This window comes from Maylandia zebra, linkage group LG5 (assembly GCF_041146795.1).
Source record: "Maylandia zebra isolate NMK-2024a linkage group LG5, Mzebra_GT3a, whole genome shotgun sequence".
NCBI lineage: Eukaryota > Metazoa > Chordata > Actinopteri > Cichliformes > Cichlidae > Maylandia > Maylandia zebra.
The window spans coordinates 14080680-14369037 of NC_135171.1; the positions used below are offsets into that span (position 1 = coordinate 14080680).

General features: G+C 41.0%; 3 protein-coding genes, 2 long non-coding RNA genes and 1 other non-coding gene across 7 annotated transcripts; 2 read left to right on the forward strand and 4 right to left on the reverse strand.

Annotated features, from left to right (window-relative positions):
- Positions 1-3005: 3005 nt before the first annotated feature.
- LOC106675669 (uncharacterized) lies at positions 3006-6232 on the reverse strand. Its single transcript, XR_003024521.2, has 4 exons — positions 5593-6232; positions 4832-4997; positions 4499-4594; positions 3006-4050 (listed from the first exon to the last, which is right to left on the reverse strand). It is a non-coding gene; the product is annotated as an uncharacterized LOC106675669 (long non-coding RNA).
- A 74263-nt stretch (positions 6233-80495) lies between these two features.
- suclg2 (succinate-CoA ligase GDP-forming subunit beta) lies at positions 80496-189056 on the forward strand. Its single transcript, XM_004545306.5, has 11 exons — positions 80496-80652; positions 97646-97787; positions 118749-118848; positions 119912-120002; positions 121597-121749; positions 123823-123912; positions 125806-125902; positions 137342-137503; positions 138639-138781; positions 178994-179114; positions 188176-189056. Exons 1-11 carry the CDS (start codon positions 80569-80571, stop codon positions 188286-188288), a joined length of 1296 nt encoding a protein of 431 aa, XP_004545363.1. The 5' UTR covers positions 80496-80568; the 3' UTR covers positions 188289-189056.
- LOC143418597 (uncharacterized) lies at positions 139874-142898 on the reverse strand. The gene is made up of 3 exons (XR_013098602.1): positions 142772-142898; positions 140059-140270; positions 139874-139954 (listed from the first exon to the last, which is right to left on the reverse strand). It is a non-coding gene; the product is annotated as an uncharacterized LOC143418597 (long non-coding RNA).
- A 48161-nt stretch (positions 189057-237217) lies between the features above and the next one.
- LOC101482389 (monocarboxylate transporter 2) lies at positions 237218-251248 on the reverse strand. Of its 2 annotated transcripts, none has more exons than XM_004545305.5 (5): positions 251076-251248; positions 250280-250500; positions 246622-246765; positions 242628-243431; positions 237218-238839 (listed from the first exon to the last, which is right to left on the reverse strand). In XM_004545305.5, the coding sequence occupies exons 2-5, from the start codon at positions 250494-250496 to the stop codon at positions 238565-238567; spliced, it is 1440 nt and encodes a 479-aa protein (XP_004545362.1). In that variant the 5' UTR covers positions 250497-250500; positions 251076-251248; the 3' UTR covers positions 237218-238564. The 2 variants fall into 2 exon arrangements, with proteins under 2 accessions (XP_004545362.1, XP_023008279.1); XM_023152511.2 differs by having other exon boundaries at positions 251005-251080.
- A 2867-nt stretch (positions 251249-254115) lies between these two features.
- Positions 254116-263659, reverse strand: kbtbd8 (kelch repeat and BTB (POZ) domain containing 8). The gene is made up of 5 exons (XM_004545304.4): positions 263567-263659; positions 257695-257902; positions 257264-257570; positions 255950-256769; positions 254116-255781 (listed from the first exon to the last, which is right to left on the reverse strand). The coding sequence occupies exons 1-5, from the start codon at positions 263580-263582 to the stop codon at positions 255318-255320; spliced, it is 1815 nt and encodes a 604-aa protein (XP_004545361.1). The 5' UTR covers positions 263583-263659; the 3' UTR covers positions 254116-255317.
- Positions 263660-276402: 12743 nt separating this feature from the next.
- On the forward strand, positions 276403-276475 carry trnar-acg (transfer RNA arginine (anticodon ACG)). Its single transcript has one exon. It is a non-coding gene; the product is annotated as a tRNA-Arg (tRNA).
- The last annotated feature ends 11883 nt before the right edge of the window (positions 276476-288358 follow it).

Sequence of the window (288358 nt, forward strand, 5' to 3'; positions counted from 1 at the left end):
ACCTTTAACTTTAATAAGACTCTTTAAATCAAACTACCTTTGTCACTATCATCACTGAACTAATCAGTAGTTTTTAGCAGTGGGGCTCTCCTCACATGGTGACTGAGAGTGCCATTGTCAGTTCAGCCACAGTACATTACCTTCTCATTAAAAGCTTATTAAAAGACCATGAAAGCCACAGAAACAGTCATAATACAGCTCAGTTTTTAATAATAGGCTGCTGAGCTTTAACCTTATGTGCTGTGCAGATGTAGTTTTTCTACTAAACTGAATATTAGAGTCTGGGCAGGCAACCGACTGAGCATACCCCTGAAATGAAGACATTTACAATCAGGACAGAGCACAGGGTTGTTTGAAAGATGATGATGATGATGATGATGATGATTTCACCGACTGATGTGCTGAAGTGCATTTCTGCAGTGATCAGAATGGCATCATCAGTTACTAAGAATCTATAGACCAAACAAGTAGACCATGATTGCTCTAGAGTCTTCGAGTCTTCTTCTTAGTTGATATATATTTTAAGCATAGATATAAGCATACACTGTATAAAAAGTATGTAGTTGAGTTAACCCACTGGTTTGTAGGCACATGCTTACATTAGCAGCTTATCAGTCGAAGGATAGTTTCATTCTAAATCATGTATTATCATCCATTTTCTCTAAATGTGACTTTCATTTGGTGAACAAAAGTAATTCTATTAAATATAAGTGTCTTAGTTATTGTTATTCTCTGGCTCTCTTAGACAGCGGGTCTTTTTTCTTGTCTTCCTCCCCTCACCCCCCACCAGTCATGGCAGATGGCCGCCCATACTTGAGCCTGGTTCTGCCGGAGGTTTCTTCCTGTTGAAGGGAGTTTTCCCTTCCCACTGTTGCCAAAGCAGTTGCTCATATGGGGTCTGATAGTTGGGGTTTTCCCTGTATTATTGTATTATTGTAGGGTCTCTGCCCCTTAGGATGATCTGATATCGTCGTGTTGGTGTTGTTCCCAGCTCAAATGTTGTTCCAGGTTTAACATTGCAAGTGACGTTATTCTTTTGCACGCCAAGCCATTCCTGCATTTATGAGATTCCAATGTTGCAAGGACAATATCAATTCTGCTTACCGTTTATTAAAGGGTTAGGGTCAGGGTCCGTTAATCGGCGGACAGAGGTGGTTTCTCGCAGCTTAAGTACAGTTTTTTGTTTTACGGTGGTTTTCCCCAAAGTCGCAAAAGTATGACGTCGCAACATTCTGATTGGTCACTTGCAATGTTGATCCTGGAACAACATTTAGTATGATGATCTGGGAACAACACCAACACGACGACATCAGATCGTGCCTCTACCTTACAGTATAAAGCACCTTGAGGCAACGGTTGTTGTTATTTGGTGCTGTATAAATAAACTTGAATTCGATTGAAGCTTTAGGACTATAAATTAATTAGTTAATTAGTGTTTAACAAAGTCAAAAACAAAGAAAAAAGCAGGGGTCATTTTACATATACTTACCGTATATCTTTATATACGAATACTACAAATGGACTTCTTTTTGCAACCGAAGGATTCACCCTGCTCACCATTGGAATTCTGATTTAAGGCACTTTTTCCTTGCTTCACTTTTCAAGACCCAGAGGCAAAAAAACTCCCCTCTGAGCTCTGCAACGCCCCAGCAAGGAAATCTTTCAAAAAGCAGCCAAAATGTCACCTATTGACTAGAAGCCTTTGGCCTTTGACTCTTTTCCTCCGTGTGTGTGTGTGTGTGTGTGTATGTGTGTGTGTGTGCGTGCGTGCGTGTGTGTGTGTGTGTAAAGCCTTGTGTTACCTCGTGTTACCATAGTCGGCCCTTAATAAATCTAAGTTATTATTATTAGTAATAGTATTAGTGGTAGTTTTAGTATTAGTTTTATTCAAGTTTTTCATGTGAGATTGTGCACACATTGCTCAAGAGCTGTCCACTGCCTGAAGTTTGTTAAGCTTTGTGACACAAAATGCTGACAAGCATGCAAACGTCTATAGGCCTTGAGATCTTGCTGTGTATAATTTGAGGGGTTGTTGAGAACATAATGATACTAATTGTGTGTCATGAAGTCAGAGAGAGCGTCAGGGCTGCACTTCACTGCACCAGTAAACAAACCTGGCGACAGTAAGTAAATGTCCGACATCAGCCCTTCCATGCTCCATTTCATCACATAATGCACAAAATGCTCACCCTGCAAGTGTTTTTGTCAGAGAGGGTGTATGCATTTTTTTTCACACACTGCAGACATAGTTTATCTTGTGTACATTTAATGTATTGCAGGTTTATTCACTGTGTCACTATCACTTGGAGAATAGTTAGCAAGCGTTTGCAGATAATTCAATGTCTTCCAAGCAAACTATAGGTGGCTGTGGTAATACAAAGTAGCGTGTTACTGTACTAAATCAAATAATCACATTACAGCCACAATTATTTCAGTACTTGTACTACAAAGGTTCTTCAGTCATTTGCACGCCATTCGGATAGAAAGAAGAAAAACATCAAACATAAGCACCTTTTTCTTTTTCGTATTGAGAACTACATACTTATATATCATATATCATAACTGGTGGTTTCTAAATTTTTGCTGAGGAGTCTCTAGATCCTGCATTCACGTCCAAAATGACAAGTTAAGCTCAGGAAAACATATTTTATCAGTGTACTTATTTTACACATATTCATCAGAAAGTGTTAAAACAGAAGTATGTTGCCTATGTGTCATAGATTGTGCATCACTGAGCAACCTGATCTTTACAAGTGCACTGTAAACCCGAATAAGTTACCAGAACTCAAAAAAATTGAGGCAATCGATTGCCTCAATTTTTTTGAGTTGATCAACTCAAAAGCCAAATTTTTCCAGAACATAAAAGTTTGGATTACATGGTACTTGTGTCTTTTGAGAACGGTCAACTCAAATATTTGCAGTTAATATGACTTAAAGTTTCAAGTTTACAAATTCAAAGAAATAAGTTCACAGAACTTATAAAAAATAAGTACACAACTACAACATTTTTATGTTAACAAAACTCAAATGTTTATTAGTTTGTGTTGTCATTATTTTAAGTACACGTTAGTCAAATATGTTGACTACTTGATACTTAAAAACATGTGACCCAAAACTTAAAATTTTTGAGGCAATTGATTGCCTCAATTACACTGAGTATCGGTAACTTAACATGCAAAACTCATAAACATCTGCCATTGAACAGTATCTTGCCTGCTCACTTTTAGCACTATGTTGAAATTAAATACATTTTTAAAAAAAAATTACATAAATTAAAAATAATTAACAAAAACATTTATAAATTAAAATAAGTAGACCAAAAATTGTTTAGTCAGGAAAACTGTCAGAGTAATGAAAAATAATAATTAATAATATCAAAATGTGCTTTTGGCTCTCTGGCTAATATCTGAATAAGACAACAAGGCAGCAATTTGAGTGAATTACAATGCTATTTGTTTTACATTAACCAGTATCAAACAGTGAAATTTAGGTCATCTTGCGCAGCCCACAATGTTTTGGAAATAGTATTACGAAAAACATTAAAACATACAAAACATTAGTGTTGCTTTGCATTATGTTAATGAGAACAAAGGCACGTTGTATAGTTTGGACCTATTGGCTGAACACCTGTAGAGTAATCTAATAATGTTTTGAGGCATTATTTAGATGAAAGGAGAGAACTTTGAACTAGCCTTTTATAATGCTTCACCCTGCATCCTTCTTTCAGATGAGTTCCTACATAACCAAGTCATTCTTGAGGGTCTGTAACCTGGGTGACAGTTTACCACTTTCTAGACCAAATAAAATCTTTTGAGTAAATTCTAAAGTGTTGGTCAGGCCTTTGGGGTAGCTGAGGGGAAGTGCATAGATCAGTCCAAACATTACTAGGAAGGCTTCACCAAATCTGGGGAGACTGAACACGGCATCACTTTCAATGACGACAGAGATTTTCACAGGTTGGTAGTGAACTGGACTTGTTGTGTGATGGTCACTGATGACAGTGAAGAGGGCCACTTCAACACCATCAAGCTCCAACTCATCAGATTCGTCCTGAATTAATGAAAAAGAGATACTAATCACAATCTAACCCAAGAAATACAACAGACGACATATAATTTCTCATTTTACCAACTCCCACTGAGATCCAATACCTCTTTTACAAGGGAGACCTGAGTCTCACTGTAAGAGGTGAAAAACAGAAGATCCATGTTCTGCACACATAAATCAGCTAATTCACCAGAGAATCAAGTGGTGTGAGATAGACTGAAACTAAGCTAAAGGAAATACACAGGAAAATGTTTTACTAAACATCTTATCACTTTCAACAAAACACCAATTCAGTTCATTCGTAGTGAGGCGACAGAAAAGACCATACATGGAAACCTTATGGGTAGACTAAACAAAGATAAGTCCAAACAGTGCATCAAAATACATGTTTGTACTTTGATGCACTGTTTATATACACAGTAGTATCTGTTAGATACTTAAGGACACTCACAGTGCAGGTTCTGAAAAATCCAGAGACATCCTCATGCAGATAGACAGGAAGGGCAGGGAGAACGGTAGTGCGCTTGGTGTGGATATCATGGATTTCCTATTTCCAGATAAAAACAGAATTTTATATACTGGTGAGTTTACTGAACAACAACAAAAACAACAGTCAAATCAGAACATATGTCCACAAATAACCTGTTCACATCTTTAATACAGTCAGACAAATAGCAAACACAAAGTGGAGTAATAGCAAAATTCAAAAAGCTCATTTAAATCATTGAACCTGTCCAATGTTCCACTGGTTCAACCTATGAAATGTGTAACAATCTATTATTACCTGTTCATTGTGAATTCTTAGAATTTCAACCAGGGCATCTGCTGTCTTCCCAGTTTTTGATGCCCTGGCTGAATAAGGTCATCAGTCGAGGAAGATGGCGGTCAAGTTCAGCGTAGAATGTATTGGGCAGGTTCTGATTTGTAATCCGCTGAAACTCTGCATACAACTACAGCAGAAGAACAATACAGTTCAATTTGAAGAATCTCGCACATCTTTATAAAGCAGCAAAAAGCTGCCACATGAGTAAGAATTACAATTTTCATTTTAAACAGAGCTGATCCATATTACCTCAGACTCCATTTTTAGAGCAGGCCAGAGGTCCGAGAGCTCCTTCACAACCCTAACCCTACACATATAGTTTAAAATATAGCGTTTCTAACAAGAAAACTGCTTGAAAGCACTCTCACTGCAGACAGGCATCTCCGTTGTGTAACTGCAGGGACAACGGGCTTGTTTGGACCCAACTATTCTGAGTCATGAGAGGGGGTTTAAAAATTTAGAGAGATTAAAATACTTTGTTTCATACTAGGCGACCGGGCGCCACCTCTAGAGCAAGTAGTATCTAACTTTTTAAACAGCCTGCGACCGTCATTACAACAACTTAATGCTAGCTCTGCAAGCGCAAAGTTTCCTTCGGGGAGAGCAGCAAAGCACATAAAAAACACGGACCGACATTTCTGCTATTCTTTTCGACACGCACCCAAAATACAACTAAATATTCGTATTTTAACAATAAACTAATATCAACATTGAAAACTTACTGTAAGTCCAGTGATGCTAGTTGCTGCCATTAGGTCCAACTTTCTCCAGTCGTCCGTGTTGCCTCTTTGGTGCTGTTCCCGCCCATATACCTTTACTTCTTCTGTGTTTCGTATTAATGCTCATTAGCGCCGCCTTCCGCTTCGGAGGGTGAATCAGAGATTAACTCGGAATAAAAATTGATTCCTGCAGCTGCTCAACACTTACGGAAAAAATTAAAAATATATATGTAGGACACAGTGATAAAACAATGAATATTAAAATAAATACATTTTGTCTTCCACTAATGCATTTAAGACAATTTGATTTTACTTATTTGGTGAAACACTTTGAGATTTTATTGTATTTTAGCATGTGCTACATAAATTAAGTTTATTATTAAATCCTACCTACTTGAAACAACAAAAATAACAGGACTTTACCATTCTTATATGTCCTAACTTAACTGTGTTACGTTGTGCTTAAGTTATTATTTTAAGTGATGCTTACTTAATATAGAAATAGTTCAATTCAATCAAATATTATTAGTTTCATTTACTCAAAAAGAAGAACATGTTATACGAACTTGACATATTTAAGTTAACAGAACTTTTTAAAGACTTTGAGTATACACTACTTAATCTGTTTAATTACTTTGAACATTCGGGTTTACAGTGTGCTTCTTCATAGCACTGACGACACAGTCTCACACTTACCAAACAGTCAAATCAGTGAGTCATCATTTAGTCCCATTGAATTCTTCTTCGGTTCATTTATGCAGTAAACTGTTTAAAGTCATTGCAAACATAAACAGAGCCGGGGTTATCGTGGGTTAACCCTTTCCCACTACACCAGTACTTTCACACAGATGAGTGTTGCAGCTTCTGTCTTTGTCACTCGTGCACCTGATTCTACGACTGACGAGCCTGGAGACATGCTCATCGCATATTTCTTTCTTTTATAGAGCTATGAATCAGTGCTGACTTGTATTAAGCACATTTTCCAGCTAACATCAATCGCCACTCTCACTCTCGTACTTTTTGCTGCTGTCCTCATCCTCCCTTTACTCGCCTTGCGCCCTCTCCAAGCAGCAGATAAATACATGTTGCTGGCTCGTTCTCTTCTTCTTTGTCCCTGTCTCTGTTTCATACACACAGACAAAAACAAGCAGTTTGTTTAAACAAGTGCTGCTCTTTTGTTCTCTGCTGTGAGTGGGGTCAGCAAAAGGTTGGCAGCAGATAGTGTGTGTCCAATGGATCGCTGCTCAGGAGTCAATTAACGAGGGTCTTTGCAAATGAACAGAACAAGGGCATAATCAGCGCCAGTCTCCTGCTAAGACCTGCCTCCTGACTCATCTGTTAAAGCATGCTGGTAAATTGACTGCTCTGGACTTTAATGGGATGAATCTTAAGTGGTGGAGGTTGGAGGCTCTTAAGACAATTGGTCCAGAGTTTTTAGAACAAGCGCGAGTGATAAGAGTAATCGAGATGCAAAGAGAAGAGCCTTCTGCTCTCACCGTGCCGGTGTAATGTAATGGGTTTCTGGACATGCTCTGTTCAGATACATTGCATAAAACATTATGAGACTGAGCAGGGTGCGTTACCAGCGATTTTAATTAATTACCTTCCCATGGCCACAAACAGCCTCAACCACTCCACACCACTGCCCCCAAACACTAATCCATGAAATCCGTGCTGACAATCCTCTCAAGGCTGTCCTCTTCTCCTACCACTCGGTTTCCCTGCCCATTTTAACATGTGGAAATTCACTGGTGACATTTTCAAATCGAGATGATTTCCCAAGTGGGCAGATCAATGAGTTCACTGCAATGCTACATCGAAAGGTGCAGAAAAGTATATAACAAGCAACTCACACCTCTCCCTGTACATTTATGCATTACTAATCAGCTATAGTGTACAAATAACGGAGTGGCCCTGAGCAAGGTCAGGTACCATCTACTGCTATTAAGATCATTTGTGTATATTTATACTGAATAACTATCTTAATATACAGCTTTGATCAGAAGTTTACATACACTCATCGTAGGCATGAATATCATGGTAATTTTATTGTTTTGATGATTTCTTTGAACTTTTTCAAGGGTGAAATGATTATACAGTATACATCTTTAACGAATTTAAAAAAAACAAAGCTTATGTGGAAAAGTTTGAATTAATTCTCTCTAATCCACACAGGGTCAAAGTATACATATAGGTTCAAAAATATACATAAACTTACTTAAATCTTTTAAAAGGGTTGAATATTGTCTTTTAACTTGACAAGGCCAAGACCCATTAACTTCTCATTAATGATAATGATTGCCCACAACTGGTAATTTCTCTTTCCCAACATAAAAAGGATCGTTTAATATCACTCAGTGGGTTGGCCAATACTGAGAGCAATGGGGAAGTAAAAGGGACTCAGAGAAGAGCTAAGAAGAAGAATTGTAGATTTACAGAAGTTGGGAAGGTCTCAGTTTCTAAACAGCTGTAGCCTCCGAGATCATCAATGAAAACACGCAGTTGTATCAAAAATTTATGCTTTCATGTCACCACCAATGTCTGGAAGAAGACCCAGGCTGTCACTCCCACATTACAGGGCAGGTCAGGCTCTTAAAGAACAACCCAGACTGAGTTATTTGGCACAGGGACAAGAGGTATGCTTGGAGGCTTTCAAACCTAAGAACACTGAACCAACTGGGCTGATAAGCTGTTAAGCTGTTAAGTGGATAGAATAATTAAAAAGGAAGTTCACCTCGAATAAAAAGCTAGATGGTTAAAATTTGGACACCAATGGGTGTTCCAACAAGACAGTGATCCCAAACACACATTAAAACTGGTTTGGGGATGGATAAAGCAACTGACATTAAGCTTCTGGAATAGCCTTCCCAAGTCCGTAACCTCAAGCTTACTAAAAATTTGTGGAGTATACTTAGTGTTTGTGGATTAGAGAAAATCCAGAATAAAACTTTAAACTTGAGCACCCAGTTCTTGTTTTTTACAGTCATTAATGATGTGCACTGTACGATCATTTCACTCTGGAAAAACAATCGCTCAAATAAAGAATTAAAAACCTAAAATTAGCATGATACTCATGCTCATGAGCATATGTAAACATCTGACCACAACTGTATGTTTGTCTCAAGTAAATCCATCATAACTGAATATTATTGGCATCTTGTCTACAATGAATCTATATCTCGCCTCAGTCTTTTTCCTGCTGAGCAAAAGTGGCTGGCCTTTTTTCTTTTTTCTTTTTTTTAGTTCATTTTTTCTAGGCAACTGGTGAAATGACGAAAGAACGCTGTGAACTTCACACGACCATCAACATTTCCCAGTGTCCTTTAAAAGTCAGGCTGCCCATTTCCTTTCTAAAATAGCAAAGTGTATTTAAATAGCTCGAGCAGAAACAAGCTTAAAAACTGAAACAATGAAAGTCCAGCCTCACGGTGCGTACCAGCTGTGACATTAGAAGCAAGTAAAACTTTCAAATAAAATATGTCTGCCTCGTTCCTCCTATATTTCATTTTAGTGGTGTTGTGTTCACTGAGCAGTGCAATAAAAGTTTGAATCATTTTTAAAGGCCTGTAAATCGAATCTGTGGATTGGACACAATGGGGAAAAGGGGAAGAAAGGGCACAGTCATCAGCCGGCTACAAGGTATTAGAAGCTCCTCTTATAGGAAGGCTTGGGGCTTCTGTCAATGTCAGCTGGCACAATGGAGCCGGATAGGCCGGAGAATCGTCAATTATTTCATTGTTATTTTGTTCAGCCTATGTTTTTATTCTTCTCTGGCCATATATCTCCAAAGACATGAAATGTGCAGCTTTGTTGTCCTTGTCTGTCTCATGTTGTGTCTTCCTGTCATTTTTTTTCCAAGTTTGTTAATAGCGTTGCACGACTGTTTTTAAAATGCTAACGTTTACAGTTAAATTTGACTAAGATATGTGACATATTTTTGGCTAAATGTATTTAAGCAAGAGGTTTGTTTTTTATTTGAATCTATTATCATCATAATTAAATAAAGAGAAGAAGCCATTGCTGTTGTTTTATATTAGAGCATCTAAATTTGGAGCACATTGTCATATTATACTTATACATATACATATTATACTTGTCATATTATACAGTTTATACCCTCAAAATAGTCTAGCAAAAATCTACAGTAATTTAGCTGCCTGCCTAAAGGGACCAATTAATGAGAGCCCTAATTAACACGTTTGCACACTGTATTCTAATGTATTTGAATAATGGCGATACTTAGAAATGGATGAGGAAAAATACCCAGACGTGTCAGTTATTATTTATTAATTATTGTTTATTTATTTTTACCTCAAATGTTCTGGCCAGTAGTAAGAATGCCCTATAAGGTCACTGCTTACCTTAGCTGTCACCATGCCTGGTTTGAAGCGTCCATGTCTATTCGCTCTTGGGGAGGCTGTAAAACTTTGTGAAAGGAGTCTGATAGGGGTCAATGAGTAAATCGAGCTCATGTCTGACCTATGACTGTGATTTTGAAGTGAATTGTTAAGAATATCCTGAACGTTTATGTCAGAAAGCACTGCTTTTTTTGCCGGTGTTAGTCAGTCTTACTAAAGCTTTCTTTGAAGTGGATCAAACATTGTCAGATTGAACAATTAGAAAAAAAAAACCTCCTATATGATGTGAGAATGTAATGAACCAATTTATCAAAGGAAAAGTGGGATTTTTATACACTCAAGCTTTGAGTTAGCTGGCCTAATGTTAACTTACATGTACATTATAGATGGCTCATTTTCAGCTATCCAGACTAATCTGCTGACAGTAACTGAGTGCAACAGAAGACAAGACTTCAGGTGGATTCAGAGGCAAATGAAGAGAAGAAGAAAGAGACGATCATTAAGAGAGGAAGAAAATATAAAATACAACTTTTTAATGAGTTTTGTCATTTGAATGAAGTATGTGTGACCATTAAATATCAAGGCTCGCATATTTGAGACTCTTCAATAGATTTTTAGCTAAATGTAAGTGTGCTTGATGTTTATCAGATTTCCCTTTTCTTTTGGAGTCTGGAATAATCGAATAGAATAACAGTGGGCTATGGATGGATAAAACTGGGCCGTGCTTGTACAAGAGGATGAGGGTGACTACTGTCAGCTTAGCTAACATTTAACAATTAACATTATGATGTATTAAATAAGAGCTGGAGCTAGTAACTAAGACCATAAACACATTACGGAAATGTTTACTGGGGTAATAAGTCAAGTGTAAGATAAATTTTTATAGGCCTCCGTAGATCTTGCTTTCTACCAAATGAGTTCCTTAACATTAGAAAGAACATAAATTAATATACATTTGACATGGAAAACTGTGACTTAGTCTCTTGCTTTTTCAGTGAAATGCACAAGCTTTGAAGTAAGAACAAGTGCTGGTTTCCAATTTCCCACCTGGAAAACTCCAGCTGTCAGTGCGCTGTCCATTTAGCAGAATATTATAATGAAAATCCACTTTCACCTGCTCCCTTGTTATAAGAGGTCACCATAGCAGGAAGCTCCACATCTTTGCTCTGCCAGGGTTTTATGCCAGATGCCCTTCCTGATGCAAAATGAAATGGGATTCAGGTCTCCAGCCAGAATTAAACCAGCAACCTTTTGCTTACAAAGTAAACGTGTAATCCACTATAGTATAGTATAATAGTATAGTTTGCTACATAGTACAATAGTATAGTATAATTATTATTATAGTATCATTTTATATCTGACCCCTGCTTTTCTGCACTACCAATAAAAAATGTTTAAAACTGTGTTTTTAAATTTTGGTGTCACATTTCTAGGATGTAAGGGATCTGTATTTCTTTTCCCACTCAGAGTACAGGCACAATCTTACGTGCGAGAAATTCTTCACATATAGTACCTGTTCTTATTCAAAGAGCACAAAAAGACGGGGGACAAAGTTTAGAGTGCGTTCATCATCGTTTACATGCAGGAAAGAGTTGTCAGACAACAACTAAAGCAACACTGCAGAAATACCTATTGAGCTTGTCTGTGTTGGACTGCTGTACACGATCCCCACAGGATCCATCTATCTGCTACTCCAGCTCCCTGATGAGCTGTGCATCGCCGATCCAATAAAAAACTCATGGAACTCCGCTGACAGCTCTGTGCTGCTGCAGGCTCTGATCAAAAAGAGCTACAGCCATTCTAATAGCCACATCTCATTGCATTATATTTCACACAGTAAATATGGCATCAACCTGTCAAGGCCCAGTGAAATTTAGGACACAGAGCTGGCAGACATTTTTTTTGTCCTGGCAGGAGCTTTTCCATGTAAAAATGGGACAGAGTGATAGACTTTAACTTACTTTGTAGAAAATACCTCAGGCAGTAAGCACCAGGTTCATAAGACAGGCATCCCTTTTTGGCAAAATATGTAAGGAGTAGATATGTACACATACGACAGACATCAAGATGTAAAATAGTGTGTTGCACACATGTTACCCAGGGTAATAAAATCCCATTGTCTGCCCTTGGAACATGGGAGAAAAATGGACTTGGGCAGCTAGCACCAGCTTCTTTGGATTTCCCAAAGAAGGATTTGACACAGTTTATCTTTACACACCATATAGCAACCTCCCTTTACCTTTTACTTCAGTGGCAGCATGAAACCATTTCTTTTGCGTACTGTGTGTCATCATCAGTTCATTTGGCAGCCGAGTCACACATGGCAGATACCAAGGGCATAAGCAGATAACCAGATAATCCCACTTCAAGCGTCATTCCGGTGAGGTAACACACAAAATGTTCAACTGTCTTCAAGAGATTCAGCTCTGAGGGAATCCAACGGCTCTTCTGACAGCTTGGCTGATACAGCTATCTTATCTGAGGAAGGTGTTGCTGGGGTTCATTTATTGCTGGTACTTTATTCTATCAGAGTGTTCTAGTTTGAGAAACAGTATGCCATTGTCTGATATTTTAAATGTAGAACGCTGTGCAAAAGTTGTGAGTCACCCTTCCTTTCTTTATATTTTGCTTCCAAGGAGCCAGACGTTCTTGTAAAAGTAGTATTGAACATTAGTTTGCCAGGATTTCTGAAGGTAATTCGAATTTTTTCTTTGGCTGCTTTTTCACTCATTTTCAACCCATTCCTTGCACCTGACCATTTTGAGGACAAGTAGGAGGAATATTTGGTCTGTTTTTAAGCATGTAACACATGTAACAAACATCTTAGCAAAGAACAGATTTTCAATGTTATCTTTCAGAACTTTGTTATTAGCAACCTGTCGCAAAAACACATAACTTGTTCCCTTTACTTTAGTTGAATCAACAGAAAATGACAAAGATAAAACAGTTTGAAAGACATCGAATAGTATTTTTGCACCAACAAGACGATTCCCAAGGACTTACCCCAAAACCTGGCATCCCAAAGCATGGTGTGTAGCGTGTCCTAAAGAAATTTGACAAGTGGAGGACAAAAGAAGAAGCAGCAGGCCCAAGAAACTTTCTACAGCGGATGAGCACTATGTGAAAGTCATGTCCTTTCATGGATAAAAATCCAACAAAGGTCTGACACAGGACCTGAGAGCTGCATCTCACCCTTCAGTTGATCTATTGACTGTTTTCCAGAGCTCCATCAGAAATGGTCTGTGGACAGGTGGCTGTCAGGAAACCAATCTTGTGGGAAACGGGCAGAAAAAGACTGAGGTAGAAGTTTGCTAATGTGATTTATTACAAACAGATTGGATGCAGTTTCCAACTTGAACCCATTCAGTTGCTTCAGTTGACTGACTCTAACTTAGTCACTTTGAAGACAAGGAAAGGAAATTTTTTGGTGATCTGGCCCCTGTATTCAAAACAACCATTTCAAAGGAAATGGCACTGCAAGTTTATTGAACACTAAAATACTATCCTCAGAGTTCTGATTACAGATGAGTTCATACTTGTAGGGAGTTTTACTAACAGTGATGCTAGGATTCATTGTGACACTGGACGATGTGATGCCTCCAGTCTAACTGAATGATGATAACTGTTCTACGGTTGAAAGGATATGCCTGTCCAAGTCAGCCTTTGTTCAGGAATCTTTGCAGCAATATTCCCACACAGTTACCTCAGTCATAAGATGTGAATTCTAGGGGGTTACGGAAAGCAGTGGCAGCATGTGAACCAAGTATTGGTTAGCCATAGGATTCTGCAAATGAAAAATAGGCTGACAAAGCACATGAGAAAACAATAATAACTAAATAATAAATATTTTCTGGTAGGCGTTAGCAAAAACCTTTATTTAGCTTTAGTGTTATTAGTATGCTGAACATTGTGTTTGTAAAAATCACTCAGCTGCATCATTGCACCGCGTTATTAAAGCATCTATGACTGTCTTCCAAGGCCTTAGTTGATATGTGTTTATCGCCTTTTGCTTATCTCACTTGAATCTCTAAAAAGTTTGATAGAAGCTTCAACTGAAGATAATTATTTATAAGCTATGATCTGGCTCACTATCTTACTTGTGAACATTATCCATATATGTTTCAAATATTTTGAGACTGCACTTGTACATAAAAATATCGTTGAGTAAAAATATTGAAACCCTGACAGTGAGGATCTAATATTTTCTAAATTAAGCAATTTTAACCTTTAATGCATGCTGTGAGGAGGGCATTCTCTAATGAGGTAGGAGAAAAGGAATGATGGAGGCTCAGTGAGGTGTGCTGAACTTTGTGGGAGTCTGTATGCTCTGGATGAGACGAGGCGATCTCTTTGCTGGAAATGCTGGAAACATCTCTTTAATTAGCCAGCTGCTGTATTTTCTATCTTATCAAAGCCATTTGCTTCAAAAGCAACAATTAAATCAGAATTTCAACTTTTTTGAACTTGTCGCTGCCCTCGCTGCACATCAAACAAGCACATTCTTTTTGTCTTCCAAGCTAAAACCCTACAATATATGCAACGAGCTAGGACCAAAAGAACCAAACTGATTTCATTACTCGCAGAGACGATATGACAAGCCGAGAAAATGGCACTTAAGGAATCCCACGGGTGCCCCACGTTCCGCTGCCACGTGTCCTGCACACTTAATGGAATCTGTGCACTTCTCGGTTTCCATATCAGTGGAGCTGAAATGTCAAAGGACTAATGTGGACTTCCCCTCCTGACACTGCAGTCTTAATTAAAGACCCTGGACACATCATTATTTTGATGGGGATGTTTAGCTTATATGAAGGTGGCATGTTGGTCTGGCACATGTAATTGTAAATATAGCATTATACGTGAATAATAAGCCAGTGTTGTATTCGTTGTATCACTAATGATGTCTCAGGGACACCAAAGTCCCAACTTAGACTTTCAATTTTAGGTGTGAAAATGCAATGCCGAGGACAGTACATACTCTGCATGCAACCAGGTTGTTGCTATCATAGTGAATATGACTTGTAGACATATCACGTCCCAGCCAATTTCATCCTTTTTGTATGGAGCAGCAGCAGCAGCAGCAGCAGCAAAGGTTTAAGTTAATGTTAGGTTTTAGCATGAATCAATCCCAGAGATAAAGTGCAAACCATTTTCAGATTATGGAGATTTTTGTACATGTTTCTGATACTTTTGCCTTGGTGTTATCATTTTGGATAAGCTCTGACTGAGCTAGCCCCTTGTTGTTAAAGGGCAGCTTCAAAGAATGAATAAATCTGCAGGTCTCTGCTGGATTTTATTTCTCTCAGACTGAGTTTTTGCTGTGGCCAGTATTAGACAGCTGGATGGCTGACCAGCTGCTTAACACTGGCTGTACTGCAGGAAACACCCCAAGGTTTCTATACCCAGAGTGCCAGCTGATAAATCTGCAGCTACATTGATATTCTTCCGCTCTCACCACCCAGTATGCCGAAACACCTTTCAGCATATGGTGGGAGACCAGGAATAGTTCTGACCTAGTTGGAGCTTCTGTGCTTCACCATCCAACTTCTTTCTCCCTCTAGATTCTGAGTTCCCGTGGCCTGGGCATCAGAGCCAAAGAGCTTCACTAACTTTACAAGTTGTTGTGTTGTGTGTGTGTGTGTTTTAGAAAGACCTCATTTTTACATGAAATAGTTACATTTCTCTAAATGTAAACAAAAGGGACATTTTAAGCAACTGCCCTGAAGCCCATGAATTTAAAAACAGGCTGCCATTATTTAATCTGTCATATTGTATTGTTTATCGTCCATCTTTTAGAAATGTGAAAAATAGTATTAAGTTCAACATACAAATTTCCTGCCATGGCCACACCACCCCTGTTGAGAAAGAAATACAGCTTGCAACAATTCCTATTTTTTTAGTGTATAAAAGGTCTTGGGCAGCACAGCTGTTCCCCTCATGCACTTCACAATATGACTGAAGCCTATTGATTGACAAGCCAGGAGTTCTAAGAGCTTTGACAAACAGATACAAGTGCAAATAATCCATAGCTGGCCACATTAAGGATAGTGTCCATTTATATACATGAAGGTCAGTCAATCGATGGTTGGTATTAAAACAAGAAACACAAGGCAATGCTTTGTCAGATCAATGGGAGAGCAATCCATCGCAGCAACTCCACAAAGTTCTGACCTTTGCAGTTAAATTTAAAATCTCCTTGGATCACTCACTCTTTCTTTCTTTGTTTTTTTGTTTTTGTTTTTTTTGCCTGTTTGTAGCTTTGAACATGTTCTCTGGAATCATAATTTTTTTAAATTTGGCTTTACACATAAAATATTTAGAAGTATATTTAACCATTCAGATGATCATAGATTCAAACAAAGGAAATTAAGTATTCACGAGGCTTTCATGATCTAAATCTTCGCTTTGTTGCTTCTGAAAGGGCACCTGTGCCCAATAGTTGGACGGCACCAAGGAGAGCCCTCCACCAATCACTCGGCGTGTTGCACTGAGTTCAGCACCATGGACAGCTCCCTCTGCTCATTCTGCTCATGGAGGTGAACTGCACTCTCTTTTCTTTGTGCGGTTCTCATGGCCTGTTAGATGACTAAACACCATTATCAACAACCTTGCGGCTAAACTTTCGATTCCTACTTGTGTCCTGGAACATTTCAGCCTCTGCGTCGCCATCAACATGACCTTTATGCTGCAAATGCAGCACCTGTTTGATGGGCTGCACCTGAACGGTCATGAGACAGCCTTGTGAGATGTTAAATTGACAATTGTCTAGTAAAAATCTGAGAGGATTCTGAGATAAAGCCCAGGCAGAATATTTCTATCCTTGCGTGTGCTGTGAATGCAGTCTCCTTCACAGCACTACAGCCTTGTCTGATTCTGATTCACTGTCTTGCCAGACACTATGAGTCACACAAACAAGCTCACTGCAGGTGTTTTCACTCTTGGTTAGTTCAAGCTATTGGTGAAATTCTTAACACACATATTTTAAGTTAGCAATGTGTGTCTGTGTGTGTTTGTCTACCTGTGTTGCATAGTAAATCTTCAAATCTATACACTTTTGTAAAGCAGATGGGAGCCCAGGCTCCCTGGGGGCTGCTAAATACTATTCCAGGTGCACATTCTAATTTCCTGACTTCTTACTGAAATGCTAACTAAGTGTTTCTAAAGACCCAACGGCTTGTAGTTAAAGAAGTGCTTTGTTGTGGATACCTTGTATAAATAGCCAATAAGTAACCTGGAAAGGTGAAAAGAGGTCTTGAAGTTGATGTAAACCCCAGGTGTAATGTCTGCTGCTGTGATAAGGACCTGTTTGTTTTTCCCCCCGTACTGCACTAAGCTAAAAATTGACTGGCACTATCTAAGCCTCTGGCGATTATCTGACGTGCCAGAGGGTTCATGCCGCAAAGACTAATTAGTTTCATTAACTTGCACTCCAGATAAAAAACAATTGCTTTCATGTAATTGAAATTCGGATTTTCTTATCCCGCAGCTCTCCCATCACCACTGCCTTGTCTCACTTTTCTCTGGATTGGATATCTGTGCCCTGACCTGCCCCTCCATCTCTGTACTTAAGGGGTTGATCTCACCATCAACGCACTCTTAATGTTTTTGCTACTTAATTTTATTCTACCGTCACACTTGAAAATCACTTGAATGTGTGAGTCCGTTTTCTTTGGTCATCTCGCCAACCAACTGGACAAATCTGTATTAGTATGTAGACAGTATATAACTTTGGGAAAACCAAACTGATCATAGTTTGGCCATATATAATGATTTTTGTGAAATTTTACCCTTATACATCAAATATTTTCAAGATACATTGTTTTGAAAAATGGGCCGCTGACCCACTTTCAGGGCATGTTTTGGAACACTGAATTGTTTGAACATGAATATTTTAAAAAGTATTAAAGCCAAGAGCCTGAAATTTTCAATGGTCTTTCTTATCAACATGAATCAGGATCTGTAATTTGGCACAGACACAAACAATTAAATGAAAATATAAATACATATATAAAAAATAATTAAAACTTAAATTTTTTTTACTGCATTCATTATATATGTCCAAACTTTGGATCAGAAAAAGGGTTGGACCAGAAAACGTTCTAAAAATTGGCTGATTTAAGAATAAAAAGAGGCAAAGATTCAACAATCTGCAAAAAAACTGCGTCTGTAAATTCTGGAAAATTTTCAGAATAATGTTCCTTACCTTAAAATTATGAAGACTTTAAATATCTCATCATCTACAGTAGACATGGCCTGGGCCATTTTGACCCAGCATTTTGAGTTTAATATTTTGTATTATGGTTTATGCTCGGGTTCATTTATAGTCCTAGTTGTTGTATTTTTGAGTTTCCTGTATTCCATGTTTAGTTCCTTGATGATTAGATTCCCTCTTGTGTCTTATTTGTCTTGTGTTCAATTCTGCTTCCCACAGCCCATCATGACCCCTCTCGTCTGCCTTTCCTCCACTCCTCTGTCACACTCGTGTGTCAGTCTTGCATTTTTTCATTTCCTGTTTTATTGTGAAGGTCGTATGTTCCATGTTCAGTGTGCTTAGTTTGGCTTCCCTGGTCTCATCATGTCTAATTTGTCTCAGCTGCGTTCCCCAACTAGTGTCTTTTAGGGAAACAGTAGAAAGTTGTTATTGGATGTCCGTGATCTTTGTGCCATCCGACAACACTGTATTAAAAACAGGCATGATCCTGAAATCACTGCATGAGCTCAAGAACACTTTCAGAAATTATTGTCTGTGAACCCAGTTTGCCATGCTGTCCAAAACTGCAGGAAGAAGAAGCCATATGTGAACATGAGCCAGACATCTTGCCGTCTCTTCTGGGCCAAAGCTCATTTAAAATGCCCTGAGACAAAGATGGAAAAAAACAACTATTGTGCTGTGAAATAAATCTGAAATTCTCCTTTTGGAGAACATAGACATGGACTAAAAAGAAGAGGGACCATCCAGCCTGTTATCAACGCTCAGTTCAAAAGCCTGCATCTCAGCTAGTACAGAGGTGCATCAGTGTTTGTAGAACTGGCAACTTACACATCTGGAAAGGCACGACCAATGCTGAAAGTGTTTTCCAGCGAAGCCCTTGGACACTTCAGCAAGCCAATGCCAAACCGCATACCTCATCTATTACACTGCTATTTTTGTGTATGCACACAAACCCCCCTAACCATTTTAAAAAATAAAATATATAGAACAATCAATCCTTTTGTTATGAAGCTTTATGTTTAATTACCGTTTTGTTTAATTTTGCGCAACACAGCAGCAAACCGATATTTCAAAATGGATGTGAAAATGTCACAGATTGCTAATTGCATCAGCAAGCATGTTATTGTCACATTATTAGATCACGTATGATTGAAAGTCATTATTGTTGCTATTACCAACCCCCTCCCCAGCTAGCAAGCCCATCATTAATCATCATCATCATCGTCATCATTACTGTCTTCATAATGAACAAAAACACCAGCAAAAGTTGCAGCTTCCACAGCCGCACCAACTGCACCAGAAGCAGCATGATAGTGGGTGTTAACAGCTGGTGTCTTCATAATGAAATGTCACTTTTCATTCAAAAGAAAATCCAGAGAATCCAGCCAAACAATGGTTCAATAATACAGGCTGAATAGCGTGACATGAAGCACACAGTTGAGGAAGTGCTTGTCAAAAGAGCCATAAATATCAGCTGTGTTGTATTCAAGGTAGCTGTAAACACCTGTTTTCACACCACAAAGAACAGTGAGAATAGTGTTCTCCCCCCACTACTGTGCCTTTACACTTTTACCCCTCTCCTACATTTTCTTAAGCTGACAACATCTCTTTCACGTGGTCGCATGTACTGCCCTTCTTTACGAGAGCTGAATGGCAGAACTGCAACCTGGTTTTAACTGGATGCATCTTTGTAGTGTATACTGGTATATGCAGTACTGCGTTCCTCCACTTAAAAAAATAAAAATTGACGCTGAAATGACTGACATCATCTCAACCTGCAGACGTCCCTTTGAGACAAGGTGCACATTCCTCTTTATTTTCAGTGTATGCGATTTTCTGATAAGACAGTCTATTACATACACACCAGGATGACAATCCAAATTGGTATTTCTGAGGTGTGGTCAGAAAACTCCTATATGAATGTCAGTCTTGTGTCCTTTATGTAAATTTACAATCTACCTATGATCTCCCAGAGAAAGCCCACCTGTGGGCTACGAGTCCACATAAAAGTTTTTGTTTTTTTAGTTCAGCATGCATTTGCTCTTTACTCTGTACTCTCTCTCTCTTTCTCTTCAGCAGTTTATATAAACGATGGTAGGTAATATGGTCGCAAAGACAGAGGCAGTCACAAAACTATAATTTAATTAAAAGGTTACTGAAGTACACGGCATTTGTTACTCCCCACCTCTGAGTGGCTTCAGGTTAAAAATTTCATTTGCTGGAGCAATAAAATCCCTCAGTTGCACCCAGCTGGGGACCTTTGTTGCATATCTCTTTCCACTTTTCCCCTTATAATCTCTCTGTTGGTGCCATATGATATGTTATAAAAGGCCCAGTGAAAACATACCTTAACCCTATGAAGCCCAAAGCACGAAATAAAACTCAAGTGTCTATTGAACCTTTTGACCAAACTGTTTTACAGTTTTGGTCATTGCATTTTTTTGCAAATATGTGTTTTCAATTTACACTATTTTTGCTACATCTGCAATTTTTATAATGAAATGTATTGCTTTAAATTGTTTTGTGCAACTTATTTAGGTTTTATGGAGGCGGTTTCGATTCACACGGATGACGCAAAGGTGTCAAAAACTCATGTGTCAGATACGATACACTTGGCATCAAAGGGTTAATATTGGAGTTTCTCAGGCACGTTCATGAATAACTATTTCCTACAAAACTAACGACGTTCCCGTCACCCTGAGCTGCACAATGTGTTTGGAGAAGACTTACAAATGTTGGCACATCATTTCTCATAACACCCTTGCAAGCAGTGTCTTGTTTCACCTGCTGTATGAATAAAACTCCATTTGATAGCCCCAACCTGCACATGACTCTTCACCCAGCTTCACCTGCTCTCGCTATGTACTACATGTACATGACTGCAAACAGGGCAGATATTGTACACTATGGAAATAAGCTTGCAGTTTACTGAAACAAACACCACCTACGCCACCCACCTTGCATATAAGTTAACTTTTTCTTCTCCTTCAGGGCTTCTGGTCTTTTATAACAGTGTAGGTGAGCAATGACGTGTGTGATATTGTTTGATATTGTTTGGAAAGTGACACACTCCGGGGTTAGACAGAGAGGCGCAGCAGGGACTGGATCGGACCCATTCGCTCTGTGAAGAGATATTGGCGTTTTGACCGAAGGGGTCCGTGCCCATCATTAATGACCTTTTCAAACACGCAGACTGAATACATTTTATCGAGTCTGCACTGTTAAACCTCACGCTATCCCAGGGCTGCTTTGTTCTGTGAAGAGTTGGGCCCGCATAAATCACAGATTCAAATATTTTGATGTAGTTCCTTTTAACAACAGCACAGCAATGATGGGAGCAGGCATAAATAGAAAGAGAGCCGCTGTAGCTTTTCTGTGATTAGTGTGTGTAATTTGCCTGTAGCCATAAAGAAAACATTATCCTAAATATAAAGGAGGCCAGCTTGTGAGAAGATGAGTCATTATTTATTAGCAGCTGCATTCAACAGTGTATTTGTAATTTTACAGTTTGCACTAAATGACTTAACGGTACGTTGTAAATGTTTATAGGCGTTCTATGAGGCTGGCTATGAGGATAATTAGAGTTGCTGCTTTGGATCAACCGAACGTCACTCAAACAGCATTCTCATTAAAGTGTGTTCAAATGACACTGAGCAGCCATATTCATTAGTTTTTAAGCATTGTTAAAGGAAACAAAGACTTTCCTCAACATAAAGCTTCCATAATGACTGAAAAAGTCTCGGAAATCCTCAAACTTTTGAAGCTTATGGATTTTAGAGCCGAGCCCGCGAAAGTGATTATGTGCCATGAATGATTATAGGCTAATGTGAACAGAAAGTGGCAGTAATAAAGCACCACAGGATGAACAGGGAGACTGACTGGCAGGCAGAGGAAGACACTTCCTCCTTCTGAAGCGTTACTTGCCGAATTTCCATTTCAATCATGGGCTGCCTCCAGAGAGGCCCCCAGCCCCAGAGCCTGAATGGGAGGAGTCAAGCCCCCTCTTTGCCAGTGGCGCTTAGCATCGAGCAGAACAGCCTGATGCTTCTGCTTTGTACACCTCTATCGCACCTGTGAAGAGTTTGCATGCAGCACAGGCTCCATCCTCCACTTCGCAGTCTCACTATCGCTCCCTCTGCCTGTCTCCCTTTGCAAACACCTCGGTATCTTCAAGCACAATGTGATAACACCAACCCTTTCTACCATGCTCCACAAAGAAGTTGGCAGTCTTTCCAAACTTTACTTTCACTTTCTTATAGATGCTATAAAAAGAGAAAAATAATTGAGTGCATCAAATCAGCAAACTTTTGTCCACCTTAAGTCCTGAGTTTGGAAGAAACTCAGGAGTGGACAGAAGTGGATCATCTGAGTTTCTCATTGGACGCTGCATCCTTTCATTGTGGAAATGAAGATCCAATTTAGGGGTTTAATTTTTTAATACAATCTTGGTTGAAATGTGAGTGCAGCTCTCAAAACGTCTGAATCTTGTGAAAAGTTCTATTTTATTTTATTCAAAAACCTAAACTTTGATGTATTCTTTATTCATGGTAAATGAAGTGAAATATTTCAAGCTTTTTTTGTCGTAATTAGAGCTTCTAGCTTGTGGAAATCCAGTAACTCAAATATCTGAACATTTTCTGAGATCGATCAAACAGAAATGTCTGCCTTCTCACGAGTATGTTATTTATTCACTATATAGTTAATTGTGACTCCTTTGCCATGAACTACTGCCTCAGTGTGGTGTGATAAGAGAAGCTCAGATTGCCGTGAGCAGCCTAGTGTTTCTCATCTTCCTATTTACAATACCGCACAGCTGACTGACTGCTTCTCTATGGGGTTCAGCTTGGGTGAGTTGGCTGGCCAATCGATGATGGCGCTACCATATTCAGCACATATTTAGTAGTAGTTTTGGTCCAGTGGGCAGGTGCTAAGGCTTGTTGGAAAAATAAATTCAGCATCTGCATAAAGCTTGTCAGCAGATGAAGTGCTCTAAAGTCTTCTGATAGCCATCCTGCTGCCTGAACCAACCATCAACATCAGCAGGTGATATGATACCCTAAATCATCAGAGAATGTGGAAGCTTCATACTGGACTTCTAACAGCTTGGATTCTATGACTCTACACTCTTCCTTCAAACTTTCAAAATGAAATGCAAAAGGTTTTTCTTTTTCTCCCTCCTGACACTGCCTCTGGTTCAGGAGCAGCTGATTGGATCAGGCCACTCTTGCATGTAATGTAAGAGTTGTAGCCCCTGTTTAAGAGCCTTTACCTGGCTCTTGATGCACTCACACCAGCCTCAATCCGCTCACTGTGAAGTTCTCCAAAGTTCTTGAATTGACTTTTGTTGACAGTCCTCTCAAGGCTGCTCCCATTCTCACTGCTCGTGCACATCTTGCCACACATTGCCTTCCCAGTCAACTTTCCACCTTTTCAGCAGTAACCTTGTTTGCTTTACCCTCATTTTATAGAGCATCACTGATCGCCTCAGCGCTATCAGGTCAGCAGTCTTACCCACGTCTCTGGTTAAATATACTGAACTAGACCCAGAGATACACAATATACTGTTACTATAGTCATTTACTCATAATTTGAGATATTAGTTTTTTGATTTTCATGAACTCAAAATATTTCATTTTACATGCAATGAATGCAGAATATATGAAAGATGTTGAGTTGCTGATAGCAAGAATATTTGAAATAAAGATCAAAACGGGAACTTTTTCAATCTAATCTTTTGAGATGTACTAGTATGTGACATGCTGGCTGTGCCGAGGAGTCGAAGCAGCACTTTTTGTCTGTAAGTGGGATGTACTGATGCTCACTGACATAAATAGGTCCTGCATATTTGGTAACACATCGCCTGGGTATATTTGGATGTGTTGCAATAAAACCTCTGTTTGTTCTCTCTCCCACTCTTTCTCTGTGTTTTATGTTTTATATAAGACTGTCACAACTAAAATGTTTTATCTTTGTGCAAATGAATTCTGGTGCAACAACTTCTTAGGGGCAGTCACAAATAATATCCTCTTGAAAGCAGTTCTGCTTTAGAAGAATGCAGATAAAATGATCAGGGAAAAATTAAGCTCGAGTAAGTGGCTCACTGGCTTTCTCCCTCTGTGTCTCCTTCTCTCTCCCTCTGTGCTGTCAATACTGTAAGTAAGATGAAAGGGCTGTTTAGGTGAAATACAATAAAGACATTTCTACCTCCGGGTCCACTGGCTCAGGATCGATGGCTGCCAGGCATGTTTTACTGTAACTAACATGCACGAATAACATCAGATGATGGATCTTTCGTTTGTCACAAATATTTTTTTTGTCTGCCATGACACAAGAGAGCAGTCATCCATGAGGAGAGCATTACCTCACTGATCTTGATTTGCCTTTCTGATATGACTGGAACACGAGGGTATCTTCAACATGTCAGAGAACAGATTCTTTACTGTGATGCCATGTGTCTGATTATTTCTGTTTGCTCTGATAACCTCAGAAGAAATGAGTGAGCATTCTATAACACAACAAACGTGCACTGAGACTCACTGAGCAAGGTTTTTAAACAAGGTTGCTTATTGCAGCTTTGAAAGAACTCAGAGTGTAGGTCATGCCCTTGATGACGTTTTAATACTTTGACAGTCTGACTACATTAGATTTATTGCCAGTTATTAACTACAGTTCTATTAATTTTTTAAACAACACATCAGGCAACAAAACGAGCTCACCAAGGCTGAAAAGTGCTATGCAAAAAGATGCCAGAGGAAGGAATCAATATCTTAAAGGACGGCAGACCTGCATGGGTGAAAGATACATGGAGGCTCCAAAGCTATTGAAATGCACTGTACGGTAAAATGATGTGATTTTACAAATCATGATCATTATTTTAGGAGAGAAAAAAATGCAAGTTGACCAGTTGGGCAAATCCATGTATTTTTACACAGCAGTGGTAATGGTGCATTGCACTTGAACATTCAGAATGCTGTAAAAATCAAGCGAAACCACCAAATAAGTTCATCCGTAATAATATGTTCCACTGCGCAGTTCTTTTAATTTGCTAAACTTCATTAGTAACAGTTGCATGGCTGCATTTAATAACGTGACATAATGCATTATTTATTAAACAAATGTGGCATGAATACACACATCTCATCCTGGCTAACTAATAGTAAGTGCTTGTGTTAATGTGCTTAACCAGGTTTCACTGTCCTCTGTGGCTTAACGTTTTCAAGTGTGCTCCTCCTCTGTATATATATATATATATATATATATATATATATATATATATATATATATATATATATATATATATATATTAGGGGTGCAACGATATTCGTATCGATATTGAACCGTTCGATACAGTGCTTTCGGTTCGGTACGCATATGTATCGAACAATACAACATTTGTAATTTATTTTATCAATTTTCCTTCTGACGATGCTGTCTGTGTTGAGCGCTCAGTGAATCTGTGTTCGACTACTCCGCCTAGGCTGCACTGTCCAGCGCAGATCCACTGAGCGCTCAACACAGACAGCATAGTCAGAAGGAAGAGCGCAGGGCAAGCTAGCAAGACAGAAGTTAAGCTCTCCTTGCAACAGGCAAATTGAACCTCATTCAGATCTGGCGTTTGGAATTATTTTGGTTTTCATGTGACGTATGACCCTGAAGGTAAGCGAATCATGGACTAAAGTAAAACAGTATGTTGGATGTGCCATGCAATGCTCAATTACATTGGTGTGAACTAGTGTGCTAGCGCAGTTAGCTCGTTAACGTGTTGGCCGTCTAGCCCCATGCACGGAGCGATCGGCGGTAGCTCGTTAACGGAGATTTGCCGTGTTGTGGCGTTAAGGTCATTTCAACGAGATTAACCTGAAAGCACTAGTGGGAACACAACGAATATGACTGCACATTTACACCGACATCATCCTAGTGCAAAGACAAGTGGAAGCAGAAAAAAAAACAAGCAAGCATGCTACTAACTTTAGCCGAGTCATTTAGACAGCTGTTAGCACATGATTCTCCTTATGCTGCTGAGAATATAGCCCAGAAGAAGCGGATAGTATAGCTTTTATTTGGGAAAGAGCCATTTCTCTGTAATAAACTCTCTTTTCCAAAGATGAGTGATTCCTCAATCAGATACAGGGCTCGCAATATCGCTAGCCCGACGTCCCGGGGCTAGAGATTTTTTCAGTCGGGCTACCAAAATCTATCTCTTCCCTGCCCGTCGGGCTATTGTAGGAAAAATATATGTCAATGCTTTTGCATTCTTTCAGAAATGTAGCTGGGTAATTATGTCATTGGCATCGGTGAGCCACTGTCAATATGTGACATATTGAAGTCGCGTTTGAATTTGCGCTTGTTTTTTTGCTTTCACTTTGCAATCGCGCGAACTGTGTATAGAGAGCGACAGCACTGATCTGTGAGTGATGATAATTTGTGCACCAATTCCTCTGACATCGTCTTATTAATTGTTAGCTTACTATGCAAACATGACAAGTGAAATCTCCCGCAGCTTAAACATGTGAGAGGTTGATCGCGCAGAGAATCGCTGAGCTTATGTGAATGCGTGTGTAAAAGCATTTCAGTTCTGCTGAGCCAAATAAGACAGGTCAGGGTGAAGAAGTGACAGCCAAAGAAAAGCTTACCACAAAACGGAGAAGTTATGACAAATCAGACTATAAGGCAAAAAGAAAGTGCAGCTTTATGGTTTCATGGACAAAAGAATTTCTGTGGCTGAAATATGACGAGCTAAATAACCAGGGCTGCACATAAGTGGTCCGCAGGTGCGCATTCGCTGTCAAAATAAAAAACACGCACAAGGGTTAGGGTTAAATTTAAAAACTGTACTTTTGAGTTAAAATATATATTTATAATTTTAATAAATGACAAATTAAAAAGGCATGAATATATATATATATATATATATATATACATACATATGACCGAGCTAAGATCCTGTGGGACTTCCAGATACAGACGGACAAAATGGTGGTGGCTAACCAACCGGACATAGTGGTGGTAGACAAACAGAAGAAGACGGCCGTAGTGATCGATGTAGCGGTTCCGAATGACAGCAATATCAGGAAGAAGGAACACGAGAAGCTGGAGAAATACCAAGGGCTCAGAGAAGCGCTCGAGAGGATGTGGAGGGTGAAGGTGACGGTGGTCCCCGTGGTAATCGGAGCACTAGGTGCGGTGACTCCCAAGCTAGGCGAGTGGCTCCAGCAGATCCCGGGAACAACATCGGAGATCTCTGTCCAGAAGAGCGCAGTCCTGGGAACAGCTAAGATACTGTGCAGGACCCTCAAGCTCCCAGGCCTCTGGTAGAGGACCCGAGCTTGAAGGATAAACCGCCCGCAGGGGTGTGCTGGGTGGTTTTTTATATACAGTGGGGCAAAAAAGTATTTAGTCAGCCACCGATTGTGCAAGTTCCCCCACCTAAAATGATGACAGAGGTCAGTAATTTGCACCAGAGGTACACTTCAACTGTGAGAGACAGAATGTGAAATAAAAATCCATGAATCCACATGGTAGGATTTGTAAAGAATTTATTCGTAAATCAGGGTGGAAAATAAGTATTTGGTCAATAACGAAAATACAACTCAATACTTCGTAACATAACCTTTGTTGGCAATAACAGAGGTCAAATGTTTACTATAGGTCTTTACCAGGTTTCGGGCCTGGACATGCACTGGCTTCAGCAGCGGAACACGTCTGGCACTGCGGGATTTGATTCCCTGCCGTTGTAGTGTGTTACTGATGGTGACCTTTGATACTTTGGTCCCAGCTCTCTGCAGGTCATTCACCAGGTCCCCCCGTGTGGTTCTGGGATCTTTGCTCACCGTTCTCATGATCATTTTGACCCCACGGGATGAGATCTTGCGTGGAGCCCCAGATCGAGGGAGATTATCAGTGGTCTTGTATGTCTTCCATTTTCTGATGATTGCTCCCACAGTTGATTTTTTCACACCAAGCTGCTTGCCTATTGTAGATTCACTCTTCCCAGTCTGGTGCAGGTCTACAATACTGTTCCTGGTGTCCTTCGAAAGCTCTTTGGTCTTGGCCATGGCGGAGTTTGGAGTCTGACTGTTTGAGGCTGTGGACAGGTGTCTTTTATACAGATGATGAGTTCAAACAGGTGCCATTCATACAGGTAACGAGTGGGGGACAGAAAAGCTTCTTACAGAAGACGTTACAGGTCTGTGAGAGCCAGAGATTTTCCTTGTTTGAGGTGACCAAATACTTATTTTCCACCCTGATTTACGAATAAATTCTTTACAAATCCTACCATGTGAATTCATGGATTTTTTTTTTCACATTCTGTCTCTCACAGTTGAAGTGTACCTCTGGTGCAAATTACTGACCTCTGTCATCATTTTAGGTGGGGGAACTTGCACAATCGGTGGCTGACTAAATACTTTTTTGCCCCACTGTATATATATATATATATATATATATATATATATATATATATATATATATAGATTGCTGGAAAGAGAGCCCGAATGCAGAACACTGAGGAAGGTTAAATAAGCACAATACAAGCTCTTAATGGCTGATACCAAAACTAAAGGTAACACACTTCAACAAGCAGTTAGAACAAAACAGGAATCTGAAAGGGGATAGAAGAAGGTCAGAGGGTGAGTAAACAGACTAACAGCTGACAAGGGGAGAAGCAAGATGACTATAGTAAGCACACGCACAGGCCAGACAGGATACAAGTGAACACAAACATGTGAAACTAGGTGGCACAAACAATCATAACGAAGGGGAAAACAAGCAAAAAACCCTGGAGATGTGAAATATAAAATCAGAAGTAAGAATCAACAATACAAGGAAACAAATACATTAAACAGAGTGGGGCAAAGCAGAGACACAGGTGGCACTTGGAGCTCTTCTTATGTCATTAATATGCACTTTGCTCCTTTTTCATCCCTGCTCCTGCCTGAGATGCCAAAAATCAATCACAGTCTATCAAAAAACTAAGTACACCTTGTGATTCAGTAGCTTGTAGAAGCACCTTTAGCTGCAGTAACCTGAAGTAATCAATTTTTCTGTATGACTTTCTCAGTTCATCACATGGTTGTGGAGCAATTTTTGGCCCAGACTGTTATAGTTATGCAGCTCTGTTTGGGATCATTGTCCTGTTGAATGAACCATTTTCATCCAGGCTTTAACTGTCCGACAGATGTCCTCGCATTTGACTCTGGAATACTTTGGTATACAGAGGAGTATATAGTCAGCTCAATGACTGCAATTTGCAGCTTTAACATTTGACATGCTAACTGAGGCCTGTAGACTCTGAGATGTAGCTCTTGGGTTTTTTTCTAATTTGTGTGAGCATTGCATGATCTGACCTTGGGATGAGTTTGCCAGGATTTCAATCCCTGGTAACACTGTAGTGGAGTCTTAACACACCCTTTAGTTGTCCAGACCAGCAAACTGCCAATACTTCTGCTTTTAGTCTTAATCTAGTGCATCTGATGAGCAGTAGCTGGCTGTTAACCTTCCTATGGAAGCAGTAAGGGTGCACCTAGTTTTTCACAGCACTTGCACAGAGTCCTTAGAAAATCTTTATTTACAGGAGAGAGGAAGCTTACCAGATAATCAAGGATGCACAGGTATATCTTTTTGGAAACCTCGAGTGTTTAAAAGAGGTGTGGTACACAGGTGCAATATACGAACCAGAGTGAAATGAGGACTCTTTAAACAACTAGTCCTTTTCATCTCTGTGAGACAAAGTCATTTAGCATGACTTTGTCTCATTGTGTGATTGAAAAAAGCTGTGCAGATATCTTTTCACTCTGTCTATGTTGTGAATTCAATTAAAATTAAATATAACCATAAGCACTGTTACCAATCATAATATAGAGTTACAGCTGGGCTATAGCTAAGCAATTCATGATGCTCTTGTGTCAAATGTCATGTTTAATAAAAATGATTTTAAAATGATGGCTCCAGGGTAAGGCTGTCTCATTTTGTTGAACGTTTGTTGCCTCAACTCTTTGCTCCTTGTGTCTCTTCCTCACCTCCTCTGCTCACATCTCTAGGAGCAACTAAGACACAAATAGAGGAGTCAAGGAGAGGAATCACACAAGAAAGGATGCAACCAAAAAGCAGCCTAAAGTTAACCAGGAGTAAAATTTCTTTATTTTATCCCAAACGGACATCTGATTTTTAAATAGGGAACACCATTCTTAGGTAAAGAACACACAGAGTGCACTATTCAGTAAATCCCACCAGTGGTTATTCACACATACAGCTTTATTTCTTGTACTTTTGCCATTCCTCTGCACCAAGTGATACAAATCTGGAGGGAAGGGAGTGGATGAACCCTATCAAATGTACAGCAACAACACTCTTTACGATGTAAAGAGGATGTGCCTGCGAGGTGCTGATGATTTCATTTGGTCAACACCATAAAAACAATTTGAGAGCGAGAGGAGAAATTTGACAGGAGACATTTCAAGTGTACAGAGGATGACTGAATGTAAGTGGCTGATTTAAGATGTGTGCACAAACCAACTGATCTCAGTGCAAGCATCACGTTTGAGGCACCTGAGTGCACAGAGAGAACTAAAGAGATCGGTTATAATAATAACACTAATAATAATAATGAGCCTTTTAATGCACAGAACTTTTTAAAAGATATTTACAAAGTGCTTTACAGAACAATAAAATAGATCCCAATCAAAAAGAATCTCTACAAGAACTGGTATCAGTTCTAAATATTTACTTGTATGTTGATTCTGTGCACATATTGGGATTATTCTGTTCCTGCTCATGTGGATTCTCCACGGTGTTCGTTTGTTGTTGTGTGTATGTTCTGTGTGGAAATATGCTAAAAAGGTCGGATTACTGTTTTTATTTCCCTTTCTGTTGGCAACAGAAGACATCTTATGAAAACACATGCCTTTTTAATAAACTGAGCAAGTGTTTGATGTGTAAATTTGTATTCCAGGCATGTAAATAGAATGCTATCAGCTACTCAACATCTGTCTGTCAGAGTTTTGACTTGTCACCAATGTTCTTCTTCTTCATCTATGTGCAGTTCTCTCTTATGTACATTTCCTTTCTGCCTTGACAAGAAAGCAAACTGGCAAGTGTAGCCTGAGGCAGAGCAACAGAGCCTTTGTTTAAAAGGTTATACATTTGTGCTCATGCTGATAGAGAACTTGCAAGCCCACTGGCTTAGCAACTGTTTCATCTAGGACAAAATAATCACATATGTGCACCGAAATTAAATACAGTCATGACAATAAAATAATATGACTTTAAGGACTTAACAACATTACTTCAGTTATAGTACACCAACATCTGTTATACATTAGCACTAAGGGAACACTTAATGACCTGGTGATTTTTGTCCATCTAAGATTATCACAAAGTAAAAGATCTCTCAGCAAAATTATGCAACATTTTAGTCGCACTATTGCCCCGATCAAATCAGTGAGCTGGGATTTTTTATTCTAAACATGAACTACTGTTACAGCAACAGACATGGACTACTGGTGCCCCACACAACAACTTAATGTCCAGTATTTGAAGGAGCCAAACACAGGCCTGCTCCTCTCGTTAACTGAGATAAACTGCTGGCATATTGGTTTTATATCTATACTGTCCAGTCTCTCCTGGTGGACATGGCAACACGTTATTCATGGTTACTGTGAGATTATTATATTATCTTATGCCACGCTATACCCCCCAATTATAGATTGTGAAATTATTATGTAGTTTTAGTTCACATTATTCTCCTGAAGAGGTGATAACTATTAGATTTATTAGACTGATTTGTATTACATTAGACTGCTGATTTATTGTGAATGAATGATATTGTTTTATGCATAATAAAACAATAATGATGCATTATACTGCTGAGTTGTAAGAAATACTGTTTTCAGAGAATCATGGCCTTATTTGTCTGATTAGAAGAGAACAGAACATACCGTAGAGGTTTTCTGCCCCATCTCATCAGGAGGAGATAAAACAGGAAACCAAGGCCGTCACTTAAGACGAGAGAGAGAATGTGAATGCTTAGTTTGGAGGGGGACAGAAGCTATAAGAATGTGAGACACTTCGAGATCAGGCGGACACCCTCCCACGCTCATCTCCCCTCTGGATGGTTTATGCTCAAAAGGGTTGTTTGGAATAATGAGAATTGTATGGAATAAAATGATTGTTGATTGAGCATTTATACACCGAGTGTTGTCCTTCCTTCAGCCCAAAGATCAAAAGAATTGGAGATTTAACATTACATACAATTTTAGACTGATGTGGACCAAAGCCTAGCACATACTTGCCATACTTGAGACATCAGAATTAGGGAGACATTCAAAAGGGCTGTTTGGGATATATATATATATATATATATATATATATATATATATATATATATATATATATATATATATATATATATATATATGTGTATATATATATATATATATATATATATATATATATATATATATATATATATATATTCCCCACTCGCCCCTGTAGGTGGTCAATCCTTCAAGCTCGGGTCCTCTACCAGAGGCCTGGGAGCTTGAGGGTCCTGCGCAGTATCTTAGCTGTTCCCAGGACTGCGCTCTTCTGGACAGAGATCTCCGCTGTTGTTCCCGGGATCTGCTGGAGCCACTCGCCTAGCTTGGGAGTCACCGCACCTAGTACTCCGATTACCACTGGGACCACCGTCACCTTCACCCTCCACATCTTCTCGAGCTCTTCTCTGAGCCCTTGGTATTTCTCCAGCTTCTCGTGTTCCTTCTTCCTGATGTTGCTGTCATTCGGAACCGCTACATTGATCAGGGCCGTCTTCTCATGTTTGTCTACCACCACTATGTCCGGTTGGTTAGCCACCACCATTTTGTCCGCATATATCTGGAAGTCCCACAGGATCTTAGCTCGGTCATTCTCCACCACCCTTGGGGGCATCTCCCATTTTGACCTCGGGACTTCCAGGTTATACTCGGCCCAGATGTTCCTGTACACTATGCCGGCCACTTGGTTATGGCGTTCCATGTATGCCTTGCCTGCTAGCATCTTGCACCCTGCTGTTATGTGCTGGATTGTCTCTGGAGCATCGTTGCACAGCGTGCACCTGGGGTCTTGCCTGGTGTGATAGACCCCAGCCTTAATGGATCTTGTGCTTAGTGCTTGTTCCTGTGCTGCCATGATTAGTGCTTCCATGCTGTTTTTCAGTCCAGCTTTGTCCAGCTACTGGTAGGATTTCTGGATATCAGCCACCTCCTCTATCTGCCGGTGGTACATACCCTGCAGGGGCCTGTCCTTCCATGATGGTTCCTCGCCTTCCTCCACTTTCTTGGGTTTCTGCTGCCTGAGGTATTCACTGAGCACGCTGTCAGTTGGGGCCATCTTCGTGATGTATTCGTGGATGTTCCTTGTCTCATCCTGGACTGTGGTGCTGACACTCACCAGTCCCCGGTCCCCTTCCTTCCGCTAAGCGTACAGCCTCAGGGTACTGGACTTGGGGTGAAACCCTCCATGGTGAGGAGCTTTCTTGTCTTTATGTCAGTGGCTTCTATCTCCTCCTTTGGCCAGCCTATTACCCCAGCAGGGTACCTGATCACGGGCAGGGCGTAGGTGTTGATAGCCCGGATCTTGTTTTTACCGTTCAGCTGACTCCCCAGGACTTGCCTGACCCTCTGCAGGTACTTGGTGGTTGCAGCTTTCCTAGCGGCCTCTTCATGGTTCCCATTTGCCTGCGGGATCCCCAGGTACAGCTTGATGTCATCCATGTACAGGAGGTGGCTGACAACTGCTCCGTTCCGTAGTCGGTATCCGTAGCCAGTCTTGTCAATTATCTCACTGAAGGGGTTCAGGCCTATGCAGAACAGCAGTGGGGACAGAGCATCTCCTTGGTAGATCCCGCACTTGATGGTGACTTGTGCTATGGGCTTGGGGTTGTCCTCCATTGTTGTACGCCACATCCCCATTGAGTTCCTAATGAAGGCTCTCAGGGTCCTGTTGATCTTATATAGTTCTAGGCATTCCAGGATCCAGGTGTGGGGCATTGAGTCATAGGCCTTCTTGTAATCAATCCAGGCAGTGCACAGGTTGGTCAGTCTGGTCCTACAGTCTCGGCTGACTGCTTGGTCTGCCAGTTCGATACAGTGCTTTCGGTTCGGTACCCATATGTATCGAACAATACAAAAGGCTGCACTGTCGAGCGCAGATCCACTGAGCGCAGTGCAAGCTAGCAAGACAAAAGCTAAGCTCGTTGCAACATGGCAACTGCCTCAACGCTACCTGTAAATGAACCTCCCCCACCCTCATTCAGATCTGGCATTTGGAACTATTTTGGTTTTCATGTGAAGCATGACCCTGATGGTAAGCGAGTCATGGACAAAAGTAAAACAGGATGTCTGATGTGCCACGCAATGCTCAATTGTTGGGAGCTAGTGCATTAGCGCAGTTAGCTCATTAACATGTTGACGCTGTCCAGCCCCACGCACGGGACGAGCCGCGGTAACTCGTTAACGGAGATTTTCCGCATTATGGTGTTAATGTCATTTTAGCGAGATTAACGCTGACAGCACTAGTGGGAACACAACGAATATGACTGCACATTTACGCCGACATCATCCTAGTGCAAAGTCAAATGGAAGCAGACAAAAACAACAAGCACACATGCTACAAACTTTACCCGAGTCATTTAGACAGCCGTTAAAACATGATTCTCCTTATGGGGACCTGCTATGTTTAATATGCTGCTGAGAATATAGCCCAGAAGAAGCGTATAGTATAGCTTTTATTTTGGAAAGAGACATTTCTCTGTAATAAACTCTCTTTTCCTCTTTTCCACATGTCAAATGTATCCCTTAAATGATATCAAGTCATCTTGAGCAACAAACAACAATCCTGTAACAAGGTAGAAGCCGCAATCAGTTTTTGGCAGTGACTTTTATGTATGCTTTATTTATGCAGTTAAAAAAAATTCTTGTTGACTTTAAAAATGTCTCTCTTAACAGTAATCTGGCCAAGAGGACAGCTGATATTGCAACACATGCAAAAATAGTTCTGTAAACATATTTTAAGTGGACAAAAGGGAGCTGATTGATTATAATGTAGGTACAATAACACAGTTACAAAGATACTTGAGAAACAGGTATTTTTAAAATTTTATATATAACCCCTTTGTAATACCTGTTCACAGAATTCTATTTAGGATCATATGTAACGATATTACACATAAAAGACACAGGGAAACATTGGAAATCACTTTTTGGCACAACACCGGCTCAGATATTTGAAGTTTACACAGCTACATTCTCGCCTGAAAATATGTTTTGCGACCCAGAAAGAGTAATAAGAGTAATATTAAAACTAAGTAGCTGCAGTGGTAGTAGCCATTGTTGGAAACTGGAATTGGCTGGGCCAAGCTGGGATATTTTTCAATTTTGTTGTCTGGGTGGAAAATTGGGATAAATTGGGGAGAATGGTGGCTCCGGGAGATTTTCAGGAGGGAGCCCTGAAATTCGGGATTCTCCCGGAAAAATCTGGAGGGTTTGCATGTATGGCGTAGCATAGCCTGTAACATTATTTTGACGGACACATGAATGAACTTGACTTTAAGTGACTTACAGGTTTCTTTGAAAAATACTTTCTTATATCCAGGTTCTTCCTTTTTGCTGCCATCCTCCTCTCCTCCTTGCAGGTCCTTGCAGCCGCTGCTAAAACTAAACATAGCTGCCTGAAAGGCACAGCCAATCACATTGGCCATATTTGTCACATGAGGTAGGACTCCAGTAGAGAACATAATTTAACTCTTTCTGCACCGTTGGGTGAATGAGATGTTGACGGATTGTCTTTTTTCTTTCTATCGGGTTTGTTTTTCTTTACTCGAAGAGATCAAATTATTGGTGCGGACAATTCAATAATCGCTGGATATTGGTGGGGACATGTCCCTTCCATCCATGCCAAATCCACGCCCTTGCCTGAAACACTTCAGCGGGCTCTTAGCAGTGCAGAATTGCAGCAGCTCGGCTGTGAGCCCCTGCTGAATAATCAAGCACCCTTTCTCTAAGTATGAACCCAGCCATCCTGTGGAGGAAGAGTTATGTCACTAACCACAGCTCATGGCCAGTGTTGGGGTTGTTACTCACAAAGATTAAAGTACTCATTACTTTTCTTAAAAGTGATGCAGTATGTTACCTAATTCCTCACCATAATTCTTTACAGTACTTTTGCATTATTCCATAAATTATGTGAAACACATTGTCTTGTAATTCCTTGTTCCACACACCAACACAAATCGCTATCCTAATGATGACACACATACAATCTTTCCTTTAGTGTTTACATGTGAACACAAAGCCGACAACACAAAGCAAAGTGATTTTCCTTACAGGTAGGAATGAAGGCCACTGACTGCTCCGCTTGTCTTTTTAGCCTGTTGAAATTCAGCTTTTCTCGCATTCACTCAGCTTTAGCATCACTCTGGTTTCTTTGCTAGCTTTGTGTTAGCATGCTGTCTGTGCAGATGCTTTTGGTAAAGACAGGAAACGAAGAGGGACCAATAAACTGACTGCCTTAGCTTCAGATTCCTGCTTTCTTTTCCCTCCTACTATGTCACTAAAGTAAGTTTTGGTAGCTGGGAACTGGATCACCAAGTTCAGTCTTCTGCCAGTCCAAAACTCACCAGACCCGAACAGTTCATCCTGCAGGTGGTGGACCCAAAGGAAAGCAGCCCCATGTGGTTTTTTTGACAGCTGAGCTGGCTAGGCCTCAGGAGAAGGGTCCCAGTTGTTCATCTCGTAGGCGTGTGTGGTCTCTCACCAGCGACCGCATTCATTTTGGGAAACGCATCATGGACAGAAGGCCTCTGAGAGTATAGCTCCTGGGATCAGTCAAGCAGCACTCAAACCTCTCCACCATGATAAAATGCAACTTAAAAAAAGTGTGAGTTTACAGTTAAACTACTAAAATATACTGTAGTCCCCAATTTTCAGAATTTCAGTATGCTCCTCGCAGAGAAACTATAATGGAGCAGGTAAGTCACAGCCTTAACTTATATGAAATGGAAAGTTCCGCATCTATAGATCCACTGCAATTCAAAGAAGAATGTTTAGACTGTAGCTTTTTACATAAAACATATATTTTTTATCCTATTAAGCACACACTTTTTCATACTCAAACAAAGCCACATTTTATTTTTAATCCTGACAATATTGTTCTATAGTCTTACACCCAGTTGCATAAAGAAAAGTCACACACAGCTGACATTTCAAAGAACACGAGTGAAAGGAAATTGTTGTACAGTTCAATTCAGAATTGCTTATCGCTCGGAGGCATCTGTCTGTACACACGTTCTTCAAGATACAGAACTGCAGAACACTAGGAGAAAAAGGTTTGTACAACATCAACACATTCCTTTACATTAGCAGTTTTCCTGCATAGCACTAGTTCAAAACATATATGCATTCTGAAAGAAGATTAAATATCCATTAAATAACCTCAGGACATTATGTGCATGCTCCTGGAAAGAGTGTGGCTAGAAATATATATGTATGTCTTGTGTTTTCTTGTGCTTTCAAACACTTTGTGTTGTAAAACTCAGCCACTGGAAATAGCCTCACATGAGCTGAAGCCCCCCCACTGTTTGATATAACAACCATCTAAAGGTCACAGTCGGCTCAACTTCCCTCCCAAACCAAACTCCCTCACTCCCACCACTGCTATTGACTTCATAACCAAAAACATTTGTTCATTTCATTTGTGGCTTTTGTAGGAACTAAATATCCCAGAGACGTTTTAGTCCATTTCGATGTCTGATCTTACCATGAGCTCATTAAAAATACATGATCAGCATTCCAGCTTTGGCACTTGGATAACTGCTTTTTTAATTCCCCTCGCCAACATCTCATGGAATTAAAAAGTTGGTATTAACACGACTAATTCCATCCTCAGGGGGATTTACATGCACACTGTATTATGGCAACTTGTCAGGACACACTGATTAGTGACCACTGTATACAGTATGTGCAGTGATCTATTCCCAGCCTCGGAATGTCTGTGAAATGTGCCGTGAAGTTAAATCAGACATTTAAAACTGCAACTTTTGTTAACATTACACATACAAACAGTTAGTACAGATTTGCTTTTTGGTCCTCAGGCTAAATCCTTTGCTTCTTATAATTTGATAAAGCTGATTTAAATATTCCAGGATCTGAATTTCTTTTTTCTTTTTTTTTTGCACCTCTAATATTCAACAATTTGGGATCTTTACAGATAAATTAAATACATTTATACAAGGAAAATGGATAGATGAACAGTTAAGGAACACTCACAAGAAAAAGTAAAGCTTTAAAAAGTTGGATCCTTTAGATAAGATGCTAAAGGCAAGCTGAGAGGAAGGTCATTGCACCAGCAATAAATGAGATTGAGAAGGTGCAGCAATGCTAGCAGTTTGCTAAAACATGCATAAGTGAATATATCAGAGAATCACCAAAACGCTAACCTGGTGGTGGCAGCCAATGAAAAGGTATGAGTTTAAAAAAATTTGACATCAATACAGACAAAAAACATCTGTGCAAGAATATACAGCAATCCATCTGCTAGTTGTTGAGGTATATTATAATGTGGATCATGCTTTAGACTGATTAACACACACACACAGTTACTGCTATCCTTCAAGAACTTTAGCTAAAGGGATTGTTTGTTTGTTTTTTATTGTTTTTTTATTTTTTTATTAATTTTACAGTTGTAGCATCAGTAGCCATAGTTTCAATAAAGTAAACCTGGAACATTAGGCCTGAGCAAACCGTTCAAGCTCATTGTACTTGTCTCCTGAACTGTCTATGTGTGTGTAAGAGACAATGAGAGAGCGAGAGAGGGAGCGAGAGAGTCCAATTTCAGTATTGATATCGCAGATTTCACACACCAGGCACCAAACTGTCTGAACACTTTAAAAGAAGCCCCTTGCAGCAATAAATTGTCAGTCTTATGCCAGCAGAGACACATACACGTCCTATCAGTGACTAATCGTTTGAAAGACTTTTGCCACACCACCGCAAAGGACAGAACCTTTGCTTCTACCATCGATTTGAAGTAATGACCTGTTCCTTTATTCGTCATGATCTTTTGGGGTTGTTTATACTGCCTGTCCAAGATACCTCACACAAAAAATACTCCTAGGTCAAAGGTCTGAGATCAAGTGTTGAACGATTAATAATACAGTGGAGGACAGGGAACTCTTCTCGCTTCCTTGTGCTGTCGCATCTATAATACATGACCCAATATGAAGGACCATCACAGCTAAGAGGGACAGACTTGGTACAGAACAACGGTCATTCCAGGTCTCAAATCCAGTAATCTATATTTCAGGAGTTATCTTGTGAAAGCGAAACTGCCCCCTCTGTTCTTTATGATGAGTTATAACGGATTCCTTTTTTGTTTTCTTCTATACTTCTTTTAATCTTAGCTTTACGTGCCTGATCAATTTTTTACACAGCTGGTCTTCCTGTCTTTTGTGTGGTGGCTTTTGATGTTAGCCTGCACTTTTTCCACCTATGTACAGGGAGTGCAGAATTATTAGGCAAATGAGTATTTTGTCCACATCATCCTCTTCATGCATGTTGTCTTACTCCAAGCTGTATAGGCTCGAAAGCCTACTACCAATTAAGCATGTTAGGTGATGTGCATCTCTGTAATGAGAAGGGGTGTGGTCTAATGACATCAACACCCTATATCAGGTGTGCATAATTATTAGGCAACGTCCTTTCCTTTGGCAAAATGGGTCAAAAGAAGGACTTGACAGGCTCAGAAAAGTCAAAAATAGTGAGATATCTTGCAGAGGGATGCAGCAGTCTCAAAATTGCAAAGCTTCTGAAGCGTGATCATCGAACAATCAAGCGTTTCATTCAAAATAGTCAACAGGGTCGCAAGAAGCGTGTGGAAAAACCAAGGCGCAAAATAACTGCCCATGAACTGAGAAAAGTCAAGCGTGCAGCTGCCAAGATGCCACTTGCCACCAGTTTGGCCATATTTCAGAGCTGCAACATCACTGGAGTGCCCAAAAGCACAAGGTGTGCAATACTCAGAGACATGGCCAAGGTAAGAAAGGCTGAAAGACGACCACCACTGAACAAGACACACAAGCTGAAACATCAAGACTGGGCCAAGAAATATCTCAAGACTGATTTTTCTAAGGTTTTATGGACTGATGAAATGAGAGTGAGTCTTGATGGGCCAGATGGATGGGCCCGTGGCTGGATTGGTAAAGGGCAGAGAGCTCCAGTCCGACTCAGACGCCAGCAAGGTGGAGGTGGAGTACTGGTTTGGGCTGGTATCATCAAAGATGAGCTTGTGGGGCCTTTTCGGGTTGAGGATGGAGTCAAGCTCAACTCCCAGTCCTACTGCCAGTTTCTGGAAGACACCTTCTTCAAGCAGTGGTACAGGAAGAAGTCTGCATCCTTCAAGGAAAACATGATTTTCATGCAGGACAATGCTCCATCACACGCGTCCAAGTACTCCACAGCGTGGCTGGCAAGAAAGGGTATAAAAGAAGAAAAACTAATGACATGGCCTCCTTGTTCACCTGATCTGAACCCCATTGAGAACCTGTGGTCCATCATCAAATGTGAGATTTACAAGGAGGGAAAACAGTACACCTCTCTGAACAGTGTCTGGGAGGCTGTGGTTGCTGCTGCACGCAATGTTGATGGTGAACAGATCAAAACACTGACAGAATCCATGGATGGCAGGCTTTTGAGTGTCCTTGCAAAGAAAGGTGGCTATATTGGTCGCTGATTTGTTTTTGTTTTGTTTTTGAATGTCAGAAATGTATATTTGTGAATGTGGAGATGTTATATTGGTTTCACTGGTAAAAATAAATAATTGAAATGGGTATATATTTGTTTTTTGTTAAGTTGCCTAATAATTATGCACAGTAATAGTCACCTGCACACACAGATATCCCCCTAAAATAGCTACAACTAAAAACAAACTAAAAACTACTTCCAAAAACATTCAGCTTTGATATTAATGAGTTTTTTTGGGTTCATTGAGAACATGGTTGTTGTTCAATAATAAAATTATTCCTCAAAAATACAACTTGCCTAATAATTCTGCACTCCCTGTATTTTTCATGCTCTCTGACAAGCAGTTAAGCATTTACAATGCATTGGTTTGTGATAATCAAATAATAGACTTAAAGAGAATGCTGCCATTCACTTTTTACAGCATGGATATGCATCTAACTTTGAAAGTTTTCATACCTTATTAAAGCTAAAAGAGTGATCATGCTAAACAGTATAGGCCAATATTGCAGCCATGAATTTCATTGTCTCTTTTCAGCTCCAGGATGGAGCAATGCCAGGCAGGTCTCTGCTTGAGGCTCACACCTCTCTTATTGTTGGATGTACAACTCAAAGTAGCACAGGGTCAGGTGGGGGCATCATTAATTAAAAGCATGTGCTCCACAGAAGCGCCTCTCTGCAATGCAATAAAGCAAGTTTATAGGTCTCAGCTGCCCACATTCTTTTCCCCCACTTTTCATCTCTGTGACAAAATGCCCTCTCCCCGCTCAGAGAATAACTCTCCGCTCACTGACAGCTCCGGGATTATGACTGTGGGGAAGAGGGTGAGGTGAGAGGGAATGGGAGGTAACAACTTGGCTCCTCAAAGTCATCATGCCGGCTGTAGATTACCTAGTATCCTCTCCCTCACTCTCCCTGGCAGGCGGACAGCGTGCAGCAGCGTGCATGCTGATCAGTTGTGGGAAAGATGAGGGAGGAAGGATGGCAGGACAGACTCGTGTAGCTTGGGCCTTAGGAAGAAAAGCCACCTGATCCCACAGCTGCCGGTGCAGCCCAGGCGCCTCGCACTATCCCACTCAATAGGTGGAGACAGGAAGGGCTGGTAAGAGCTGAGTGATGTGACTGGAGCCTTGGCTGTGTTAAGATCAGCTCTTTGTGTCTACATTCATACTGCTGGCTGCTCACATCTGGTTTCTGGACTAGCCAGTCATATCTATCCTAGGATATGTGGCATCACTGTCAAACGTCATCACAGCTGTCAGACTAATTCCCGCACAAACAGATACTCTTTGCTCTGAGCAGCGGGCTAAACTGCTGAGGCCCCAGTGGAAATCTTCTTTAGGCTACCCTAATCCTGGTGCTTACTGGAAAGGTAAATGCTTTAGAAAATAATATGTGGAATAAAGGTAACAGATAATTTCTAGCTTAACTAAACTATAGACAGTATATAAACAATAGATCATTTAGCATGATGGCATTTGCTGTCTTACTTATTTGTTTTAAATGTCTTTTAGAAAATCAGCTCGTGCATATTGTTTGTAATGATCTTAGTGTTATAAAAATAGTTACCAAAAGCTACATAGATGAGATGCTACACTAGGCAGTTTATATAGTAACTTTCATCCAAATTGATTAACATGTCTTACATTAGGGAACAGACACAAATTATAGTGAGATTTACTAAAGTTTATTTTATGTCATGGCTGAGCAGCCGGTGTGTTTGTGCAGTGAACTCAAAAGCAGACACGGGAGAAATTAACTGATGATCAAACAAAAAGCATGCCTGTATTATGGCTGATACAAAAAAAAACCCCAGAAAAATAAGGAGAGGCAAAACAAGGCTGAAACTAAACTGAAACCTAAACAGGGACTGAACTAAACTAACTACAAAGACAATGACATGAGACATAACATGAAACCTGAACAGGAGCATGTAAAACCTTGAACTTGAAGTAACTTAACCATGAAATGAGCATGAACCTGAACAAGTGAAAGCAAACACTCTGTGACCTGACCTGACCTGACCTGACCTGACCTGACCTGACCTGACCTGACCTGGAGACAAACAGACATCCCAACACTAAACAGAGGAAGACAGAGGACTTAAATACACAGAAGGGTAACGAGGGAAGTGGAAACAACTGGGAAAAGGAAAACTAAACACACTCAATATGGAAACTCCAGACCTTTCAAAATAAAACAGGAAACATGGAAAACATGAACTAGGACACGCAAGCATGACACAAGAGGCAGAGACAGAAGCAAGAGAGAGAGAGAGAGAGAGAGAGAGAGAGAGAGGAAACAGACACAAGAGGAAACATAGGTGACATAAACAAGTAGACATGTGTCAAACATAAACTAGACTAAAACTCAACTAAATCCTAACTAATAATAACAACACAAGAACTTAGCATATTTCCAATATAACATAAGAAATCAAACATATAAAATACATTCAAAATGATCCTGACACTTTATTTTTTACTTTACTTTCTCACATAGCTTAATACAGGGCTACCACATAACACAAAGGTAACATACTGTCTCTATTCTATCATTCTGTTCAAAAAAGTTTGACTGGCATCAGTAACTTGTCAAAGAAATAGAAGCAGTCCCATGTGACCAGTGATTCTTCCTTTTACAGTGTGATACATGGTGTCATTATATCAGCCTGCCATATTGTCACAGTTCTGAAACATCTCGTTTGGCAGTGCAATTTAAACTTTTCATTTTAAAGTCTGAATGTCCTACTGAGTCATTCAGCAATTCCTGATTTAAAGCTATAACTTTGCAGACACTTACAAAATATTATGTCAGCTGCCTACTGGTGAATTGTATTGCTCACCTATTGTCATGTTGGCCCTGTCAATTTCCACATTGTATCAGAACCTGATTTCCCTAACCTGGATTTTCCGTGGTCTGTATGAGAAGTCATGCTGCATGTATCACATTTAGCAGAAAATATCAGATCTGTGTCACCCATGACGTGTGACAGAACTCCAAATGTGGAGCTTTTCAGCTGTAGTGTGACTGTGCCCTTGTCTTTCCATCTGTCTACCCTGGCTCTCTCTCTCTGTGTACCCTGTTGGTTGTGTCTGTCTGCCTGATTCTGTCACCTTTCTATCATTTTCTCAGTGTCTCTTTCTCCCTCGTCTGGTCTCCTTGACTGCCCCATTTAAACTACTTCTGCTTTCCCTCTATGCTGTCTCTCCCTCTCTTCTTTCCTTGTTCCTTCTCTTCTGACACCATCATTTTGTCCCCTCAGAATTGGTCTCTGCCTTCAATCCCATATGGATTAACATACATTACACATTTCACAGGGTGCTGTGTAATAAAAGACTGCATTCAGCTTGTCACTCCGAGAGCAGAAAGCAGTATGTACCTTTCCCCAAGGTCAGGACAGACCTGAATAGCCCACCTTAATTCATTTTGGGGGTGTGCCAGTATAGGCTACTTTGGCATGCCGTCTTTTTTTGCATCGCCTAGTGGCCCAGGTGTTGCTTTTAGATTACACTGTATGCTCACAAAGGGGAAGAGGAGGCCTGTAATCAGGTTAGCTGGATAAAGACACACTACACCTCTCCTTCTTCATAAAATTACACCTATTGTCAACACTCAGGACCATTTACCTCTGAGGCTCTCTGACAAACAATATGGAGTAGTGCCTGACTATGTCTGGCTATGTGTGCAAGGGTAGACATAAGAGTGATGTGGCTGGAGGTGCACTGACTTTTGGAAGAGACAAGACAGCAGGCCTCTGTGAAGGTGTAAATAGGTAGCTGGAACAGCAGCACAACATGACAAAAGGATACCATGTTTGAACAACTACCCACACCCTTTTCCATCTTCCTGGGATTCTTTTTTATTTTATTTTTATTCTATCTATCTATCTATCTATCTATCTATCTATCTATCTATCTATCTATCTATCTATCTATCTATCTATCTATCTATCTATCTATCTATCTATCTATCTATCTATCTATCTATCTATCTATCTATCTATCTATCTATCTGTCTGTGAAACTATCGGAAAAAACTCATTCAAATAAACTGGATCAGTGCCATTTCACACCATTACTTCACCACCCCAGCGGTCAAAAAATAATTGATAGTGTTATAGGAAGACCAGGCATATATCATTAACTTTTATATCACAGTGTTTCTGTGGGTGAATACTAAATTGAACAGACCTAAGGGCAATGTACAGAAAGACATAAATATTGCTCTGCTTTTTGGAGTGTAGGAAATTCCAATTATTTTTGATATTCCCATTGAGTTTGATTGCTCCATTAAAAAACAATGTTAAAAAAACAATTTACAATTTAAATGTACAATTTAAAAATGAATAAATAAATAAAAGAGCGCATTCAAATTCTGTGCATTCATATTTAAACTGGAACCTTGTCTAGTTTATATTCCTGGAATTTACATATTCTAAAACAAATCCACAAACACCTCTTTTTAGAAAATAATATCTTGTGGTTTTTGCTTTTGTCTGAAAACTTTTGAAGCATTCTGCCTTCTCATTAGGCTACTCGTCAAGTTATGCGCTGGAAATGCAGTATTTTGCTTAAAAGGCAAGGCAGGAAACATTAGTGTGAGGATCAGACTGGATTTTAGCTCCAGTATAACAACCATGTCAAACCTTCAACATTCCAATTTTTCACAGACTGCAACTTGGTTTCATATATACAGTTTTTTTTATTGGTTTGGCGCAGTTTTCACAAGCAATTGGTACATTTTCAAAACTCTTAGTACTTATATCACAACAGATCATCAAAAGTACACCTTTTTCAAACATTTCAGCATATTTTCAATTGTGTTAGTACAATACACATAATGACGAAATATCATTTTCTTTTTCTTTTTTTTTTTTTCTTTTTTTTTTGCCTGTCCCGTTTGGCTCTTTTGCCATCAGAATTGTTGTCTAAAGGCAAAGAAAGATGCCCAACGGATTTACTTTACCAAACTGACCATCCCAGCCTTGCCGTAATGGTCCATTTGATTCACCTTTTATTGTTTATTTTATTTTCACTTACTGAATACGGGACAGACTTGACTGGGGGAAAGAAGGGGAGAAAGAAAGAGGGAAAGAGAAACAGCTGAGAAGAGGGACGGGGGAGAAGGGCAAAAACCAAAAACCAACAGAATGAGCAGAAAAAAAGAAAAAAAAGAAATAAAAAAAGCATATATCAATCACCTGGATCACCTGCTGAGAAAGAAAAAAGAAAACAAGCAGAAGAGAACAAGAGTAATAGAATAAACAACATCACAATGATATATGGGAATATGACAGTAAATACTAAATGTTAAACATTATTGTGCAGCACATAAGATCAACAGAACACAGTGTGCTTTGAGGTAGGAGCCAAAAAGGGTGTAGTTTGTGGGTGTGATCACCCGTGTGTACACCTGTGAGCATGGACGCGCTTGTTTTTAAAAGGTTCCTTCATGTAATGATCTGCTAGAGGGTGTGGGGGGGCCACAGCCCCGTCCTCCAGGGCATGAAGCAGGTATGGAGGAGATCAAAACTCCAGACATCCAGAGGCCCCCAGAACACAGACAAAATATCATTTTCACTACACAAAATAAGTGTTTCATCTAAATAAATGTTTCGTTCACAGTTACTGCCTTTCATAATGTTGTCACTATAAAATTTTTGATTTGCATCTCTTATTATTCAGTTTACAGTTTTTTCTGAATGCTTAAACCCTAACTGTGATTCCTGTAGCACAATCTCTAAAACTATTCAGACTTATAGCAAAACCACTCACTGAGTTTGCAAAACTAAAAGCACAAAAACTGCTTTGCACTCAGTTTGCAATTTTGTAACACACACTTTGCAAAACTGTAGGCACAATTCACTGCACAACACTCAATTTCCAAATTTCCAACACACTCCTAGCAAAAGTATACACATGTATGGCTATCATTAACACTAATTTGCCAACTGTCTGGCACACTTTCACATGTGAAAACTTTTTTAGATAATTAGTTCACTTTGCAATCAGCCTAAGCACTATAATACAGGTAAGCTGTGTGTGCGGAGTACAATGGAGGGAGCAGAAAGAGTGAGAAGTAGAGGAGGCCGAGGAAGAGGACGTGGAGGTGAAGAAGTAGGATGAAGAGGACGACAAGGACAAGGAGGAGCAAGAGGAAGACGAGGAGGAGGGAGAGGAAGATGAGGAGGGGGGAGAGGAAGGGTAGGAAGAGTAAGAAATAGAATTGCTGATGGAATCAGAGCTACAATAGTGGACCATGTAATCAACCGTGGAATAACCCTGAGGGTAGCTGGCCAACGGGTCCAGCCTAACTCGAGCCGCTACACTGTAGCAAGCACCATAAGGACATCTTGAAATGAGAATCGGTGAGTACAGTCACTTCGCACAAAGATTTGTAGCACTGCCATATGCCAATGAGAAACACACCAATACCATTGATGTAAAAATACTGAAATTGTTACTTTACAGAATTGCTAGATGACCAGATGCTGGGGGCAGAGGAAGCATGTTCACTGCAGACCAAGTAACCCATATAGTCATTATGGCGATTGCAAATAATCTTATACTTGGAAATAAACACTTGTGTTTGTTTTGATGTGTTTGAATAAACAGCAGTACTTGAAGTTTGGATCCCTCTATGCTTATGGATCTATGACAGCAGTATGAGCTCAAACTGACATAGCCTACCTTGTGCACAGAGAAAGCAAAAGCCAGATGTGTTTTGTATTCATACCATCAGTGTGCAGTTGGCGCATTGTGTGCTTAGGAGATGATGGCTTGTGTGTACTGTTTGATACGGAAACACCATTTTTACAAAGGTGTGAAGAGTTACAGTTTTTACCGAATGCCTAAACACTAACTGTGATTCCTGTAGCACAATTTCTAAAACTATTCAGACTTATAGCAAAACCACTCACTGAGTTTGCAAAACTAAAAGCACAAAAACTGCTTTGCACTCAGTTTGCAATTTTGTAACACACACTTTGCAAAACGGTAGGCACAATTCACTGCACAACACTCAATTTCCAAATTTCCAACACACTCCTAGCAAAAGTATACACATGTATGGCTATCATTAACACTAATTTGCCAACTGTCTGGCACACTTTCACATGTGAAAACTTTCTTAGATAATTCGTTCACTTTGCAATCAGCCTAAGCACTATAATACAGGTAAGCTGTGTGTGCGGAGTACAATGGAGGGAGCAGAAAGAGTGAGAAGTAGAGGAGGCCGAGGAAGAGGACGTGGAGGTGAAGAAGTAGGATGAAGAGGACGACAAGGACAAGGAGGAGCAAGAGGAAGACGAGGAGGGGGCAGAGGAAGCATGTTCACTGCAGACCACGTAACCCATATAGTCATTATGGCGATTGCAAATAATCCTATACTTGGAAATAAACACTTGTGTTTGTTTTGATGTGTTTGACTAAACACCAGTACTTGAAGTTTGGATCCCTCCATGCTTATGGATCTATGACAGAAGTATGAGCTCAAACTGACATAGCCTACCTTGTGCACAGGGAAGGCAAACGCCAGATGTGTTTTGTATTCATACCATCGGTGTGCAGTTGGCGCATTGTGTGCTTAGTAGATGATGGCTTGTGTGTACTGTTTGATACGGAAACACCATTTTTACGAAGGTGTGAAGAGTTAATCTAGCTGTGTTTGCTTTTGCAAGAGAACTACAATGTTTTGATGATTGGGTGACAGGTTTTCTTATTTGTGTGAAGAGTTTTGCAAAATTAGCCAATAGTTACAAAAAATGTGCTTAAGCAATCAGAAAAAACTGTAATACATTTTTCTGTCATTTAATTCAACCGATCTTAATGTTTAATCAATGAATCTTTCATTATGTCCATGGATTTTCAACTTGACTGATTGTTGTCTGGTCATTTGTAAGTTCCTTTTGAGAGGAACAATGTCCAGGTGAAACAACTGCGTTCAGAATATATTCAGGTACAACACTAAACTGGCATGCAATTACTGTAACAGAGGGTGATGGAGCTGGACGCTGCTGTGAATCATCACAAGTATATTTTTGTTGATGAGGCCGCTTTCAATCTAGCAAAAACTAGACACAGAGGACGTAACCTTATTGGGCTACCATCCACGTCCCTGGACAACGTGGGGGGAACATCTCAATGTGTGCAGCTATATCTGAAGATGGTGTGGTAGGCTGTAGACCAGTTCTAGGGTCATACAACACTGAACACCTGATAGTTTTTTTTTAAATGAACTGGAGCAGGCCTGTCAGGGAGAAGACATCGTCTATGTTGTTGTATGGGACAATGTCAGCTTCCACCATGCACAGCTGGTTCAGGAATGGTTTCAAACACACCATATTCCCCTTTCCTCAACCCAATTGAGAAATTCTTCTCTACATGGAGGTGGAAGGTGTATGATCGCCATCCCCATGAGCATGTCTCCCTTCTTCAAGCCATGTGTGGAGCTTGTGGTGATATAACTGCTGAGCAATGTCAAGCCTGGATTCGTCTTGCCAGGAGATTTTTCCCACGGTGCCTGAACAACGAAGACATCCACTGGGATGTTGATGAAAACTTATGGCCCAATGTTAATGACCGGCTTGATTAATTGTATAAAAGTGATAAAAATAAAATAAAAAAATATATTGTGCTTATGTAAATGACTTGTTGTTTTTTCTCCCTTTTTCGTGTGTGTGTGTGTGTATATGTATATATATACATGTATATATATATATATATATATATATATATATATATATATATATATATATATATATATATATATATATACATATATATATATATATATATATATATATATATATTTTTTTTTTTTTTTTTTTTTTTTTTTTTTTGTTATGCCTGAACATAAGTGTAATATTTGCTGTGTAAAGTTTTACAGTTCAGTTACACTCATTCATCACCAAGGACAATTTGAAACGCTTACCTTGTATTATTTGCTCCTGAATGAAATGATTGGTAAAAGTACTACGTTGAAAAAAGATCTTACTGTTTTGTCTGGGTGAGTAAAGCAAATGTTCTCAGAATATATCACAATGATCATATGTTCTGCAACAATGATTAAGTGGAATGAAAATATGTGCAAATACAATGAACTCATGACATCAGATTTGAAAGAATGACTAGTGGTGTTACAAATGTGATCAAATGTGAGTTTTGTACTGAGAGATTTGAAAATGCACACTTTAGTTGTGAAAATAGTACCAAACCAATTAAAAAAAAACTGTAAAGTAAATGTAGAGCTTCGATTAATGGACAAAATAGGTAAAAAAATATTTTACCTGTCAGCAAAAATGACTGAACCCCAATGCCAAGCAGACACTAAAACTGAACAAGAAGGATCCTGATGAGGGTACAACACCTTTGAACTACTTCCCTCCTGTCTCTTCTCATTGCAGCAAAGCTAAGTAGGAATATTAGTCAGCCTACGAACAAAGCTTAGAAGGAGCAACATCAGCAGATCAATGCACAAATTACCGGTTGATGCAGTTGGCTAAGACTCTAAAACTAGGTAGAACAAGCTGAGCATCACCTGGATAGATTATAAGAAAGCCCCAAATACCCCACACATTCAAGTGCTTGGTACTATGCAAGGCTATACAAGGTTACTGATAACCTCCATCAAGAACTTGGTGTGGCAATGGAAAATAATGCTGGAAGCCAAGGTCAATATACTAGTCATCTCCAAGTGCAGTAGCTCCTGTACACAGATGACATCATGCTTAAGTCCTGACCCATTTTACCAGAATCTACTGAATTCACAAAGAGGGTGAATGTGATCAGGACTTAGCTTATAGTTACCAAGTTAACATTACCAAAGGGAAGGATAATAAACTTACAGGACTAAGTTTGCTAAGAAGGAAGAAAAAGATCTAAGCTATGAATGTGTTTTTCTTGCCAGTCATCAGATACCCAACTGCAGTACTTAAATGGCCACAGGAGGAGACAAAACCAACTACATGTCAAAGCAAAAAAAAAAAAAAAAACCTCCTCATGATGCACGGAGGGTTTGTGAGGAAGTAAAATAGGGTGGGAGAGGATTAGTGAGTGTCAGAGTCACACTCCAGGATGAAACAAGAATCACAGGCTACATAGTAACAGGCTGTAAGATATAACCTGAGACAGCATAAACTCAGAGGCATAAGCAAGTAGCTGGGACAGTGGACAGAAACATCTGTGCCACATATGGATTACAAATCCCCAAGTCCCAGTGAAACTCACCTCGGAAAGTGGTTAAAAAGAGCAGAGCCAAGATCCTGTGGGACTTGTTTCAGACAGAAAAGAGGCTGCTGGCTACATATTGTTTGTGCGGGTATATATACATAAATAAAGCAATGTCAGCACCACCTATGTGTGTTTGCCTGATATAATTTTGTTGATGTTGCACTCATTTTATTTATTTTATTGCTGTGCATTGTAAGATTTCTCAGGGTGTTCCATTTCCTTTCGTTTTTGTCCCCCGCATGCTAATCCTATTTTACAAAAACAGGTGAGGCTGCACGATGTAGGCAGGGAAGCAGGTGACATACATCTGCACCATTAAGCCTCATTAAACCTCTGGGTGTTCGCTTTATGCTGTAGATGTTTCGCAGCTCTTGTTTTTATACATCAAACCTTGTAACCACGCAAACAAAGGAGCTCACTAGGATTTGTTTTGTTTTCTGAAATAAAGATATGGTGGGAAAAAAGGATTCTTATTGAATATTTTGATTTTTTAGGAAGTTTTCTGATTGATTAATTAACCATAGCAACAATTGAAAGTAAAGTCTGAAATGGCAATCTGTGCATTTTCTTATTTTTGTAAATATGTGCCAGTAAGGCGTATCAATTATGGATGATGAATAATGTATGTAAGCGCTAGATCTGTCTGCAAACTCCACATCCCGGAGTTGCGTATTAATTGATTTCATGTAATCAAACTTTCTTTGCATGTTTGCAGCGACTCAGTGTTACCAACTGACAAACTGACTGGATTGGGGATTTAAAATGAATAACACAAATCAGCTTACTCACAATAACACAAAGGTCCGCTGAATACAGAGAGGCTCTGTCAGCACTTTGCAAGAGGCGGCAGCAGGAAACGAGTTTCACTGACAGTGTAAATCATAGATCAGTTCATTAACAAAATGGCACTGATGGATTTACACTGGGGTCAGAACATTACCAAGCGCCTGGAGGATCCTGGCTCTTTTCTACAACCTTGTGCAATGTTCCACCTTTGTATCCTTTTTCGCTGAACATTTTAATTCTCTGTTCCACACCTCAGGCACAAGTAGAGGAGATTTTCACCTACAAAGGCCACGAGTGAGAGAAGCTTCCTTTAACTGGAAGGATGGCAGAAAACTTCACAGCCCAACAAAAATGTAAAAAAGGAATTAATGTGGCAAATACACCACCTTACATCGGTCCATCCATTTTCTTGGGGTTGTGGGGGTGTTGGGGGAGAAGGGTGGGATTGAGACCCTGGACTTTCTGCTAATGGCTCAGTCACGCTAGAGAAAAATGGGACAGCAACCTCCTTGCAGCAAGTAAAAATCACTGATTTTCCAATTATCGCATTGAATTTTATCACCTTTGGTTACCGTAGTAACTAGTTTCAATTGCAAGGTCACCTGGTGGGAGACAACTGTTTACTGCTATGTCACATCATTGTCAATAAAGATTTCAGATCATTTTACACATTAATTCACCAGTTATTGACAGATGGAATCAAACTGTGCACTGCCAACTTAATGCATATATTTTTATGAGACCAGGTAAAGCTGAGCAGAGGATGAGTGGGCGGCATCGCCTCCACATTGCCAGAATGTTCATGCCATGTGCATTTCAATATAAACAGGAGGCCTTGAATCTTACTGAATGCAATATATGGATAAATAGTCAAACTCCTAAAGTGCCTTTTGTAAAGTGCATCTAATGAGCATAAATAGGTGAAAAGACAAAAAAAAAACCAGACTGATGGAATGAATATGTGATGATTATCGTTTTACGCATTCAGTAATAATGTGTGGCTCACACATAACATATGGGATATGGAGCTGTGCATGAGTGATTCAAGTGAGTGACGAGTTTTTAGAAAAAAATCATGTGTGTATGACAAGCTGGAATAGTAACCGGTGACTTACAGAATACTTCTGCCTCCACAAAAGCTTCAGCTCTGGCATGAATTACCTTTGTTTTGAAAGTCAAAAAGGGCATTCATGATGTATACAGAAACTCTTCAGTAGCATTAGATTTCTATTATGAGATATAGTATAATGGTTTGATCTCTGGGCAATTAATTTATAATTTATTTTGCCGGTTTTTACGTAGCCTATCTGGCTGTGACTAATGACTTGCTTAATTGCTTTACTTTCATGATGTCACATTTATTCACATCTCTGTGCTTGCACAATCACTGTGTTATGATCATTTATTTATAACCTTATTTATTAGCTGTGTCTAAATCCAGCTTAAAATAACTTCCAGCCAACCCAAAAAGATGTGTGTGTTGTTATCAGAGCTGCTCAGTGTTGGTTGTGCTGTTATGGGCCTGCTGTTGCTTTATTGTGGCAGCTTTTTTTTTTCTTCTGAGAAAGAAACAGCCACTGCCCGTAGAGAGAAACTCGGTCCGTGCAAGGTCAAATAAAGGTGAAGCTCTTGGCCGTCTGGCCCCAGCGTATATTCTGCTTCACTACTGTGTGAGAAGTGTATTCTGGGCTGTGCTCTCACTTCACCAGAGTGGAATGAGTGTCACTCCTCTGAGAGGAGCTGTCACAGGCAGGAAATGTGCTCCAAGAGGACAAAGGCAAAGTGTCCACAACTGACGGCCAATATCTGACACAGAGAGCTGTGAAGAAATGAACGGATGCACGAAAGAGAAAAGCAAAAAGGCAATCCCTCTTAACTAGAAAGCTGGGGAGGGGGAGATTTTATCAAATCTTGCGGCAGGTATTTATTCGACATGAATTAAATTCTGTTCACAGAACAGTTTCTCCTTCAGGATATACAAGAGCGAAAATAGATTTACAGTTTACGCCTGGAAAATTCTGCACCAGCAATAAGTAAACATGATTAAAACCCATTAAGTAGAACGTGGTTGGAATTTCAGCTGTGTGTTTTTGTTTCTTTGCGTTTGTTTTCCAGATTCATTTAAATGATTGAGGTCTGATATGGGGAATGTTTCCATCATTATAACAGTTTGATTTTGTTTCTCAACTCCTGTTCAAGATGTACCTTTGGAGCAAGATGCCCATTATTTCTGATCTGTTGGGTAAGAAGAAAATGAACAAATTACAAAGTTTCCCCATATTTATTAAATGTAGAAAAGTAAGAGAACATACACACAATTTATAGCAGTGATATACCACATATCTGATACCACAATGTTAGGGTTATTCCTATAATATTATATTAATGTTGCTCCTGAACTATCGCCACAGCCAACCAACCTCAGTGTTGGGATGTTAGAGCTCTGAAAAATATGAAATGCAACTTTGTAGTGCAAACAGTAAACGGGGGTGGTTAAAACACAGAACATTAACCCCGACACTGGTGTCTGTGTCCTGTGGAGGGGGGTTGACTTCGGACCAAAAGAAAATGTGGAATTATTCATTTGTGCTCAGTGGATGTAATATTTTAAAAAAGATTTGGTTGTGAGTCAGAATTTGGTTAAGTTTAGAAATTATAAATTAAAATACAACATAGTACAACAAAACTAAATAAGACTAAAAAAATAAAACAAGTTGGGTTTAGAAAAAGGTCATGGTTTCCATTAAAATAGTCTTTTTTATGTTACCCATTTATTAAAAAATAATTGTCATTATAGCGAAAGGCATAAAAACAAACCCCCACGTGCAGTCTCTTTCTCCAGGTACAAACCTTTGTCAAAAGAGTTATCAGTAGAGATGGCACGATACCACTTTTTTATGTCCGATACCGATATCATAAATTTGGATATCTGCCGATACCGATATGAATCCGATATAGTGTTTTTTAATCAACAAAACTGTTTTTTTTTTTTAAATATCTTGCTGCATTTTGTATAAGTTCATACTCAAGTTTAAAACAACAACTACACTAAAGCTATTCTGTTATACCTATATGCAAAAAAAAAAAAAATTTCATAGTTCAGCAATACTGATCAATCTAATAAACTTAAACCTACACCATCCTTCCTATTCTGGTATTTTAAAGGGTACTTAGCGTAAATATTAAGCAACCTAACTAATAGGGTTCCAACTCCCAGCAACAACAAAAATAAATAAATAAAAAATAGGGAACCACCCCTCACATTCCACCTCATGATGCTTAATCGACGTAATCAACCTTAATTTGATGCAGTGTGAAAAAAAAATGCACAGAAATCAATTATTTTTCAAGAAATATTAAATAGATTCAACATCTTTCTTCAACAAAATTGCAGACTGCACAGATGGTACCTTCCCAAAGGAAAAAGTACTATAGCTTACTAGGGTATATATATTAGACTTAATAGTCACTATATACAGTAATTGACTTCTATTCATTTTACATCAAATTAAAACTTTGGGTGTCAGATAATTATTTATTAAAAGCTAGACATTTTAAATGAGAATAAGAAAGAAAAGTATGTCTTTGTGCCCCCTTTTCCCTGTTAATGCCCTATCGGCCCCCCTGGCTAAACTTTGCTAGATCCGCCCCTGCACAGTTACCAGCCGTCAGCTATGTAGAAAAAGATCCTGGAGTAGAAAGTAATATTAAATACATTCTAACAACAGCTGATCAAGCTTAAACGTGCTGCTGTTGTTCAGCCGCTGGTTTCCTCTTTCTGGTGCAAAGTGGGCCAAAAACAAACCAGAGAGACGGACTCGCGACAGAAAAGCCGATCAGCTGATCATTAAGCAGTTTCATGATTGAAGTAGCAGCAGGAGAGGGAGGAAGAGAGAAGAGGCAGTTGCTCCATAGGTTGTTAAGCTTATCGCTAAAATGCTTTACAAACATTCAGAGATGGACTTACACACTTGCTTTACTTCTCTCGGGGATAATTTTGTCGGAGATGAAATGCCGGGTTGCTAGTGAAGCTCCACATGCTATCCAGACCACCGACAGGTCCCGCATGCCACAGCGCTCTATCACGTGATGCATACTGCTCCGACGTGCTAACGTTCTGAGGTGAGTTACGGCGTGTTGCAAGTGTTGTGAGGTGCTTTCGTGATATTTAATGGATCGGATTGTGGAGGTAAGCATCAACGACACAGCTCTCAGTTCTCACTCCTTCTTTATTCGTCTCCAACATCAACTGCGCATATCGCGCCACAAAACACAGGAACACACTTCCTCTACACTGGGTGTGAGTGGAGCCCTCTAGTGGTCCACCACACATGCCCCCCCCCGAACACCCAGCAGAACTAGTCCAGGACCCGGGGCTTAAGCAAACGGCCGGAGCGGCTGAACTGGGGGGGTGGGGAACTGACAGAGGGCAACCCAGCCCGGGAGCGAGGCTGGCACTGGCGGTCAGAAAAAGCTGAAGACGACTCGGACTCCGTTGATTTCGGGTCGCTCCTGGGGGAAAAAACAGAATCCATCAGCCCGGTGGCAGGTGGGCGGCCGCGGCGAGGGGCCTGGGCCGGGACCACCTGATCCTCTTGCATAACATGTGCAGGCTTAAGTCTGTCAACAGAGACAACTTCCTGCCGACCGCCAAAGTCCAAAACGAAATGTTTGTTGCCTGGTTTAAGAACCCTGTATGGCCCGTCATATGGTGGACGCAGCGGAGTCCTATGGGCATCGTGCCTGACGAAAACGAAACGAGCAGAGTCCAATGAACTCGGAACAAAGGTGTCAGGCAGGCAGTGGTGCACAGGACCAGGAACAGGAAATGAGTTTCTTGGGGGGCGAAAAGGCAACAAAGAGGTATCGAAACATGGGGGAGGGCTCTCAGGTAAGAATTCCCCGGGGACCCGGAGAGGCTGGCCGAGGACCAGTTCAGCCGGGGAAACCCCGAGGTCTTCTTTAACCGCGCTACGCAAACCCAGCAAAACCCACGGAAGACGTTCGACCCAGTCGCCACTTGTCAAGGAAGCACGGAGCGCGGCCTTAAGTGACCGGTGAAACCGTTTGCACATCCCATTAGCTTGCGGGTGGTATGCTGTGGTGCGGTGGACCTTGACTCCCAGGCCGTCAGCCATAGCAGACCAAAGCTCGGAAACAAACTGGGGGCCCCTGTCCGAGGTAATGTCAGCAGGGGGGCCGAAACGTGAAACCCACGTTGACAAAAACGCCCTGGCCACCGTCGCCGCTGTCGTGGACGCCAGGGGTACCGCCTCCGGCCACCTGGTTGTGCGGTCCACCACAGTCAAAAGGTGCGTGAAACCCTGTGACTGCGGCAAGGGACCAACCAGGTCCACATGAACGTGATCGAAACGCCTACCCGGGACACGGAAAGGCTCGAGGGGTGCCTGTGTGTGCCGGTGGATTTTCGAGCGTTGGCATGGGATACAAACCGCCGCCCATTCTTTCACCGTCTTGCGAAGGCCCGGCCAAACAAACCTGGCGCTGACCAGCTTGACCGAGGCCCGGACGCCGGGATGAGAGAGGGCATGCACCGAGTCAAAAACACGACGACGCCACGAAAGGGGAACCACCGGGTGGGGGCGGCCGGTGGAAACGTCGCAAAGAAGGTGCGGACCGCCGTCCCACACCGGGGTGTCCTCCAGCACGAGGCCCGTTTTTGTTGACTGAAGGGCAAGGACGTCCGGGTCAGCATGTTGCTCGGCGGCCATGGCAGCGTAGTCGATTCCGACATACACCGGAGAAACCAACACACGTGAGAGACAGTCAGCGACGTGATTGGACTTACCAGCCACATGCTGAATGTCTGTGGTAAACTCAGAAATGGCCGCCAACTGGCGCTGCTGGCGTGCGCTCCATGGGTCAGAGACCTTGGACATCGCAAACGTCAAAGGTTTGTGGTCAACGTACGCAGCAAAGTTGCGACCCTCGAGGAAAAAACGAAAATGCCGTGTTGCGAGGTGCAGGGCCAGCAACTCCCTGTCAAAAACACTGTACTTGCATTCAGCATCCCGGAGCGTACGACTGAAAAAGGCGAGCGGTTGCCAGAGACCTGAAACCCGCTGTTCCAACACTCCGCCCACTGCCACGTCCGAGGCGTCGGTGGTCAACGCGATCTCCGCCGACGGAAGCGGGTGGGCCAGCAGGGCGGCGTCAGCCAGCGCAGACTTGGCTGCGGAAAACGCACGGACGCGTTCAGGCAGCCAGTCAACCGGATCTTTGGCTGTTTTACCTTTTAAGGCAGCATAGAGTGGCTGTAGCAGGTGGGCAGCTCTGGGGAGAAAGCGGTTGTAAAAATTTATCATCCCCAAGAACTCCTGCAACGCTTTAACCGACGTGGGACGCGGGAAAGCCGAAACGGCCTGGACTCTGTCGGGCAACGGAACCACACCTTCAGCGGAAATGCGGTGCCCGAGGAAATCCAGAACAGGCAACCCAAACTGGCACTTGGAAGGGTTGATGATCAGGCCGTGCGCTTCCAAAAACCTGGCGCAGATGGGACTCGTGCTGGCGCGCTGAGCAGCTGGCCACCAATATATCGTCCAGATAAACAAAAACGAACGGCAGCCCACGCAAAACGGAGTCCATCAGCCGCTGAAAGGTCTGGGCGGCACCTTTCAGGCCAAACGGCATGCGCAAAAACTCGAACAAGCCGAAGGGGGTAATGACAGCGGTTTTAGGAACGTCTTCGGGGCGCACGGGAACCTGGTGATACCCCCGCACCAAGTCAATTTTAGAAAAAATCGACGTTCCGGCGAGATTGGCAGAAAAATCCTGAATGTGGGGGATGGGGTAACGGTCATTCTCCGTGGCATTATTTAAACGGCGGAAATCCCCGCATGGCCGCCACCGACCGTCCGATTTGGGCACCATGTGAAGCGGAGAGGCCCATGCACTGTTCGAACGCTGTACAATGCCAAGGCGCTCCATGGCTGCAAACTCTTCCCGAGCGACGGACAGTTTCGCGGGGTCGAGGCGGCGCGCGCGCGCGAACACCGGGGGCCCGACCGTGGGAATATAATGCTCAACCCCATGCTTCGTTACCGTGCTAGAGAAATTATGGACAGACAGCGATGGAAACTCTTAAAGCAAACGCTGAAAAGCATCCCCGGAGGTCACTACATTAGCCCGAATCAGGGGCTCGGCGGCCCGAGTAAAACAGGGTAGCGAAGAAAACGAGAGAGCATCGATTAAACGTCTGTTAGCGACATCGACAAGTAGTCCATGAGCACACAGGAAATCAGCACCCAAAATAGGTACAGAGCTAGCAGCAACAACAAAGTTCCACTGGAAATCCCGGCCATGAAAACAAACAGTCACCAACCTTTCCCCAAACGTTTTGATGGGAGAGCCGTTAGCAGCAATGAGCTGCGGCCCACAGTTCGCTGCTAGTCCGTCGGCAGCGGTAGGGGGAAGGAGGCTCTTCTGGGAGCCGGAGTCCACGAGAAAACGTCTCCCGGAGCGCGAGTCCTCTATGAAGAGCAGCCTTTCTGTATTGCCAGCTGGCGGGTCCGTTTCCCTGGGCCGTGAAAGCGCAAGGCGGCAGGCAGCGACGCGCTCTGTCGCCAAAACGCTGATGGTAGAAACAGATGCTCTTTCCGCGGTGCCGGCGTGTAGCAATCCCTGCCGTCAGCAAGGGGGCGGATGCTCCGGGGGAGGCAGGTGGAGGCGCAGAAGGTGCCGCCGGCGTGTCCGTAGCCAGGGCGTGAACGTCGAAAGTGCGGCTAGCCAGGAGAATACGATCCGCTTCTTCAGCCAGTGAGCGATAATCCTTCGCAGGCAGAAGCGGAGAGTTCGCGAGGACAGCTCTCACGGCGGCCGGTAGTTGGCGAAGGAAGAGGTGCACGAAGAGGAAACCACCGTCATCCGGCCCGAGCAACGATAGCATGTTCTCCATGAGCTCGAGCGCGGTACCGCCACCCAAGCCTGACAGGTTGAGGAGCTTTTCGGCTCGTTCGGCGTCGGAGAGGGCATAGCGCCGAAGAAGCAGCTCTTTGAGGGCGGCGTATTTCCCTTGGGCGGGTGGGTCCCGGAGGAGCGCCAGCGGGTCGAGCGAGGCCACCACATGGTGATACTTCGTGTCGTCAGCCGAGATGCCGTGAAGGGCGAACTGAGCCTCCACGTGTACGAACCATGATGGGGGGTCATGGAGCCAAAAGTCCGGCAGTTTCAGCGCCACAGCGAACGTAGCTGCAACAGGAGGCGGAGGTCCGGCGGCCGCTGATGCATCCATAGCGGAGTGTGCGTTATCTACGGCCCGTTGCATGATCGAGTCAGGGGTCACCAATGTGGAGGTAAGCATCAACGACACAGCTCTCAGTTCTCACTCCTTCTTTATTCGTCTCCAACATCAACTGCGCATATCGCGCCACAAAACACAGGAACACACTTCCTCTACACTGGGTGTGAGTGGAGCCCTCTAGTGGTCCACCACAGGATTACATTTTTTTATTTTTCTCTGATATCCGATCCAGTAATTTAGGTCAGTATCGGACTGATACCGATACGTAATATCGGATCGGTCCATCTCTAGTTATCAGTCAAAAAACTGATGTTGTAGAAGCAAGACCATTAAATATCTGATATGATAAATAATTTTGAATGGCGGACAAGGATGTTAGGAACAAATTATTTACAGTCCAGCTATGAGGCTCCTTAAGACCCTCCAGATGAGGCAGTTTGCTCGAGCTATCAGCAACCAGTGCTTTTCTAATACAGGTTTCACAATATCCATCACACTGGTTCTTCTTTTGTAGGCTGGAGAGATTAAAAGAAAGTCAGAATTTCAGTAGTGAGCAGGCTTTGGTAGTTCAGAAGAATATGGGGATGATTCACATGCATGTATACCTGCTCTGGAAGCACCACGTCATTGCCAGCGGATGCTGAGACACACAGTCACCTGCTGAGGGGACAGAGATTTTTAGAGTGAGTCAGCGGTAACAGAATGTTTTGAATGAATCAGAGCACAATCTGTCCTCTGTGCACTTGAGAAGCTGAGTGGCATCAATAAAAACTAATCCAAACAGGGCAGTGAGTCAGTGGGAGATGTCTGCAGAATCTCTCTCTGTCTTGGACACTGGTCCAAGCCTGGATAAAATCGATGGTCTGACTGATGTTATGGGTCAAAATATTCCATGAATAGAATAGTTTAATTTTGATCTTCTAAACCTGCTGCTAATAGGGCTACAAGCACAATCACACTACCCTAGCGAGGATTAAGATTTTATTTATATAATTTTCACCAAGAGTTGTATTTTTTAAACTGAGGTTTTCTGTGAGGATATTGGTCCGAATAAAAAAGCTGATGAGCCTTGCTCCTATCTATGTCACCTATAGATGGAAGAGTTTTTTTCTCCAATCAAATGAATATAAAAAGCACTCACTGTAAACCTGCATAAAGATCTTTTACACCAGCGGCTCATGTGGAAAGCAGTTATCAGGGATTCTGCTGTGTCAAAGTAGTAAAAAAGTACTAGGACTTTGTTGCTAAAGTTACAGTAGCTCGTTCATGTCCTGCCAAAATATGTAGTATTTGCCTCGTGCTACCATCTTAGTTTAGAAAGCTTTGTATGATTTCTCTCTCACATAACGTCCTGATCCAAAGCAAAGTGCAATGTAATTATACTAAAAGTTTGTTTTGTGAAATATACACAGAGAACTATTTACATCATTTAGCGCTTTTTTTGATTAAAGGGCATGCGCACGTGCATGGACTTACACGTGTGCTCGGAGATGCACATGAGCACAGTGAGTGCATTTCTCTTTGTGTTCCTTATGTGGTTTCGTATGCTCAAGAATTATTGTGCGCTTATACGTGTGCACTCGATACTGAAGACAGAGAAACGTGCATTGGAAGCAGAGTGGTGGAGGCAAGGGCAACATGACAGCACGCTTGGCTTGTTCAGCTGGTGACCCCGCTCATCACCTACCTCCAGGCTCTGCCTCTTCAAAAAACAATAGAATATTTACTGTGCCCGTCCAAGCAGTGGGCTGTGTGGATTGGAAGCCGCCCAAAAATTCAAGTTTATTAAAGTATCTGTATGTGGGAGACTTGGTGTATATAGCCAAAAAATAAATAAATTCTAGATTCAGCACCATCAAAGGCGTTGAACAATCACATTACTGCATGCTTTGTTTTGGTGTGGGGGTTTGTACATGACAGGGATTGTTTCAGCCATGCCTCCGTTGTAATTTAACAGGAGTTTATACTATTTTGTCATTCTTTAGCTTATGTATGTTTTTTAAAAAAGGACAGAGAAAACTTTTTAAAAAATGCCTGTTTGGCTAGTGTTTACAGTGATGTTTTAACTGAGTTTGATGTGTTTTCTGTGGTTTATTTACTCCAGTTTTATCTGAATAGAATCATCGAAGCATTATACTGTATTCAATTATAAATTCCCAGATAACATAAAAGTAATCCATTAGTTGCACTTATGAGAATATGGTGTAAGGTGCTAATATAAAAATGAAGGCACTAATGTGCTGCCTTTAATTTGATACTTCCCTGCAGGACCTGTTATGTGCTCTAAAAGCATTTACTACTCTACTGTAGGGTCGTACCTTTGTTGCCTTGGGTGCAGTTTATGGTAATCAGACATTATCTTACAGATTAAATGGTGAGATATGTTTGGTATTGTGTAGTAAGTGTGCCACAAACTCCGTAATGCCATAATCATGTATGTGGTAGGATACAGACTTTGAAATTATGACAGTAAGTGATAAAAGACAAATTCAGCTTTGTTTCATCTTGCTTTTCATCGTCACACAACCTGTACCAAACTGTCACAGCCTTAGAATAGCACAGTTTGCTGTAATATCTTTCAGTGTAACAAAAGCTGAGTTTGCACGAATACAAAAACCTGAAAATTTCAGGCAGATAAATTGTAAGGTGAAGCGTGAGTGAGAGTGTTAGGGGTGTGTGTATCTGTGTGTGTGTGTGTTTGTGTGTGTGTGTGTGTGTGGGGGGGGGGGGGGGGGTGCAAACAAAACAGAAAAATGATAGGACTGAAGTTCAGTTTAGAGGCCCACTCAAGGCGATGCTAAATGAGAGAGACAAACGGCGCCGAGTTGGAAAGGCGTATCTGATGAGATTCTGTGAGCATACACCACTCAGAAAACCTCTGAATGGTAGCAAATTGTTAATACAAAAGATTCATTGATATGCCTCAAGCATTGAATTATACACTGTCAGAGAAAAATATAGCAGAAGTGTCTCTTTTGTAGTAAAAAGCCAATGCATTCTCTAAAAGTAATTTATTTGGGCATTCATTTTGCTCTTTGTTTACACAGGGCAAGTTAAAAAAACAACAAAAAAAACGATAATAATATCCAGAGGATATTGCTGGCTTCTCTAAAGTATTTTTTTTTCTATTAAAATATCTTCTGGTTTCAATTCAAGTCAGTTTAATTTATATATCGCACAAAACCCCAACAACAGTTGTCTTAAGGCACGTTGTATTGTAAGGTAAACACAATAATACAGAGAAAAACCCCACAATCAGACCACTCCCCATGAGCAAGAAACTTGATGAGAGTGGGAACGAGAAAATCCCTTTTAACAGGAAGAAACCTTCAGAAGAAAAATACTTTGTGTTTTGTTTATTTTATTGAATAAATGAAGCATTTATTCAATAACAATGTCAATGAAATTAATATTCTTTTAGTAGTAAAAGCCTGGCATCAGAAACTAATGTTGGCTGCTCAATAAATCAAAGCTCATTGACCAGAACTGGATATTATTCTGATCAGTTATGGTTCTTGATAAACTTTTGACCACTCAACTGGAGCTTTGTTTTCCACTGCAACAGCCACGCTGGATAACAAGCTTTAAGGCAGACTTGTAAAACTGAGTTGGGAGATAGATTGTACATGTTTTACTTTAAAGAGCGATCCATGAATCCATTCGCCATGAGACATTTGTGTATTCAAAGATTTTTAGTTTGTTTTGTTGTTTTCTTTACACATGCCAGTAAAGCTGTGAAGTCAATAACAGAGAACTTCAGAAAGTCTAAGAAATGAAAAGAGGGCTGCAGCTACAGTGCACCATATATTTCTTCATCCAAAGCTCAATGTGATGGAGCTGAGATGGAATCGCTGAAGCACTATACTGTATTAAATTATGAATTCCCAGATACCATAAAAGTAATGCATTAGTTGTACATATGAGACTACTGGCCTAAGGTGCTATTATAAAAACAAAAGCAGTTATGTGTTGGTTTTAATTTGATACTCCCCTGCAGGACGTGTTATGTCCTCTAAAAGCTTTTACTATTCTGCTCCAGGTTTGTATTGTGGGTGCTTTAGATGCAGTTTATGGTAATCGCCGGGAGTGGCTACAGACATTCTGTATGTTAGTAGAAGTACAGATAATAGCGTTAAAACATACATAAATACATAAAGTGCTGATTCAACTTCTTTACTCAAGTAAAAGTGAAAAAGTACAGGTTCTGATATGTACTTAAAAGTATGAAAGTAAAAGTAGGATTATTCTCAGTCAGTTTTAGTGGCTCAGTGTGGGGAAAAGACTCAGTTCACAATCATTTCTATTTAGAGCTCCAGCAATCCTCTGTCTCTATGTTTTTACATGCTAGTTTTTATTTTGTGGCCTGTGTGCTTGTGTAGAAAACACTACTTTGTGATGCATGAAATAACCTGTCAATATTTTAAATGCTAACATGTAGCTAAATGTACTTTTTATATATTCATATTCGTTCATTTTTATTGTTGCCATAGGATCAAGGGAAGAAAATGATGCAGGACTTTGTCACGGCACTTTTATTGCACTCTTATAAATGTGAACTTGAATATAGGTGAAATCAGAGCCGTTCTTGTAAGTGTGCCCTAACCTCTGTTAATGTTCTTGTATGTGTCTTTCAACTCTCCTGAAGCCCAGATCATATTTCATGTTTTTATTGAAAAGAGCGCCCATTTGAGTTCATAATCGCCTCTGCATTACGCCAGGGGCTATTTCTCTCTCACGCGCGTCTGATTTATGTTTTAGTGATCTCTGCTTGTGGGCTCACATACTGTGTGAGTGCCGCTCGTGTCTGACCTGGATATCTCCGAGCGTTATAAAGTACTACAGGGAGTCTCGGGGTTTGAGAAATTGTGTGGATGGGGCAGTGCTGTGAGTATACATCTATTGTTAATAGGCCCTCAGCCCTAAGGGCCTCCTTCAGGGCCACATTAGGGGCTTCAGTAAACTGTTAGCCTCAACTTATTGTCAGTAAAAGAGCAAACCGTGGATACTGAAAACCAGGCGCAGTGGTGATTTCTCCATCTTCCATGCATTAGATATACACCGGTAGCCCCCTGAGGTTGATGGGGGATTTTGTCTGGTGCAGTGAACGCAATGCTCTTGGTTAACCACGTCACATTAAAGTTTTTGGTTGCTTGTTTTCTCATCTTTCCACAGTCCATCTGAGGGAGGTACGGCTGCTCTGTTAAAGCAGACTTACTTGTGGTTGTTTTCCAGAGTGTAATTTGCACATCAGGGAGAATGTTCCAGCTGTGATGAAAGGAAACTGATTTATAATTCATGAAGTTGTAAATTACTGTGCAACAGGCTAATGGGATATGTGCTGTTATGTAATGAAACGCAGCATAATGAAATTTAGGAATATTGTATGACCCTTTAAATGGCAACTCGAGTTTTTCAATAAATTTGGGCGTTAAGCTATGCGTGTCGAGTTTGTTCCGCTTTACTAGAAATAAAATTAGAATACAGACAACCACCACTGTGTTCAAAGTAAGGTGCTCTTTAAGAATTTATATCTACCTGGCAGCCTGAAAATAAATCAGTGGTATTATAAACAAAACAGCCTAACTCCGTTCTGAAATATCCAGTGCTCTCTTGTCACTGTCAGTGGCTACAATGGAAATAATTGACACTCTTTTGAAGTGATGCTTAAGACTCGGTTCCAGCGCAGGTCAGACATTCTTGAAAAATAAGTCATTAAAACTGGGAGATAAAAGAAAGGTAGAGGAGCAGATAAGCAGAGAAAGAGTGGACCAAAAAAAGACAGCACAACACAAGCACAAGCATGCTAAGGAAGCACGACTTCTTTGTTCTAACACCACGCTCAGGGAAAAAGGCTACATCAATGATGTTGGCTGTTTCCCTCAAATAGCATAAAAGAGAGGGGGTGGGGGGGTATGAGAGCCAGGCGAGAGGAGGGAGAAAGAGAGTGTAATCCATTTGAGATTCTGGAAAGGACTCAGTCCTCCCTGTCACTCGTCCATCCTTCCCAGGAAACACAAAGAGCATTATGCATGAAGCCCAGAAGGTCTCCGAGCACGCACCATGCTGTCGCCCAGCTCCACCATACAAAGTCACTCTGACACCATTTCTCCAGGAATTCACAATGCTGCATAACACAATGAAATACATCCAAATCAATGAGGGGTTAAGAGGTGATAATTCTTACAGCTTTCAGCCTTGACCACCTCCTCAGCGCTCCTATTGAAGTGTGACTAACAGCCAGTCACCTTTCAGATATGACATCTTTTTCCCTGTGGGTAGAGTTTGAATAAAAAATAGCATGGGGGAGAAAGATATGAAAGATATTTAAATCCATTGTCCTTTTCTTTTGAAGTCTCAAAGTGCTGTCTTGGGTTTTTTAGATTTCTGTGGGTTTTCTCTCATGTGCAAGTGCAAAACTTCCTTATTCTGCTCTAAAGTTGAGCGAAGAGATACAAGATAGGGATGTGGCAACCACCCAAACATTGTGCAGGTACCTTTTACAGATAAAGTTAGAGTAAAATCCACAGAAGGGAGGGTAAATAAAAAAAAGATAAAGGCTGAGTCAGATCATATGCCAAACAAGCTATGTGATGGCATGCCCCGATAAGACGAAGAAACAAAGAAGAGCTGCATTCACCTTTCTCTCTCTCTGTGTGTGTGTGTGTGTGTGTGTGTGTGTGTGTGTGTGTGTGTGTGTGTGTGTGTGTGTGTGTGTGTGTGTGTGTGTGTGTGTGTGTAAATATATATATGCATACACTTATATAAAATGCCGGCATGTTAGGCAATCTGGGACTGAATCAGTCGTAGATCCTAGCGTTCCAGACATCCATGCTGATGGTAACATGTCCTATTTTTGACTGCTTCCCATAGTCATCTCAATGCTTAACAACCATGTAATGTTTTGTGAATCAACTTCTGAAAAAGCTACCCATTTTATAACACCTGAAAGACTTTTGATGGCTTAGTAATGATAAGGAATAAGATGTAGTACTGATTAGGCAAACAAAAAGAGCATGCAACAAATGCAACTGTCACTCACTATTGTGTAAGCATGTGCAAACAATTTTACCATACAGTAATTAAAAAGGAGAGATTTATATGCAAATTTGTATTATTATTAAAATCAACATGAGGTCAGTCCATCTCTTTAATCTGAGCATGGCTCCAGAATACCATAATCACCTCCTGAGTTTTTCAGATTTATAGTATACTAGAGATGGCACGATACCACTTTTTTATGTCCGATACCGATATCATAAATTTGGATATCTGCCGATACCAATATGAATCCGATATAGTGTTTTTTAATCAATAAAAATGTTTTTTTTAATATCTTGCTGCTTTTTTTATAAGTTCATACTCAAGTTACAAAAACAAACACTAAAGCTATTCTGGTATACCTGTACTGTATGTAAAAAATACACTGCACCCAAAATATTTCATAGTTCAGCAAAACTGATCAATCTAATAACCTTAAACCTGCTCCATCCTTTCTATTCTGGTATTTTAAAGAGTACTTAGCAGAAATATTAAGCAACCTAACTAATAGGGTTGCAAACTTCCAGCAAAAAAAAAAAAAAAAAAATAGGGAACCACCCCACACCCTCCACCTCATGATGCTTAATCGACATAATCAACTTTAATTTGATGCAGGTTGGAGAAAAAAAATGCACATAAATCAATTATTTTTCAAGAATAATTAAATAGATTCAGCATCTTTCTTCAACAGAATTGCAGACTGCACAGATGGAAAAAGTACTATAGCTTACTAGGGTATATTAGACTTAATAGTTACTATATACAGTAATGGACTTCTATACATTTTTCATCAGATTAAAACTTTGAGTGTAAGATTCGGGTAATTATTTATTAAAAGCTACATATTTTAATTGAGAATAAGAAAGAAAAGTATGTCTTTGTGCCCTGCTTTTCCTGTCAATGCCCTATCGCCCCCCCTGGTTAAACTTTGCTAGATCCGCCCCTGCACAGTTACCAGCTGTCAGCTACATAGAAAAAGATCCTGGTGTAGAAAGTAATAATAAATAAATTCTAACAACAGCTGATCAAGCTGAAACGTGCTGCTGTTGTTCAGCTGCTGGTTTCCTCTTTATGGTGCAAAGTGGGCCAAAAACAAAGAAGAGAGACGGACTCACGACAGAAAAGCCGATCAGCTGATCATTGATCAGTTTCATGATTGAAGTAGCAGCAGGAGAGGAAGGAAGAGAGAGAGGCAGTTGCTCCATATGTTGTTAAGCTTATCGCTAAAATGCTTTACAAACATTCAGAGATGAACTTACACACTTGCTTTACTTCTCTGGGATAAATTTGTCGGAGATGAAATGCCGGTTTGGTAGCGAGGCTCCAAATGCTCAACCACAGCAGCTCTATCACGTGAGAACACTGCTCCTACGTGCTACGGTTATGAGGCGAGTTACGGCGTGTCGCAAGTTTTGTGAGGTGCTTTTTGAAATAACGGATCGATTACATTTTTTATTTCTCTCTGATATCCTATCCAGTAATTTAGGTCAGTATTGGACCGATACCGATACGTAATATCGGATCGATCCATCTCTATAGTATACCTATTCTTTATTTTCAACTTTGTAACATTTTAATGATTGTAACCTTATTTTTTCCATCTGTGAATCGATTCATGTCTTTTACACACTTCAGAATATCCAGATATCAGGTTATAGAGCCTTTTCCACTCCATAAAATCCACATTTTGGCTCCTTAGATCAACGCATCATCCACGCAGGAAACGAAGTGCACATGGGCTGCGTTTAGGCTACTGGATTTTAGGGGACATCATTCATCAACCACAAAACAAAGATTTAGATTAAAGGGATTACTTTTCCTGGTGAACTCCAGTTTTACAGCCAGGTGATGCCTGTTCCCGTGTTATTTTGTGACAGATGAATCAGACATAATATCAGAAGTGATTGAAGTGTTGAACTTGTGCTTTTTAGCTTTTCACTATAATTGTAAATTGGAGGTCCAAAGAGATGTTAGTGCAAGTGAAAGAGGGCATCATCAAGCTAAAAAAAAAAAACAAATAAACCTAACCCTCTCAGAGACAAAAACTGTCTGGTGCATTGTTAGAAAAAAAATAATTCACTCAGCAAGACCAAGATGATTGAAAGACAACAGAAGTGCATGATGAGAGAATTATTTCTGCCAAAAAAACAACTTCACAACATCTAAGCAAGTCATGAATATTCTTAGTGAGGTAGCTGTATCACTGTGAAGTTCTACGATGTAAAACCACTGGATGCACTCAAGAACAAGAACGTGAGTTTGAAAACATCTAAAAGAGCCTGGACGGTTTACGAGAGTAATATTTTGACAAAGTAAACCATTATTATCTTGTACCAGAATGATGGGATGAGAAAAGTATGGAGAAGGAGAGAAAAGTTATGATCCAAAAAGTAACATATTGACTGTCAAACACGGTGGAGGCAGTGTTATAGCATGGGTGTTTATGGCTGCCAGTGGAACTGAGCTACTAGTGTATACCTGACTGCTGATAGAAGTAGGAAGAAGAAAATATAGTGAAGTGTACAGGGCTATACTCTCTGCTTAGGTTCACACAAATGATGCAAAACTGATCAGACAGCACTTTACAGGGTACATGGATAATGATCCAAAGCAAACTGCAAAAGCAACCAAATCTTAGTTTCTCATGGTAAAGAAATTGGATATTTTTCAGTGGAAGGTCAGACACCTGTTCCACCTAATAGAGCATGCTTTCATGTTTTCATTAATAAATACAAAACTGAAGGACCCACAACTGAAGCAAGCTGCAGTAAAGGTCTGGCAAAGCCTCTCAAGGGAGGAAGCACAAACACACTAGTGATGTCTATGGGCTGTAGACTTCAGGCTTATGTTGACTGCAGAGGATTTTTTGATATATTGTTGGATTGTTCATTTGAGCCTCTAAAAATAGGAGCGTATGTATTAACACAGCTGAAATTTTTAAATGATTAATGTAAACTGGCTTCTGTAAGACTGAAAGCTGAAAGTCTGCACTTCAGTAGCATCTTGATTGCTTGCTTTAAACTCCACTGTTATGGTGTCGAGAGGCAAAATTACAAAAATTACAAAATTGCATAATTTGTTGGACAAAGCATCTTTACCCAACAGATTTTGGGCTTGTATATCTTTTTTTCTTCTTTACTCTACATAAAAAGCAGTGTGTTCCACTGCTCTTATATGACGTCTGCATTATGCTTAAAATTGGCCTGAGATGCACTGTTGTTAGCTGGTAATTATGTGTGTTCCACTGCTCTTATATGACGTCTGCATTATGCTTAAAATTGGCCTGAGATGCACTGTTGTTAGCTGGTAATTACACATAATTACCAGCTAATAATATAAACTGCAGGCTGCGCTGCTTCACAGGAAACTGCTTTTGTTACCTTTTGAGAATCAGTCCTTTGTCTGCTTGACTGGGCTTATCATACACGTGGCTTTAAAATCAGTCTGAAAGAAAAATCTGGTGTTTGTTGCTCGAGGCTCTGTGTTGTCCTGACAATGTTTACAATGGCTCATTTTGTGAAACCGGTAGTAGACAGTTGTCCCTGGCCTGAAAGTAAGGTAAGAAAGAAAAAAGTTGTAGACCCCTTTACTATTTTATCTTCCCTCCACAGCATGTGAAGAGAGCAGACTGTAATGCCAGTGCGCAAGAAAATATTTATGATTTTATTCTATCCATCCATTCATCATGCAGATGTTCAAAGAAGTTGAAACTAAGGAACGGCGGCTTGAAACACACATGTCAATTTAGAATTCTTCTGTGTCACACCACAGCCCGAGCCAGTGCAGGCAAATATTGGTTTTGTGTCAAAAAGCTACTTGAAAGTTGGATGTGTTAATCTTCCTGCTAATGGCCTAGCAAAGGCCTCCTTATTATTCTAGTCCCAGCCTCCCTCTACTGAGGGTGTCTTCACAAGGTTAATTAGTGGAGGGTCCCCCGAGGTTCCCCGTGCGATGTGGGCTTAGGATAGTGGAGGTGCCTCTACACAAACAAGGTTAATGGAGCCTCAGATAACTCCCTCCTACTTTTTCCCTCATCCACATGCATCCACATGGAGAGTGTTACTGTGCTTTATTCATTCATCTGCCTTTGAGGTGGAAGGGCTGTTTGCCTGGGAAGTCTGAAGTATAAGGTATTAGCCATTGAAATGACATTTGCATCTGCTCGTGGTCATTGCTTATTTAAGTAATGTTTCAGCTGGCAATGCGAAATGGCAGTATGGTAAACAGCCAACTGCTGTTTCCAGCAATAAGAAGTTAAATCATCATGTGTCAGCATGCAGAAAGAGCAGCAACGGGAGAACATTTTCAGGGCAGAAAAATGCATTTGGATATCATTTTTACCCGGAAAACCATTTCGGGAACCATCATCCATCAATGATCTCGCAGCGTAGCAGCTTTTCTGATGTAGGCAATAATGTTCTATTGAGCTAATCCCAAGCCCACGGGTGTATATGTCATCATTTCCCGAGAGACAGAGGCGGTAACACAAGGCTTAAATCAAAAGAATAACCCAAGAGTGGAGGAGGCCCTTCGAAGGTCACTATGTCACAAAAAAAACCTTTGCATCCAGAGTAAATGTGAGCCCACTCCGAATAGCACCCCTGAATAAAGTGTGTCTTTAAGTCATTCCCTACCGGCACGCATATCTGAACGTCTCTCCTGGGATGGCAGGCATGCAACTGCAGATGGTAATCGCAGCGACTCGCACTTGGATGATAGCTCATGTGCTATTAACGTGTTTACTTTACATACCACATGCTAAGAGAGCAGGCCAACGTAGATTTGTGTGTGTCCGCCTACACATCTTGTTGTCCAAGTTGAGATAGCACCTCAGAGGGAAAACGACGGCAAGCGCCCCGCTGCTTCTTTGAGGTCACAGGCGAGGAGGGTGTTGATATGCTGGAGGTCTGTAAGGGGAGTGAAAGGCAGCAGAGGAGCAGGTAAAAGTTTTAAAGCATGACCCAGTCCTCCTTTGGTGACGAAGGTGGCACAGCAGGTGGTGAGGCTTGTGAAGGGATCTGGCTCCTCTTACACTCATATGCACATCTAAGCACTCTCTCTGCCTCTGCTGGCCTTGTCACCACTGAGCTCTGAGTGTTGGTGTTTGTGTGGGGAGGATGTGCAGCTTTTTGTTTTTTTCTGTGTGTCCATGCATGTTTGTGTGCTTGGTTTTGTTTGGACTATGAATTCCATGCTCCCCAGTGCACTGAGCCATGCTGTGTGTGATACTGAAGCCTGAAATAAAACAGGGCCATCTATTGAAGCCAGCTTTTTTAGATGTCACCCCTCCTCGTGCTGTTGAAGTTGAGAGTTTGTCAACATTTGCTTTCCTTTGTGGGAATCCAAGTAAGCCTCTCTAACCCCCCGCTCCTTCTGCACTGCAGCAGAACCCCTTAATGCAAAGGATCTACTTAGTATCGCCGTTGCTACATGCATTTACTCCCAAGCATTTATGATTAGCAGATCAATCACCTCCACGAATGCTCGGACTTTCTGCGCTATCGCAATATTATCTCGCTCCAGCTTTGATCAAAGCTAGTTATTTCCACCCAGGAAGCAAATGCAAAACCTGCAGGAGCATCACGCGCTCACAGGCCCAACACTTCACAAGCTTTGTTTGATGCATCTGTCTCTAAGCATGGGACTGACTATGTTATTCCACAACACATTAATGGAGGGCCTCCAGCTGAGTATGGCTGACAGACATCTGGGGGAGAGAGACAGCTAAGATGTGGCAGCTCCTGTTGCTGTATTGATTCCCTCTCCAGCTCTGACATTCAGAGCAGACACAAGCCAAGCTTTGGCAGTCTTATGTTCTTGGGCTGTTATGGATTTTACGGTAGAAAAGTGAAAGTTATAGAGGGTAATGCTGAGGTATGTCAGTCGACCCTTGGGAAAAGTCTACCCCGCTTTTCTTCCGGAGTAAAATATGTTTGCTGTGTCATAATCTTTCCAAACTCTCTGGGAGAAATGAGGATAAAAGAAAGGTCTTGGACTCATGCATATGCATTGTCGTGACATTGTGAACTCTAAGGGTTAGCACAGAAAATGATGAGTAACTATGTTTGCCGTCTGTCATATCAAAAGATGTGCTGAGCACAGGGTGGCAATGACCCGATCCCACTCTTTCACTTTCTCTCTTGTCCGATCTCTGTCGCTCTCAGCTCTCCGTAGCATCTTCCTTGCCTATTTTAATTTCCCTGTCAGGCAGTCTGCTTTCTGTCTGTTTGGCTAAGCTGCAAGATTCCTTGCTTGTTGACTCAGCAGTTAAGTGCATTAATTCCCCATCTCTCTCATTACTTTGGCATTCTGTCAGGTAGAAAACAAAACTCTCCTCTGGCTAGTCAATGCCACATGATTCTGTACATAAACATAGTATAAAACAGCCTTTAAAACATGAGTTTTCACTGAGATCGCCGCTCTGTTACAAGCCTACTTTTGGAACTTGTATGCAAAGTTAGTCCCTTACTCTTAAATGCTCGGCATGGACTTTTGGCCTCACTGCATATATATATACATTTATTCAGAGAGGTCACACTTAGTAAGTTGGTGCTTTTCCATTTCTGCTTTGTGTGAATGGAGACTGAATAAAATGAACACACTGATCTGCATTCAGTCCAAAAAAATAAAGGGTCATTGAAGTGTCCAGGTTCTATGTCAGCGTGACACTGACAGACAGCCAAGCAAACCTTCTGGATGCTTTTAGTTTCATCTTTCTCTTCCGTGTGATCTGCTATGCTGTCCAACCAGTCACGTTAATGAGAGGGGCAAAGTGTTGCTGAAACGGCCTCATTGACGTTTGAAGAGGTATAGTCAGGATCACTGTGGAGAATTCTCTTTTGAGCTCACATGCGGGAAGTGTGGTTAACAGACAGCTCAGAGATAAGCAGAGACACACAGAGAAGAAGGGGCAGAGAAAGCCGAAACAAAGAGACACTGGAAGAACAACAAGGGCAAGAAACGACTTAAAGTAGCACGGTCAGTGCAAACAGAGAAAAAGAGAGAGGCACCCGAGACACGAATTAAAAAGAAAAAGATGGCAGAGGAGCAGAGACTGACAGTGTGGTCCAGACTCTGGGCATGCTCAGTGTGTCAGCTCCTCGCCTGATCACTGCAGGTTGTTAGCCAACCACCCCTCTGCTATTTTGGTGACAGAAGCATCAGGGCTAACCGCACAACCTGTTGGGAACTGTGAGTTTTCATCCCTGGTATTTTCATGGCTGTCAAGTTATTGAGTGGAAACTGACAATGGATAATTGAGTGAAACCACAAATTAGTTGCCCTGCCTGCACACTTACTCATGTTGCTCCCGGGAGAAAAAAAAGGGTGGGGGAAAAAAAGAACGATAAGACAAGATCACATATGTTATAAGATAAGATAAGATAAGACTTTATTGATCCCACAACGGGGAAATTGTTGCGTCACCTCAGCTCAGGTACAGATATCAGAAGGAAATACAAAAATACAAATAAGTACAATAAACTATATAGCTTGATATAGCTATTGTACCACTCACCACCCGCTGGTGCAGGGTCCGCTCTTCGGCAAAGGTTTCTCCATTTGGTTCTGTCCAAGGCGTCCTCAGGTTTCAAAAATAAAACTATGAAGACACTTAAAATAAATTTCCTGTGGTGGGAAACTATTTTGTGCAACTTTTTTGTATTTACAGTTTTGAGGGATAAGCCTCTTAAATTTCTCTAACTAGAAATATATGTTAAAAAAACAAAAAGGATTTTCAATTTTTTTGTAGTTTATTGCACTTTTTTGCAAGTTATGTAATTACTATGCACTTAATGCATGCATATTATTAAAATGTGGGCTATAATCGTTGTATTGATGTATATCATCTTAAGGGCAGGGATAGCTCAGTAGGTAAAGTGGTCACCCCATGATCGGAAGGTCGGCGGTTCGAATCCACTTAACGGCTACCCTGAGGTACCCCTGAGCAAGGTACCGTCCCTACACACTGCTCCCCGGGCGCCTGCTTAGTGGGCTGCCCACTGCTTCACTGAGTGAATGGGTCAAATGCAGAGAAAAACAAGTAATTTCCCCATGGGGATCAATAAAGTATCCATTATTATTATTATTATTATTATTGAAATGCTCCCAAAAATGGCACTACAACATATAAATTTATAAAATATACTCTGGCGGACTTGGTTCTATAGGTCTTAAAGGGTTAACAGAGTCCTGCAGACTCCGAAGGACCTCAGTCTCCTCAGCAGGTGGAGTCGACTTCTTATACAGGATGTCTGTATTTGTAGTCCAGTGCAGTTTATTGTTGAGGTGAACACCCAGGTACTTATAAGAGTCCACTATCTCAATGTCTTTCCCTTGGATGTTCACCGATGTTGTAGGGGGTGACTTCCTCCTGGAGTCTATGATCATCTCCTTTGTCTTGCCAGCGTTGATTTGGAGTACGTTGGTCTCACAACAGCCAACAAAGTCACTGACGACCCCCCTGTATTCCTGATCATTCCCGTCTGATACGCATCCAATGATGGCTGTATCATCTGAGAACTTCTGTAGATGACAATCGTCCGAATTATAACAGAAGTCTGAAGTGTAAAGGCTGAAGAGGAAAGGTGAGAGAACCGTGCCCTGTGGTGCCCCCGTGCTGCAGATTACCACCTCGGACACACAGTCATGGAGCCTCATATACTGTGGTCTGTTGGTAAGGTAGTCGATGGTCCATGCAGTCAGCTGTTTGCCTACTCCGGCTCCCTCCAGCTTTCCTCTCAGTAGTGCATGTTGGTTGGTGTTGAAAGCACTGGAGAAGTCAAAAAACATGATCCTCACAGTGCTCCCCGCCTGCTCTAGGTGAGAGAGGGATCAGTGTAACAGGTAGATGACAGCGTCATCCACCCCCATTCCAGAATGGTAGGAGAACTGCAGGGGGTCCATCACTGAGCCCACCAGTGGCCGAAGGTGGTGCAGGATGGTCTTCATCAGATGAGAAGTCAAGGCAACAGGCCTGAAGTGGTTGGGCTCCCTGGGGTGTGCAATTTCTGGCACCGGAACCACACAGGAAGTCTTCCACAGTTCAGGAACCCTCTCCAGGCTCAGGCTCAGGTTGAAGATGTACAGGGCCACCTGACAGAGCTGGTCTGCACAGTCCCTGAGCAGTCTGGAGCAGATTCCATCCGGACCTGCTGCCTTCCTTGCCTTCGTCCTCTTAAGCTGATTTCTCACCTGATCAACTGTGAAGTAGATGTGAGGCTGGGCTGGAGTGGGGGGTGGGGCTGGCTTTGTTGTGGGTAGATGTGTTATGTATCTGAAATGAACACAAGCTGCTTTAGTCACACTGTTTTGTGCTATAAAACATTCAGCCATTTTCTTCCATTTATCCAAATCAGAGTAAGTGGAAGGGAAAAAGATGAGGTACACGGTGGGCAGGTTGCTAATCTTTCACAGAGCTAAAACTTAGTGTTAATTTAGAGTGACTAGTTATCCTAAAGCCACTAATTGTATGTCTTTGGACTGTGGGAGAAAGCTAGATTACTCAGAGAGAACCCACACAGACAGGGGGGAGAACATGCAAGCTCCACACCGAAGGGCCCCAGACCTTCTTGCTGTGAGGTAACAGTGCAACACACATCCTACCTCACGATTCACCTGAATCCTAGTGAAACATTTTAAGAATTTTATGTGTGATTAAAATGTTTTTTTTTAAATTAACTTTTGTTTTAGTCAAAGAAAGGAGGCACAAACAGCAAATACCCTGCTTTTCTGGTGCATTTAAAAAGTATCACTGACTTGAAAATCAGCACGTACTTCTAGTTGTGTATTCATATATGTAGATATCGTTGTACTTTGTGAACTGCCCATTGAAAACAAATTCAATTTGTGTTAGAAAGTTTAGGTAGTTTTGAAAAGAATACAAAGCAACAATAGCTGCTTTGTATTCTGGGATTAAAATGACATGATTGCTCCGAGTGCAGACAAAAACACAGGTTTTGTTCTGAGCGACAGGACAACATCTCAAATTTAAAAAAAAAGCTGAATTGTATTAGTTAGGGCCATTGATATTCTGACAGTCCTGTTTGAATATCAGTTCCTTGGAGAGAAGAAAATGTCCCTGGTGAGAGAGAGAGAAAAAGAAACAAAATGCTTTAAAATGCTCACGCGAATCATCTTTTAGTCATTCTGCTGGGCTCCCACTCTCAGTGATTTTGTTTTTTTTAATACTTAAGTTACACACGCCACTCTTCACTGACACAAAGACACTGGGTGGACTTTTTATACATTCGGTAGGATTTGTTGACACACCCAGATATTATGCTGGTGCAGCAATTTTCACTTCATTTGTGCAGTTACTGTGCTAAGGTTTTTTTGTTTTTTTTTTAAAGCTGGCAACCACAGAATATTTTCAATGTGTGAAATATGGATCACTGACTTCCAAAAAGCTCTCACCCACAAGCTGGGGGGGAGGTTAAGAGCAAAAAAAAAAAAAAAAAAATCAAATAAACATGAGGCAAATTCTCTCCCCGTTGACATCAAAGTGGCTCACATTTGCAAATTTTTCTTCTTTCAAAGTTTTTCAGGGGTTTATCATTTCAACTTACTTATTGACCATAAAAGGTCTCCAGAAAAAGAAAAAAAAAGATCCTTTGGTTGTAGCTGTTCATCATCATCTCCTCCCCTCCGTCATGTCCTCTCTAGCCTGCTGACACTGATGGTTTCTAAGTGAGTATCTCATCCAACTCTCCCTCTCTCTCTCCTCCTGTCATAATCACTGCTCTTTATGATCGGTTTGCCCTCTCTGCCCTTTCAAGATGCGGCGTGTAATGAGGGCTCTGGAGAACTATGTGAGTGGGCTATTTAGCTATTCAGACAAGATCAGCTCACACATCCCACGCTCTCTCTCGCTCGACTCCCTACCAATACCTTTCAGCTGAGTGCAGTGATTGTTTGTCCTGCTCACAAGGTCACACTGTGGATGGAGCCGGAGCAGCTCCGCATTCAACATCCATGACGGGCCTTTTAGTGTCTGCTCACCACATGGAAATTGAATGATTAAAATGGGCGATTTAAATATTCAATTCGATACTACTGTCAAATTATTTTGTATAGCTTAATAGCTGCAAAGGCAACATAAAGGGTCAGTTTTCTCAAATTAAAATAATAATTATAACATAAAAGACATATTTCCTCCCACCAAAATCTGTGCACGCCGTATGAATCCATCATATTTTACACCAGCAGCAGCTTTTCTTTTTTTTTTTTTTGCAATACTGCCAGAACTCATTAACCTTGAGTTTCAAGTACTGCTTGTACATGCTGTTTGCAGACACATTAATAAGCAGCAAATAATATTATTTCTATTAAGGCCCCCCAAAAAACTTGAAACTTACTCTGCAACCTTCCCCACCCACTGGATAAACAAATTATGTCCATGAGTGCTTATAGATGAACCTGTACAAATTCTTCCTGCAATTCATGTCCAGTCTGCTTGTGTGGGTTTTCCTCCCACAGTGCAAAGCCAAGCATGTTACATTAATTGTGGAGTTGATCCCCAGTTAAGAAAACGAATGGATGCATTTCCAGCAATGAGACTGAAACTAATACACACACACATCCTCCCCATCCATCCAAGCAATCAACCCCAAACGCAAAACAAAGACTGTATGCACTATGTGAGTCAGCACATTATAAATCCAAGTTATACATATATGCAGTAAAAATGTTTAGTTTGTTTGTGCCCTTTTCTTATGTCCTTTGATTCTTAACATTAGTGGAAAATTAACTCATATTGCTGTTTTTAATAATATTATTTATTATGATTTTCAGTTGTGATTGTTCATCACACATTAGTAACATAACTATTTTAAATCACATCTAATTTACCACATAAAAGTGTTAAATTGGAACAGATCGAAAGCGCATCAAATCTGACTTTTTTGACCCAATGCGACCCATATCCGATCATGGTGTGACAGTGTGAACGGCACAAATCCGATATTTTCAAATCCGATCTGGGTCACTTTCGTATGTGGTACTGAATCCGATACATAGCTGATGTTTCAGAAAGCAACTGCTGTGTGAACGGTCATGTCGCATTAAATCCGTCTTTTACGTCACTGACACAAGACAGACGCCAATTATCAGCGCCCGAGAAGACACTGTGAACGCTTCCTGGCCATCCAGTGTAGATGTTGAAACTGTTGGGAAAACAACTTTGAAGAAACGTGAACATTTTATTTGTACTGTATAATCTGCAGATTCTGACAGAAATCTGCAAATATCCTTTGGAGCACCGCTCCTCTCTAAAACAGCAATAAGGATAATTATTAAGGCCATATGTAAATAACAAAATAACTTAAAGCAAAATTGGGAAACGTAAAGTCCGAAACAAGTCTTTATATTAAGGGTCTAAACAGAGCGCGTTGTGTGTGACGTCTTCTTTTGCTTTGAGGGTTCACACTAGAGCGCATTTGCTGTCACATTTTATTTGTAGTGTGAACAAGCAGACAAGAAAATCGGATTTGATCAAAAAATCGGAACTGAGCATTAAGACCTGCAGTGTGAACGTAGCCTAAGATTCAAAGCTTATTACATTAGAAAAAAGGAAAAAAAGAAAAAACCTGCATGTGTAACATGAGTTTAATAATAGAATCTAAACTCTTCTTCAGTTGGTTAAAAACCACAAATTCCCAGAGATATTCTGAGGACAGAAACTCAGGGTCCTGTGTGGCAGTTGTAACACTGCACACGCTAACATGTACTACTTATGTAACGTGTAAGGGAGAAAATGAACATTAAAACTTAATAACAACAAGTTTTACAATCTTTGGTTTTACCCCACATATTGCTCAGTTACAGTATTTGGTCTAATGCTTAGATGACCCCATTAAGACCTCAGTAAGATCTAGATTGCTCAAAACAGCGATGCCCATCTTGCGCAGTGTCCACTGAGGGACACATACCAGGCTGGACATTTCTTCCTGTTAGAAGCGAGTTTTTCCTTCCCACTGTCACCAAGTGCTTGCTCATAGAGGGTCATCTGATTGTTGGGTAATAGAGAATAGAGAAGTCACAAGTTAGGACTAATAATACTCCTAACTTTACAATATAAAGCGCCTTGAAGGATTTGATTTTAGACAAAGAGAAATTGCTAGATCGTTAGATTTTTAATCTACTCTGTTCTCACCTCTGTCCCTGTAGTTTAGACTAAGCGCCAACAATGTCCATGCCTGCTAAACGTGCACACCTGCCTCCACCGTGTGCATGCGTCTTTTAGAAGCACCGCCCACCTCTGATTCTTGACCTATGATCGCTCATAGGCTTTCAGCGTCATCTCCCGTTGGACTTGCGTGTCAACATGGCGGCTTCCATGGCATCCCAGGCTGTAGCGAAAGGACTGAGGATAGCTACTTCAAAGCACATACTTCTTGATAAAGCGAAGGTAGCGTCACAGCTTCTCTTGCTGATGTTACGGTCTGCTGCTCGGGCTGGGTGGCTTCGTCGCTGACAGCGTCTCACGGCTAGGGTTAGCAAGTTAGCATGTGTGAGCGGACAGAGGTTTGACAGATCAAAGTTGAACAGTGTGACAGTTCACAGGTGACGTAACAATGCCGTCTTCAAGTCCTGCAGTAGCTCTAATCATGGAGGCTGTTAAATATACGCGCTGCTCTACAAATGATAGTTATTCGGCAAGAGCTTGTTTGAGTAAAGCTTTTCTAATGCGCTCCTGCATGTGAATGTTACTCGTGTACACTGTCTGTCACTATAACTGTGAGTCTGTAAGTTTGTGCGTTTAAGATATTTTTAATTTTTCTTTATTGCGTATAATTGAACTGCAAGGGTCTTCTCGTCAGTAAGTTATTTTGCATGCTTAGGTTCAGCACTTCTACAGTGGGCTGTGTGACCTCTGATGAGCAAAAGTCATAGTGAACAAAACCTCCAGCCTGGCCCCATTTCAGATAAGACCCGAGTAAAAAAGGTTAACCCTTGCACTTTGAGCTTCCAGCATGTGCGTGTGAGCTGGCAACAGCAGCCAGCAGAATTCGCCTGATTAGAGTTGTCTAAGTACACAGTGGCAAATGCTTACAGTTGCACAGTTTCTCATTTAGCAAACAAAGCATTTGGTCTGGTAATTGCAAAGAGTCTTAAACATGCTGCCAGAGCTGCAAGACATAAATCCCCACACCCCTGCACTGTATTGACTAACAAACAAACCCAGTCACACAGAGTTGTGCTTTCATAATACATTTCAAAGCTCCAGGACGAACAGATGAATAAATTAGCATGATATGCTGTACTGTCAGTTTGATGCTTTTCTGCGCAGTCGGTATCTGAGAACTGGTCTTTCAGGTTGAGGTGCTTGCATAGGTATTTGGAACATTAGTACAAATCACCATAGTGGGTGGACAAAGCAGGGACATCTCATGCTGTGTTTACCTTTCATATTTACTCCCAGATGGATTCAAATGGATGGTAACTTATCATCAAACAGATTTCATGTGCAGTGTGGTAGAGTATTTTTTTATATAGGTGTTGTACCTGGAGGAAAGGTGATTGACTGAAAAATAATTGTGCTTTATGCTGATAGAAAAGAAAATATGTAAATTGAACTTCTTCTTTTATCCAAATTTGTCCAGATTAGCTTGGTAAGCTCCTAATACTAAAACTATTAGACATAATTACATGCTACGTCTCAGTATCAGAATTCATTATTATTGCTTTTCAGCTTTAATATTATGACTTATTACAAAGTATTGTCAGAAACGCATGGAGGTTTTCTTTTTGTGTTTTTGATATGTCTTATGTTAAACTAGTTGCTTGCTTCTCTGCAACCATTACTAAAGTATAGAGAGGCCAAGTAATGGCCCACACTTTACTCCGATTATAAACCTGCATATATCTGTGCGTCATGCCTCCCCCCCCCTCCCCCCCCTTTTCTTCATGTGGCTATTGCACATAGCTGCATTACTTTCTTAGTCCTTCCAAAATGTGGGCAACCTACAGCTTACCTTGCCGGAACATCTTGGATTGGATGCTGCTTTGATAATGTGCTCTTCACACTGTGCCTTCTATTTAGCCATGTGTCTGTGTCTGTGTTGTTTTTTTTTTTCATGATTGAAAACCTTTGGTTAATGTTATTACCTAAATAAAAACAATGTCCCAACCAAGGCAACAAATTGCATGAAACATTTCCATTATTTCTTTTCTCATTTTCCACCAACACATTCCTTAGAGCAGGGAATGGGACCCCCTGTAAAGGCTGCAATTATTATAATTTTTTTCCTCCAGCATTAGAAAAAATGCTCTATAGGATTACTAAATCTGCTATTATTATATATCAAATATAAGTGTTTTTTATTTATTTAAAAAAATATATTTTTCATCCATCTAAGAAAGCAACTGTCAGTTTGCTAGTGGACGACAACTTCGCTCTTATTTTGAAAGGTCATTTGACGTTTAAAATCTGGCCTTTCCAACTCCTGTTTTTCCAACTGGCTATCTTGCTAGCCGGGGGTGGAAAAAGAAGTGTGTTTCTTTTTTAGCACTTACAGCACCAACTATATGAAATATCTCTGAAATTGAGGAACCTGCATCAATAACCAGCCTATCTGCATAAGGTAAAATTTAGATATGTCAGTGGAGGCCTGAGACCTGGCCTGAACTGTTCCTTTAAAAAGTAAACTCTAACAAAAGTTTTTATCTCATGTTTACTGGCTCTTTACCTGCTCGTCTTCTGCTTCTTTCACTTCTTTCGCTTCTGTCTCTCTCTTTCTCTCGTTCGGGCCAGGTGATAAGAGTAATGATCGGGGATTTTCTCTGGTGTGTAGCACAGTATCAGGGCCTGAACAGATTAACAGTCAGGTATCGCTACAATAGAATCAAATCAGCTTTGACAGTATGTCAGCTAAGCTGTGGAATTCAATTTGCAATGATTTGTCACCAACAATGCACAGGACATTGCAATATTCAGATGGTTAGGCTCCAAGATACTCCTTAAAGGAGGAGTGAGATGTTATTTTTTTTTCTCTCTCACACTCTCTCTCTCTCATAAATCAAATCTCCTGAATTCTTGTCTGCACACCGAGATAATCCTCGGGTTGTTTTTCACTGTCGCTGCACAGGGATGAATTTGTAAACCTTTGCTAAGTTTTTATTTTTTGTGTGGCGAGCGTGCTTGGTAATACCCCAACTGTGTTGAAGCCCAGCGTGGTTTGAAGGGGTACACTGGGAAGAAAGGTGTCTCAATGAGACTCAGTCCTGAATATTTTACAGAACAGGGTGGAGAGCCCTCTGCTTGCAACGGCTTCTTTTGCTGGAACTTCAAACGACGGGAGGCTCCCCCATCTGTCTCAGCAAGAACACATTTACATTTCCTCCCCGCAAGGGATACTGGAGGACGAAGTTGGCTCTAACTGGATTTGAATATCGTTCGCCAAGGTTAATAGCCATTTCTGTAGCTGGTGAGGTGCTTAGGCTTTTTCAATAATTTAGAGCGGCTGCAGTCATTAGGAAATGTTGCCAGCCTCTGCAATGAGTAAATGCGCTCCTATCAGCTTAACTTATGCTGTTGTGCCTGTGTAGATAATGAGGGAGAAGTGGGAGTAACGCTGAAAATTACTTGAGAAAACAATGTCAGTGATGGCTGACAGGCGTAATTCATTAAAAGTGCAGTATATTGAAGATCATGTTCAGCTTCTCTATCATTTGTGAAATGAGACCTTCAAAGATTGAGTTTTCCTGGAACTACCCTTTGTGCAAGTCATAGGGATCCGATTCATTGAAAATTCTGACTGGGTCTGGCTGGCTGATCTCTCTGTGCCATAAAGGCGGTGATTCCACTAGCACTGCGTGAGTGAAGAGACTGTGTTACAGAGCACAATGGCTGCTGCCACTTGTAATAAGTACGCTGTAGTACTCTTTGCACAGTTTTGCCTAGATATCGACCATCTCGCCTGCTTAACCTTGGCATGCATGCCATGATCATTTTTAAAGTGGTGACGGCATATTAATCTGAACTTATTGATGAACAAGATAATTAAGCCATCAGCTAAAACCAGTGCGTGGCTGTTAAAGCACAAGGGGAAGGCTTTTGCAATTCATGAGCTGTGACTGAAGGTTTGTGCCTGTGGCAAAGTTCACAGATATATGGGACTGAACTTTGCCACAGTTGTGCATCCTTGTATTAACTTCTCCTTATTTACTGCATTATCTTCCCTTTAGACCTGACACCTTTGAATCTGACTCCCTCCTCATATTAACTATGCTAATTACTGAAATCCCTATCTGTAGAGACACAACAGTCAGGTTTTCCTTTCTTAAGCCTGTCTGCAGGAGATTAGACCTGCCCTGCCTAAAGACCTGCCAATGATGCAAATCTCACTGATCTAAATCCTGGAGCCATGCTCTACTGCTTCCGTCTCTATCTCTGCTCCGCTGTTCTATCCCCGGCTCTGTAACAGGCAGATGTCATTTCTCTCTCCTTACTAAAATGGTCTGAGCGTGACCTTTTTAAAAGGCAAGGGCAAAAAAAAAAAGCTACAAGTGGCTGCTAGCAGTAATAAGAGCAACAGCGCATCTTTTGTGCAATAACCAGACCCAAATTTAATTTATCACTTTTTTTATTTATTTGTTTTGTCCATGTGATCAGAAAGGTAAATTCAGAAAAAGTAAAGTTCTATAGTATAAAGTGCCTTTCTCTGGTAGCTACAACAGAATGAATAGGCCAATCATTTGAAACGCTTTAACATGCATAACTTTTTAAAGGGGGTTATGTAACCTGCAATTTTATTTATTTATTTATTTATTTATTTATTTATTTATTTATTTATTTTTTTGATAAACTAAATAACCTATTCATGCTTTCATCCAAATCTATAGAGGCACTGCCACAGTTGAGGGGTAGAGAGAGGCACTTGTGCCACGAACACTCAAGCACTATATTAATTAGAGCAGATAAGGCTCTTTGAATTAGTCCACTAAAGCTTCATGAGGCATACTCGTGCTGCTTTAAATGGAAAGCATGGCTGTGATTCATACTGGCATGTTTGTGAACACAGCTTCTTCGCGTCGTCCATCTCTCTTATTTTATGTCACCTCTAGCACAGCTTACTACGCAGCGCTTGTCTTATCGCAAGACAGTTTGTATTTATGAGATGCAACGAAGTAGCCAAGTGCCACCTCATTAACAGAGTAACACTGTGCGATCAGTATAGCAGTGACTCTGATAGTCACACAGAGGACTGCTCAATGTGATTCAGCATGTGCGAGTGCGAATGGACACTATAAATTTCCCCTTTTAATTTTTCCTTGGATGGTTAGCTGAATGGATGGGGAAAAGAGATGAGTTCATAACCTGAATGGGAACAAATCAATTACATAGAATTGATGAACTGGCAATCTGTTAATTTCTTAAACATTTGATAATGCCCCTTAAGGAGCATTCTGGTTAATTAAGTCTGCAGTCATTTGTCTTAACTAATTAGGCAGTGTCATTTCAAAGGGTTAGGGACTGGCCATGACAAATAATGAGGATTTTAACCTCACCAGACATCTGGGAATACCACTTAATAATATGTGATATTCGGTGACTGTGATTCGCAGTTTGGAACAAGTGCATTGGTTTGTAATAGATGAGAGTAAGGACTCATTTTTGTGCAGAAAAAATGGGACTTAACAGCCAATAATAACATGTCAGTGTGTTGCCAAAATTGCTCAAAAATGCTTAACTCTATTGTGATACATTAAAGAAAAATGTTCTTGTATACGGTTTAATGCATCGGTATTGAAACATACTGTTGTCCTGAAAAGTAATTGTTTCTGTACAACAATAACAACAATAACAAAAAAGATGTGCATGGGAGGGCATGAGTGGGGAGAGCGGTGTGCCAACCAAACCTCATTTAAAAATCTGGCCTTGTCAGCTCTTGTTGTGAGAAGTAGGTGCCACTTTTCACTGAGTGTGTGATAAGCTGCAGCTGCTTGAAGTGCATGCCACTCCAGTCCTCAAGTTAGTGATATTGTCTGTAAAGTGTCTAGATAAGCCTGAAACTAGGTTTAACAGATATACAAACCATATCTGATATCAATATGCTTATTTCTTATATTCTATGTAAAGTAGAATAGAATATATTGGTATTTCGTTATTCCCCCAGGCATATATGCAAATTGGGCATTTATTTTACTTTCTATTCTATTCTACTAATCTTCCTTAAAGAAAAAGAAAGTTATCACTCTGAAACTGTAGCATGGGATTTGTAAAAAATAAACAAACAAAAAACACTGATTAGTTTCTATTTAGAAGACAAAACCAAAAAAAATGAGTCAACAGTTGAATATGGAAGCCCGTTTCCACCACTAAAAAAAAAAAGGATCCATAACTCGAAATTTCGAGTTATGGATCCTGGAAATGACGTCATTTCCTTGTTACCCGGAAGCTGAAGCCCTCGGGTACAAATGCTACAGCTAAGCTACCGGTATTACATCCAGTCATGAATGCACAGATTGCTGAGTATTTTCAGCGTGGTTTCAAAAATGATGAAATCCTTGTGTTATTAGCTGAATCACATGGCGTTACTATCAGCAAACGTACTCGCGAAAGCGCCAATTTGTTGCGATCAAGTTTTGAGTGCATGTTACTCTGTGCCATATGCTTCCGGGTAACAAGAAAGTGACCTCATTCACGTAGATTACTGATTGGCAGAGCTAAGTCGAAATTTTGAGTTATGGATACTTTTTTGTTTGTTTGTTTGTTTGTTTGTTTGTTTGTTTGTTTTAGTGGCGGAAATGGGCTTCCATAATTGAAAAACCCCGGTAAGACCTGAATTGGAGATTCACCCATTTTAAGTTTAGCATCTTTAAAGACAATATATTCCGCACGTCTTTGAAACGCAACTGAAATTTATTGCTAGTCTGCTTGTCAGTGTGCCCACTAATACAATCTGAACAGGATTTTTGGTTTCGTTGTTAAATGTGCTGAAGACTAATTGTAAATGTTCTGGAATATTGTTGCCCAGTCCCTAATGACTGTGACCTGGTGTAGCTAAAACCAAAGAAATGTTTTTTGATGAGAAAAATGTTATTAGATTTTCATCAGAGCTCCCCTTTTTTTTCTGGCTGTGCATTATATGTGCTTAGGTTTGAGCATGTGGCAGCAGTGCATTCATACACTAGATGAAACTGAATCCTTTTTGCAATTACAGATGCTGTTTGATAAAACAATCTGTTGTTCTTTTTACAGAGCTTGCACGTGGACTTGGCACTGAGGAATGTATTTTATCTTTATTTTATTGATGCTGACCTTTCATTTTCTAGTGTTTGACAGCCTTACAAACTAGGAAAACTTCAGAATATGTTTTATGTGCCATAAAACCGCTGGTCTTGCTTTGAGGACCTGTTTCCCAGACATGTATTAAGCTTAGTTCAAGGTCTTTTCTTCAGTCGATATTTTTAAAAAGTTAATCCAGGACTGGGCTCAATACATATCTGGGGAGCTGGATGAAGATGTTCTTCAGCACTTGAATTAATAATAATAATGATTTTAAAGGCACAGACTATTGTTTTTGACGCTCATTATTCTTTAAATGTTGAGTTCCAGATGTCATCAGGGATGGAAGTTTAGTGCTACCTATTGGGAAAACTAATGGATACAAAGTGTCCTTTGTCCTATCTTTAATTGGATCTTTAAAATAATTACAGCTCTGAATGTCATTGTGTCTGTCTTTCTTTTCCCCATGAATCATGGTGACGGTGTGGGAGAAGTAGATCTGCTGTTTGCTTTGTGTTTGATGTACAGGACATGCTGGTGTTAGACTCCTGTCTTTCATTTACATTGGCCTGTTGGCAATTATGGTTTTACCATAGCAGCATCCAGTTATGTTTTTCTGTCTTCTTATTCAAGCACATTAGTATGCTAACATCTGTTAATTATTTCAGAATATCAAAGTACAGCTGGGGGTGATTGGCACATTGGTAATGGTGATTTATATGTTCATAAATGTCCAACTTATCAGTGGCTCCCCTGAGATATCACAGCTCATCCTTAAGGGAGCGTGAATTCAATAGCTGTCAAATGTAAATCTCATAATGGTGCTTTATATGAAAAGTCAGGAGGTGAAGGTAAAACATAGTATATGTGTAGTTAAAATCCACTAGATATTTTGGCAGTTCATTGCAGACATTCTTTCATGTAATAAGGAGGGGGACCAGCAGATTCACGTTTCCAGCTGCAGAGCTTTCTTCCTGCTGGAAATAAAAACATAATTCTTTGTTTTCACTGTAATAGATTCTAGGTGTAGCAGTGCACCTATGGCAGTTTGCTGCAACTGACAGCATATACAAACAAAAATTAACTTTTGCATAACTCCATTTTAATAATTGTATGACATTATTAAACTTCACAACTTTTCCCAAACTACTATAAGTTTAAGGATCTTTTCTCACTTACTCATCTGAAAATAAAGTGATATTAGAAACCGGCATAAATACTTAACTGAAAGTGAGCTGCTGTACATTCATCTTCACCTGACGTATTTGACTTTACAAGACTAAATCAGGTGCAACAGATTTATATAACAAAACCAATGTCAGTTTCTTACATCATTTTTTCAGAGGTAAAATATCGACCCCGTTTTCTTTTTAACTCTATAAATCTCTCTCCATAATTTTCCTCATACCTGCTTTGGTCCTTTGCTCATGCTGAGGCTGCTGACTTCTGAGGTTTAGATTGAGTTTAGCGTTAGCTACTTTTCCTTTGTTAGCTTCTTTAAAATGTCCACGTTCAGGTGATGCAGAGGAGTTAAGCATTGGACTACGTTTGTCTTTATAAATGTTTTTCAGACTCGTCCATCTGTACTTGAATTTATGTCCTCACAGTGAAGAGTTTCCATGGTGAAGACATGTTAGCTTGTGGATTTAAATGTGCGCACAACTATAGACCAGCTTGTAATCAAACATCTGGGAGGCTGTTTGGCTAGTCATTGGTCTCTACTGAGAATGCTGGAAATCGGTTGATTTAAATCATGGATTGATCGATGCATCTCTAATAAAAAATGTCTGCTTTTTTCTGAAAATGGAGAATAAAATAAACACAGCAGGCCATTTCAGAATTTGGCAAGTTAGGAATTCTAAGCAGTCATTAAAAGAACAACAATGAGGTCTTTCATAATGCTTAAATATTTCAAAAGTCCCTTTGACACGTCCTGATTGGACTGTTGCAAACTTTAGAGCTCTGAAAGGAGTGTCACGCAGGTTGCATCGATACAGATTTGCAGTGTCCTCATGAATATGCCTGCTTAAAATTGCCTTAGTCTCTCAAATGTTGTCAATAGCCTTTCTTTATTTTTGCATAGAAACTAGTAAGGATCAATCCAGGGTTGACTTATTGAAAACTTCCTGTAATGGAACTCACTTTGTCCTGCCATCAGGGCTTTTGATTGATGATAGGCTTTTTGTAAGTGGGATGGTGTCTTGTTCAAGGTGCATTTCTGACTCAGTGCAGCTGTTTACTGCCTTAATGTAGCTCTTCACAGTGTATGTAAGAGATTTATCTGTGTATATATAATGTATAAACTTACTAAGTAAATAATTCAGTGAGATAATGTAAGGTTATTTGTTTTTATTTATTTTTATTGAGTTTTGAAAGGTGATGACTGACAGTGGCTCCTGTTAAAGTACGTCTCCTGCTTCAGTGCAGCCTCTTCACAAAGTCATTTCATCACTAGTGTAACAATAGATACCATTAGGTTCTCATATTGCTCACATTTCTATATAACAGTTTCCATAAAGTACTGAGTTTTATTATCGCTTTGTTTGTCTGTTTTTAAGAATGGTTTTAATATAACTGTTACAAAGGTAATATTTTTGGAAAGCTGCTGAGCTTGTTTGAATAAATGTTATAATAGGATAGCTGGAAACTAGAGTTTTTTGGGGGGAAATAGTGAAATTGATTTATCAGATGATTTTCTTTATGCATCACTTGACACTTTGTTAGTTACACCCTGTTAGTACTGGGTTTGGACTCCTTTTTGGACTCACCACTGTCTTCGCGGCATCAATCCAGCAGCAATACTCAGATCGGCTGTACAAACCAAGTACAGTTCACACGGTCCTATGTGAACTGTACCTCAGTTTGATGTTTTTAGCTCGCACTTGGTGTGTGTGGTCTTCTGCTTTTATAGCCCTATGCTTCAAGTTTGATGTGTTGAGCATTCAGAGATGCTCTTCTGCACACCACAGTTGTAACAAGTGGTTATTTGAGCCGTCCTATCAGCTTGAAGGATTCGATCTCCTGTGATCTCGGGCATCAAGAGGCCATTCAGACCTCTGTAAACACTAGTGATGGTTGTGGGGAAATACCCCAGTAGATCAGCAGATTCTGAAATAGTTACACCAGCCTGTCTAGCACCAACAACTGTGGCACATTCATAGTCACTTAAATCAGCTTTTTCCTTATACTGATGTTCAGACTGAACCAAAGCAGGTTCTTGACCATGTCTAGATGCCTAAATGCAATGAATTGGTTCCATGTGATAAGCTAATTTGTGTTAATGAGCAGTTGAAGAGATGTACCTAACAAAATTATACTTTGCATACAACATCTTAGTTATATAGATAATGGTAACTGGTCATTTTTATGAACCTTCCAGCAACCTCTTTGAAAAAATATTAACATAAGGTGAAGACACTGCTTAACTGTGCACCATTGCTACATGTGCAGCAGTGTGGGGAGCATTATAAACAATGGAGTCAGAACCACTCTTAATTTGATTTTTCAATAATCAAATGAATCGTTTTAAATATGCCATTTAATATTTTGTGAGTACATATGTATGATGTAATTACTACGAGGATACGTGAATTTCATTACATTGCCAAAAGAAAACGTGTGGCGGAGTCTTTCTTTTACAGCCGCAGTGCTGAAGTCTCTTGTATGATAAATCGCTTGTGTTGAGAGATAATGTTCCTGTACTGTTAACACCTGCCAAATCAGAATCACATCTTCACTCACTATTCGCTGGATCCTGTCTAGACTTACTTCCAAGAAACAAATGTGTTGTTTGACCCGCCGTGTCAACCCTTTGAATTTTTGAGTAACAGATTGACGAGCAGTGCAGCATTGACGCTCGGCTGTTTATGGGCCTGATCAGAGGTGATTGCCTGCTTTGTAACCTTCCCCTGTAAATTAAGGCTTATGGCTCCAATAAATTTTCAAGGGAGCTGGAACTGCTCTGTCAGATGGTGACTTTTTGACATTGTTCTACTCTCATAGTGATAAAGACAACTGCTCTAAATTAGCCTTAGGATATTGACTCCTTAAGTTTAACAGAAGGGCAAATGACAAAGTAGTGGCATGTCTTGAAATGACTTTGCAAAGTGCCAAGATCAGACATACCCTAACTGTGGTGACACTTCTCACAACAAGTGTTGTTTGACATTGTGCATCCTGCTCTCAACTAAGCATGAGACTGCACAATTCTGTTCCTCTTAGGAGGAAGAGAAGTCCTGATGTTGCACGATGCCGCGCTGATAACCATATGGTCCAGCCAGAGAGGTGTTTTGGGACTAGTGTTGTACATACCAAGATTTTGTCCTTCAACACCACTGGTGGATCAGTACAGCTGCGACAAGGACTTGGCAATCTGATGCATCTGCTGCCATAGCACTATCTGTCCTTCCTGTGCCTCTTTGTGCGAGGGCACAACCAGTGAGTGTTCTGGAAAGAGAGCGCCTGCATGTCTATTCTGCTCATTTCAGTGTTGCAACTATTCTTGTTTGCTTGTTTGTTTTTTGCGTGTAAATCTCATCAGAATTTAGTGCAGGGAATTCAACGTATGAACTGTGGTCTTTAGATTTGTTTACCTTTTTGCAATTCTTTCATTTATGCTAACTATCTAATAAGGTGCCTTTGATGTGAATCGTTTTTGCAGATACTTATGGAGCAAAGGACCATGTCAGGTTGTTTTTGGCTCTTTGTCACATACACGTGAATGTGTATCATCTATTTGTTTAATTACACTTCATCGTGTCTTTTCAAATCTAATATAACCACAGTACACTGAGCACTGACTCACTTAAGGCATATTTTTTGATTTTTCTATTTTTCTATTTTTGCAATTCCATCAGAACATAAGCGTGTGCAAAGCTCCTCTCTTTTATCGTACTTTTCTAGACAAATTTTATTCGCACTTTACAGCAATAACCTTGTGCACCAATACTTTGTTGGAGTTTTACTTTACTGTGTTAAAGGGAAGAAAATTTAAATGTTGATCAAGTAAGTAAGCAGACAACCCATCAAGATATGGCTAAATGTTTGATGTTTGCTTTTAGCATTAAATGAAAAGCCCTGTTAGGATCCATCTTTTCTACAGTGTATTGCTGTGACATTTTCTGATCACTCGCTGAATGTCAGGACTCTTGCTGCAAGCATGCCAAAAGCAAAATCTTTCTCAGAATAAGTGCTTACTCAGTTTAACTTCAGCTTCCCTTTCCTCTGCCTAATTTAAATTTTATAGTTAAGTTATTTTTCCGTGCTTTTGCATCAAATCTAAAATGCAGTTGCACAGGTATAAAGAAGACAAGGTTGAGCTAATAATAGAGTGGTATGGCATTAATACTGTATGACTTTGTGGTTAGTTTGGGGTTATTCCTACCTCCTGGACATTTGCGTGTTCCTGTCCTGAAGGGAAAACCGGAGACAATTTGTGTGGGCCTGCGATGGTTTGTCAGTGGGCCAAGTTCTTCGAAAGTATGGCTGGAATGAGAAAGGGGACTTTTTGATTTACAGAGGAAAATTGTTCCTTCAGTTTTTTTTCTTCTGCCTCCTCTTACCTTCATATATTAATATAGAGATCATTATTTATCATTGTCACCACTCCACCTCTCTTTCTCCAGTGTGCCCCACTTCCTTCACTTAAATGCATCCATATGAGAGATCTTGAGTGCTTTTGTCTGTAGAGAGGTTTGCTCTGAATACTTTATCCCATCTTGGGCCCATTGCATACAACTTTGTTTGTGCCAGTGTCTAGTCTAGTCACCATTGTGCACAGCAAACCTTGTGTCTATTCTTGTCATCTTTGTGTGTGCATTAAGAATAAGTAGAGCAGTAGTTAGGCTGAAGGACTGTGTAGGATCGTCTCTAGAGTGCTGCTGATGATAATTACTGTATAGAGTGTGTCTCGAGGGACTGCAGGCCAGCTGCCTGCTTGCCTCCCTGCCTTACTGCCATGCTGTCATCCAACACTTGCAGCTTTTTTGTTTTTTTTCCAGGGCAACCATGCAGTACTCAGATTATTTCTCTTCCTGTCAAGATGTCAGCACTATCATGACTTTCTTGTCTGAGTGCAGGATTAGAAATGGCTGAAACCATAACTGTTTCAATGATTAGTCCGAAAGGAATTTTAAAGTAGTGATATCTTTATATGGTTCACAGTATCTATTGTTAAGGTTGCAAATATATCTGTGCTCTGAGTTGCAGCATCTGGGGAATTGGCTAGTATAAAAGGTTTTGCAATACTGTAATTCCCATTTGACACTTTTCTTTAAGCCTTACTGTTTTCCTGTTACTCAACTTTGAAATAACAGAGTTTATGCAATAGCCTTGCATAAATATTAGCATTACAGAATGACAGTTAACTAAAATGTTCCTGTACTTTAAAATCTGTCAGTGATCGAATGTACCGTCCTCTCTGTTTAAATATTTTAAAAAAAGAAAGAAAAAAAGTAGTAGTAACGTAGGCCGGGCAGTTAATTGATGTTTCTTTTTTAATTAAAACAAAGTAAATTGAAAATGAAATGAAAGCAATAATTAAGAAACGGTAATTGCAACACTGTGATAAAGATTATTGTGCAGCATTTCCTTTGCAGTCACGCTGTTGTGTATCCTTGTTGTAAATCCATCACACTTCTTTTACAGTGGTACATTTTTGTTGCTCCCTAAAACCAAAACTTGGTGTTATATTTAAAGTTCAAGAAAATCTAGTGCAAATTTCCATGAATTACTTTTGTTCACTTTCATAGCATTTCTTTTTGTCTCACCCATGTTACTCAGAGAACCAGGGTTATATTGATGACCTTACGTTTCCAGATTCGGAAACTAAATAAGCATCAAATAAACATGATTTAAATATTGACCTGCAAAATTTTAAATAAGACTTCAGTATTAATCAACAGCCCTTACTTGAGGATTTTATGCCAAGGCACAGTGACCTCGTTATGGGGGTGCATGTTTGCTCAACACCATCCTACGTTACTTCACTATGTGGATTTTTACATTAATTTGTCTCCCATTTTTATATTGTTATCAGCAGTAAGAGCCCATCTTTGATACAGACTATTTGTCTGTGGATCTGCGACACAGTAAAATGTGCCTCAGGTTTCTTTCCATTCTCTGGTGTTTTGCCCAAGGTAACTGTCAGTGCCTGGAGGGCCACCTCAATCCCTACCTGACTTTCTCAGTATGCAGGGGTTGTTATTTTAGGAAGTCTGGATATCTTTTTCACCCTCGCTCACCCTTTCTTTGGGTGACAGTGAAGCCTTATTAGTTTGAATTTATTTAACTTTCCTGAGTAGTTTTTCTAGACCACAACAGTGTTTCTAATAATATATGCATAAGTCAAAGATAGTTGAAGATGCCTCCTGTGGAGGAGAATAAACACTGACACTTTGGGTTTTTTATTTTCTTTTTTCAGATTAAGTAGACAAAAATTAATTGACATGGTAACTGTTAATGAAAATAGTCACTGGTACAAACACTCAATTAGTATGCTGTTTTATGATGCTGATGTATTTGTGGATGACTCTTAACCTCTGTAAAAATGAAACCTCAAGTTAGAATAATACACTGCAGACTAATACATGAAATTGTTTCATGCACAAACTTGCACTTGTGTAGTTGAGGTTGACTACACACTGGCATTACTGATGAGCATAAGAGCTTGGATACTTTGCAAGTATCTATATACATACCATCTGACCATACTGTGATGCGTCTTAGGTCACTCGGATCAAAGCATTTAGCTGTCTGGTTAATACGTGTTGGTGTGATCTGATGATACTTCCTATTAAGGTGTTTAACCTGGCCCTGGGAAGGGTCCCATTTGCCACTTTCTTTTAAGCCCATTATAGAGTAAAAGATTGACAGATGGAGTTATTCATTTAGGCAGCAGAGCTGATCCTCCTGGGGCAAACAGTTGGGTGGCAACGGAAGTGGATGTTTTAAGAGAGAGGGCCCTGCAGGTACCTGACAGCAGTCAAGTGAGTCGGCAAAACAGAGGAAACGTGTTTTGCAGCTTGGTTTGTTAAGGCTGTGTGAGATTTTCCGCTAAAGTGGACATAAAGGAGTGAGCGACAGGCAGAAAAAAAGAGTAAAGTTTTAAAGTCATACACATCAGCCAAGTTTTTGGCCAATACCACGCAGTACAGTTAATTTCCTGCCCTTCCTTTGAACCCCATCCACGCACTGTGAAAGAATGACATTATCAGAATGTGCTGCATTAGAGGGATATGGGTAATAGACTTGGAAGCATATATGTGTACAGTACAAGCTGTAATAGCTAAAACATATAAATAGTGTAGTATTACAAACAGTACTGCAGAGGTGACCTGCACATGCCCCTGTTTAGTGTAGGCCAGTATACATCAGCGTGCGCTGCTCTCCAAGAAAACAACCTATTTTGGCTGTAATGAAGTCTCTCGACAGGCTCTCACAAGAGCTGGAATGGAGAAAGCATGCTAATAGTGTGCTGTGGCACAGAGAGGATTGGTTTTGGCATGAATTGTGGATTACTGGTCTTGCAGTTTTGTTTTCAGTCGAGGTCCACCGATGATTGTAGATTGAAAAGGTTTAACTTGGCTATTGCCTATTTAAGGGACCATGTCAAGATCATTATCCTTTAATCACTAATAACCATTAAGTGCTAGTCGGGGTTACATTTTACTCCGTCTATCAGTAAATGGTTGAAAGAACATCTCTCTCTTTCAATTCCCTCACTCTTGTGTGTTCCCCCTTCGTGAATGATGGAGTGACTGATGACTTTAAAAAACACACAGTGGCCTTTTCACGCCCCATGAACCACTGAATCAAATTGCAGCCTAAAAATGCAGACACAGTCCATGTGCGTGCGCTCAAGTGAACAAAAAATGGCTTCTATTGTTGCCTGTTTGGTCCCTACTGTAAGAAGCTTTCAAAAATGTAGTTTCTGCTCCTCTGTCTTTATTCCTCTTGAATTCAAACTACATTATTCATTCACTGCGCACGGGTCTCACGCTGTTTGCAAGTGTGAGCAAGAAACATATAAACATGTTTGCTTGCTTGCAAACATTTTTACCATAATCTGAAGAGGTCCAAATAGTTAAACATCACTTAGTACGCAGAAGAACATGATTCTGTTATGGTTGTTTTTTTTTGTTGTTTTTTTACCACATCACAAATCCTTAGTCTGTTTATGAAAAAGTCTATAAATAATTTGTTAGACTTATGTCATAAACTTTAGACAAAATGGCATTGTTTTGATTTTTTTTGTTTTGTTTTTTTTCTTGCCATGAGTCATCGAGAAATCGACAATGCTTCCTTAAGCACAGTTCCTGGTTTGTAGCATTTGACGTTGTTGCATTGATCTTTTGACAGTCTGTTACTAACAGAGTTTCAATAGTACACAAAAGCAGTGGATTATGTCACAAGTGATCATTGTCTTCTACATTTTAGATCACTTATGTGGCCCTTATGCTCATGCAGGTGTCCCTGAATAACTAATGTATTCTCTAACAGCATCCCATCTCAGTTTAACTCGACTGAGTCAGCAATAACATATTGTGTTGCAGTCCTAATGTTATCCTGATGTAAGTTTAATCTTTACCGGGTAGACAAATAGAAATACTGAAGCATTCTTTCTGTGCCGGCCGTGATTTAGTTCATAGTTCTTGTTTTTCCTTTACTTTAATGGAGTTTCTCTTCTTAATGACTCCCCAAAGACCTTTGCTGTGAAAACATTTGCATCCAGGCTCACATACAAGCCTGCTGGTGCAGAGGGATTCTAACTCTAACACAGTCTATGTCTCACTGTCGCATTAAAAAGCCAATTTCTTTTTAATAGCAACAACAGCTGGAGCTGACAGGACCGGTGTCTTGCTGATGGAGCAAACGGCTTCTTAGCTGTCCTGCAGTTTAAGCCCAAATTGCTGCCTCATTACAGGAAAAGAGAGCGTAAAATAGTTGGAGAGGAGGGAGGAGAGGAGTAGAAGATATATCCTATACTTGCTATGTGTTGTTAGACATGTTTTGGTATTGTTTAATGTAAAGAAAACACAGCAGAGTAGACAGGCTTGGCGATGTTAAGGTGAGGGGAAAAAATTGCCATTGTTAGATGTGGTGGGAGCCTATTTGCACTATTAACTTTGTTTCATTTACACTTTTACTCTTTCTACCTCGATCTTTCATCTAGTGCACCTGGTTGAGTCCGAGGAGATGGCTGAATCTACAGGAGTACCAGAGCAAGAAGCTGATGCAAGAGAGTGGCGTAGCTGTCCAGCGCTTCTATGTGGCTGACACAGCTTCTGAGGCACTGGAGGCTGCAAAGAGACTCAGTAAGTAGAGGACACACATACAGAGACATGTGATTCACTTATGTCAGCAGCTGCAATACGTTGTTGTTTAATATTGGTTTGTACCAGTGCTCATTCGTGGATTTCACTGATACATTACTTGAAGCTGTATGTTCAATGATTATTTGGGATCTGTCACAGTTTTTCACATTTATGGTAAATGGCCTGTATTTGTATAGCGCTTTTCTAGTCCCTAAGGACACACCTGTCATCCACCCATTCACACACACACACACATTCACACACTGGTGATGGCAAGCTACATTGTAGCCACAGCCGCCCTGGGACGCACTGACAGAGGCGAGGCTGCTGGACACTGGCGCCACCGGACCCTCTGACCACCACCAGTAGGCAACGGGTGAAGTGTCTTGCCCAAAGACACAATCACCGAGACTGTCCAAGCCGGGGCTCGAACCGGCAACCTTCCGATTACAAGGCGAACTCCCAACTCTTGAGCCACGATCGCCCCCAATTTAATGAAAAGCAAGTTTAAGGTCAGTCTCAAATAAACTGGTGAGTCTGTGTTATAGCGGTCAGAATTGTGTTATTTTCAATTATTTTCATGCAGTATAGATTCAGCAAGTGCACTTGACTGTATTGCATTTGTAGCTCTCTTTTAAACACAGATGTAGTGAGGCATAAGCTAATTCCTAATTATTCTCTTACTGTAGTTTTAATGAGTTAGTGTAATGGTAAACGGTAATTGTATTGCTGTACCCAGTAAAACCTTAACGGTCCTATTTGTGCCGCATGGCTCTTTGGCCCTGCTACCCAATGTGCAAATGGCTGTGTTTGCAATTTAACAAGGCTCGAAGTTTTATCATGTTAAATTCCATCTTTGCTGTTTGCGTACGTGTGGGAGCTTGTGTTTTTGTGGTAGTGCCTGCTCAGTTTTTCATCACGGCATTCATCCATACTAATTTGTTTCGCAACCTCTCATATGAAGTTTCATATATAAGTGTCAAGCTTTTGTTTGGGTGTGTGTGTGTTGTATAAAATTCAACTTGCTGCCTCACACAGTCATACAATGTAAGGTAGTGGCCAAAATTGTGATTTTTCTTTTTCTGTTTTTGTACTTGTGGTACAAATTTTCACAGATGCATTGTAAGCACAGTGTTAAGCACACATACATATGTGTGTGAACCTACATCTGTCCTCTACCTTCCCTGTTCTACTTTCCTTTCACACACCAAATTGTCCAACACGTATAGTGTGTATTTCCACCCCCAGCTTTATATTTTATTCAGTGTCCTCTCTAGCTACAGCAGCAGCTTTCTGATAGTGCCTCCAGGTTGGTTGTCAGCCAGTGAGGTGCCACTCTTACTGCTGCCTTTGGGCTCAAGCGCCTGGGGCGCTGCTTTCAGTGGCCCTGGTTAAGATGCTGGCAAAGATAAACTGAATAGGGGAAGAGAATATATATTTTCATGACAGTATCTAGAATGTATTGCTTGGTAGGGGATGAAATGGAGAGTCGGAAAACTTGGACAGAAAAGTTCGAAGGGTAAAATGTAATTTTTCTGCACTTACATAGCTTATTTTACACATACCTGAATTTTAAGGCCATGTTTTTCTTGTTCACTCATTAACAAACACATTAAAACACAAATGGCAGCGTTCACCTGCCATCAGGAACAACTTGGGGTTCACTCTGTTGCTAGCTCTGCCATTAGTTTACATTCCACACTACCACCTAAATTACAGCACAACAGTGGAATGGACAGTCTAATGAAACCATCAGACAGCCTTAAAGGCATGTGTGCTCTCAATTCAGACAGCATTTGTCCATTGACAGTACATGCACTCACCAACCATTCACATATTCAGGTTTTCTTTGTCATGCAAATACTGAAAGGTGATTTAAGTGAGTTTCAATGTGGCATGGTTGTAAGTGCCACATTAGTTAATGGGCTGGTCCGTGTATTTCAGGAACTGCTGAACTACTGGGATTTTTCCGCACAACCATCTCTTGTATTTCATAGAGAATGGTCTTTAAAAGAAGAAATATCCAGTGAGCAGCATTTCTCTGGAGAAAAATGACTTGTTCATGTCAGCAGTCAGAGGAGAATGACCAGAGTGCTTCTAGCTGACAGGAACGAAACAAAGAATCACTCGTTAGAACCAGGGTATGCAGAAGACCGTCTCTGAAAGAAAAACATAATAGAACCTTGAAGAAGATGGGCTACAGCAGCAGAAGACCACACCGGGTGGCACTGACTCATTAAAGTTAGAGAGAAGATTGGAAAAACATTGCCTGGCTTGATTCTTGATGTCTGCTGCAGCATTTGGGGGTGGCAGCAGCTCAGGAGGTAGAGCAGGTCATCTACTGATTTGAAGGTTGGTGGTTTGATGCCAAACATCCTTGGGCAAGATACTAACCCCAAGTTGCTCTGTGATGCATCCATCTGAGTATGAATGTGTGCCAATGTTAGAGCACTTAAAGCAGGGGTGGGCAACTCCAGCCCTCAAGGGTTGATGTCCTGCAGGTTTTAGATCTCACCCTGGGTCAACACACCTGAATCAAGTGATTAGTTCATTACCAGCCTCTGGAGAACTTCAAGACATGTGGTACGAGGAGGTAATTTAGCCATTTAAATCAGCTGTGTTGGATCAGGGACGCATCTGGTGTGAGTAGGTTAATGTGACATGTTGTATAAAGCGCTTTGAGCGCTCCAGGAGAGTAGAAAAGCGCTATATAAGAATCAGTCCATTTACGAATTACATTTGGATTGTGGTCATATGGCATAAACAACTTCCATCCTGCCATCATCAATTAAAGTGCTAATAGTGAGGAAATGGGTTTGCATTATCTTGGTGCACTCTTAGTATCAGTTTAGCATTGTGGCCTCCACAGTCACCAGTTCTCAATTTCATGTAGTTTTATTGATCTTATTTCTTATCATATCATAAACAAATCGCATGAGCAGTCACAAAATTATGAGCTGAAAATTGGTAGGAACACATTCAAATTACAGCTCCCGCAGCTGACTGGGACCTTTTTTATGTTACTAATGCATTTCCAGTGTCCCTGACAACAAATATGTTAACCCAAGTTTTTGCAGTAATTTCAAGTCAGCTTGGTTAACCAATCCCTTGCTTCCCATAGTCCCTCAGAGCAGCTTTGCCCTAATATCTCTATTCATGCACTGGGCTTTGGTTGGTCCTTATCTGTGTGTGTCTTGCACTTTTTGTGCCCTTTGACTACTGCTGGCTCGCTAATAAAGCATGCAAGTGAGCATCCACATATGGTTCATTTCTTCAGACACACACTGACTGACTTTGTCTGGGCCATTTTAGGTCATACATAAATGTGTTAGAAAGTAAAAAAGGCAGAGATTAATAGTCTTTAGTTGAGATTTGTGGTGCTGATATACAAGCCGAGGCTGTGCCAAGCTTTGTGTCTGAGGCTGTGATGGGAAGGCAGGGAATGGAGCCAGCCTAGGATGAAGATCTATTTCATGGCTTTCCACTGTAGAGGACACGTGGTATGGCTCTCTACAAAAGATATGGATGTTTGGGGTATCTGAGCTGATCAGAGTGACTCACATGGATTTCGATGTCCTGCTGCGAACCCCTGACGTACACACAATTGAATGAACTCATCAAACATTGAAGCACGGGCACAGATGAATGACATTCATGGAGTAGGCTTGCTTCTATGAGCACACAAACACTCAAACATTCACACCAACTAGTACACTCCTCTCTGCTCTCCTCTCTTAACCGTGAAGTGGTTAAATTGGCAGTTCAGTCACAGCAATGTTACACAGGAAAAAAAACTCTCATTCCTCTCATGGACTGTGGAGTGGTCCAGCTCTGGTAAGGTGGGCACAGACCGATTTGTTCTATTGCTGCTGAGGACAAACAGATTTTATCCTTCTCTATCAAAGCATTAAAAACATGTATCTGGAGCAGACTTTTAATTCGCTTTAACTTGAATGACACTCTTAGGGGAGAGTTTGCATTGCGTCAGATGGGTGATTCGCTACCAGGTAATGGCTCATAGAAAGTAGAGTTTGATTTCTTTAGTGTTGTACTGGGTGAGTCCTGCAGGGAGCTTTTGTGATGGCTGGTCCACTGGGACACTGAAAACGTTACCACACTAACTGCTGCTGTCGGTCCAAAACCAGTGACCCACATCCACTATTCACATTCACAAGCTACTAATTTTTGTATTTTGTGTGTGTATATGCATGTACAGATTACAGTTTACATCTACAAATTACACTTTTCCATCTAAGTATTTCTTAATCTAACCTTAATATGTAAATACTTTAAATGAAAGTTAGAGTTTGTACCATATTGCCTGATAATGCCTGATTTGGAACAGATTGTTTTCTTTAGGTAGATTTTCATCACCATAACCCAAAAATTTTAATATGCAAGTAGGAAATCAATCCTGTCATTTGAAGACTGCATCGTCTCAGATGCTGTGCCTGGAGCGACCCCCTGCTTGGGCTTACAGCAACCTGATGCTCGTATTCCCACGGGGATCACTTTGAGCTTCCACCTTCCACATCTGTTCTTTTTGTTCCTTCAGCTCCTGGTGCTTCTCGACGTTCTCATGCTCCTTCTTGGGATTACCACATCTATCACTGCTAATGTTTTTTGCTTGTCAGCCACCACCCACCATGTCACCGTGGAACTGCTTAAAGTTGAATTCCTGCAGGATCTTAGCTCTGCTGTTCTCGAGCAGTTTTGCTTGTATGTTCCGTGTGGATTTTGGTACGTCTTGCCTATATTGGACAGAGAGCTTTTTGTACACTATCCTTGCTATATAACCGATCAGCTGCAGACCAGTTTTATTTTATATCTCCTTGAGTTTATTCAGATAAATTGCATAACACGATCTTGTTACAATGGAATGTTCTCCTGGGAAACTTTGCGCCCTGGCATTCATGTGGATGTTAGTTTGACACATACTGCTTACCTAAGCATTGTGCAGACAAAGCACAGCACACTATAGCAATGACGCTTTCCATAGGGACCCCAAGTAGGACAGCGTGGCCTGCCTCAGAGTATCACAGGCTCACAATTGTGTACAAAGCCCAAGGTGTTGACCCAGCTTTCAAACTCATCAGAGCCACCTTTAATCCAAAATTTAAGGTGCAGGCCAGAAATGATTCCTATCTAGGAGCCACAACCCAGCAGTTCACTGGGCCTAAAAGATCTTTGGGCAACATCCTACGCCAGAAACAGCACATCCCAGATATCCTGTGTCCATGCCAAACAGGGCAAAGTGGTTTTAGTGAAATTAAAACCTAACTAGAAGGAACAGTGCCGTCTTAAAAGCAAGCAATCATACTTAATATAAACACCATTGCTATTTTTTGTTCTGCATACTGCACTTTATAAAGACAGTTTAAAGAAATAACTTTTTAGTGCATTTTTGAAAGCGCTGTTTCTTATCTGCTAAGGCCTAAAACTTTCATAGGCAGAGATTTTTCACAAATGCTTTGTTTGAGATGTCACAGTAACTGCAGTAATGAATATAGATTTTGTGTTTGCCTTCGAAGCAGATTTGCACGGCCATGCACACAAATATACAAACACACATACCTGTGCCCTGCTACTGCCAAAGAGAATATGATTATGCAGTCCACTTTGTGTGTCGCCACCCGCCTGACAGATGCATCTGCAGAGCAAATCTTGATGGATTTTCAGTCTGAATTCTAAATCAAAACCACATTTTCCCTCTCTTTTCTTGGTACGAAAGCCCTTCATGTCTGCCATTTCCTCTGCCTCCCACAGAACTCGTTCATTGACAGAGCAGTGATGGGAAAAAACATCGGTCTGGATTCTTATCTTAACCGCATGTTGAGCCTGTGTGATGAATGGGAGCAACATATACTTGCGTATATGTACAGCTTACATCAGATGGCAAAGTGTTCTCTTTTAGCATTGTCATCTTCCTGACTTTCCTTTCAGAAATTGTGCTGCAGTCATATTCTCTGCGTCCTTCATTTTTCCCTTTCTTGTTTTCAGTTTTATACTTTAATCTTTTCGTACTCCTCGCTCACCTCAGTCTCCCTCTGCTGCTCTCTTCCTCTCTTTGTGCTTAGCACAGCCTCACTGCCAGAATGACAATTAACAGAGGAAGGAAATATTTTAATTTATTTTTTTCCCACTGCTATGAATATTCAGTGTAAACAGTTTTTATGCATGGCTGTCAAATCTCATGTGTGCTTATTAAAAGGATGGTTGGTTTGATATGTTGGCTTACTGAATAATAGCAAGCTACCTTGACATTAGCCAACCCTTTGATGAGGCAGGTTTATGTGTGTGTTTATGCAGTTTTGCAAATTTGGTTATTCTTGTATATTTTGTGATGTTGCTGGATAGGAGAGGGAACGAGAGCTCTATGGGATGTTCCCCTCTGAAGTTGAGGTACTTTAAAAGCACTCAGATTGTCGGATGACATAGACGTCAATCTCAGAATAAAAACCGTGTGTGTGTGTGGGGGAGGGGGTTATTCTATATATAGTGGTTTATGTTCTTAGAAGTGAAAGAGGCTCTTTTGTTGGTCAGGATCTATTATACTCAAGGGAAAGAAGCTCATATTGTTTTTTGTACGTATTGTATCAGTAAAACTAGCTTCCATACATTTTGTTGAACTTTGAAGTGAACAAAAAACCCAATATAAACAACAGCTAAATAACAACCTAATTACAGCTGCATACAATAGTTACATGGGCTGTAAAAGCCAAAAATTCTGTCAGATGTGGAAATTTGCAAAAGTCTTAAGCCACCCCTCATTTTTTAAAAAGTATTTTGTTAGGAAGATTTTTATTTTTATTTTAAATTGTTCTTTGGGAATCACCTTGTTGGTGCTGGTACTGTTTTTATGCTTGTCAAACTCCGCTGTTTTTGGCCTTTTTTTTTCCTAGATTCATTGCTAATGGGAACAAATTTGTTTTTGTGATAGGCTGCTAGTATCAAAATTATCAAAATAAAATAAACTGTTTACGGCAATATTTTTTCATCGTTTTGATGGTCACTGTAGTGGCTGTATTAATTTCTTAAAGTGCTCTCTTTCTCTTGTAATATAACCACACTACGGACGGACAAGCGCCTGTTTTTATGTGTTGTCGTTAGCAACAACGACGGTAAAACCATCGCGTGTCCGCTTGTTTATTTTCCATATAAACCTTTCACAATAAAGCTCAAGATCCTGTTGAGACTTTTCAAAATAAACTGAATCACGTGAAAGATGCAGAGTGTTTACGGATGAGAAGTAAAAAGGAGCTGTCAGGTGCTAAAAAATAAACCTTGGACTCAAACGTTAGAACAGGCTTTTCCCCGCAGCACGGCGTCTAATGAATACTCACAAAGAAAACGGCGGCCGTTACAACTTATGTCTAAAAATGTATCGTTTCAAGCATCGGTTAAAACACTCGACTTCAGGTACATGACGCGCAGCTGGAAACACTTCACGCAAGTCGAGCTGCCCGAGATTCACAGAATTTACAGAAAATGTTAAATTTTTGTGATTTATATCGTTATCGGGACGATAGATGTCTTGTATCGGGATATGAGATTTTGGTCATATTGCACAGCCCTACAGTAGTATTATAAAATACTATATTTTTATCACATGCATGACAACATGATCATAATTCGGTCGTGGGGAAAAAAAAGTGTCCCGCTGTATTTCCTGTTCACTCCTTACGTGAATGATCTTTAAACCTTAGAGCTTTCATCAGACTGTCATGCTCTAACCAAACCTTAACCGCCACATCTCCGTATCTCAAGTTTCCATACGCAGCATAACCTCATCAAAGCTCAACCTATATTTACGGTATGTTGAACCAACACTTTCTGTACAATTCATATGAAATATGCTTAGTGTAGTGAATTCAGAAACTGTGCTTCCAGATGCAGTAAATGAATTAAATGTAGGTTATATGCTCGTTTAGATGATTGGTGTTTGTATGTGTAATGTTGCTCCAGCAGCCAGTTTCTGATATAATCACTGCAACCATCCTAGTTTTGTGTGACTGGTTTTGAACTGTCTTTTTTTTTTTTTTTTGTATCAGATATACGTTTGATTTGTAGTACATGCTCTATCCGTTCAACATCGGAAGAATAACAGCATGAATGAGCATTTTGTTTTTCATCCATTTTTCGTGGAATCTGGATTTTCAGGGTCGACTGAGTACTTTGTGAGTGCTTAGCTGATTTCCTGCACAGCAAGTTTAGCATTTTCTTTTTCAAGTTTTCTTCAACAAAATTGGAACAAAACAAAAAAAAAGGTCTTTCCATTTCTGAACTACTTGGCTCCTGTAATTGTTGCTTGCAGGTGTATTATTTATATTTGTCTTTCTTCATAATTCAGCAAAATGTGGAAATTCAACAAGAGTATATTTGACAGACTTTAGGTAAAGCACCGCTTTAGGCAAAGCACCACTTCTGTGTAGATGCCAAAATATATGTGGGAAAGGCTTGATATTTCAGTAGATGCTGAAACAGTTACTGCTGACATTTTGATTCACTATTTGTTTAACAATTGTAGGATTGAACAAGTTATTTTACTGCTATTTTATTATCAGTATTATTATTGCATTATAACCACGTAACAAGCATTGCATTAAAGCATATATTGAAGCTGTTAACATTACATTAAAGTCTGTTATTTCAGGTGGTATCATAATCATATAATAATCTTTCATTGCAGGAGCAACTGTAATCATTTTATACACATTGCATTTTGGTGTTTATTAAAGAGTTGAAGCTCGGTCAGTTAATTGATGGTCAGAAGCTTCGTCCGGCGCGATGTCCGGCCGATCTATTGAGTAAAGTGGCCTAGAGCTATGGAAAGATTGCATACAGGCTTACAATACATATATCACATATAATCTAAAAACAGGCCTGAATAAAGACCTGAGTGTATTCAACAACCTGCTGCGTTTGAGTTTGTTTGGTAACAGATGACTCAGAATAAGTCAGGAAGTATACTTCTGAAATGTCTTTGTTTCCTCTGTAAAGTGTGCATTTTTTGGTGGTTATTTTGAGGAGCTGTCTGGATGAGGCTATTTGAATAACCAGGTTGTTCATTGTTATCTTTTTCTTTTGTATTCTTTTATTAAGTTTTAAGTAGTATCATTTGATTAAAACATTTATTCAATATATTACACATATAGTTTCAGTTGTGTACGTGCGTGCCTTCGGTCTGGTGGAAAGGTTACAAGGTTTAGCTGGTGAGGTGAGAGGTGAAACTGAGTGCATTTCAGGTCAACACAAACGCACACCCACACGTCAGACGTGTTGATACATCACAATAGTTCATTAGTCTTAACTAAACTCCTTACAGTCTTACAAGGTATGACATAACACACACATACACTTTTGCTGGTGATGCGAATGGTTCCACTTCCTCTGGCAGGGTGCAGAGAAACATTTACACCTCCAACTGAGCCTGGCGCTGCTGCATGAGATCATCTAGAGGGTACCATATGCCTCTACACCAACCCCACACACGGCCTAGCCAGTGCCATCTGTCACGAAAATGCACTTTTCCACCATGGGCATCACCACAAGTCATTTTGAGGAGTTCCTTATCCAACCATGACGCACCTCACCTGAGTCCTCCATCACGCTCCCCTCCGATCTGTCTAGACTGGCCTGTTTGCCACCAGAAATTCTGTGCTGTGCTTTCTGTGTTTATTTTTTTTGTTCTTATTTTTATTTAATATTAGATAATTGGGGTGTTTGTCGATCATTATAGCTGCTTGAACATCTTGTTTTATTGTAGCTTTATTTCTTAATGAACATGGGACATCGTTGCATTGGATTAATACAAAAGGGTGAGCATGAGGCATTCTTAAAATTCCCTATTACATCAGATTTGTTTTTTTCCTAATGAATAATGCAAGTAAAAATGTGTGCTGGTTAAATCTTAGTGAAAAATAATTTAACAGCAATTATTGTATGTGTGTTCAGTTACTGTTCAATTATAAAGTGCCAGAACTGCATAAAGTCATTGGGGCTAAACTGACGGGCTAGAACTTTGTTGTGAAGGTCAAGATTTCTTATTCAGCTGATCACACCTTCATAGCTGATAAATTGTATGACTCGACAGACTTGGTGGTAACACTCGGCAGCCGTGTGCTGTTCACACTGAGGATCTAAAAATGAAGCAAACAGATCAGGCTCGGGTGGTTTCTATTTTTTTCCAAACCTTCACACCTTCCTGACATTTCACCAGGCTTAATGCTCCGCTATGGTACTTTGTAGTGTAGTTGGGGGATATGACTAATTACTCGATTCAATGGTTAAACTAGGTAGACTAGTCTGTCAAACTAGTGCCATTACACAGCTTTTTTTTTTCCCCAGTGAGGCAGTAAATGTTACATTATAGCAGACTCCACTGATGAAAGTCGGTATTTTTGTTTGCAAAAGTCAGAAAATGGAGCACAGACTTTTCTAAGTGTTAAAAATCACTGCTTTAGTCAGCAAAGCCTGGCAGGTTGGAAATGAGGTCTTTCTTTTTCAGTATGTTATTTTCTTAAGTAGCAGTGTTTCTTGCACAAATAGGTACATTTAACAGTCATCAGAGGGAAACCCAACCTGCCACCTCGTCTCAGAAATGAACATCTGCTGTAAATGGCACTATATGAAGCGATATTTGTAAGCAAGGTCTGGATGAGTCAAAATTGAGTACTTTGGCCATGATCACCAAAGGTGTGATTAGAGTAAATATGGTTTACAATTTTATGAAAAGAAAAGCTTGAAGAATTAAAGTGAAAAATTCTCGACTTTAAGCCTCTAAGGCAGCTACTGTAGTGGCAGAGGAAACATTGCACGGATAGAGGGAAGACGGCATTTGTTTAAAGAGCAGTAAATACTGGATGCAAATGTCATGCAGTCAGAGGATGAAGTAAAGGCCTGAATGGAGAATCATCCTGGGAAGTTATGAGTGGAAACATTTTGGATTCAGCACCACAGATCGAAAGGGTGTGGATGGAGGAAAGACAGTTTGCTCTTTTGTATAAAGGCAACTGTCTTGCATCGACACAACCACAATAACATATCCAACACTGCATCTTAGCTTGCCATTGAATTGAATTAGTGGAAATTTTACTAAATGAAATGAATTCTACATCTTAAGTAGTTTAAAATTAGGTTACATGAGATGCATTCAAATGAAGTGAAATACATTTCATTATCTTTTCTTTAATTCAAACTTGAATGAAAAATGAATGCGAGTGCCAATCCAACTGTTTTTTTTTTTTCTTCTTCCTTTTTTGGATTTCAACCAGAGAAATAAATAGAAATCTGCACATATTGCTGACTTCTCGAAAGCTTGTGCTTGGCAGCTACTACACCTGACCTGCATGAAACAGACTGTGAACTAACAGATTTTATATGCATAAATATACATTAAGCAAAAATGGTGAAAATTGAATTGATGAACAAACTGCAATGCATGTAATTGAATCTAACCCACTGTACAAACGTGAGCTTTGATTGACTTGGTATCATATATGTATTGTAGGACTTGACAATCAGAAATATGTTGAAACCTTGTCGTGGGCTTTGAGTATTTATATGGCACATTAGCGTTACTCATGCTTCAGTTCACTTGAGCTCTTTTATGCCTTTGTGTCCCAAAACTTGTGCAGTTGTAGAGCCATTATCTGAATAATACTCAGCCTAAATTGCATGTTTTATTAAGGCTATTCCATGATTCATTGAGCAGTGAATTTGTAAGAAGCAACGCAGTGATATTTTCTCTCTGTTGTGTGTGTGTGTGTGTGTGTGTGTGCGTGTTCTCTCCAGTTCACATCCAATTTTTGCCTACCTTGATTTGGATAGCAGTGCTGTGTAAGACCTGGGTCTTTTGTCATCAAATTCTATTATACTCAGCTCTGTGTGTGATAACTCTCCCGTTCTATCAATGACAAATGGGGTTGAAAACGGGGGGAAAAGGTACTGTACACATCGCGTGCACATGGTGCCCTTCTTCCTTTTCAGCGAGGGACAGACAAATATTTTACTGTCAAACATGGTTAAAACACGGAAAATGGCCAGACCTCTCCTCGCTGTGCACATCCTCCCTTCTCATTCACACTGTCCCCACTGGAGCTGCTTCATGCACTTCAACATTTCAAGCGCCTTTTAAGACCACTTTCATCTTCCCCCTTCAGAAAATGAGGCAGAGTCTCTGGTGAAAAGCGCTGACAGTAGCAGTTAGCGTTGAGTAGTGTTGGCTCAACCACAGCTCTTTTTCTTCTGTCTTTGTCTGAAGTATTGAGAGATGAGACGACCCTCTCAGAAGTTGGTCTGTGTGACTGTGTAGACCAGCTGGAGCCCTCATTGCGTCCTCTCCTCGTTGGTCTGCTGGACAGAGGACACCGAAGCAGCTGCTCATCTATCAAGCCACTTGATGTTACAACGGGTTCTCGCACTTCATGAGAATATGCAGCCTGAGCCTCTGAATTTTGCGCTTGTTTCGCTGCCATCTTTGTGCTCTTGCTGCCAGCAATTTCCATCAGAGTCTTTGTCATTTCCACCTCTACTGTTTCCAGTGTAAACATTATGTGGTGAGTGGAGCTGTGCTGAGATTGGGTCTGTTTGGTGTCAACCATTCAGATGGGTGAGCTTGTGAATCACTGAACAAACACACAGGGGAAGATGTATTTGCTAGCTCACTACCTCTTTTTTGACATGCAAGCCTATATATGAAAGAGCTGTTTAAGTGGTTCATGTCTTGAGTCTGTGGCTTCCAGATAGACATTTTTTTTTGAACACACCACTATCTTTTGGATATTTAATGTTTGCTGACCAACAGTGCATAATTAGTAATACTCAGTCTTTGTGTTGACTGCACAGTGTAATGTATAGTTTGCAGTAAAAACATGATTGGAAAATCCGTCAGGTCATTGGCTGCAGCTGCTAAGAGACTGATATGAAATATTTGTGCCCAAATGATAAGAAACTGACAAATTTGTAGCTGTTAGCTGTAATTTGGCATGCCTCAGCCTTTTCTCCAATTTCCCTTAATAATAACTTCTTGATTGCCATCCTACCACTGAGACCATTTCTGATGAGGGTTAAGGGCAAGTCTTTCAGATACAAGTCATCTTTTGTCTTCTACTTGTCCAGTTTCCTCAATATTTTTTAAGAACGCACTGCACACCATGCTGAGATGTGCCACATGTTTGGGTAATAGCACTTTGGAAATCACCGTGCTGTTCCAAAAATATTTTATGCCTGTCAGACTGTTATCTTTGGCAGTTTTCCTAGAGTCAAATAATAAAATGAGAACAAATTGTGTTTTGGCAAGAGGCTTAAGTGCCTAAAGATACAATTTAAAATGGGTTCTTTGGTAAATTGTCTGTTATGTGTAGAGACAATCCTGGTTCATCCCATTTAGAACTTGTTGCACACGTTCTAAATGGGATGAGTTACATAGCTCTTAAATTGTGATTGTGAAGTTAAAACAGCATTGGAGTTTCTTATGTATTGAAACCACACAGTGCGCTGTTGCCTTCTTCTTTAGTCACTCTTTTCAGCCTTGTAATGTCTTTGTCACAGAACTATCCAGTTATATATGTTGTATACTATATACGTGTGAAAGTGTCTTTTTTCTTTTCTTTTTTTTTACTGTACATTTGTTTATTTTTCTTTCCCATATGATTTTTCTTTTTCATTCGTCCCTTACTTCAGGCTGTTGTTGCTCACTCCTACTCGCAGCTCCCCTTATTTTTAGTATTTCCTAAACACCCCCTCAAAATGTGCCCAGACCTTCTGTAAAATCATCATAGATGGTACTCATTTGCCAGTTTAATCACATCGGAGGGGATAAGTAAACAAAAGCAGGTTGTTAGCTGGAGCCAACTGCAGATATCTGCGTCTCACTCACTGCAGGGCTCCTGCTGATGGACTGAACAGCTCTCGCCCCTCCATAGTGCTGCTCTGTCACACAGGAAGACAGATGTTAGCCTGCAGTTTTTCACTACCTGCCAAGATAACACGCATAGCACGCAATGAGGAGAGAAAGTGGGGGTGGGGAGGGGGTGTGAAACAAAAGGTTATTAACACAGACACAGCGACCCGCCGACTTGGAGACAAAGCAGAAAACCACCCGTAGGCAGCATGATAGCTGTGAAGACACATGCGCATAAAAACGTCGAGAATTTTCAAGCACAATATGAGCGTTCCAAAATAAACAAGCAGATGCACATTACACTGCCCTCTCCAAGGACCTGTTGTTATCCATTACATTAGCTGGCTCTTAGGTCTTGCGTTGGTTTTAAAAAGGGGGAAAAAAGCAATGCATCTGAAATTGTCTTAACAGCTGTAAATAGGCTTTGCAGGGTAAAGCAGCCTGTCTCTCAAAGAGCTGATTTCCGTAAGCAGCTTAGTGTTTCCACCTCCTCATTACGCACCACAACCTTTTCATGTTGTGGGATTATTTTTCACACGTCTTCTCTATCGTATTAGGATGATACTAATGTGCCAGTGAGCGTGCCGCCTATTGTTTGTTGTCAGGGCACATCGGGTAAACATGGGGCACCTGGTCGTGCCGGAGTTGAAAGTAGTTCGAGCGGATACAGAAATTGTGGAGTAAAATGTGCAAGCTCGGCTGTGCTTCGTTGTAGTGAGCTCCAGCCATTAGATACGTTTCATTAGTCATCAGTGGGATTGGCATTGCGTTCCTCCTGCCCACTAATGCAGCAGCAGATGTCTGTAGATTTTAGAGTTTTTCTCTGCAGTTGTTAATGCTGAAGTGAAGAAATTGTATCAGTCAATAAAAGGGCCTCTCAGCTAGTTAAACTTTTATTTATTTTTTACTCTTTTTCTTTTTTTTCTGGCGATCTTGTCTTTAACAAGTTGATTTTTATTTTTTATTTTTTTTTGTTAACTGTTTCCCGATGAGCCTCGATACAAGTAAATGTCTTCACCCTGGTTTTTGCTCCGAGACGAATGATTCGCCCTGCAGATATCTCCATGGTCATTTAGCACCCATTGCTCCACAACACCATTATCATTATGATCACCCTTCTGCTTGCATGGCAATTAAAAAAAAAAAAAAAAAAGAAAAAGGGGGAAAAAAGACTGAGAGGAGACCGGGGGCATCTCAAGTTGTCATTAGAGGTGCTGTCCTGTGTCTGAAATTCAGGTGGACTTGTCCTCTAATGAGGACTCAGCTGTCATGCAAGCCGTGACTGGAGGAGTGTCACAAAGAGGTGCCATTGTTGGTCAGGGAAACTGATATTCTTTTTCCACTGAGTAGCACCGAGATGCATCATTAGATGCAGAGACACATGGACACTGGGCTTAACCAGACAAGACAGTGACATGATAATTATTTATTTAGTTGTAGCGAACAAAGAGGATAAATGTTGCAGTCTTTGGCTATTTTGGTGTTCAAATCTGTTTGTTAGAGTCTTGTTAGGCCCATATATCTGGTTGAACTGACGCGCCAGTAGTAAGAGGGCTTTTACCAAGCGCGCTTATGATTTATAAATGTTGGTTGACTTTTCAACCTCAACTGAACAGGCAACATATTCTGCTTAAAGAATTTCAAGACCATTATATGTCAAGGTAGATGCAAAACAGAGAGATTTTATTTTCCTGTCTCTCCTTTTGGTTCACTTGCCATCGCTGCATGAATAGAAAACCATTTAATGTCTGACCTTTTCACAGTCTGGTAGAATTGGGGGAAAAAAGTTTAGAGAAAGCGGAACTTTTTCCAAGATAATGTCAGCTTTATCTGCTGCGCTTACAGCCCCATCTTCTAAAAATCTGTATTCCTTTGTTAAAAACAATGATTTTACTGTATTCAATTAGACATTTGATGGCACAAAGAAAAATTGTCGAATACTGAAACTGGGAAATTTCATTGTTATTTGACTAGTGTGCTGATTTTAAAGTGCTAGCCCTGTAAGAGACAGGCTGTCCCAGGTGTATCCCAGCCCTGAATGGGATAAGCAGGGAATGATGGATGCATGCCGACCAGTTTATAAAAATCTTTTGCCGTTAACAAGTTATTTATGAGCACAGCTTAAAAAAACAAAAAAAAAGTTTGATGATTTGTCTCTGTGTTGTTGTTTTTTAATTAAATTTAGGCTTTAAATGATTCGCAAATGATTTCCTTTTGTTTTGATTTACATTTTACATCGCATTCCAGCATTTCTGGAAATGGGAGTCGTAAATGAAATCATTATGCAAGCAGTCATTAAACATGACCCGCTCTGTGCACTTGCCCTAATGGTGCCTAAGTGTAATTAAAATAAAATGTGTTGATAAGGCTATTACACTAGGCATTTTACAGAACTAAGCGCTGGCCCTAAATTTGCCTTTTAATTCACATGAAAGGTAAAAACCCGGCGCACATATTCACTTTTGTGCTTAAACAATTAGTAAAGCTTATTAGATGGTTTCTTTGTTTCGGATCATTAGTTTCCTGCGTTGCCTATGGTGCTGTAGTAGATTATGAGTCCATTTTCACAATATTACTGATACATAGTTGTGACACAGCCAAAAATCACTGCGGCAAAGTGACTCATAAACTAGAGTCGACAGAGTCACTAGCTTTCTTGACATTAATATGCAGCTGACAGCATAATTGAAGTTATTTAAAGGTACACTATGTGCTTCTAGATGGAAGCAAATGGAGGTGCAGATTGTTTTGTTTTTTTCCTCCTACTTATCGTAAAATAGCTCTATACTGGGAAAGTATAATTGTGCCTACGCTACTTGTTTTAATGATCCTGTAGACTGACATTTCCGGCCTCTTCTTTTTTTTTTTTCTTCTAAAGAACAGATTCCACCTGTTCGACAGCAATCAGCACTGTCTGGCATCATAATCGAGCACAGATGTTGAGGGTTTGACTGCGTTTCTTTTTATTTTTTTTATTTACTGTCTTTCCTCTGGTGTTAATGGTATTTATCCATAGGAAGGCTGAGACTCAGACTGGCTGTGTTTGATTGTAGCTGTTCGTGGCTTGTGTTTGTTTTCTCCTTACTCCCTAGAGTTTGATTAGTCCTCCCCATTTAGCCGCCGCATTACTTTCATTACAGCACACGAGTGTCGGGGAGGGCCACCCTGATCTTTTTCTCTCTCCTTGCAGATGGTAGCCTCATCTTACTCTCTCCGGATTGGCGCATAGCCCGCATCTGTCCCTTACCAGGCAGCATTCCCCCTCATGGCGCAGCCTCGAAGGCTTAATTAAATATCAGACCAAAGCTAACTGTGCTGTTGGCCGCTCATGAGCTACATGCAGAGGGAGGAGGGTGGGGGAAGAGAATAGCCTTTCAAAGTGCACAGAAAGAACGGGGTGAAAGAGACACCGACTGCAGAAGTAACGTCCTCTTTGCCAGCTGCCTTCACTGGCAAGCAGACTGGGAGTTGATTTGCTCTCATTACTGGGAAATAAGTAAAGCCTGAGGATGATGACCGCATTACTCAAATTGCATACGATGAGATCGGAGATGTTGTGCAATGTTAATCTCCTTCCGTGTGTCCCCAAGAAATGGAAAATAAATGAAGATGAAAATCTAGCTCCATTTCTTCACAGAGGGCCATGCATGATACAAATGGAAGCAGTTAGCTGATTATGAAACACTGTCTCCCTCCAACTAAGAAGAGGATTCTCGTTCAGCTGATAAGCAAACTAATATCAGTCTGAGGAGATTTTTTTTTTTAAATTATTGTGGCTGGATAACAGAAAGGGATTATTCACTTAGCCAGTACTGTAAAGAAAACATACAACAAAGCAACGTAATCAGAACATAGAAAATGTTCCTGTGATAAAACACCCACCTGTGTCACCTTTCAGATGTTTAGAGCTAAATATTGCATTTTTTCCACTGTGTGAACATCTTGAGCTGTGACTCATCAGCAGCGCTTGCTGGTGTCTTTATTAACTTCAGACACGTGCCCTTGTTTCTGCTTTTTCTTTACAGTTTGACATAAGAAAACTTTGACTTGTTTCAGATTTTTTTTACATTTTATTACTCCTTTTCCATCCTGTCCTCACGCTGCTCTCATTATGGACCAACCTTTTTCTCTCAGTGTTAGAAGCCATCTCTTGTCTGCCATACTACCAGCTAATGGTCACACTGCTCTTTCACTCTGATCTTTAAGGACATTGTTATAATTTCCATGCATTTCAACTGAGATTGATGTTTCAGTGTTAAACAGCATTATTTGTAAGATTCTACATGGTGTGTGTGAGAGAGAGACCGAGAGAGATGGGAAGAGGCAAGTGTGTCCTTTTTAATCATGCTGTCTTTGTGATTGGTAATACTCACAGTTTATCACATTATATCTGCTTCTTCTGTTTTTCCTCTAAAGTTTTCTCTTATTATCAGCACATTACAGCTTCTGTGGCTATTCATAAATGCTGAAATTGCTTATATATCTTATTGTGTGCAGATTGGCTTCACTTACTAGTGCAGCAAGAATGAACACCTGCCTTGTTCTCACACCATTACTTTCCTTAACACGCCACATACCCTTTTCTTCTTCTATATATTTTAGTGTACTTGCTATGACGTCTTATCTTAGTTCTTTACCTTTCTTCACACCTCAATGATGCAACCTCCCTGCTGGGCCACATCCTTGTTCTTTAACTTGCTTCTTTTTTCTATATATTATTTCTTCTTTTTAAAGCAAAAGTCATTTCCTCTGTGCTGTCCCTCTCCGCTGCACATGCCCGCAGGACATGCTTTCTCATCTTGCTTTGAACTCTTTTTAATTTTGTGCAGTAGCAGTTTTTTTATTAACATATTTATTCATTTATAACTGCTCTCAAAGCCTTTTGCATACGAGCTCACCTTTCATTCTCTCTCCATCTCTTCATGCTTTCGCTTCCCCTCTCCCCTCAGCCTTTAACTCTCCTCGCAGAACGGGCCTCACTAATGCAGTGTTAGTTTAATCCCTGTCACTCTGTCCAAGCCTGTATTCCCTGGGTCCTTTTTTCTCCCCCCCCCCCCCTTTTTCCTCCTTTTTTTTGTTTTAAACTGCAGCAACAGTGAACATGGAAAACATTTTTAGCCCCTCCAGCTTCACCAGGTCCTCGATCTATTCCACCCTTCCCTTAGACGTCAAGAGTTTTTATTTTTTTTAAATGCCATCAAGGGAGGAGCCAAGGTCAAGGTGTCTTCTTAACCACGTTTCTACGCCCCCTCCACCCACTTCCCAACGTGCTGGCAGCCACCTGTCAAAGGTTGAACTCTCCCCACCTAGATAATAATAACCTAACTGTAGACCATCTTTCATCAAGTGTCCTCTGATCCATTTGAATAGTGCGGGATTGTGGGTAAGATGCGGAAGAGAAAGCTCAGAGACGACCTCCTGATGCGACTGCTTGGAAGGTGGCAGTGACAGCGAAGGGGATGCTGGGTGGTTAAGTAATTAGGGCAAGGTCATGTTTCCAAACTTCCAAGACTTCAATGCTTTACCAAGTTTTTATTTTCCTTCTTCCTTATGTGGATCTTTTAATTCTTAAATTTATCATAATGGCAATCACCCCAGAAATGGTAATCCTCTGTCAGTGTGTCCACCACTTTAGCTTATATGTTAAATTCAATCACCTGAAATTGGTAGACATTTCTGTTCTTCAGAAGCTCTCCTGTACTGTTTAGCATAGCCACCAGGATTTTGACTTCTTTGGGAAAGTAGTTCTACTAATACTCTGATAACTCCAAAATGATCATCACAGTTATTTTAATCAGTACTGACATCGCAGTTAGTGGCTCTACATTGTGTAGTGCTTTATACTTCCGCCCAACAGCAGAAGCTCCCTGGTTAAAATCCCAGCAGGAGACACAAATTCCAGAGAGGTTTTATCAGGAAGGGCGTCTAATGTTAAATAAATAAATATCTGCCAAATCAAATGTGAAGCTACCGACTGTGGCGACCCCTTTTTGAATAAGAGAGCAGCTGAAAGGAGCTTTATTGACATTATGATTAAGCATGGAGCTTAGTGACAAAAATGCTTTGTAAGTATAACACTGCTTTTTCATCCAGGTTGTGTTCCTGCTAATGTCCCTTCATATTGTTCGTATTTACCATTTTCAGCAGCTGAGACAGATGTTTGTTTGTTTTTTCACATTAGTTTCGTATTTCTTTGACCTTTGAGCTAACACCAGCATCAGGTCAGAGGTTTTTATTTTCCTTTGCTTTTTATTTATTTAAAAAATGCATTTCAGAGATCCAGTTTACCTCAGTGAGTGAACAGGTGATCATATGCCACAAGGCTATAGTGCAGCAGCCCAGGTTCAAGCTGACCTGTGTCTCCTTCTCTCTCTTCTGTCTCCCCACTTTTTTGTCTGTTTTCACTGCTGTACTATCAAATAAAGGTTAAAATGCCCCAAAAAATAATCTTTAAAAGATGCATTTATGCTGTTGACAAGTTAAACCACCTGTACTTTTTCTTTAAAAAACATTAATTAATGGACTTAAGTGTCCATTGATAAAACTGGTATGTTCTTTACTGGACTATAAACAGATGAATGTCTCATTGGGAGCCCTTAGATCTGGAATGCACTATAATTGGTGTTTAAGGAAGTCTTATCTGAAATGTATATGAAAGGATGTTGTCCACGAGTCCTGTTGGGTTGGTGGGAAGGTTAAGACCTGTCACTGTCTGAGCCAAGAAGAATAACATTAGGTTACAAAAGATATTTATTTTCCACCATCCGGCTGTCTGTAGACTTAATAGAGTTAACTTTGTGATGCATTACAACAGGACCTTAGTATAAACTAAAGTCAAAGTCTTGCAGATGATCACTCTGCTAAGGAATGTTAGCCAGCCTTCTGTTTTCTTCCTCCCTCTTTCCTTCCTTCAATCATATGGACAAATAATTGACAGGCTCAAGGGTGCGTTCAAGGGCATGAGCTTATATCTTAAGTGCTCCGTCTGACTTTCTCTTCTCCTCCTTTTGTCTCGTTCCCTCTCTCTATCTCTCTGTCTGTCTCACTCTGTTGTTCAGATGCCAAAGAGATCGTGCTGAAAGCTCAGATTCTGGCCGGGGGCAGAGGCAAGGGTGTGTTCGACAGCGGCCTTAAAGGTGGAGTGCACTTAACGAAGGAGTAAGTATGCCCCTACGTGCATTTCACACTGTGAGTTACTGTAGGAAATAGATTGATGTTATTTTCTCCAACAACAGCGGCTTTTACAGCGAGGAGGCTCAAAGAGCTTTCTGAAGATGCTCCCTAGGCACAAAGACACAGTCAGGATTATTCGGGCTGCAAATAAACATTTTTCTTTCTTCCACTGTCTCGTTTTCGAACAACTACCCTCGATTAAATGTTGAAAAAGGGGCTTTAAGGTCGACTGAAGCATTACTCACCCCATTTTCAGTTTCCCCGCTCGGGTTTATTGGGTTTTGTGCTACTATTTTGTTCCTGCTCAGAGTTGCGAAGTGTGATGGATGTATTTCTTCAATGAGGGCTCACTCTGAAATCTTATGCATTTTTCAAAAGGCTAAACAAATCTTAAAAGAGCTTTACTTTGCTCAGGAACTGCATTTCCCTCCACCAAGTTTCCCCCGTATAAAATACATAAATAAAAAAAAAAAAATGCTGTCTTCTTAGTAAAGGTAGCTACAACTTGCTGCCACCGCAAAGGCAGAAAGGTGATTTATGACAATTGTCCCAAGCATGTATCATCATCACCCTACTTCGGGGTTCGGAAAGGCCGGAAACTTTTTCAAAGTGAGATACAGTGAAGTTCATCGTCCCCAGACAGTGACATGAGTGCACAGTTCACCTTCCTCTCATCTATCAAAGGATGAGTACAACCCCGAGCTTCATTTGTATTCACTTGCAAAAGCAGAGCAGGCTAACAGAAGCAGCCTCAGCATGCGTGCTGCTTTTAAATGGAGAGAAAATGCGGAGTTTGATTCACAGCAGTGTGCACGTGTACCCAAAAGCTGTCCTTCATCAGAATATTTTGGACTAATACCGAGAAAGTGCTGAGACATATTTCTTTTCAACCGAACAAAGTTATTGAGAGGGGAAGAAATGCGCTTTCATCTGTAGACCCCTCCTGCTTTTTCCACCTTTATTTTAGAAGTCTTTTATTTTTTGGCTTTATGATAAAGATTTATTTCAAAGAAGTGATATTGTTTGACCTACAACCTCTGTCCTTTAGCCCCGCTGTCGTTGGTGAGCTGGCCAATAAGATGCTGGGTTTCAACCTGACTACTAAGCAGACACCAAAAGAGGGAGTGAAAGTGAAAACGGTGAGCCACTGCAGAGACAGAGGGAAGGAAAAGATCTCTACCCTCACTATCTTTTCTTGCCTTTTTTTGACCTCATTTCAAGTCATTTTGAGTCCAGTAATTAATTTCTGTCATATTAATATCAGTTTTGTTGTTGTTGTTTTGTGCTCAGTTTTAATAGTAGCTAGCCCCCGATGTTTACTTTTGGGTTGCACTAGCTGGTGTTATGGCTCATTGCATAAATTGAACAGAACCCACTGTGAATTTAAAGTGTCTGGTAAACAACTGTTTCTGTGCGCCACTAACAAGCAGGAATACTATTTTCTCTGCTCGCATGCTGCATGTCGTCCCCCCTGAAAACAGACGTTTTCCAGGTGACGAAGCCGTTTCAGTCTGTGGCTTGTTTGTGTGTCCTGCTGCCTTCCTCTTTGTCTCTCCTCATCTCTGTTTCTGTTTCCCCTGTAAAGTTTACGTTGAATCAAATGAGCATCACACATCATTTTTATTGACGGCGGCTACAGAAAATTCAACAAGCTCAGAGTTAACTCGCTGTCTGAGGCAGAAGGCAAAGGCGGATAAAAGACACAAACATATGGCCAAAACCTGGATTAGATCTGACTGAGAAGAGAAGTGAAAACCAATTGGACATCTACAATCATTGTCTTACCAAGAAAATCTCACACAGCACAGAAATCTGACGTGGCAAAGAGCCGCCTAACGGCTCGAGTACAATAACGGTGTAGTCAGAACCCGGCGTTTCCGATGACAGCCAGAGCTCAGCTGTCAACCTGCCAATGGGAGCACACACCAACGCTCAACCCGTCCTACAACACAGATAAGGGGCAGCACTCGTGTATCTGTGTGGATTTTCACTCTCATAGCTCTGAATGAGAGATGAGGAAACGAGGCGGGACAGGTGAGCGAGGCAGAGAAAGATAGAAATAGACTGTGGAGAAAAGAATATGTTTAGTTTGAGAGAAGAAACTGGTATAAGTCAAACGACAGGCAACTTAAAAGGTTGTTTGAGTGAGTGGGGAAAACAACTTTCGGACAAGAAGATAGGAGCGCTGTCTGTTAACACGGAGCGCAGAAAAGCCGATCCATCCTCATTCACTGGGCGATAAGGTGGAAGCAGAACATAAGGGCTGTGCATGTTCAAACAAACACCCCTTCCACCAAACCTGCACCCCATTAACCACCACAGAACTGATAGTTTCCTGTCAAGTCTTTTTTTCCTTTCCTTTTCAAATGGGCTTCCTGCTTGCTTCCTCCTGCCCCTCTTTCTGAATGAACACACAATCCCTCTCTATTTGCCTCTGTTTCTTTTATTCATAACAGATGACATTTCCTCAGAGCTGTTGCACGTAGATTGTGCCAATCTCTGCACTCTGCTTATGTTCTTGTTTTGTACAGCTAGTTGTAAATGTGTTACTTTTAAAAGATAAAGTTAAACATTTTCGGAGTTTTTGTAAATACTGGTCGGAATAAAGGGGAACACAAATGACTTATTTCCCTTTTTTTCCCCTTAATAATAATGTTTTCTTAGTGATGTCAGATCAGTAACATAGCTACCTTCTTCTATCCAGCCCCTCTGTTTTTGCTTTGCAATGTGCAGGTGATGGTTGCTGAGGCCCTGGATATTACCAGGGAGACATATTTTGCCATCCTAATGGACCGCTCCTTCAATGGTCCTGTCATGGTAGGAAGCCCCCAGGGAGGTATGGATATCGAGGAGGTGGCTGCCAGCACCCCAGAACTCATCTTTAAGGTATAACATTTCTGCTTTTCAGTCATTTCTAAGTTGTCAGTGATTACCAGCTACAAGAATAAGAAAGAGGGGGGGGAAAAAAAACTTGAGAGCAGTCCAAACTTCCTTGAATTAGACATCTTACCATGATGCTTGTTCTTTACTGGCACAGTGGAGCTCTTTATAATCCCCTCACCATCTTACTTTAAAACTGATAAAGGTTTTGGTGGGGGGGGTGTTGAAATCATACCGAGTTTCCAGATGGAAGCTGAGATCTGTTCGCGCACACACAGCAGAAGCTGAACACGGCACACGCATACAGGAACACACTGGAGTTTAACATGTGCAAACACACACAGCCTTCGATGTTTTCTTTTGCCATTAATGAGATTTTATTTACAGCTTCTCGACAGCACGGCCTCATCGTCGTTAGCAGATGTAACCTTGAAGCGTTTACAGATGGCTACCTCCAAAGGTTATATACGTGTATCTTATTTTGCTAATGTGCGTTGTGAAACATCAAGCTGAGACAATTACGTTACATTAACTTCACCAAAGACTGTAGAGTTTCTATAAATGAGAAATGCGTGGTTTTACTATCAAACAAAATGATTAAAATAGTTATTGTCCAGCCCTGTTTGGTGCTACAGACTGTCTGTACAGATGGATGAGATGTCACCAATAGGTGAAGCAGTAATGATGTTGTAAATAGGAGATGGGCAGTGAAGATTAGGCTGCTGAAGTCATGTTTCCTACCAGATGAAATGCAAACACTTGGGTTTTGCTGAAGGATGATGGTGTCAAAGTGAGCACCATCAAGTTGACTTTTTTTTTAAATAAAAACCTAATTTCCACATTGATACATGAAATTATCATTACTATGAAATTCATAATAAACTGAATCTGCTTCACTACAGTTTGATTTTGCACTTCCACATCTAACCAGCACTTGGAACACAGACGTGCCTCCACAGGAGCGTGCACACAGGTTCATGCCCGGACTTTTGCACTGCTTTGAAATGGATGTGTCTGCGGAGCAGTGACACTGATCCATCATCATCAAAAGAGAGAAAACAGGAGGATATATTAGGCTGCCAGGCTGACTTTTTGTCCTCCTTTATCCTGGAGCTTAATGTGACTGCAGTTTCTTTATATATGGTCTCCTTAACTTTTTGTTTCCCCGCGGGGGTTTCTGTCAGTGAAGAACGTGCATAGGAATAGTTGGTGAAAAGTGCAGAAGAAGCAGGTGAGATATTTTAAATGGAATAAAACTGTAGGTGTGAGGTAAATAAGTAAAAGAGCCAGCAAGTCTTATTTATATATGTTCAGCTTCTAATCAGCCACCGTTTCTCTCTGAACCATGTGCTTTTTTGGGTCACACACTCTGCTTTATGGAGGACGGATAACCTCCTCTGCCAACAATGATGCTATCAGTCATCAGCAGTGCTAAAGGGGGAGGATAGAACGATTTGAATATGGAGCCAATTGCCCAATCCTAATAAACACACATGCCCAGAACTTCCCACAGATCAGTCGATGCATTATGCATAAATTACCTGCATGTTATAAAAACCCAGTGGAATGTGGGTAAAGGATCTAAAAGGATAGATCTGGATCACTTGGTGATGGATATGCTCCCTGAAATTTTATTATGTTACACCATGTTACTGTACTCCTGCTTTGTGCAAGCTATAACTCTGGTGTCTGATTCTGGTTTTGTACAGTTTACGTATTTTGTGGTCTACAAAGGAAAATGAATGACATGGTTTAGGAAAGAAACAGTTCGTACATGTGCAGATGCTCCACTAGTACCTCAGGGATTGCTTCAGCTACTACAAATAAGCACTCATTAATAAGATAATCATAAGCATTTATAAAAAGTTTGATGAGTGTGATGAGCACTTTTAGATATATTTTTGGGAGGTATTGTGATCATCTTCATAGACAGCCTATTGCTGTTAGAGAGTTGGTCCATTCTGTGTATGATTATCAGAAATATATTGCATAGTTTATTTAGGATATAGCCTAATGTTTACTTCTTGTCTTTGTTTGTTTGTCTTCCTCTGTCTTGCATATTCTCTACAAATCTACCAGGAAGCCATAGATATCTTTGAAGGTGTGAGAGACGACCAGGCACTTCGCATGGCAGCTAATTTGGGTTTCAAAGGAGCTCTGCAGAGACAGGTAATGGGCCCATGGAAGGCTTTAAAGTCACAAAGAAGGATCAGTGATTCTGACATTCATATATATGTAGGCAGGCAGATGCTTGCCCAGTCATAAATAGGCCATACTTTGGCTATTATTAGTTTTCCAGAGGCAAGTTGTGAAGTGTCATTATACTATGCTGACTTGCCAGGTGGTCTGTTGTCATACTTGGCAGTGAGGCACAGCACTGTGCCAGGCTTAGGGAGCTTACAGTACTAACGATATCATTATTTGGTAGAACATGGCACACACTGATTTTGTGAGTGAATCATGCGTTAGCCACTAAAACTCATCTCAGTGGGCCAGTTATGATTTTGAGGACAGTGAAACAAACATTTTCTCTCCTCTCCCCAAAGTTTTGAGTCATGTTCAGGCATTTGCTCTGAAAATAAAGCTGAGGAAGAATAGCACAGCAGTAGGCCAAGCTCACAGTCTGAATAAAATGTGTGCTCGGTTAAGATTACTTTAGATCTTTTTTTTTTTTTTTTTGCCTCTTAGTATTAAACCCTATTTTTATGGCAAAATTTCAAGTATTTATTTCTGGGCAAATTTACACAAATTTTGATTTTTATTCAGATTTTCTATGTGTTGTTTCACATTTGCCGTCACGAGCACTGGAAAAAACAGTTAACTTCTGGTTTGTGTGATTGCTATTGTTAGCAAATCCATGCAGGCTGTTGCCCATATACAGTATAAAAAAAGGCTGAATTGTGTCTGTGGGTTAACGGCACCTTGCCGGGGAGGTGACAGGTGTGTTTACAGTGTCTGTGAGCTATGAAAGGCTTCACAGTGTGGGCCTAAAGCCACACAGCAGCCAGACTTTCGGCCTTGCATGCCATGTCAAGAATGTAAGCCGACGTCACAGCTTTGTGCTGGAAAAGGACAGAAAATCTGCAAGTCATGTTTCCATCACTGCAGATTGAAGGCAGAGCCGATAAATACCCAGAAACGCCGTCAAGCAGACTAGAGTCATTTGACCGATGATAAATGCAGCTGTACCCTTTCCCGCTGTAGAGAAAAGTCAGATGTTTGTCCAGTATAAAAAGGGCTTAATTTGTTTTCTTTTGCACAAGCTCTGACTGGCATGAGAAATCAGATAACTCAAATCCTAGCACATAGAATAATGAAATATATAAATTACAAAAAAGTAAAAATCAAATCTGCCTTTGTGAAGCAAACTTGATTTGATGACATTTTTATTGCATCCTTTTTTATGGCCTGTTTTTGCTGGATACTGAAAGGAAATTGATTTTAAACAGGGAATGGGAGAAATAGAAAATTATTGGTTAATTGTGTGCATTGTTAGTGCGCTTCTCCATGGTTGCTGTTTGTCAGTTGCCAAGCTGTTTAATTCAGACATAATTACAGCATTTCTAAAATACCTTTACTGTTTTGAAGGAGCTGTGTGGCGACGGGAGCTTTGTGCAGATACAATTTTTTGCGCGTCTGTCTGCACTGTCAGACTTCCTTTGTCACTAAAGAAGCAAAGCTATAGAGAATTAAAAAGAGGTTCCTTTTAAAAGGAGGATTTCATTGATAATGTTTAAGTGCAGTTGTGTTTAATATCCCGTATTCTCACTGACAACATTTGTTTTCCACATTGTAAATATTAGTTTTTTAAATGCAAAAGGCACATTAGCAAAACAGGTATGCATCGATACTACATCTATGTGCAATCAAGTGAAAGGTGTGCTAACACCAGGTAATTTAACTTTGCCTTCCTTACACATTAATGCCATAAAAAGACACGGCGATGTTGAAGGTGATTTGCCATGTTTTATGTAGCCTGTGTGGGAGGCTGAGCAGCCTTGTCAGGGCTGACTACTCAGAGCCGAACCATCAGGTAATTACTGTCCTCTGTGGACCTCACAGGCAGCAGATCAGATTAAGAGGCTCTATGATCTGTTCCTGAAAGTCGACGCCACTCAAGTTGAAGTCAATCCTCTCGGAGAGACTCCCGAAGGACAAGGTACTTTGTATCATTTTTTAAAAACATACTTGCCTGTATGTTTGTTTGTTTCATGTGTGTCTTTGGATGTGTGCCGTCCTGCTGTCTGTAATTTCTATTAAACATTTTACACGCAGAACTCAGCATTTCAGCATCACGATGCTGCCACATATTAATCACCGACTGCGAGACAGAGGCAGCACTTCGCTCCTCTGGTCTAAATGCATTTCAGAATGTGAAGTGTACTGTAATTGCAACACACTGACATCAGCTTCTTGTCAGCATGACTTTGTCTGGATCAAAATCCAAATGGCTTCAGGGAGCAGAGCTTTCCATATTCACAGCATGTTCATGTTTGTTGATGTTTCCTAGTTGCTGATGATTAACTGAAGGCATATAATCTATCATCAGCAAGTAATGAGGGACTACGAATAGCAGCAGCGGCAGCTTCAGACGCAGCCTTTTAATTTATGGTCGGCGAAGATTAACCACTTTGAGATGTTCTGTGAAACTCTTATGGGCTCTGAGTGGAGCATTAATGAAATAAAGTAAAGTATCATAATTAAAAATATATTGACATAGGTAACTTTGCATGACCGTTTGTAGTTTTTGAATTGATCAGCGTTTATTTCATATTTATTATTTTCATATTTATTTCATATTTTGCATGCGCACAAGATGTTCTGTGTAATCCCAGCAAATCTTTATAGGAAAGCTAACAACAAATAATGCTGTTTATATTTATAAATATATCAAGTATAAATGTTAAGATTTCCAAAATAATAGGAAGAAATAGTAGTTCCCAAGTTAAAAACGTTGCATCGGGGAATGCCCCTAAAGCACTTTAAAAACCACAAAAACAATTTAATTTATCATACTGTTCACTTGTTCTATTCTCAAAGGAATTATTTTCTATAATTGTGTCGTTGTAAACTGGCCTTATTCCAAATGCATGTGCTCAGCCAAAAGTACTTAACTTGGAATATGTCTGTAAGTGTCTCTGAATGGATGAAAGGGAGATTATTAAAAGGTTGAGCAATTATCATCTTCACTCGACAATGTTTATTGGAGTGAAGCTTAGCCTATTACACGCTCAGTCTATTGAAATTAACTTTCAGTAATTATATTCAAGATAAATTTATTGTGTCGTCAAGCAATAAATATTGTCTCTTAACTCTTTGTACTTCATGTATAAATGATCAGATGAGACACATGAGCCAAATGACAAACTGTAAAATAGTAATGCTAAATTTTCTAAGAAACAAGCAATGATTAAGGTGTTGGCCTTGATCAACATGTCTGACTTTGTGCTGCTGCAGAAGTAGTTACGGCTGCCACGATTAGTCGACTAGTCACGATTACGTCGACTATCAAAATCGTCAACGACTGATTTAAGTCGACGCGTCGTTTGAAGCTTTGTAAGATACCAAAAGACGCAGGAATAAGTAGTAGGATTTAAGAGTGTAATAACGGACTGAAACAGAAGATGGCAGCACTGCATGTACAAGGATGCCAGCTGCCGTTAAACCCCGAAGAAGAAGGAGCTGTGTCCCAGACAGTGTTGCCAACTTAGTGACTTTGTCGCTATATTTAGCGAGTTTTCAGACCCCTTAGCGACTTTTTTTCTAAAAAAAAAAAATCGCTAAAATAAGACGTGAAAGCACGTATCGCTTTTACTCTCAACAAGCAGCGGGTGCTGTAACGCAGTCAGTTCTTCTTTTACTCTTTTACTCTTATGCTGTTTTGTGGATTACAAGGTTTAAAACTACTTATAAACACACACACAAAGTAACTCCACCAGAGCGCCTATTTCGGGTCACTTTTGCCGGTCCAAGCCCGGGTAAAGGAGCAGGGTTGGAATTGTGACATTAAAAAAACAATAATTGCTAAAAGAAATTTAATTTGTAGTTCTAAACTCTAAATGCATTTAGGACGTTTTTTACTCACTTTATGTCTCTTCCACGATGTTATTTCTCTCTCCAACAACATAGGTTACAATTAGATTAGCATGACCAATTATGCAAATTAGGCGATGACGTCATTTAGCGACTTCTAGCAACTTTTAGGACAACCAATAGCGATTTTCCTTACTGAGGAGTTGGCAACACTGGTCCCAGAATTCATAGCGCAGCCCAGCTCAGTTTCCAACAATGGCGGCAGCTAGTTAGTTTTTTTTTTTTTTTTCATCATTGTTTTTATTGCAGATTTTCCTTTAACACGACAGTGTCTCGACAGTAGACACAGAACAACAAAACAGTACAAACACAAAACGTACACAACAGCTCTTAAATAAGGCATAATACAAGATACAAAATACAAAATATAACATACAAGAGGTGGTGAGTCAGTCTTACAGCGCCCGGGTGGTGATCACGTGTGTAGTAGTCCTTTGAATAAGATAGCGGAAAGGTCCGGTCCAATATAGTCCAAAAAGGGGTGCCACATCCCATAGAACTGACCCACACTGTGGTGTATAACGTGTGTGAGGTATTCCAGAGGAATCAGTTCAAAAACTATTTTGCGCCAGCCACAGACAGTGGGAGTCCTATCGTTGATCCATTGTAAGAGGATATTTTTCCTGGCTGCAAATGTTAGAGTGTTATACAATCTTTTGTTGGCCGCCGCTTTTAGGCGGTCACTTGGAAGACCTAGAATCAGGGACAAAGGGTCCATCTCTATATCAACGTGGAAGATTTTCCCCAGTTCACCTGTAATGTCAGCCCAGTATTCTTGAAGCTTATAACAGGACCAAAAACAGTGAGTTAAAGTCCCTACATCAGTTTTGCACTTAAGACACACAGGGGAAATAGAGCGGCTGAAGAGGTGTCTGCGGTGAGGGGATACGTGTAATCTGTGTAAAATCTTAAATTGGATTGCTCTTGTCCGAGTACAAATTGAAATCCTTTTTGCGAGAGACCAAACGGTATCCCACTTATCTTCATCTATGGTTACCGACAGTTCCCTCTCCCACACACCTCTAATCCCCTGCGCATCAGTGGTAGTCAAAGCATTAAGCACATGGTAAAATGAACTCAGAGACACCGTCAGCTGTTGCCCAAACAAAACCCTCTCAACATCAGATACTTCAGGGTGCTCAGCAAGGGTTGTATTGTGAGTGATATAGTGTCGTATTTGCAAAAAACGAAAGAAATCCTGTCTAGGCAAGCCGTAACTGTTGGTAAGCTGTTCAAACGACATGAGTTCACCACCCGAGAAAAGGTCACCAAGAGACTTAATATTCTTATCAGACCATCGTTGAAAGCCGGGGTCCAAAGAACCCGGAGGGAAAGCAGGGTTATTCATTATAGGGGTAAAGGTTGATGTTATTCTCGATCTTCCCTCAAGACGGCGGACAATTCGCCACGCTTTTAGGGTGTTGATTGTTACAGGATTTGTACAAAGGGCCTTAATTCCGTTAAAATCATTACAAAATAATAGATCGCTCAGTTTGCATTGTGACAGAGCTGTCTCAATATCCGACCAGATTGAGGTTTTACCCCTAACCCAGTCGCTCACAAATCTTAAATGGGCAGAAAGCTGATACAATCTAATATTAGGTAGATCCAAGCCGCCCCTGGAGCTTGGCAGATGCAACACTGCCATCTTGAGTCTGGGTCTGCGCTTGTTCCAGATGAAAGAGGTGAGCCAACCATTTATGTCCTTCAGTACTCTCTTAGAGAACAAGACGGGGATCATTTGGATAGGATACAATAGCCTGGGCAGCACATTCATTTTGATCAGGGCAATGCGTCCTAGCCAGGAGACAGGAAGTGACGCCCACCGCTCTAGGTCCTGTTTGAGTTTGCCAAATAAGGGTGTGAAGTTGGCTTTGTACAATTGGTCGAGAGACGGGGTAATAAAGATCCCCAAATACACAAATCCATTAGGAGACCATTTAAAAGGAAAGGAAGGAACAGTAGCCGGCATTGTGAAAAGAGTATCGAGAGGCATGGCCTCTGACTTAGCCAAATTGATTCTATAGCCAGAGAAATGGCTAAACCTGTCAATCACCTCAATGAGACTGGGTACGGATGTTACAGGGTTAGTCAAAAGAATCAAGATGTCGTCCGCGTATAAGGTTATTTTATGACACAGCTGTCCAATCTCTAAACTACGTATTGTGGGCGTCGCCCTTATGGCCTCAGCAAGAGGCTCTATGGCCAGAGCGAATAGAAGGGGCGATAAGGGGCAGCCCTGCATAACTCCCCTATGAGTGTTGAAGTAATCAGACCTAAGTCCATTAGTCAGGACTGCTGCCTGTGGATTATTGTAGATAACTTTGACCCATTTTATAAAATTCTCCCCTAAGCCGAATTTGCCCAGAGTATACAACAAATAAGACCACTCAATTCTGTCAAATGCTTTCTCCGCATCGAGAGAAAGCACCAGGCCGTCAATAGATTTTTGCTTGAAAGCTACAATAGCGTTCAGTAAGCGTCTAACATTGGTGGCTGAGTTTCGACCCTTTATAAAGCCTGTCTGGTCCTCCCTTATCAGCACAGGTAAAAAATTTTCTAAGCGGGTGGCCAGAATTTTAGAAAGCAGTTTCCTATCTACATTCAAGAGGGCTATAGGTCTATAGGATCCGCACAAATCAGGACACTTCCCTTTCTTTAGAATTAGGGAAATGTTGGCTTCCTTCAGTGTCTGCGGGAATTCACCCGTAATGAAGGAGTGGTTGAACATATCAAGAAGCGGTTCCACAATAATATCCCGAAACTGTTTATAAAATTCACAACAGAAGCCATCAGGCCCTGGCGACTTTCCACTTCGCAGTGATTTAATAGCCTTAAACACTTCGGTCTTAGTTATAGGGCTGTTAAGGGCAGTCTTCTGTTCCTCTGACAAATTTGGTAAGTCGAATTGGGTGAAGAAATTATGCATCAGCTGCACCCCCTCCGGGACTTGTTGAGAAGAGTACAAGGCTTCGTAGAACTTCTTAACACAGTCATTTATCAGTTTGTTTTCATATATCTTGTGGCCACCTTCATCAGATATCGCTGCAATGGTATTCGATTCTGCGCGCTTCTTAACATAGTACGCCAGACATTTACCGGCCTTATCTCCATGCTCGTAGAACCTCTGTCTGGTGTATTTAAGTTTCTTCTCTGCATCTCTGGTAAGAAGGCAATTCAGCGCTGACCTGAGTGCGGTTATTTCTTGCCATAATGGTGGTGATGGGGAGGCAATATATGTTTTCTCCTTATCCATCAATTCGCTCTCTAAAGATTTTTGTTCCTCCATCCGTTGTCGCTTCTTTGTCGCAGAATACGAAATAATTAGGCCCCTCGCATAAGCTTTGCATGTTTCCCACAAAACAGAGGCAGTAGTAGCTGAGGGGGTGTTGATATCCAAAAACGCTTTAAATTCTGCAGAGAAGTGAGAGGTAAATTCCTCATCCTTAAGAATAATGGTATTAAGCCTCCAGTGGCGGGACCTATGAAGCGCAGCTTTAAGATCGAGATCCATGATTACCCTAGCGTGATCTGAGATGATTATACTTGTTATGTCGCACGATACTACTGAACCTAAGTCAGTTTTCGGGAGAAAAAAGTAATCAATTCTAGTTTGGGACCTATGCGGAGCCGAAAAAAATGTGTATTGCTTATCGGAGGGGTGAGTATATCTCCAAGCATCCACAAGTCCAAACTCGTCGCATAGAGCATGAAGCGCTTTGGCCTGAGGAGAAGGAGTTGCAATGCTGTGTGGAAATCTGTCCATAAGCGGATTTAACATTAAGTTGAAATCACCACCAATAATAACGGTAGAGTTAGGAAGAAATGGGGCTAATTCCAGAAACATTTTGGTAAGAAAGGTAGTTGGGTGGGCAGGTGGAAAATAAACATTCAGTAATAAGATATTTTGGCCTTGCAAAATCCCTTTGACTATCACGTAGCGGCCCTTCAGATCCTTAACGCAATCAGTTACTACAAAAGGTACATTTTTCCTAATCAACACTGCCACTCCTCTACTTCTTGTAGTGAAGGATGAAAAAAACACTTGTCCATATAATCCTTGTTGCAACTTCAAGTGTTCATTATTATCAAGATGTGTCTCTTGTAACATAGCAACATCTACACCGTCCTTTCTTAGACAAGTAAATATCTTCCTCCTCTTAATAGGGCTGTGAACCCCTCGTACATTCCAGGTGCATATTCGCAGCCTACTCATTATTAGACTTATTCATGTATCATACAAAGCACATTGAGCCAAAGGGTTCACCACACCCTGGTTGAAAAAATAACTAAATAAAATAAAAATAAAAAAGGCATGAAAGAGCTGTGTGACGGAACATTCAAAGAACAGTGATTTGGCAACAGCCCTACTAAACATGTAGGGAAAAACCAATCTCCTCCTGCCCGTCGGGAAAGCCGAAGGGCATTGCACGCGCGTAACTCACGCCTACCCATAGACGAAAACACAGTCCGTCCGGTGCCCGATGGGGTGGAAGATTTCACCTGGTCGCTTATAAGCAGCGAGGACGAAAAAAAAGAGTCATATACGCCTAGATTCGGCAAGTACTCACACCGGTTAATTAAGGCATAGTGTGAAGAAAAGGAGTACTCCGGTGGGTACGGGGATTCAGGGCAGCGAGTCCGCGTAGGACGCAGCTGCCTCCGGTGTGTTAAATCTCTTCTCCTTGCCGTTGGCAAACAGCCTCAGTGTGGCGGGGTAGAGAAGCGCATAATCCACATTCTTCTTCCTCAGGCAGCTTTTCACCTCGTCGAAAGCCTTGCGTTTCTTGGCTACCGCCGCTGAATAATCATTAAAGAAGGAGACTTTGATCCGACTTGTTGGTTGGTTCGGCTGCGTAGCCAGGCGCCGAGCTGCGGCCATCACACGTTGTTTATCAGCAAAGTTGTGAAGCTTCATAATGATGGGTCTGGCGCGCTGGCTGGGGCCCGGCCTCGGTGCTAGAGAGCGGTGAGCGCGGTCTAGTTTGATCTTCCCATTTTTAGTTGTGAGCTCGAGATAGGAGGGGAGCCATGACTCCATGAAGGCGACAACATCATTTCCCTCCGTGCCCTCGGGAAGCCCGACCAGGCGAAGGTTACATCTGCGGCTGCGGTTCTCTAAATCGTCCATGTGGTCTGCCATGTCAGTTACTTGTTTTTCGAGTCGAGCCACTTTCGCCTGCAATACACCTGCCGTGTCTTCCACGCCTGAAATCCGTATCTCGGCGTCTCCCACCCGTGTCGCCAGAGCCTGGATCCGAGACGTCTGTTCACGGATTGCGGCCAGCACAGTATCAACTTTAACATCCAATAAAGTTGTAATGCTGTCAGTTATCTTACTCAGAGCCGCAAGGATATTCGGGTCGATATCACTCCCAGTTTCCTCAGCGTCAGCGGAGATTTCTGTGTCGCTGGCGTTAGCTTCTTCAGGCTCAGCCGCCATAGGACCCACAATGTCGCTAGCTTGCACAACCGGAGCTGTCTTTTTCTTAGACCTGACGTTAGGCATTTTAGAAAAATAGTCGTCCAGACTCATTATAGAGTTACTCCCACGCACATTTGTAACGTTTCACCAGGTGAACACGTATTTTAGACGGATAATCGGGGGACCTCACCGGAGCACAGCGAGACGGGTGTTCGCGCTACGACGCCATCTTGCCAACCCCCAGCTAGTTAGTTTTAATGTTACTCTTATTATTCTTTCTGGGTCACAAAATAAACGTTTAACATATTTTCAGGCAAGAATGTAGCTGTGTAAACCTCAAATATCTGCTCAGTTTATCAAGACACCACATATTTTCAAAAGCGCTCCGGCGTTTTCGGAGACGTCTGTTACCCACTAGCTCGATAGCTAGCCGGGGGCAAGGCTCACTAGAGCCCGTGAGAACACCGGACTCCCGGCAAATCGTTTTCAAACCCACCGCGGTCTTTCGCTACTCAGGTTAAACATGATATATGAGTCACTTAGATAACTTGGAAATGTTATTGTTTGGCTTTTTTTTAGTGTTTTATTTGTTCCTGAGTTAATCGGTTTGGCTGAGATCAAAGTTATAGTTTTTACACAGCTGAATAAACGTCAAGCAGACAGCTGATTATCAGAAGTGTGAGATGCTCGAGAATATACTCCAGTGTCCTGTTATATTTTAGATAGCAAGGAGTTTATTAAACTTCACTGAAACAATCTGCAAATTTCATTCAAATTTAATAAACTATCATCTTGTCTTTATTTTTAGTTAGCACATACCTTAAACACTTAAAGCTGTAAGCTAATGATAGTTATATAAGAGCAGATGCTGCTGGTGCAATAAGCTGTAGTTTTACGTCTAATACTTGCATGATCTGATTAGTCGACTAATCGCAAAAATAATCTGTGACTAGTCGACTATCAAAATAATTGTTTGTGGCAGCCCTAAAAGTAGTTAATAAAAAGATGGGATATTTCAGTCATTGAAAAGTGTCTTAGATTAGTAATTTAGAAGTACAGTCTTAAATCCCCCCTTATTTCTTTATATTTTGCTAGGATAATGGAAAAAGGGGTGCAATGATTTACTGAAACACGCAAACATCCATGGAAATACAATATATAAGGCAAAGAGAGAGTTAATTAAATTCTACTGAGCTTAAAACTCAACATTTGGTAAGACCAACTTTATCTTGAGCACAGCCTGAACTCTCTAAGCAAACCTTTCTTGGCATTTCCTGAAGTAATCCTCAGAAATAGATCTCAAAGCTTCTTGAAGGACATTCAAAGCTCTTCTTTGGATGTTGGCTGCCTGTTCAGTTCAGCAATGTTGCTGATTGGACTCCGGGGACAGTGACTGTTGTGTCTGAGTGATGGTGTTTCACTGTGTGTTTTCTCTATCCAGGTATATTTTTACTGCATTGACGGTTTGTTCGGGATCGTAATGTTAAAAAAAATGAAAGTGCTGCCAGTCAGATAGTTTCCTGATGGTATTGCTTGATAGATCAAAATTTGAAGTGAATGAAATACAGCCAAAATCATGACACAGCCTCCACTGTGTTTTACAGATGGCTCCAGACACTCACTGTTGTATGTTTTTCCTGACTTCCTCCAGACGGGTTGAACCAAAAATTTCAAATGCGCTTTCATCACTCCGTCAGCCCTGCAGCCGCTAATTTTCAGCCCAGTGGTATTTGGCCTTTTCTACCCCGTTTCCCTTCATTAAGAATTTTTGATTCAATGAAGAGTGGATGGATCTCAAGTCTGTTCATTTTCTTTTTAGGCTTGCTACTTCTTTTGTCCTCCATGTATCCAGTTTCCTTAATAATGCCAAGATACTCACATACAAGTTATATGAATCCACAACAGTAGTTCATTCTTGAGTCGAGTAACTTTTTTTTCATATACTTGAATGTATCATAGGTCAGTGTTAAAGGGCTTAACAAAACAAAAATTCCTCTGAAAATGGTCAGGTACAAGGACTGGAGAGAAAAGGCGACTTTTAATGGTTTAATGAAAAACTTTGAAAGGCCTTCAGAAAGCCTGGAGCACTATTGATCAAAAAAATTTTTTAAAATTACAAGAAAGTCTGTCTTCTTGGAGGAAAAAGATAAAGACATGATTCAAGATTTTTGCACAGTAGAATACAATTGGATCCAATATCTACCAGGATTGTTCAATTTTAAAGTAAAATACCATTTCACGGCCCCTTACTTTATTTGAAAGTCACCAAGAGCAGTTCACATTTCTGTCCTCCTCTCATTTGTAGCAGGCACTAGCAAACTGTTGTGTCCAGTAAGAGTAATGTAAGAGTAAAGTTTCTGCTTCTATAATTTCTTGATGTATTTTTCCTGTATGGCGTAATCCCTGTTGGAAGCAAGCACTTCCAGTCACACAGAAGAACAGAGATATGGGTAAATTTCAGTCACCTTGATTTCCCCTAGTGACAAAAATGGAGGTTAGCAGGAAAACAATTCAAGTGCTCGTCATTCACATGAGAAGGCTGTTATAGGAAGTCACAAAGCATTATTCCAGCGCTTGTGACGCTGCCAAACGTTGGTTTTTGTTTTTATTTTTCTCTCAAAGAAATAAGAGTGATTGTCTTGTCTTTGGAGCTGAACACAGATTGAGTGTGATGTGTCATACACTATTACAGCGTGCTGAAGATGCATCACTTCTTTGATCCTTAGTTTCCTCAAAAAAAAGATGCTTGCTCAAAGTTATCAAACACTCACACGACAATGTTTTTGTGTGATTCGTTATGAATATTAATGCAGAAAATGAGTCCTTAAAAAAACTAAATTTATACGAGGGGTATGATTTTTTTTCTTTTTTTTTTTAAAGAAGGAAGACGCAGGTGTTGTGATTGAAGCAGGCTTTGTAGAAGGGCTTCACATTAACATCAGCTCATTCTTTGCTTCGATTTGTTCACACGTCGCAAGGGAGCACAGCTATTTTCTTGCAGGCTTTCGACAGACGTGTTTGGAGAAGGAAAATTTCTCAAGGGTGGAAAATTTGTATTTTTTTGTCTCGTTTGGTAATAGCTGAATACATTTTGTAGATAGACTGCAATAATGGATGTGTCAAAACAGAACAAAAAGGAATTGTGTAGTGAGGAAAACGCTTCACCTGGAGGACGCAGCATGCCGACTCCCCAGTCCCAGGAGAGTCTGCCGGCTCCATGTGTCTTGTGTCCATGTATGTTGCTCATGTTGCACTCATAAAATATTTGCACATTTCAATATTTTCCTTCCTTTCCTCAGTTTCGCATCAGGATTGCCTGAATGTTTAAATGTAATTAGCCATTAAGTGGAATAGTTAATATTGAAGGTGCTATAGAACATTACCGTAGTTCATTTTAAAGCAAAGTGTGGAAAATACTGTGAGGCCTGAGACTGAAAACTGGACTGGAGAATATAAAGTCAGCACAAGCAGCTGGTTAGCAAAGCAAAAACTGGAACTAGGAGACGTGGTCCTCCATTTGGATGTCATTTTTATACTTTTGTATTAAATTAATTGAGCTTCAATATCGGGGTGAATTTGTTACCTTTCCCCCTACTTTCCTGGTTTTAATAATAAGCTGAGCTAACTGACTTCTGGCTCCAGCTACAAATTTAGCAAATAGACGTGACTTTTCAAATTCTCACCAAGACGGCAAATAACTGTATTTCTTTTGAATGTCCAGTTATCCCTTTCAGTTAGCGTCACTATTTAAGTGTAAGCACTTCTACTAATTTGTTACATTATTAGTGTGCGGTATTTTCAGGTGGCTTTAAGAGTCTTTGAAATACACACTCTTTGATGTGTAAAGGAAATGTCCATTTGCTATAATAGTCTTTTCCTTAGAGGCAGTGTCAAAACCACATACCTTAGTGAGCCTGAAATAATTAAGACCAGCAGACTGAGGGGACACCCTGGAGTTCATTACTTTCAGGTTTTAGAAATGGTAATTAGGGTTTTTTTTTAATGTCTGGATTCTGCTTCCTCTTTCTCACTTGTTCTATTTTCCCCCCATTGCTGTCTTTTACCCATCCCTTACCGTAGTGGTTTGCTTTGATGCTAAGATCAACTTTGATGACAACGCTGAGTTCCGTCAGAAAAACGTGTTTGCCATGGATGACATGACGGAGGCCGACCCCACGGAGATGGCTGCAGCAAAGTGGGACCTTAAATATATCGGACTGGATGGGAACATTGCCTGCTTTGGTAAGGAAGCGAATCTCTCCATCAGACCCGACACACCTGCTTGCACATACACCACCCAATAAAGGAGTTCTCCCCTCCTGCCATGTGGCTTTAATGTGTCTCTTAAGTAGAGTAAGCGAAAAGCTCAGACACAGTTAAAACTTAGTCAAACTAACGGCAGTCTGTGCTCTCCTCCAGTCCACATTACAAGCAGCTTTCTGAAGACTCCAGAAGGATTGCTGCCATAACCAATGCGTTCTAATTAGCTATAATCCACCCAGAAAGTCTCCTGTGAGCCAGATTGTTAGCATTCTCATTAAAGGCCCCCTCTCTTGTCATAAATCAAAGCTTTTACAGTGTACAACTGCACTAACAGGTGCTCTCACTTCTTACCCCGTAGCCTCATAAACACATTAGTTGTCTGTTAACACTTCTCCTCCATTCTGCACACAAACCCCATTCTGCATCCCCAGCTCCCAGGCTCTCCTAAAGTAACAACAGCTTTTAAGGCCCCGCAACTTCCTTGAGAGCTCCGTAAGCCACCAAAGTGACAGCTGTTAAAGCGAATTTCCCTTTTATTGAGACCTCGGTTGGGGAGCTTGCCAGGACGCAAGTTCAGCTTGGCTAAACCAAATTATGTAGGACATTTTTGTGCACTTGGCTCCTGCACAACTCAGCAGGGCAGAGGCACAGGCAGTTGGCTAAATGATGACATAGTCCACAGTCCAAAAGCATAGCACAACCTCTTCTAATCAACACTCTCTTCTCTGAAGTCGGGAGCTGAGTTGTAATCAAATTTTCTCTGTGTTGCTTGACTTGAATGTTTCTGATTAGAAGATTTCCAGCAGATTCACTTTTTAAGTGTGGCATTTTTTTCCAGCTATTTGCTCGTATTTAGTGGATGACTTAGCACTGAATTCCTTTGCGGGTTATTATAGTTCATGCCATCTTTCCTTCAGTGTCAGTAATGTTACTTTAATTAACTCGTGTCTGCATGTATCGCACTTTGTTCTCAGGCACGTCTGTTTCAATATCCGAATATTAGCCTTTATTTAATGTTCAAATTGTTATACTTTAGCCTCAATTATCGTTAACACAAATATGTGAAAGTGCATAAAAACGAGTGCCTAATTATTACATTACATTGTCGTAACAGTGAATGGAGCTGGTTTGGCCATGGCCACGTGTGACATCATTGACCTGCATGGAGGAAAGCCAGCAAACTTCCTGGACCTGGGTGGTGGAGTCAAAGAGAAACAGGTGTACGAGGCTTTTAAGCTGCTCACTGCCGACCCAAAGGTAGGAACAAACTGTTAACAAAGAGGTCGCTTGCCTGCTTCTTGAACAGCTTGACTGTAACAGTTGAGTACATAAGCTAAATTGGTTACTGATTTTTAAAGCACAGCTTGGAAGAAAAAGCAATTTTACCACCTGTTGAATTGCGTTTGATATTGCAGTCATGTATTTTGTCACAGTACATTCATAAAGCTCTATCTGTCTGGTTAGAGCTTTGTCAGTGCAACTCATTAGTCTGGGGACCTTGGCATATGCCCATGTTTAACTTAGGAAAACAGACTCTGGGAGGCTGTGTGATTATATGCCATCATTTCAGTTACTGTGGCATGATAAATTGGCGCTCTGTATTCTGCAGTAACTGCGCTTGTAAAGAAAGGCTAAGACGTGCAACCGCGTGCGCTGTGAACACGCAATAACGGGCGCATATGCAGCTCAGATTTAATGCACATATAAAACTTTAAATGAAAAGCATGCGACAGAAATTCTCGCGGCTGTGAATGAGTGGCAGCTCGGGGTGTTTTACAAGTGATTCTGCTCCATGTTCGGAAAGCTAATAATTCCAAGCTAAACAACGTAAGCCTTGTAACGATACCGCAGTGCTGATTGTGTGTTGACAGTTATCACATCGCTAAATCCCTCACTGCTGTCACTCCTGTATCCCAGGAATGATCACGGGTTCGCTCTCTGGGGCGTCTCTACTTGGTTGTGTTGAATACAGAGTAGAATTAGATTGAAATTCAGTCCTCAGCTCACTTTTTTTTAAAAAATCTTTCTTTAAAAAAAAGCACATGCTGACTTGATTTGGCAGTAAATATTTTTGAAGAATTAGCTTCGCATCTAGTTTAAAAAGCTGTCTTGCCAGCTGGAATTTCCTCAAATGGCTTTCCAGGACAGGTTACTAAACAATACAGCTACAGTACGCTGTAAGTGCATGTGATACATAGTCTAGTCTTAAAATAGATATTCTGTATATATTACACATACCAGAAAGCTTTATTTCATCTAAAGCTCATTCGAAACACTGAAGTAGGATTTTTCATGGTAGCAGTGTTGCACACCTTTTGTTGATGAATGTTAAAAACTTGCTAACCTTAACACTCCAGCAGGTGATACATTGCCTGACTCGAAAAATCCACTGTGTGATCGATTTTGGTCTCACAAAATCAGCCCGGCAGACTGTGGAGAAAAATGAATATGGTGGTTAAAAAAGAAATGCAATCAACAGGGGAGATTTGCTGCTCTCTTCCCCTGAGGGAGCCACATTTTTATTATTATTATACCCTTTTAAAACAAGTTGGATATCTTCAAAGGTGAGATCAGGTTTTAGTCTGTATCCACTGGCCCCCTCACCATCAAACACTCCTCCTGTTCCTCTTTCTCTCTCTTTTTTTTTTTTTGTCTTGGGTTGATTCCCCAAATCCAGATGGGGGAGTAGACCTGCTGCCTGTCCCTCCTGCTGCTGTGTATGGAAACGGAGACGGGAAGCTCCTCCCTAACAGGGAAAAAAAATAGAGGAGGATTGACATTAAACTGGGTTGGAAGCACCATTAGCATTTCAACCAGGGGAGCTGAGAAACCTGCTCTGATCTGTGGAGGGAATGTTAATCATTTCACAATAAGAGCATGCTGCTCATTTGCATTTGGTTTTTCTTTTTTTCCTCCCCACAAATTACTACTCCCAAATATTTAAAGGATATATGAGCAGTAAGTAACAGTAAAATCATACCCTGGGTAAACGTGGATGGGATGAGGTGCCGAGGCAAAATTGATCGGCTCGGAGCGTCAGTAAATTCTGTTTTTCCTTATTTGCCTTAAACATCAAGGCTTCAGTGCTTATTTCCTTCAAATGCGCAGCCCTTTGTTTAGTATTTATTCAAAGTTTAGAGTCTCAGACAGCCTGGTCTACTTGCATTTCACATCATTATTTTTCTACTGATTTAAAAAAACAAAACTTTTGCTGCTTTTGCATAATAGTGTTGATAGAGTGCCTTATAGGAATGCTTACTTCCACTGGCACTGAATAAAATGAGTTTGGTAGCTGCTGTGAGGAAGGCCAGAAATGTTCTGTTGCATATGTGAAAATGTGTTTGTTTTTTTTTATTAGGAACCACTGCAACTTTTGAGTGCCAAGATTAAAATGGTTTATGTCCTGCGAAGAAAAAATGATAGAAGCCCATTCAGCAGGAAATATTACACTGTAATGACAGAGAGAAAAAAGAAGGGGAAAAACAGGTATTTTTGGGGTCCGTCTCTTCTTTCTGGCTTTCTTCCTCGGTTGCTTTTTCCGCTTTTGTCTCCCTCCCTCCCCTCTGTCTTCCTCGCGCTCTCTCCCTCTCAATCTCCGCTTTGATGTCTCAGGCTCATTGTGCTGAGAGGAGTGGATGCGACGCGAGTGTACCGCTGGCACTGAATAGCAGAGATGGAGCATGAGATGACAAAGGCTTCCTTTTCTTGTTTGCTCACTTCCCCAGAATCTACCCTTAAAGCATTCATTACCTTCAAATTATTATGTTGTGAATGAAAGGGGAAGAGAAAACCGATAAAATGGAGGGATACCGCATGAGAAGTGGGAACAAGACGAGAAAGAAAGTGGGAATGAAATTAATGCGAGAAAAATAAGCGAATCATAGAGCTGTATGTCAGCCCCCCCACCCCATCCTACCCAAGTGTGTGCAAGTGCGTGTTCGCGTTAACTATGTGAGATGTTATGTAGCTCAGCTGGGTCTACTAGACCAATAAGGTTTGTTTGAATTTAGGCCCCCGGCTTTTTTAACAGGAACATATTTATCTTCCATGCTAAAATAAATAGCTCCACTTTCTTCACATCCACGCGTGGAACAGTTTGATGACAGAATGCCTGAATTTATTAAGGTTTCCCTCACATCACCTGTAGGCACAGGAGCAGGCAGCAAATACCAACAGCCAAATAACCTCGTTATTGCTTTGCGCCTGTGCCGTAAAGAAGGTGGCAGATGGATGTTTTGTCCAACTCAACATCCATTTTGTTCTCCGGGCTTAAGGCTGTTTTCTATAATTTTTATAGGCTAGAGTAAATGATGACATTTTCCTAAAACACACTCTTGTTGTGGCTAGATGCCCGTATCAGGGCCGCCATTATATCAACCTACTAATTGTCAAGGCGGCTTATTTTGTGATTTATTGTGTCGCCGTTACGTAATTAATATTCTATTCAAGTAGGCCGAGCGTTTTCGTAATACTTTAACCTTTCATTCCCATATTCATGCGTCTCACTGCGAGTGCATAAAGGAGCCTTTTTCAAAGGTTTATTACAATGCGAAACATCTAAAGCCCTGATCTTATCCTCGACTACGGCAAACTCTGTGTTTTCAGATGAATGAGAAAATAAGCACGTACGGCAGCCTGTCGGTAAATGAACATGTCGTGCTGACTCACGAGTGTGTGTGGGAAGCTTGGTTAACATTACACTGAGTTTGTGCATGTCATGTGTTTACAGATTAGCCTTTCGTTCCAAATTTACTGTAATGCAAACTAAAGTCTGCAGCAGAGAGGCAGCGCGGTGATCCTGGGGATGAATACTGAGGTTCTTTCTGTTTCTTGACCGACAGTTCCCAATTTCCATTTTACAATTTATGAAAACTACAGAATCCAAAGCAGTCCGACTTTAAAAATGAACTGGCTTTCGGTGTAGATAACGTCTTCCCCTTCCAGAATAAGGTGGTGTTGCGGTGTTGCTCGAAGGAGAGTTAAATTTTCAGAGTGAGCGAGCTGTCAGGGTTCTGCCGCCCACTCAGTTGTTTCTGCGTGTGTTCAAAGAGATGGCGATAAAGAAAGAACAAAAGTATAATGTGTTTAAAGTTGTAAATAATATAAAACTGGGAAATTACACATTTATGTATCAAATATGATAATAATGAAAACAGCTATTCCTACATTGTGACCTTAAACATACAGGCAGTGTTTGTTTCTGCGTCTTATGACAGATTTTCTTCTTTCTTCTTTGTACATTGTTACCTTTAGGCTTGTTGCATACTGTAGTAGTTTGTCACATCTCTGCGTTGTTTGAGGTGAAGCAGGCACGCTATGAGGTGGAAGAGGCACAGACGGGCACATTAGCATTAGTCAGCCGGGGGGACCCGCCTCTGAGGCAAAAACAAGAGTCGCGTACATATTCATTTTTTGGCGTTGCATAATCACACTGCCGATCGTGAAACATCTTTTAGCTCGCACTGGTTTGTGTGTGAGTGTGAGTGTGAAGGCAGTTTGAAATGCTGAGACTCACCTGTGTGTATGTAATTTCGAGTTTCTCCCTCAGAGAGCTCTCCCTCCATTCTCACTTGCTCTCTCCCTCCCTCTCGCTCTCTTTGTGTGGGATTATTATGCGTGTCGCTCCAGCCCCCTCATTGCCCTCAAAGAAAACTACACACAATTTTACCTCTTTCCAGCTCAGTGACTCTGCTTTAACTCACCTGTGGTTCCCCTTTAACCACTTTCCTCGTTGTTGCAGTGACACTCCCGAGCCCTGCCGGCTCTAAGCCCCATCTCACCCTCTACAGGGAACACACCACTATTACTACCTTTCCAGCTCTGTCTTATGTTATCTGTGAAACAGTCTTTACTGGTGTTATACACCACTACTTATGTGCTGATGTATACCCAGGCATTTCCTGTCTGCTCCTGCTAGTCTGTCATTTCACTAGTTCTTCTTGTGTTTTCTGCTTCTCCTTCTCCACCTTTTATCTCTCCTTCTTTGTGCTTCTTCTTTCTTCCCAGCAGACTTTCATCTCACTAAATCCTGTTAAAGTCAATGTGAAGAGCTACCTTCAGTTTCATGCCTGCTAGTTAAATCCTGCAGGTGCCCAGGCACTGTTTCTCATCCCTGTATGGAGATGTCTGTACCCGTGTCCAGTGTGCTCCACATGTATGCAGACAGAGAAAAGGGAAGAGGGCTCAGGTCCAAGCCAGGTGAGCCAGAGAAATGTGTCATGAAAAGCCCATCATCCTTTCCTCACTGAAAAGAAGGAAAAGAGCTCTGTGTTACAGGGCTGTTTCCTAAGGGTGTTACAACACAGTTTGCAATGAAAACCACACAGCTCTTCCTGTCACTCTTAAGAAATGCAAATAGGTGCAGATAAATGCTTGTGTCGTGGCACAGCCACATCATACAGACGCACACACACGTAGTCCTCATGGGAGCCAAACAACTTTTAATCACAACAGTCACCTGCGATATTAGAGTCCCATGCTGCGTTATTTTAGTAGGAAAGAAATCACCTTTCCGCCTGGAGCCAAAGGCCTTTGGGAGATTCTGGTCCCCTGTGTTATAAACACAAGCAATGCGAGCTGGTGAGAAAAGGAGAGAAAGAAGAAAACAAGCTACCTCAGTAATGGGGTTCATTCCCAGTGTGCAGAGTATTACACAAGTACTAAATAGGGGGCCAGACATAAAGGGACGCATGCTTAGTCCAGTCAACGCACTGGGGCAGCTATATTGAGGCCAAGCTGCAGGAAGAGTGAGCACTGCTCGAGACAGGCAGACAGTTTGTGCGCTCCGAGGGAGCTGTGGCTCTCTGTTTTCCAGTTACTGGTTGCGTAGGTCATTTGAGAAAGCCTCCATCTCATATTGTGTTTTCCTGCAGATTTGCTTATAGTGCATTTAAGTCCCGTAGTGATGGATATAGGGTTAGGTTCTGTGTGCGTCTTTGAGGACCTTTTCGTCTCCAGCTCATTTAAAATCAGTGCAGCAATGTAAGAAGCTTCTATTATAGGCTAACCTTAGAGTACACTGACCCTGGCGATAGTCTGTGAAATGTATTCAGCTTTTCTTTGCTATTTGAACATATAGTTTTTGAATGCATGTGCGTATAAATTTCAGTGCTTTCCATTCTGAGCTCCCAAGATTGAGGGCAAAAGTTCAAAACCCCTTTGTGCAGCTTTATAAAATACACATGTACAGGCTGAGGCAGCATGGGTGAACATACTTGATGAGACCTTACCTCACGGCAGTATTTTAAGTTCAGCTTCCGAATTAACTTTTGGTGTTTCACAATTTTTAACATGACTTCTAACAAGAGAAGTCAGGAAGAAGCAGATGTTTGTTTTTTATCACATTTTTCCCCAATAGTTTTAATGAGTGCACCCATGAAACCAAGAGAATACATGTCACACACAGCAGCTGGTGTGTTGAAGTGTTGATTGGTAGAGACACGAGATGGCATATGGATTCATGCTTGTTTCGGTTTATAGAGATATATGCATTTTGTGTGTGTGTGTGTGTGTGTGTGTGTGTGTGTGTGTGTGTGTGTGTGTGTGTGTGTGTGTGTGTGTGTGTGTGTGTGTGTGTGTGTGTGTGTGTGTGTGAATCAATACCAATGTTGGCAGAGCTCTGTTTCTGTTTTCAGCTTGTGCATGTTTAGCTTTGGCTGTTAGCTTTACATTTGTAAACTGTGCTGCAGTTGTAACATGAGAGAATTGCAGATGGTGTCTTATACCTCTTTGCAGTGTGTTGGATGAAAGCAGTAGATTTATGCTTATAACCAGCCTAACTATATTTTCTTAATTTTCTCTATTTGGGTTTTGAAGCAGTTCAGGCTCGGAACAGATGAGGGATTTTGAGAGGCCAGTAAAGATCCCGTAACACTGAGATTAACAGTAAAATGTTAATACGCCCGGAAACACGTTAATATTAGCCATTTAACTATTATTACTAGCCATATTAGCCACATGCTAAGTTATTATTTAGGTAGCAGTTGTTGGCAGCAGTGTTGGTCAAGTTACTTGAAAAAAGTAATCAGTAACTAATTACTGATTACTCCCCCCAAAAAGTAATCCCGTTACTTTACTGATTACTTATTTTCAAAAGTAATTAATTACTTAGTTACTTAGTTACTTAGTTACTTTTTAAAAACACGATTTACAACCTGAAGAGGTGATAAAGTGATAGATCTTTCAGCCCAATTCTACTTTTTCTACATAATCCATCATACAAAATGTAATCAAATGGAAAAGTCTCTTTTTTTAACTTGTTTTATCAGTTTTAATCTTTTAACTTTATGCATCAAGCAAAACATTTAATTATATGCAACATTCTCTGACTTGAATAAATTAGTTTAACATTTAAACCTATTTTCTACACATTCCAGCACATAAAATAAAATATTTTTTGTGTTTTCACTCACTCTTTCAAACAGATGCAAGTAAAACACAGCAGAAAATAAATAAAGTCAAAGACTCAGCGGTCCTTTTGCTCTATTTTCACCTGTAAAGCAGGAGCAGGGTAGGCGGAGGGTTACCCTGGTGTAGGTGTGCTGCGGTCAGTTGAAGAATCCGCGCGAGTGTCTCTGTGAGTTTCCCATCACGTCGTAGCTACTCGGTGCTTGCTCGGAAGTTTAGGGGTTTTTTTCGCTGTAAAAAGAAGTTTTCTTCCCACGCACGATGGACGCTAATGTTTTTGTCACTTTTTATGGAATCAAACTCAAAGTAAGGTCAGTACTTCCACACTTTAAACGCTGCACGCTCATACTCTCTCCCGCACTCGATATATTATCCATTGTTGATCTGCACACAGCTGCTGTCACCAACGTCGCACTTGCTTACGTCACTGTCATGAGACATTCTCGCAAAAAAAATCACGGTTTTAGTAACGCAGTAACGCAGCGTTCCTACGGGAAAGTAACGGTAATCTAATTACCGATTTTGCAATAGTAATCCCTTACTTTACTCGTTACTTGAAAAAAGTAATCAGATTACAGTAACGCGTTACAAGTAACGCGTTACTGCCCATCTCTGGTTGGCAGTGGCTAACTATTAAACTATAACATTAGTGAGGAAGCTAGGAGACAAACAGCATAAGTTCTGCCTGTCTTTAAGTCTAATAGAGGCAGTTAACAGGATAACGCAAGTATTTATGTGTATAAAGTTTAATGCTTTTCGTAAATTCCCAGAATGAAGTTGAGAAAAGTCTACTAGCAACTACAATATGTGCTTTACTTTTATATGTGTTGCATGAAAGAACAAGAGTATGATGATGAAATGCGAACTGCATCCAGAAACAGAAACTACTGCACAGCCAGCATGCTAACACAAAGCTAGCCAAAAACTCAGACTGACGTTAAAGGGCCCAGCAGCCTGACCCTGAATATCAATCCTAAATTTCCACCTGTACATGTTTCTACAGTAGGATCACTGTGCCTTTAAAGTTTCTCTCAGCTAGTTCTAATCTTTAGTTGGTGTTTTTAGTTTTGCTTACTTACGTAAAAACTAAAAGAAAGCTCGTATGTGTGTCCTCATTAGGATTGGGATTTATGTTGGTGTGTGGGACTGTAGCCAAAAATTTATGTTAACTTGTACTTTTTTATTACAGAGTGCGTCTCAGGTCATTTGTCAGAGTAACATGGAAACAATGTAACAAATTACTTTCTCTGGTGAGTAATTAAGTAATATCCTGTGTCACTTTTATGAAAGCTAATGAGTCAAGTGTGATACATTACTTTTTTGAGTAACCCGACACTCTTGATCAGTACAAAAAATATGGTGCCCAGTCACCAGAAGCATACAAAATTTTGGCTTTTGTCAGGGGTTTTTTTTTTTTTTTTTTTTTGCACAAATACTTCATATGTGGATATCTTAGAGTTCAGTTACTCTGTCACTGTCATTTACATTATTGTTTGTATTGTTTTAATCTTTATTTTTAAAAAGTGCCTTTTCCCTTTGCTTTTTTCACCTCATGGTATCAGAAAGAGTATCAACTATCAATAATTTTCTGGTCAGTATCAAGTTTAAAAATGTAGTATCATGACAACTCTGTACTAGTTTCTTATCTTAACCAGAATCACAGAAGTCTCAGAAAACGAGTATGTTGTAGTAGGTCGTATAAGCACACCATGCCAGAAGTACTTGACTATTTGGACTTGAGCCTGAGTTACAAATGCTTATCCTCTGTCGGCACGTTGATGCAGGTTAAACAAACACCGCGGGTCTGTCTGTGTGGTTTGACCCTCCTCTCCACCTGGGTTTGATGTGGGTCAAATGCTGCCCAGCTTTGGTCACTTTCTGTTGCTGTCTGAAGTGGAAAGAGTCTTAACTTTTAAGTGTCATTTACCAATTGGCTGAAGGAGGAGTGAGAGCACGGATGAGGGCAGAGAGAGAAAAAGCGATTAAAAAGCTGGAAAGAAAGAGAGAAATTTTGCACACCTTGGTGTTGAAGAGAGAGGGAGGGGTGAAACGAACTTTTTCCTGCATGTAATTCTGTGTCATTTTCAGCCTTAACTGTGAAATGTGAAGCACCTCGCTCCTAGCAAGGATAATTTAAAGGCTGCTCCGTGAGTGGCTTTAATGCAGATTGAACGAGAGTGAAATAGATCTGTGACACGCACAAGCATGCTCTCTTGAAAGCAGTATTGCGTGGGTGAATGTTGAGACAGGTCAATGAGATGTGAACTGAGAATGAAAAAGTCAAATGTACAGGCATGATGAATAAGCACAAAAATATAATATATTTTTGTGCTTATTCATCATGCCTGTACATTTATTATGCTTTCCACCACAGAAAAGGGATGTTTAAGCCGTAAGTGAAGAACAAACAGTACTTTTAGACTAACTATTGTATACTCTCTCTCTTATTTCTGTGCTTAATTTGAGGGCTCGAACTGTCCAGACATGTACAATGGAACTGATGAGTTGTCAGATTGATTTGCCCTTCAGGGAGCTGTCGTCTTCTCCACTTGATCTGGGTTGGAACAGCACAGCGTGCTTTTAAAGACTCATGTCATTTTCCACAGCACCATCAGCAGACAACACTATTAACCTAACCATCATGTATTCAAGAAGACCGTGGATCGCTAATGTATTCACCTCATCCCAGCACCTTGACTTGGCACCAATTTGTCCCCTATTGAGACACACACACTCGTGCACACATGCACACAGAGACGAAAAGACAAAGAGGGAGACGGGTCCCATGGGTATGTCTGATTGAGCTTTCTCCTGTCTGCCATTCCTCATCCGAGGGAAATCAATAGAGGATCTGGAATTGGAGCTTGAGCTAATTGAGCTCTGCTCTCTCTGTTCTCTTATTGCTGCCAGGAGCATTTTGTCATCACAGCACCTGGTTCACACCACGGGGCCAGGGGGAGCTAGTCAGCGATCAGATAGGGCCTTTGGATGCCACAGGGAGGTGAGCTGCATGTGATTGAGCAACCTTGTGAAGTCAAGCACTCAGAGGAAGGGCATACCAAAGACGCTCTTCATTTATTTTCATTTGCTTCTTTGAAAGCGGCTTTACGTCTGCTCCTTTTCACCTGATGATAAAGGAAGTGGAAATACATTTTTAGTTTTGTAAAGTTTAATCATTTCGACAGTGATTATCACGTTGGGCAGATCCTTGTTAGAACTCTGTATCGTATTGGTCATTGCATCTATCTGCATGTATTTTACATCTCACTATTGGCTACAAAAAACTCAGAGAATAATTAAAAGGCTTCAAACTTAAACCTGTTGTCGTGCCAGTTTAAACCCCGATGCTTTTTCGCCCTGAATATCACAGCGTGAATGCAGCAGTTTTGTTGTGTTTACACACCACACAGGGTTTCAACATAGTCACCCACGATAATGGCTCAAATTAAATGTGGCATGCTGTTGCTAGCCAGTGTTCTCCTCTTCTGAGTGTTGAGTAAATGAAGATTTCTTCCATCCAAACCATCTGCTGTCATCACTCCACCCTTTGCCTCCTCTTCCCATCCTTCCATCTGTCCATGTTCCAAGACTTGAGAGAGTATGACCATCACAGACTTTTCCCTGTGCAGCTCTGAGAGACATTGCTGCAGAAATGTGACTCCCTCATTTCATGCTCCTCTGGCGCGTATGTGTGCACACAGGCGCGGGAGGGGGTGGATTATATGTGGCCACTCGAACACTCAGTCGATGAGATCAATCGTGCTCGGTGAGCCATGTATTGACACCACAAACACTGTACCCTCTCCTGCTCTCATGCTATCAAGGTGGAGGTCGGTGGTGCGCAGGTTAATTTCAGTGAAAGCTGGCGAAAGTTTGACGAGCAAACATGGCAGCTAGCTAGCTCTTTTTGGCTAGAGGTGACCAAAGTGCACCTCATTAACTGCAGTATGAGTCACTGTAAGATGCATCACTCATCACTCAAGGAGATGCATGTACTTTAAAAAGGGCTAATATTTTAATAGCAGCATGTATTTGCTTGAACAAACTCTGAAATTTCATTCAGTTTACATTTTCCAGCTCCTGCAGGCTGCTGTGTTATAGGATTCTGCAGCTGAACACAATATTATCACACAATATTTTTGTTCAGTCGCATGAATGAGAGCTGAGATTCTGCACTTTAAGCATTTATTCATCATGAAATTGAAACTTGAATATGTTTTGGTACACTGCGAAAAATTGTGCCAGCTTCCAGAAATATGTGAACTTAACTGTCTTTTCTGGTCACGCTGCTTCTTTCTGTGCTGGATTTTCACTGCGGCTGGGGCTGAGGCAGCACCTCCATACACAGCAGACTAAAAATACTGAAACTGCATGAAATATCAACGCTTAGTTTAAGAATATGTTAGGTTATTTCTTTTGCTGTTATGATATTTATCTGAACATATTTAATCTGCACCACTTTTTGTGTATGCATGTGGTGTGTTTGCCTGTAGATTTCATTCTTAGGGATTGCGTTTATTCTAACAAGGCCCTAGGCTCTGAATAACTCACATTAACCTTCTGATTTTAGTCAGACTTGGCTCTAAATACCTCCCCTCCCACTGCCCTCTCTGCTGTTGATGCCTCATGAGCTTTGACAGGGTCACAGGTTAAAACATCATCTCCTTTCCTCTAGCTCCTTTGTGCCATGCACCTCTATAATGTCCTCAGAATGAGCAACATTAAAGGACAACTGTTTTAGTTTCTTTGTCCACACTGTAAGTAAATAAAAGTAGGATTGTGCTAATGCTTGCAGTTTCAAAAAGAAAGCCACCCAAATTCTGAAAATCCCAAAGCATTTGCTCTTAAAATGCGGCGTCTTCCCACAGATGCTGTCGCTTCATAAACCGTTCCTGGATACACTATCTGTTTAGATGTCCTGTCTCTTGTCAGCGCCCCTGCTCGTCATGTTTCAGGTAGTTGCTGCTTTGTATGGCGAGACATGCCAGCAGCAGTACAGCGAGAGATTATTGTCACAGTAATTGGCTTTTCCAGGCCTGATTTGATACGAGCCTCTTGTCTGATCCACACACTTCTTTATTATCAAGCGTAATGGAAAGACGATGAGGCTCCCATAAAACGCTTGGCTCGTCATATCTCCAGAGAAATCGCCTCTCGCGTTTTGTCTCCATACTCCGGGTCAGGATAGATGGCCTTATATCTGTGTGAAGACTGAAAACCCGTAGAGGCGCACACACTAGCATTAGGCGTACTGGATCTGCACACATGAGAAGAAAAATGGTCTTTTTCTATACTTCCTGTATTAATTTTAAGGTAAAGTTACATTAAAGGATATTGACATGGATAATAGTTTTTGATACCAATACCTAAACAGTTCTGCTATAGGTCTGATTCTTTATCACACATTTGCTGAGTTTGACTCAAATGGGACTTTAATGTCATTGTTTTGCTTTGTGCAGCTGTCAAATAACACAAAGTTTCTAGGAATATTATTTTAAAGGATAATTTAAACTGTGTTCTGGATTTCCATCCCTGTTTAGAAGTGCTGGTTGGTGCATAAGAGCGAGAGCATCAGGCCTAACCAAAAGCGCACATCACCCTCACCAATGAAATTAAACAAGTGCATGTGAATTAGATCAATAACTGAGTAACCACCAAATGATGATAATGATTGTCAGGCCAATACTGATGCTATTAGTATTTGCTCAGCAGGTGATGCTGTTTTTTTGTTTTGCTTTTGACTTTATTACTCCCTCTTCGATAACTAAAATACTTCATTATTATTGTTGTTGTTGTTGTTTAAAAACAGACTGGTACTCTGCTATCTGGATTTCACAGTGCTGTATGTGAAGTGACTCACAGTTTCATTTCGCTCCATTCTTGTGGCCGGCCCGCCTATCAAAACTCCGATCAGATAAACTCTGACAGATTTCATTTTCTTCAGAGGACAACATTACACTTCTACATGTTTACACAGCAAATTGTTGTGTGCGGTTTTATTAATGTTTAAAATCTCATATATTAAACCCTTAATCGCCATTTTGCTAGTACGCACTGCGGCACATTTCCCTTATCCAGATTTTATTGTCCCTGCGTTCCCCATAAGTGACAGCTGGTTGGAAGAATTTGCTATCAGATTGCATGATCCAGTTCAATTCCTGGTACTCTGTCCAAGCTGACATGACTGTCTGCTGCTGTGGCAGTCTGCCTTGTTCACCAAGCAGCAGAGGCAGTGTTGAACACGGCTCTCCTCCATTATTATCTCAGTCACTATCTGCTACTGCCAGAGGAAGATACAGATGGACAAGAGATTTTCGCAGGGAAAATGGAAAAGTACTGTGAAGGCACGGGAAAAAAATGTTTTTATTTCTTTGAGATTGTTTGAAATAAAAATAAATTATTTCAGTTTCATTTCTGTAGTTTGTGTTCGGGGCTCAACTTTACCATTACCACCTGGTGAAGTCTGCTGGCAGCTAGGGTTTCATTTCTTATACGATGTCACATTCACACATTTTTAAGTGCTGATTCTACATTTTTATAGAATTTCCTCCATGACTTTGCTGATTCACTCACTGGGTTTTAAAGTCCCTCAAGCTGAGCATGTTTGCCATTGCTGTCATAGTGGATGCAAGGAGCAAGGGTTGCAACGGACTGAGACCAAGGCCACTGCATGCTCATACAGCAGGGAGTAGGCCTGCACTCAGAGCTCACTTTGTAATTTAAATGTAGTGGCAGGAGTTTACAATATATCATGTATATTGTTTATATTGATATACCAGCATAGTTGGATGATGAATTTACAAAAAGAGTTTCTTTATTTACACATCCAAGATATTGATGAGGAGAACCAACTGCTTGCTTACTGCGTAATTCTGATCTAAAGCAAGCAATCAATCAATCAAGGCTTTATTCGCTACGTGCAGGTTGCCCTGCAGTTAAATAAGGACCCCCCCCCCCCCCCCCCCCCCCCCCCCCGACCTTACACACACAACACAGACATCACATGGGGATACAGGTCGGAGATCGGTAGCGTTACAGAAAAAACACTGAGGACAGCATGAGAACGGGTAACAAAAAAACTACTCTGCACAAAAAAGCACATAAATGTCCACAGCACAACATTATGGAACACGTGACAAGCCACAGGGTCAAGTGGGGGGTGAGGAGTAATCCGAAGCAAACACAGCAGCCATCCTGCCCAGCGCTACCATTCCAGCGCGGGCTCAGTTCCCAGGAGGGAACAAGCATCGAAGGCGTTTGGAAAGGGAGGAGGGGATGAGTGTGTGCATATCAGTGTACATGTATATGTGTGCGTGTCCAGAGTTCAGCTGAGACGGTGTCCTTCATCCTGCTAGGCTAAGTAAACAGTCTTCCAGCCAACCCAGGTGGCCTCACATGGAATGGGAAGGAACAATCTAAACGCAGTCATTATCAGGGTGTTTTTGTTCGGCTCCAGCCTTGCGACCGCAGCTGGCGCCGAAAGGGTCTCCGCATGAAGTGATGGTGTTTTTTACTTTAGTGCGAACAGCTCATATGAATTTCAAAGCAGTTCTAACAGTCCAACACTGGTCTCTCAATCTCCCGTTGGAGAGCCGCGAGCTTCTCCGTGATGTTATCAAACTTGCGCTCTGTGATGTTATTCCGAGCGAACCCCTCCAAGATGTAATCCAGTCTGCACTCAGAGATCTTATTCTGAGTATTCACGGCAGCCGTAAGCTTCTCCAAGATCTTATCCGTGCTGCACTCAATGAGCCCGTTTTGAGAAACTCACGCCTCGTCCCATCGTTTCAATCCCAGCGGGCAGCCTTGTGGGGGTTTGAACAGCCAGTTCCGCTTTCTTAATTCTTCGATAAGTCAGGGCCAAGCCAGCTCCGATCAGCAAGAGCCCTGTTACCATGGTTCCGAATAGATAGTTAGATATCTTCATCACTCAGGCTCACCCGAGCTCAAACTTCTCGTTGAGAAAGGGGTGTCAATTGCATTTAGGGACCAGTTGATCAAATCCATAATTCCTCTTTTAGGTTTTAGAGAACAGACTGTGAGAGAGTGTTCCAGGGAAAAGTAATAAAAAACACGAGACTAGACAAGGACACAAGAGGCTAAGCAGGGAAGCTAAGGGAGAGGAGTCAAGAGCAAGAGCAAAAGCATACCACAAAAGCAATCAGCGAGCTGCTCAAGGCAACAAAAAAAGCGATGTTCTTCATGACAAAGTCAGTCACTTGATCTCAACCCAACAGATCAAATATTTCAGTTACTACAGAGGAAACTAAAGCCAGAGAGACCCACATATAAGCAGCACCTGAAAGTAGCTGCAGTAACAGACTGGAAGAGCATCTCAATGGAGTAAAAATGGCATTTGGCGATGTTCATGGGCTCTAGACTACAGGTGCTCATTAATAGAATAGAATAGAATAATCCTTTAATTGTCCCACAAGGGGAAAATTGGTTGTAACAGCAGCAAGAAAAACACATACACAAGCAAACAGGACACAGAACAGAAACATAGTTTTTTACATTTACATCATGAACAGTAGTTACCAAAAAAGAGTACTGTACAGTAATTAAAATAAAATGACTGCAAATGATTTGTTGTTACAAGCATACCTCATATTTAAAACGTTAATCTGTCCAAATACTTTTGAGCCTCTGAAAATGGCACACTACACCACAGTGATTGTATTCATAAACTGTTAATGCACTGTGTTAGTTAAACCCCTTGAATCAGTCTATATTTCAGTCACATCTTGACTGTTTGAAATCCACTGTGCTGGTGTGCAGAGAGAAAACTACAAAAATTGCGTCATTGTCCAAATACTACTCATGGACCTTGCACTGTGTATTTTTGGTTAGCATTAAACGAGAGGGTACAAAGCACTAACATACCTGGTTTTAAATGAATTGAATCAAATGCCATTGAAAAATATAATTATCTGAATCCCAAAGGGATGCACTCGCTATTGATCCACTGATATTTTTGATATTTTTTTTTCATTAGGCTTTTGTTGTGTGCTTGTTTCCTTACCTACAACAGATTGTCATTTCAACAGCCGTATGACACTCATTCTTTGTTTATTTGTTGTAGCAAGCATAGTGAGGAGTACTGGGAGAAAATGAGTAAAAGCGAGTCGGCGTGAAAAGAGCAACCAAATGGAAAGTGAGAAAGTGCAAAGGATGAGAAGAAAAGGAGGGAATGTGTATGTAGTGTGTAGAGGGTGGTAAAATGGGTGGAGGAGTGGGGCTGGGAGAGGAGTTCTAGCAGTGATTACATTGTCCATCAGGCCACAGGACGGCCTGCATCAGCCCGCAGGATTGATGTTTGACAGAATAATTAGAAAACTGTCGCAGCCTGTAATCACTGAAGCTCATCTTCCCGAAGAAGACTTCCATTCACTTTGTGCCACACATACACACACACATATACAGACTAGTGGGAACCATCTGTGGTTGACTGGTATATGGGACAGTGGGTTGATAGAGTGGTAAGATGGGAGTGTTCCTGTTTATTCTTAAGAAAGTGAAAGACTTTATCTGCAGCAGTGGAGACAGGAGGCGAGCGTGGCGCCTCACTCACTGGTTGGCTGACGGCAGGAGTGGGGAATGCGCTGGTGATTTTAAAGGTGCCGCTGGTAGGATTTATGGCATGGCAAAAAATGAATTAAATGGAGTTTTATTACAGTGGGTGGCAGAATGAATGAGATGTGGGACCAAGAAAAAAAAACCTCACTTTGACTATTTCATTCATGGGTGGATGACTGGTTGTGTGAAGCGCTTTGGGGTCCTTAGGGACTAGTAAAGCGCTATACAAATACAGGCCATTTACCATTACTAGTGTGTTTGCTATAGGAGTGACTAGATCTGCAATGCTAGTCAAAGTGGACACAGTGTATTTGCAGTAGCCCATAGTGAATGGTAGGACATGAGTAACCCATCATTACTAAGCTGTGACACACCAGTGAACATGCTTAAGAGTAGTGGATGGTAACTAAAATCTAATCACACCTTAACTGTGTTTCCTTAAAGGTACAGGTTTGCTTTTGCCTCTGGCATTTGTTCATAACACCAACAATTAATCCTTACCAAGTATCATAAGCTATAATGAATAAGGCTTATATTTAAATAAACACACCAGTGTGAGATGGAGTAATTACAGTGAACTACACTGAGTCAGTGGAAAGTGTATTGAACAAAGCACTCTCATTACAAGAACAATTTAAGCAGGTGCTCTGGAACTTTCAGCCCTTGCATGTTTTTTTCATTTAAGCCTAAAAGATGCATAACAACAGATATTGTAATCTAGTTATTAGATTGTAATAGATTATCTTGAAAGTTTGATATTGCTATTCAAACTCCCAGTTTCAATGCCTGTTGATGGTTTATTTATCAGCAGTATAATATTAAGGCTTTCCTTGATTCAGCTACATGTTGAGTCTGTGACAGCCCTGTTTTGTGATTATTGCACATCAACTAGCATTAGCGCCTCCAGGTAAGAGGTCACAACATTAAACATGTCATTCTTACACAGCTTTTAAACAGGCTTGTGGAGTCTTTCCCAGCTTTGAGTGAGGGGACAGGATACACTCAGGATAAGTTGGCATATTAAAGTTAAGTTAAAACACAACCAACCCCAATATCAAATAGTACAACAACCTCTGTTTCATTATTAGGCCAACACTGCAGGAGGAAAGACAGAATATCAGGTCAGCAAGATAGCCCAAAACATTCAAATGAAAGAACTAGATGTTGGTCTTGAAATGATAGACGAGCGGCACAGTTTCCATATTTAAACAGACAAGTTTATGTAGGATGAACTGGACAGAAGGATGAAAGCAAAGCAACCTACAAGTGGAGCACTTTGCAGAAAGAGTATTGAGATCAACTTTCAACTGTTTTTTTGTTTTGTCTTGTTTGTTTGTTTGCCACAAGTATAATTAATTATGAGATTTAAACCTTACAGAGATTTTCAGTAGATGCAGCCATGTCATTGATTTGAAAATTCTGCGTTTCCTCGTTCTTGACTTATTGCATTCACAAACTTGGGTGTCCACACCGCCCCGCTATATACCAAACTCAAAAGATTAAGAGGTGTTTTTCATAAAAAATTATAGCACACAAATAACAAAAATGGCAACACTATTTTTGATCTAATGAAGTGCCAAAAACAAACAATAAATAAATAAATAAATAAATGGATAACTGGTAGTGAGTCTTTTGTGTGCACACAGTCTGTGTCAACACACAGGGGAACACTGAGACTTCAGAACATTTTCACTGTGTTTGTCTCATTCAGCCACATATTTGTTTCAAATAACTTTCAGATTTTTCACATAAAAAGCAGCACAGATTTTGTCCCTCATCATTTCAGCTGCAAGCACTTTATAAGGTGAACATTGAAACTGAATAGAAATCAGACCTAGCTTCATTCTTCAGATCATTCTCCTTCTGCTGGTCTAACAGCACAGGTCACAGCTAGTCTTCTCCAGCATCATTGCTCTAGTTTAGTGTATCCCAGCCACTGTGCCATGGCACACAGGTGTGAGAAATGATCAGGTGTGCTGTGGAAGATTATCTGGTTCCACCTGATTAGTACTCTAAGCGATCGGGGCGAGTAACGGGCAGAACAATTGTATTCTCTTCCAGTAGAGGGCAGTACAACTACCTGCTCTAATAAGGCATTTAAACATACACAGGCATAACAATACTGCGTGTATAAATATGAATATATAAAGTTGATGACTGTGAAAGTAAAATAGATCATTGTAATCAATTTCTTGTTTGCTCCCAAACCTGTAACACATTAGCTTGCACTTGAAGTTCAAAGGTCACATTATATGGCCTTCCTGTTATTCACAAGGCCCCCAGACAAGACTTTCATTGATCTGAAATCTACTCTGCATCTTCCTTCTCTCCCCAGGCTTTTATTGGTTTCTCTGATCCCTTTAATACCTGAGCAAACCATTAATGGCTAATTGATATGCTGCACCGTTCTCCTGAACTCCATCAAAGTATGCATGGCAAAATGTCAGCCATAAAGCCATTGGTTGCCCCCACCCCCTCCCCCCTCCCTTCCTCTAAGACACACGAGAAATCCTTTGCATTTGCATATGTGAACAGGCCACATCTCTATTTGATGAGACTTCAGGACATGGGAATTTTTTATGTAAGAGCTCTCAGTGCAGGAGAATAAAAGGCATGAGCTGGGGTTGCTAACATGCCCAATCAGTGTGTGTATCTGTGTCTGGCTTCCTGTAAATTAAACCCTGATTGTGCCCATCTGTTTCAACCAGGTTTGGATGTTCCTGGCAATTTAGCACCCACTTTCCCAGACCTTGTTGCAGCCACAGGGGTTGGGAAGGAGAGAAAGCTGGAATAGAGAGCAAATTGGGTCTATTCTATCAATTTCTGAATTACTCATTTAGCTGGGGCTGAGTGCCGTAGAGAAATCGTCATCTCCATTCATTAGCTGCTGTGATTTGGTCATTGACAAGAATGATGAATGAATAAGTGGGTTTGTTGGAAGGAGTTCTGTACTGTATGCAGAGGCTTGCTTTTCATTAAGCTTTTCTCTCGATTTTGGCATTTATAAAAGGACATATGAACTTTGACGTCAGTGCAACTACTATACTGTTCTCTCTAAGTATGTTTTAGGGATCTAATATGCCATCCTTTTGGTGCACGTAGCTGATTTCATATACTAAATTCTCACTCTACACCATATTCACCTGCCCCTTGCTTAATTGGCTGCCCTTCCATTCTTTCACAGCTTAGGTACGGTTTGTGCTTATGTATTCTTAGAAAACTTGCGCTGCGTTGGTGTAGTACTTGTAAGATGCGTTAAGGTGAAAATTGTAGTTGCGGTGCCACTTAATTGTGAGGGGGAGGAATGTGAAGTCCTGAATGAACACTAGAGAAGTTCTGTAAAAATCTTTTTCCCTTCCCTGTCAGCTTGTTTAAGAGCAGTTATTCCACTTTAAAAAAAAAAAAGACTTTGTTTCTTTTTTTTCTAACTATGCAGAGTCTTGGAAATTATTACAGCAAAATCAAGCTTACAGTCTTTTAACCTGAAGATTATTCTGTGTTTGGTCTCATTTACAATCACTCTTCTCTCCTGTGCTCAGTGTGTGTGTGTGTGTGTGTGTGTGTGTGTGTGTGTGTGTGTGTGTGTGTGTAAGCGCTTTGTTCTGTTTAACTGACTGTCCTCCAAGTTGTCCGGCTAACTTCCACACCAGGATTACCTGTTGAGCATTTTTGAGCATTAGTGTTAACTATTTGTTTACACCAATGTTTACTTAGAAGTCATCTGCTCTGTTACTTTTTTGTTAAGTTGTTTATAGTGGAATGCACTTCACTGAAAGCGAGCAGTTAGGCCTGCTCTGTCGGACACGTAAATGGTGGGGAGGTGACTAAAGATGAGAGTTTGGGCGATGATTTGCCTTGCAAAGCACACCCATCTGCCCTCTCGATGGCTCATTGGCTCCCAAGATCAGGTGCTATCTGAACTGGAATCATTTGGATAATTGACCTTCTGTGTGCATACATTAGAATAAATTAATTCTGATTGGCCGTGCAGCATTAGGAACAAAGCGGGAAATGTTGGCTCTTTTATATTCAACTCCTGGTGTGTTGTACCCAGTCTCTTAGGTGATTATGTATGCCATTCCCCAAACTATTATGCATTTCTTCAGTTTAATAAAATAATTCTTGCTCTGAGCAGAGTAGAGCACAACAGACACACACCAGTACTCAACTTTTTAAAGCTTCAGCCTGACTTTGCAAAAAAGTATCCATCCTACCATATGTCTATGCACTTATGCAAATTTCAATACATATTTCACGAGTAAAGGTCAGTGATGTATACCAATCTGTGTGTCTGGCAAAGAATAAGAATAATATTCCTGCTTTCATCATTTGCGTTCTTGTCTTCCAAGTTGTTGTTTAGTTTGTTTTTTTCAAATCTCCAAATGACCTTGCTATTCCAGTGAAAGTGGTTACACTGTGTGTGCGCACCAGGCCCGTGTAGCTTTGTATGTGTCGTTGCTGCATGATGGACAGCCATTAACCCTTGTTCAAGGGGTTGAGGAATATTTATGTCTGCCTGTCAGCAGTAGCACGACACCCTCCGGGGATGAATAATATGCCTGCCCTACACTGGCTCCTATTGTTGAGTCTAATTCACACCAAAATGGTTTGTGTGTGCATGTTGGTGCGCCTGCTGATAGGTTTACAGTGTGTACGTGTGCATGTGTCAGTTCGGGGCTCTCTGATACCCTGAGGTGAACAGCAGGAGATGAGTTCTACATCCCTCACTGACATCTGACAAACGTCCCGCTCACCACAGAGGTCGGTCTCTCCTCGCCTTGCGTCATGCATGGCATCTCTGTTGCCTCGTAACTGTTCTTTCCTTTTTCTCTCCGTGTAACCTTCAGTGTGCACAAATATATAAAAGGATTTTAATCCTGATTATGTCAACATTAGGATTGGATTGAAAAGGTTGTTCAAAGGTCCCGAAACCTATAGCCTGGAAGAGTTTGCAATTTGTATGGTGACTGTATAGAAAGTGGAACATGGTCTTAGGGCCTTCATAACTAATTATCAAATCCCTTCATTTTACTATTATTAAATCTCGTGTCTACCATCGTTTCCAAATTCATGTTTTTTTTTCTCCCTCTGAGTGTGACATATTTTCATAGATGGCTCTAAAAGGTCTCCCAAACATTGCTGTTAAAAATGCCTTCTGGATTGCTTTCACTCACCGCAGTAAGCTTTAGGGCCTGTAGTGAATGACTTTTGCTGCCAATGGGATCATTTCTACTCTCAGCCTACATGCAGTGCTGCTCCAGCCTCTGCTGCTGTGAGGTTGTCAAGGTCTAAGAAGAAGAGAAATTTTGTGGAATAAAATAAATACTTATACAGCTGACCCAGAATCAGTCGATACTCTGACACCAATCAATGCAAAAAATTACTATCAGATGAGATACTCGTTTGTAGCAGTATCAGTACTAACGACACCATTTTTGCCTCCTCCAGCTGATCCACAACTTCACACAACACCTGCAGACTTGCAGACACACAGCCCCTCCTCTGACATTCATAACACTAAATAACACTTTAAGTTATTCTCAGAGACCAGTAAAGCTCTCGTTTAAACAAGATTGAAGTATTGAATAGTTATCATAAATGTTAACTTGGCCACATTAACATTTGTGATTCCCACTCAATAGGTCTCTGAGGAATCAAAAGTAATATTGAGTCGTCATTATCGAGCTTGAAATTCTGGTATCATGACGACCCTAGCATGACCTTAGTGCCACTCGGATCAGATTTGTCTGTTCACTGTGACGATTTGAGTACTCGTCCCTTTAATGTAACATTGGCCCACCGTATGAATTCATTGAAACACATTCAGAAACTAAGTATGCATTCCTAGTCTAATCAAGCTCCTCTAGCCCAAAACGTGTTCCAGATAAAGTCACGTCTAAACGCGTGAACATTTTAAAACTGTGCTAATGTTTAATGTTCGTTCACATTTTTAAGGTTCTTCAAAATGCTATCCTGGCTTTTTACAAAAAAAATGTGCTTCTTTACAAGGTCTGCTGTGGTGGTTTTTGCACCGGAGATTCTTAAGTGAGACTTTCATCCTTCTCGGTTGTTTAAAAGGATTAACTGGCAGCGTAAAAGAATGTGGAGTAACATGCTTACTGCTCAACTCCTGCTTCATTAGAACTATCCAGTGCTTTCAGAGTATCTTAACCTGTCCTTCATAGCTTTCAACAACAAAGTTTTTCCCCGTCTGCACCTCTAAGCCAGCAACATCAGCTCCCTGCTCCTATCTGCATGACAAAGAGGAAGTATATTTTGTAAAGCTGACCTTCAGAGGCACCTTCTGGGTTTTCATGTACTTGAAGTGCATTTAAAGACAAATACACATAAACTCTGTGACACTATTCATAAAATGTGTACATTATCAAAGTTATAGGTGTTGTTGTGGGAGCAGTTATTCATAATTTTCCCCACTCTATTATACCCATGTACTCAAATAAAATGCTAGAGTTGTCTCTGTAACACAGCAGCGTGGATAAGATTACATACTTTACCAAATACAACTTCACAAACACATTCTGTTTGGCCTAAGGCACTGAAATGTTTGGTCTTAAACTCAAACTCTGTCAAGATGAAAGCTTATTTTTGTGTGTGTGAATCATAATAATGTAAATGACAGCTGAATGAGTTCACAGTGTATTGTTGGGATGTATTTCATAGAAAATACAGTTTTGTTTTGTTTTTTATAACTTTTTGTGTCTGATAAGTTGTGAGAGTCTCTCTTAAATTTGAAATTTGATTTCCATGAATACTAGATATTCATTCTGCTTATAAATCTGAGGGGAGGTGAAAGGGTCACATAATCATTGTGATGGTTTAGTAGCTAAGAATAAGAATAAAGCTTCAGTTACACAGTGACATCTTTATTTAAAGCTTCTTAAATGTTGGTACAGGTGATAATCATCACCTAACTGCATCCAGGAAACTCTTGATCTAGCCTTTTTTTTTTTCTTCTTTTTTTTGTCTTCAGAATCAGAATGCATTGGTCAAGTTTGTGTACATGTGCAAGGAATTAGGCTTGAATTTTCTTTGGTCTCAGTAGAAACAGAATAGACAAACAGACAATTGCAACATGACACGAACAACAGCTACATGTGTAGCATATTTATATTTAAATATTCAGTCGTGTAAAGTGCAAAAATATTGAAATAAATTATGGAATAATATCTCTTCTTATTGAAGTGATGTTTCCTGGAGCTCGGTGGACACTTGGCCTTTGGTCACTATTACTTATTAACTGAATGTCTCTTAGAAAAAAAAGGACATAAGTAGTAAATCCAGAAGTACTTGGATTGTACACAGTTGCACTTGTAGTTTTACAGTATTCCTTGTTCCTTGTACAGCCATTTATTAAAACATGTGCAATCTTACATATAAATACATTATGTAAGACAAAAGCAAGTTAATATATCAGCAATTGTACAAGTGGAAGCTTTCCAGATGGTTTTGCATGGTTGCTGAAAAATTGACGGTGTATTTCTGTTTTCATAAATCCATCGATTTTGACAGGATCACCAACACCACTGGCTGAAATGCAGCCATGAACCAGTGTTTACAGCTAACTCCCTCACACTCACTGTTGTACCTCTCATACCTCAGCCTTTTCTTAATGGCTTCTTTACAGTCACCATTCAACTCAGACCTTTTCTGATGAGGCTTCATTGAAAAGTAGACGGATCAACTGAATGGCCAGATGCATCTCTCAGGTCTAATAGCTAGCATGTTATTGGTACAAAATTACTATTTTATGCCTGTTATTTTTGCTATCTGTCATAGATTCATCTAAAAAAAAAAATGGGAACAAATTACATGTTCTTGCAACAGGCTTTTAGTAACAAAGTGTCCAAAGATACAATTTCAGATTGTAGACAAAACACCGGTTCCCTTGATTTAGATTCGTTTTTTATGCTTGAATGGTTCACAGATTGGTGAAAAACAAAAAACATCCCTCTGAAAATGGTCAGGTACAATATCCAAAGAAAGAATTTGGAGACCTCCATAAAGCCTTTGAGAACTTTTAAAAAGTGTAAGACCGTCTGGTTCCTTGGAAGGAGAATATAAAGAAATTAGGGGCCGCTCAAGAGCTTTGCGCAGTACTGTACGTTGATCCAGTCATTTAACCCCAAGAAATGAGATGGTTAATAGTAAGATCTGCTGTGGTGTTTACATTGGTCTGTCTACAGTTAAATGTGTTTGATTCTTATATTTAACAACAGAGAGAGAAAAGAGAGAAAGAATCACATCCTGAATGACAGAGTAGAAAAAGTGGTAAAGACGTGTCACTAGAGATCCCCAAAAGTCCCACAAGAAGAGAAACTTGTCACAAAATGTTAGCAAATCACAAAATGAGTTTCATGAAAAAATGCTTTGCTTGTTTTTTCTACTTTACTGAGGAAAAATCAAAGAAAATCTTTAATTGTAGGGCGGTGGAGCCCCTCTAAAATAATCCTCTCAGTCACGACACATTGCACAGTTTTTGTGTTTGCTTGGCATATTAGACAGTTTTGGTTAATTAGCATTATTTGTGCCTCTCACACCTGTCGAACATGTTTAAACTAATCTTAATGGGAATGCCTGGCAGTGGCTGGATCAGAAGGCAAATGATTACAATCATTAAACTCCACATGCTGTATGATTTTATCTCCCGACTGTCGACACCAACTGGCCCACACTGGAACAGATTTGATCCCACTTGGTCCAATCAGTCATTACATCCAAATCATAGCTATTAGTGGCCCAGAAATTGTAATGTATATTCAACTCCTACTCTTTTTTTTCTTTATTCAGCCAGAGATTTTTGTGTACATACTCATTGCATTACTTTGACAAAACCACAGAGTGCAATGACTGATTCCAGAACAGTGCAAAAGTTTGTGAGAATAAGATCAGAAGAGCAATGAGAAACAAGATATGTTAAAGGCCGTTTTCAGGATCCATTCTGTGGTCACACAGGTTACGCCAGACCTCAGTTTGGTTTTTTCCTCATTTCCCTCTCCCTTTCTGTACCTACCAATACCTTCACACAAACTGATTTTGGCTGGAAGCAAAGCCATCTTTTCCTTGATTGGTTTCTATTCTTTCGCCTGCAGGGAAAAAAAGGAATCCCAGGGGGCTCTAGGTTGGAGGTGGCTGAGTGCTCATAAAAGACTCTTGGCCAGGACATATGTGAGAGGACTCAAAGATGTGGATGAAAGCGTGCAAGACATTTCGATGCATACTCGAGTTAAGGCTCTGAAATAGTGCTCCGTCGCGTTGCTCTCAGGATGATTTGTTTTCAGAAAAGAGAATTGATGCCAATAATAAAAACGATGACTATCTGTTAAACTGCTGTTCAGTAGATGGTTAAAGTTGGGTTAAATACAGTCACTCTGAAAGCATGTAATCATTGCACAGCTTTTAAATTGGCACAGAAACAGGAACATAAAGGAGTATGTGTAGTTAGTAAACTTAGTTTAGTGATTACATCCTTATGTCCTCCAGATGTAACCCCATCAATCAGACAGGTATCCAGCTGCCTGTTGCGGTAGGTTTTTACCATCAGCTGAAACTTCAGACGCCACTGTCTGTCAAAAGGTGTCTCTGCCAGTGACATGGCCAATCTTTGACATAATGCTCAGTCTGTCTCTCTGCAGTCCCAAGAAGGGGCTGTCATGCTTCAGCAGGCCGGATAATTATTTCCCTCTTATCCCTCCTTGCCAGGGCCAATCCTAGCCTTCAATAGAAGTCAGGGCCTGCACCACTTCCCATCAGTTCTTTCTGTCTCTTTTCTTCTCCATCTCCCTTCTTCCATCTGTTTCACTTCACCTCACTCTCTGACTTTAAGACCTTCTTTTTTCCTCAGTCTGTCTTTATGTCATTCTCTCTTTCCTGTTCTGTATCGTCTCTAAGAATAGATTTGCATGGTAAAATAGATACTCCGTTTGACAGAATCAGTGGTCATAATGGCAAATGTTCCATAAAATTGCCGTGTGGGGTGTTTGATTCTGTGAAGTGGTCATTTAATGCAAAGCATGTAGAAGAGTTGGGTTTCCCAGAGATGACAGTGTTACATGATGGAGCTCCTTGATTTTTAAAAATGCTGAATTTAATTCAGTAGGTGCTGTCAGGAGTTTGGATGCTCATTACTCCTCTTGGCGTTGTTCACTGGACCACTCACTGAATGAATGAAACACTCTGATAGAGGGAAATACATAGCATTATTCGGATGTATTGAATGAATGAATTCCTAGTTTTTGGACCTTTTTATCAGCATTTTAGAACCCAGCTGCTGAACCTGGACCTTTCAGATGTTTTTCTATAAACGTCAAAATAAAGTAAATGACCCTGCTGCCATTTGTGAGATTAGGCTCTAATATGGAATTTATAAGCAATTTACCCATCTCAGTATCTCAAACAAGGCTAAAAAGAAGGAAAAGAAAGCATGCTAGAATACTGTGAACAGGCTCAAGTCACTCCTCATTTCTTTATATTTTGCATCCAAGTAGCCGGTCTTTCTTTCCATTTTTAAAGTGCTCTTCTGGAGTACTTTTAAAGTTTTTCCCAACTCAACTTGCTGATACAGTATGGCTCAATCAATGACAATTGCAAGCATATTTGGGGGAGAGCAAAGTAATCCAGATGCATAAAGAGATTGCTTGGGTTTACGGTCAGTGAGGAAAACCTCCTCCAGGCTGCAGGAACCAAGTTTTCTTTTTTATAGGCATGGTGAAAAGCATCTTATTCCATTCTTTGAAATGGATGATGACTTTGTTGATTGTGCTGATGGTGAAGGTCTTTTGAGTGCAATGGTTGTGAGTACAGTGCAGACAAGTGAAGGCTGTTCATTAACGAATCAAATATAAATGTGTCTTACTGCATAATGGCAAATACTTTGCATCTATGCCAATTCGTCTTTCTGTTAAAATTGAAAAAACAAGCAAAAGAAAATGTGCAGATCATGTTGGAGAAGCTGAAATCCAGTGAGCACAAATGGACCATATGTGAAAAAATGAATTCGCATTTTGTGACAAAATTAGAATTTAATATTTTATTTGGTATTTTTTTAACTCTGCCTCACTGAGTTAGGTAAGTTTTTTTTTTTTCTTTTTAGTTTTTTGAAACTAGATCTAGTTTTTAGCTCCCTTTGAGTTGTTCTTTTACAAAGTTTAAGCTATTTGAGTGTAGAAACTAAACATATACCAAGAAATCCAAAACAACTCAGTGCCCATCTAAGACAATTTAATGCTTTCCACTTCAAACACGGGCAGAAACAGAATAATCGTTTCTCGCCAACTGCTCCTCCTTTCATTCCAAGATGTTTTACTAGAGCCAGCAGGCCTACCTTGATTTGGAAGCCGTCCATGTTAACCTGTGGCCCCAGGACCAAGAACTGGGCCCCCAGTGGATCGAAAACAAATAAACAAGACCTGCCAGAGCAGGCGGTGACAGTACAGGCTGTCTTCAGTAGATAAGACAGAACAATAGCCCTTAATAGGCCACAGAGAGACACACACCCATCTCCATCCCTGCCTTTTTTTATACTCTATCTTGCTTGCTGGTAACAAAGGGAACAAGATTCTTTCCCTCTTCTATCCTGCTGAGAGATTAGCGGTGCTTAACAGCGGTATGGGCATAAAAATGTGTATTTGAGTGATAATTCAGCAACGCACGCACAACTCATCACAAGGAGCCTCGCAGAATGAGAAGGAATACAATGCCTTTATTCCCTTCTGGGCTAAAATTTGGAGGAGAAAAGTACATCATGTTTGTTTGCTACTTAACAGTGTATGGAAATGAGCACCAAGACATCCCCAACATGGAATGGTGCTTTCTAAAGTTGTCCTCATTTTTCAGTCAGTACAGATGACTGTTTCAGTATATACTGATCCAGATCTGTGCCCATAATAATTACACACAGTGGGGGTTTTCCCAGACATGTATTCAACATATGTTTTATAAAAAGCTCAGACAGCAAGACTACAATGAAGGTCCACATGAGCATGGTGAATTGTCTGAGTTATAGCTTTCTTGTCCTAAGTGCAGTTAGTGGGGTGTATAATAGCAGGCAGAAAAGCCTGTTTCTCCTGTGAAGGCCCCCTTTTTTTGACTTTGACACAAAAAAAACCTTGGCAGAGTATCTGAATGCCAGCAGCAATGATCCTATTTTCTAAAATTTGAATCATTTCAGCGGCACCCAGGTAGAAGGTAACAGCTCATGCTGCAACTCTGCCTGAAAGAACACACAAAGATCCTCTAAAAGAGTGAGCTGGCACATTATACCTGATGCCTTTATGCTGAGCTCTGATGAAAGAAATCCACCCCGCTGCCAACTTTGCTCACCTGAAATGAATGCCTTTAAGGAAAGAGACTGTAGCGTTTTACCGTCTGTTGCAGAAGTACAGAAATGCGATGTTGAAGGTTTGAGGCGGATTGAGGGGCGCAGCGCTATTTCAAACCTTGAAATCTGGATTTCTGAGATGCTGAAAGGATACGTGGTGCAGGGGAGTTTGTCGTTTAATTGTACAGGACATCAAACAAATGGGCTTGGCACTAAATTTGGCTCCCATTCTTTTTGTTTCCCCTGTTGTTGCATTTTAACCCCACAGCTCACTAACCTGCGGAGAAGCAAAGTAATTCATACCTAATGTGCCGTTTTCATTCCACCACAAAGGAACCGTACGCTTGACCTCACCATATTATACATTTTGGAACCGAGTGACTCATTCCAGGGCAGAATATCTTTAGAAAAATGAATAGTTAGAACTGCCGTCGCTGCCTTGTTCCCTCCTGCCGCACGGTTCTGTATTTAACGTATATCTGCGATTTCTGCTTGGAAAATATAGCAGCTGAAGAGTATTTATATCAAATGTCTGCTTATTTGTCTCTTTGTACGAGGTGCTCCTTTGGGATGTACACATTGTCATAAAACGAAACGGGAGAAGAAGGGAAAAAAATAAAACGAACTTTCAGCAAAGTGCAACTTATTCCTCGCCACATCCATATTTCTATAAACTGCATTTACTTTTGTGGCCAGCAACATAAATCATGCCTTATATATCATTAATATACATGGGTGTCAATAGGAGATGCATGAATGGAAGAAATATGGTTCATCCCCACAGAGACAGAGTTGAAAAATGGGCTGTGGACGGGGTGAGAATAGAGGCTTCTCTAGTGAAGCTGCAAAAGGCGTCTAAATCTCTGCTGCCCCCAAGTGGGACTCCATATAATGGATGGTGTGTCTGTTTGCGATACTAAACAACTGTGATACAATATGTGCAGCTTGAGCCACCAGAAATAAAGAAACGCACTGTTATCGTAAATCGGTGCCCCATTTTGCTGTTGCTCAGTGTCAGCTGTGTAATGCGAGGAGCACTCCAACAAAACTGTCACATTAAATGCGATACATTGTTAACGCACTGCACTGTGCATGCGAAGTCATGGCCGATGATACGAGCATTGTTTGCTCACTGGTAATACAAACAACTCCAATGATTATCTTCCCTCAGCGGGTCATTTTTTCTCTCCACATTTGATCTTTCTTTAAAGCTCTGTTTATGCTCTGGATTTTATTTATTTATTTTTCATCTATTGTACGTTGCTGGCAGTCAGGATAAAAATTGGGTGCGTGCATCGACTCGAGCATTATAATTTGGTTGATTATGTTTTCTGTGGATAATATCCAGTTGTTGTTGTTGCCTGTTGTTTGCCACACCTGCACGGGGTAATGTAAAAACACACACTTTCATACTTGTGCCCTAAGGCAGGATGTAGTGTATATGGCCAAAAAAAGAGGAAAAAATATAGACAAGCATGGACTTGGTGAACTCTGCATCATATCAGCTGCTAGTGAGTCTTTGTCATTGATGGTAACGAGTGAGTAAATGTTATTGCTAATATATTGCATATGTTTCCTTTAAAATGTATGTAAATTTACCCATATTTCACCTCCACATTAACCTATATGTGGTCCTTCCCCTGTAGACCCATTATTGCAAACACACAGGTCATACAATGTGTGGTGGAGCAGATTCATGATTGTGCAGTGATGTCAGTCGTAAACATAGACAGTAATGAACAGCAGGGATAATTCAAAGCTTCTCCTTTTAGATGTTTTACAATAGGTAGAATTTTTTAACATTATATTGACTTTTCAAACTATTCATGGTGCAAAGTACAAAGTGAACATAAAATAAATAAAAAGACAGAAAAATGCAGAAATAAAACGCCCTCCTCTCCTACCTTTTCCGTTTCAACTTCACATGAGGAAAATATGGATATGTATATGTAATGACATATAATAGCTTTCCTTTTTACAGAATTTTTTTCTTTCAACGCCGTGCCTTAAAGCAGAGAGCGCAGCCTTTGTTGCAGCAGTCTTTTCTTTTTTAGCATTCGGAGGTTATTTTGCAGCATTTTGCAGATATGGGTAACATAAAAGAATTGTAAGATTAATTTACAATAATGAAATTAGACTCATAGAAGTAAAAGAGAAAACAAAATGATTATAAAAGTGAAAAGGTGCTTTCCATTTTTGAGCAGTTTGTAATTCTGGGAAAGGATGAGCAAGTGTGCTTGTAAATATTATCTTAATAAAATGCATTTAGTTTGTTACTGTTTAAATGATGGGAATATTATAACAGGGAGAGATGAAGTACTAGAAGTACCTGAAGCTGCTGAGTGGCACAGTTATCATTGTTTAGAGTGTATCGTCAGCTTTCCCGTAGACTGGGATTGTGACTTCATTGGAGTCAAAAACTACAGCACACATAATTCAAACTGCCTCTACCCCGTCCATAATTCTCCATAAAGCTCCTCATCATACAGCATTACTCTCTAATCAGGAGGCCGTGTTTCATTTGATCACCTTTGCGTTTTATTGAAACATCAAACTGTTATTTTCAAGTTTGAGACTATCGATTCCCGGCCTCTTCCTCTTGTTTGTTTGTTTTTGCATTTCAGGGCGAATTCCCTGTGCGATGCACTTAATCAGCACAAAATGGGTCTCGGTGTGAATCTTTCTCGGTGTCTTTGCGTGGTAAATGAGTTTTTATAGTCCTGCCTATGTTTGTGTTTGTTCGGGAGCGCTCTCCTGGTCTTGTGCCATTCTCCGCCGTTCGTACGGAGATGCTCATTTGGATAGCATATAGAGGACAATGCCATGGCGACACTCTGATAGCTATCCAAGTCCTTGATCTTCTCTCCCTGTAAACATCATTACCACACACTGACAACATACACATGCACAACAGGCACGCACACACAAGCACACAAACACACACCCACAAGCTGCTCATCCAAATCGCTGCTAACAGATTAGCAGTGATTATAAACAAACATGGAGGATTAATCCTGTGTGCTCTCAGTCTACTTTTCCACTGAGCTAGCTAGGGTAATTACCAAGTGCTAGATTGTCAGTGTGTAATCACACACACATGCAAACACACACACATACAAGCTGCAATACTTCTCTATTTGGTGATATCACTTTTGTGCTTGTTTTGTAAGAAAGTTGAGCGTGTCTTCATTGATATTTTAGGGCAGCTGTGCTCTGGTAAAGATGATGGGATGTTAAGTCACTTTCCAATAACCTGACAGCATCTGAACAGGTCACTGATGTGTTGTAATGCACAAACTGGACACTTTTCTATAAAGGTACAACATATATATCCATATATCATTTACATAACACTTTGCACAGAGGCTCAAACAAGATTATCCTAGTTCAGAAACACACACTGCTGTATCGTGCCCTAAACAGCCAAACAGAACAGCCTTTTGTCATGAGACACACTTTTGACACTGTCTCGCAGTCTTAGTCTGCCCGTGCTGACAGAACAGACAAAGCTGCTCCTTTGTGGAACAAAATGTGTTTTTATGCACACCTGACAAAGTGTGAACTTCACACTTCTTCCACCTTTCACTGCCAGCAGAGTGCAAAGATGCACTCTGTATGTCTCTGTGTGAGTTTGCCTTTTTCACTTTGCCCTACAACTTTACAGTAAAGTCTTCACCCCAATGAAAACTTACCAGCAAGAAAAATAATCGTGATAAATTACCCCTGAGACACTGAGAGGATTGGCCATGTTGCGTACAATACTGTGTACTCCACGTAGGGCTGGGCCATATTATACCGTTCACGGTAATACCGGTATAATGTTAGGCAACGATAGGAAAATGAAATATCGCGATAGAATGGGAGTAAAACGCGCGTGCGCAGTGCCTTTGTTTTCATACGCACATGGCCGATTGTTGAGTGAAACAGATGAACCAGAATTGGTTTGTAAAAATGGTGCAACTTCAGTGATGTGGAACTGGTTTGGTGTTTGTCCGTCAGATACACAACAAAGCACATTTTTTTGCAGAACATGCAAGCGGCCGTTGTTATTGTCGTATTTGTCGGACTAAGATGCTCTTAAATCTGGGAGTAATCTGGGTCCTAAACTCCGTCTTCTTCAGGTCAAACAACACTGCAGCATCACTGAGAGTTAAAAACTGTCTAAATTCTTTCATCTTTAATAAAACGATCAGCATTGCTGCTTTACCAGGTGTAACTATAAAGTTTAACTTCCAGGCATCCATGAAAACAAAAGTTATTACATTTTAACAGAGCTAGAAGTTAGCAGGAAGCTAGCGGAAGTTAGCTCGCTAGTTTCGCTAGTTACCTAAGCATGATATTGCATGTTCTGACTGAGAGATTTCTGAAAAAAATCAAACGTACAGCTCTGCTATCACTTCCAACATGAATGAAGACAGGAAACTAAACAGCAGTGACGTTTGTAGGGTTACTGAAGTTGGGCTAGCTGGTATATAATGATGTGCTACGTGATCGCTAGCGACACAGCTATGTTAGCATAACATAAACAGTGAAGCTGGAGGACGAACACTAACACTTTTCCACTTATAAAAGTTAACGTGAAGGTTCTTCATGGTTAGAGACAAATGCAATCGCATGGCAGGATGCTGTAAACGGACCAAACTTCAGTCAGGAGAACAACTAGGGTTGCCAACTCCCTGAAAAATAAATAAGGGACACCTCGTGGCCAGGGCCGGGCAACCCAGTTGTCTTCACCCTTCCCAGTGTGGTAGCTCTTTTTTTGTGTGTGAAATTATTTTTTAACCATTTGACTTGAACTTGATTTAAGCAGATGCATATTCTTTGTGATATGACCATATGGGAAACAAATGATCATTTAGCCATTTATTTTTAGCTCACAATGACAACATTAACACAGTAAAACAGGTCTCTTTCTTAAACAGAAGCCTGTCATGCTTAACTTTTGAGAATATAGGTAAATCTTTCTTTAAAAGAACTCTGTCCTACTTAACTTAAAATTATATAAATTAATAGAAAGCAATAGAACGAAAAATATTCTTGTAACAGTGCACATTTAGTGCATTTAGTACAGTTGGCTTCAGTTGAGGTATTATTTCAGCTTTTCTAAAGCTAATCAGCTGCTCCTGTTTGTAAACCCACTTGTTCCCATGATTACGTATCTTAACTCATCATCATTATTCATCTATGTATTACTTTTATGTATTAGTGATCTATTTGTTGTAATCATCTATCCTTGCAGTTGTTTATTACACAAAATAAATTATATTATTACACTTCTGGCCACATAGCGCTGATATTCACTGCACATGCCCATATTAACCTTAACCAGAGGGTTTAAAAAAAACAAACCAGTGTTTACATACCATATCTGCTTCTGCCGTGGCCTGGCGGACAAAAAATTGGTAAAGGGTTCCCCGAGCTTTCATGCCCCTCATGTTCTTCATGTGCCCACCACTAGAAGCATGCCTATGGAAAAAGTGCGCCAGCACACAGTGCAGTGCGCTTTATAGTGCACTTTTCCAGCCAGGTGTTTTCCTTTTCCCATTCCTCCCTGTACTTTTGCAGCCTTTTTTTTTCTTTCTCTGAGCGAACAAACATTGTTGCTCTAATGCTGGGCTCACACTGTGCGATTTTTGGCCCATTTTGAGCCGATTTTTGAGTCGTGCGACCGATTTGGTGATCAGCCCGATTTTGGCCTTCATCGTGCATCGTGTAGTATACGTGGGGTAACGAGAAGCGATTAACACCTCACGACCAGCTCCCGATCATCAATCGCTCGTGAGGGTGTCACTGCAGCTGCTCACGCGCAAACACGTAAACATCGGTGAAAAAGACGTTGCAGCACGGCTGTGCAGCGTGTGATCTGGACACAAGCGATGGAGGCACAACTTGTAGAACTTTGGAAAGCTCATCCGAGCCTTTTCCATGTGGCATCACAAAATTATCACGACCACAACAACCGTGAAAATAGTTGGATTTACACTGTTGCTCAATCACAGCTGCCTGATCATGTTTTTCATTAGCAATTTAGCAAAGTTGATGTGGTGGTGTGTCTGTGTGAGTGAAAGACAGAGAGAGCGAGCGACAGATTTTCTGTTATAACCTTCATTTTATGGACGCACAGTGTGCCGTCCGAGACTTGCACCGCAGTGTCGGCGTTTGTTTCCCTGTTGGCCATGCTTCTTGTTGTGGTCATCGGTTGTCTTCCGGTATTTTCTCCGTAAGCGACCTTTCCTCAACCAATGAGATGAGCGGTAATCTGACTTGTCATACTCGAATTGTCATAAGTGTGCTGTCAGCTCATTGGTCACAAAGCAGGAGAGGGGCTGGGAATTATGTTTTCAAACAAAGCGTTAATTCCATTAAAAGTTATAGACTACTTTTGATTCTCACTGTATTACGGGACAAAGTGCGTCCCTTATTAGCTCAATACGGGACGTGTACTTTTGTTTCTAAATACGGGACGATTCCGTTTTTTAAGGGACGGTTGGAAACCCTAAGAACAACTGAGATAATCCATCCACAATACGAGGTTAGTCATTAATATACTGCAACAACATGGGAATAGAGCAGCTGCCAGAGAATTCAACATTAATGAATCAATGGTACAGAAGTGGAGGAAGCAAGAAGAATGAGTTTAATAAAGTTTGATTTATCTGACTGCTTTGTTTCGCTTAATGTGCCTTATAATCCTGTGCACCTTATGGTCCGAAAAATACGTACTGCACACTGCAGTTTAATGTTGCAAAGCACCTCTTTTTAACTTCAGTGGATATTATACATGGTTATGCTCAGGATATGTCAGCCCATTTCTACTGGAAATGCCTTTTGGTTAAACTTTCAGCAAGGAATTTGCATTTGCACTGTTACATTTTTATAAAGCTTTAATGTACATAAAAACCAGCTTCTTGTTTAAGTGAAAATAAATGGAAGGTTGTCTTTTTGCGCTAGTAATGTTGTGGAGTTGTATTTTGTCTCGCATCAATTATATCGTCAGTTATATCGTTATCGCAAATTTTCAAATATATATCGTGATAAATATTTTTGGCCATATCGCCCTGCTCTAACTCCACGTAGGACATTTTTTTTAATCAAAAAGCAAGACTTTACCAGTTTGTCACATCATTGTTGAGGAATTTCATCCCCTCTTCTTTGCAACATTACTTCAGTTCAGAGTGTTTGCTTATGCACAGCTCTCTTAAGGTCCCACTGCAGTTTTTCAGTCAGATTGAGGTCTGAACTTTGAGTCAGCGCACCTCCTTAATTCTTTCCTGTTTTAGTTATTCAGTTGTAGATTTGTTGCTGTGGTTGGGATCAATGATGGTTGTCAGACAGACTGTCTCATGTTTGACTCTCGAGTACTTTGGTATACAGAGGAGTTCATGGTCGACTCGAAGGCTGCAAGGTTCCCAGGCCCTGTGGCTGTGAATCAAACCCAAACCATCACCGTTGTTATGACTAGGGCTGGGTATCGTCACTGATTTCTAGAATCGATTCGATTCCAATTCACAAGGTTCCGAATCGATTCGATCCACGATTCTATTCAATTCGATTCGATTTGAAATTGGGAAATTTTGCCTCAGACAGTGAGAAATATTATAATTCAGATCAGTACATTTACATATTTTTGTATCTATAAAAAGGAAGCTGACACTCGCAAGACTTTATCAAAGGTGTAAGCATCACAGCAGATGCCTTTGTGTCAAAGTAGCTGAAGATAAAACACAAAAACATGAAGGTGATTTTCCTGGCCTGGGATTTTATAAAAATATTCTGCAGTACATCAAAAACGAAAGAAAACCATTAATCAACATATGAACATTACCTCTGAAGTTACAGCGGTTTTATTAGAGACACAGCTAAGCGTTTTGCATTTTGCATAATTTTTAAAAGTTTACATTTGTTCAGTATTGAACGGCAGAAATTAGTCTTTCTTTTCGGTCGTAAGTAAAAGGGAAAAAAACGTCGGCCGACAGCGCTGTAAGAACGGTAGACTTGTGCGTAACAAGCAAGCGAATAATGCAGAAGACAGATTTTTAGATGGGAAACTGTTCTTGAAGTATACAGAGAAAGCGAGAGAGAGAGAGAGAGCTGTGCATGAAGTGTGGTGGAAGCAAAACAGCAAAAGTCAGAGTGAATTCATGATGATGTTTTTGTGAAGCGTAGTTTGGATCTTCTTTTGCTGCTGGTTTGGTCAATAATGTTTGGAGAGATCAAACTAACATCTTTAGAATCAGCGCAAAAAGGGCGTAAACACAAAGCGCGGACCCACCGAAACATCTGAATCAGCGAGCTGTCAGCTTTCAGCCCCGACCGTGTCTGTGCCGTCGGGTGAGAAAGGCGACATCTCACTGATTCTGATGCGTCGGCGGGTCCGAGCTTTGTGTTTACGTCTTTGTGCAGAATCTGTGTTCCTACTCTCATTTACAGTTATGAGTTGGTATGAGGTGTTTGTGCTTATACGCTATGTTTGGGTTTCACCAAACAATCCAAAGGACATTAGAGTCTCTTTCAATAGTGTTTGCATGGACATTCTTACCTTGCACAAAAAAGTCCATATGCAAAATTATTTTCAGATTCATGAAATGTGCACACCAGCTTATGTGTTCTTTACACCGTGCATCTGTTAGTGAAACACAGTCATGTTAAACCAACAGGCTTAGTATTAGTAAAAGTAGTAATTTCAGCACTAACAGTATTTTTATTCAGCTTTGAAAAAAACTTGTTTAGTTTCAAAGACAGCCAGACCTTTGTCATTGAAATGTCTGTATGCATAGTTCGTGCATAAACTTGTGCATACACATTGTTTCAATGAGGTTCATTGTTCCAAAATTTGTGCTTTGTGAGAAGAGGCTTTTTCTAATTGTACTGTCGTGAACTTTAACATTTAACAGCTCGTAGAGTCTGAGATGTCGGTCTTAGGTTTTGTTGCACTTTCTCTGATCGCTGCACAGCCTGATCTTGCAGTGAATTTGCTGGGACATCCACTCCTGGAAAGATTGGCTGCTGTCTTGATCGTTTTCCACTTGTGAATAATCTTTCTCAGTGTGGAATGATGGACTAAAAATTTTTCGCAAATGGCTGTATAACCCTTGATAACCCATTGATGGACAGCAACTAGAGCAGGGCGATATGGCCAAAAATATTTATCACGATATATATTTGAAAATTTGCGATAATGATATAACTGACGATATAATTGATGCGAGACAAAATACAACTCCACAACATTACTAGCGCAAAAAGACAACCTTCCATTTATTTTCACTTAAACAAGAAGCTGGTTTTTATGTACATTAAAGCTTTGTAAAAATGTAACAGTGCAAATGCAAATTCCTTGCTGAAAGTTTAACCAAAAGGCATTTCCAGTAGAAATGGGCTGACATATCCTGAGCATAACCATGTATAATATCCACTGAAGTTAAAAAGAGGTGCTTTGCAACATTAAACTGCAGTGTGCAGTACGTATTTTTCGGACCATAAGGTGCACAGGATTATAAGGCACATTAAGCGAAACAAAGCAGTCAGATAAATCAAACTTTATTAAACTCATTCTTCTTGCTTCCTCCACTTCTGTACCTTTGATTCATAAATGTTGATTTCTCTGGCAGCTGCTCTATTCCCATGTTGTTGCAGTATATTAATAACTAACCTCGTATTGTGGATGGATTATCTTAGTTGTTCTCCTGACTGAAGTTTGGTCCGTTTACAGCATCCTGCCATGCGATTGCATTTGTCTCTAACTATCAGGAACCTTAACATTAATTTTTATAAGTGGAAAAGTGGTAGTGTTCCTCCTCCAACTTCACTGTTTATGTTATGCTAACGTAGCTGTGTCGCTAGCGATCACGTAGCACATCATTATATACCAGCTAGCCCAACTTCAGTAACCCTACAAACGTCACTGCTGTTTAGTTTCCTGTCTTCATTCATGTTGGAAGTGATAGCAGAGCTGTACGTTTGATTTTTTTCAGAAATCTCTCAGTCAGAACATGCAATATCATGCTTAGGTAACTAGCGAAACTAGCGAGCTAACTTCCGCTAGCTTCCTGCTAACTTCTAACTCCATTAAATGTAATACATTTTGTTTTCATGGATGCCTGGAAGTTAAACTTCATAGATACACTTGGTAAAGCAGCAACGCTGATCGTTTTATTAAAGATGAAAGAATTTAGAGATTTTTTAACTCTCAGTGATGCTGCAGTGTTTGACCTGAAAAAGACGGAGTTTAGGACCCAGATTACTCCCAGATTTAAGAGCATCTTAGTCCGACAAATACGACAATAACGACGGCCGCTTGCATGTTCTGCAAAAAAATGTGCTTTGTCGTGTATCTGACGGACAAACACCAAACCAGTTCCACATCACTGAAGTTGCACCATTTTTACAAACCAATTCTGGTTCATCTGTTTCACTCAACAATTGGCCATGTGCGTATGAAAACAAAGGCACTGCGCATGCGCGTTTTACTCATATTCTATCTATATTCTATATTTCATTTTCCTATCGTTGCCTAACATTATACCGGTATTACCGTGAACGGTATAATATGGCCCAGCCCTAACAGCAACAGTGGTCTGTAAGATCACAGCTGACATCTCTTTGTCCTCAGCATTGTACACACCTTTGCTGCTCTGGACCAGCAAACTGCCAAAGCTTCTGCTTGTTCAGAGGCACTCACACTCACTAATTATCAGTTAATCAAGTGCATTTAATTAGCAGGACCTGGCAGCTACTTACTCTCTTTATTCCTATAGAAGCAATAAGGGAATTCTTGGTTTTTCATGTACTGCTTTTGCATTTTAGCTCAGTTTTTGATAAAGAAATACTGACACGCAGTAATTTGTCATGTTTTGTTATCTGAGGTTGCAGTTACCTCATTTTAAGACCAGCTAAGGACCAGATTATTTCTATTTTGTCTTTATAAGTAAGACATTATCATTTAATGATATAATTGAATGTCTTATTTAGTACATGTCTGAATGAAGCCGCTAGGATTCCCAACAAGACATGCTCTGCTGTTTGTTTAAATGATGTTTCTTGCTATTGCACAAAGATGGTACAGCTGAAACTTGCCTTTATCTTATTTCATTTCACTTGCTGTTTATTGTTGGGTTAATTCTTTTTTTGTCTATTGTCTTCTTTCACAGGTTGAAGCCATCCTGGTCAACATTTTTGGGGGCATTGTTAATTGTGCCATCATTGCCAACGGCATCACCAAAGCTTGCCGAGAGCTGGAGCTCAAAGTGCCGCTGGTGGTCAGGCTGGAAGGTAAAACAGCACTTGACACTCACCAACACTGGAACACATGCACAAAAGTTTTTGTTTTGCCTCTCTGACGCTGTTAGTAAGTCATCGGCAGTTGGCACTTCCAGTTAAACCAAACAGACTGCATCATTTCTCTTAGGCACATCTAGCCTCCAGCGAAAGAATTTCACATTAATGAGCATTTAATGATTGGGGGTTAATACGCTATAACATGCAACTAGGTTCACAGCTGTGTCGCTCATCACAGTTGTTCACCTTGACCTGGCGCATGAGTAACATCATCATCATGTAAACACAAGTTCCTTTTGTCTTGCTTTTACATATATGTGTCAGTAAGTTTTATTTTTCTTGAACTGTACCTAAAGTCTCCTTTGCTCAGGGTACAGCTGGTTCGAGTTTATATGGACTGAGAATATAGCTTGCAGTATCGTTTTATGAATATTTTCAATTTCAAAGGTACAAAGAAACTCATTCCCCACCTAGTTTTAAACTTTGGAGCCATTGTATTATTGCTGCTGTACTCTCAGGAGCATATCCATCTTCATTGTGGCCCAGTGTCCCAGAAAGAACAGCAGTGCATTTCTCATAGATGTCACATTCTGCTGCACCTGTCATTAGCAGCAGCCAGAATAACTGTAGAGACGGCACTGATTGGCTCACCTTTCACCTCTATATGCTAATAAAACCTGCTCAGCTGTGTGTGTTTGCCCGAGTGTGTGTGTGTGGGGAATGGCAGTGGTGACTCAGAGGCATAGGGCCAGTTGGTGGTTAGCTTAATTGTCAAGATCCTGCCGAGTGGTGTGTCCAGAGCACAGAGCAGGGGAGAGTGTGTGTGTGTTAGCGCTTAGCATTTCATGCTGTATGTCTGCACACATCTGCTATTTGTAGGTCAGGGCGTGTAAGCTGTTTCTAGAAGCCAACTGTGTGTCGAGGTGCTGTGCAGTAGTGAGGGCATGGTTGTTCAGAGCACGATGTAGTGTGAGAATTTTACTCTTAACTGTCATTTCCACTACTTTCCCCTAAAGTCGAATAAAAATGTCATGCAGGTATGTACATCTACCCCATGGCTGTAAAAACTTTGCGTCTGAACCAAAAATAATATTGTTGACTGGAGTTCAAACACCCCAAGTTCAAGATGCACATTTGTCTCTTTAGAATACACAACTACAGAACAAACTAGACTGGCAATCTGCACGGATCCTTAATTATCCACCACACATTTCTGATAGTAGCCATAATTCAATATGACTCTCAGACAGTCCAGAAAGTCACTTCTGTTGGATGCCGGATGGTCCAAACACGTCACCCTGACCGAGGCCTAATCCAAGCCTTAGTTGTGGGTCATTACATCCTGGGCTGCAGTCTTGTGGAGAGGATTGGCTCTGAATCAATCAGCTCAGCTTGCTAGGCTGTCTGCCGGGCATTGAAAACGGCCCAACGTTCTTCAACAGGATCAGAATGGATTAACAGGCACACTTTTAATTGGAAAGGCCCTAAAGAGCCAGGGTTGATTGCACTGGCAGAGAATTATGTGCTCCCATATGTGGGGAAGAGAGGCCATGTGGTCTAGTTCTTGATAGAGTTGTGTTAGTTGATAGAGTATGCATGAAGTGTTTGATGTGGGCTGATTGAGTTGATCAAAAACAGTCTGTAATTATCATCGCTAGCACTTAGACTCATCTGGTGAAAACTGAGCAGAGAACACGCAGACACACTGTCGTTATTGAAGGTATAGAAAGGAAGCGATACCTAAGGAGGTGCTGTACTGCCCTCTTTGGCTACAGTGTGCGCATGGTCATCCTGTGTTTCTCTGCAGGTTTGTCTGCCTCTTAAAAAACCTTTGGCATCCAAGAAAAAGGTGACTACATTCATTTAACTCTGTTCTGAGGTGTCCCCCAACTCTCTGTCAAAGAGTGGAGAATGTTCTGCTTGAGCAAGATTTGAAGGCCCTGTTTCAATGGATGAGATTTCAACATCAGTCCTGACAGCATCATTATAGCTTAACTAATTGCTGCAGCTATATGCATATCCACATACATAAATATAGAGTAATATACATTCACACACTGGTTGATTTTGGGGGGGGGGGGGGTTCTGTCTTTGATTTCACATATATTACACATTTTTTCATTTTTGTAGTGCTTTTTAAAAATAGCTATTAACTTACCCTCACATAGTGTAAATCTCGCTATTTGCCTCTCACAAAGAATCTGACAAGAATTGATTAAATCATGAGAATGAATGTCATGCACATTATACAAGTATGCAAATAGGGAACAGTGTTAAGATACTAAGATACTCTCTGTTAGAGTTAGCACTGATGAAAACATGAAATCTGGTGGTGCAGTAAGCTGCTCTTAAATAACAGATAATACAAAAAACTGAATAAAAAATGTAATGTGTTATGTTTGTTTTAATCATGTAGACCAGGGGTCGGCAACCTTTCTAATGGCGAGTGCCATTTAAAATTTCCTCAGAAGTCAGTGTGCCATATGATTGCATTAGCAATAAATTTAATAACGCTCTATATGAACAGTTACACAATATATAGACCCACTTTATAGAATTATATGTGTTTACAGATTTTGGCAGCTATCAGTGAATAGTTATCAGATATTTTGAAACAAAAAAAAAGAAAAAGACACTTTTTATCCATAACAGCACATGAACTGTACAACAGAAAATACAAATGCTATTTATGGTCTCCTCACAACAATGATAAGAAAAATAAACTAAGCCAATGTGGCATGTCTGTTAATACAGAGACACACATGTTAATGTGATCTCTGGTCTCCCACTCAGAGACACAGGTCTTCGAGTGTCCAGCATTCAGACGGCTACCTGAGGACTAATGTGAGAGGAAATCTGCGCACACAGATATGTACAGCCAAATACTGTCAATAAGGCCTCTGCAATGTTCTGAAGACAGTTAAACTTCTCAGGTAGTGATGTCCAGCAGGTGAAAATGCAAGCTCCATGAACACGCACAGCTGTGGATTCCAGCTACGTCGATGTCGCATTAACTGGCATCAACTCAGCCAGTTAATGTGAGACAAATCCAGCTGCTCATTAAAGATTTCTGGTTTGATCAGAAAAGAAAACATTGGTCCAAACACCTGAGAGCACCACTGGTGCGGCCATTTATTTTTTGATGCATCTTCTCAGATTAATTCACTGCGTGTCGTGTCCACGGCTGGACTGGGACAAAAAATCAGCCCGGGCATTTTGACTACAGACCAGCCCACCAGGTATTAAAGCCATAAAGCCTTTGAATGAAAACAAACGCTGTTGTGACAGTGATGTACAGTCTTGTTGGTATATGCATGATTTCTGTAAATTTTACATCAGATAAAAACTGTGGTTGTAAGCTTCAGATAATTATTTAATAACAGATAGACATTTTAAATGAGAATAAGAAAGTAAAGTATTTCCTTGTGCCCCCCTTTCCCTCTTAATGCCCTACCTGGGCCCCTGGCAAAACTTTGGTAGATCCGCCCCTGCACAGTTACCAGCTGTCAGCTACTTAGAAAAGGATCCTGGTGTTATTTGTCTCTCAGAAACAGTTCATAACTTCCCTTCAACTCATTCATGTCACCTAAAAGGTAAACCTGTTTCTCCATCACCTGTTCAGCTCTGATGATTCAGTAAGGACATCTCCTGGTTTCATCTTCATGTTTCCCTCTCACCAGATATACAAACCGACATCATGACCAGCAGCTTTACAGCTGTGGCTCCAGCAAGCATCAGCTGATAGTAGAAATTAATATTAAATAAATTCTAACAACAGCTGATCAAGCTTAAACATGCTGCTGTTGTTTAGCGCGAAATCCGCTGGTTTCTTCTTTCTGGCGCAAAGTGGGTGATAAACAAACAAGAGAGGAAAGCCGATCAGCTGATCATTGATCAGTTTCATGATTGAAGTAGAAACAGGAGAGGGAGGGGGAGAGAATGAGAGAAGAAGAGGCAGCTGTGCAGCAAAGACACAGAATAACTCCAGCTTTGTGTCTTTTTTTTCCCCATTCTAGCTGAAGTACGGGACAAACTGCGTCCCCTCTCAGCTCAATACGAAACATGTAATATTTTCTCTGAATGAGGGACCATTCCATTTTTTAAGGAGCCGTTGGCAACTCTACTAACTAACCTTATGAATAAAATAAAGTTCACTTTAGTTCAGTAACATCATAGCACCCACCCAGCTGTATATAAACTCCGTCATGCTAGCTCACGCAGTACGAGTTATTGTAACTGACTGTAAAAAGTCAGCACAACGAAAATAAACTCCACCTAAACTTGGTTTATATCTGACCCAGACAGACTGCAGGTCATAACTTCATACCTGAAGTTCAGTTCACCTGACACTCGGACCGGCGGCCGCCTCGGGTCCCTCCTCCTCCTGCCTCCCCTTTCTCTCATCCACCAGTTGGCCTCCACCACTTGCTAATGTTACTGAATCTGTGGAAGCTACGCCATAGCCACCACCAAACAACTGAGTTATTTTTACACACCGGCCACATCTGGCCAATCCAACACCTTTCATTGTTTATACCGTTACAAAAAATAAAAAATCATCGGGTCCCGAGCAAATGCCCGGTATGCCCAATGGCCAGTCCAGCTATGGTCGTGCTATCAGTTAACCCTTCGCGTCCCAACCGTGGCACGCGTGCCCAGGGTTGCCGACCCCTGATGTAGACTGTCTGGTTGGGGCTGGGTTAAGAGTTGAGTGAGTATGACAACATGCAGTCAGTTAAATAGTTTTCTTTTGGGGGGAGGGTGTATACATCAGCTGCCTGTGGTTCATCTGGCTGGTCTTGAGGCAGAGCGCCCTTCTTTGTTTTAAACTGCTTTTACTAAGTGAGTTACTGGACTGTAGCATTGTGACATTTATGCAGGTTCCCAACACAAAAAGTTAATGATACAGATTATAATGTATGTTAGGACAGTGGCACGAAACAAAAACAGACTAAAATGTTAACTTTTGGTTTGCCATGAGATTTCCTGACAACTGCAATGACATACATACAGTTTACATACATAATTATTTGCTTTATTTGTACTGAGCTTGTGTCTAATTTAAATAAATAAGTCCTCTAAGAACTTCTTTCACAGCGTACCCCAGTATCTTCAGACAGCTGACAGATGGTGGGAATTATGTTAGTGTGACACATCAAAAGCTCTCATTGACAGCCAGGAGATTATTACGTGGGGAACTAATCACTTTCTAGTGTGAAGCAAACCATAACTCACCAGCAGTGCAGACAAGCCACCAACTCAGGAAACCTGAAAAAAACTGTCAGTGGACAGTCTTGCAGAAGCTGCCCGTCTAATTTCCACGTATTAATGACAATTGTAATATTTAAAAGGGAAAAGAAATATCCAGACACACACAGCCTTACACTGACAATCACTCAGTCACCACATGATTAATTAACCGGTTGGCTTGACTGTGAGAGAAGGTGAAGGGGTTTCCATTTTTTGTTGTGGCAAAGATTTTACCAACAGCAGGCGAAAGAGTTCATTTATCAAGCTCTACATCTTTTTGTTTCCCTTATCTTCTCCTGCTAAGGAAACAGTCTTTATCGTGTCCTTGACACATAAGGAACCTTTACAACTTCAGACTTCCTTTGTATGTGTGACTCTACGGCAACGTGTCCTTCTCTCAGATGACAGCAACGCTAAGCACAGCTTGTTAGGACAAAGCTGCTCACAAATGTAGGATTTGCAGCATCAAGAAAGCTCCTCCAGCACAAGTCTTTGGCACAGCCCCAACCCTTATTATCCCACTGAAGCCTAGTGGCCTGTAAGTCACACGTTAAGGCGTCATTTTTCACAGTAGTCACAGGTACGCTAGTTAATTGCCACATAAATGTGAAAATATTGTGTTGTGATGCTTGCCACCTGCTGAATGCTCTTATGTTGTTTTCTTTGTTAAATGCTGAATCTAATTTAAAATCCTTCTCTTCATGTACAAGGTCTAGAATAATCAGGTCCCATCTTATATTAAAGACCTCACAGTACCACTTTGCCCCATTAGAGCACTTTAGTCTCAGACTGCGGGTTTATTTGCAGTTTCTAGGATATTTACAAGCAGAATGGGAGGCAGAGTCTTCAGTTTTCAGGCCTCTCTTCTGTGGAATCAGCTCCCAGTTTGGGTTATGGAGACAGACAGCCTCTAGTGTTAAGTTTAGGCTTAAAACTTTCCCTTTTGATCAAACATATAGGGAGGACTGGATCAGGTGACCCTGAATCCTCCTTAAGTTACTCTGCAATAGGCCTAGGCTGCTGGGAGATTCCCATGATCACTCGTCTCCTTTCATAAGTAGTGTTCATAAGCTACTCTGTATTTAGTCATTAGTTATTATTAATCCCAGGCTCTCCTCCGAACTCATTGGTGTGGTCTTTCTCCCCTTAGCCCAACCTAGTCATGGCAGATGGCTGCCCCTCCCTGAGCCTGGTTCTGCTGGAAGTTTCTTCCTGTTAAAAGGGAGTTTTTCCTTCCCACTGTCACAACCTTCTTCCTCTAAGGGGTTGTCTAGCTGTTGGGGTTTTCTCTGTATTACGCTAAGGTCTTTAAATTACATTATAAAGCGCCTGGAGGCCACTGTGGTTATGATTTGGTGCTATATAAATAAAGTTGAATTGAACCTAATTAAATTCGGGGGGTTTTGTCGGTTTTTGATTGGATTGAGCACTTTTGAAAAGTGAATTAAAGTTTGATTGAATTTTCAGGAGTTGATTGTTAATAAAGAAAAAAGTTCAGACTAGCAAGTTAGTGTTCTGTGACATTTCTCAGTAATTAACAGGTCAGTTGGACTAATGATCGAGGTCTGGAGAATACGTGTTGTGATGAATTTCTGCAGAAATCTATATTTTTGCCTTCTCTAATGTTCATTTCTTATATTTAATCATATAGATTTAAAACAATCATCTTGCTTTGGTTATTTGTGCATGCTGACTGTGTGCGTTGATGCCCTCTCCAGACTGTGAGTAGGTCTCTGGCAGCACCTAGTGGCTGCAGGTGAACACACACATATCCCCATTCTCCAGTTATACCCTACACTCACACACATATACTCCACACATGCCTTAGTAATTCTGTATCCAGCTGAGCTCAGCCCTTGCTGATGCTGCTGGCGTGAGCTATCAGTGCTCCCTACTGCTCACAGTGGAACTGCAGTCAGCTCTCACCCATACTTGTGCAGAAAAAGACTCCCACAAATGCACGACTCCAACACGACGTGTGATTCTTCCACCACACATGTCCTGAGTAACACACAGATGCTGCACAATCTAAATAATACACTAAATACTCCTGCTGGTCATGAATATGTATCAGCTTGGGGAGAAAAAAATGCATGTTTACTTTTTGTTCCTGTATACACTTTCCATAGGCATATTTGTCTTTCAGAATACCTGCTGCATTATGTATTTGCTGGGGGCCCATATGGCTGCTTCCACTTTCGTCAGTTTTATCTTGTGCCGTTTGAACTTTGTTGTGCTGCAGCTTTGTTTTAATCTTGTGACAGATAAACCTGTCAGTACACAAGCATAGATCCATCAATCTCAGTGAAGTTTGCGGATTAGCCTGTTGAATGTAAAGCATACAGTACTGCACCGCTCTTCTCGCTGCGTGTCCGAATCGAGACGCACACAGTCGCACGGAGAATATCCGCTGTTTGATGTGAAAACGACTTGAGACATCCGATCCCCTGTTTATGCAGCAGAGCAAGAGCTCTTCCTGCTCTTATTCTAATTAATTGCATTGCCGAATTGATTGTTTGGAGTGCGAGCCTGCAGAAATGTGTTTGGAATGACTTATTATACGGCTGGACAAAAGAGATGAAATATTAGGCGTTAAGTGGCAGTGGTAATAGAATTCCTCATGAAAGGTCTATTGATCAGGGTGGCCCGGCCTCCGGAGAATTCACATATCATGCAGTCTTAATTACACGGCAGCCACGAGAGCGAAGGTCAACCTGTGAGCGTCTGAGCATGCACAAACACTCGCACATCGACTCGTTTAACACCCGAGCGAATACAGGGAGACACTAATATACAGAGAATCTCAACACACCCTTTGTCCATATACAGCAAACGTAACGTGTAAAGTCACAATAAAGTGTTTTTCCAGAACCTTTTTTAGAGACTTTTTCAAATGTTGTTTGTTTGAATTTGAAGTAAGAAAAGATCAGACAGGAGTGATCGTCAGTTGAAGTGTTCAGCATGGACACAGAGAGGTGCGTCCACTCAAAATGTAATAAATGAGATCTGAAATCTGATTAAGAAAAACAAACAAATGCAAGTAGTTCGGGGGGAAAAAAAGATAATTAAATGTTTCAGCAGCGTGCTGAGTCTTTGATGGCACATCAGACAGATTCAGTTTTTGTTCTTCATGTGTCGAATCAGTAAATGCCACATAAACAGCTGGCTTTTGTTGTTTTTAGCTGCAAGGGGCCAATTTTGCTTCATTTGACCTTTTGCTCTGCTGCCCCACCAGCACCACCACCTCGTTCACTCCCTCTCTCTTGCTCTCATCCACTCCCCTTCCTCCGTCCGCTGAGGCGCCCCCTGCCCTGTGTTGTGACAGGCTTGTCAGGCTTGCATTTGGCCGAGCGGTGTGCAGTGCTGGGAGGCAGCCAGCTCAGTGCGTAGAGCCTCGGGGTTGCACAGAGTATCTCCGAGTGTCTTCCTCTTTCTCTCTCTCTGGTTGGTTGTGGGCCTACTGGGGGCACAGGCATCACCGTATCACCCAGCACCTGCTACCCCTGACCTCACTACAGCCGGGGGAGCTGACACACACACACGCGCGCACACAAATTGCCCTTTTGCCCGTTGTTCACACTCTGCGACGTTCGGATCAGCAGTTGCATGTGCCACCATTGACCCATGACTCCATCTGTCTGTGTGGATTGATTCCTCCAGAGGAACTCTTCGTCTTTCACACAGTGTGGTTTTTAACATCCGTGCAGATGGCAGATCAGGTTCACCCTTGTTTAGCCATTTTTGTAATGTTGGTTGTCGCCTGTTGTAACACTGTTTTTCTTCCCTTTTTTTTGCCCCTTTTCAGGGACCAACGTCCACGAGGCTAAAAGGATTCTGACCGAGAGCGGCCTGCCCATCTTGGCAGCAGATGACCTGGATGATGCCGCCAAGAAAGCGGTGGCAGCCATCAAGAAATAGAGAATCCTGCAGGACGTCTCATTCCAGCCTCAGCACAGCACCATCAGCCTTTTCTTCCACATGCAGACCTCCAAAACCTTGAGCCTTTGCGTGCATTTCTCACTTTAAATGCCAACTGAGATCCAGATCACGAGCACTTACAGGATTCTGCCATTACACTGGTTTCCTCTCTGCAGATCAGATCAGCTGCAGTTTCTTTAATCATTAAAATGTGCATTAGTTAGGAAGAACCACTGACATATTCAGGCTAACATATTGAAAGGACACCCAACACTTTGTCCATTCCATTAGCTTTCTTGTCTTTATTTTTCAGCAAAATATGAAGTGGGAAAGACATTTTCCATCTTCACATCCAGCCCTGGCATCCACTGAGTTGTTGCCATGTTATCGCACACCATTCATAAGCTGTGATATCATTCAGTGGTACTTGCTGAAACCGAGATGAATGGAAGCTGTAAACACTTTCTTACTTCGTCCACGTTGGTTACCAAGCCTGGTCTGCGTTTCAAATGAAGTAGATGGCGTACTCACTCTGAATTTGTGCATCATGTCTTATTTATAAAGTGCTACTATGAGACGTCCATTATCTGCTCTAATCCTGTGCCTGTCCAGTGAAAGCTAATGAGGCATCACAGGTGTCGAGAAAATGAATAATTAAAAACAAAGAATTGTACTTTTTTATAATCATGAATGGATGTTGACAGGATGTCTGAAATACAATGAGAAAATGCAATTTGTGACATTAAACAAAAAATGTTTTAAAAACTACACTTTAGTGTGTTGAATTTGTCCGGCCCATATCGGAGTATCCTGATGGAGGAAAAACTGGCAGAAGGTGGAAAGTAAGGCGGAAAAAGAAATTCTGCTGAATTTCCCGGGTATTTCTGAAGGAAGCACACTCCCAGAATAAATGTGATGTCAGTGAGGAGAGCAGATCCTCAGCAGTTTGCAGTTTTCTTAACACTATTGACTGCATGAGCACATATTTTGCAAATGTTTTTCCAAGTAAATCAAGCTGCTTCTTCAATGGGCAAGTATTTTTTTTTTCTTTCCAACAAGGGAAAAAGAGACTTGGATGTAATTTATAGTGAAAAGTTTTAATATAAGCAGTTTTTTTTTTCATTCTTGTAATAGATCTCCCTTTTTCTTTTCAGGAGGATGACACAGATGTAGACATCTCAAAAACTCATGTATCAAATATGACACAGAAGGGATTAAGGGGTTAAGCGATCCAGAGGCCAAAGCTCATCTTTGTGTTGAAGTGTCAGTTGTCTAAAGATATTTAGTTTCTTAAGATTTCTACCATATATTTTCAGGTCTTCTTTCTTAAATGTTTAGAATTTTACGTTTAGAACGTATAAATGTTACGTTTATTATTTTTCCATTCTTCAGTAGTTCAATAAATCAGGATTTTGACAGAGCTCAGAAACTGTTTGTTACAGATTCCATGGTAACTGTAAAACTAAAGTCACTAGAAACGCCCTCATGTGTATCCAAAAATATAGTCTACATGATATCATTTAAATCTTTTTTTGTTTCTTTGCCATTTTCTTTTTGAACAACCCTGCCTTCTTTCTTGCTTTTCGTCTGCACATCAGTGTACGCGTACACTTAAACTCCTCAAATCATCCACCTGCAGTCTTCTAATGAAATTCAAGTGTACGTCGTCCCAGGAGAGACTTGAAAAGAGTGATTGTCCTTCATAGGGCCCGTGTGAGCGCTACAGAAAGTTGACTGAGACCTCTTCCTGTCAGACACACTGACTGTGTGATGGATTATCTGTCAGGCAATCTGAGAGGGCTCACAGGATCGACTGCCACCTCCAGGAAAGACGCACGCAGAGAGCACTTTTCTCGTCCTGCCTGCACCGGAGAAGAACACCAAGTGTGACTCAAACTGAAGCTTTTCTCTACAGCGCTTTTTTTTTTCTTGGGCAAAGTCAGGAGGACTCCAGAAGGGCCTCTTGGAAACTGCTGCCATAGCTACACGTCTTTGTGACATGTTTATTGACAGGCTATATTTAGAAACAAAAAAAAGATGTTGCCTAACTACTGAAATTTCTTTTCACTGTATTAATTCTTAGCATCCCTATCGCTGAGAGTCATCTCACAGCACAAACTCGGAGCTCTGAGGCTCTGTGCTGCATCGTGCCAGCCAGCCAAGCCGTAAAAATGGGCTGAAGGGTTCAATAATTGCCTTATTTCATGCTCTTCCCTCCGTGTGTCAGAAATATCCCCGCTGATGGATTGGACGGAGGAATTTAAGGCTTGTTAAAGCGGGCTTCTTGAGCCCTGATATTGTTTAATTCAGTGTCAAGCTGGAGGTCACAACGGAATGTGCACACTGATTTACTGGGCAAAATTAGTGCCGCTCCTTCATATAAATATAGATGAGGGGGGAAAGAAGCTTTGGAGGTCAGTCTGACGACTTCTATCGTGTAGCCCGCTGCTTTTAACTCTGCTAATACCTCCGGAGGTGGGAGACACGGGGGTGTTGTTGTAAATGACCCTTTGGATGGGCTGCTCCTTTAATTAAGCTGAATTATTATGCCGCGGGAGTTTTATTTTCCCGCTCTCGGTGGCTGGCTTTATTTGCCTCTGTAATTGTCCAGTTTGCTTTCTCAAAACAGGGCAGGTTTGTTATGTGCTTTCTGAATTGATGTCAGGATGGTAATTGCCACTTTACCGAAGCTGCTTTCAGTGTTTAAGCGTGTTGGGGGAAAAGCGTCCACTCGTGAAAAGCGTTCTTTCAGACAACCGGGTCAAGGCCGTCTCTGAGGAAGTATTGGATATTTATTGAGTAATTTGGAAGCGGCAACTATGAACATATTAGTTCATAAAAAAGCAATAGTGAGATGAATTGCCTCCGGCTATTGTACTTCATTTTTCAGGGACAAGGGGTTGCTCAATATTTACAATTTTCTGCCTGTGAATCTGTCGACCAAGCGGTGGATAGATGAGGACAATGAGCCTGTGTGTGTGTGTCAATTGATTGTTATATCAGTTCCTGTAAGCGCTGTGAACACATGTTTATGCATGAGCTCTAAAAACCGCCAAGGTAGCTCTGCTCTGTGGGATCATACAAACACACAAACATTGTTTTCCTTTTCTCGGTCATGGAAATGCCAAGTGAGATGGAAGGTCGGGCCTCGCCCTCTCCACGGCCATTATTGTCTTACCAAAACCCTGAAATCATAAAAAAATAGCTGTCGACAGATTTTATGGAGCAAAAGCAATACAGCGAGGTAAAAACGTCAAGTGAAGGAGGAGCCTTGGCTGGTAGCAGCGTGCTTTGTTACAGCGCCGCTGTAGAAGTCCTCAGATTTGGCCTTGGCTCACAGATGAGCAGAAAAATCCATTTCCCCTCTCTCCAAACTGTTGTCAGTGTGTCTGTAATGGAAGGACTTAGAATCGATTTAAATTACCTTGGCTGTCTCGAGAAATTGAGCGAAGAGGAGGCAGATTTAAAAAGTTGCAATAAGCAACACTCCTCTTTCCATGACAATCTCTTGTTTTCAGCCTGTCTCCCAGCTGCTTCCACAATCAATACAATTTCTGCATCTCTTTCAGTTTCCAAAGTTTAAACACGCAAGATAATTTTTTGGGGGGATGTTTCCTGTTGATTTGGACCAAAGCATTTTAAACTTCCTTTCCATCCATCAAACACCAATTTGCTCCCTCAGTTTTTTGTCATCTGACCCTCTAACCTGATTTATAATAGTTTTGCTTAAAACCTACTGCCCTCTGTCTTTGTTGACTTTCTCCTTTGGTTCCCTTTTCTTTTTTTACATTTCTAATCAACCTTATTACTTCCAGGTAGTGCAGTGGGGCCGTGGTTAGCACTGTTCCCACACAGCAAGAAAGTCCTGGGTTCAAAGTCTAGGCCGGGGCCTTTCTGTGTGGGTTCTCTCTGGGCGCTCCAGCTTCCCTCCAGTCCAAAGACGTACTTGAGGTTAGGTTAATATGAGATTTTAAATTGTCTGTAGGTGATCATTACTTCTCTCCCTTCTTCTTTGTTTATCTATTCAGGCTTTGTCCTCTCTAATTTTTCCTTCATTCTTACTCCTCCCATCTTCATCTATTGTTTTTTGTTTTGCTTTGTTCTCCATCCAGAGGTATGTCATCCTCTTTATGTCAGGTCAGGATGGGCATATGACATGAAATTCTGCTTGTGGTTGAACCCTAAGTTCTGATGTAGGGGAGCAGTGGGGGGAAATTACGTAATTAGAAATACACTCCCTGGAATCACACGGGTGCTCTGATAGACTGAGCTCTGGTAACTGTGGAGGCCATTTGAGTTCAGTGAAGTCATTGCACTGTTCAAGACATCAGTTTGAAATGATTTGAGTTTTGTGACTCAATGTGTTATCCTGCTAGAAGGATTGACATGGTCAGTAATAATGCTCAGGTAGGCTGTGGCATTTAAGCAATGTTCAGTTGCTACTAAAAGGCCCAAAATGAGTCAAGAAAATAACCCACACACAATTACACCATCACCAATGGCCTGAAAGATGAGAATATTAAAAGAAGCATGTGTGCAGGCGGGACCGTGTGGTGAATAACTGTGTCCAAGGCATCAGCTGCAAGCACAGTCAGGCTGCTGCACATGAAAACTGAACTCGCTTGACAGTATTTTGTATTTTACTGCCTACAAAATTGAATTAGTTATTAGCTGAAGTTAGTGCAAAAAACGGTTCCAGGTGGTTCTACCTCAGCACCTTCACTCTTCCATCCTTCCCTCTACATTTCAAAAACATATGAAATCCCTTCCAAACCATTTTTTATACATGCTTTAAACTGCAGTCCTGATCAGAGTTGCAAAGATGCACTCAGTCTGGAAACTCTGGCATCTCAAATGAGACTTCAAAGTGTTTTCTGTGTCGCTCGCAGTGCAGCATACAGTGATCAGATCAAATCAATAGTGCTGAGCAGAATCCATGAGTGCCATGAAGGACAGCATGGAGAACAACGGTGGGTTAACAGATGTCCAAATACATTATTTTGTAGCACTTTGAGGTGAGATGTCAATACAGGAAAAGCTAGAAGGAAAGCCACATCACCATCATACCTACGTGCTGACTGATGGCTTAACAAGGTCCTCAAAGCTTCTGTAATTACAGAGTGCAATACAAACAGCAGGAACAGACAAAGGGAGGCAGGGTACATAAACTACATAAACGCTGCATAAACCTGCTTTCTTTTTCTCATCTCTATTCTGACTTATAAACCTTCCCCTCAACGCATCCTCATTTTTTGGTAAGCGTCCTACGTCATCAACAAGCCAGCATCAGTGTGGAAAAGAAATCTACTCCTGCAGTGGGTGTAGTTAAAAGCTCATTTAGTTGACCTCTGAAAAAGCTTCCACCGCTTAATTAAAACGGAGGCAACAGTTTCAGATTGCTCCCAAGTTTTCCTGGCGGAGCGCTCAGCAGGTGTTCACCTGACACTCTCAGGCGCTCAGTTTTCCCACAATGCCATGCTTTGAGGCCGTTCTTTACTGCACTTCTTGCATTTTCCTTATCTTTCTTCATATGGCTGAAGGTGTGTATGCTGATGAACATTAAGTACACACCCAGTGACGTGATCTGTCTCCGTTCATCGTACTGGTTGCAGTGTGTTTGCACACACCCCTCGGGGCGAAGGTGACTTTGGCAGTTAATAGGTGTAACGTTAGCTTTGCCGTCTCATGCTCAGGCTGAATATATGAAATGTGTGTGTTCGTGTGTGTGTCGAGCGTTATCACCATCAAATGATTCTGCCCACAACGCGCGCTGAACGGGGGGCACCAAAGGAAAGTGGCCCGTCACCTGTGATTTTGGCAACGATATAAAGCAGAGCAGTACCAGCAAAATGAAGGCCGCTCTCACAAATCCAGCTATGAAGAGAAACGGTAAATAAGGTAATTAGGTTTAGTAAGTGTGCTAGATGTGCCTTGTGGAGGATGCAGCGGAAGCCTGAATAGGTCTGATTGTGTTTATTCTTATGTTTGCTCTGTGGATGTGTGTCAGAATCCACAGGAACATCAAATTGGTGCATATTTGCACCTGTGTTTGTATGTGTGTGTGTTTATTCACTGTGGGAAGATTTGATGAGGCATTTGTGTAGGGAAATGTGCTTGAAGGTTTGTTTGTGTTCAGGGTTGCGAGTGAATTGCTTTCTGTAAAAAAGTAAACTCGTGACGGTTTAGTGCACGTCAGCCTGGAGTATTTAAATCATATGGTAGCGATTAGCATGATATGAATCCGCTGACTAATTGTAAACTTTGCCTCACCTTTGTTTACCTGCTGCTGTTTTGCTGAGTACACAGGCTCGCTGCATTCACGCTGGACTGCGCATTCATTAGTGGGAGCTCAAACTGTAGAGCACAGCCATCTTCTTCTTTTCTTGACTGCTTACCAGCCTCCGTGGAGCAGTTTGGGATTAAAAGCCTTGATCGTAAACATATTAATGGCATTTGGTCAAGATGGTGCTTACTAGAGCTGTGCAGGAAGTACACACTCTTGGTTCTGTCTTTACACAGACGTTTATTATGTAGGAGGGCATTATTTGTTTCTTACAAAGCAAACCTTAACAGATAATAATATGGGGTAAGGCAAGTATTAAGTAAGGATTTGAAATGTGTTGATATATTTCAGAAACTAGATTTTTGTGATTTTTTTTTTTTCACCATGCAGGGTAACCAGTAAACACAAACGCCCATTAAGCCCACCAGGGAGTATCAACTTATATATAAATAGCCCTGAAGGCACAAAAGCGATCTCTCCACTAAGGCGTGCAGTTCTAAAAGTATAGTTGTTACACACAGAGTAATAAAAGAAAGAACTAATCTTCATTTTATCTGCCCAAGTGTATTTGTGCTGGAAAATCAGACACTCACTTTGTAATGTGCACCTGTTCAATTGCGCTTTAACACAAATACCTAATCAGTCAATCACATGGCAGCAATTAAGTGCATTTAGGCACAAGGACATGATCAAGACGACCTCATCAGAATGGGGGACAAAGGTGATTTAAGGGACTTTGAATGTTTCTGAAAATGCTGATCTACTGAGATTTTCCTGCACAACTATCTCTGGAGAGAAAATATCAATTGAACAGCAGTTCTCTGGGTAAAAATGATTTCTTGTTGTCAGTGTCCAGAGGAGAATGGCCAGATGCCTCCGAGCTGATAGGAAGGCAAGACTAACTGAAACAACCACTTTACAAGCAAGGTATGCAGAAGAGCATCTCTGAAAATGCAACACGTTGAACCTTGAAGTGGACTGTTTGCAGCAGCAGAAGACCACTCTGGGTATCACTCCTGCCAGCTGAGAACAAGAAACCGAGGCTACAGTTTTTGCATGGGGTCACTAAATTTGGACCACAGAAATGTTGCTGGATCTAACAAGCTTTCATTTCAGACAGTTGGATTGAAGGGCCAGAATCATCCGGCCAAGCATCCACCCATCCATCCATCCCCTGGATAATGCACCACATCACAAACTGGTTTCTTGAACTTGATAATTCTCTTAATAATTAATTAACTTAATAATTTCCCTGTATTTTAACTGCCTCTACAATCACCAGATCCTTGTGTAAAGGTGCTTTAACCTTTGGTGGAATGAAAGATTCTCGTCATGGATGTGCAGCCAACAAATCTGCAGCAACTGTGCGATGCTATCATATCAGTACAGACCGAAATCTCCAAGGGAGATTTCTAGCACCTGGCATCTGTGCCACAAAAAATTAAAACGCCAAGACATCAATATACTACTCAGTATATTAGTCATCTGACAATCAATCAAAACCTTTGAAAAAAGTTCAGGAAATTTCCTCCTGAGAATCTGCAAATCATGCGCAACAATGTGTGTGAGAAAAAGACGTAGTTTAGGAAAGAAAGCGGAGCCTACTTTCCCTAGATGAACACATTACCTACATCCAAAGAATCTTTCAAACACTTCCCCTTGTAAAATTCTCTATTACATGGGTCAATAGAGGGCAATGGGAGAAGAATAAATACCCACCCCTCTCCCATAGACTGCAGCCCTCTTCATTGCCTGCACACAAACATGCACACACGCGCCGGCTGACACTCGCTGTCAGCCCATCTGATTGCCTGTTAGGCAGTCTCACCCACCACGACAAGTGCCCTTTATCGCCAAGAACCATTTTCTCCGCCATGTCAGATATGGAGATATTAATAAATGCACAGTGACAGTACTTAGGGAGGCGAGCAGCTATCCTGCCTCTGCAAATTTACCTGCGGGTCACTTTTGTTCGACGGGAAAAAGAAACTACGGAAACAAACAGGTGCGGGTCAAAAACTCATCTCCTCTCCCAGATTAAAAACTCATCTTTCAAGGCAGTGCGCCGTTATTGAGGCTGATTCCCAGTGCTCTCCATGCAAATGGAGGTGTGATTAGACACATGGGAGGGGTAGGGAGGACGTGGCTGGGGATGAGGAGAACAATGTGTCCCTCTGTTCAATTACCCCTGTAAGGATAACTGAGAGATAGAGGGCCAAAGGCTGCCTCTGCCTCAAAACACTCATTAGGAGTCAAGGTTGTGTAGTTAGCACAGGATTCAAAGAAACACACAGCTTCACACTATCCTTGCTATTTGGTAAATTACCAGTAATGCACATAATAATTTCATCATTAGTGTATTTATTAATTTTGTATTTAAGCTATATTAAGGGCTACTTGTGTTACATTTGTGCCTTTTTTTTTTATTAAGAGGGCACTTTTTTATTTATCTGCTATCACTGAATCTTTTCTGGTAGATAAAAACTTATTGTGTCTGTGAAGGTTCATCCAGTTCATCATAGTCTAAGGAGCTTGGAAAGAAAAGTGTCTGGACTTCTTTAAGTTGCTTGAAGACGTTTCACCTCTCATCCAAAGCTTCTTAGATGAGAGGTGAAATGCCTTCAAGCAAAAACGTATTGTCTTTATTTACGTTTTCCATACTTATTTGTGTATGTGATCAAATATAAAATAAAAAAAAATATGATGATGATGCAGATCATTAAAGCACTGCTTCAACCCAGCCATGAGATGCCACAAGCCAGTATTTTCCTTGTGCCAGGCCCAATCGCAGATAAATGGAGAGGGTGGCATCGCAAAGGGCAACCAGCAAAAAAAACACAAATGTGTAGTTTTCCATACCAGATTGGTCAGGACCCGGGTTGACGACCACTTCCTGTAATGTTGGCCAACAGGGTGCAGGTGGAAACGCTTCTTGTCTTCCTGTTGGCTGAAGACAAAGGAAGAGAAAAGGGGATGGTGTGTTAGCAGGTATCAAGAGAGAAGAAAAGGCAAGAATCTGAAACTGAGAGTTGGGACTAAATTGTTGGGATTAAATATAAAATTGACTGACTGGTAAAGGTGGAGAGTTGGCTGATGTGATGGAGAAAAAATAAGGTAAATATATTTTGTGTGCAGGAGACCAGGAGGAAGGGAAGCAAAGCCAGCAGCATCAGAGGTGGATTCAACCTGTTCTACCAGGGTGTAGATAAGAGAAATAGAGTAGGGGTAACCTTCAAGAAAGAGTATGTGAAGTAGGTGGAACAGAGCCTGGACAGGTAAAGGTATGCACTGGAGACAAGAGGAGGGAAAGTCAGTAGAAGCAAGACTGAATATATGTGTAGATGGTGGATAGAAGGTGGATACGATTAAATATCAAGGTTTAACCATCCAAGGCAAAGTGCAGGCAGGGTGGAGTGGGTGGAGATTAGTCTTAGGGGTGATTTTTGACAGGATAGCAACAAGAGTGAACGGGAAGGTTTACGAGATGGTGAGACATGCTAAGATATATGTTTGGAGATCTTGACACTGACAAAAAGACAGGAGGTTTAGCTGTAGGTGGCAGAGCTGAAGATGCTTAGATTTTCATTGGATTAGAAATGAATACACCAGACAAATAGTGCAGGTTGAGACAGTTTGGGCATGTGCACAGGAGCGAAGGCAGATATTTTATGACAAGGATGTTGAATATGGAGCTGCCAGGCAGGAGGAAAACAGAAGACCACAGAGAAAATTCATGGAAGTGAAGGAGGACATGCAGAGGGTTGGTGTGATGGAGGATGTTAGTGATTGTGTGAAATGGAGGCAAGTGATCCGCTGTAGCGACTCCTAAAGGGAACGACCCAAAGAGGAAGAAGATTAAAGCACTGCTTCAAATGCCTTTTTAATGAAAATCACCCAGGTCCAGCAAAGCTAAACGGGGGGGAATGAGGGTGGTTTCATCTGCTGTTGTTTCCTCATTAACCTTAAATTATGCAAACTAGACCAGTTCCCATTCCAGTTTGTGGACAGCTCCCTTTGCTCACTCTTGCGGTACCAACCCCTTCCTCTCCTCCCCCTCCCTCTTCCTACGAGTGGAGTGCTTTCATGTTGGCTCCAACAATCTGAGGGTCATGTCTGCTTTTCATTGCCACCCATTCCACTGCTGCTTTCCTCTGTAATGAGTCCTGGTGAGCCGACAAGGTCAGGTGGCACAGACACATGGAAATATCGTTTCTTTTTCATGTGCTAGCTCTGTGTGTTTGCACTGGATCATTTCACCATCTGTGTGTGTGTGTGTGTGTGTACGTAGGGACGCACATCAAGCTACAAAGCCACCAAGGTCGGTATAAACAGAAACTCATCCATCCTCACACACACATTGTATTTCGCTGGTATAACTCCCTCTTGCTGAGACTGCAGTTACCTGCGCTGCCTCCACTTCAGCCTCAGGGTACGGCTTCATAGTAAAGTCTGCATATTTATCTGCTCTGCTGTCATGGATGAACTTGTTTGGATTGATGTGGAGGATTAGTATTTCACACCAAATCAGATAGCTCCTTGGAACCTGCCCTTTAGCTTCTGGGCTTTTTGTTTTTCAAGGGAAATAATATTAGAGAGAATTATAGATATGAGTGTCATTGTACAGGTACGTGTCCCGAGGAGGCTAATGCTAGAATGCATGAACAGTTAGAAGTCATGGAATATATATTTTTTTGTAAATAAGATTTGTTTCAGTAAGACCTAGGGCTGTAGTGGTTCTACAAATCAAATGTTTTCTGGGTCCTTAAGTCAAAGCCTCTTAAAACATCCCATCTCTCACTGCAGCATCCTTTAGCACAACAGCTCCTCATGACTAATTAGCATAAGCAACAAAGCCAATTAGTGCGACATTATGTTCACTTATTACAATCTATGTGTTTGTACTTTTTTTAAAATAGGGGGGGAAAGCTAAATAGCGGTTCAGCACAAAGTTTGCCTAACACTGAAGTTAGGTAGTTCCATGTATAACTACACTATGTTGGCAAAAGTATTCAAAAGTATTCAAAAGTGTTCAAAAGAATATGAACTTGAGTGGCATCCCATTCTTAATCCATAGGGTTTAATATGATGTCCACCCACCCCTTTGCAGCTATAACAGCTTAATCTCTTCTGGAAAGGCTTTTCACAAATTTTAGGAGTGTGGGAATTTGGGAATTTCTGACCATTCTTCCAGAAGCACATTTGTGAGGTCACACACTGATGTTACATGAGAAGGCCTGGCTCACGGTCTCTCCTCTAATTCATCCCAAAGACGTTCAATGTGCAGGCTAGTCAAGTTCTTACACACCAAACATCCATGTCTTTATGGAACTTGCTTTGCACAATGGTATGCAGTCATGTTGGAACAGGAATGGGCCATCCCCAAACTGTTCTCACAAAGTTGGGGGCATGAAATTGTCCAAAAGATCTTGGTATCCTGAAGTATTAAGAGTTCCTTTCACTGAAACTAAGGGGCCGAGCCCAACTCCTGAAAAATAACCCCACACCATAATCCCCCCTCCACCAAACTATACACTTGGCACAATGCAGTCAGGCAAATGAAGTCTGGAGATCTGTAGTGATTTGCTCTGCAGAAAGTTGCCGAATTCTGTGCACTGTGTGCCTCAGCATTCTCCGATCTTGCTCTGTGATTTTACATAGCCACCCAGTTTGTGGCTGAGTTGCTGTCATTCCAGTTTGTTTTTTGCCACTAACTAACACTTGACTGTGGAATATTTAGCACATTTCATGACTGGACTTATTGCACAGGTGGCATGCTATCATGGTACCAAACTGGAATCCACTGAGCTCCTGGGAGTGACCCATTCTTTTACAAATGATAGTAGAAGCAGTCTGCATGCCTAGCTGCTTGATGTTATACACCTGTGGACATGGAAGTGATTGGAAAACCTGATCAGTGATCAATGATTTGGATGGGTTAGTGAATACTTTTGGCAATATAGGGTAGACAGATGCTTCTTTATGAGCTGCTTTTCACTGTGAAAAACTTCTACCACTACCATGTTGCTTACTAGACGTCACCAGGACTCTGACCTGTTTCTATCTCAAATTTCTGTCATGCTTTTGATGTTCCTGTAAAATTAAATAATAAAAATTAAAAACCAGCAAGTCACAGCTTTAAAAAGTCTCTGTAAAAATGTTACTGTTATGAAAGTGTTTAACTGTTAACAAAAGTGATTAACAAAAATAACTGGCATCCAGCCATTCATTTATCATTGTTTTTAACCTCTTATCTAGTTCAGGGCATAAACAGCATTAAAAGATGGTTGTAGCTATTTAGACATCACACAGTGGTTTTGAAGCCTCCAGAAGGTTTCTACTGTCGCCATCATGGTTGTAAAAAAGAAAAGCAATATGTTTGTGAAGCCACCCACTCTTTGGCTGAAGACTTTGTGTGGTTTATTTTTTTATTCAATATTACCCTAAATGAGTGACTGAGCTGATAAGCTCAGCATGCAAGTGTTTACACAGGTCAAGACAGAAAGCCACTTTGCCATAAACTTCTATAGGACCAGAAAACCTTTTGTGGCCACAGCTATCGCTATCTGGTGCCCTTCAGATAGACTCTGCAGGTTTAAGGTACTAATAGTGGCTTAATTGTTCTGACCTGGAAGACACATCTATGTTTTTTACTGTCTATGGTTCAGGGTTACATGGTGGCTGAAGCCTATCCTAACCTCATAGGGTGGGGGACAGGTCCGCTCCATCAAAAAAAGGTCATTTAGCTTTATTACTGAATCAGAAAGATATTGAAATTTAAAGCCCATTTGTGAATTGGAGATGTTGTTTGTGTTATTGGCTGAAGTAGTCCTAAATCTACCAGATTCACTATATGCCGGTGCACCGCTACAATAGCGCTGAGTGGTGCACGGTGTTTTTCAAGTTAGAAGATATTGATGGACCGCAGCACTAAGGAGAAGAGACTTTGAGGCAAATTACATTCAACTGTCTGCAGTTCTGATTTCCAGTCAAACTTTGACAGGAAAACTTGTTTAAATGATAAAGTGATTCTGTCAGTTTTTATATATCATACAGTCAGTTCTTACAACAGGATATCACTGGAGCAGCTGCAGATTATTAGCATTCAGTTCAAACGTTATATCATAGGACTATTATGGTCAGTTTCAACATGAGATAACATACTGGTACAATTCATAAGTATAATTTAAACATTTAAACAAGTCATTTGTAAATTGACTGAAGTATGATGATGATCGTTGGGATATAAATTTGTTTCTCAATAGACTTTAGTGCACTATGAGGGGTGGCTCTCTCCAGTGCCACTGATGCAGTGCTCCAGTGAACAGCATCAACTAGTGTGGTGACAAGTAGGTTATACTGAAAAATTCAATTCATTCAAATTTAAGAACATGGCAACATTACTGTAATCGATTATGGCTATACTTGTGTAAACTGTGGTGGATAATCATTTTACTAATAATCCTTTCATCTATTTTGTTATCTATTTATCTTTTTAAATATCTATTTATGTTTTTGCATATTTGTCAACTTAAATGTTTCAGATTGTTAAACATGAATATTAGACAAAGGTAACACAAGTAAACACAAAATGCTGTTTCTAATTGAAAGTGTTTATTATTAAGGAGAAAAGAAAATTCAAACCTACATGGCCCTGTATGAAAAAGACGTGAACCTGCTGGTGTGTTTTGGACCATTGTCCTGCTGCAGAACCCAAGTGAGGTCAGTCAGCTTGAGGTCACGAACAGATGGCGGGACTTTCACCTTCGTGATGTTTGGTAGACAGCAGAATTTGTGGTTCCATTTACCACAGCAACCCAAAAGTCTTGGGGATCATCAAGTTTTCTGGCAAAACTGAAATGAGTCTTTATGTTCCTTTTGCTCAGGATTGGTTTTCGTCCTGGACCTCTGGCCATTTTTGCCCAGTCTCATTCTTATGGTGGAGTCATGAACCTTAACTGAGGCAAGTGAGGCTTGCAGTTCTTTGGATGTTGTTCTGGCGTTTTTCGTTCTTTTGTGACTTCTTGGGTTAGTTGTCACTGCTCTCTTGGGGTAATTTTGGTTGACCGGCCACTTGTGGGAAGGTTCACTACTGTTCCATATTTTATACTCCGTATACTCAGGAGGAACTGAAATATAAAATTAGTTGAGGACTACACTAAATTAATGTCAGGGAAACTCAGCCAGAGAGACTATCAACCAACCAACTACTCATTGTGTATGGGATTTGAACACCATTGTACTGTAAAAATATTGCCTGCCTTTTATGGAGTAGCAAGGGTGCCAAATAAATACACTATAAAATGATGTATTAAACGTGTCATGTATTAATCAAAATTGGAAATATGTGGAATATTTTTTTGAATACGTAATAATTGAATGTATCATTCATTAAAAAATCTATTCATTTTATTTCTCTAATTCATTGTTTCATGGTTCATGCATAGGGATTCACTGGAAAGCCTTATGAGACAGTAAAGGAAGGGTCTAAGGTTATTTTTACATACGATGTTTAAGTTGAATTCATGTGCTAAGTGTGAAAAATGAAAGAGTGCAGCTCAGCACAGACTTTTAAAGCAAAACTTTTTATACTGACGGTGAGTAAATGAAGGGATGGGAAAGGAGGAGACAGAAGAGAGGGAGAAATATTATTATGTAGTCTAGTTTTGTTGGTGTCGTTTTTTTGTGAGTGTCATAAAACACCCAGAACAGTTGATTGTCAATTTCACAACGTTATTATCTGATAGAAAATCGAAATATTCTAAAATAATAACATTAGGTTGGTACAATAAACAACAAGACCACACAGCAATGGCTCAATGTTTCTGCATCACCCACTGTTCTTCATGAGTCATTTCACTGTGGCTCAACAGAGATGGAAAATGGGAATTTCAAAACAGCCCTTTCAAACAGTGAAACAGCTGTCAATTTACCGTCTTGGTGGAGCTACAAAGCAGTGGCTGTGAGCTGGGAGGTCCCTCCTGTCTTTCTCCACCTGGATCCATCGCCCTCGATGCACACTTTCAAGGACACCTGGCAAACTCCATGGAGGAGCTCAATAATGTAGGCAACGACCCCAAAAAGCCCAACGCAGCAGCTGCTCGGGCGCCACTCAGGGAGAGGCGTGTGTGGGTATGTGTGGAAAAAGTAACAGAAGCATCTAATTGAGTGAAAAAGTGTTTATATAGTCCGTCCAATAATACCATGCTAATATTGGCTAGGCTATTTGCTCTCAAAGGAGCATTAGCTTTTCAGTTCATGGATGTTGGAAACATTTCTTTTGTGTTCTGCTCAGTGTTTACATATTTTTATCACATTATTTCTGTAAGTTCTCTGCAGCTGCACGTCGGTGCTGCAGATTTTCTGTCACTCGGGTCACTGCAATCATTGTCAAGCTAGCCTAAAACAACTCTCTTTGAGGTACACTGTTTAACATAAAATAGAAATCTGTGGTTACAGCAATATACATTTTTAGCCATAACTATAGATTTGCTAAATAACATATCCACTTTTGTGCTACTTTGTGACGTTCCAATGACATAAGTGCTTGTTGTTAGTAACTGCTGCTGTTTTTGGTGATGGTAGCTGCTGTTAGCCTATGTTAGCTGGTGTTAGCTAATGTTAGTAAAATCATCTTTGAAGGAGGTCTAACATTGCTGGACTTGGACAAATAAACTCTCATATAATGTCAGAGGGTAATCAAATTGTTTGTCAGGGAAAGTATGATTTTAGGACACTCCAGCCTGACATTAGCTGGCATACATGTTAGTTTTTATCCAGCTGTTGTTGTTATTTAGCTTGCTTGTTGTCAGCTGTCCAGAGATGGGAAGGACACATGTCTTAAGTGCTAATAGTAAGTAATTGTTACAATATCAGCATAATTACGCGCTTTTATCCACGTTTTTATGTGTTAGAGCCCTGACAAGAGTTCAGGAGATGAGGCTTGTAGGAAGAGGGTAACATTTTATCGAGATGCGGTTGTGTTGTCACTTTCCTTCATCTCTGCCCTTCTCTTATAATGACACATAGGTGTGATGCTTCATCATCAGGTGCAGACACGAATTAAAATGTGTCTCCACAATACACAAATGACTACATATTCTCTTCTTCAAAAGTTGATTCTGTTCATCTGGACATAGCGTTTTGTGGGAGAAACGTTTCGTCACTCCTTGAAAGAGATGAGGATGTACACATCCTGGACAGGCAGGAACGCTGGTTTGAGTGCGAAGTCAAGGAGGCCATTTACGTGAAAAGGGAAAGACCATCTCTGAATCGAGGAGGGGGCCTAAGGGTAAGGGAAGAAGTCACCTGGATGAGTGACGAAACGTTTCTCCCACAAAACGCTACGTCCAGATGACAAGAATCAACTTTTGGAGATTTACTTTCCTGGATGATTGAGAATGCATCAATACATATTCTCTTCTTCTTCTCAAGCTGGTGGGACAACATGGCAGCTTCCATAAACCAGCACCTGCTCCTATGTCGTTTTAATGGACTCTTAATAGATTAATTCTAAATTTGGGGTAACACACCAGTTTGTTGGATGATGTAATTACACACTGATCAAAGTATATTTATGAACACAACATTTTTCTTTCTATTAAATTACCTTAAAAATGGCCGTGCCTTTAAATAATGCTGCTTCTTAACAAAGTGAGGTTAAAATCATTAGTTCCATTTATTCAGCTGGTTAAGCAAAGGTAAATGTCTGTCTTTGAGAAAACAAGTGCACACAGACACACACACACATACACACGCTGTATGTGTGCAAATGTGAAAGCTGAGCCCTATTCTCACCTCCGCAAACCCACCACCACCTCCCACCACCTCAGAGCAGCAGATGACATTTCATCAAATATTTATTAAAAACAATCTCTGAACAGCATAATTAGAGACTGGGTTTAATGTCGGCCTAATCCTTGGGCTCCGATTTCCCCGCCGTGCTCGTTTTGCAGTTATGGAAGCCAGTGCCGCAGTGTCTACAGCCAAATGGGCTCCCAGTGAGCACCCTGCAGCGTGATGTCTTGTGGAGCACCTCGTCAGTTCCTCACCTATGAATCAACGTTTAATTTCTCCCCCTCTCCCCTTTTTCTACTGTCATTCTTGTTTATCTCACTAGAAGCTCACAAAGCAGCTGCAGTGTAATATGCTGACAAGATGCACGCACGCACGTACTTGGCTTCAAACGCTACAATCCCCCGGAATGGCTTGTAGGAGAAGAGCTGCCGCTGAGCACATTATTATATTTTCAGGTTATTAATTACTTTCCAATTACTTAAACAAATATGCTACATTGAGTGCCTAATTTCCCTGCTAAACTGCAGCAGATGGATGTGGCTTTGGCTCGAACCGGCTAGCACTTGGTGCCTCAGCATAAAAGAAAAGCACAGAGATGAGGAGAAATATCATGCACTGGTTGCTGCTCTGCTGTTTTAGCTCTAGAACATTAGTTAGTTGGTGAACCCTAAAGCAGGGCATCAGGACGTGTGTGTTTTCTGTGCAGCCTCGCAGAGAAGCAGCTGCTATTAATTATTCCTTGAAAAGTTGTGGCTGTTTGGCATTTTGGGAACAGTTATTTTTTTGTATCTAGTTGTAAATGACCTTTTAGACAACATTTTCTAACCTTGAACTATAAGCTTTTTTTTTGGGTGTGTGTGTGATGGATGTTGGTCTTTCATTAGAGAGGCGCACACCTACATATGCACGGAACGTGGCGCCCTATGGTTTTGCGGGTGCTCGTCTATTTACACACCCGCCAACTCTCTCTCAAAACAGCGGCCAAACTCTTCAGTCACATCTAAAAGCCTAATGGGAAATCTCTCCCCTAATTAAGATGCATGAATAATTCAAGTGGTGGCACGCTAATTAGTATTCCATCAGTCCTCTGTGGCAGTGATGGCCTGTCGAGGCTCATCACAGCTAGTTACGGCCCGTACGGGGAGGAGGCCGGCTGAAGAGAAGGAATGCAGACACCTTGAGAGCTGCTTGACAGAGTATCCTATGATTACTGCAGAGAGCATGACAAGCTTCCTATTTTCCTCCATCTCTGTAATCAACAACAACATGAATCCTTTGTCTGTGGAAAATCTGGTGAGAAAGATATAATTTAGGAGGAAAATGAGCCTTAGGAGAGGGAACTGGGTTTTTTTCCCCTTGTCTAGCTTCAGCTAGAGAAAGCGATGTTACATTTATTTGTGTGAGCATGAGTAGTTTTCTTGTCACCCAGGGTGCAGTGAAACTTCCATATACACATTGTACTGCTTTAAATGCATGATTTAGCAGTGTTATGGCCCCACAGTTATTGCCTCTCTCTCAAAGGGGCTGTTTAATGCTAGTAAAAGCAATAAAGAGGTGTTAAGATGGAAATTAAGTCTGGATAAATCACCGAGGTTAACTCTGCTTTAGCTCACAATTACTGTGCCTTCAGTGAAATTCATTACTTTATCCACAACAGGAATATTAACCCTGTATGGAAATGTGCTAATGTGTCTGTCATCTTGTGCGATCTCGCTCCGCATTGTTTTCACTGCAAGAATATTAAACAAGAAATTATCTTTAATTCAATTACAGCTGCGTCGTGAAACAAATTAATGGCGATGCGCGATACATGACGCAGTAGCTTCTATTCGTGCCCGTGGCTGTGTCACTGTATTCGAGGATTCGCCGTTTTGTTGCCATGATACGCACACACACTGTCTCTCACACACACGCACACAGGAAAAGAAGAAAGGCTCCTGTGGGCCCTCGCCTGTGTGAGTGTATGTCGCCCCGGGGAGGCAGGCTGAGGTTTTGTGGTGTCTTTGTGCTGGGGTTAACCTTGGCTGTGGGCTAAACACACAGGGAATGTTCTGAGAGGACCTTCAGCCATCAGCAGTGGCTTTTCATATACTGCTTCACTCCTGTGGGAGTGCCGCCACAAACACAACTATTGATCCGCTGTCACGCTCTCACACACTCCTCCCCTTGGCGTTTCTCTTTTTCTCTTAGCCAACCGGGTTGTGTGTGTGTGTGTGTGTGTGTGTGTGTGTGTGTGTGTGTGTGTGTGTGTGTGTGTGTGTCAGCCAGGCTAAAAAACACTCTCCAAAGTGGTCACAGATCCCCCTGATGTGGTATTGGGATATTGATGTGTCCCGTGTATCCTGTGGGCTTATGCATTATGTTTTGCATCTTTTCTTTTTAAATCTATTTATAGCCACAAATGGCCTGCAGTGAATGTGTGCAAAATATGATCACATGTTGTAAATTACACGATTTCAACTTCCTGGAAAAGAGTGGAGGGTGACCTCGTGCTGCATTATTAGTTATTACTGTTTCTGCTTCTATCAAAATCAATTTTAATTTTCCCTTTCTTGACTGGCACCACACTGTTAATGCAAAATGATCTTTTATTGTGCAGGTGCGCCCTGGCATTGTGTAGTAACATTGCTCATTTTTATTCACAGAAACGTTTGAAATTATAGGAGAAATGTATTTTTTTTAAATTTGTTGTCGTGGTCTTTAAAGTTGAGTTAGTTGTGCACTTTATGTTGATTATACTTTATGATATATATCTATGCTTTTCAGTGGACAAATTCATATTTCTTCATGTTGGGATAACCTGCTGTACGGGTCACACCAGCAGTTAATTCATCATCATCATTGTTAATTAGAATTCGTTTTTTGCATTCCTTGAACTTTAATTAGGGCAACATTTCACAAGCCTTTTGTGAAACTGTGCAGAGGATGTCTGATTCCCTGTGTGTAGGTACAAAGAAGCAGAAAGATTTAGACATGCTTGGTTGTTTTGGGGGCATGTTTGACCCATCTAAAGACTTTAATTGTGAAAATTGTGAATTTTTAATTATTATTTTTGGACATATGAGATAAAGTTGGACAATAAAAAAGTTTTATTTGCTTTTATGTGGATGTCTTCTCCTTCTAACCTCATGACTGTGTTATTTGGACTATGGCAGCCCACCTTTTTTTTTTTTTTTTTGGCCATTTGGGAGTCAGGTCAGTCTGTTGTGAGACTAAATGTGCAGTGATGGTAAAACAGAGTTCGAGAATTTTAAATGCACAGCTAATAATTTCAAATTTGGAGGGGAAAAAAAGAAAGAAGACGAAACCCCAACAGATGGAGCAGGAGACAAGTTCACAGGATTTGTGGAAAAAAGAGTTGGGGAGAGAGAAGGAGAGAGAAAGAGTGGTCTGAGGGACTACAATGATTCATCTCCACTTCCTCTGTATGCGGAATAAATAGCAGGCCATTTCCACATCATAAATATCACCCCCGCTTAATGTGCTGAGCTCCAGGGTGGGCCTAGACTGCGTTTTTGTTTTTAGCTTTTTTTCTTCTTTCTTTTTTTTTTGCGATTTGGGGGGCGGCGTTGTTGATGAGGTGGTGCGATGGATCCCTTACCTGCACGCCTCGAGAGAGGGGGCAAAGGGCATTTAATCCCCGAAGCAGGTGCCATAGCTGTCATGGTCCCAGAGGGGCAGATGTGCTCCAGATGCCAGAAGGGACCAAAAGGAGCATTAATCATTTTCAGCCTGATGACTCTCCTCTTCATCTCCTCAACCCGGAGGAGCGCCTGTGTGAGGCTGAATGAGGGACGGGCACACCTATATTCGCATGTGCGGTGTAGCTACGTTTCCTTGCTGTAGAAATAGAATGAAGACTTTGGGGGCCAGCTGTCATAATTTGAAGACAAATTGAAGAGGATAGTGAGCGTACACACGCTTTCTCTTTCTTTTATCCCTTTTGAATGTAGACCTCTCGTGCTGAGCAAGTCAGTGACATTGGGCCCCGATTTGTCCTGACGTGTGGAGGGTTGAGCTCATTTTTCTGGATGTCAAGCGTTGTCCCCTCTGATGAATCCTCTGGCCCGAGGCCTGGGCAGATTGGCTCAAGCGCTGGCTACAGGCAGGTGATTGATGACTGGAGGAGAAGTCTTTCCCCTGACCAGTGTATCTGACAGCACCAATCGCCAGGCGGACATTGGAATTGGGCCCTCTGCCATCGAGTGCCCAACCCCTGGCAGAGCTTGCTGCTTAAGCTGCCCGTATCGCTCTACGTTTTGAAAACAGCGGCATAGCTACGCTTAAAATGCCCGTGCAGTAAAAACCAGTCGTGCTTTTGGAAGGCTGTGGTGTATTACACCCACGCAGACATGAAATACCACTAAGCTGGATGTTTTCCACATTCAAGTGCAATTAAGAGAGATTGTGTAGCATATCTGGGGTCCAATTCAGAATGGCTTTTCTCAGCATCCTTACAGGCGAGGAAAGCAGTGAGCCAACGCCTCCCTTCACAGCCCCGTCTGAAGCCCCTGCATCAGCTTTTTGGATGAATGCTCGCCTTGGAACACACATAGGTGGTATATCGTCTTCTCAATTAGCACCTTGTCCAAAGGCCCCCCATGTCCCATTCCCTCCCACAGTACGGGTGTGAAATTTAAAATCCTCCTCCAGCATGACTGCTCTTCTCTTCGGGAGAACTGCACTGCTGAGCCAGCATAATGACAATCACCACAGTAGCCCAGGATGGCAGAGCAACAAAACAGTGAGTGTTTACAGGGAGGGTGAAGGACTGCAAACTAAGCTCAGCGATGAGTGAAAGTGAATTAACAAAGGAATTAGGAGTGTTGGGAGTGCTGTACTGTGAAGGCTGAGTTAAGTCATCGGGCTTTCTTTGGCCACGCTTCTCATAGCCAGTTATGAACGTCTGTTTGTTCCATTAAAACATCCCTCATTCTTTTCCGCCCCTTCCTCATTTCCTACTTCACTCTACCAGTCTGTGTCCCATGGCAGCTCACCAGGTGGGCAAAGTTGCAGCTGGCAATTAACAGGTACCCACCTGAGAGCTAGTGTAAACGTCTGTTTGGTTTAAAGGAATGTGATTAGCTGCATTTTTTTTAGACAGCTATCTCAGGGGAAAAGCAAGCAAATAAAGGAGGGAGGGAGATTTCTTTTTGATGTTTTGAATAGAGATGTTAAGTTGCTATTACCCACTGGTTTCTTTCTTTTAGTCCTTAGATCTGTTTTGGCTCTAGAGGGTGGGAATGGCACCAAAAAGACTAATTATAGTTGTTAAGGCTTACAGTATTCCCAATCTTTGTGCCTAACCTTTTGGAGCACCTTTTGGTTTTTATGCAGATGAGTATGCACAAGCCTTTGTCCAGTCTTGGATTTGCATTTCTTCTTCTTTGTTCCTGCCTCTGTGACTGATTAGCAGAACTCAAGTTATGGATCGGGTGTAAACATTGATAAGAGCAGTGCATAATGCATGAGTGTAGTTAAAAGTGGAATTTCTCTGTCGTAACTAGAGCAATAGCATTGTGAATACTTAATGTTAGAGTTGCTGTAAAACCTGGAGGTCTTGGAGACACTTCACGCTGACCCCTTCTGATCTGATGCCGTTTTGACACTAGCTCAGAAGCATTCTCAGAACAAGGGAGAGGCAGAACCTCTGCAACCTCTTCCAAGCTCACCTAGCCAAACCTCTCATTCTCAGATTGTGTGACTTTAACCATAACCTGTGAACAACTGAGCTGCTCAGCAGGCTGATCTAAACTTCTATATGAGCGCCTTTCAGGAGTCATGAGTGTTGACACGATTAAGAGTGAGCGGGTGCCTTGTTTCGTGGATGGAACTATTTTGATCCATAAACGCTCACCTGTGGCTGCTGTTGATTCTGATAGAAGTGTTGCAAAGCAGGCTGCCTGTTGTCACTTGTTTTGTCTTTTGGCACAATGGCTAGGCGTGACAAAAACACATCCTCTCCTTCTGAAGCACTTCTTTCGGCAGCGCCGGAAAAAAAAAGACACGGGTGGTGCCTGCCAAACTCGCCACAGTCATAATAAGCCAAGTCAGAAATATCAGCGGCCCCATCATATACATGTAACAGACCAATCCTCTGAGTTTTTCATGATCCATTGTGTGATATTTTTTTACCCTGAATCATAAATGCAAATCAGTATTCATTTGCCAGGACGTGCGCTGCCACCCAATTCACTGAAGCCACCCGTCTGCAAAAATCCCAGCCAGTTCCCAGGTCCACTAGGTCCCTCGTGAAAGCACTACGCAAGATATTTTTGCACAATTTGGCTTTCAAAATAAATTCCTAGGTTCTCTTTTATTCTGTGACACTGTTTAGGAAGCAGCAGAGCTAATTTTTGGTTGCATGCCTCAACTTTCCATAAAATCTTTAAAATAAATGTTTCTTTGGCCTGAATTTTGCTCTTCTTGAAAAAGTGTATCAGATATGGAAGAGGATTAGGGCCACCGGAAAAAAAAAAAAGGTCCGAATTCTGACTTTTTTTCTCAGAATTCTGGAAAAGAAGAAAAAAAGACATGCCCACGTTTTGTTTTTGTTTTTTTCTGGTGTGCACCGAGTGACAGATATTATTAAATCACAACCTGGAACCAGACAAAGATGAGAAAAGAAGGAGGGCAGTGAGAAGAAGAGGAAAGAAGTGCACCTTTCCAGCAAAGCTCAGACACATTACTATGGCAGACTTCCCAGTGTCCTGCACATCAGAGCCCAATCAAATATTCTATTACATTATTCTCCAATTTCTGCCCCCTATCAACTTCTGGGGCCCAGGGGCCTTGCTAGCACTGTCGGCCGAGGAAATGTTTCCTCTGCATCCATCTGTGGTGATGCGAGGACATATTGGAAATCAAAGCAGGAACAGGAGGAGGGAGCAGAGGGCAGGTCCCCTGGCTCCTGGATGGCTCCTCTTCGGCCAGGAATTGCCACTCTGTGGAAAGAGGTAGTAGGGAGAGGTGAATTTGTATGTTAAATGCATACATGCACACACTCCTTACTGTACATACATCTGTTCATGGATGTGGTTGAGCCTTATGCATACAGAAGTAGAAATACAAGCCAGAACATTTGTTCTTCACTTTTCAAATTTGAACTTTATATATTTCCAGTCACCAAAGTTGAAAGTAGACATGGAGATAGTCACATGGGATTAAATGTGCATTCTCACCAAGGACAGCAAACTCTCACATAGGTCAGGTTCAGCAGAGTCAGACATTTTCAAGCTGAGGAATCAGACAGCAGCAGAAAAAAGCAGATAAAAAAATATCAAGAGAACAAAACCCTGCTCAAAAAACAAGGTCAGAGAAAACTGCAAAACTGAAAAGTAAGGATACTGTTGGTGCCAACCCACAAGAAGTAAGCAGTCTTGAAAAAGGCATAAACACTAGCGAGGACACCCATTGAGGACTCACATCAATTAATAATCTGGCCTCTGCTCAAACTGCCTACTGATTCCCTCTGAGCGGGTTTTACTGAGCATTCTGTAATCTTCCCCTTCCCCAAAATATCCCCCTTCAGGAGACATTTCCTACGGCCTCAACTCATATCTCTGCAACACAGTTGGTCAGCAATGTGGTCCTGGCTTGGAACCACAGCTGCAGAGACTCGGATGGAGTTCATCACTGCAGAGGAGGGCAGAATTTTGGAAATCTGGTATTAACAGGCTTGCTTCTTATAATTTCTAATGAGTTAGTAAAGTTAGCCAAGAAGCATTTATAGATTTAGAAGCTTTGTGCAATAAAAACTTTCTCTCTAAACGTGCAGCTACCCCTAAATCCACTTCGCAGCTTTGTGGTTGGACTGGAAAACATACAAACAAACCAAAATACTTGCTTCTGACGTGTGACATCAACTAGCTTCATGCTGTACTCGTTCTAACTGTTACCAGCTTCTGTTTTTGTCATATTTACATTTATGGACTGGATCACAGGTCCCACAGTTGGGACAACAGGAACCACTTTTTTCAGAACCATCCTAATATTACATTTTAATATTGCATTTGTCTATTTGCAGAATATTTCTCTGTGAATAGTCTCTGGATTGTTCGTTTATTTAAACAAATAAGTTATAGCTCTAAATATCTGACAGTTTTATTATCCATCTCAAAAATTGGTACACATGGTATTAATGTGTGTACATTATTATCTGCCCTAATAAGAGAGCAAAATGTTATACCACTACTCATATGAATCCAAAAACCAAATCTGATTTCACTGTGGCAACTATTCTCATCAAGGGCTTCTCCTTATGCACCAGTCAACCCTATAAACCTCAGGCTACAGTTCTCCACATCAACACAAATCCTCATCTAATGAAGACAGATATAAAGGCTTTCTTTTAGTGTTTAGGTATGAATATGTGTAAATACAAAGCTGACAATACAAAGCAAAGATGAAATCTAGCCTAAGGAGATTTTAAAGTGATCGCTACAATAATTCTACAGTGGTTGCCAGATGGTTGCCAACTGGTCTCTAGTCCAGTCTTACCATATCCCCCCATCAGTTTATGATCAAACACAAGTGAAGAATGATGAGAAGCTTTTCCCCTCACTGTCATTTAAACTACTACTAATGGGTGGCGAGTGATCACATGATTCACCCTGGCAGCTATGTGCATTATGCACCCCGAACGAAAACAAACAAGCCACTGGCTTCTGTTTAACCTTTGGAAAAAATGAACAGATAAACAAATGAAAGGGGGAGAAGTGGAAATAATGAGCAACTGATAACCGTCAGCTGGCGGTCAAACGCTGGTGTGCCACATACGCTTTTTTTCCACCTAAACACACACTCACAGTGTGCCCCTCACTCCAATCACCACCTCCCGGCTGCCCAGCAGGAGACTCGGGTTGATCTCACAGCAGTGTGACAGGACAGCAGGAGCGCCTAGGTGGGTGGTCAAAGGAACAACAGAGGTTAGTGAATAGAGGGGCATGATGAAAGCATGTGTGTGTCTGTGGAAAGAGTGCAGTGTGTAGCCACTATGTCCACTGACAGTGGCCTGAAGATCACGCCAAGGGCACTCCAGCCAGCTACTCTTCTAGCCAGCCCCCTGTCTTTAGCGGCTCAGTGTGCATATGGGACTGTGTGTGTGTGTGTGTCACAGCACATGAGGCTATCTCTATATCTGTGTGTGTACGTGTGATTCACCTATGACCAGCTCTGCTCGCTCGGAGGCAGCTCTTTGTCTTTGTGCTGACAGGGTGAAGATGATCGACTGCTCTGTACCTCCAGTTTCACGCCAAAGAGACAGAGAGGTTTATGCAGTGAACACGTTTCACAGTATATGTTAGAGCTTTGCTTTGTTTCGGTGTAAAGTGCCAAAACATTGGATTTTTTAACAACTAAAAGTCAGCTATGTTTGATATTTGGGTAAGTGACTCTCTCAAATGAGATTAAACTAAACTGTGTGTCCAGAGGGATTATATAATATCAGAATATTATTAGTTATCTAAATTGAATAAAGCTCTCAGAAATGAAAACCATATGTCTAAGAGGGTTCATTCTTCACATGTAATCTCCCTTTTTTGTTGCGATAAGCCTGAATAGTACAATGTTTAAAAATGGAGAGGGGAAAAAAGTACCACGAGGGGATATGTGTGTGAAGGCAGGAATGAAAGAAGTAGTGATATGATCATTTGAAATGATAAGGCTAGACTCATGAAGACTTAATTGTTTTTTTTTTATATATCTGAGGCTTTATGGACAATGTTTTCCTCTTCTGCTCTCCACATAAACTAAAAAGATTTCAGGTCATGCATATTCTCTGTATTCGTTCAGACATTCATGAGTAGTGAACCCTTTTCCAGGACATGTCATGAAAATAATTGCACACTTCCTCATCCAGAAAGATGGTCAACATCAAGATCAGAAGGAAAAAAATGAAGCCAAAATGAAATTTGATCTAGCGTAATATAAGAAAAAATAAAGTCAAAGGGAAAACTCTGAGTACAGAAATATCAGAGCCAAACACCAGTATAACTGTGCAGAACGATAATAACCCTTAACTTGGTTACATCTTTGTTTTTCAGGACATTACAGGTGAGAAGATCTTCACCCACAGTGTTGATTGTTTCTTCTTAAAAACTTAATCAACTGATAGGAAATCAGTTGAGCCCCTAGTTCAACATTTGATTGGTTATTACGGTCATTATTTTCATAGCAAAGATATCAAGCACTGTATACTTCAGATTTCCACTTTGCTGGTTGACTTGAGTGTCTGTGGGGTTTGGACATTCGATTTTACATTATTTTTATAAATTGCTTTGCCTAAAAGAAATACAAGTTAAAATATAACCAGATTAGTAAAAGCAACTGTGACAGCCCTTCATGAGTTAGTAATGTTTTACGATGACTGGCTAATTGAAGTTTCTCCATTTCTTTGAGGAGGCAGGAAATCATGCCAAGACAGTGTTTCTCTTCCTCTCCTTTAATGTCATATTTCTAAGGCTGCTGATACCATTATGTCGACAAGAGTGTGCTGAATTACGGAGTTTGGCTTGCGTCCCTGGAGAGCATGAGCTGTTGGAATGATTAGTAAAGCATGTAACCAGCCTGCATCTTGTTGAGCCAGACAGACAGGGAACATATGTATGTGTGCCGGGCCTTTTAATCAACACATGGGCTGAGAGGATGCTTGCTACTGCCAAGGAATGAATGTGCTTCTTCCCTCTGTGCTTTGAGGGAAATAAGGTAAACCGCCACAACACGAGTGAATCCAAAATAAACGTGCGCTCAGATGTAGAAGCCAAGAAGCAATAAAAAAACCAAAAACCTCTCAACTGAAAGTGCTAAGCAAAATTATATTTACAGAGTGTGAACAGATAGGAATATTCAATCAGTTTTTATAGCCCACAGAGACACATACAGCAAAACCCAGCAGTCATTGTAATATCACTGGCCTAAATAGTGTTATTAAGCTGACAGTGGCTAATTAATTTTATTGGCGGCTTCATTTTCTCCCTCTCCCTGCGGTAAGAGTCCAGTGTCGTCGATAAACTGTGAGAGCGGTGTGACAGTGACCCTCTGGGCGCACGCAGGCCCCAGCGCCTCCTTACGCCGCCTGCCGTCACTCCCGTCCCGCCAAAGGCTCCCTGTAATTAAGAGCTACGCGCTGGGGAGCGCGTGCGTGCATTTATCTATGGAGCGATACATGGAGGGAGTATTATCAACAGGGGTAATAAAGCATGCTGTAGAAGATAACAGGGACAGATTAAAATGCTGTAAAAATCATCTGAAAAGTCAGTTCGTGTAAATAAAGGGAATCTTGATTTGTAAGATAGCTTAAAACATGTCAGTCTGAACTGTAGGTCGTGTCTTCTTTAAGTTGTGCACTGAAAAGCTGAGGCGTTCAGGTCAGGGGGCTAATACTCGCATCATTTTGTTAACTAAGTCTTTGAGTAGGCTTAACTTAACCACACTCAAGATCAGTAGCACAGAAACTGTTTCCTATGAATTCAGCAGTATTTCGGTGCTGCAGTAGTTCGGTCTTCACATTTCCCCAACATCAACACACGTCACCTGCCTCCATGCTTCTTCAGACAGTAGTGGGAATGTGTATTAGCTGTGAGTTTAATCTTATTAAAGAGAACAAGGAAGACTGTTATTGTGGTAAAACGTGTTTTTAGGTTTTATATATTATGAGGAAAGCAGGGCTGTGGGTTAAGTGCAGGGAACAGGGTCTAAAGTCACAATACACTGACAGAAAGATTAACCCACAGTCATGCCCATCGTTTTTTAAGGGATTTATTGCATGAAAACAAATACAGTGGCTTCTATATTGTGCCTCATCATTGGCTTCACAGTGTGATGGTTTTAACAATGGCTTAACAAGCAAAAGATCTCTGCTTCAAACCCAGGAGGAGATGTAGATCCCACAGTTTGTTGGCCATGCATGTTCACTGTATATTAACAGGAGTACATAAAGGTTAAATGTGTGTGAGAGGAAAGCTGAGAGCTATTTATCCCCGGAGCTTTGCTCCATATTTTCCCTCCCACCTCTTCCTCCTTGACATGGACGAAAGGTGAAGTGAGAGAGTGAGATGATGGGCTTCGCTTCCTGCAAACGTGCTCATCAGCGCGTTGCATTGATTGCACTAATATCTTCTCCGCAACAATCAATGACTCCGTGTCGTCCTGACACCGTTGCGTGTCTCACAGGCTGTCTCACAGCTGATGGAGACAAAACAGGCACATGTCCTTAAAAACAGCAGTTCTGTCTCAATCAAAAGAAATATATATGTTTTTAAATCATTCTTTAAACGTCAGAATGATGTATTTTTTACACCAGTTTGTCTTTCCACGAATTCTTTTTGTTCCGTTATCACGCGTTCATTATCCAGTAGAAAGAAAACAGAAATTACCGGTATAATTCGACCCTAGCTGAGAGCTGGTGTCTGTGACTCTCGTGCGCTCTCCATCTCTGGCAGGGTGGCAGGTGTTAGATGAAATAGAGAAAATGAGCTCAGTGGAAAGACCCATTAGATGCCAGCAGCGGGGGCTCAATTGAACAAATAGAAACACTTTTGTCATCTTGGGTTCACCGTAGCCAGCTGAATGCAATCCTATCAGAGGCTAAACAGGAATGTGCAAACGTGCACATACATATGGGTTTGGATGTAATCCAATAACTACCCCGGCTAACTCGCAGGAATCACACAGAGATGTACGTTCACATACAAAATATTCCACTTTAGATCTAAATTGGCTGAATGTTCCCCACGCACCAGCTCTTTAGGTAGGATGGAAGATTTCACTTTCAAAACTCCGGCAACTTCAGTGGAAGCCTGTAAAAAATACAAACTTTTTCATTTCAACATTTGATTGTGTTTGCTCCATTTTCATTTACATTTATTGACAATAACTACTCTTCATTTTGGGCAGATTTTACATCATATTTTCCCTTATTTACTGCAGCTGTGTTCTTCCTGTCCTGTTATCCATCAACGGCTTCTGTTTTTTCACCTACAGGATTACCAGCCGTAACGTTACCCACCTTCAGGTTATTCAAAATCAATTTTTATCCTGACCTTATTTCCAGCACAACCTCAGTACTTACTGGACCATACTGTATGCCATCTCTCCTCCTCCTCTTCTTCCTTCATCTGTTGACTTACTGTCACTGTCCCGCTCACCTTCTGGTGCTGGCACATGTGCTGAAATCCTCAGAGCAACTTCACCCCTCCTCCCCTAACGCTCGCAAATTTATTAATATGATTTACATAAAGTTAAAGTTCTCCTGGCAGCCAAGGAGGCCGCTCTAAAATAAGCTGTGGCGCTGACAGAGTCAATGTGTTATGTGTGTCATAGGCCCGAGGGGCTCTGGGGGCTGTTGGGCAGGGAACGTTATAGAGGGTCCCCGGGGGTCTGCTGGCCTGGAAATGACATGGAGTGAGGGAAGAGCCCCCATACTCCAGAATCAGTCATCTCATCTGCAGGGGGAGAGGAGGAAGGACAAAGACTCATCGCCCCACCGCAAGGCACGTACGCACACTCGTGGGAAAGGCACGCATGCACTCTCGCATGCACTCTCACACACACTCGCACATGCACGGACACACTCACCGGAATATAATATTTTATGTGTGATTTTTAAATATGGCTTTAGAGAAGGATTATCCAGGAGATGATGCGGGCCGATTATGGTTTCAGGACATCGGGGGCGCTTGAGCTCTCTAGAGAGGCCCAACACAAGAGTGTATTTTTTTTTCTCATACCGCAAACAGATTTTAAAATAGGGTGAAAAAAAAACATTAATTTAATTTAACATTAAAACGGCCTGTTCACTCAAATGACAGGCATACAATGATGCTTTCTTTTCCTGTATTAGCACGGCTCGAGGGTGAATTTAACAAAAATTATATATTTATTAGGAGTTTATTAATTAAAAGCAGACATAATAAAACACAACTTAAAAATAAAATGACAATTTTAAGTATTTAAAGTTTCTCTATTAATAATGGAGCACTCATAACTCCTTTCAGTTACACAGTGACTGCAACAAAATCCGCTGTTAACATCGTCGAATGACCACCACATCTGAAAATAGCAGTGTGTGGTGTTGCTTATCTACCACAAGGTCAATATCTGCCCGCACCTGATGACAACCAGCTGATGTCAATCCATGCTGACAGCTTTTGGGCTTTTGAGTGGTTTGGGGCCAACCCCACATGGGAAATACAATCTAGTGTAACCAGTAATGGAGCAGAGGTGGTTAAAAGAAGAAGAACAGAAAATCCAACCCACCGCCACACTCGGAGCTATCCAAACAAAACTAAAAGAGAAAAATGTGAAAATCAAGACCTGCGGAAAAACCATTTTGCGCCTGCCTTCGATAAGCCGAAGGCCCGCTTTTCTTTTTTTCTCTCCTAAGGAAGAATAAGTATGACTGCATGGTCTGTGTTACAGCTGTGAAATTATCCCAGCGTGTCTCCTCTGAGCTGCATGACAATGAAAAGGCAAAATGTCAACACCTTGTTTTCCCCGCAAATATTTAAGAAAGCTGTGACTAAAGAAGTCCTCGGAGAGGGGAAAGGAACACAGAGGGGAGAATTAGCCGAAAGATTCGCGTACCGGTTTTCCCTGATGCTTCATCTTAATTACTGCCGTGCAAGCCATGCAAATCCGATTGGTCGTTTATGCCAGGAAATTCATAACCACGGTGCGATATTAATTACTCCGGTAGGATTCGCGCCATATTTGATATGCACGAGGCATTGGCGGTCATTACCAGCCTTGTGTTTCAGCCCTCAGCCCTGCGTGTCAGCGGTAATCAAATCTAAACGTTGACAACAACACATTCACTAATCAATATAGGATGGGAGGGATCCTTTGATGCTGGAATTTTAATCTCTTTTCCTTTCATGTGTGTGTGTGTGTGTGTGTGTGTGTGTGTGTCAATATACCATTAGTATCTCTCACACATGCACACACACAACTCTATTAATTTCTCTCCCAGGATGCTCATTGGATTTCCTCATTTAAAGCACGTCTTTTATGTTCCATTGTTCCTAAAGACATTAGATTAAGTGGAGTCAAATGCAATTACGGCACACAGTTGTTCAGCGAGGGCAAAGTGGGGTTATGTGTCACATTTGGGGGCAGTATAGGGAGAGAAGATGTATGCCATACTGCGATAATCACGCAATGCTCCCACTTCTCCTAATGCATGACCCGGAGAGAAAGATGAATGGTGGGGGGAGTGGACGACGATGTGAGAAAGAGTAATCTGAATGAGACACCGAAGAGAGAAGATGATGGACAGAGGAAGAAAGCCGGCCCTTAATTCCATCAGTGGAGCAACACTGACCTCTCCTGGCTAACGCACCTCTCCTGTCGGTGTCACTTTGTCGCTCGAAGTCCCCGGCAGTGGCTTTAAAATTGCTTTCTTAAATCATCCAGCGTGTGAGTGAGAGGGAACAGAGATCGAGCACGCTGAGGAGTAGAAATAATGAGGAAAAACACAAAGCACGCGGCCAATTACTGACTCGGGTTCTACATTGCTCTTATAAAAATGTAATCAATCACTCGCTCCAGTGTAGGCCACACACAATGCAACCCTCCCACCCCCCAAGTTTAACACTCTGCCTGCCACAGCAACAGGGAAAGGTCACCCAGGGGAGTGGGGGTGAGAGGTAACAGTGCATTCCAGTTTATAACACAGCCACACTTTTAGTAAATATAGAAATGATGGTTAAAGAAAATGAAGCACTTATAATGACAGTCAGCATTTCACTCTCATCCATATTCAGGAAGAACATGCAGGTTTTGCCTCTGAGAAACCCGAGCAGGTCTCTGTTCTTCTGTAAGAGCCACAGTGGGTTTTCAGACCGGCACTGAGGATGCCACCTGAAACTCACAGCAGCTTGAGCATGTTTGGAGAGGAGACAGGGTGGAGATGATGGTCTATATGGGAGGAGAGCATGGATAACAAACAAAAAGGGAAAAAGAAGCCGTAAAGTGAAGGCAAGTACACTGATGTGAAAGCATGTGGCCTGGTATTCATCCATGAACCCCTGTGATGCTTATATGTGCTCATAAGCAAAGATGAAAGATCCAAACAAGCATGGAGACACACACTTTCATGTCCCACTCTGAGTTCAATTTGACCATCTGCATACTGAGTTTATTCAACTGCAGGCAGCTTCTGTGCAAACAGTTATCAGAAATCACTGAATTAAAAAAAAAAATCTGTGTGTGTTTCTGTCTCACAGTCATCCTCTGCCTCGACTAATGATGTGTTGGCATGCGCATCGCAGCCACATAGCCATTCACAGGGCTGGCGCCTGTTAATGGTCCTGGCACCCCAAGCCACCCCAGTAAAGTGATCCGTCCAACTGGCTTAGCGGGCGCACACGCAGTCGTGGACCGAACAGATGCCACTCATTTCTGCTGGCCAAAGTGACCCAGCAATAAGCTGGCTAAGCACCTAAAAAAAATCTCAGCAAGCTAGTAATGAGAGAAATGAAGTCTCTGCTGTGTGACAACGCAGCGTGGCGCCCCGCCACAGTGACCGCCTTTCTCGCTCTCCTACTTTCTGTTTGTCCTTTTCCTGCTCTTGCCAGTTTTGGGGCTGATCCTGGCTTATTTGATATTTTGCTGACCCTCGCTCAGCTCCTCTATCGTTTCCCATGCTTCTTCTGCATCAGTGTCCTCTTTTTCCAATTGCTTTCTCCATCACGCAAAATTCAATATTTTTCTGCACCACTGTCCTCTCACTGGGCAGCACTGGTATGTTTTGTGTGTGTGTGTTTCCATGTACTTGTGCACCCGCGTGTGTTTTGCTGCTAGCTGATGCGCTCTATGACATATTGAGGAAATAAAAAGCTCCTCCGCGGGGACGGCTGTGGCCCACTAATTAAACACCTCCTATGCGACCTTATTGCAGGCGCCAGTTGCCATAGAATCGAGCTGCATCTTCTGGGCCCTGCGTCAAACTGCATCTCCTCCATCTCTGAATCACAGGAAAGAGGGGGAAGGAGAGGAAGGGCAGGAAGCTGCAAGGTCATTACCTCAACAAAAAAAACAACAACCCTCAATTACTAAACAAAATAAGCTTTACACAGAGCAGAGATATTGGCAGACTTGCTTCCGCAGCTCTGTGAATACTTTTAAGGTGGCAATTTGAGAACAATTTGTCCATGATCTGTTCATGTAAATTGCATAATGTGTAAACAGCGGTGTGTTTCAGTTTTTGTCAGCTTGCACAATGTGAAGCTATTTAATAGCTTTTTAACGGCGCATGTTCTTAGGCAGCTTACTCTGTACACAAGATTATGTTTATCTCACAGACGGTGACTCGAAGAATGCAGCTCAAATATTAAAAAAAGAGGACAAAATTCAGGATAAACTTTATAAATCTTTTTGATAACATTAAAAAGCAGCAGCTTTAGCAGAGCTCTTGTGAATTAGTGCTGGTGACACTACATATTATAATGCATGGGCAAAAAAAATAGAAACACAAACATCAAGGCCCGAGGGGAAATGTGACTACCAACGTCTACCTGAATTGGATAACCAGGGACTCATTTGCACAGTCTCATTTGGCCATTCAGGCTTATTCCTGACAACATTGCATCTTTAGTCATTAGATGTACTGTAAGAACTTGTTGTGACTTGTCTGATTTTCCGCTCTGGTCATCTTTGTTTTGGTCAAATCTCAAAATCTGACTGCATGCCTGCCCCTCTCTGTCTGTGTTACAGTGATATGTTTTATTGCTAGCTTACTGTCTGGGAAACTGCTAATGTCATACAGAACACACCGTGAACGCAGCAAAAAGGAGGGCAGGGGAAAAAAAACACAAGCAAACTGAGGGTTGAAATAACCAAGAGGAGACCTGGGAAACACAGCTGAACAGAATCTAACTACTGAGGCAGGGGAAGCAAAATTAAACATAAAACAGACAAGACAAGAGACTACCAAAATAAGACAGGAAGTAACTAAACATGGAAACAGGAACACAGACCTGATGCAAAGACAAAAAAGGGAAACAAACAATGAGACAAGTCATGCTTCATACAGGAGACAGACAAAACAAATGAGAACTAACAGAATCAAACAAGGAGCCGAATGTTTAATGTTTTGAACCATGTAATAACCAATGAAAGTCAAGCATGAGGATACCACATGCGCACTAAGGACTGAGGGATCCCCAAAAGCTTTTATTAATGCTATTCAGCCAGCAAATGAATGTAATAGTTGGAGAGATCCGCAGGTGTGTGTCTGTGTGTGCTAGTGTGCGTCTTGTGTGTCTGCTAGGGTCAAGCCCGCTGAATGAAGGTGTCCTCTGATTTGGTCCATTGTGGTGCGAGGGTCAGCGCAACAGACGACTCAGCACCTGTCACCGGTCGAGTCCCACTCATCACTCACCGCCTCCATATGCTGCCCATTAAAATCAGACATGCGGGCACTCGGCTGGCAAAGTCCACACACCCAGTGACCCTCCTCACATCTGTTGACAAAGTCTTAAACACATGCAGCATGGAGAAGGGGGAAAGGACAGTCGGTAGGGGAGGCAGAACAAAGGGAAACGTTTACATGCTAAAAGTTCACTTTTCCGAACGCACAGCAGAGTAAACTGCGTGACAGATGTGCTCTTATCACTCACGGCATCTTGTGTCAGACAGCATGTCTGTTTATAGAGGGCTCACCAGGCTGAGGCCATTACTTATACCGAACAGAGAAACTACTTTTTTGTGTGTGTGTGTGTGTGTGTTAGTGGCAAATCTCTGTAGCGCAAATACTCATATTTTGAGTCACTCATTCATAATTCGTTTATGCAGACATGACCGCCACGAGGATTCATCTATAATAAGCTTTTTATGCAACCATAAACTGATTAAAGAAATCGGGACAGATGCCAAACCATTTAATCATTGAATAGGGTTATAAGATACAACTTCAGTGTGCAGTTGCTGTGTTAAAATGTGTCCATGTGGAAACAATGGGCACAGCAAAATGGTTGCGCTATAAAAGTAGCAGATACTGGATGCAAATGCAGTTATGTGCACAATCCCCTAAAGGGTTTCACGATTTGCTTGCCTGAGGTTGCCAGAGGGACGGAGAGGAATTAGTCTGCGGACGTGTTGCTGAGCCTCTCTTCCCTTAAAATTAGTCATTTACAGTTTCTCACTGAAAAGAGTTAATTTATTCAAAAAGCAATGATAGCAGCCAGAAAACCCCTCATGTTGTATTGCTTTTAGTGGCAATTTTAATCCAAATCTTAAATGATAAAATGTTATTTTGTTTTTTTTAGAGTCAATGCTTTCTAAATCGCCTGTGGCACGAAGCCTCAGGCCCACTAATTTCCACACCATGCTTTTTTTTTCTTTTCTTTTTGTTTTTACCTGTAACGTAAACACAGAATAAACTAAAAGCCTCTTGTTTATTACAACATCTGATCTGGTTTGTTTTTGGACATTCACAGCAAAGGAGCACAATCAAGCCTTCAACTGATGCAGCGAGAGTACTGACTGAGATCATTTTTTGTCCCACATTACCTTCTATTCTTTGGCTCTGTGCTAAATCCAGAACTGAATTGATAATCCTTCTCCTCACATCTTGATTAATCAGCGCCCATCATGTATTAAAGACCTCATAGTACCATATAATCCTAACAGAGCACTTCACTCTCTACTAGAACAAAGTAGAGAGAACAAACTACTTCCTAAAGTATGACTGGGAGGCAGAGCCTTCAGCTCTCAGGCCCCTCTCCTGTGGAACCAGCTCTCACTTTGGATTTGGGAGACAAACATACTTTTAAGATTAGGCCTAAAACAGTTTGATAAAGCTTATAATTAGGGCTGGAACAGGTGACCCTGAACCCTCCCTTAGTTATACTGCAATAGACTCAGGCTGCTGGGGTAATTCCCATGATGCACTGAGCATTTCTTCTTCACTCATCACTTTATTAGCTGTGTTTTTATACACGACTACTGTATTTAATAAATAGTAATTATTAAACCCTGGTTCTCCCATAATGTTTCTTTTATTCTGTCTCTTTCCTCTTTCCTCTCACCCCCAACTAGTCATGGCAGATGGCCGCCCCTCCCTGAGCCTCGTTCTTCTGGAGGTTTCTTCCTCTTAAAAGGGAGTTTTTCCTTCCCAAAGTCGCCAAGTGCTTGCTTATAGGGGTTGTGAGTTTCTTTGTAGTGTGCACTTTATATTACCTTACTAAGTGCCGTAAGGTGACTGTTGTTGTGAGCTGGCACCAAATACAAATGAATTGACTTAAACTACTGTATATTAAACAGATGCCTGAGAATAGCAGTAGGTAAAGTACAGAATATCCACACAGTTATACCAAACCAATAACTGAGGTGAATGATCTGGAGTCTGAAGACTGCAAGCTAGTTAAGGCATTTCACTCCATTTTCACTGCTCCACATGCACATAACATGCCTCAGTCTCCTCGCATTAGATGCCAAACACACCCTCAGACTTTGGTGGCCTATTTAACCATTTATTGGGTTAAAAAAAACATTTGGTGAGTTCAGTGGACATCCAAATAGGGTTCTATCCCATCTTTGCAATCCATCAGCAAAGATCAGGCTGTATCACAGATAGTGACATGTTATTTAACCCTAACCTTAGTTATACGTAATTAACCTTAATTTTCAACATAAAGAATGAAAAATGTTGAAATGAAGTCAAAAAAACTTCCACCCTCTCCCTTTGAGGTGCTGCCCTGCTCTGCAACACTCCCTGCTCTTACAGCCACTCCACTGCCGAAGTGCCCACCTGTGGGCTCTGCAGGGATTTTTGCTCATTACTGACTGAGCTTGAATGTTAGACAGCAGACTCTAACCATATTCTACTGTGGTTATAAATGATTTCAAACACGAATAGCTTAACTTACCTTTGAAAATTATCGGTTGCAGTGATAGCAGCATGAAAAATGCATTTCTAACAGCTTTGTATTTTGTGTGATCAGATCTCAAACCTTTACCTGATGCTGTTCATTGCAGTCAACCTTTGTGCACAGTACACTCAATCCATAGCTATTTTGTTATACTGCACTTGAGAATTACTGTTTATTCAATGTTAGTGAAGATATAAATTTCTTACTTTCATCTTACTGTTTTCAAGCAGTAAACCAAATTATATCTGCATGCCTTGATATGGTTCTAGCTAAAGTTTAGTGATTGTTTTTAATAGAATCAGCCATATGACTGCTTTGCAACAGGAATAATCAGCTGTACGGTTTAAAAGCTGCATGTAAGCAGTTTAACCTGAATTAGACCTTTACTGGAGAATAGCCAGTAGCCGAGGTAAGGACATGCATATAAGTGCGGTCTGAGAGAGAAGCAGAGAAATCAAATGAGGGACTTGGAGTTGAAAGTAAAGAGAGTGTCTGTAGAGATTACATGGATGGAATTCTATGCGCTAGGTGTGCACGCGTGTTTAATTTGGTGTAATAAGTGTACGAATCTGAGTATGTATGCAGGCGCGGTTGCAAAAAGTTTAATGTGTGTAATAAAAAGATTCTGAGAGCATGCCTGAGTGACTGTAAAAGAAATGCAGAGGGCATTCTCTTCAAACGGGTGGTATTCAAAGAGCAGGCACTTTCAAAAGGAGACAGCACTGAGGGCAGCCGAGTTTGAACTGTGTTTGTGCAAAGCAGTCTGCCTTTTAAAAAAAAGACAAGCAAAGAATTAATTCCTGAAGTGCATTCACTGAGTCTTCTTAGAAAGGGAGCAAATTTTAGGGGATATAAAGAAGTAGTGGTGGAGCTATGAAGACATGAAGACAGGGGGTTTACTAACCGAGCAGGGAGCAGGGAGAGGAGGGAAGTTGTGGACTGGAAGGCAAGTGAGTGAAATACATGGAGGGTAAGAAAGGGATGGAAAAAAGGGACACATAGAGGGAGAACACTGGCCCGGGGCGCTGCTACGTGCTTTGCCTTCTTTCTCCCCTTTCTTCAGGAGGCTCTCAGAGAGACGGAATAGACACGAGATGAAAAGAACAAAAACCCACTTTCTACATGGACCTATGGGAACGCTTGAGCCAGTGGTGCCACATATAGCTGCACCGATCTGACCTCGGCGCTGCAGGAGTGATGGCTAGTGAATTACCATGTCAGTGGCCCAGTGCCCCGTCACTCCAGCTCCCTCACACGCATAATAAACACACTCTATCACCCGTTCGGCCCAACCACACTGCCCAAAGAGAGCATATTAATTATAGATACACATTAAATTACTTTCATTACCTCCCCTGCTCAGTCGACGGGACAGAGACAGGGATGATGGATGGAAAGGGGTTTGCTTTACTTCCCCAAGTAGCAAACGCCCCTTCTTTTACCTTCTCTCACCCTTTTCTGGCGTGTTCATTCTTTATTTTGCACCAGTTATCCTGTGACTTGCATTTCCCTATTTGTCTTTTGCATCTTACCCCCAATTTTTTTTGTGACAACTAGACAATGGGAATGTCTGTTCTCTGACACATAGAAGAGAGCAAAATGTGCCGTAGGGGAAAATTGCCCCCATCAGACCGTTGTTTGGATCAGCTGAATGAATTAATGAATAACTGTGGTACTTTCAGGACCCAATAGGTACGCTTAATTTTTTTTATACTGAATATGAACCATAGGAAAGAAAACCCAGGTTTGTCGTCGGTATGTTATAATACAGTATTGTGCAGCTGAAGTTGTCAATCAGACACTTTCCAGTTGAAACGTGAATAAAATCTGACTCTACTTTTCTCTGTTCATATTTGCTCATGTATCCAACAGCACTGACTGAAGTACAACCAAAACATTGACAGTTGTACCTCTAATGACCTCCTGCAATTTGAACCAAATTTTCACATTTGGCTTCATCGCTCCAACAGACCACTGATTTTCTGATGTATACCTCAGCCTTTTTTTCCCCGTTTCCCCTTCTAATAAAACCATTTCCAAAGAGGCTTAAGCAGACAGTCGATGGATCAACACAAGGATCAGATGCATCTCTCAGTTCCTGTGTCTGGTATTTTTTTCTGGTATTTATTTCTTGCTGACATCATTTTCAGATGCTGTTCATCTGCTGTAGGCCTGCTATTTTTTCTTTTGTCCTCCACATGCTCAGTTTGTCCACAATGCCAATATAATGTTTCAGCTAACAGCTCTTTGGGAATCACATTGTTGGTGCAAAAATACTAGTTTTGAAAATCTGGGAATGTTATCCTTGACAGTTTTTGTAGATTTAATTCAAGAGATGATGTCCTCTTGTTGCAAACTGCTCGTAACAAAGTGCCTAAAGATGCAATTTAAAATGTGTTCTTTGGTATGTGTCAGCACAACACTGCCTCAACCCTTGTGCTAGGTGCCTTTTTTTTTTTATCTTTGAATGATTTAGTGTAAAGTGGTTAAAAAAAACATTACTCTAAAAATAGTCAGATGCAGGAACTGGACTGAAAATAAGTGGAAAAGAAGCTAATATCCAAAGAAAACCTTTAGAGACCTGGAGAACTTTCAACTGTGGCTCAAGACTTTTGCACAGCACTGTATTTCCAGTTGTACTCGATTAAACTTGATCTATAAGCTCTCTGATTTGATTAACTTTTGAAATCAATCACAAGAAACCTAGCGTCTGCATGCGCTAATGAAAATGTGGCTAATGTGAAAATAGCACCTCTCCAGTGTCATCTTCTCTCATCCCATACAGTGCAGTCCCTGAGCAAATAACCATGCGCCACATCTCTTCTTTAACCCTAAAGGCCGCTGTAGGCTTCGCAGTGTGTCTGTGTATTTATGTGTGTGCACACTTGTCCTCCTTCGCTGCCTTCTATAAGTTTGATCTCACTGCAGCCAGGAAACCATTACATCGGGTGCCTCTGCTTGCTCAACAACCCCGGGTCTATCTAATCTCTGCTGCTCCGAAACATCCCATTCAATTTCTTCTGTTGATAGATGCCAGTGCTCTTTGAGCCCTTCGGGAGTACATTCTTTCTTTCCTGCTCGTCTCCAACTTTTCGCTTGTGTAAGACCACTAGATTCATCAGGTCAGCCCCCCCTATTGTAAACAACTAGGATCTGATTTGCACAGATCCAAAGGTCAAGAGAACGGCTGACAGTCAGCATCCACGCGCCAGTCTAAGAACGTTTCGTGGCGTACGTAGGATGCTTTATGAAGAGTGATACCCACTTAGATTCACACACTCCTGAGCTCGCTACCTCTTTAACACCGACTGACAGTTACTGTAACTGAGAGCTGCCAGTTACACTTAGAACAAGCAGATGCATTCTAATTGTAGTCGTCATAAACAGATAAGGAAGAAGCACTCTAACACTAGCACTACTCTTCCTGTTTACATTTACAGCCACAGATGCTACTTAGTGTTTCCAGCTATTTTGCAATTATATTACATTTTGCTGTAACCTCAGCAGACAGAGATCTACTGGGCAAGACACTAAAACCCATGATGCAAGGAGAAAGAACACCAAAAGAACCCTTTAGTAAGGACGTAGCCCGTGTTTATTGAGATCATGATCACATAACATTGCATTAACTGTGAAATTACTAAACAGCAATGCAGAAGTGTAAACTACCCTCAAGCCATTTTATTCACGGCTGTTTATTTTTTGCTCCACAGCACTTTTCACCCAGCATTGCCTAGTCATTGGACCACCTCCAAGACCCTCTGGAGATCCAGAAGTCTTGTGTTTTTTTTTACCATTGGGCATGGAGGACAACATTTATGGAACTCCACAGGAACAAACATTATGACAAGGGCAGCCTGTAGAGGAGGGTCAGGAGGCCAGAGGGGAGCACGAGGTGAGAGTGAATATAATGACAAACGGATTCCTGGCCGCTGCAACCGCAGCCTCGTCTCTCGGGTACCTTTCCACCTTGTCATGTCCAAAGACCTTGTATAATACTCAGCAAAGGGACAGGAGATAGCAAACACGTGTGTATCTGTACTCGCCTGTGCATTTCTAATTTATTGGCCCACTGATTTGCTGATGCGTGTGAGGCCGCACACAGGAGCACTAGCCTGGAACAGCCGGGCTTTGGTTCATTAGGCGCTCACACCCTTAAGCGGCTGACATTTCCAAACTTGTTCCCCAGTTTTCTAATTGTCGTGAAAAATTGGACACAGGCGCCAACATTGAAAAAGCTGCACGCTACATCTTGATTTGATGGCATTTCTTGAGCATCGCCGGATGAAAGTGAAATGCAAAAAAAGCACGCTGGATAGTGCAAAAAGTGAGGAGGGAAATTAAACAGGGCTATTCATCCTTCTCATTTGAAGACCTAAATAATCATCTACATAGATAAACCACATAGTGTCATCTACCATTATTGGTACAATTCGCACATCTTAAAAATATGTCAGATGTGGTGTGTAAATTTCAAAAGAATCAGAACAGTTTCGAAAAGTAAACCTTAAAATTGTTACTCAGATAAAGAAATCAAATAAGAAAAGCAAATACATAGCATTAAATCGATTAACAGTTTATACAAATCCATCTTCTCCATAAAATAAATGTGACTGTTAAATGTCAACACAAAATTATGGCATCATTTTGGGGCACTCGTTAGTTTGTGTTTCAGCTTGAAATTAATAAATACTGACAAACGGTTAAAAAGGTTAAAAAGGTGTCATCATGTGCTGTTGATTACAGAATTAAAGTCAGTTTAAGACTCCAACAACAGGCTTTGTTAGTGTATGTTTAAACTTTACAGACTTTACAAAGACCAACCAAAAAAAAAGGAAATATATGGACCAGCAGACAGGATATTTCACATACAGAAAGTAGAAATTATAAAATGTAATCACTGCATGTGCAATACTACAACAAAATATCAGTGTTTTCAGTACGGTGAAAACAACGACGGAAAAACATCACATGTTTAAAGGAAAGTACACAATTCAACATTGCTCCAGAGTCCAGGCAGGTGCAGTTGTACAAATGTCATACCTCTAGAGAGCTGACAGAGTGGACAGATGACTGTAAATTAGTAAAACATGCTGGTCATAATTTCCCCATGAATGTTAAAGAGATGACTGATATTTAGCTGTTTAGAGCAGCTAAAGTTTGACATATAGCTAAAGGTCTTAGCTTTGTACTTTGTCACAGTACTCTTTTATTTCTTTGTTGTCACGGGTAACATACCACATTTGCAATTCATGGCATCTTTTCCATCCATTACTACTCAAATGTAACTTTTTTTTTAACCCAGTAAACAAAAAAGAAAATCCCAGACACATCTGCATTACTAGCGCATTATATAAAAAGACAGAAAATACAATTTCATTTCATTTTAAGAATCACTGTCACAGTTTTTCTTCCTCTGTGTGGCCTTAGTGCTGTGGGATAATTTACTCATTTTCTAGAAAGTGTCATGTAACCTTGAAGCATACTGAGGAAAGTAATAAAAACATGAGATTTGCTGTAACTTACTATAAAAACAGAAATCTCTGTCTGTCCACAAACCCCTCCTGAACCATCAAGAGTTCAACCAAACTTGATGCACAGGGTAGCATCATATCATTTTGACAACAAGACCTGATCAACAAACTGTAAATTCCAGAATTTACATTTTTTACAGTAAATATTCGCATCACTTTTCAATTGTGCAGAAAAAAGAACAACAATACAAGAAATCACAGACTGTGTCTGAGAAAACAATGTCTCTCAGCTACAAACAGCGCTGCTTGAAATGTGAAAAAGCACAACAGCTTAACAACACAGCTGCTGGCGAGGTCCACTGATAAAGAGGTGCCAGTGAGTCAACTCAGAAATAATAACTTCTAGTTTTAGTTCCCCATCCTACTCTGTGGAAAAACAAACAGCTTTTTGTTGTTTACAGAGTAAAAGGCACTCATATCGGTTTGCAATGAGGTAGATCAATACAAATCAAAAGGTTAATGTATAATAAGAGTTGTGCCTTCAGAACAAAATAACTGGCAGGATCAAGAATGAATTGCAAAAAGGGTTTTGTTTTTGGTAACACAAAAGGTATTCCAACAAACTTGACCCAATACTGATATTTACTTACAGGCTGCACAAACTCACATGCACAGGAAAAAACTTTTAAACTTTCAAAAAAAATTGGTTAACCATCTTCAATTCTTCATCAAGAGCCATAATCAGGTCAAAGTTGTTCATGTATGTATGTATGTATGTATGGCTTGTACAGCAAAACTTCCATCAGCTTTAGCTCTACCTTGTGCTAATTAGCAAAAGTAATTAAAAAAAAGGAAACACACTAAGCTAACATGGTGAATATAGTCAAAAATCTATACCAGTGAGAAATCTCCACGTTTAACAACGTTAAGCAGCTTTGCGCGCCGATATTAGCAATTAGCTCAAGTTGCTATACAACCTGTTAGCATGGCTGTAGTCTCTGTGTTGTCTGCTGGTTGAAAGACTTTACAGTTCATCAAAAGTCAAAGTAATTGCCGACTGACTGAACGAATAAATCAGTCTGTTAAAAATGAGTGCGAGCAAGCAGAAAGCAATCTGTGCTAAGATCAACCTGTACAGCTACGGGTTGGCAAGATGGCGTCGTAGCGCGAACACCCGTCTCGCTGTGCTCCGGTGAGGTCCCCCGATTATCCGTCTAAAATACGTGTTCACCTGGTGAAACGTTACAAATGTGCGTGCGAGTAACTCTATAATGAGTCTGGACGACTATTTTTCTAAAATGCCTAACGTCAGGTCTAAGAAAAAGACAGCTCCGGTTGTGCAAGCTAGCGACATTGTGGGTCCTATGGCGGCTGAGCCTGAAGAAGCTAACGCCAGCGACACAGAAATCTCCGCTGACGCTGAGGAAACTGGGAGTGATATCGACCCGAATATTTTTATCTTATTGTATATTTTTATTCTATTTTATTCTACTGTATATAGTATATTATTTTATTCTATTCTGTACAGCTGTGTACTGTATTTATTCTTATTGTATTCTAATTTTTGCGTCATAACTTTTGCACTGTCCACTTCCTGCTGTGACAAAACAAATTTCCCACGTGTGGGACTAATAAAGGTTATCTTATCTTATCTTATCTTATATCCTTGCGGCTCTGAGTAAGATAACTGACAGCATTACAACTTTATTGGATGTTAAAGTTGATACTGTGCTGGCCGCAATCCGTGAACAGACGTCTCGGATCCAGGCTCTGGCGACACGGGTGGGAGACGCCGAGATACGGATTTCAGGCGTGGAAGACACGGCAGGTGTATTGCAGGCGAAAGTGGCTCGACTCGAAAAACAAGTAACTGACATGGCAGACCACATGGACGATTTAGAGAACCGCAGCCGCAGATGTAACCTTCGCCTGGTCGGGCTTCCCGAGGGCACGGAGGGAAATGATGTTGTCGCCTTCATGGAGTCATGGCTCCCCTCCTATCTCGAGCTCACAACTAAAAATGGGAAGATCAAACTAGACCGCGCTCACCGCTCTCTAGCACCGAGGCCGGGCCCCAGCCAGCGCGCCAGACCCATCATTATGAAGCTTCACAACTTTGCTGATAAACAACGTGTGATGGCCGCAGCTCGGCGCCTGGCTACGCAGCCGAACCAACCAACAAGTCGGATCAAAGTCTCCTTCTTTAATGATTATTCAGCGGCGGTAGCCAAGAAACGCAAGGCTTTCGACGAGGTGAAAAGCTGCCTGAGGAAGAAGAATGTGGATTATGCGCTTCTCTACCCCGCCACACTGAGGCTGTTTGCCAACGGCAAGGAGAAGAGATTTAACACACCGGAGGCAGCTGCGTCCTACGCGGACTCGCTGCCCTGAATCCCCGTAACCACCGGAGTACTCCTTTTCTTCACACTATGCCTTAATTAACCGGTGTGAGTACTTGCCGAATCTAGGCGTATATGACTCTTTTTTTTCGTCCTCGCTGCTTATAAGCGACCAGGTGAAATCTTCCACCCCATCGGGCACCGGACGGACTGTGTTTTCGTCTATGGGTAGGCGTGAGTTACGCGCGTGCAATGCCCTTCGGCTTTCCCGACGGGCAGGAGGAGATTGGTTTTTCCCTACATGTTTAGTAGGGCTGTTGCCAAATCACTGTTCTTTGAATGTTCCGTCACACAGCTCTTTCTTGCCTTTTTTATTTTTTTTTTATTTTTTTTTTTTTTCAACCAGGGTGTGGTGAACCCTTTGGCTCAATATGCTTTGTGTGATACATGAATAAGTCTAATAATGAGTAGGCTGCGAATATGCACCTGGAATGTACGAGGGGTTCACAGCCCTATTAAGAGGAGGAAGATATTTACTTGTCTAAGAAAGGACGGTGTAGATGTTGCTATGTTACAAGAGACACATCTTGATAATAATGAACACTTGAAGTTGCAACAAGGATTATATGGACAAGTGTTTTTTTCATCCTTCACTACAAGAAGTAGAGGAGTGGCAGTGTTGATTAGGAAAAATGTACCTTTTGTAGTAACTGATTGCGTTAAGGATCTGAAGGGCCGCTACGTGATAGTCAAAGGGATTTTGCAAGGCCAAAATATCTTATTACTGAATGTTTATTTTCCACCTGCCCACCCAACTACCTTTCTTACCAAAATGTTTCTGGAATTAGCCCCATTTCTTCCTAACTCTACCGTTATTATTGGTGGTGATTTCAACTTAATGTTAAATCCGCTTATGGACAGATTTCCACACAGCATTGCAACTCCTTCTCCTCAGGCCAAAGCGCTTCATGCTCTATGCGACGAGTTTGGACTTGTGGATGCTTGGAGATATACTCACCCCTCCGATAAGCAATACACATTTTTTTCGGCTCCGCATAGGTCCCAAACTAGAATTGATTACTTTTTTCTCCCGAAAACTGACTTAGGTTCAGTAGTATCGTGCGACATAACAAGTATAATCATCTCAGATCACGCTAGGGTAATCATGGATCTCGATCTTAAAGCTGCGCTTCATAGGTCCCGCCACTGGAGGCTTAATACCATTATTCTTAAGGATGAGGAATTTACCTCTCACTTCTCTGCAGAATTTAAAGCGTTTTTGGATATCAACACCCCCTCAGCTACTACTGCCTCTGTTTTGTGGGAAACATGCAAAGCTTATGCGAGGGGCCTAATTATTTCGTATTCTGCGACAAAGAAGCGACAACGGATGGAGGAACAAAAATCTTTAGAGAGCGAATTGATGGATAAGGAGAAAACATATATTGCCTCCCCATCACCACCATTATGGCAAGAAATAACCGCACTCAGGTCAGCGCTGAATTGCCTTCTTACCAGAGATGCAGAGAAGAAACTTAAATACACCAGACAGAGGTTCTACGAGCATGGAGATAAGGCCGGTAAATGTCTGGCGTACTATGTTAAGAAGCGCGCAGAATCGAATACCATTGCAGCGATATCTGATGAAGGTGGCCACAAGATATATGAAAACAAACTGATAAATGACTGTGTTAAGAAGTTCTACGAAGCCTTGTACTCTTCTCAACAAGTCCCAGAGGGGGTGCAGCTGATGCATAATTTCTTCACCCAATTCGACTTACCAAATTTGTCAGAGGAACAGAAGACTGCCCTTAACAGCCCTATAACTAAGACCGAAGTGTTTAAGGCTATTAAATCACTGCGAAGTGGAAAGTCGCCAGGGCCTGATGGCTTCTGTTGTGAATTTTATAAACAGTTTCGGGATATTATTGTGGAACCACTTCTTGATATGTTCAACCACTCCTTCATTACGGGTGAATTCCCGCGGACACTGAAGGAAGCCAACATTTCCCTAATTCTAAAGAAAGGGAAGTGTCCTGATTTGTGCGGATCCTATAGACCTATAGCCCTCTTGAATGTAGATAGGAAACTGCTTTCTAAAATTCTGGCCACCCGCTTAGAAAATTTTTTACCTGTGCTGATAAGGGAGGACCAGACAGGCTTTATAAAGGGTCGAAACTCAGCCACCAATGTTAGACGCTTACTGAACGCTATTGTAGCTTTCAAGCAAAAATCTATTGACGGCCTGGTGCTTTCTCTCGATGCGGAGAAAGCATTTGACAGAATTGAGTGGTCTTATTTGTTGTATACTCTGGGCAAATTCGGCTTAGGGGAGAATTTTATAAAATGGGTCAAAGTTATCTACAATAATCCACAGGCAGCAGTCCTGACTAATGGACTTAGGTCTGATTACTTCAACACTCATAGGGGAGTTATGCAGGGCTGCCCCTTATCGCCCCTTCTATTCGCTCTGGCCATAGAGCCTCTTGCTGAGGCCATAAGGGCGACGCCCACAATACGTAGTTTAGAGATTGGACAGCTGTGTCATAAAATAACCTTATATGCGGACGACATCTTGATTCTTTTGACTAACCCTGTAACATCCGTACCCAGTCTCATTGAGGTGATTGACAGGTTTAGCCATTTCTCTGGCTATAGAATCAATTTGGCTAAGTCAGAGGCCATGCCTCTCGGTACTCTTTTCACAATGCCGGCTACTGTTCCTTCCTTTCCTTTTAAATGGTCTCCTAATGGATTTGTGTATTTGGGGATCTTTATTACCCCGTCTCTCGACCAATTGTACAAAGCCAACTTCACACCCTTATTTGGCAAACTCAAACAGGACCTAGAGCGGTGGGCGTCACTTCCTGTCTCCTGGCTAGGACGCATTGCCCTGATCAAAATGAATGTGCTGCCCAGGCTATTGTATCCTATCCAAATGATCCCCGTCTTGTTCTCTAAGAGAGTACTGAAGGACATAAATGGCTCACCTCTTTCATCTGGAACAAGCGCAGACCCAGACTCAAGATGGCAGTGTTGCATCTGCCAAGCTCCAGGGGCGGCTTGGATCTACCTAATATTAGATTGTATCAGCTTTCTGCCCATTTAAGATTTGTGAGCGACTGGGTTAGGGGTAAAACCTCAATCTGGTCGGATATTAAGACAGCTCTGTCACAATGCAAACTGAGCGATCTATTATTTTGTAATGATTTTAACGGAATTAAGGCCCTTTGTACAAATCCTGTAACAATCAACACCCTAAAAGCGTGGCGAATTGTCCGCCGTCTTGAGGGAAGATCGAGAATAACATCAACCTTTACCCCTATAATGAATAACCCTGCTTTCCCTCCGGGTTCTTTGGACCCCGGCTTTCAACGATGGTCTGATAAGAATATTAAGTCTCTTGGTGACCTTTTCTCGGGTGGTGAACTCATGTCGTTTGAACAGCTTACCAACAGTTACGGCTTGCCTAGACAGGATTTCTTTCGTTTTTTGCAAATACGACACTATATCACTCACAATACAACCCTTGCTGAGCACCCTGAAGTATCTGATGTTGAGAGGGTTTTGTTTGGGCAACAGCTGACGGTGTCTCTGAGTTCATTTTACCATGTGCTTAATGCTTTGACTACCACTGATGCGCAGGGGATTAGAGGTGTGTGGGAGAGGGAACTGTCGGTAACCATAGATGAAGATAAGTGGGATACCGTTTGGTCTCTCGCAAAAAGGATTTCAATTTGTACTCGGACAAGAGCAATCCAATTTAAGATTTTACACAGATTACACGTATCCCCTCACCGCAGACACCTCTTCAGCCGCTCTCTTTCCCCTGTGTGTCTTAAGTGCAAAACTGATGTAGGGACTTTAACTCACTGTTTTTGGTCCTGTTATAAGCTTCAAGAATACTGGGCTGACATTACAGGTGAACTGGGGAAAATCTTCCACGTTGATATAGAGATGGACCCTTTGTCCCTGATTCTAGGTCTTCCAAGTGACCGCCTAAAAGCGGCGGCCAACAAAAGATTGTATAACACTCTAACATTTGCAGCCAGGAAAAATATCCTCTTACAATGGATCAACGATAGGACTCCCACTGTCTGTGGCTGGCGCAAAATAGTTTTTGAACTGATTCCTCTGGAATACCTCACACACATTATACACCACAGTGTGGGTCAGTTCTATGGGATGTGGCACCCCTTTTTGGACTATATTGGACCGGACCTTTCCGCTATCTTATTCAAAGGACTACTACACACGTGATCATCACCCGGGCGCTGTAAGACTGACTCACCACCTCTTGTATGTTATATTTTGTATTTTGTATCTTGTATTATGCCTTATTTAAGAGCTGTTGTGTACGTTTTGTGTTTGTACTGTTTTGTTGTTCCGTGTCTACTGTCGAGACACTGTCGTGTTAAAGGAAAATCTGCAATAAAAACAATGATGAAAAAAAAAAAAACCTGTACAGCTACAACTATCACCCCGCTGCATTCACGCTAAATAAAGCAATCACATTTCATTTTGTTTCGGCGCTCTCTGGGTCCTGCTGGGCTGCGCTCATCTCCGTCTCCTCAGCTTCAGGCTGCTCCATCTCTGCCGCTGAGATGCTCATCTGCTCCTGGTTCTCTATGTTAGTTTGGTTACGCTCTCGGTCTTTAGCTCTCTTTTCTTTCTCCAGCATGTGGTAGTTGTAGATGTTCATGACGAAGAGAAAAAGCCCGCCAGTCGTGATGACTGAGCCACACATGAGGAAAAGGTACTTGTAGTCGCCAAAGATGTCTACCAGTAACCCTGTGTGGAGGAGGCCAGAAAGAATATTTAAAATTAATCAAAGAAAACACAGCACAGTGAGAGTATAGCGTCTAGACGGCAAGTTTGAAGGTGAAGAGGAAGATCAGACTCAGATATTGCTTATGAGTGCGTGCAAGAGAGCGAGAGTGAGCATAGGCCAATTTGAGAAGAGCCATCTCGGAAATGACGGGGCCATTACACCCTTCTTGGCTCTCCTGAATTGCCGGAAATGCAATTTGGATGGCTGCTACCAAAACGAATCAGAAGAGAGGCATATTCTCAGAACCATAAATATCCAGCTCAAGTCTGCAGAAAAGTGACAAATGTGGTTTAGATCAGATTTCAGCCTGCGGCTTTTCTGAGCCCTAAGTCCACAAGTCGCCCCGACCCCCGTTTTCCCCTCCAGACACGGATCGATAGGCGAATGTCGCTATCTCTCTCAGTGTCGGCATCTAGGACTGTCCACCTCACTGCATTACAATCCCCCTTAAAGCCGTATGGAATCCTGGCAGCTCGCCTCAGAAGCTGAAGTATTTTGAGCAGGATTAGTTTCTGTTTATTTTCTCTTGCTCCTAGAGTCTTCCCTTCTCTTTCCACTATTAAACATCTAGTTAGTAAAGATGACTGTGTTTATTCATCAGGCCAGTTTTATAAAATTGATGTTTGTCAAACATATTAGGAAGCACATTTAGTACAAACATGCTACCGTCTCCTTCTGAAACCAATTAAAGATGATGTTAAACTATAAGGAAATTAAACTGATTCCCTTAGCAGATCTCCTTAACTATACCACCTGCCATCTTTGCAGTGGAAGATTGTGTTAAAATAATGTTTGTGTGACTGAATGCAATGTACTGTACTATACTAGGAGGGGGTCACTTTGCATTTGGATCAATTTCAACCATCTCAATGCCGGCTGTATTATCTGATTGATAGCACTCATCTGGTGCCTGTACTCCAATGACCATCACCCTCATTAAGACAGCCCTTGATTGGCTAAGCAGTAATTAAGTCCATCTGGCATAGTCACCTCTTTTTTAATGTATTCACAGCTTAATTATGGCCCAGGTACAGGACTTTAATGACGAGAGTTTGAACTGAGCGTCATTAAACACCCAAAGCAAAAGGGTAATTACACCCGCTTACCTCACTTCCTCCTAATTGGATTGACCCGAAGGTTTGGGGGAGCAGTAACAAGCAGAATAGGGGAGACATAACGATTGAGCCCTCTGGAGGAGATTGTTAGACGTGCAGGGAGGCACTTATTTACCCTATTAAATGAGCGCCTCGGAACACGGTCGCTCTAGACTAACTGGGGGGCCTGTAACTTTTCACCTCATTAAAAGTCAGGTTGGAGGCAAAGGACGCGTTTGTCAGCAGGATGATATTCACAGCTGATTAAGTCATGTTCAGCTAAACTACTGTACATCCTCACCTTGTTTATGTAGGACATTAGGCCTGTATGAACACTGGTGAACAAGTTGAGCAACAACAGAGAGGATGGCTTGCTCACTGCAATACAGTATGTGTTATTGACAGACATCACCAAAAATGATAAATACCTTTCAAAACCAAATTTCTGAAAACACTAGGGAGCGTACACCCACAAGTATTGTAGTCTATCCTTACATGCATGAAGAAAGATGGCCACAAGTTAAGAAAAAAGTTACATGTAGGAGATGGTAACTAATTTATCGGACAAAATAGGTCTGCCTCGACTTGTTAAGAAAAGCAGTAAGAGTCGTGGAATAAATGATTTAAAAAAAGCATCATTTTTTTGACAAAAGGAGGAAATACTTTGACTGATATTGCAAAATCAACTCTAGGCTAAAATGGCTATTACATTATATCTCATAGTAATGTTAGTAGCTTTTTTCTTTTTGTTTTACAGGGACAATGAGCCAAAATGCTGAACAGGTGGTCAGTGTAGTACTGTGTGCTAAGGTTGGGGCATATGTAAAAATTTTCCAGCCGACATTCGTCAATCCAATAAATGACGACGGGCGATATATTCGAGCAGGTGACTTTTTGATGGGCGGGGGAATGTAATCACGCACCAACTGATTTAAGCATTTAAAATTTATTTGTAAGTTTCATTTGGAGGGAATACTTTACCTTCTTTTCTTGTTTGTTTCAGTATTAATATAGCTACTTTTTGGATTATTGAATCATTTATTTATTTGAGATGCACTGAATCACACAAAAGACTTTACGTCTGAGGGTTTGGGTTTTTTTTAATGTTCGCTTGAAGAGATATTTTGATTTTTAACTTACTTTTTGTTTAATTTTGTATTGGTTGTTTGGTTGAGTGTGTAAGACAGACAAACACTGGACCGACCTGTAAACACGGTTATAGTGGAAAAAAGAATCCAGTTTCTCTTTGTTTCCCTCCCCACCATTGTGTTTGTTAGTTTTTTTTTAATTTAAATAAAATGTTTTTGTTTTTTCTGAACATAGGCTACTGCCGTTCTTTCTTTCTATTATGAGTTTAAGTAAATGAATCGCTGCATTTGGGTGACTCTGAGGAGGGGGGGTTTGTTCGCAGCTGGAATACGGTGCTGCTAAAACAGCGCTATTATTTTTTCCATTGACTGCTTTTATTAGCTTCAACCAACATTATTAGCAAACTTACTTGTGGGCAAATAAATAAATTGCTCTTGTAAAAACGATCAAAAGCTTTTACAAGAGCGGTGGGTCCAATCGCCCAACCTTACTGTGTGCTTCCTAATGTGATGTTTATACACTATGATGTAGATTCATGCATAAGTGAATCAGTCTTAAAGTTTGGCATTGTTTTTTCCCCATCAGTTTTGCAACATGATTTTATAACTGCAATGAAAACCAACAATACCACAATACAAACAATACCACCCTAACTTTACCTCGTAAAGCCTCAACAATGAAATATCTGTGGATGTTACAGTGGGCTGCGTTTATAGATATATTTCTGGCACTGCAGTGAAAAGCTGTCACAATAGAATCGTGCCCGCTTTTAATTGACGGCCTGAGCATCATGGGCATTATACACTCGTCTCATGTGCACAGAGATTCTCTGAATCTGTTGATGATAGTATGTACTGTAAATGATAAGATATTCAAAGTCTTCACAATCTGATGTTGAGAAACATTAATCTGAAATTGTTCCACAATATAGACACAGTTTGCTTCTTACTGGTAAACTGCCCATCTGTATTTCTGAGTGCCTCACTAAGACGCTCTTTATACCCAACCTGTTGCTATTGCAAATGTTCTTCCAGCTGTGGTTAAAGTCAGACTGTAAATAAAATGCAGCTTTTTTTTCTTCTTATCTTTAAATGAAGCCTGGATTTGCCCCAGATGCTCCATTATGTCATGAAAGCCTGTGCCCATGAGGATAGATGGCTTCTTTCCAGCAGGAAATCACCATGACGAACTGCATCTTTGTGTGGGCGTCTCATACAATACAAAACATCCATACTCCGTGATAATGCGGCTCTGTCTTACAGGAATGATACTGTTACCAAGCTTTACTGCAACATAATGCACAGCCTGTGAATGAAAGAGATAAACAAACAAATATTGTTTGCAAGGCTGCTCTCGCTTGAAAGCGGTTATTTCCTCTGTAATGGTGGAAATTTCTCTTTTCCCCAAGTGTTTCTGCATGTTTGTAAGTATATATTACCTTGCCCTTTGCCTCAGTTGTAGAAAGAAGCAGCGTAAAGCAATCTTAAGTGATCTAAGAGTAAACATGTGTACTTGTGTAAGAGAAAGACAGAAAAAGGATTATGTATGAATGAAGGATGTGTTACCTGCAGCAGGTGGTCCCAGCAGCATGGGGAAGCACTCCACAATCGTGACAAGTCCAACGGCGCTGGGGAAGCGCTGATTTCCCATCAGATCCATGAGGCATTCAAATATCAGGGCGAAAACCATCCCAAACCCCACACCAAAAAATACTGCGTAGACCACCAGGAGGGTATAGCTCCTCATCAGAGGGCACAGCAAATGGCACGTTCCATTAAAAACCATGGCAAAGCTGAAGAAGTACTGAATTCTAGGCCTGATCCACTTGCTGTTGGCTACCAGGCCGGTGCCGGGTCGAACAAACATGTCAACAAAGCCCATAATGGAGAGCAGGTAGGCCGCAGAGTACTTCTCAACACCTTGGCTAACAGCATAGGTAGACAGGAACACAATGGGTGCATACGCTCCAAAGATGAACATGACATTTCCTATTAGGTAAATGACAAAGCCCCTGTCCCTGAAAAAGGACAGATCCACAAACTTCTTTGTGTTCTTCATACAGCTTCCTTTTATCTTAGTCTTGCACTTATTTGGCCGATCCACGTTTTGCTGCGGTGCACAAGCGAGTGTCTTACAAACAGGTCGCATGAGGGCTCCAGCAACACAACAGTTGAGCATCAGACCCCCCAGGATAAGGAGGCTTCCTCTCCAGCCATATGTGCCCAGTAGATATTGGTTAAGAGGAGCCAGGAAACAAAGGAACACTGGACTGCCAGCCATAGCAAGTCCATTGGCTAAAGGACGCCTGGCCAGAAAATATTTACTGATGATGGTGAGAGATGCATTCAGGTTAAAGGCGAGTCCACAACCTGCATGTAGAAAGATTGAAAACATCTCAGTCACATTCCAAAAACCCTCAGGAAGAAAAACCCTACTGAACCTGAGCTCCAAAGGGTACTTAATTAAATTAAGACTAAATCTGCCGGCTGCTCATTAAGGTTCCATCTCATTTCACTTTTGCCATCTAAAATCTCATTACAGGACTCTGGAATTATTTCAGAAATAATTTCTCCATTCAAGTAGAAATAAATTGGAGAGCCTGGGTAATACATTTACTCACTTGCCTTTCTATGCAGAAATTTTTAATCTGATTGGACCTTATTTTGAAGAAGATGAAGAGTTACAGTTAGATAGCTACGGTGTTTAGAATTTCTCCCTCTAATGTCAGGGTATTCTTACAATGCATAAAGTTTTTGTTGTTTGGTTGTTTTTTTAATGCATTTAAATGGGGATTTACTATATTAGGCTTTTAGGGGGACATAAAAAGTGTAATTTAGCAATTTTTTCTTTTCTAATGAGGAATTTCACATTATTTTGACTTTAAATTAAAAAGACTGACTGCAATCCCAATAAATGTGACATCTACAAGTCACCGAATTATGACACTGTCCCCTAAAACTTAAGAGGAACACTTAATCATCACAGTATAATAACATATGTTAAAGCTGTTGCCAGACTTGTTTTGGTGCAAGTGAAAGTGACAACAGGTTGTCTTCATTGGAAAGGCAACCTCCAAAAAGCCACATGGCACCATTTAGTTGTAATCCAGCTCCTCCAGGATGGCACATCACCTTCTCAAAATGGTTTGCTGTGTCTCCCAGCACAGTCTCAAGAGTGTGGAGGCCATTACACAAGGAGACAGAGCTGTAAAGGGGTGCCAACCCAGCAGGAGTGGTGTCGGCTCCTTTGTATGGGAAGGAACAGGACCCAGCAAAATGACCTCCAGCTGGCAGCTCATGTGCATGTTTCTGACCAAAGTGTCATAAACAGATTCCATGAAGTGTTCATAACCAGCACCGTGCAGCTCCAATGGCATTCGCCAGAGAACATCAGAACTGGCAGGTTCGCTGAGAGCTCATCTGACAGATCTGAAAGAGTCTGGAGATGCTATGGCAAACCTGTGGTCTGTGGCCACCACATGCAAAACAGTTTCTACGTTCCTGGTACCCGTTTTAATGCATAACAGTGTGTTTTAAATGATCACGGAACCCCAAATCATGACGTACCAAAAATAGTAACAGAGGAATTTTCCATGCATTTGTGCTGTCACACCTGGATTATTGTATTGCCTTATTTACAGGCTTAGATAAAACATCTTTAACGCCTCCAAGCAATGCAAAATGCTGCAACCACACTAACACATTCTAGTAAATGAGCTCACATTAACCCTGCTTTATCATTTTTAATTTGGCTCCCAGTTGACTTTAGAATTTGTTTAAAATTTCTTGTATTACATACGGACTAAATGGACAAGATCCAAACTATATATCTTGTCATCATTTTGTGTGTGAAAAGCACTATAGAAACTATTTAAATGACGCTCTTAGTTCAATTATAAATATGTACTACCATCAAAATGTCCTAGAAAGTGTTGAGATTAAATTATTTGAAGTGCCTCAATTCTATGCTTTATATTAACTAAAATGCCATATATATAGCCATATATAGTGTAGTATTAAGTGGACACAGCCCTGAAAATAAAGGCATTAGATTACATGTCCTTGGGGGATAGAATGCTGTAGACTCTCGCTCACGCTTGCCTGGGAGAAAGTAGATAACAGGGGACCACCTTCTAGTAGAAAGTTACTGAAACACTGTTGTTTAGACTAGAGAGGGACCAGCAGATTGATTGTTTGATTGTAACTGATTGTTTATTCTGAGAAAAACAGGTGTGGGATATTAAACTGTTTTGTGATGCATTATACTGCTGATTTATAAGAAATACTCTTTCCAGAGAATCATGGCCTTATTTTTCTGATTAGAAAGAACAGAACATACTGCACAGGAAGGCAAGGTCATAACTTACGCTCACTGAGAAAAAGAAAGAATCTGAATGTTTAGTTTGGAGGGGGGCCGAAGCTTTGAGAATGTGAGAATCGGTCAGACACGTCGAGATTTGCCGGACACCCTCCTGTGCACATCTCCCGTCCGCACATTTGTAATGCTCAAAGTGTTGTATGGAATAAAGACAATTGCATTGATTAAAGAGATTGTTGATTGAGCATTTATACACCGAGTGTTGTTCTTCCTTCAGCCCAAAATTCAAAGAGTTGGTGTATTTAATAAAAGTCCACTGTGTGTATAACCAATGCAGTCAATCTTAGCAACACAGATTGTTAAAGCTGAGGTGTGTGCAGAGAGACAAACCGTGAAACTGTTCATGTGATCTTGTGTTGTGCTTGAACGGTGCCAGGCAGGTGCTCCAACCAATCAGAAGCATTCATTATTCCAGTGACAAGGACAGCATACCTCACCAGCTTCTCAGCATCACAAACACCAGTGAGAGAGTGAATGAAGGAGTATACGAGGAGGAATAATTCTGAGATGTATTTCGCTGTGTGTGGGGTGCTTTTTTATTAACGTGCAGGTGTTTGTGTATGTGTAAGCATATGTCTGCATGACTTCTAGGCAAAACTGCCTAATGCCTGTGTGTCAGTGCACTAGGCACAGGGGAACAGTGTAGAGCCCACACATGCCCCAGGCACCACACATGGCCCAGCCACTCGCTGTGCCTATTAATCCTTCACAGGGGCCCTTGGCTGGGTAATGAGCCTCTTAGGATGGCAGAGAGCCCCCATGTGACGAACCTGATTGGAGCTTACGGAAGAGTACAGAGGGCCATGGAAGATCATGCTCTCTGGGATCAGAGACAGTTCTGTCTTAATTACTGTCCTGGTCCTGGTCCCCTCGGTGCTCTAACTGCACCCTAGGAGCCGGGGCAGATGCCCAGGGCCTTCAGGAAAGGCATGGCAGTCTAGTTATGGGGAGCAGATCTGAACCAAGAGATTCTAAAAGGGATGTGAAAAGATGCAGACTGCCAACATCCCAATCCCACTGGGACCAGGATTGATGGGAATGCAAACTGAATGGTAAACAAGTATGGCATGATATCTTGGTTTTAGTCTGTGATCAATTATGAATTCCCAAAGTGAGACCACAAAAAGTAAAACCTGTTCAAGCAGCAGTAACACATACTGCTTAGGAATAAAAGTACTGTACCTCCAATGACGCCAATGCAGAAGTAGAGATAAGCGATGGAGCTCCCAAAAGATGCGGTTACCATAGACACTCCACACATCAGTCCACCCATGATGACAACTGGTCGGCTCCCAAAACGATTGACCAACATGCTGCTCACCGGTCCTGCAAAACCAGATGAGCACTGAGAACGAGCAGTACATTCTTGTATTATGTTACGTCTTAATGTCGCCAAAGTTTTAGTAATCCGGGTACCTACTACTTCAAGGTAAACTGATGGGTCTAAACCAGTGAAATTCATCATGTGATCATAGGGCTAAATTCTGCCACACAATTTTGTAATGAATAGCTCATTAAACAAAATAAATAACTTAAAAGATGAGTTTCATGTTTTTTTTTAATGTCTGTTCATTTTATCTGAAAAGCATTATTATTTGCACATTAGCTGTTGAGCATCCCTGATCTAAACCAAGGGCAAAAGGACATCACAGAGGGTGACAGAAGACCTCCACAGCAAAGCAACCTGGCAACTCATTAAACATTCCCCTGATAATGTAAAACACTACACCCAGTGATCAATCAGCAATTAAAAAGCCTTTTATATGCTGTCACTCTTTCCTTCATTCATAACCTTGCCTGAAAGAGTGACATTGAACCACAAGTCATTCTCCAGAATAATGAAAACCTCTATATTCTTATTGCAAACTACACAGGCTTCTCGAAAAAAAAAATTAAAGGAACGGTTTGAAAACGCATCAGATCTCAATGGGGAAAAAAAGATACGTATTCTGATGTGGACAGTGTTAGGAATGAAAAGTTCACACATCATTTGAAGGCAATAAAAGTGATCAACCTGCCCCCCAAAAATCAAAGTGGAAAAAAACAATGCAGCAATGATGCTCAGTTGTATGTCCCCACATTACCCTGTATGCATGTGTGACAACGTTGGGGTGTGCTCCTAATGAGACAGCGGATAATCTCCTCCCAGATCTGGACCCGGGCATCACTGAGTTTTAGCAGTATCCTGTTTTAGCAGTTGTCTCATTGTTGCCCCTCTAGTGCAGCTGTTGTTAATTTCATTAACACCAAAGTGGGTGAAACTGATTAACAGCCCCCTCTGCTACTTACCTAATCAATATCCCAGCAGTTTAACTGAACTGATGCTATACTCTGATTAAAAGCTGTTCCTTTAATTGTTTTTAGCTGTGTAGTTCAGTGGTGGTAGCAGTGATAGATTAAATCTTTTTGTTCCAATTTCTTTCATTTTTGCACTAGCAATGTGATCCTTAAAGAGCCATTAGCTGAAGACATTGCATATCTCAACATGGTGCAGTTTGTCCAAAAAGAAATCTAGGAAAACTGGACAAGTAGAAGTTGTGTCCTTGGGAAATAGGGAAAAAGCATTCTTAAGGGAGGCCGAAGGGAGAAAAGGCTGAGGTATTCCCAGTTACACAAGAACTGGACTTAAAATCAGTGGCAACAGGTCTTATGGAGTGATTCATCCAAATGTGAAACTTTTGGTTCAGATCAATGAGTGTCTACAACCAGTGGAGGCTCTGTTATTGTTTGGGGCTGTACATCAGCCAGTTGTGTTGGGCATCTTGTCAAAACTGATGGAATAATAAATGCAGAAAAGCATTAACAGATTTTGATCCACCACACAAAGCCGTCTGGAAAGTGTCTGATTGGCAAAAACTTCATTTTTCAGATCATGATCCAAAAACACACCTCCAATGCAGTAAAAACATACCTGAATTTAAAAAAATAAAAATACAAACTCTCGACAGAAAACAACAAAAGGCAGCCAAGATCCAAACAACAGCTTCAAGAAGCCTGGAGAACTATTCCTGAAGACTACTTAAAGAAATCAAGAAAGCGTGCCTAAGACAGATCAGGCTGTGTGAAGAACAGAGGGGGTCATACCAAATACTGACATTCATGCTTGTTAGAATGATACAATATTTATTCTTTTTACCATATATGCTCTATTTCCATGTATGATTTGACATGTTTTAATAAATTGCTGCACCTGTGTCCCATTTTTCTAGCAAAATATAAAGGAATGAAGGGTGACTCAAGACTTCTGCACAACACTGTATGGGAAATCAAATATCCACCCAGCTGTTTATACAGTTACACAGGTTCAGAGCAGGGTCAAAGATAGATCATCGTTTTCGCTGTAGCCGTGTCACAATAGGGCATCTCTTGTTCTACCACCGTATCCATTTCCATTATAAGTTTATCATTGTGACTCGTTGAGTCAGAGGTTTCCTGAAAAGGCTGTCATGTCTTTCCCATGGGGGCCTGGTGTCAGACCCCACTGTGCTGAACCTTCCTCTGATATATTCCCCTCTTTCCTTCTCCTCCGCTAGGTGACATTGTTGAATCCTTGCCAAGGACAATATGATAAAGTCCTGTGCCTGAGCCACATTGGAGGGGAATATTTCACTAGTTAGGCCGCTCTGAGTTGAGTGCAGGTGAGTAACATAGCGTGCTGTCCTGCAACCTTGAAAGCAGATACTAACAAACTCAGGAAAAAAAAAAAAAAGAAGAAGAAGACAAGAAGAAAATCACACTAAATAAAAACTCAAGATTCTACTTTTTTCTTTCAGCAGTGAATAAAATATTTATGTCTTCACAAAATCGTAGAGAATACAGTTTTTGTTACCTTTATTTATTCTCAACGTTAGTATTTTGAAGACAGTATATAATATATCTAAGTAGGGTCTGATTTGTGACATCTGACTTCACTTCTACAAACCCAAATGTACAATAGATGTCACATGCAGTGGTGCTTACTTCCATAAATTCCCTTTGGACCTCAGTGAAGAGACTTAAATTTAGGTCAGGTGACTTACATGGAAGCAACATTCACTTTATTAGGCAGCGGGTGCAGTCGCTCATGTGAAGCCAGTTATACTCGTTACTGTATTTCTCTAAATCTAAATTACAACCATACACAACAGTCGTGCCTTTGCAGCGGACACAGACACCACACAAACGATCTTTATGAAACTGGGATTTTTGTGTTTATGATGCTTATCGCCAAGTACAAATGCACAGAGCAGACTTCTCAAAATACTGATCTGTCTGCTGTCGGCTGGTTTGAAGCTGTGCTTTAGTAATGCTTGATGGAACTTCTTACAGAAGGTGTAGAGAAAGTCTGATCAACAGACCACGATCGGTGCTAGTATGGGGTGTACGTGGTATGTCAGAGCCCTAGGACAACTAAATAAAACACAAAAGAACAAGAGACCAAAAAAAAACTCAGTCTGGTTAACCTGCAGGCTATTATTTACCAGCCAATACAAATGTGTTCTCTAGTAGTGATAAGAGTACTGATTTAGAGGTGCTGACTACAAAAGGTGTGATGGCCTAAAGGTATGAGGCCACACTACACTGCATTCCAAGCAGCTCTGGGTTTGAGATTATCATATTTATGCTAACCAAGTGGTTTATTGATGTAGCATCACAGCTGACAAAAACAGACTGCAGAAGACTATTCAAATTCAATTCAGTTTTATTTATACAGCGCCAAATAACAACAACAGTTGCCTTAAGGCGCTCTATATTGTAAGGTAAAGTCCCTACAAAAATAAAGCATACAGTAATGCTAACTATGTGGATAGGAAAGCTTAGAAACAGTTTAACCAATAAAGCACACACAGAGTCAACTCACCTCCTGCATACATGGCAGCTAGCATAATAGAGGAAATCCATGCTATTTCACTGTAGCCAGCCTGCAAGTCTTCTTGAATGTCTTTAAAGAAAATGGAAAGGGCTTTGGGTGTGGAGTAGGCAAACCCAATGGAAATATGGGCCCCAATCACAACCATCCAGCCCCAACCGCCATCCAGGGGCTTGGAGCCCAAAACATCTGCTGGAGCAGGAGGCATGTTCCTGTTCAGAGTGTACAGTATAGGGGGACACAGTGTTACAGTCGCTGCATGCATGAACAAAGCAGTACAATCTAAGTAAAACACACAAGCGCATATTAACTAAAAACGAGGAGTCGGATTTCAAAATAAAAGTCTCAACATCATTCTAAACTTGCTGACAGGTAGTTGAGACATGGACTCACACCGAACTTAAAGTTTGGGCTGTTTTCAGATTCTGCGACATGCTAGACCACACCGGCCATGTTTGTAAACAGAAGCGGGGGAAATAACCCGCAAAACTACGCAACAAAGCAAGCTCTTGTGTAATATACTGCTGCTGCTGTTGGTGGTGGTCATCATAATGGGAAATGTGTGATTTCTTCCCTAGACGTATTAAAATACAGCAAGACCCAAAGGTCTGACACTGCAATTCCACATTAGAGTTTTTTACAAGCCAAGATAACTTTTCCGATCACTCCGTCTCGTTAAACCGTTCCGCGCAGAGTGGGGCAGGAATGCTACTCACCACCACGTGGACAAAGAAACCGGTTAACCAGCGTGTGTGGATATACTGCAGAAAGCCTGACTGCATCTTACCGTTCACTGAGCGTCTGCGCAGCCTCTCTTTACGAAGTTCCTGACCAAAGTTTCACCAGCCTACAGCTTTATTTGACTGCTGGTCACATGTCGCACACATGGGCCCGAGGTGATCCGATTCACTGAATCAATGGGACATGAGCTTTGTCTCCTCTGCGTTTTTCAGCCACACTGCTGTCTGCGGCGGCATTCAGTATGACAGCCGAAGGAAAAACTAAATTCTACAACTACTAAGCTATTACAACAGGAAGAAAGCTGTTACGGCTGTGTGTCCTTTACCTTTGGCAGACATAAAATGTTTTCATGTACCTAATGATGGTTTTCAGGCGTTTTCCAAGCCAAAATGAGTTAATCTGACCCATCTGATCTGATAAATTGAGGTCATAATCTAACTACTCAAGATCCGCCTCTTCTACCCGGTGAAATACACACAGACTGGACACTTTATTAGGTATAGCTTTCTAGTACTGGTTTGGACCCACTCTTGCCTTCAGAAGTGCTTTAAAACTTTATTGTACAGATTCAACAAGGTGCTGGAAATATTTCTGATCTCAAATGTGCTTTACTGAACTGAGATCTGCTAACTGTGGAGGTCATTTGAGTACAGTGAAGAAAAAAACCAGTTCAAGATGATCTGAACTTTGTGGCGTGGCATATTATCCTGCTGGGAGCAGCCATCTGAAGATGGGTACATTATAGCCATAAAGGGATGGATATGGTTGGCAATAATACTCATGGAGGCTGTTGGTGTTTAAATTATGCTCAGTTGCAATAAGGGGCTCAGGATGTGCCAAAAATAAATAAATAAATAAATAACCCTGACACCATTACACTACAAACAGCTGCCTGAACTGTTGATATGGGGCAAAAAGGATCCATGCATAGACCATGGACAGCAAACTCTAACCCTACCAAGTGTCACAGCACACAGCATAATCTTCCTGTTCTTAGCTGACAGGAGCGGTCTTCTGCTTTTCTAACCTATTTGCCTCAAGGTTTGACATGTTGTGCATTCAGAGATGCTCTTCTGCATACCTTGGGTCTAAAAACTGATCATTTAAGCTACTTTTTTATAATCCTATCAACTCAAAGAACACTAGGCATTCTCCTCTGACCTCTGGCATCAAGGCATCATCCAATAGTGGACACCTTCTCTTTGTTAGGCCATTTTCTGTAAACCCTATAGATGGTTATGCAGGAAAATCCCAGTATTTCAGTAGTTTGAAACACTGAAACAAACCTATCTGGCACCAACCATTGCACACGCTAAGCCATTAAAACCACCCTTCTTCCCCATTCTTATGCTCAGTTTAGAGTCCACCAGGTCTTCTAGACGATGTTTGCAAGTCTCAAAGTGTTAAACTACTGCCATGTGATTAGCTGAGCAGATAAGTTACATCTGTTCAACTGCTCACTAAGTGTCCAGTGAATGTAAATGACCTGGCATAGCTTTCCACTATCTGTGACACAGCAGCTACAGTATAAGTATCAGAGAAGTTCAAGGTAGGAAACATTTTTAGGATCAAATATATCACAGTGGAACACAACAATATACAATTGAGGTCCAAAGGCCTCAGTCACTTGAAAGTTAAAAATAAACAGAATAAAAATAAAACATTTCACTTTTAATAGTTTTATTTTCAAATTATGTGCAAGGTGAATTTCACAGTTGAGCTCAACAACCACTATAACCTGAAACCCAAAAAAACCAAAAAAAAAACCCAACAGAAAAATAAATGGATTAAAAAGACACAATGGAATAGCACCCATAGGTGATGCATGAAGATGACCAGAACGAGCTGTGTTTGGCCGCACAGGGCAGCCAACTCTTAGGAGAAAGCAGGTTTTATAGCTTTGTGTATTACATGACTGGTGTTTGAAATATGTTGTAACAATGCAGTTACTTCAACTGTAATGCTTAGTTTCAGTGAGATGTTCCAAAGATACTACTGTACTACGAGGTGGAGGGGGGCAAATCAAAATATATCACTCGTGCGGGTAATTTTTTTTTCCCCCTCAACAGAACAGGATTACTCTATTATAACTAAACAGATAATTATGTAAAGAAAAAACAAAACAGCCACTAGAGACAACAAAAAGAAATCACATCTATTTTTCAAGTTATAAAAGAAACTGAAGATAACTTTAAAAAACTGTGCAAGTACAGCAAATCTATAGTACAGTATATTACACATAACAAAAACAACTTAAATACAGTACTGGGTATCAGTAGAAATCCTGAGAGTTCTCCGTTCCTGGTTCGCAAATGGCTGTCTGTGGACAGTCGAGTGAAGCCCAGACCCACTCTGACCCTTTTTCGTGGGAAACATTGTTCAAGCTGGGTTGACTAGAAATCAGGTTAAAGTCAGTCAACAGTGAATCTTCTCTCGGAGAAGTTAATTATATCCTCAAGTCCTTAATGAATGCGACTTTTCCTGTATTAAATGCCAATGTAAATCTCTTAAGATGATTGCTATATGGTTGCTAAAATGTTTTCACTTAATAGGAGGGCACTCTTTGCTTAGATAAAATACACAAGAAATGTGTAGTGCAATGATGAAACAGGAACCTGCGTGAGGAAACTGACGGCACTAAAAATGTCACACTTTGACAGCAAACGCCCTCCAGTGGTGGCGTTCTTCTGTACAAGATTGTCAAAAAAAAAAAAAAAACAGAAAAAAGCACCAGCGCCAAAAGTTTGTATCCTCTGTGATGACGTGTAAAGACGGATTCATAGCTTTACGAGGGTGCTTCGTAAAGTTTGCAGTTAAGGACCGCTGAAGTGGCGAATTATTCAGTGCAACGCTGAGTAAGACTTTTCAGATATTCTTCATCAGGAGGAACAGTTTTTGATTCTGATGCCCCTTTTTTTCTAGCTGCAGGCACATTGGCATCACAAAAGATCTCCACGAAAAATCCGCATCACTTCAGCCAACAGCCAAACAATCGTTATGGGTACTACTGATCTTCGCTAGCAGAGACGAGCACACAAAACAATTAATGCACTTTTAATAAGGTAATACAATGTAATATAGCCTAATCACAGTTCCAAGATTTATTGCTACCACAAAATCCGTTTCCAACTTCCACGACAACTATAGTAAGACCTCAAATGCTCTTTTGGCATTACGAGGAAGGCTATTGGAACCCTTTTTTTCAAGCGTTTAATAACCCGGTGTCAAAGAACAAACTCAGAGCTCAAACTCAGAGCAAACACTTGTTTATATCAACACAACGGCCTGAAATGTCCCTTTGCTCCTAATCAAAAATCTCTGAAGTTTCTGAGGTAAACCTGTTGGTCTGAATGAGCCACTTAGTGTTGCAACAAATTTGACTCCGTCCTTGTTTCTCCAATGTGGAGAGTGAATATTCTAACATTTCACTTAATGGATGCCAACTCAAAGCAGGAAAAAAAAAAAGTCTGGAAGCCGCACATAGTGTATGTTTGACACACTGACACCTGTGGAGGAAGAGTGGGCAATAAAAAGTTACCATTTAACTTTCAACCTTTAAAAACACTAATGTCAATCACAAGCACACTTCAAATTAAAACTTGCATATGAAATAAACTGAAGAGAGGCATAAACGCAGAACAGGAAAAAAATCCACACAAACCTCAGAGCCAGCAATCTACTAATGACCTAAGGTACTCATCTTACCCGTATGAATATATCGTTTATATGACTATTTGTATATTTCTATATCTATATAGAGTTTCACTTTATGCTGACACATAGCATCCATATCTCCAGAGGCAACACCCTCAGTTCCATGCTTATCATTTGTAAAAATTCATACACACATTAATCAGCCACAACAGTAAAACCATTTACAGATAGCACTAATACAACCCAATCCACAGAGGCCCCACCCTGCAACTCAGGGGTTTTAACGTTGTGGCTGACTGGTGTATTTATGCACCTAACACAAAAATAGAACAACATGGCTCGACAACAAGCAAAAAAAAAAAAAAAATAGTATAATTGCACTTATGAGTCATTGTACGGTTTTGTTAAACAAGCCTCAGTGTGGGTAGTTGGTGCTTTCTTGAAGAAAAAAAAAATACTGCAATCTTTAAAAGCACCCCCATTTTGATCATTTTAAACCAGAAGTTGAACAACTTAAGACTTAACCAAAAATGGTGCATGTGGTGCAAACCCAAGGTAACACCAGGCACAAGGCAGGCAGGACCACACTATCCCCCCTCTGCCTCAGAGATGGGGTCCACAAAATTCAAATACCTCAAAGCACTTTCTGGAGACACTGTGGATAAAGTTTGGCCACCACGCATTCAAAATGGCGGCCCAAATCCCAGAGGCGATCGGGTGTCTCATAGACTTTGGTCCATACATCTGCCTCATCGTCATACTGGTAAAGGGAGTTCTTCCTGCTAGTGCGAAACACATGCTCCTCCACCATGACTTGTGTAGCTCGTACAAACAGGTGTAGCTTGCCTTGCAGCAGCATGGCCTTGATATACGGGCTTGTGGCTTGGTCAAAGGGTAGATCTTTCTTGCGGCTCCATGTGTTCTTCTCAATGTCGTAGACCTCCACAGTAAAAGTACGCTGGTGGTTTCTGCAGATCCCAGCTATGTAGTAGATGCAGTTTTTATACAAGGCAGCCAGACCCTGACTCCGAGGGACACTCATTGGCGCCAGATGACTCCAATAGTCCTTACGGGGATCATAGCAGAAGAAATATTCACCTGTGCGAAACAAAGAGACAGAGTTATGATCAGATGCATTTAAATGGTTTTCATATGCAGTATGTCTGTTGTATTAATATCACTTTATTTACATATTTTGTACAGATAAAAACAAACAAACAAAAAAAACATAATTGCATAAGTTCCCCTGAGCACAGAAAGACTCACCTTGGAGGACGTAGATACGGTCTTTGTACTCTACAGCACTGTGAAACTCCATGGCCACTGGCATTGGACTGACTGCAGTCCAACAGTTGTCTCTGGCATCATAGCACTCTACTGATTTTAGTGCATTTCGCCCATCACCTTCATAAACACGGCCTCCCAGTGCATACAGCTTCCCGCAGCAGTGCACAAGCCTGCATCCAATTCGGGCTCTCAGAAGAGGTGCACGTGGAAGCCATCGGTTGCCTGCATGCTCGTACTGCCAGAAGTCACTCTCTGCTCGATGGTCTATGGACACCTCGCTGTTACTCGGACGGTACCCACCAGCAATGTAGATGTCATTTTCTGGGGACACCAAGATGCCAACCTCCCGGAGATCATTAGGTGGTTTGCAGAGTTTGAACACCCTTCCTGTCGCCGTGTCCAGACAAGGCACCGTCTGCTTCTTACCTGAGTGTTTATGAGCAGCATCAAAGCAGATGACCATCTCAGAAGCAGTCATACCCAGGCGCTGTGGACAACCATTTGTGCCAGTGAGGCGAGCTTTGGCCTCAGCAGAGTCTGTTGAAAGGGAGAGGGCGCAAGCAAAGGGGGGAGGTATCCGATTGAGAAAGGCCTCATCCAGCAAGGGCAGACGGATACACTGGGAAAAAACCTCAGCTAGATGAGTTTCACGGCCAGACAGATCATGCTCTAGCCAGCGGACAATGCTCTCATAGACATGCTCTTCCTTTTCCACATTGAGGTCATCATTATTCAAAATGCTGACCAACTGCTCCTTGGTCATCTGGAGGAACTCTTGCTCCCGTGATACACACAAGAACTAAAACAAAAGAAGTTTTAGAGTTTCAGTTCAGACATTACAAAGTTCGGTGTCAATGTTGTTGACTGCCACTGTTCCAACAAAAATAAGACATTTGCCAAAAGCAGGAACTGTGTCACATTAAGTCTTTAAGCTCTTGATGAAGACCTGAAAGACTATAAAACAGTACTCTAAATTATTTATCAATTCCCCTGGCCACTAAACAAGGAATACATAAAAGTAGAAAAAGCCATAAACACAAAAAAGAAATAAAAAAAATTATATCAGTCGTCTACCAAATTATCATTACATATTAGTACCAACCAAGAAATTTAACACTCAGTACATCCTTAGTTTTTTGGCAGCCAAATGTCCTGGTCATAAAGAAAGCAGAACTACAAAAGTAGATACCACAACATGTCTAAAAATTGTGGTATAAAATAGCTGAAGGCATTCATTACATCACAGTCCAAAAGTAACGGTTAATAACCAATTTAGGCTTATGTTCAACTGACCTTCTTGCGGATATAATCCTGTGAGCGTTCCCTCAGTTCCTGGTGCCCATATGCATCAGCAAACATAAAGACTCCTATACAGTTCTGAGGGTCAAGTCGGCTGATCATGAACTGGGCACACTGGTCCTGCAGAGCAGGAATCTGGAAAATGCTGGCTGCAGTGAATAGGGCCTGGACATTAGACTCAGAGAGCGAGACCCTGGATGTGTAGGCATAATCTAGGACAAGGTGCATGGATTCAGATTCCACGCCAACAATTCGAACCTCACGCTGACTGCTCTCTGTAAGGCCACTGGTGAACATGGACCTAGAGGAACATTTGAAAAAACACAAATTATTTTATGATTATTATAAATTCTCATCTTAAAAACTGAGAAAGTTTATCAGAAAATCGTATTTTCTAGATACATATGCAGTGCTTAATTTCCTACCTAAAATATGGGCTGATTGCAGCAAGAACATTTCTGTGGCATGAGAAAGTCTTGCCATGGTCCACTTCTACAACGATGTCTGTGAGCTGTGCTTCATCGTACAAGGCTTTGAGCTGCTGCAGGATGTTACAAGCATGAACAGCATCTACCCCATTGTAGTTGGTGATTGGAAGCGTCCCATTTTGTACTTGTAACAGCTTCCCTACCTCTGAACAAGAGCAGAAACAGAAAAAAATATTATTATCATCTCACTTTAATTTTTTCAGTCAACTCTAAACACATGTATAACTGACATGAAAACACAAAATGCTTCATGTATATACCAAAGAGCCCCAAAAATTAAGGAAATGCTGCAGAAAAAAAAACTGCCTCACAGACACTCTAGATATGCAAGCTCTAGTTTGCTACAAACGAATATCACATGCAGTATGCCAACAAAATATACTGTAAGAGAAGAATAAAGACAGTGCACGAGGTATGAGTATTTAAAGCACTTTAATCTCAGTATCTTTAGTTGTTTTGACGAATGCAAAGTGTCAATTTTGAGAATGAATCAGAAAAGAAAAAAAACCCCAGATCCCTTTGACTGAGTTAGCATAAGACATAGGTCAGGTCAGGTCCTGAGGATGTCTAATGACAGGTACCTGAGGTTACCTGGGGACACAAGATCAGGAGAGTTGTAAACAGGTTGCAAAACCACACATAATCACATAATAATGATAATTACTAAATTCTTTAAACAGTAATACAGCGTACATAGTCAACAGTGCTCTGGTTTAAACACTCATTTATGTAGAAAGATTTTTTAAATTAAAAATTAATAGATTATTACAGAAGAAAGGACTTAAATATGATGTTAACATACCTGACAATAGCAGCCACAGCTTCTGATCTGGAGCTACCAATTCTTCTGAAGTTTTTGTTTAGCTGCCAGTGTAGAGCTCTGTACCATTTGCCTATTCAGTTTATACAATGTGCATTTTTAATACTTAACTGCTATATAGTCATTTGGAAGAGCATCAATACCAACAGTACCGTCTTCAGCCCATCCAGCTGACACACAATTTTACAAACCAGCTGCAGACAAGCAGCCATGCTTCCCTCATTAGCGGCTGAACACATGAAAAACGCGAGTATGTCTGTGGTCTGGAGGTATTATAAAGTTGATGACAACAACATTGCCATTGTGAGATATGTAAACTTGGAAAAGCGACCCACTTCAGTACTGGAAAGAACATGCTAATCAGCTTCCCAGTATCGACCCAGTTGCAACCCAGTATCTCATGCCCCCTTTAGCTCTGTGGACAGTGAGAGCCTTTTTAGTGCCGTTGCAAACGTCCTTGATGAGAACAGAAACAGGCTCAAACCTGACAAGGTAGAGATATTAGTTTTCATTAAGAGAAACATACTATATTTTCTGCAAAACTTACTACTGTGATGACAGTAAGAGTTAGGAGTGCAGTTCCTAAAAGCACATTACTGGCTTTGCAAACACTGTGGATCTTTTATTTTTTTATTTGTTTACATGCCTGCCGGATATTTTAAGTTGAGGTGCTATTTGTTTTTATATTAGACTTTTTTTTAATATTTACTGTGCACTAAAGTCCATAAGTGAAGAATTTATTTTATTTATTACTTGATTGTTCAAGCTACCTCACAAAAGTGCTGTGTTTGTTAACAGAGCTGTTAAATGTTAAAATAAGGTGAATTAAATAAAAAAATGAGGAACATCCAGGATCTGTTTGTTCGCTCTTCTTTATTCTTTTTTTTATGTATTATAGAAGTATCGGATCGGGACTCGGTATAGGTAGACACTTAAAATCAAATGACTCGGACTCTGACTCTATGGCAAAAAAACATGATCGGGACATCCCTAACATGAACAGTAGTTTAATCTTCACAACACTGAACATCTCTTAAGATAAATGTTAAGAGGTAATTTAAGTTCCCATCAGCAACATCAAAGTATTAAACATTTATCATGAATATTAACCTTGTAGCCACACACATCACCACTAACTATTAGCATTTACATAAGAAAGGCACTAGCTGTGCGTTAAGTTATCATTAAGGTAATGGCTAGCCAATATGACTAATAATAAAAAGATAACATTAATGTAGCAGGTAAGCAGCAAATGTAATCAGTCCTGCTCATGTGTAATGTTATAATAGGCAGTGTTAGTTAAAGGTGTCTATATAAAGTGTATATAGGCAGTGTGAAGTGTTTGAACTGTTTCTGCAGCTAGACAGCAACAGCAGCAGTTAGAACCTAGCAGACTAACTCTACTTGATCAGCAACAAAAATATAGTGCCAAGTCAAAAGAAGCAAAGCACAATTTCAGACAATCTTAAAATATCTGTCATATTTTATTGTGGGGTTTTTGCACTAAGTTCAATAATATAGAAACAGTGTTATCATTGATGTTACAGTTTGTATTGTTGTCAGTTTTTTCATTTCATTTTCTTTCTCCACTGGCATTGAAGATGGGATTTTCTTAGACAGTGCTATTGAGTTTGAATTTCTAGTATCATAACTACTCTATAAAGCACACAGCCTCTAACCCACTGCCTAAGAGATTTCAAAATATCTGAATTTCCTTAGTGTTAGAGCTGGGCGATAGAACGATAACGATATGTATCGCGATATAACTTTTACTCGATAGAGAAATTAAGCTATCGCGATAGACCTCGCCGCTCTTGTCCTCAAAAAAAAAAAAAAGTCAGCCAATCCAAATTAAGTAGCGCAGAGCCGAACCAATCACAGCCGCAGCGTCACGTCGCGTGACTTGTTACGTACAGCACAAGTGCCAAGCCCCACATGTGTATTTGTTTGGGAAGCAGCCAGCGGGTAATGGAGGAAATGAGTGTGCCGACTAGAAAAATCAACCGAGCGTGACCGAAGAGAAAACAGATGATGGTTCCAACGCCGGAGAGATTGTCAAACGGAAGAGCCATAGAAGTTCCGTAGTGTGAAGGTATTTCGGCTATTTCAAGTCTGACAAAAAACAGAGTAGCGTGCACTGTAAATTGTGCCGAAAGCAAGTCTGGAAATACAATAAACTGGTGCATGCGTCACACTGTGCGCCACGTTATTGTTTCGGTGAAATAAATTTCTACAATACTGTTACTGTTAATTCTACTCTCTGCAGTGTTTAAATGCTTACATATACACACAGTTACTGTCCGTCCACACATACGACTCTGTTCTGCTTCTATGCCCCAGCTTTGTTTACTTTTTCCCACCGAGGCTTCTAGACTTCTGATTGGCCAATATTTCTGCACGGTTAGGAATCTAGCGCCACCTGCTGCTTTGGCATGTTCATAGCAGCGTTTTCCTTCATTTCTGCCTTTATGTGTGGACGGGATTATTTTTTAAAACGAAAACGGAAAATCTCCATTTTCAAAAATACCCGTGTACGTGTGGACGTAGCCTCAGTCTCTGACTGGAAGCGCTAATTCGTCATTCGGCTTTTGTCAGACTAAAGTAACTGTTAAAACTGTTTGAAAAGCTCAGCTATACAACAAGGAGAGATTGAGAATTTCCTTTTAGTTCTCAGTTTATTTGATATTGACAAAAGTTAGTCAGTTTTGTCTGTTCTTCTGTAAAACAAACTAAGATTTATTTTTAGAATTAATATTTTGTTTCTAAGTGGAATTGACAATTTAGTCTGTTTTGTTTGTTCTATTTTGAAACTTAAACGCTTTAGCGGCTGCCTTTTGTGTAGTTTGCAATATTTGCCTTTATTTATCTGAAAAAGTCTCATGTTCCTTAAGTACATCTACCCTGTTGAACTTATTATGGGAAATAAATATTTAAATAAAAACAAGCTGCTGATTATTTCACATTTTACTTGTGAGCAACGGCACATTTAAATCTTACAAATATAGTTATTTGGCTTATATCGTGATAGATATCGTTATCGCCTGAAATGAAAAAAAACATATCGTGATATGAAAAAAATCTCATATCGCCCAGCTCTACTTAGTGTAGATGACTAGAGTGTAAATACAAGAGTTTCTGTGATCTTACTCAATCCCTATGTTTCACAAACTTTTAAGCAACACTTACTTGGAGATTATTTTAGACATTGTAGGTAAATATTGTTACTTTTCTAACATAAAAATCTTCAAAAGAAATACAAAACCTTCTAATTATTTTATATTATAAAGCAATTTCCAGCTGCTCCCTTGTCACAGGGGGCCACCAAAGTGGGTAGCTTCACATGTTTCTAAGCTGGATGCCCTTCCGGCCCCCAAGGGGATTTATGCCTCCTTCTGGGATTAAACTGAGGATCTTTTACTTGTGCTATGATATACATGATATGATATACAGTTTTATTTTGGATTTTAAAGACATTCAAATATATAAGGAAATAAACTCAAATGACAAAGAAATGTGCATTACATGAAATAAAAATTAATCAAAGCCCAAACTGGAGTACAAAGAAGTATGCACATGCTTATGCGTACCCCATGTTCAACACTGCCAATTTAGCAGGATCATCATTGTGGTACCCTCATATACATGCATACACTTGACCCACATTCATATTAGCATAAATATGAACCAATACATCTTTATACAAACATTAATTACATATTATTTAAAAAAAAAAAGTCAACTGAATAAAGCTTGAACATTGCAGTTGTTCCATAAATGAAAATACAAAAAACAGCAAAACTGAGGGATAGTTTTTGTTAGGTAAATCTCTAAACCACTATACTATGGAGCCACACATTCTTTTTATAGTGTAATAACATAAATAAAGTGTGGAGTGTGTGAAAACCTGATGACCAAATTTTAAGGATGTATGCCACCTAGATTAAAGGTCCAGATATAATGACTGATACAGCTGTATAAATATAACTATTTCCTGCGCTATATTTGCTTGTTTCTAAACTTGTACCGAGAGATTGTTCCCTTTCTCTTATACTGAATGAAAGCAGCAGGACAATACATGAGCCTAGAAACTCGTGAGTACAGCAGTGCTGCCCTTATAAGCGTACACAAAGTGAACGTCTTTCTTATCACATGTGTTATATCAAGTTATAAAAGTGGCACACCAACTTTATGACTGCTGTAAAGCTTCACTTTGACTTATACGGTATACAAACTTACAACAAATGTCTCGGGTGTGCAATGCTGACAGGACAAAGACTCTCGGTGGGTAAATAGAAAACTACTATCACACCAGGTGGTAGCTAGCTTGCTAACATCTCTCATCGCTGCCCTGTGCCTGCAGTAACGGTCTGGTTAGCTAATAAGACTGAAAACAAACTTGAAGAATAGACACTAATGAAGAGCGACGCTGTACACAACTTCGCCTGAATGCTTGTGTTTCATAAAATACAGTAATGCTCGCGGTTGGCTTAGCTAGTTGAGGAGCAAGCTTAACTTTTAGCAGACAGCTAGACACCAAGCTAATGCTAGCAAAGCTTTCTTTGACACAACATTGCGAGATATAAATGGCGACAAAAATCTGAAGTGTTTTAAGTGTTGACGTCTTCATCTTATAGAAGCATAAGAGTGTGTAGCGCAATGTCTAGTGTATTCGTTTGATGACTATAGCCATTACTACAACTTGTCTAACCTTTGTCTCTTGTCATAAACAAGTGTTTACACAGTCAGCTGTGGCAGCGAGCTAACCGGCCGAAAGTTAGCCACACAGCTAACGTTAGCTACATAGCCGGGCTAACGACAGCCAACAGTTTTGAGGAGTCGTTTAGAACCTGACCTTATTTAATGAAACTGCAACATGTCAAGACCCCTTCGTTTAATCTGTAAAGCTACGCCTGGTGAACACATAAACTTACATATTCTAACTTTAAAAAGCAATATTTAAGTACACAAAACAATGAAGATTTTGCTAACCTCCACTGGCAGCCATTCTCTCCAGTCTGTCTCAGAGCAGACCGACAGAAACGTCAAATGAGTGCAGAGCGGAGCCCCGGAAACAAGGAACAGCCAATCGCAAGAGGAGAACGGATCTCAGAGCCAATCATTTTCCTTTTTTCTGAAATAGGAAAAAGTTAATACTGCATGGATAAATTACACACAGGGCACTCGGTTAGAGCCAACCAAAAGAAGTCAAATCAGCAGTATCTAAACAGGTGCATCCAAAGCAGAGGTTGTTTTCATATATTGGTGGGAACAGTGGAGGTAGACATAAGTTCACCTGCAGGCAAAAGGCTAACTGCACATGGGGATAAACACATTACAGTAGCGTCTTATTCTACAATGTACAACATGCTTTTTTGGTTTGCAGAAGAGTGCTGTTATTGATTTATAGCGCTGAAATGAAAGCTATTTAGACTTCATATAAATAGTGCAACATGAACGCTGAAAAAATAGATGAGTATTTTTTCAGTGTAATATAATAAGAAAAAACATTGCATGCCATATAAAAATATTGTACGCATCAATTATATTATATCGACATAGATTAATATTGCTGGAAAATATATTTTTAAATAGCAAAGATAATAATGCATTTTACTATAACAAGTGTAGGCAAAAGACTCCACATTCTTGACAACCATGTGGTGACACATGTTAAGAGCCATAACCAAGATGTTTTGTGGATTGTGGCATCCTTGCATTTAGCCAGCAGGATGGACACATTTATGTTATGTTCCAATGCAGATCTTGTAGTAACATATGCCATAGGAGGCAAATGTTCAAATCAGCGTGACAGCGTATATTTTGAAGGTTAATCAACATTCATTGTGACTGCATGCCTAATTCTAGACATATGATCTGTTTCTAGTACTTCAATATCTTGGGGGAAAAGTCTAAACACCAATGAAACACCCTACAATCCAGTGTTGCATTACCTTTATTGTCTTAATAAATAGTAAATCTGCTGTTAAATTGCATGTCAGTGATGGGGGCCACACGACTTTGTTAGTAGATAATCCCTTGCACCTCACATGCAACCCTATGTAAAATACATTATCAGTAACAAATACTTTGTTACTGTACAGAGCAGTATCTGTACTTAACATAAGGTTTGTTTCTGACCAGCTTTTTTACTTCCTTCGTTTTTAGACAAATATCTCCTTTCTACTCCTTACATTTTCATTACTTGTTTATTACTGTAGGTTAAAGACATTTGTGGGCAGTTATTATTTCATGTCACTGCACACCTTCAAGTTGATTTGAATCTGAACAGAGGGAACAATAACACACAGAAGACAATTTCTGGTGTATCTATCACCAGTTATCAGGATTTGTGATATGGTAACTATAAAATAAAGAAATGTCCTGTTTTGCAAGTTCCCTTATGATCTGCAGCATAGCACCTACTCTGTGTTTGATACTTAATCAATCTAATCCAGTCCTTTGTGGCCACTTAAAATATGTTTATAGAGCTGTGATGTTAAACAAATTTCCCACGTGTGGGACTAATAAAGGTTATCTTATCTTATCTTATCTTATATTTGTTGCCATTTCTGCTGCCCTCTTTTTCCTCTTACCTGGATACGTAAAGGATATTTAAAAGTCAAAAATTGATTGCAAATTCTACTTTGTGATACGAATAATCTTTCATTGATTTCAAATGCAGATTTCAAACAGGTAAACAAATATAAAAAACACACACAAACTGTCTTTCTGTGCAGTTTCTAACTAAATGTATAGTTGCTGTAACTTCACTCACAGATGGAGATGGGGTTGAAAGAAAGACACGACAGGAGAAGAAGAAGAGATTGTTATTAAAGGGTAAGACTGCTCAGTGACATTTGATAGTCTAGAAGGTTAAAGCTTCTGTAATGTGACATTTTTTGGATGTTGGATCTATACCTGATGTGCTGCTGGATTTCTATTTCATATTGTGAAATATCTTGCAAAACAAAGTGAAGTGTACCTTATCCAAGAGTAGCAGAAATCCAATTAAATTTAAGGCGATGATGCTGATTATACCAGCTTGATACTGCTGGTAGCTGCGGCAACATAACATATTTTTATGTCTGGTTAAATTGACAAAAGCAGTGAATCTCAGAGCAGCAACAACATAAGTCAGCATCACAAGTCACAGCCTGTACACAAACTGTACAGGCGCTCACAATGCCAATCTTAGGAACCTGCTGACTCACTTTAACCTGTGACTGTACAAATTTTTCTGTTCAATGCATTTTTAAAAAATTCTCTTGGTTTTTCTCTGCTTATGTTCAGCATACATTGATTTGATTCATTAGAATTAGAATTTTAGTTGAAATACTTCCCATGTATTAATATTATTTTATTAATATGACACAAGGTTTAGTCTGCTTTGCAGAGAAAAACACCTGGTAGAAACGTCCTCAAAGAGCTACTTTTTACTTTTACATTCGAGTACATTTCAGTGTCTATACTTTACTGAAGTGACAAATATTTGTACTTTTGCTACCTCTGTACGTAAGTTAACATTCATGTTAAATTATCTTATTTTACCAATTTTGGGAAGGTGCTCCTGCTGCTGGCCTGGATTGAGCCAAAGACTGATTGTATCCTCTGTGAAATCCCTGGTTCACGCCAAGGCCATATGCTTCCATGTGTGAAACCTTCTAAAATAATGACTTCTATTTATGGTTAACCTGCCTTTGCCTTATGTGCTGTCTCTTGGCCTCAGTGAAATGATGCCGACCAATCTTGTTACTGTGTGTACGTGTTCTAAGCACAGTTTAGAGCTCAGTACTCAGTATTTCTCATGTATTTAAATAGCCAAGAAACATGGCTGCCGGGTCAGAGAAACAGGTGCTCACGATGTCACAAAAGCATGATGATGAAATGGCTTCAGGTTATTGCCACAGTTGTCCTCATACACCGCACTCAGTCAGTAACTGCAGAGTCCCAACACCTTGTAAATGATGCTCTAGGAACTTCTTCAAGATCTTTATCTGTCCTGAAAATGTTCTCCAGCTATTTTTTTGAGCATGTCCTTCGTGGTTGCCAGGTGCTGAAGAACTTGCAGGAAAGCTAACTGTATGTGAAACAGTGGAAATGTTGTGCTGTCGGTCAGTTACTACATCACACCTTGGGAGCAGGTAATTGTTAGGTTGAGGTTCATGAGCTTCATCTCCTCCAAAAAACACCACCACTGCCCTGTAGACATCCAACCAGCTAATGAAGGCTGCTCCCCTACACCCTGAGGTGCAGGCAGGACTCTCCCAACACTCAACCACTAACTAAAAGCTACATCTTTGCTCATTTTACTTTCTTTTCATTTGCTTTCTGAGAGCAGAAGGTCCTTCAGTGGGTCCACCTCTCATTGCTCTAAGGCCAGACACACAAACCCATACCTCAGCAGCCTGCTCTCATCGCACCCCCCACTCGCTGACCCATTTTTACCCTTTGACATTTCCTGCTCACACATGGTCACATGTACTTTGTTCCCACTCTCCATCTCATCTTCACTCCTATAACTTTGAGTGCTGAAAGGCTGTGAAAGGCTGGAAGAAAACTACATACAGATTCATGGATAGGTTATCTTACCATTTCCTAGTCTGCATGCAGTACACATTCACATCTGAATGCCACTTGAGTTCAAGACATACATTTCAAGCACTTTGACACATTGAAAAATACATTGTCATTGTCAGATTCTGTACATTGTCTTCTTTTAGATGTGGTCATTGAGCTTAACATTGAGGGAAAGAAGGCCCTTTTCACTTTCTTACTACTCTTGTCCAGTCGTCTATCAGCCTGTTCTGTCTGTGTCCCTTTTTTTTCAGTTCGCCCCTCCTTCCCATCTCCACCTCATTCAGGTTGTAGAGAGGATCACAATCACAGTCTCCGTCAGACATCTGCTTTCTCTTCTTCACCAGCATCAGTGGCTAGACTCCAGGGGAGCCCTTCACCTATCGCTATCAAAATAGTTCAGTTCTCCTCGTTCGTATACCTGTAATACATTTGTTCTGCTTTCATCCAAATAATATCTCCTTATTGAAATTCACATTTCTCAGTTTAACACATCAAACGAGCCTTATCGCAGCGCTTCATTTCTGCAGGACACACGTGTTAGAGCAACAGGACTGTGTTGCTTGAATGGCTTGGCAAACTATGTGTACTGTGGTTGATGTTTTTAAAGTGGGGTAAATTGAGTTTTAATTCAGTCTGGCATGTTTACGCTTATCCTTGAAAAACCAGGTGAAGGTTTGATTAGCAATGACAGTAGATGAAAAATGTCTTCGTGCCATAGCAAGTTTAATTGGCATGTTTTTTATTATTAAATCACTTTAAAATAGTGATTTTCTATGAGAAAGATGGGTATATTTGTTGCCACAATCCTATCCTTCTCTGTTTGTATTCACCCCACACACACACACACACACACACACACACACACACACACACACACACACACACACACACCACCACCCCCCACCCACTTTCCACCTCATTTTTTAATCAGATAAATGAGGCTTGATGGCAGAAAATAAAACAAACGTTCAGCCTCACGCTGAGATTTAAGTCTCTATTAATTTATAATGTTGGCCAATTTTTAAGCCTTTTAATTCCGACATTGTGTTAAAGGGTTCAGATCGATACTGTGGCATTACTTACTGATTTATGGCTAAGGGTGCTGTGTTAACATAAACCAAAATAAATATGTTCTTGGGGAAACAACCATTTTTCTCCTGCAAATAAAGTCAAACTTGACTATTTCATTGCACTCTCTATTATTATGTTGATTACATCTTTCATGCTCTTCTCATGCTGTCAGCAATAATGAGGCAAAGCCCTGGGTGGCCGTGGCAGTTGATAATTTGCTGTCTGTCTGAGCTGAGATGGGACTTTGCTGCAGTGGGTCATTTGGCATTCATGTGACAGCACCTGCAACCTCAAAAGAAATAGAGTAATTACTCTGTACTGAAAACTGTGATTGCCATGTAATCCCCATAATTGACATACTGTCTTTTAATCACTACTGCTTTTATGAATGGATTTACGCCCCCAATAGCGTAGTGGTTAACACAAGCGAACAGTCACTGGTTTGATTCCAGTCAGAGATACAAATCCTATTTGGAGTTGTGCCAGTGCAAAATGCTGACAAATCAAACATCAGAACGACCGGTTGTGGCAAGGGAGGAGTTGAAAGTAACCTTTACTAGTAAATTTATAAGAAAATCTCTCTTTTATGATTATTGCTGAAAGTTCAACAGAAATTGTATCAGTTAATTAAAGCAAATAATTAACCTTCAGTCTGTGGGAAGTGACATTTCAAATCCTTCCATTCTCTGGTTTTAACCTTTGAATAAAAAGACCCCAAAAACCTCTCTTCGAAACGTTTTGCTATCATTTAAGCAACTTTAAGTGATACTATAGCTTCACTCAGCATTTCCATATAAGCTGACACTTCAGCTTATATGAAGTGTCGGCTTATATGGAAGTACTGTGTTAGTACTCCTATCACTGTTGGCCTTGCCAACTTATTTTGTTTTATTTTATTTACAACTTTTTTCATATTTTCATGATTCTGTTAATAAATGACAAACTGGTAATTTATGAACCTGCAGTTAACCTGCAATTAAATGATAATTAATGTTGTTGACTAACAGAAATTATTTTGGAAACTAACTGTAAAACATGGCACGGATGCTAAAGGCCCTCTTAGAAGAAGAAGACTTGACACGTTAATGATGACATCACTGGGTTTGATCCCTTTTTGCCTTCAGAACTGCTTTAAACCATCATGGCATTCATTCAATCAGGTTCCTCTAAACATTCTCAGAGATTTTAGTCCATGATGACATGATAGCATCACACAGTTACAGTAGAGTAGTCTGCCACACACGCATGTTTTGAATCTTTTTTTCCACTACATCGCATTGATCGATCCTCTATTGGAATTTGAGTCCAGTGAACTGATGGCGATGCTGAAGAAACCAGTTTCAGATGACTTTACCGTTGTGACATGGTGTGTTATCCTGGTAGAAGCAGCCACCAGAAGATTGTACACTGTGGCCATAATGGAATGGATATGGTCAGCAACAACACTTAGACCAGGCCTTGTTTCTCCACTCCTTCATGGTCTGGTTTTTGTGGCCACATGCAAATTCCAGCCACAGCTGACAAGGGCAGCACCTGGTGCGGTCTTCTGCTGCTGTAGCCGATCTGATTGAAGGTTCAGCCTATTGTGCATTCTGGATTGCATGGTTGTAAAAAGTATTTGAATTAAGGTTGTTGTTCTGATCTCTGACCTCAACAGGGCAGTTTCACACAGACAGCGGATGCTCAATGCTCACTGAATATTTTCTCTTGTAAACCCTGTTCAAAGCCACTTAAATCACCGTTCTTTCCCATTCTGATGCTCGGCTGAATTCCAGCATGTCATCTTGATTTTGTCTACATATCTAAATGCACTGAACTGTTGCTATTAGACATTTGTGTTAAAGAGCAGTTGAACAGATGTACCAAGTAAAGTTTGAGTGTAGCGTCTTTCTCTTTCAGTTGTAACGTTTAGCATTAAAACTGAATTTGTTTTCCAGAGAGTTTAGCATTTTCTAGGCAATGCAGAGTGTTTGTACAGTCACACATTTTCGATCATCCCTGAAATTGAGCAATGAGAAGGTGAGCTGCCGTCTCTTAGCTTAACTTTGAGAATTTCCATGGGTGGCGTGTAGGTAAGATTGCTCTATATTTGCCATGCAGTACAAATCAAATATTCTGGGAATTTAAAAGAAGGGGAAACACATGAATCTTACAGTTGTTTCATTACAAACCAAAACTGCTGACCTGAATCATTATTCACATCCACTGTGGATGTGATTTTGATATCAGACCTTTGATGTGTATAATTTTTTTGATAAAAATAGTTCTACACAGAAACCATACAGTCAAAACCGACATTATTAAACACTAGTTAACAGTACTCCTGCATGGATTAACCTCCGAGCATTCTTTTCATACAGCTTATGATTGGTAGGTAGGACTTTGTTCCAGTGCCGTCATCAGTGCTGTGCAGGCTGGAAATGCACCCTAATGCTGCGTAACACTGTAAAATGACAGAAGAGGAGACAAATAAAAGTACAACTGCAATCTTAGCAATCGATTTCACATTTTTTTTCCAATTTCTTTCCATTCAGCCACAGTGCAGCTTGTGAAATTGGGCCCGGCTACTGTTGAATCAGAGGAAAAAGGCTTCCTGGGTTTGCAGTTATTTGATGATAGCTCTCGTTTCTGATTACCTCCACCGCCCGCCCATAGATGTCCTTTTTGGATACATTGAAACTGTTCACCCGCTACTCTTTCGACTTTCTCCCCATCTTGTGCAGCATTTTCTGGTAACAGCACTCTTAACAATGCACACTATATTATTATAGTGTGCATTTACAACACGGCACAGGTTATGCCCAGCAAATGACAGTAAAGGAGGTGTTTCAAGGGAATACACAGGGTTACAACTGTTTTTTCTGTCTCATGCTTATCAACTATCTGCTGGTTCTAAGTGAGGTAAATGCACATATCTGAGTTTATTATATCAGCAGTTAATCATGTTAGCGAGTGTCTATAGAATTTGTCAACAATTTGGGGAGGATTAAATTGCAGAACAAACAAAAAGGAGACAAGATGGAATGCATGAGGAAGATGAGGCAGGGGGTGTAATTGCAGTTTAAATGTGTGTTTTTGTCAGAAATGGAGGTAATGGGTTATTATATCCCTCTGGAGGCCTGCAGTGGAAAATGCCTGCAGATGTTGTGAAGGGCCATGGGCTCCCCCACCACGCCACTCAGGAGGAGACAAATAGGAGCACAATGGGAGGCTGCTGTAAATACAGAGTTGGAGGTCCGTCTCCATCTTTATAAAGTCCCTTTCTTCCTCTTTTTCTCAGACTTTCTTTCTCAGCAATCCCCACCTGAGTAGCTGATGAGCAGATGGTCTGAGTTTCCCCAAAAGCACCTTAATTTCCAAACAATCCCACTATAGCAACTCAAAGTGCTGACAGAGATCTTTGTTAATGGTTGTTGTTTAGCGGTGTAACTTCTAGCTTAGATGTTTTCTAGGTTTCGTTTCAGACCTTTTATTATAGCACAGTAATGCAGTAGAAGATGACTGTTGGTAACACTTTAGCGTCCCAAACATAGACTGTATATAAACGATATACGTAGCCTCTTTATCTGACAAAATGAAGCCAATGCAGCATTCAATTTAATGGTCAGCAGTAAATATTTTCCTAATGCCCTAATCAGACGCTAATTTTAAATGTTTTTCACTACATTTTCTTAATTATGGTACCCAACAGGGTGTGCAGTAGGACTACCGTGCAATTGAGAAGTTGCATGAGCCTCGTTTGTTCAGTTAAGTCCATAGCGCCTTCATAACAGTTAGAAAATACAAAATGCTCAGCTCAAGGTTTAGGAGCAATCACTGTGTCTTTACACTCACCAACCACTTTGTTAATTACATGTAGCTAGTACTGGATTGGACCCAGTTTTGCATTCAGAACTTCCTTAATTCCTCATTGCATGGATTCAACAAGGTGCTGGAAATAATCCTCAGAGACTTTGGGCCATAGTTAAATGATAATGGCACACGGTTATTGAAGATTTTTTGGCTGCACATCCATGCTGTGAATCTCCCAGAAAGGTTTTCTATTGGATTAAGATCTGTGACTCTGGAGGCCATTTGAGTGCAATGAACTAATTATCATCTTTAAGAAACTAGTTTGAGATGATTTGAGGTTGATGGCATGGTGCCCGCTGGAAGCAGCCATCAGAAGATGGGTACATTGTGATCATAAAGTGATGGAGATAGACAGCAACAATACTTGGGTAGGCTGTGGTGTTTGAATGATGGTACCAAGGGGCTCAAAATGTGCCAAAAATGTACACCACCACTGGCCTGAACTGTTGATGGATGGATCCATGCTTTCATGTTGTTTGTTGGTTGTAATGAGTGGTTATTTAAGTTATTGTTGTTTTACTCAAAGCAGTCATTTTGGTCATTCTCTTCTGACCTCTGGCATCAAGTAGGCACTTTCACCCAGAGAACTGCCGGTGGATCGTTTCTCTTTGTTGGAACATTTTCTGTAAACACCAGAGATGGTTGTGTGGGGGAATCCCACATCCCACCAGATCAGCAGTTTTATGAAATACTAAGACCCATCTGGCACCATCAACCACTGCTATGTTTAAACTCACTTTAGTTTGAACTTCATCAGGTCATTTAGATCATGTCTACATGCCTAAATGCACTGAGTTTCTACCATGTGATTTCCTGATTAGATAGTTATTCTAATGAGCATTTGAACAAGTAATGTATTAAACTGGCTGGTGGATCTATTTACTATATGCAGTCCTTGGTCAAATCAACTCAAGCGCCATATACCAGTTTTGAGCAGGTTATGCATCAGACAATGTATTTCCCTTAAGCATTAAAATCTGTGAATCCTCAAGTTGAATGAGGCTGTGTTTCCACTTGGTCCTGGACTAAGAAAGTATTATTGTTGTTATTATTCTTAGTGTTATTAGATTTTTTACACTTAAGCTTCTGTATGGTATATAGCTATGAGAGATAACTTGTTTCATTTTGTTCCCAGTCTCTGTACTTCCTTCTAATACCTTGTTTTGCAGACAGAAATCAGTCTGGTATCAGTCTTTTTCAACTGTCAACAATAAAGCAAATATGCTTATTCCCCAAAATGTCAGACTTTTCTCTTGTTTGGCTGAAGATTGTTTGGTCTACTTTATTTGCAGCACAGAGTTTAAAGGTCCAAGAGAAGTATTTTATATAATTCAAAACAACATAGACACTGAATTCCTCAAAATTGAGTTCATTTGAGGAGAGATCAGATTGTACAAATATCAAAGTCTTTTGGAAGCTGCCTGAATATTATCCAGTCTGTTGCAAACACAGTGGGCAGCCTTATCCTGTGGTGATATTAACCATTCATGCTTTCATAGCTATAAGATGGAAAGAAAATCCTCAGTTTAGCAGAGACGAGCCCTAGAAGGATAGGTCTTTTTTTGTGTGCGTGTGTTGCTGCTGCGGCGGAAATGTAACGGAGCTAATAACGCCGGATCAAAAGCATTCTGATCTAGTTGCCAAAAGCCACGGGGCCTAGTAGGCAGCCGAGGTTTGCGCTGCTCCAACTTTGGGGACGGTTTCAATGGGCTGCTCCTGGGTGACCGTGCATTGTCTGCCCTTCAAGTTGGAAAAGCAAACAAATAAGGCTATGCTGCCTCCCGCTGTGAGGTCGACTCATTTGTTCCACTTGTCCGGCTGATGGATTTGGTTTTTTAAAATTTGGCTTTTTTTAGCCTCCTGCTAATTAGTTAAGGGAAAAAACACGCACTCCACACATTTCGTCCAATTTGACTAGCCTCTTTTTTTTTCTCCTTCTAAATCGCCCTCCTGTGATCATCTTCACAGACTGTGCATCCACAGCATGGTTGCACTCGGTCTATGAATTAGGCAGAGCCTGAGTGTCCTGGAGGCTCTAGTCACCCTGTAGGAGGGTCTATGAGCGGTAACAGATTAGGCGGGGCTCCCTGGTGTGTACTGCCATGCGCCCATGTGTGAATACTCTGTCTGTCATCAGCAGTAAGGCAGTGGCATGGGTGGATCTATCAGCAAATCCGACTTGCATGGAGAAAATTCTTAGGTCCTGGCAGAAAAGGCTGGGATGGGCTTTTTCCCCCCCTCTCTCCCACTTTCCTTTTACATTATTTCAGGCCCCAGGAGAGTATTCTCCATCATGTCAATGTAATGTAGCACACAGAGGCAATCATGCAGCCTCTCTGGCCTCGAGGCTGCCTGCTCAGAGGAGAAAATGCAGCTTTAGCACTTAATCATCTCACCAGTACCTGGTGCACCAGTCTATGAGAAGGTTTTCCACACAATATGAAAGCAGATCGTTAATGGTGGCTGTGTTGTTGCGTAGTCCCCAATGGTTAAGGGGCTTCTCCATTGACACCCCCCCCCCCTACACACACACACACACACACACATAGTTGAAGATCAGTGAATACTCAGACCTATGCGTATGTTGGCCCAAACCATGCGGAAAAACACCACAGCTGGGCGCCAATGTTACATGCAGACACCTGCTGAAACATTTGGATTCATGACTCCCGTCTCCTCACTGAGGAGCGCACTGCAATCAGAGTCATTCTAGTGTGATCAATGCCACACCGCTGAGGAAGACCATGCATGCTGAAGCAGTGATGTGGGGCTTTATTGATATTGCCTTGCATGCATACCAGACATTGGTGTTTCAGAGCTGCACGTATCACATTTGATAGGAAGTGGATCCGATACTGCCTTAATGTGCTGGTCACACTGGTTGGGAAGGCCAATGACAAGAAGGGAAAAAAAGCGTATGTGTGTACATGTATAGAAATGAACAGAGCAGTGTGTGTATTATCAAGTGATTGATCGGCTACACGCATGGCTCCAAGGGAAGACATAGGGAGAGGTCAAACAAGACTGTTCCAAATAGACCTGTCGGAATGAGCCTCGGGGAGGCCTAACTGGTTAGACAAGGGCAATACTTTTTTACCACAAGTGCCCTTGTTTTACTGTGCACGGGCTGGACAAGCCCATGTATTATTCACTGGTCTCACTGAGTGATAAATGGGAGGCCTCCATTCTAAGCAATGGAATATTCACACCAGTGCTTATCTCTTTTAATCCCATGACTGCAGGCCAAGTCACTGAATTAGTGGGCAAGGCATAACAGTGCCATTTAAACTGCAGGGGCAAGGTTGTTTAACTAGGAGCTATTTCCAAAAGCTCTTTTTTGATGAATACGTCTGGCGGCGTTAGCTAGTGTTCTTTTTAGGACGTACAGTATTTAAAAAGAACACGTGTTTTTATGCTTTGGAATAAATCACAATTATGCCCGTGCACTGTATATTACCTGTAGCAGTTTGTTTACCATCTGTGCACTCATTTATTTCCCTTCCCCTCTGTGTTTTATCTACAACATAAAACCAAAGAATACACATATCTGCCAGCACGTGGTTATTTTTATTAAACTATTGCTAACACCAGCAACCGTATGGCAATATTTTAATGACCAACTCGTGTCATCTCATAGAACTCGCAGTGATGAGTTTCTTTTATTTGGGGCTATAAAAAGATAATTAAAAAAACTTCACACTCTTATGTCTGTATATAAGAACATGATGTTTGGGGGTCTGTAAATGTACAAATAATGAGGAAGAGAATGAAAGCTTTATTGATCCATTAAGGAAACTCTCTCCATGTATAGAGTGAGTTTATATAAATCTATATATAAGTGAGTGCCTTGATCGGAACAGGATTATTAACCTACGGTGTTATTGATGGTGGGAGGAACCAGAGCTCCCAGAGGGGTTCTGCACTCAAATGGGAGAACGTACAACAACTCCAAATCTCTGGCCAAGTTCGAACCCATTTGTGTTTCTTTTCCCTCCGCACATAATTTATTTGAACCAATTTGATTTTATGTTCATATCAGGAGCTTAATACACATTCAGATCCTTTTACTTACAGAATAAGATTATTCTTTGCTTAACTTCATAGAAAAGATGCTTGCACAAACAAATAAAGGCCTCAGATACAAAAAAGAAGTTGTTTAGTCAAAGGATAGCATTTTGCAAGGGATACTGTAACATTTCAATCTCTATCTAAGGAAGGAAAAGAAGCCAGTCAAAGGCTAAAAGCAAACTCTTGTACAAACTCTTGCTTTAACCAGTCTCAATCTAGGTTGTTTCTGATTTAAATGCATGACCTGTTTATTGACAGGGCCAGTGGCGCAATGGATAACGCGTCTGACTACGGATCAGAAGATTCTAGGTTCGACTCCTGGCTGGCTCGAAGTGTGTTTTTGACACCTGATTTGAAGGAGGAGGTGGAATAATCAGGATATGAAGAAAGAAAGAGGTTAGTTTAGGTTAGGGATAGAGATTAAAAGGAGCTAACAAGTGGAGAGCACTACTTAAAGCTGACAACAGTGATGGACAAAAGATAGATGAAGAGTGAAACTTTCAATAACAAGGGTTATTTCCTCACATGTAGAAACTACAGAGGAAACAGTTGAGGAACCACACCATGCAGATATGGTAAAAGAGTGAGCATTATTAAGGCATCATGCAAAAAAAAGAGAGCACACTTGTTTTGTGCTGATGGAGAAGGTCAGAAAGAGCTTCACTATTTCTTCATGTTTCTAGAAAAAGGATATGATAAGAAGGCAGAAGAGGGACTGTGGTACTGCATAGAAACAGGAGGTGGGTGCAGGGCAGGGAGGGACAGAGCGAGACTGATGTCATCAGTACATCAGTTTGTAAGTGGCATTTTAAATGTTCACATTACAACTGCACTGTAGACCTACCTTAACTTTACCTTACATTACCTTAGAGCTAATATAGCTACTGTATAAAAAAAATAATCAATGTACTGTTCAACAAACTACTTCCTGTCTTGCTAAAAAAAATCCCAATAACTCCATGCAGCCCTGCCATGGTCATATTTCAGCAGTTTGGAAGAAGCTGGATCCTGTAGTCCAACTACACCGCCAGCCTTTGTTTTCCCTGCACAGAAACTGGATGTCTGCCACGGAGCTTTCTAGAATACTAATGACAGTGGTTAGCGAGTCAAAGTTACTGACCTGAGGTGCCGAGATAGAGCACAGAGCAAGGAGTGGTGGAGCTGAAGCTCAGCCATAATAAGACTGGAAATGTCATAGTTTATTACCTCTGGTGTGGATTGCACTCCACAGGTTGTGGCTGATAGCGAACTCCACTCATTCCCTATTCATCCTGCTGTATGGATTAAGGGTGGATGATGACGGGGGGAATCTCGACAGTCAGTGCAGACGGGGAAAATGTTTTGCATTCTTTCTCCCCTGTTGGAAACATGTCTGAAAGGCATGCTGTAGTTAGTGTTGGACTCCAGATGAAGCTCTGCTTAGTGGATTGGCAGAGAAGGAGCACCTGAACAGCCTCTGGAAGCAGCGTGTCTGGGTTTTTTGGTTGTTGTTGTTTGTTTGTTTTTACTTCTTCATCCCATTGTTCACCTGCCCTTTTTTCTCGTGTTATGTTTTTGTTTGTTTCATTTTGGAACTAACCATGTTTCTGGCAGCCCATTTCTCCCATTTGCTCTGCCCATCATCTCCCAACTTTTCCAGTTTCATTTTAATTCTGTTCCACCCTCTTCCTTCTCTCTCTATCGCCTTGTCTCTCTGCAGGTGGGGAGGCTTGGAAGAAAAAAAACCTGAAAGAAAAAATGAAAGAAAGGCGGCTATGCTTCTTTTATGCCCCTCGTGCCTTTCCTCGAACAAGGCGAGGGTTAGACTTGTCAGGCAATTAATGTACCTGCACATGGCTACAAGGAGCCTCTCCATTAAAAACAAAGCCAATTCATTCATGGATTGGAGGATAACCCCCCCCCCCCTCCCACACACACACACACACACACACACACACACACACACACACACACACTCCTTCATTTGTATCAGGGTTAGAGTAATTACCCCCCGTGCAGCTAATCTATTTCTGCAGCTACTGATTCATCTTCTGCATCTTCTCAATCTGTTTGAGGTGGTCTCGCATATTTAATCTTTCTTTTTTTTCAAAAGTCACTTTTTATTCAGTTTTTTTAAATCACTGATTGCAAAATCTTTGATTTCCAGCATGAATTTCAGCCGCTCTAAGAGTTTAGCTGAAGCCCGGGCTTTAATCCTTACCGTACATCAACCACTTGGTAATAATCCATGCGCAGAGATTCATGCATTAATGCAACAAGGTATAAATATTAATCATAAAACACAAATTAACATTGAAGCTGATTATAGATAAAAGCAGCCGTGGGAAGAAATGAGGGGTGAAACTTTTTTAAGTCGGAAAACTTTTGAAATTTTACAGAAAAAAGTAAATCCGCACAAAAAGAAGTGAACAACAATGCAATGCTTCACACACGCTGCTCAAGTGTAAAATTAAAACATTTATTATGTCGGTGCGTCTCTTTTTTTCCCCTCCTATCATGCGATTCCTATCTTCACAACATCGAGTGACTCCTGAATTTGTGTGTCTGTATAACATTGTTCCCCTAAAAATGCTTTTTAGAAGGTTTAAATTGAACAGCTACTGAGTACACACGTTTCCAAGATAATATCCAAAGTCCAAATGCTGCCTATTTTTTGTGGAAGAGCAACATTGCCATCTATCACTGAGAAACAGTAATGCAGCACACACAGGAAATAAAAGAGTTGCATGTAAGCTGTTCAAAGTTGGGTTTTTTCTGATGTCTATGAAAACCTCAAAGCGTCCAACTAACCTTTTAATATTTCTCCTGCACAAACGACACTGTTTTTATCTTACCTGTCTGTATTCTATAGCACAAAAACCTTAAACATCACTGTTACAACAGCACGAGGAAGCTAGATAAGCCAAAATAATGAACAGACAACAACAACAAAGGGGTTCATCTACACCAAACTCCTATCCCTCTGTGTGCAGTTCTGCTACGGTGGCCTCAGATGAGAATACTCCACGTTCAGTGTGAGATTTATTCATTCCATTTACTTCCAGGTGTTTTATTTTCATGGGATGAGGTGATGCTGCACATTGGTCCTGTCCTAAAAGTCCCACCAATGGCTTGTGTGGATGTGATTTCATTTATCCCGACTAATTCACTGAAGGGTTCGGGTTATTTAGTGGCCTGCCAGTGTGAGAGACCACAAATGAAGATGGCCAGAGTGCTTTTATTTGGTGCTGTGTTTGCAGTGGTGGCATCATTGCGTGATGTGCGACTTTTTTCCCCTTCTTTTTATTAGCATGCAAATGTATAAAGCACATCCATGTACAAAGACACCGTCGTCACCACTGGCAGAGATAGTTTCTTTCCTAACCATAATTTCATGCATAATGTCACAGATCTGGATGCCACGCGGCCCAACTGTTCTCCCGTGAATCCTAATTCCACATTCAGATCGCTTTATTTCTGAGACGCCTCCGCAAATTGTGCCCTTAATTAATCGGAATGATGCATCGATTCCAACTTCCCTCTTCCCTCTTCCCTTTCCTCGACAATTTTAAAGGGCTTGTGAGGAGCGCGTGAGGAAATGGAAACACAATCAAAGCAGTGGAACTACCCAGGGAAAAAAAGGATACGACTTTATCAGATGTAGCATTTGATTACCCCGCCTGTGCTTAAAAATCTGCAGAGAACAATTTGAAAATGTTAAAACTATGCAGGAGTTCAAGTGCGTGTCTGTAAATGCACATCTACCAATCAGAAGTTCCAGCGGGTCTCGGTCGCCTATTTTTCAAGCTTAGTTTGCCAGGTTTTCTTTGGGGGAGCTTTTTTTTCAGCTTTGGCTACCTTCTGGTCTACTTTCCCCTCCCTCCATCCTTTGCTCTTCAGCTCTAACAGCCCCTGACAGCTGGAGATGAAATAGAAATTTTGATATCAAACACCTACACAAAGGAGGGCTGACCTTTGATCAGCGTGCTGTTTGATGTTGTGACATAAAATTTGCATCATGGGAGCCCTGGCAGCGGACGTTACCGCAAAAAGGGGTAATGCCAGAGCCCTGTCAGGGAGCCGCGAAGGTCAAGGGCCTATTAGGAAGGAACAAGCCCTCTAATCCCACACAAGGGCCCTGCAAAGCATTTGATGTTCAATGCACAGAAATAGAATGAAAAATTGAGCCCTGAGAAAAGAGCAAAGACATTAAGAGGTTATTTCGTATCAGCCGCTGAGTGAACAGGATAGGCAGGGCATTATAGAATTGTTCTTATTATACTTGATGTTGTGTTTAGATCAAAAAAATTCATAACCTCAGCTGGTCAAACAAGATTATGCTCTGCAAGTCAGTCGCTCTCGCCTTGTTGAAAGCAATAACCTGTGTGTCTTTAAAGCATTTCGTACTACACAGATCCTCGCCAGAAATAACACTGGCGTGCTCTCTCAGGTGTGTGGCGGCGCGGGCTACTTTAGAGCATATGGCACGCTCCGTCTGAATGTTGTCTATTGATCTGTGGACAGGTTGATCAGTGGAGCTCTGAAGCTCTTTAATTATTCAAGCTGGCACGTCATTTTTCATGCTCGCTGTTATTCCACAAGACCAAAAATAAATGTGTCACTCCCACTTTCCATCTTTCATCTGGCCATCGGCTTGCAGCCTCATTAGCTGCACAGCACAGTTGAAGGAGGAGAGGAAAGGAAAGGAAAGGAAAGGAAAGGAAAGGAAAGGAGAGAGAAGTTGACATACATTCCTCATCCCTTGTTCAGCACACGCTGTTTAACAGGTCTGCTGCACTATGTCAGACAATCATTTGATCTCATTTCAGGCAATATCATCATCTTTCCTCTCGGTCCTGTAATCAATATTTCAGTTACATTTTTGCTCTCACTTTAAAGCGCAGTCGTGATGCATGCCAAAGACTTTTATAATACGCTGAAGACAGTGTTTTGTTTGGTTAATTTATGACAGTTACTCATATCAACCTTTACTTTTTAAGGGAACATCCTGAAAAATGCGTTTGATTTACTCTCTTACAGGTTTTTCCTCATATTACTCCACCCCTGCACATCTGCAATGAAGCGCTGTCCAGAAAAAAACACAGAGGGATATGCTTATATTACTTTTAAATATGTAAGCTTGACTTGAGAAAATCTGTTTTACTTTGGCTTTGACTGAAATTAAACGTGGATTTTTTTCCACAGAAGGAGACTTTCTGTTTGTCGTCACATACACTGACATAGTGTGTAAGATGATATAGCTTTTATTAGTCCCACAGTTGGGAAATTCACATTATCACAGCAGCAAAAATGAAAAGGAACAAAATAAACAGATGCAGCAATAAAAAAAAGAAATATCACTTAAATATAAGCGCAGACCGGGGTGGTGGTCCCCATCTTCAAGAAGGGGGACCGGAGGGTGTGTTCCAACTACAGGGGGATCACACTCCTCAGCCTCCCAGGGAAAGTCTATGCCAGGGTGCTGGAGAGGAGGGTTCGTCCGCTAGTCGAACCTCGGATACAGGAGGAACAATGCGGTTTTCGTCCTGGTCGCGGAACACTGGACCAGCTCTTTGTCCTCTCGAGGATACTTGAGGGTGCATGGGAGTTTGCCCAACCAGTCTACATGTGTTTTGTGGACCTGGAGAAGGCATTCGACCGTGTCCCTCGGGGCGTCCTGTGGGAGGTGTTGCGCGAGTATGGGGTGTCTGGCCCATTGCTACGGGCCATTCAATCCCTATACAACCGTTGCAAGAGCTTGGTTCGCATTGCCGGTGTTGAGTATTGCAGCATCGACAGCGATCAACTCGAAGGGAAATGATGACGGAGGCAAAAATGTCCTTAATATTTTATGAACTTTATTCCTCTTCAACACACGGCAAAAACTTTTCTCATAGGTGCCGTATCTATTTCTCTTCTTCTTCTGTTTTAGGAACGTACAATGAAACAGTGCCTCCTTGTGGTGAGCACTAAAACACTGTCTCTGTTAAACCACAGTAACCATAATGCAGTTAAACAATGTACAACATGAGTACACACAACGAATATCTTAACACCCCCTCTTGTACTCAGGTTGCTGGAATCTAAAGAAAAGTTGTACAATAAACGATAAACAGTTGTACAATCTCTACCACACTTCCTTTTCCCTTTTTTTTTTTTTTTTTTTTTCCTCCTTTTTAAGCACCAAACATAATGTCAGCAAACTTAGCAAGTTTTAGCTTAGAAACAGGTTTGGTCATAACATCTGCAACCATTTCTTCAGTGGCGCAATATAACAGAGACATTTTTCCTTCATTTACAATGGACCTTACAAAATGATATTTAATGTCCACGTGTTTGCACCTCTGTCGGCTCACAGGGTTTTTAGCCAGGGCGATTGTTCCCTGGTTGTCCTCGTACACTATTGTTTGAGTGTAGCTGTAGTCATCTATACCTTTCAAAAGCTGTTCTAAATATATACACTCTTGCATTGTGGAAGCCAGAGCCATATACTCTGCTTCACAGGTAGAGAGCGCCACAGTGGGCTGTTTCTTGGTCTTCCATGAAACTAAAGAACTGTTGTTACATAGACGTACACAGTAACCAGTAGTGCTGCGTCTGTCGGCAGTGTCACCTGCCCAGTCAGCATCACTGTAGGCCACTAGACCCAAATTTTCATCTGTGTTTCTTCTAAAACACAACTTCTTATCTTTGGACCCTTTGAGATATCTCAACACATGTTTCACAGTTCCCCACTGTTCTTCTGTAGGCTCATGGAAATGTTGCGATAACTTGCTTACCACAAAACTCAGGTCAGGGCGGGTACCTGATGCAAGGTATATAAGACTGCCTACAGCCTCTCTATACATCCTCACATCTCTTATCTTAGTAGCACCTTCTGTGTAACACAACTTCTGATCACAGGGAGTTCCTCTGGGTTTACAGTTCTGCATGTTAAACCTCATCAGTATCTTGTTGACATAGGTTTCTTGTGACATTGTTACACATCCATCAGACTGAGTGAAATCAATACCCAGAAAATGCTTAAGTCTGCCCAAGTCTTTCATCTTAAATTTGACTGAAAGCATTTCTTTCGCATCCTTCATTACCTTTTCATTGCCAGCAGCAATTATCAGGTCGTCCACCCAGATGATCATAATCACCATGCCATGTTTAGTCTCTTTGGTATAAACACAGTGGTCTGCTGGGTTTTGCCTGAAACTGTTCGCTGTTAGGTATTCATGCAAAATCCTATTCCAGTTACGACCAGATTGTTTTAACCCATACAAGGATTTTTGTAATCTACAGACTAGCCCTTCTCCCTCTTCATAACCTTCTGGCTGATCAATGTAGATTTCATAATCAATGGGAGCGTGTAAATATGCTGTCTTCACATCCATTTGATGGAGTAACAGGTTCTCCTGCGCTGCTTTCTGTAACAAAACTCTTATGCTGGTTAAGTTGGCTGTTGGTGAGAATGTCTCTCCATAATCTATCCCCGACTGTTGGCTGTAACCCTTGGCTACGAACCTTGCCTTGTATCGGTCGTTTCCCTCAATGTCACTCTTAACGGAATAAACCCACTTTCCCCCCACTGTTTTCTTCCCTTTTGGCAAAGTGGTTAGGGTAAAAGTGTCATTTTCCCGTAACGAGTGAATTTCTTCATCCATGGCTTTGATCCAGTTCTTTGAGTTAGCTGATTCTATGGCTTCCTTAAATGTGTTTGGGACACCACACACTGCCCTGTAGCAGTAGTCTATGGTAGTGTGGATCTCATCGCTGCCACTGTTGGCAGCTACAAAGTCATTTAAATGTCCCGGTTTTCTTCTCTCCCTAAGAGGATACCTTTTGTTGACAAATCCATCACTTGTCACATTTGTCTCTTTTCGTTCACGCTCATCAGGTATACCACTTTGTGGACTTGTGTCTGTCACAATAGGTTCTGGAACCTCATTGTCCTTGTCACCTTTCTCTGAAGGTCTGTTAGCCATAGGCTGTCTTACTCTGCTACAGTCATCATTTAGTTCTCCCTCATCTGTCTGTGTTTGTCTTTCTACATTTACTTTGCTCACAAACTTAACAAGTCTATGTTTCTGAACTTTCTCAGTTTCAGGGTGGTAAACTAAGTAGGCGGGACTGTTCTTATCATAACCTACAAAGAAACCTTGGTCACATTTTGAATCAAGTTTCCCCTTGTCCTGTTTGTATGCATAGCACACAGACCCAAATTTCTGCATTTTTGACAAGTCTGGCTTTTTACCTGTCAGCATTTGGTAGGGTGTTTTCCCTGTTCGCTTACTAAAGCATCTGTTCCGTGTTACAGCAGCAGTTTGAATGGCATAGTTCCATAGGCATTTCGGTAGCTGACTCTCAATCAGCATGCACTTGCCCATCTCGAAAAGAGTACGCCACCCCCTCTCGGCTGTACCGTTTTGATGGGGTGAGTACGGGGCTGATGTCTCATGCTTAATGCCATTTTTCCTTAACAGGGTTTGGAAATCTCTGCATGTGAACTCTGTCCCATTGTCTGATCTAATGCATTTTACGTTGCCATATGGTGCAACATCCGCTAGAAATTTCTCTGTTGCCTGCACTGTATCAGTTTTCGTCTTCAGGAAATATACAAACACTGAGTTTGAATAATCATCAGTGAATGACTGCACATATTTGTACCCATCAATAGATTCAGTGGCTATCGGACCTGCTAAATCTGTGTGTACCATTTGTAAAGGAGCCTTTGCTCTTGTATCCGGATCTCTGTTTCGGGTTTGTGCAAACTTTCCCTGGATACACACTTCACATTCCTTTTCAGGTCTATCGGTTCTCCCCTTAATCTGCATACCGTTAACCACACCTTGCAATCTTACTACATCTTCATAGTTGCAATGGCCTAATATCTCGTGCCATGCCTGTATGTCATGACAGGTGTTACACTTATCATTACCCTCAACTTCAGTCTGCAAATAGTACAACTTGCCATACACATGAATGTTAAAGTTAGTACCGTCTTTGTGGGTCAACGTGTCCTGCCCTTGTTTAAAGGTGACTGTTGCTCCTAATGCAGTGGCTGACTTTACAGAGAATATGTTCTGGGGGTATGATGGAATAAACAGCGCATCTTTCAGCGTTGCTTTGCGTCGCTGGCCTGTATTGTCAATCAGGAACACCTCTGCGTCCCCCCTCTGTTGGGCGACGCCTCTGCACTGGGTACCGTCTGCCAGTTCTACGCTGTGTGACTCCGGTCTGAACGCGTCGTCGAAGCTCTTGAACTTGGCGATGCTGTTAATGATGTGTGAGGTAGCCCCAGTGTCCACCAACAGGCCTTTCTCCTCAATGCTGTACGCTGACTGCTGGACTTTGATGTCTACGCCCTTAATCCTGAAGGCATAATCTGGCGTTTCTGCTTTGGATCCGTTGCCGCTCTCATCTGCGACCTTCCGCGCGCCATCTTGTTTGTCTTTATGTCTACATGTGGAGTCACTGTGTGTGCTGCTTTTGCAATGACTGCACCACGTCCTCCGTCTGCACGCTTTTGCTCGGTGGCCTTTTAGTCCGCACTTGAAACACACAATGTCCACATCGCTCTTGTATCTGCATTGTGCGCTGGATCTCGTGTGCTCACGCCCGGTTCTTCCTCCTGTTTTCATTACGTTGTCGCTACACTCGGATGCGCTTGACTTTTCAGTGTCTTCGAAACTCCGTAGCTTTGTTTTGAACTCAGCAAATGTCATATCGTCTTTATCGTGAGTAACGTGTATTGCAAATGGCTTAAAACTTTCAGGTAGACCTTTTAAAACCATAGCAATCAATAATCCATCACCTAAAGTCTCACCCGCATTGCGCAGTGCTGTAATGGCGGCCTCTGCTCTGATGACATAGTCTGTGACAGTCTCTTCCCTCTTTTTCTGAAGCGATGATAGCGTGGTGTACAGGTTGATGATTCGGGGCTTCCCCTTTCCAGCGTAGTAGTCCCTCAATATTTCTAATGCTCTTCTCCCATTATCAGGGGCATCTCTCATAATCAGTGAGAGGCTTTTATCGTCCAAGAATTGGATTAACTCGGCGTAAGCGTCGGCGTTCTTCTTACCGTCTGCTGCTACTTCAGCCGCGCCGTTCGGTTCCTTCAGAACGGTGTCTTTTAATCCCAACAAGTGCAAATATCCTAGCACCTTAGTTTCCCAAAGTTCATACCTGGTCTCATCTCCGTCAAACATGAGTCGAGGCAGCCTGCTTGCTCCTCGTTGATCCATGTTGCTATTTAGCCGTTAGCCCGCTATCCGTTGTGGCTCCGGATCTTCATGAGAAAAAACTCTTCTTCGAGTCGGCCCTGGGCCCATAACCTGTTGAGTATTGCAGCATCGACAGCGATCAACTCGAAGGGAAATGATGACGGAGGCAAAAATGTCCTTAATATTTTATGAACTTTATTCCTCTTCAACACACGGCAAAAACTTTTCTCATAGGTGCCGTATCTATTTCTCTTCTTCTTCTGTTTTAGGAACGTACAATGAAACAGTGCCTCCTTGTGGTGAGCACTAAAACACTGTCTCTGTTAAACCACAGTAACCATAATGCAGTTAAACAATGTACAACATGAGTACACACAACGAATATCTTAACAGCCGGCAATAAGTCGGACTCGTTCCCGGTGGGTGATGGGCTCCGCCAAGGCTGCCCTTTGTCTCCGGTTCTGTTCATAATTTTTATGGACAGGATTTCTAGGCGCAGCCAAGTGGCGGAGGGCTTTCGCTTTGGTGGCCTCAGAATCTCATCTCTGATTTTTGCGGATGATGTGGTTCTGTTGGCTTCATCGGGTGAGGGCCTCCAGCTCGCACTGGAGCGGTTCGCAGCCGAGTGTAACGCAGCGGGAATGAGGATCAGCACCTCCAAATCTGAGGCCATGGTTCTCAGCCGGAAAAGGGTGGAGTGCCCACTCCGGGTCGGGGATGAGTTCCTGCCCCAAGTGGAGGAGTTCAAGTATCTCGGGGTCTTGTTCGCGAGTGATGGGAGAAGGGAGCTGGAGATCGACAGACGGATTGGGGCTGCGGCTGCAGTAATGCGGACGCTGCACCGGTCCGTCATGGTGAAGAGGGAGCTGAGTGTAAAAGCGAAGCTCTCAATTTACCGGTCGATCTACGTCCCTACCCTCACCTATGGCCACGAGCTGTGGGTAGTGACCGAAAGAACGAGATCGCGGATACAAGCGGCGGAAATGAGCTTCCTCCGAAGGGTGGCTGGCCTCTCCCTTAGAGATAGGGTGAGAAGTTCGGCCATCCGGGAGGGGCTTAGAGTAGAGCAGCTGCTGCTCCACATCGAAAGGAGCCAGCTGAGGTGGTTCGGGCATCTGGCAAGGATGCCCCCTGGGCGCCTCCTGGGCGAGGTGTTCCAGGCATGTCCCACCGGGAGGAGGCCCCGGGGCAGACCCAGGACACGCTGGAGAGATTATATCTCTCGGCTGGCCTGGGAACGCCTTGGTATTCCCCCGGACAAGCTGGAGGAGGTGGCTGGGGAGAGGGAGGTCTGGACCTCTTTGCTTAGGCTGCTACCCCCGCGACCCGACCTCGGATAAGCGGATGAAGATGGATGGATGGATGGATATAAGCGCAGTGGTTCAATGTGAATAGAAGAAGTATGAAAATCTTGAAAATGTTACCTAAAGTCTATCTAACTAATATTCACATACGCAATACAGGTTAATACAGAAAAATACTACTTTTTGAATATTTAATAATCTCTCATTAACTTTAAATTATTATTCCTGGTGGATTAATGGCTTTTCCCCATTAAAGCAAAATTAAGAACCATAAGAACTAACATTAGCATTAACATCAGCTTAGACTGATGCTCAAAAATGATACAGTAACTTGTTTAATGTTGCTTGTGTTGAATCTATGTTTAGGCGCAAGCCCTGATCAGTGCATCGTCTTTTTCATTGTCTATCCCATAATCACTGCATTTTGATGAAACCTGCCCATAATGTGAGCTGATAACAGCTGACCAAAATAACAGCACATATTGGTCCAATCTGATATAAGGCACACTACTTAAACTGTGCTTAAATTGCTGCTGCTGCCTGTGCACGCTGCTTTGCAACCCACCTTCCATTTAGCTCCTCCTGTTTGTGCTGTTTTCATGTCTGTTTTTTCTGTTCTGTGCTCAGCATCGGTTTTCCTCTTTTCTTGATGTGATAGGGGTACTTCCGCCTTTAATGAAAGAACAATCATTGTGCTTAGGATAGATGTCCATCCCTAGTGA

What these genes read in the sequence shown, in the direction of transcription:
- suclg2 (XM_004545306.5), top strand. Translation starts at nt 80,569, where the DNA reads ATGGCGGCTTCCATGGCATCCCAGGCTGTAGCGAAAGGACTGAGGATA. An exon ending in GGAGGCTGCAAAGAGACTCA is followed by an intron (nt 97,788 to 118,748) that starts GTAAGTAGAGGA and finishes TCTGTTGTTCAG; the next exon opens with ATGCCAAAGAGATCGTGCTG. An exon ending in GGAGTGCACTTAACGAAGGA is followed by an intron (nt 118,849 to 119,911) that starts GTAAGTATGCCC and finishes TCTGTCCTTTAG; the next exon opens with CCCCGCTGTCGTTGGTGAGC.
- LOC101482389 (XM_004545305.5), bottom strand. Translation starts at nt 250,496, where the DNA reads ATGCCTCCTGCTCCAGCAGATGTTTTGGGCTCCAAGCCCCTGGATGGC. An exon ending in AGCTGCCATGTATGCAGGAG is followed by an intron (nt 246,766 to 250,279) that starts GTGAGTTGACTC and finishes CTGGTTTTGCAG; the next exon opens with GACCGGTGAGCAGCATGTTG. An exon ending in GCTGGGACCACCTGCTGCAG is followed by an intron (nt 238,840 to 242,627) that starts GTAACACATCCT and finishes TCCTCCACACAG; the next exon opens with GGTTACTGGTAGACATCTTT.
- kbtbd8 (XM_004545304.4), bottom strand. An exon ending in AGGATTATATCCGCAAGAAG is followed by an intron (nt 256,770 to 257,263) that starts GTCAGTTGAACA and finishes CTTTTGTTTTAG; the next exon opens with TTCTTGTGTGTATCACGGGA. An exon ending in CCGTATCTACGTCCTCCAAG is followed by an intron (nt 255,782 to 255,949) that starts GTGAGTCTTTCT and finishes TGTTTCGCACAG; the next exon opens with GTGAATATTTCTTCTGCTAT.